At 40.0% G+C, this 277,115-nt stretch overlaps 1 protein-coding gene, 1 long non-coding RNA gene, 2 other non-coding genes and 3 pseudogenes across 9 annotated transcripts; 3 read left to right on the top strand and 4 right to left on the bottom strand.

Moving 5' to 3' along the window:
• Positions 1-5,128: 5,128 nt before the first annotated feature.
• LOC115833396 lies at positions 5,129-5,233 on the top strand. The gene has a single exon (XR_004028833.1). It is a non-coding gene; the product is annotated as a U6 spliceosomal RNA (small nuclear RNA).
• Positions 5,234-17,317: 12,084 nt separating this feature from the next.
• LOC100605081 lies at positions 17,318-18,566 on the bottom strand (annotated as a pseudogene).
• A 5,760-nt stretch (positions 18,567-24,326) lies between these two features.
• On the bottom strand, positions 24,327-24,640 carry LOC100604198 (annotated as a pseudogene).
• Positions 24,641-34,334: 9,694 nt separating this feature from the next.
• PLS3 (plastin 3) lies at positions 34,335-124,651 on the bottom strand. Of its 5 annotated transcripts, XM_030807654.1 has the most exons (18): positions 124,456-124,546; positions 77,568-77,651; positions 74,376-74,456; positions 62,288-62,451; positions 55,375-55,504; positions 54,753-54,885; positions 50,953-51,034; positions 49,990-50,155; positions 48,074-48,216; positions 44,918-44,944; positions 44,550-44,645; positions 41,577-41,772; positions 40,000-40,078; positions 38,829-38,943; positions 38,483-38,616; positions 37,345-37,468; positions 37,001-37,125; positions 34,335-35,581 (listed from the first exon to the last, which is right to left on the bottom strand). In XM_030807654.1, the coding sequence occupies exons 3-18, from the start codon at positions 74,446-74,448 to the stop codon at positions 35,449-35,451; spliced, it is 1,920 nt and encodes a 639-aa protein (XP_030663514.1). In that variant the 5' UTR covers positions 74,449-74,456; positions 77,568-77,651; positions 124,456-124,546; the 3' UTR covers positions 34,335-35,448. The 5 variants fall into 5 exon arrangements, with proteins under 5 accessions (XP_030663514.1, XP_012354412.1, XP_030663513.1 ...); XM_012498958.2 differs by lacking the exon at positions 77,568-77,651 and having other exon boundaries at positions 124,456-124,651; XM_030807653.1 differs by lacking the exons at positions 77,568-77,651; positions 124,456-124,546 and adding an exon at positions 91,370-91,495.
• On the top strand, positions 122,983-167,155 carry LOC105738146. Of its 2 annotated transcripts, XR_004028807.1 has the most exons (5): positions 122,983-123,086; positions 123,182-123,306; positions 157,488-157,629; positions 164,771-164,940; positions 165,639-167,155. It is a non-coding gene; the product is annotated as an uncharacterized LOC105738146 (long non-coding RNA). The 2 variants fall into 2 exon arrangements; XR_001113890.2 differs by lacking the exons at positions 157,488-157,629; positions 164,771-164,940.
• LOC115833439 lies at positions 139,627-139,707 on the bottom strand. The gene has a single exon (XR_004028870.1). It is a non-coding gene; the product is annotated as a small nucleolar RNA SNORA64/SNORA10 family (small nucleolar RNA).
• Positions 167,156-235,572: 68,417 nt separating the features above from the next.
• LOC100592303 lies at positions 235,573-250,844 on the top strand (annotated as a pseudogene).
• Positions 250,845-277,115: the final 26,271 nt, after the last annotated feature.

Raw genomic sequence — 277,115 nt, 5'->3', positions numbered from 1 at the left:
CTTGACAATCTCTATTCAGTAAGTTATCTAAGAAAGAATATATGGTAGCTTATGTTTTATATGTGGTATAGGTCAATTTCTCTTTATTGGCAATTACATAAAAATAATAGCCTGCATAGTAGAGTTATCGGCTGGCAGCCACCTTTGCCTAAGGGAGGCGACATAATTTCTAATTGCTTTTGTTTAATCTTAATAATTCTTGCGTGGACTCAGCAAAAGTTGAAGAAAGTGAACAAAAACAGCAGTGGAAAGTTCGTAAAAGGTAAAGCATCCTATATATTAGATATTATTGTTTTACTTAATAATCTACTCTTACCACATATTTTACTCTTTCTCTTTTGTAAGAGTTTTTAATATTGTTTCAGTTATACAGTACTTTATATTTCTGGACCCAAAACATAACCACAGGTTATTTTTTGTAGCATTATAGTGAAGCACTGTAAACAAGTGAAATATCTATCAGTTGAGAAGTAGTTCAAGAAACATGTTGGACCAGGCACGGTGGATCACGCCTGTAATCCCAGCACTTTGGGAGGCTGAGGGGGGTGGATTGCTTGAGCCCAGGAATTACAGATCAGCCTGAACAACATGGCAAAACCCTGTCTCTACATAAAATAATATAAATGTGTGTGTATATATATTTTTATGATATAATCATACATACTGTAAAATACAATGAAGTTATTTATAAGTAACTCTATAAAAATAAATTTATACCCAATAGAATGACGTGTATAATTTGATACTTTTTTTTTTTTGAGACGGAGTTTTGATCTTGTTGCCCAGGCTGGAGTGCAATGGCACAATCTCGGCTCACCACAACCTCCACCTCCTGGGTTCAAGCGATTCCCCTGCCTCAGCCTCCTGAGTAGCTGGGATTACAGTCATGCACCACGACACCTGGCTAATTTTGTATTTTTTTAGTAGAGATGGGGTTTCTCCATGTTGGTCAGGCTGGTCTTGAACTCCCAACCTCAGGTGATCTGTCCCCCTCGGCCTCCCAAAGTGCTGGGATTACAGGCGTGAGCCACCGTGCCCGGATCTAATCTGATACATTTTTATGTATGTATACATCTGTGATACTGTCACCATGTCAAGATACTGAAAATATCCAACACCTCAGAAACTACTCCTTCCCCTTTGTAATCCTCCCCTCATACCATTCCCTGCCCTGCCATCCCCTGGCAGTCATTGATTTGCTGTATATCACTATAAAAAATTTAATAGGTTTTTGGAGTTTCAAATAAATGGAATGATACAGAGTGTGATCTTTTTTTGTCTGGCCTGTTTCACTTGGAATAGTTATTCTGTTATTCATCCATGAGTGCATCAATGATTCATTTCTTTTGTTGCTGAGTGGTGTTCCATTATATAGATATGCCACAGTTTGTCTGTTTTCCTGTTGATGGACATTTGAGGTATTTCCAGTTTTTGATCATTACAAATAAAGCTGTTAGGTACCTTTGTGTGTGGGAACACATGTTGTGTGAACATATGCTTTTATTTCTGTTGAGGTATAATTCACCTATTGTCAGATTCACTTTGAAGGTGTACAGAGTTGTATGAATTTTGACAAATACATATAGTCATTTATCTACCATCACAATCAAGATATGGAATCTTTCTATTGTAGCAGGACGAGTCACAGACAAAACTCCTCAGACATCGGATTAAAGAAGGAAGAGGTTTTATATTCAGCCGGGAGCATTGGCAGACTTGTGTCTTAAGAGCGGAGCTCCCCGAAAAAGAAATTCCTAGCCCTTTTAAGGGCTTACAACTCTAAGTGGTCTGCGTGAAAGAGTCATAATAGATCAAGTAAGCGTGAGGAACGTGACCGGGGGCTACATACATCAGCTAACAGAACAAAAAGTTTTACAGTGCTTTCTCATACAATGTCTGGAATTTACAGATAACACCAGTAGTTTTGGTCAGGGGTTAATATTATTATTATTTTAACCACCAGGGCTAGGTGGTGGCGCCAAGGTCGTTTAGCTATTTATCTTACTTCTGTTTCTTTCCAATTTTTTGCTTTCTCCCTTTTCTCCTGTCTTATAAACTAGGGAAAAGGGGAGGTTGGGGAGAAACTGGGAAGGACAACAGGAGAAGTGGTGGTCTCATACCATACAATGACCCCAGAAAGTTGCGTTGGGTTTCTTTGTATTTCAACGCCTTCAACCTACTTCCAGCCCCTGGCAACCATTGATCTAATTTCTATGCATATAGTGTTGGTTTTTTATAGTATCATATACTTGGGATCCTAGAATAATGATCCATTTGTTTCTGACTTCTTTCACTCAGCACCATGCTTCTGAGACTCATCCACGTTGTTGTATGTATCAGTGGTTCATTTTTGTTGTTGATGAGTATTATATTGTATGGATATGTGACAGTTTGCTAATTCATTCATCAGTTCCTGGACATTTGGGTTGTTTACAGGACTTCGTGTGTGTATGGCATAAAACATGTAAAAAACCATGTTTATTTTTAAGATCTGAATTTCAACACAAAACAGTTAAAATGTCCATGATAAATGAAGAAAAATTTTTGGTCCACCCATGTTTTTCTTTTTCTTTCTTTCTTTCTTTTTTTTTTTTTTTGTGACAGGGTCTCACTGGAGTGCAGTGGCATGATCTTGACTCACTGCAGCCTCAACCCCCACCCAGGCTCAAGGGATCCTCCTACCTTAGCCTCCCTAATAGCTGGGACCACAGGTGCACACCACCCCACCTGGCTAATTTTTTTTCTTTTCTTTTCTCTTCTTCTTCTTTGTTTTATTTGTAGAGACAGGTTTTCACCACGTTACCAAGGCTGATTTTTTTTTCTAGGAATGAAAACATGATGGTTTGCCTTTAGTTGGGGATCTATTTCCTCATTACTGCCACTTCTACCACCAGCACCAGCCCCACCCCCACACGAGTACTTAATTACCATGAAAAAAGTCAATAAGTGAGGGTGTGAAAACTCAAGGGGCAAAATTGCTCTATATATTTCATATGTAATATTGCTTAGAGATTTCCTGAAAATACATTATTAAGTGTCTATTTATGATGGTGATCATTGCAGACAAATGAAGAATTCAGAGCCCAATCCTAACCTCAAGCCAAGAAGTAAAAAAAGGAAGAAAAAAATCAAGACGCTCAGAACAGAACTACAGCAATATTGAACCCAGGTAATGAAACTAGATATGTATTGTGTGTCATGTCACATTGAGATCTATGGTAGGAAATTTTCTTGTTAGACGGAAGTAAAATATGACTAGTAGCAGACTTTTTGGCAAATTCTCATTTTATTTTAAATAACTCTATGGGAAAAAAAAACAACTCTATGGATTTTATTTTCTAAGACAATCAACCATTTTCATGTGTGGAAAAGACCCAGGCATTACTTAACTGTCCTGAATGTTTTGTGACAACATATTAAACAAGCAAATTGTTTGTTTGTTTGTTTGTTCTTAGACAGAGCTTCACTCTGTTGCCCAGGCTAGAGGGTAGTGGCATGATCAAGGCTCACTGCAGACTCAACCTCCTAGGCTCAAGTATATTCTCCTCAGCCTCCAGTACATTCTCCTGCAAGAACATACCACCCCACACCTGGCTAATTTTAAAATGTTTTATAGAGGCAGGGTCTCACTATGTTGTCCAGGCTGGTCTCAAACTCCTGGCCTTAAGTGATCCTCCTGCCTCAGCCTCCCAAAGTGCTGGGATTATAGGCATGAGCCACCACATCTAGCCACAGTACTTGTTTAGAGAAAAAATTGTTATGATGATGTGAATAATTGGGTCCACAATATTTCCTTTTAGAAAGAAAATTGGCCAGGCGCGGTGGCTCACGCCTGTAATCCTAGCACTTTGGGAGGCCAAGGCAGGCAGATCACCTGAAGTCGGGAGTTCAAGACCAGACTGACCAACATGGAGAAACCCCGTCTCTACTAAAAATACAAAAAATGAGCCGGGGATGGTGGCACATGCCTGTAATCCCAGCTACTTGGGAGGCTGGGGCAGGAGAATTGCTTGAACCCGGGAAGCAGATGTTGCGGTGAGCTGAGATCACGCCATTGTACTCCAGCCTGGGCAACAAGAGCGAAACTCCATCTCAAAAAAAAAAAAAAGAAAAAGAAAAAAAAAAGAAAATTGGAGCTGGGTGCGGTGGCTCATGCCTGTAATCCCAGCACTTTGGGAGGCCGAGATGGGGCGGATTACCTGAGGTCGGGAGTTTGAGAGCAACCTGGCCAACATGGTGAAACCCCGTCTCTACAAAAATACAAAAAAAAATTAGCCAGGCATGATGGCAGGTGCCTGTAATCCCAGCTACTCGGGAGGCTCAGGTAGGAGAATCGCTTGAACCTGGGAGGCGGAAGTTGCAGTGAGCTGAGATTGAGCTGTTGCACTCCAGCCTGGGCAGCAGAGCGAGACTCCATCTTAGGAAAAAAAAAAAGAAAGAAGAAAGAGAGAGAGAGAAAGGAAGGAAGGAAGGAAGGAAGGGAAGGAAGGAAGGAAGGAAGGAAAAGAGAAAGAAAGAGAAAGAAAGAAAGAGAGAGAGAGGGAGAGAAAGGAAGAAAGGAAGGGAAGGGAAGGAAGGAAGGAAGGAAGGAAGGAAGGAAGGAAAATTGGGCCATATGTGAGACCTCATCCCAAAAAGAAAAGAAAATCCTTACATTTTAATAATCTCAAAGCCCTCTGTATACCTGTGTAAATCTCAAATACTATATTTTATTTTTTTAAATTTATTTATTTTTTGAGATGGAGTCTCACTTTGTCTCCCAGGCTGGAGTGCAGTGGCGCGATCTTTGCTGCTCCCTGGCCAGAACTGAGTAAAATTAAGATTTTACACTTGGCCAAGTTGACAGGCCAGAAGTAATAGTACTTCACTCTTGTCCTTTGCATCATCATGACGGCTATTGAGTAAAAAATAGCCAGTTGACAGAGGCGTTATAAATACAAACTTAGAATCAAACAGACCCAAGGAGGAACCCAGCTCCACCTCTTGATTTGGGCACGATTTTAGGCTGGTTTCTTACTCATTCCGTGCATAGGTTTCCTTTTTAAAATGGGCATAACACTTAGGTCACAGAGGAGAGGTCAGAACTGGCAAATCTGACTCACAAATTAAGCACTCAAACATGCTTTATGTGCTCAGTTCAGCAGCACATATACTAAAATTGGAAAGATACAGAGAAGATACATGGCAGCTGTGCAAGGATAATACGCAAATTTGTGAAGCGTTCTGTATTTTTCATGTTCATGGATTGGAAGAATTAATATTGTTAAAATTTTCATATTACCCAAAGCAATCTACAGGTTAAATGCAATCCCCATTAAAATACTAATGACATTCATCACAGAAATAGAAAAAAAATTCTAAAATTTATATGGAACTACAGAAGACCCAGAATAGCCAAAGTTATCCTAAGCAAGAAGAACAAAATTGGAGGGATCACATTAGCTGACTTCAAATTATACAACAGAGCTACAATAATCAAAACAGCATAGTACCAGCACAAAAACAGACACATAGACCAATGGAACAGAACAGAGAACCCAGAAACAAATTCACACACCTATAGTGAACTTATTTTTGACAAAGGTGCCAAGAACATACACTGGGGAAAACACAGTCTCTTCAATAAATGGTGCTGGGAAAACTGGGTGTCCATATGCAGAAGAATGAAATTAGACCCCTATCTCTCTATTGTTTTTTTTTTTTTTTTTGAGACGGAGTCTTGCTCTGTCACCCAGGCTGGAGTGCAGTGGCGCAATCTCGGCTCACTGCAAGCTCCGCCTCCCGGGTTCACGCCATTCTTCTGCCTCAGCGTCTCCGAGCAGCTGGTACTACAGGCGCCCACCACCACGCCTGGCTAATTTTTTTGTATTTTTAGTAGAGACGGGGTTTCACCGTGGTCTCGATCTCCTGACCTCGTGATCCACCCGCCTCGGCCTCCGAAAGTCCTGGGATTACAAGCATGAGCCACCGTGCCCGGCCAAGACCCCTATCTCTCACCATATACAAAGATCAAATCAAAATGAATTAAAGACTTATATCTAACAGTGGCGCACGCCTGTGATCCCAGCACTTTGGGAGGCCGAGGTGGGTGGATCACCTGAGGTCAGGAGTTCGACACCAGCCTGGCCAGCATGGTGACTCCTCATCTCTACTAAAAATACAAAAAATAGCTGGCGTGTGGTGCACGCCTGTAATCCTAGCTACTCGGGAGGCTGAGGCAGGAGAATCGCTTGAACCTGGGAGTGGAGTGCGCAGTGAGCCAAGATCGTGCCATTGCACTCCAGCCTGGGCAATAAGAGCAAAACTCTGTGTCAAAAAAAAAAAAAAAAAAAAAAAAAAGGAAGAAGAAGAAAAATCGAGACCTAACAACAAAACAGAAAAGTCATTCACAACCCTATTGGGAGGTAAAAAAAGAATTTAAATAAGTACATGTTCAAATGATAATGTTGCCTGTTGTATCATTCATATGCCTTAATTGCTCCCTCCCCAGGTGAGAGGCAGGTTCCCAAGACCAGACACTGCCTGCGCGCTATGACTTCTCACTCTTCGTCATGGAACTGCTAGAGGGCCAGCACCTTAAGGGCTGCTGCTTGGTGGTGCTGATGCTGCCTAGGTGGGCGGCAGTGTGTCAGGGCCAAAGGAGTGACAGCAGCTGGCAGGTTTCCCCTACCTGACTAGTGCCCTGATTTGCATGTTGTTTTGAGAAAACAAACACACTCCTCTTGCAAAATAATATTCACCTAAGGAGACATGTACAGGGTAAAGAGGAAAATGAAGATAGCCAGTGATGAGAGATGAGGAGTATTAAATGGCGCTGTGTATCCTCCCAGCACCTTGTTCCCTAAGGACAGAGAGAGATACAAATATAGTTTTAAAACAATAGTCTAGTGAGCTCTATAGGTCCGTGGGTAACTTGTTGGCCATTTAGTTAGTAAACAATAACAATGAAAAGATTTTTGTGGACCTACCTTTTTGATTTCTATTGACAGATGTAATCCTTTCTTTTTTCAGGAAAAATGTCTTCACAAATACAAAAGTGTTGCAAGGAAAAATTGAAGTCACTCCTGCCCACATCCACTGCCCAGTGTAACCGCCCTTAAAGATTGCTGTGTATTTGTGTACTAATTTTTCTGTGTTTATAAAATCATTCATATATTTATTAATAACATGTTGAGAAGAAATCTCTGCATTAACCTCAGGGCACACAGCTGTCTTCGATCGCCCCCAACTCCTCAGAATGTCCTGCCTCCATTTCACTCTCCCACAGCTGACTTTCTCCCATGCTCAGGCCCCCCCCAAGACCACCTGCTGAAAAACTACTTCCAACCTTAAGCTCAGGCCCTGACTCACAGCCCTTTATTCTAACAGAGCCCCTAGGTGTTTGGGCAGAGGTAGGTGGGTATTACCAGGGAAGCGGGAGGATGACAATGAGGCCCCTTAAGTTCTTTGTCCTGGCCAGGCAGCTGCCCTCCTGCATTACCTCCACAGGATAGGTCCCAATTCCCAGCTGCTTTCAATTGGTGGGGTGTGGATTGGCAGGATGGGTTAATGCTCTGCCACAACTTTCTCACTTTGTAATGGGAGCTGTATGGTAAATTCACCTGATAGTAATAACTTAAGCATATCCTGAGAATGAGCCTGTATGGCAGACACACCTGAATCCTGAATGTGTTTGAAGTTCTGAGCTAAGAAATCTGGGGGTGGCCAACACAGAGATTCATTTATTTATGAAGAACCTGTGAACCCCCAGCTGTCCCGTCCCGTGGAATGTGGGCTATACAGGGGTTCAAGGCCCTGTGTTTTGGGTTAAATGAAGGCTGCCAGGTGGAGGTTGTCAAGTGAAAATACTATATAAGGCCGGGCGCGGGGGCTCACACCTGTAATCCCAGCACTTTGGGAGGCCGAGGCGGGCGGATCATGGAGTCAAGAGATCGAGACTATCCTGGCAACATGGTGAAACCCTGTCTCTACTAAAAATACAAAAAAGGTAGCTGGGCATGTTAGCACGCGCGTGTAGTCCCAGCTACTTGGGAGGCTGAGGCAGGTGAATCGCTTGAACCCAGGAGGTGGAGGTTGCAGTGAGCCGAGACCACGCCACTGCACTCCAGCCTGGCGACAGATCGAGACTCCGTCTCAAAAAAAAAAAAAAAAAAAAAAAAACCTCTATACATTGTGTGACTTTATTTTGCAAGTGGTTGTGGTTCTCTTGTCCAGCCCACTGCCTGTTGGGCCCTGTCCCCCAGTTGTAAGCCCCCAGTAAAACCTCATGTCTCATTCACTGGCTCTGGGTCTCCAGCCTATTGAACCTTGTATTCATCCCCATTGGAGTGTACAGGGGTTCGGCACAACATAAGCATACGACAAAGACCTGGGCTATGAATTTTAACTACCCCTGTCTGGATTCCTCCTTGTTTTTTCTCCTTCACTTTAGGGAGGAATGGCCATTTCCCCACGTAAAGAACCAAGTCATCACCTTTTTTTTGTCCTATTTGCTGGGTGGGCAGATTCAGTAACTACTTGTGCCAGGAAACCAAAGTCCATAGAGGCCGCGTGGCTTTGCCAAGGGGAACAACCAGGGTGGTGCAGGATAGTTTCACACAGGTGAGGCTCTCATGCTGCAAATCCTTTGCTCTCTCCATGTTACATAAATGGATTTTTAAATTTCACCTTAGGGTGTTGTCTTAATCCGTTTTCTGCTGCTAAAACAGGAGTGACCAACCCGGAGATTCGTTGTCTATGAGGAACATCTGAGCCACCATCCTGTCCCGTGGAACACGAGCCATATAAGGGTTTGAGGCCCTGAGTTTTGGTCTAGATGAAGGCTACCAGGTGGAGGACGTTAAGGGGAGAGTGTTACGTGAAAATGCTATAGAAACTTCTGAAACAAAGAGAAAGATGTGCGACCCCAATTCATTCTGCTAAAAGGAAAAAATTAAGCTGAAATCTGAGTGCTGCAAGCAGCTGCCTTTTCTTTTGTTCCTAAGCAGATAGCTACAGATAAAAGGTTAAATATCTCCACAGGTAGCTAATCAGTGTTCACCTTTTCTTATGTGAAGTGCCGATTTACTGAGCCTGAGACGAATACGTGATTGACTATTTCCTTACCAGCTCCTTTTCTCTCACAACATGTGGATTCAGTAATGTGACCATGCCCGCCCCCTTTCCCCTCCATCCTGCTTCCCCCCACCCATCTCCCACCAATTTTTTTAAGATAGAGTCTCACCCTGTCTCACCCAGGCTGGAGTGCAGTCCCGGGTTAAAGCAATTCTCCTGCCTTAGCCTCCTGAGTAGCTGGGACTACAGGTGTGTGCCACCGCGCCTGGCTAAGTTTTATATTTTTAGTAGAGATGGGGTTTCACCATGTTGGCCAAGCTGGTCCTGAACTCCTGACCTCAAATGATCCACCCGCCTCAGCCTCCCATAGTGCTGGGAGTACAGGTGTGACCACCATGCCAGGCCTGCTTTTCCCCCTCTAAATAATGAAGCCATTAAAATTCTCTTTGGAGAAAGGCACAGACCACAGATTGTTTCTGTGGTTCCATTTATCTTTCTCCCAGGAGGTTGTCTTTAGCCTTGGCAAAATAAACTTCTGAATTGATTGAGAGCTGTCTCAGATACTTTCATTTTACAAACTGCATGGTCATTGCAAGCAGTTGCAATTCACCTGTCCAGCTCACTGCCATTGGACTCTCTTCCTTTTATGTAAGCCCCTGATAAAATCCCAAGTCTCATTTGCTGGCTCTGGGTCACTTCTTTGGCCTCTTGAACCTGGTGGCTTCCCTACTGAGGTTTATAGGGGTTTGGCACAACATCCATTCTTGAAAGCAGAGCCGAATTACCTCTTAAAGGTCTCACCTCTTTTTTTTTTTTTTTTTTTTTTTTTTTGAGATGGAGTCTCACTCTCACCCAGGCTGGAGTGCAGTGGCGCAATCTCGGCTCACTGAAACCTCTGCCTCCCGGGCTCAAGCGATTCTCCTGCCTCAGCCACCCAAGTAGCTGGGATTACAGGCATACACTACCATGCCTGGCTAATTTTTGTATTTTTAGTAGAGACAGGGTTTCACCATGTTGGCCAGGCTGGTCTTGAACTCTTGACCTCAAATGATCCACCTGCCTTGGCCTCCTAAAGTACTGGGATTACAGGCATGAGCCACCATGCCCAGCAGGTCTCACCTCTTAATACCATCACAATGGCAATTAAATTTCGACATGGGCCAAGTGCAGTGGTTCACACCTGTAATCCCAGCACTTTGGGAGGCCAAGGCAGGTGGATCACTAAAGGCCAGGAGTTTGAGTCCAGCCTGGGCAACATGGCAAAAACCCATCTGTACTAAAAATACAAAACTTAACTGGGCGTGGTGGTGCATGCCTGTTATCTCAGCTACTAGGGAGGCTGAGGCAGGAGAGTCATTTGAACCCCAGAGGTGAAGGTTGCAGTGAGCCAAGATCAGGCCACTGCACTTGGCCTGGGTGACAGAGCAAGACTCTGTCTCAAAAAAAAAAAAAAAAAAAATCAAAAAAAAAATAATCAACATGAAAAAAAAAAAAAAAAAAAGGTTTGAACGAACACTGGAAGGCCTATTGGAGGAGTAGAAAAAAAAAAAAAAAAAAAAAAAAAAAAAAAAAAAAAAAAAAAAAGGAACACTGAAACCATAGGACGTAGAAGCCAACTCCCTGCAAACCTCAGTAATTAATGCTTCTAGATTCCCTGCCCTAGCTCAACCTCCAACTCCCCTTCTCTGTGCCTGTCCAGTTTCTTTTTTTTCTTTTCTCTTTTCTTCTTCTTTTTTTTTTTTTTTTTTTGAGATGGACTCTTGCTCTGTCACCCAGGCTGGAGTGCAGTGGCGTGATCTCGGCTCACTGCAACCTCTGCCTCCCAGGTTCAAGCAATTGTCATGCCTCAGCCTCCCGAGTAGCTGGGATTACAGGCGCCACCACCACACCTGGCTAATTTTTGTATTTTTAGTAGAGACAGGGTTTCATCATGTTGGCCAGGCTGGTGTCAAACTCCTGACCTCAAGTGATCCACCTGCCTCAGCCTCCCAAAGTGATAGAATTAGAGGTGTGAGCCACCACGCCCAGCCACCTGTCCAGTTTCAAGGTCAATAAAGGCAAGCTCAGTATACTCCAATTCTTTTCTCAGCTAGAGGCCAGGACCATCCTGACCTGGTTTATAATTTGCTCCTGTTCTCTCCAATTTAGCTCCTGTTCAGGGCCCTGAGGATTAGTTTCCCTCATGGCCCCAGCTCCTGGCCTGCTGACACATTTTGATCTTCCTAGCCCTAAGCTCAGTCATCAAGCTCACCTCTCTGGGCCCTGCATCCCCTGGAACTCCACAATTATCTCTGGCCCTCTGGAACACAAACCCTAACCGCTCCAAATTCAGCTGCACCTTTGCAGGGTGTAGTGGAAACCCAGGCTGGCAAAGACTGTTCCTAAAATCCACATTCTCACCTGTTGTGCTCCCAGAATCCTGCTGCCTAAATATATCCCCTCCTGGTTTCAGAACAGAGACTCACAAACATATATCGATAGGGTCAAAGTGACCTCAGCTTCAAGGTCAAATCAGTCCTTCCCAAATGAAGACTTTGTTTTCCCACAAAAGACAGACTGTTTCCCAAAAGTTTAAAGGATTCCTTGCATCTTGAAATAGCTGAGGCTTTGTTAGTATTTCATGGAAGCCCAAGGAGTGTGGTGTACCTGCTGGGCTCCTTGAACATTGGGTTCAATTTTAAATAAGCTAGTAGAACTATGCAATTTGGCCACTAGATGGCAGGACCTCTTCACCATGAGTATAACATGACGCTGACTCAGAAAACCAAGTAGTAACACCAGCCAGCCAAATAAAGCAAAAACAACAGCCAGCCAGACAAAGCAAAAGGAATGTACCAAGTTTGGTGAAAGGTCTTCATCATGTATGAATCTTTTCAAATTTATTCTTATTTTGATAATGATGTTAGCAAATACAATTATGATTATCTAACTTGTTTCCATAGTGATGTCTGTCCTTATTATACCTTCTCTCCACACTTAAGTCTTCTAAGGAAAACCACTCTAATCAGGAAAGAAATCTGAGACTTTTTATGGAAATACAGGGAAAATACAGAGGCTCCACTTTTACAGGAAAATGTGTTTCAAAGGAAGTCTCTAGGAATCCTCAGCAAGCTTCCTGAACACAGGTCATTTCAAACAGAAGTAATCCAAACTTCATTTAGGGCAATTACTCACAGTTAAACCTTTACAATAATTAATTTCATGCTAAGTACTTTGAACTCCTTCCAGGAGTGAAGTGGGTATACTGCAAAATTATTTTCCTCTTTTGAGAAGACAAAGTCAGAAGAGACAAAGTAGAGAAGAGGAGACTAGTTCTGGGCATGTAAGTAGGGGTGAAAATTCCAGTGTATTTTCTCATTGCTCTCCACGCGAACAATCTGGAGATGAAGTCAGTTGTTTTCAGAGTCAAAGAATACCAGGAACATCTCTGCAGTGAAACAAGCGGGATTTGTTGTTCACTGAAGGAACCATGGAGCACCTCCAGAAAAGGGTGTTAGAAAGGATTTATTTTAGGATTTGAGTTTGTATTAGGTGGTTTTAGAGAGGATATAAGGAATTAGTGCTATGCTCTGAATTGGATGCTATGAGGAAGTGAGGGTAATTCTATTATTGGGAATCCTAATAAGTTTATCCAAGATGAGGCAAGAATACAGAGTGAGGCTAACGCTGTAATTTGTTTAAAAAAACAAATGCAGCTGGGCATGGTGGCTCACTCCTGTAATCCCAGCACTTTGGGAAGCCAAGGCTGGAGGATTGCTTGAGGCCAGGAGTTCGAGACCAGCCTGAGCAACATAGCAAGATCCTGTCTCTACAAAAACTAAAAATAAAGCTGGGCGTGGTGGCTCACACCTGTAATCCCAACACTTTGGGAGGCTGAGGTAGGCAGATCATCTGAGGTCAGGAGTTCGACACCAGCCTGGCCAACACAGTGAAACCCCGTCTCTATTAAAAATACAAAAACTAGCTGAGTGTGGTGGTACACACCTGTAATCCCAGCTACTCGGGAGGCTGAGGAGGGAGATTCGCTTGAACCTGGGAGGTGGAGGTTGCAGTGAGCTGAGATCAAACCATTGCACTCCAGCCTGGGCAACAGAGCAAGACTCCATCTCAAAAAAATAAATAAATAAAAATAAAATAGGTGTGCTGGCACACCCCTTCAGTCCCAGCTACTCCAGAGACTGAGGCAGAAGGATTGCTTGAGCCTGGGAAATTGAGAATTGAGGCTGCAGTGAGCTATTATCATGCCATTGTACTCCAGCGTGGGGAGCAGAGTGAGACTGTCTCTGAAAAAAAAAAAAAAAAAAAAAAGCAGTAGTCACTCATATTAGCCAGTCTAGGGGAATATTGGTCATTCCTGTAGCTGAGACAATGTTCATGTTTAATTTAGTTTTTGTTAAAACATTACAGTTTGGTCTTGTTTTTGCCTTGATTGATCATTGTCACAGAGTGGCCTTGTCTGATGTTGCTGTTCTGTGAGATTTCTTGTGTTCAACAGCAGATCACCATGGCCCAGGTGTGAATGCAGGGACAGCAACATTAAGGCTGATGCCTTGCTCTGTTTTCCTTTTGGCCAAGGGCAGATGCAGTCAGCCTGCAGAAACTTCATCCTTGATATCCAGATTTTCACCATAGCCAAGACTTTGCTTTAGAAACTATTTGCAGAGAATGTAATCTAAATTTGGAGTATTGATAGTTTCTCCTGCTCCTTTTGTTGCAGGGTAAATTGTTGAATCCTCTGATTTGTTAATGATCACAGAATATCATTTAAACCGATAGGGGATTAGGGGTGATGGCTCAGGCCTGTAGTCCTAGCACTTTGAGAGGCCAAGGCAGGAGGATTGCTTGAGTACAGGAGTTTGAGACCACCCTGGGCAGGACGGTGAGACCCCTCCTATCTCTACAAAATAAAAAAAATTACCCAGCCATGGTGGTATGCACCAGTAGTCCCAGCTTTTCAGGAAGCTGAGGTGGAAGGATCGCTTGATCCTGGGTGGCTGAGGCTGCAATGAGCTATGATCGCACTATTGTATTCTGTCCTGGGCAACAGAGTGAGACCCAGTCTCAAAAATAAAAATAGGGCCAGGCACAGTGGCTCATACCTGTAATCCCAGTACTTTGGGAGGCCCAGGCAGGTGGATCACTTGAGGTCAGGAGTTCGAGACCAGTCTGGTTAACATGGTGAAACCCTCTCTCTACTAAAAATACAAAAATTAGTCAGGTGTGGTGGCGCATGCCTGTAATCCCAGCTACTCTGGAGGCTGAGGCATGAGAATCGCTTGAACCTGAGAGATGGAGGTTGCAGTGAGCCGAGATCAGGCCGCTGCACTCCAGCCTGGCGACAGAGCAACACTCCGTCTCAAAAAAAAGCCAAACTAAAACAAACAAAAAAACTGATGGAGTTCAAGACACGACACCTTTCCCCAAAATAAGAGTGTAGACTACCAGATTATGCCACCCCATATTATGCCTGTTGGGCATAATAATTATTTTGAGAAACAAGAGACAAAGGAGAAACTCTGAAGGCAAGAGTAGAAGTTACCCCCCGCCCCCGACACCTTTTTTTAGCCCAAAACCTTAGAAGCCAGAAGTTACTCTTGTGTAGGAGAAATTTACATGCATATGAAAAATCTCCATTTGTAAGGGTTTCTCCCACTGTGCACCAGAATAAGAATGGTGACTCTAAATTACTGGAGACTCTTATCAATGGAGAAGGCATGGACTTAAATTTGCATTTTTGTTTTTTGCTTACTCATGAGTCTATTTGTTTTGTAGTACATAGATGCAGCCAGGAGTGTTTAGTATAGCATAAATTCCCCTTTGGCTGCTTAGGAGGTAATCAACGACTATGTGATTTCCCATAACAATCTGGGCTAATGAGTTTAAACTAGTTTGTCTTTCAGAGTGAAGTGTTTGTTATAACTTTTGTTAGGGTATGAAGCAAGTTTTGGACCATGTTTGCCAGTGGTATTATCTTTAATGAGGGAATTGCAACTTACATAGTATCCATGAAAAGGGAGTCAGTTATGTCTTTTGGGAGTTTGTTTGTTTAATTGTAAATAAGCTTTTGTGTTCTGTGTTTTGGAGGTTTCTGGGTAGAATTTTTCCAGGGAAACATGATCCACTAGGGGGATGATACTTTTAAAGATCTGAAAGTGTCTCACAATTATTCTAAATACACAAGATAAATTAGGATGTAGCAGACCACTGTAAGCCCAATATCCGTATAAAGTGTAGTACCCTAATTAGGAGCTAGACTGTTGTATAAATATTATGTATGACAATAGGAGTAAGCCAGTTTCATGTCCTTTGAGGTAGACAGATTTTTGAGTTGGGTTAAACAGCTCAGCAAAGCAGAATGACATGTTTCTGGAGAATAAACTGACTATGGTGGTCAGGAGGGCCTAACTAATATTGTCTACTTCTGATTGACTAGGTCTCGCTGATAGTATTATAATAACCTTAGCAGAGGCATTCTAATAATCTGAGGTCAGAGTACATTTTATACAAGGCTGCAGGATTAATGATATGAGGGAAGGTTAAATGACAGAAGGGGCCTATAAAATGGAATCTGCCTTTTTTTTTTTTTTTTTTTTTGAGACGGAGTTTTGCTCTTGTTGCCCAGGCTGGAGTGCAATGGCACAATCTCGGCTGATGGCAACGTCCACTTCCCGGGTTCAAGCGATTCTCCTGCCTCAGCCTCCCGAGCAGTTGGGATTATAAGCATGTGGCACCACGCCTGGCTAATTTTGTGTATTTTTAGTAGAGACAGCGTTTCATCGTGTTAGCAAGGCTGGTCTCAATCTCCTGACCTCATGATCCACCCTCCTCGGCCTACCAAAGTGTTGGGATTACAGCCATGAGCCACCGTGCCCAGCAGTGCCTTCTTAAGTGTTTAAAGGAATTGCTAGTAGATTATTGTCAGCAGGATCTGGTGGAAGATGTTAGATCCGGCAATCAGTTCAATTCAAAGCAATATCTAGGGCCTGTGAAAAACATGAGGTGATAGAAGACAACCATAGGGATTCAAAATAATAGGATGAAGATAAGTGTGGGTTATATTAGTGTTCTAGAGGGTGTCCTAGTGTAATAATAGGTAATCTTAGTAGAACAACAAAGGACAGAAAAGAATGTTGAAGAATCAGAAAATTAATCTTGTTCCGCTGTCTTAGGTGGAACTTCTGAAGTCAGCAGCTAGTTTTGTCTGGCGCCAAAAGCTGTCCACTTCTGTAGTCAGTGTCAGGATTCCTAAGAATCCTCAGTTTAAGGTCTTCAGATAAAATGGATGTCCATTAGTGTAGGAAGAGGTGATGTGTATCTTTTAAGTTAAATATTTTGTATACTCTTAAAAACCTAAGTATTGATGGCCGGGTGTGGTGGCTCACGCCTGTAATCCCAGCTACTGGGGAGGCTGAGGCAGGAGAATCACTTGAACCCAGGAGGCAGAGCTTGCAGTGAGCTGAGACTGTGTCACTGCACTCCAGCCTGGGCGATGGAGCAAGACTCCGTCTCAAAAAAAGAAAAAAAATTTATACCTAGGACCATTACCTTTATCTTGATAGACTTTTACACATATTTGCTACTTTTGATGTTATAAAAGTAATCAACTTTCTTTTAAAATCTTCCCCATATTACAGAAATATGTGAGCTTGAAATGAAAGGTCCCTGTTATCTCCCCACCAGCTATAATCACTAACAAAAGGTTTTTGTATATTCTTCAATCTACATATTTATTTTTTTCTTTCTTTTCTTTTCTTTTTTTTTTGATACAGGGTTTTGCTCTGTCACCCAGGCATCAAGATAATACTTTGCTGCAGCCTCGACCTCTCAGGTTCCATCAATCCTTTCACCCCAGCCTCCCATGTAGCTGAGACTACTAATATGGGTGCCACCATGCCTGGCTAATTTTTTATATTTTATTGTGACAGGGTCTTACTGTGTTGCCCAGGCTGGTCCCAAACTCCTAGGCTCAAGCAATCCTCCTGCCTTGGCCTCCCAAAGTTCTGGGATTACAGGCATGAGCCCCAAAGCCTAGCTTGTTTATCTTTTTTTTTTTTTAACTAATGTATCTTTTGTCATTTTATAGCTCCCCACTGCAGCTGCCCCTCCACCCTTCCCTTCGATGACCACGTTGGCAGGCTTCAGGGGGACCAGGGAACAAAGCTGGGGAGAAGAAGTCACAATTACAAATTATCACAACAATTAGCACCTGTACTTAGGGGATCTGCAAATTGAGGAGGCCCCAGCTCAAATAGACCCCAGGGGTCTATTTGGCAGTGACCTTGCTCTGGAGATGATGATATTCCTTCAGCCTGAGGGAATTGGTGTTGATGAAACTGGTGGCATCGATTGGCTCATAATCACCCTACATGTTCATGCTCACCAGCTCCTCGTTGTAGAGATACAGTGGGACTCCTGGCCTGGGATGTACACCTGGCCCTTGAAGACGGACACCTGCACTTTCCCTTCCACTCACTCCTGGGACTTGGCAATGCAGTGGTGGACAAATTTACACTCAAGGCTGTGCCAGAAACCGGTATACACCGGCTCAGCAAATTTCAAGCCCAGGCGTTATTTGATTTTGCATACTTCCCAGTCCATGGTGAAGGCCCCGCGATGTCTAAATGAGCGTGGTAAATGATGGTGCCTGCTGGGGTCTCGTAGATAACTGGGGACTTCATTCCATTCATTCTAGTGAAGTGGTTCTCCTTGATGTCAATACGGCCCAAGCTGTGCTTGCCCGCGTCTTCCCTCATGTACAGGAAGAGCTCCAAGGAGGTCTGGTGGGTGGTGCCATCCTTGACGTTGGTCACTTTCACGGGGACTCCTTATTTGAATTCGATCTCGAGAATGTCAGGGGTTCTGGGGGCTTTGGCCAGGTCCTGGGTCTTCCTGGACAGACCTGGAGGCGCTTGGTTGTTGGGGTTCTCCAAGATTCCAGCCTCATAGCTGATCTGCATGAGGTTCTCGTCCATGCTTCACGGGTTCTTGGGAGTGACTGGGATGGGAATCCCGTGTTGCTTTGCATATTCCATCAGGTCATTGCGGACCTCGAACCGGTTGTAGAACTTGGGCATCCTCTAGGGAGCAATGACCTTTATCTGGGAGGCCAGCGAGTAGCAGATTAGCTCAAACCGGACCTGATCATTTCCCTTTCCTGTGGCGCTGTGGGACACTTACTTGGCCCCCTGCTTCTGGGCGATTTCCACTTGTTTTTGGGAGATGCAGGGCCTGGTGAGAGAGGTGCCCAGGAGGTAGCGGTCCTCATACAGCGTGCTGGACTGGATGGCCAGCCAGATGAACTCCTTCACAAACTCCTTGCTGACTTCCTCAATGAACATCATTTTGCCCCCAAGCTTCAGTGCCTTCTTCCTGGCTTCCTCAAAGTCTTCCTTCTGGCCACTGTTGGCCACGTAGGCAATGATGTCCTAGCCTTGTTCCTTAAGTAACACAAGGATGCAGGAGGTGTCCAGGCCGCCACTGTAGGCCAGAACCACAGAATCTTTGCTGGACATAGCATCTGGAATTGGAGGCACGAGTTCCCAGCATCTGGAATCTGTCTTTTTTTTTTTTTTTTTTGAGACGGAGTCTCGCTCTGTCGCCCAGGCTGGAGTGCAGTGGCGCAATCTTGGCTCACTGCAAGCTCCGCCTCCTGGGTTCACGCCATTCTCTTGCCTCAGCCTCTCCGAGTAGCTGGGACTACAGGCGCCCGCCACCACGCCCGGCTAATTTTTTGTATTTTTAGAAGAGACGGGGTTTCACCGTGGTCTCGATCTCCTGACCTCGTGATCCACCCGCCTCGGCCTCCCAAAGTGCTGGGATTACAAGTGTGAGCCACCGCGCCCGGCCTGGAATCTGTCTTAACAGTGCAGTGAACCACTTGGGCCTGGGCAGCAGTGGCAGGAGATGGAGCAGGGCTGTTTATCTTTTAAAAATGAGATTTTAGAATATATGGGGGCACATATAAATGTCACTAATATTGATAAAAATATAACTTTTAAGAGGCTTCATACTATTCTAGTTTATGGGAGAATCAACTGTAATTTATTTTAATTGTTATTAAATATCACATATACAAGACTATTTCAACCAAAATGTACATGTTATTTATTTATTTATTTATTGAGATAGGATCTCACTCTGTCACCCAGGCTGGAGTGCAGTGGCACGATCACACCTCACTGCAGCCTCAACCTCCCTGGGCTCAGGTGATCCTCCTGCCTCAGCCTCCTAAGTAGCTGGAGCTACCGGTGTGCACCACCACACCCGGCTAATTTTTGTATTTTTTGTAGAGATGGGTTCTCACCACATTGTACAGGCTGATCTCAAACTCCTGAGCTCAAGTGATCCACCTGCCTCAGCCTCCCAAAGTGCTGGGATTGGCCAGGTGTGTGGTAGTTTACGCCTGTAATCCCAGCACTTTGGGAGGCTGAGGCAGGTGGATCACCTGAGGTCAGGAGTTCAAGAGCAACCTGGCCAACATGGCAAAACCCGTCTCTACCAAAAACACACACAAAAAAAATTAACTGGGCATGGTGGCGGGCACCTGTAATCCCAGCTACTCGGGAGGCTGAGGCAGGAGAATCGCTGGAACCTGGGAGGTGGAGGTTGCAGTGAGCCAAGATTGTGGCGTTGCACTCCAGCCTGGGCGACAGAATGAGACTCTGTCTTTAAAAAAAAAAAAAAAGGGCCGGGCTCAGTGGCTCACGCTTGTAATCCCAGCACTTTGGGAGGCCGAGGCGGGCAGATCACGAGGTCAGGAGATCGAGACCACGGTGAAACCCCGTCTCTACTAAAAGTACAAAAAATTAGCCAGGCGTGGTGGCGGGCGCCTGTAGTCCCAGCTACTCGGAGAGGCTGAGGCAGGAGAATGGCGTGAACCCGGGAGGCGGAGCTTGCAGTGAGCCGAGATTGCGCCACTGCACTCCAGCCTGGGCGACAGAGCGAGACTCCGTCTCAAAAAAAAAAAAAAAAAAGTGCTGGGATTACAGGCACGAGCCACTGTGCCCAGCCGAAAGTGTATATTTTAATGAGTAATAATAAAAAAGTATAAACTGGGTGTGATGGTACATGCCTGTACTCTCAGCTACTTGGGAAGCTGAGATGGGAGGATCGCTTGAGCCCAGGAGTTTGAGGCCAAAATAAGCAACATGGTGATACCTACTCTCTAAAAAAGATTTTTTTTAAAAAACCCAACGAAACAACAAACACCCATGACCCCTGCTTAGGAAATAGAACACTACCCATACATTTATTTGAAGGCCCGTCCCCAACCAGATAATTATTATTCTTAATTTTTTTATTCCCTAGTTTTTCATTATAGTTTGACTATGGCTATATCTGTACTGATATGCGATTTTTAGTTTTGCATGGTTTTGAGCTTTATACAAAGGGAATCATATAGTATGTGGATTCTTCTGTGACTTTTTTTTTTTTTTTGAGATGGTGTCTCACTCTGTCGTTCAGGCTGGAAAGCAGTGGCGTGATCTGGGCTCACTGCAACCTCTGCCTCCCAGGCTCGTGCGATTCTCGTGCCTCAGCCTCCTGAGTAGCTGGGATTACAGGCATGTGCCACCATGCCTAGCTAATTTTTTTTGTATTTTTAGTAGAAACCGGGTTTCACCATGTTGGCCAGGCTGGTCTCAAACTCCTGACCTCAAATGATTCACCAGCCTCGGCCTCCCAAAATGCTGGGATTACAGGTGTGAGCCACCGCAACCAGCCTTCTGTGACTTTTTAACATTATTGAGATTGATCTGTAGTAATGCATGTGACTGCAGTTTAGTTATTTTTCATTGCTGTATGGTATTTGAGTATTTCAGTAAATCACAATTTATCCATCCTCTTGCTGATAGAAACTTGGATTGTAGCCAGTTATTTTGCTATTATGAATGCTAGCATAGCATAGCATGTTTCTTGGTATACATGTATAAGATTTCTCTAGGGCATATGCCTAGAAGTGAAACTGAGGGTCATAGGGTAGTTTCGTTTTCTTTTCTTTTTTTACTTTTTCTTTTTTTTTTTTTTTAAATGGAGTCTCGCTCTCTCGTCGAGGCTGGAGTACAGTGGTGTGATCTCATCTCACTGCAACCTCTGTCTCCAGGGTTCAAGCGATTCTCCCCCCTCACCCTCTCGAGTAGCTGGGATTAGAGGTGCCTGCCACCACACCCAGCTAATTTTTTTTTGTATTTTTAGTAGAAACGGGGTTTCACCATGCTGGCCAGGATGGTCTCGATCTCCTGACCTCGTGATCCACCCACCTCGGCCTCCCAAAGTGCTGGGATTACAGACATGAGCCACTGTGCCCGGCCAGTATGCTCATTTTCAACTTTACTTGATAATGTCAATTTATTTCCATAGTAGTTGTACAAATTTGCACTGCCATCAGAGAATATAAGTGTTCCTATTGCACCACATCTTAGCCAATACTTTATATTATCAGAGTTTTCATTTTCTTTTCTTTTCTTTCTTTCTTTCTTTTTTTTTTTTGAGATGGAATTTCGCTCTTGTTGCCCAGGCTGGAGTGCATTGGCATGATCTCGGCTCACCACAACCTCTGCCTCCCGGGTTGAAGTGATTCTCCTACCTCAGCCTCCCGAGTAGCTGGGATTACAAGCATGTGCCACCACACCCGGCTAATTTTGTATTTTTAGTAGAGGCAGGGTTTCTCCATGTTGGTCAGGCTGGTCTCGAACTCCCTACCTCAGGTGATCTGCCCACCTCAGCCTCCCAAAGTGCTGGGATTACAGGCGTGAGCCACTGTGCCCAGCCTCAGAGTTTTCGTTTTCTTCTAATACATTATTGAGCTTTGATTTATATTTCTCTGATTCCTAAGTTAAACATTTTCTCATGAGCACAAAATGGACAAAGACAAGCAGATAAAACTTTCTTTTCTTTTCTTTTCTTTTTTTTGAGACGGAGTCTTGCACTGTCACCCAGGCTGGAGTGCAGTGGCGCTATCTTGGCTCACCACAAGTTCCACCTCCTGGGTTCACTCTGCCACCACGCCCGGCTAATTTTTTGTATTTTTAGGGGAGACAGGGTTTCACCGTGTTAGCCAGGATGGTCTCGATCTCCTGACCTCGTGATGTGCCCGCCTCGACCTCCCAAAGTGCTGGGATTACAGGCGTAAGCCACTGCACCCAGCCGAAACTTTCTATTAAAGTAAAATTATAAGTGGCTTCTCATAGAAAGATTTCTTTTTTTTTTTTGCCATCTATGTTTTTTTTCTTTCTTTTTTTTTTTTTTTTTTTTTTTGAGACAGAGTCTTACTCTGTCGCCCAGGCTGGAGTGCAGTGGTGCGATCTTGGCTCACTGCAACCTCCACCTTCTGGGTACAAGCTATTCTCCTGCCTCAGCCTCCCAAGTAGCTGGGATTACAGGCACATGCCACCATGCCCGGCTAATTTTTTTTGTACGTTTAGTAGAGACAGGGTTTCACCATGTAGGCCAGGCTGGTCTCGAACTCCTGACCTCAAGTGATCTGCCTGCCTCAGCCTCCCATAGTGTTAGGATTACAGGCGTAAGCCACCATGCCCAGCCTTCTCTTTCTTTTATAACAACCTTATTCAAATTTTTTACCCATTTTTTTCTGTCTTTTCTTTTTATTTTTTGAGATGGATTCTTACTCCATTGCTCAGCCTGGAGTGCAATGGTGCAATCACAGCTCACTGCAGCCTCAACCTCCCTGGTTCAAGCAATCCTCCCAACTCAGCCTCCCAAGTAGCTGGGATACAGGTGCATGCCACTACGCCCAGCTAAATATATACATATATATGAAATGGGGTCTTGCCATGTTGTCCAGGTTGAGTTTTTCCCATTTTTCCTATCAGTTGGTCTTTTTTTTTTTTTTTTGAGACCGAGTCTCACTCTGTTGTCCAGGCTAGAGTGCAGTGGTGTGATCTTGGCTCACTGCAACTTCTGCCTCCCGGGTTCAAGCAATTCTCGTGCCCCTCCCGAGTAGCTGGGACTACAGGCGTGAGCCATCATGCCTGGCTAAATTTTTTTATATTTTTAGTAGAGACAGATGTTTCACCATGTTTGCCAGGCTGGTCTCAAACTCCTGACCGCAGGTGATCTGCCTGCCTCAGACTCCCAAAGTGCTGGGATTACAGGCGTGAGCCACCACGCCTGGCTCGTTTTATATTTTGAATACTAATCCTTTGGAGTTTATTTGAAAATATATCCTTTCAGTTTTTGCCTTGTCCTGTCACTATTTCCATAATGTCTTTTGAAGAAGGGAAGATGTAGCCGGGTGCGGTGGCTCACGCCTGTAATCCCAGCACTTTGGGAGACCGAGGCGGGCGGATCACGAGGTCAGGAGATCGAGACCATCCTGGCCAACACGGTGAAACCCCGTCTCTACTAAAAATACAAAAAAATTAGCTGGGGGTGGTGGCGGGTGCCTGTAATCTCAGCTACTCGGGAGGCTGAGGCAGGAGAATGGCATGAACCTGGGAGGCGGAGCTTGCAGTGAGCCGAGATGGTGCCACTGCACTCCAGCATGGGCAACAGAGTGAGACTCCGTCTCAAAAAAAAAAAAAAAAGAAATGTAGAAGAGAAGATGTAAATACAGACAAAAATATAAATTTTAGTATTTACAGCTTGTGAATTTTGTGTATTAAGAAATCTTTCTCTGCATATTTATTTTTTTTACCAGAAAATAAACATCAATTTTATTAATATAATAGCAACAGAAGGGCTTCCAATTTCTCAGAAGGAAAATAACATGAAACCAGCACCGCCTGGTAAGTGTTACAAGATTAAATGTCCACATTTCTTGATCTGATAGCTTCCCACCACACACCAAAGGTTTTTCAAAGATAACTTCCACAAGAGCTGCTACAAGAACACGTTTTTCACTGGGCATAGCTTCACAGTCAACTCCTGAAGCAGAAGACTGAAATATTATCTCTTTTTAGAATATATTGTTTTAGAGTGAACATATCAATATGGAGAACAGAGCTTTGCTTCTCAAGTTCAAAAAAACCCATGAAAGAATCTATCAATTTTTCTCTGATAACAGTGTACCAGAGTGCTCTGTGGAGAATTCTTTTCCATCCCCACCACACATCTGGGTGAAGAGAGAGGAAGGAGTGGCAAGGTGCTGGTACACTAGCAGGCACTTCTGTTGATGCTCTGGGCTCCACTCCCTTTCTGCTGGTAGTAGTAGCCATCTTTTTTGCCGGCTGCAGCAACTTGATGTGGAGGAGGAAGAGGCCAACCGACAATCACCTCTTGCCACCCTTCTTGAAGTCATCACCTCTTGAAGTCAATCACCTCTTCTTGAAGTCATATTTTTTGTGTTCATAGAAGAGGTCTTAGAGATCCCCAAATTGGCAATCTTTGGGCAGACATCTCTATTCTTCTCCTGAATGGTGAGCTCCTTACAATAATAGGCATCAGAGACCCTAGGACCTCCACAGATCACACAGTGCCCCTGGTAAGATCTATATTTACATTCATCACCTATGCACACCAGGGTGCAAGGATGCACCTATAGGAGTCACAAATCACACACTTGCCATCACATTTTTCATATAGCAGCCTGCTTGCGGCAAACGATCAAATCCAGATGATGTTTAGCCATAGCTCCCACGTCTCGCATATATTGAAGTAAATTTATTTATTTTTTATTTTTTATTTTTTATTTATTTATTTTTTTTTTGAGATGGAGTCTTGCTCTGTCGCCCAGGCTGGAGTGCAGTGGAGCAGTCTTGGCTCACTGCAAGCTCCGCCTCCCGGGTTCACGCCATTCTCCTGCCTCAGCCTCTCCGAGTAGCTGGGACTACAGGCGCCCGCCACCACGCCTGGCTAATTTTTTTGTATTTTTAGTAGAGACGGGGTTTCACCGTGGTCTCGATCTCCTGACCTCGTGATCCGCCCGCCTCGGCCTCCCAAAGTGCTGGGATAACAAGCGTGAGCCACCGCGCCTGGCCTATTGAAGTAAATTTATAATTTTGCCTTTTAGATATTAACTTTTTTCTTTTTCTTTTCTTTTTTTTTTTGAGATGGAGTCTTGCTCTGTCACCCACGCTGGAGTGCCATGGCGCAATCTCGGCCCACTGCAACCTCCGCCTCCCAGATTCAAGCAATTCTCCTGCCTCAGCCTCCCAAGTAGCTGGGATTACAGGCATGCACCACCACACCCGGCTAATTTTTGTATTTTTAGTAGAGACGGGGTTTCGCCATGTTGGCCAGGCTGGTCTCGAACTCCTGACCTTGTGATCCGCCCACCTTGGCTTCCCAAAGTGCAGGGATTACAGGCGTGAGCCACTGCACCTGGCCGTTTTTTTTTTTTTTTTTTGAGACAGGGTCTCATTCTGTCACCCAGGTTAGAGTGTAGTGGCATGATCTCTCGGCTCACTGCAACCTCTACCTCCTGGGCTCAGGTGATCCTCCCGCCTCAGCCTCCAGAGTAGGTAGAACTCTAGGCTGGTGCCACCATGCCCAGCTAATTTTTGTATTTTTAGTAGAGACGGGGTCTCGCCATGTTGCTCAGGCTGTTCTCGAACTCCTGGGCTCAAGCAATCCTCCCACTTCAACCTCCCAAATTGTTGGGACTGCAGGCTTGAGCCACCACTCCCAGGCTTTCCCATCACCATGTGTCAAGAAATCAAGCATTTCCTAAGCACCAGCTGATAACAGCTGCTAGGTAGGCTTATCACACTTCTACAGATTCGGCTAATAAAGAGACAATGAGCCCTAAAAGATTCAGACAATGTGTTACTTATACAGACTGCAAGAGCAATCAGCATGGTCTTAGCTCTGTGCAACCCCAGTTCCTCAGAAAAATATTGAACCAGAGGGCCAAGCAACAGACAACAGGAGTAGTAGGTCACTACGTTGCTGAAGAGCCGACTCTACAGTGCAACTAAGTGGTCTTATAGACTTCCACTGTACCTTAAAAGAGATTAAGGTGGAAAATCTCATGCTTCATTGGAACCAGAAAATTAAATGAAAAACTGCTCATAGCAGCCTCCCACAAGATAGGGAGTCTCTCACAAGATAAGGAGAGAGAACAGAAATATCTTTGTGACAGCTCTTTAGAAGACTCTATCTTTCCATGTTCTAGGCAAGTTTTGGGTCAGAATGTGGTTGCATGTTGCATATAAGGTCTATGAGGAGATGTGCAAGATCTCTAGGATTCCATAGCAGAGCTATTCCTCTAAACCATTAATTGCTGGATTTTGAACTTTAGCAAATACTTATTCTGACCACTCTCGTCATGATGTACTTCACATCACTTTTTATAATAAAAAGTGTTTCTGCAGTAGGTTTGCCAATATTGTTTAGAATTTTTACAAGTATAAGTCTGATTACCCTGTAATTCTTTTCTCATACTTTCCTTTTCTGGCTTTGTTAACAAGGTTACATGGTAGCCTGATGAAACGAGGTGGGGACTTTCACCTGTCTTTCCAGACTTTGAAACTTTGATTTTGTTAAAGATGAGATTTATTTATTTATTTATTAAGAGATGGAATTTTGCTCATTGCCCAGGCTGGACTGCAATGGTGCAATCTTGGTTCACTGCAACCTCTGCCTCCCGGGTTCAAGTGACTCTCCTGCCTCAGCCTCTTGAGTAGCTGGGATTACAGACATGCGCCACCACGCCCAGCTAATTTTGTATTTTTAGTAGAGACGGGGTTTCACTATGTTGGTTAGGCTGGTCTCGAACTCCTGACCTCAGGTGATCCACCTGCCTTGGCCTCCCAAAGTGCTGGGATTAGAGGTGTTGAACGACCACGCCCGGCCTGAGAATTATTATTCTTTTTTGAATGGTAAAATTCAATAGTAGAATCATATGGTCGCCATGTTTTTCTTTGTTGGAAGATTTTTAATGCAAATTAAAATTTTGAGTTATGGAATTGTTCACATTTCTTATTACTTATTGGGTCTTTTACAGTATGTTGCATTTCTAGTTATTTGTTCACTTCATTCAAATTTGCAATTTTATCATGATTTTTTTTTTTGAGACAGAGTGTCATTCTGTCATCCAGGCTGGAATGCAGTGGCGTGATCTTGGCTCACTACAACGTCCGCTTCCCAGGTTCAAGCAATTCTCCTGCCTCAGCCTCCCGAGTAGCTGGGATTACAGATGTGTGCCACCATGCCTGGCTAATTTTTGTATTTTTTGTAGAGACGGGGTTTTGCCATGTTGATCAGGCTGGACTCAAACTCCCGACCTGAAGCCATCATCTGCCTGCCTCCACCTCCCAAAGTGCTCGGATTACAGGTGTGAGCCACCGTGCCCAGCCTATCATGAGTTTTTCATAATATCTTTTTATTACCAGTTCAAACAGCGACTGTATCTGCATATCTACTTTAAAAAAATTTTAACTTCAATTAATTTTATTTTTGAAGCAAAATCTTCCTCTGTTGCCCAGGCTGGGGTGCAGTACAGTGATCTTGGCTTATGGTAGCCTCTGCCTTCTATTCTCAAATGATCCTCCCACCTCCCCCTCCTGAATAGCTGAACTACAGGCCTATGCCACCACAGTGGGCTAATTTTTCCAAATCTTTTGTAGAGATGAGGTATATTGCCCAGGCTGGTCTCAAACTCCTGGGCTCAAGCAATCCTCCCACCTTGGCATCCCCAAAGTAGTGGAATTACAGGTGTGAGCCACCATGCCCGGCCTTTTTTATTTTTAATGTTTTTCACTCTTTTCCTCTTCTTTCTTGATCAATCTTGCTAAGGTTTATACATTTCATTAAGGTTTTCAATGAGCCAAATTTTGGTTTATTCATCTGCTTTATCATGTGTTTCCTATTTTATTATTTTCTGCTTTATTATTTCCCTCCTTTGCAGTTATGATTTTCTAACCTAAAAAAGTGGATGCTTCGCTCATTAGTATTCAGCCTTTCTTCTCTCATATGAACTTAATGGTCACTGAGCACCCACAATTTCTGATACATGCTATATGATTGTTCACGTAGGGAAAAATACCTAATTATAGTGGATCCAGGAGAGATTGAGAGTAGAGGAAATGGAAATAGAAAGTAAAGACTAATTTCAGGCTGGGTGAGGTGGCTCACACCTGTAATCCCAGCACTTTAGGAGGCCGAGGCGGGCGAATCACTAGAGGTCAGGAGTTCGAGACCAGCCTGGCCAACATGGTGAAACCCCGTCTCTACTAAAACAAATACAAAAATTAGCCTGGTGTGCTGGTATGCACCTGTAATCCCAGCTACTCAGGAGGCTGAGGCAGGAGAATCTCTTGAACCTGGAAGGCGGAGGTTGCAGTGAGCTATCATGCCACTGCACTCCAGCCTGGGTGACAGAGCAAGACTCTGTCTCAAAAAAAAAGAAAAGAAAAGAAAGTAAAGACTAATTTTTGAAGTTTTTATGGAAGGGAGAGTAGAGAAAAGTGGCAGTAGCTGGAGAACAATGTGTGATCAAGGGAGAATGATCAGCCAAATCCATTAAATATTAATGAGCTGCAAACCATTCAAGTCACACATCTATTCTTACAGAATTAGCAGACATTCTGCTTAGAATAAATGAGAGACCTTTGTGCATATTTAAGTTGTTAGCCATTTGGTTCCTCACACCATATCGTGACTGCGTTTCATCCTCCAACTCCAGCTCAAGGTATAGGCAACAACAGTGTAAATTCAGAGTTAGCGTGAGCGTGTGTGTTTTGTATATCTCTTGCTAAAAAAAGTAGCTCAAATTTACTGGCATCTTATTTAGACAGTCAAAATATATGTGTGTATGTGTGTGTGTGTGTGCATGTGTAAACAATGTGTGCAATGTGTGCTTGTATATTTGTGGGTACACAATTTGAGAATAGCATTGAGTAGTAAGAGACAGGGCTAGACAGGAAATCAGATCACAAAGTCACTTACTAAGAAGGTTAAATTGTATCAAGTATGTGACATTTCTTAGTGTGAGAGATAAGATTATAGTCTAGACTCTTGATAAGCTCACCAAGGTCTAGTAGCAAGTAAGGCTCAGCTCATGGGACCTTGCAAAAAGAGTCCCGGAAAGGGAAATAAAGGCTTTCTCAGATGAAATAAACCTCAGAGAATTTTTTACCAGAAGACCTATTATTAAACAATGGCTAACAGGCTAAAGGGAGTTTCCAAAGAGAAAGGAAACTATAACCTAAGGATGCTGAGACCCCAGGAAGAAAGAAAGAAAAATAGAATGATTATGACAGAGGTAAATATATTAAACTAAGCTTCTCTTCATGCTTTTTAAAGGTACTATTTGAGAGTTGAAGCCAAATTTATATCATCTAACACGGTGCTCAGTGTATGTAGAGAAACTGCTTAAAACATTTATATTTATTTAACAGGTAGAGAGAGTCAAGTGATCTAAATGAAAGTGAGGTACTTCACTTGAGGTGCTAAAATGTTGCTTAGTAATAGACTGTGATATGGTACATATGTATATACTAACACCTAGAGCAAGTCCATAAAAAATAAGACATATTTGGCTGGACAAGGTAGCTCGCGCCTGTAATCCCAGCACTTTGCAAAGCTAAGGCAGGAGGATTGCTTGAGCCCAGGAGTTAAAAGACCAGCGTGGGCAACATGTCAAAACCTCATTTCTACCAAAACAAACAACAACAGCAACAAAAGTAATTAGCTGGATGTGGTGGCATGCGCCTGTAGTCCTAGCTACTCGGGAGGCTGAGGGGGGAGGATCACTTGAGCTCAGGAGGAGGTTGAGGCTGCAGTGGTGCCGTGATTGTGCCACTGCTCTCCAGCCTGGGTGACAGAGCAAGACTGTCTCAAAAAATAAAAATAAAAAGAGAACTATATATTCAGGAAGACTATTGACATATCAAAATGGATTTTTTTTTTTTTTTTGAGACGGAGTCTTGCTCTGTAGCCCAGGCTGGAGTGCAGTGGCACGATCTCGGCTCACTGCAAGCTCCGCCTCCCGGGTTCACATCATTCTCCTGCCTCAGCCTCCCGAGTAGCTGGGACTACAGGCGCCTGCCACGGCGCCCTGCTAATTTTTTGTATTTTTAGTAGAGATGGGGTTTCACCGTGTTAGCCAAGATGGTCTCGATCTCCTGACCTCGTGATCCGCCGGCCTCAGCCTCCCAAAGTGCTGGGATTACAGGCATGAGCCACTGCGCCCAGCCTCAAAATGTAATTTTAAAAAACTTTCAAGTGACTCACCAAAAGGTAAGAGGCAGGGAGCAGAAGGACAAAAAGTGGAACAAGCAAACATAAACTAAATAATAAAATGGCACACTTATGCCTTAACATATCAATAATTACTTTCAAAGTAAATAATGTCTAACCATTAATAATTAAGGCCGGGTGCAGTGTCTCACAGCTGGGTGTGGTGGCTCACACCTGTAATCTCAGCACTTTGGGAGGCCGAGGCGGGTGGATCACCTGAGGTTAGGAGTTCGAGACCAGCCTGCCCAACATGGTGAAACCCCGTCTCTACTAAAAATACAAAAATTACCTGAGCGTGGTGGCGGGCACCTGTAATCCCAGCTACTTGGGAGGCTGAGGCAGAAGAATCACTTGAAGCTGGGAGGCAGAGGTTGCAGTCAGCCAAGATTACACCACTTCACTCCAGCCTGGGGACAGAGCGAGACTCCATCTCAAAAAAAAAAAAAAAAAAAAAAAGGAATGTGCAGTGGCTCACGCCTGTAAAATCCCAGCACTTTGGGAGGCTGAGGCGGGTGGATCACCTGAGGTCAGGAGTTCGAGACCAGCCTGGCCAACATGGTAAAACGCCATCTCTACTAAAAATTCAAAATTATCCGGGCACAGTGGCACATGCCTGTAATCTCAGCTACTCAGGAGGCTGAGGTGGGAGAATCGCTTGAACCCGGGAGGCGGAGGTTGCAGTGAGCTGAGCTCGTGCCACTGCACTCCAGTCTGGGCGACAAGAGTGAAACTCCGTCTCAAAACAAACAAACAAACAAAAAATTAAAACACAGATAAAAACACATGACCCAAATAAATGCAATCTACATGAAACTCACTTCAAGCATAATGAAGCAGCTTGAAAATAAAAGAATAGAAAATGACAGTTATGTAAACATTAAAAAGCAGGAATGGCTAGGCTATATCAATATCACATAAAGTAGAATACAGAGCAAAGAAAATTACTAGGGACTAGGAGTGACATTATGTAATCAGAAAAAGATCAATTAGCCAAAAAGAAATGGTGACCCTAAATGTGTAAGCACCAAACAACACAGTCTCAAAATACATAAAAACTGAGCAGGGTGTGGCTGGACACGGTGGCTCATGCCTATAATCCCAGCACTTTGGGAGTCCAAGGCTGGTGGATCACCTGTGGTCAGGAGTTCGAGACCAGCCTGGCCAACATGGTGAAATTCTGTATCTACTAAAAATAGAAAAAAAAAAAAAAAAACAGGGAGTGGTGGTGGGCACCTGTAATCACAGCTACTGAGAAGGCTGAGGCAGGAGAACTGCTTGAACCTGGAGATGGCAGTTGCCGTGAGCCAACGCCATTGCACTCCAGCCTGGGCAACACGGTGAGACTCTGTCTCAACAACAACAACAACAAAAAAACTGATCTTGCTGAAAGGAGAAATAGATAATTCTGTATGGGTAGTTTATTGAGGTTAGTGGCTTTTTATGGTTGTCTTGGACAGATGCTACAACAACAACAAAAAAAGAGCAAAACACATTCAAAGCAAGCAGAAAGATGGAAATCATAAAGATAAAACCATACATCGATAAAATAGAAAACAAAAAACAACAAAGAAACAAAAAGCTGGTTCTTAAAAAAAGTAACGAAATTGATAAACTTCTAGCGAGACTGACAAAGATTAAAAAGAGAGAAGACATAAATCACCACTATGAGGAATCAAACTGAAGATATCATTACATATCCTGCAGCTATTAAAAAGATAATTCAGGAAATACTACAAAAACTTTATGTTCCCAAATTCAGCAACATGGAAGAAGTGAACAAATTCCTCAAAATTCAAAAGCCATGCAAAACGCAATCAAGATTAAATAGATAATCTGAATAGCCCCATAACCATTAAAGAAATATCTCCAGGCTTGGACACTTTTACTGGAGACTTGCACCAAACATTTAAATAAAAATTAACGTCATTCTGAGCTTAGATGCAAAAATCCTTAATAAAATATCAGCAAATAAAATTCAACAATGAATAAGAATTATACACTGACCAAGTGGGATTTATTCAGGCATGCAAGGTTTGTTTAACCTTTGGAAACTAATCAGTGTAATCCACCGTATCAATAGGGTAAAGAAGAAAATCTTATGATGATATAAATTGATGCAGAAAAAGCATTTGATAAAATCTACCCACCCATTCATGACAAAATTTTTTAAAAAATCAATCTCTCAGCATATTAGGATAGAGGGGAATATAATCTTTATTTTCTTTAAGAGATGGAGTCTTGCAGCCCAGCTTAGGGTGCAGTGGTTCGATCACAGCTCACTGCAGCCTTGATCAACTGAGCTAAGTGATCCTCCTGCCTCAGCTTCCCAAGTAGCTGGGACCACAGGCATGCACCACCATGCTCAGCTAATTTTCTTTTTTTCTTCGAGATGGAGTTTAGCTCTTCTGCCCAGGCTGGAGTGCAGTGGTGTGATCTCGGCTCACATCAACTTCTGCCTGCCGTGTTCAAGTGATTCTCTTGCCTAAGCCTCCCGAGTAGCTGGAATTATAGGTGTCCACCACCATGCCTGGCTAATTTTTGTATTTTTAGTAGATATGGGGTTTCACCATGTTGCCCAGGCTGGTCTCAAACTCCTGACCTCAGGTGATCCACCCACCTTGGTCTCCCAAAGTGTTGGGATTACAAGCTTGAGCCACTGCACCCAGCCTCATGTTTAGCTAACTTTATTATAGAGACGGAGTCTCCTTGTATTGTCCAGGCTGGTCTCAAACTCCTGGCCTCAAGCAATCCTCCCACTTCAGTCTCCCAAAGTGCTGAGGTTACAGGTGTGTGGGGAAGAGATGGGGGATTCACCATGTTGGTAGAGATGGGGATTCACCATGTTGCCCAGGCTGATCTTGAGCTCCTGAGCTCAGGCAATCCACCTTCCTCAGCCTTCCAAATTGCTGGGATTACAGTTATGAGTCACCACACCTGGCAGAATTCTTAATGTATTGCTAATTTTGGTCCACATTCTTATTTGCTGCAATTAGTTTTTGGAGGAAAAAAAATCGTGTGTCAGGCCCATTGCTTTATATGAATACTTAACTATCCCATGGTACACTCCTACAGGCTGTGGGCCCTGTATAGTGAACCACCCAAGAAATCAGCTCCTTTTTTGCAGAAAGGGCCACATGGAATATATCTTTCCTATCCTGTTAAAGAGGCACTTCGAGGCGTTAGGGCTTATAGAGAAGAACCTTTGTACTTCGACGAAGATGAACGTGAATGAGTATGGCAGATTCAAGGCATAAGACAGGTCTTAAGATGTAATTGTCCTTACTTCATCAGTTACCCTAGTATGTTTGCAGATTTGTCTTTTTTTACTCATAAATTCTATTTTTATATTAAAAGAATCTATAATCTGAGACTGAACTCACTTTTTTAGTTATCTATATTTTGATCTTTTTAATTATACATATATATTTGCAAAAGTAGAGTTGTCAAATGTATCCTTTTTTTATTTTATGTCTTTGGAATTCAGGTGACATTTAAAAAGGTCTTTCCATCTCTCGGATTATAAATGCAAAGCATTATATAGTATCACTATGTAACCAAATCCTCAGTAGACTACATCTTATATTACTCATTCACACAAAGGCTTAAAAGGGCACTGATTGTCAACAAGGGATGATTTTGCCACCCAGGAGACATTTGGTTATGTCTGGAGACAATTTTGGTCAACACCACTGGGGATGTGCTGACATCTAGTGGGTAGAGGCCGGTAATACTGCTAAACCTCCTACAATGCACGGTAGCCCCTTCCCCCCACCCCAACAGAGAGTTATCCAGCCAAAAATGTCATATATGGATGAGGTTGAGAAGATCTACCATGAACCATTTCTCCTCTGTGACTGTTCAGATCCCCACTGTTTCAGGATGTGTATATCATAGAACATTGAAAAGATTGAGGGAGGTGGAAAAGAAAGAAAAAAGCAGGAACTGGATAAAGAAATTTTGGTAAACGGGAGAAAACCCTTTTACTTCATTTGTACTGTCCTTAATTCAGTACCTCTAATTCAGCTCCCAAAACTCAAATTTAACAAACACCATTTTATAGAATACATCAGAAAAACAAAAAGAAAAAAAATCCTGACGAACATTGGCATACTTCCTAAGAGACAAAAGCATGAAGAAGAGACTAATTATTATGTAAATGCCTTTATTTGAACTACTACATTGCTACCAGATTACATCACTTTTCAGAGTTAGAGTAACATAATACCTTGGAAACTATAGCAAACAGCTTGACAAAGCAAGAGTACATTAATTCCTACATATATACTTTTATTTTTAGTGACCACATTTCTTTGTTTTAGGTGTAAAATTAAAAAATATATTGTACACTTAGCATACTTGGCCTACCAAATCCCGTCTAAGTTCTGAGCACACTCTCTCCTCAAAAGTATCATATTCAACAGCATTTTAAATTTAGAGAGAGAGTTTGATGATACAGGTTTCAAAACAAATAAGCACGTATTGAACCAAGTGATTTAAGACAAAATATTTCAATTGTTTACAGCTTGGGTATGAGAGGGAAGATGTAAATTTAAGGTACATTTTTCTTCTAGCTACGATGTATGTTTTACTTACTTGAAGACCCCTTAAAAAAAGTAGCAAAATCAGCAGTCTTGTTTAATGTAATCAAAATATTCTTAAATGTACAAAAAAGGATCATGTAGAAAGAATACTGTAAAAAGATACTGATCTTAAGAATAAAAGAATAAGAAAAGCTTCTATTACATTCTGCACAGCCAGTTACTTCGGCAAATTTTCAGTACTACAAAGATAAGCAAAGGATACTCATATCCAAATACCCTCTGACCATAGTTCTCAAATAAGAACTAGCATACTGGATGGAAAGCAAAATTACTGTCTAATAATATTCATATCCCATCATCTAAGCGAGTCCCAAGAGAGGGACATTCTAAGAAGGCAAAAGATAACAGAGCGAGAAATAACATACAGCAATGGGAAATGTCAAGGGCAGCATTCTAGGAGGAGAGAGTAAAATGTTTTGGCTATGAGCACATTTCAGGCGTGCCTGACAAATCCAACTCTGACTATGGGAAAGAGGAGTTGTTTTTCTTAAACCCTTTCCCCTGAGGGCTGTCATGATGAGCTAGTCCTGTTAATCAAAATGAAAAGTCCTTTGAATGGCCAAGAGTTCCTTAAGCCATAAGCACTTCACCTGGAAATAGCTGACCTGCGAATCATGCACCTGGGAGCAAGGCTGTTTTATTCAGATTGGTTATTTTACACTCTCTTCATTCCCCTGCCCATCAAACATGCAAACACAGTCATGACCATCTTGGGCTTTACTTCCACAAGGTCTTCAGGGAGAGCGTACACTCTGGCTCCGATTCTTCTAGCCATTGACACTGCATACCTATTTTAGGGGGAAACAAAATCAGGATGAAATTCTTGTCAGTTAAGGACACCACATAAGACATCTATTTCCTCATATATAATTATTATGCTGGGATGCAAAAATTCCATATTGATAGTTCCAATTAGAACAGTTTTGCTTTTTGTTTTCTTTTGATTTGGGTTTTGATTTCACTTTGAAGTTACAGTAGGTTTTTAAGCTCTATTATTTGGGGCCAATAATATTTATTCACTCTTTTTCTCCAATGTGAGGTGAGAATTAAGCTTGAAGTACCAACTTTATATATATAATTACCTAGGCTGTCTATACAATCCTTGTTAATATTCTCATTGCTCATATAATAACACACACTCAAGTGATCTTAGAGATATGAGGTGGAAAATCATGCTAGATGTAAAACCCAAGTTGTTAGGCAGATGCAATGAATACTTCCAAATATTCATGAGAGGGGAGACAGTCTACATGGTACATGGACAGAGTGGCTGGACCAAAACCTAGAAAAGGTAGACAAAGGAAGGGACAGAAGAACGGAGATGTCCAGGTAGGGAAATTTTCAGGAACACATCTCAACTAATCCATGAAGCATTTCTAGGGTGTGTTGGAACCAGAATCTTTAAAGATAATTAAATCATCGAGTTTCTAGAAAAAGAGATTTCAAGAGTTCTTGATATACTGTGGATAGTAGACCTTTGTCATATCTGCTAGAAATATTTTTCAAGGAAAAAAGAAATAATGTGCCTGACTCCAAAGTTTCGCAAGAATGCTTCTTAGCTGTTCTGTAATGCAGGACTGTGGATGGATTTTCAATGTCTAACTAGTAAAGTTTTCATGGGTCACCCATGAAGCCAGATCACACTCTAGGTCTTTGGTGAAGAAGAAAATAGGCTGGTGGAAAAGACCTTCTGAATATTGTTGAAATGCAAGAAACTTTCAAGGCATAGTCTTCTGTGGAGGGCTAGCAAGCATTCTGTTGATATGGGAACTGACGAAAATAAATTCAACAAATGTAGTAAGAATGATCTATGTATAGTAAAAGAGACATAAGTGGATAATGTGTTTTTTAAAAAAAGAATGAGACAGACAGATGAACACCCTAAGCTCTTATTTTCCTTGTTGTAAAGTTTTACCTGATTTGCATTAAAATACATGCTACGTTATTTCTGTAATCCACTGAAGCAACAACTGACTAAGCACCTAGTAGGCCAAGCACAAGGCTAGGCTCTTATAATTTTAAAAAATTTAATCTTTATAAAATCTAAGGTAAGCATTATTGCCTCCAGTTTACTGATGAGGAATCTGAGGCTCCAAGAGGTTTCTCCCAAGGTGACACCACTCTTAAATGGCAGAACCTGAATTAGAATTCAGATCTGTCCAGCTGCAAAGCTGCATTCTTTTCATACTATTAGCAGTCTCCCTTACTTGGCATTATTGTGTTTGTCATCTTCTGTTAGATTGCCACTCTTCACAAGGTCATAGTTTATACAGCCTGGCTGGATGGCATCAATTAAATCCACAACTGCCAAACTGGAGCTGATCGTCTTGTCCTAGTGTGAAAGGAGAACAAATCTGAGAATTTTGATACATACAAATTAACATGTGCTTACTTATATCAAGTGCCAAAAACAAAGCCCAGTGAATTCGTAAAGAATTGTGCCATTAGCCCAACACTAATTCTCATTCACAAAGAAGCCAAAGGTTACCTTCCCAAATGATAGATGTTATCTAGCAAACATAATATTTAATAGTCAAATATGGATTCTGACCTTAAAACTCTGAATGGAAGTTGATTTTCCAGCTTCACTCAACGTTCTGTTCACCCAGTTCACAATGATGTCGTCATTGGCTTTCTGACCATCTCCAAGATCTTCCAGGACATTGAGGGTATATCTAAGAGAAGCAGCAGAAGAAAACGTCACAATCTACTTCATGAGGAAAAATGCAAACATCAGAAAGATGCTTTATCTTCCACTTTTTATATTTCTTAAATTTTTCTTTTTTTTTTTTGTGACGGAGTCTCGCTCTGTCGCCCAGGCTGGAGTGCAGTGGCGCAATCTCGGCTCACTGCAAGCTCCGCCTCCCGGGTTCACGCCATTCTCCTGCCTCAGCTTCCTGAGTAGCTGGGACTACAGGCGCCCGCCACCACGCCCGGCTAATTTTTTATATTTTTAGTAGAGATGGGGTTTCACCGTGTAGCCAGGATGGTCTCGATCTCCTGACCTCGTGATCCACCCTTCTCCGCCTCCCAAAGTGCTGGGATTACAGGCGTGAGCCACCGCTCCCGGCCCCTATATTCCTTAAATTTCAAGGACTAAAGATTTCATGGAAAGAGATTCACACTATGTGAAAAAAATATTTCAAGCAGTAGTGGCTTGCTACTGCTCTACCCTTTGTAGTGGTGAGAGAGGAGCAGATTGACAGTGCTTTAATGAGCAGGTCCAACAGCCTACTGCAGGCACATTTTGTACTATTCCAATAGTGGTAATGGCATTAAATAAGCTGTGCTTTGGCTGCTGCCCAGTCATAATGAATGCTTTTCAGCATTATGGTGATCTTCAGCAGCATTACAGAGAGAGATCTTTATTTTCAAATGAGCATGAGGATGTTCATAATTTTGTTCTGACAATTTTTTAATTCACTGACACTGAACGAGGCCGAAATCTATGTGTCAGGCTTCCTATTTTTTAAAAAAGGGACTAGCCATAGTTCTGCTGCCTAACTTGCAAGGAAGCATCTCCCACTTAACATCCAACATATATTCATTAATTAAACTCATTTCAGAGTGTAAATACAACATATTTCAAAAGTGTAGTTACTGACATGTCCACTTATTAAACACAGTAAGGACTAAATCACAGACCTGTATGATAGTAAAGACTAAACAGCTACAGTTGTGTACTGTACCTTCTCATCAGCTGCCAGACTAAAGCTAAAGTCAGGGTTTGGTTCCCATCATTCAGGTCTTGCCCTCCAATGCCAACCAGGGAGAATTTAGCAGGATGCTTCCCTAATTCAACAGCATAGTTGCAGTTTTCTAGCTGCAAAGGCACAAGAGTAAATGGTTAAAGACTTCCATTTGTTTAATCTGCATACGTGTGTGTCTTGTATAATGCTAGGTATCAGCACACGAAAACAAATAAGACACAGTTTTTGTCCTCAAGAAGCTCAGCGTCAAGAGTTTTAGAAACAAAAGAAATGAATCGAGAATAAAAATACTCTAACAAAGATATACAGCAACTTAATTACCTACCTTTTTCATGTTGGCTCCAAGTTTCGGGTATGGAGGTTTATTAACCTTACTCCAGTCAACAGGAACTTTAATTCGTTCATATAACTGTAAGATTACCAGGGCATCTTGCAGGTCACTAATGATTTAAAAATAATGTAATCAGTGTTTTCAGGAAGCTGGGACTTACTTGACTTTCCTTAAAAACAGTAACACTACATTGTCAAACAAGATATATAAAACCATAAATAATACCCAAGACTCATATTTTCTATCAATCTGTGCTGAAAACAGAGCTAAGACCATCCCATTCATTTATTAAGTATTTATTGAGAGCTTACTGTAAGCAAGGCACTGTTCTAGAGGCTGGGCCCACAGGACAAAAAACCCTGTCCTTGCATTAGAGTCAGAGAGAGACAATAAACAATTATATGGATAAACAAACAATACCGGGGTGTTGTTTGTTTTGTTGACAATAAACAAACAATATGGGGATGTTGTTTGTTTTGTTGACAATAAACAAACAATACGGGGGTGTTGTTTGTTTTGTTGACAATAAACAAACAATTTTGGGGTGTACGTAAGTGCTATGAAGAAAAAAAGGAACTAGGGTTAGGGGTTAGAAAGTAGCAGGTGGTAGTCAGGAAATCTTTGAATCAGTGACTGGAATACAGTAAGGGTACGAGCCATTATATGCGAGCAAAGAACGTTCCGGGCTGAGAGAACAGTGAGCCAAAGTCGCTGAGTTGTTGTGGATGGTCTACTTAAAGGATTCCCTGGTCTCTGTTTCTTTCTTTTTTACCTTTCTTTTTTTTTCCCTCTTAGAGATAGGATCTCACTTTGTTGCCCAGGCTGGAGTACAGTGGCACAACCATAGCTCACTGAAGCCTCAAACTCCTGGGCTCAAGCAAACCCCCGCCTCAGCCTCCCAAACGGCTGTTTCAAAATATAAAGTATTTGCTCCCTAGGGTACTATAAAGACATTTATATATTCTATCACTTACAGTTAATGATCATGTAAAGAAATAATTAAAGCTTTTGTGTATTTGGAAAATGATGATGGAAATCACCACTCGACATTTTCCAATATAAATAATAGCTACAAATTAATATCTAGAAAATCTTTAGAGCTGTCATTATTTAACATCCATTCATGACATTCATAACTGTTTACAATAGCAGTAGGAAGGCTTACGCATAGAGATGGTTTACGTGGGGATTGACACCAAGAGAGTTCATCCAGTTACGGAAGGTTCTTTCTTCACGAGTTTCTCCTGTTAAGAATATTCACAAAATTTACCGATTCATTAAACACTTTATGTATGTGCATATAGTGCCAATCCACATATTAGATTATTTTATCTCTCTATTCAGATCTAGAAGTTTTCGATAATACGAGTTTCCAAGCATTCTTCTAAGTACATACATTCTCTCTAGATACAGGCTTATTTTTAAAATTTGAATTTATTTTAAAATTAAAGAATACAACCTTATTCTAACCAGTTAAGCAATTTAGAGGTTTATAAACTTTTTATAGTCTCCTTCTCAAATCTTTCTCCAATATTTCCTCGAATCTGCATCCCTCAAAGTAACTGATGTTATCAGTTAAGTTACTGGTTTTATAGAAATATCAGTGGACACTCAATGAATTACTATTTGCATTATTTATTTATTTATTTATTTTTGAGATGGAGGTTTGCTCTTGTTGCCTAAGCTGGAGTGCAATGGCGTGATCTCAGCTCACTACAACCTCTGCCTCCCAGGTTCAAGGGATTCTCCTGCTTCAGCCTCCCGAGTATCTGGGATTATAGGCGCGCACCACAATGCCTGGCTAATTTTTTATATTTTTAGTAGAAACGGGGTTTCACCATGTTAGCCAGGCTGGTCTCGAACTCCTGACCTTAGATGGTCTGGCCGCCTTGGCCTCCCAAAGTGCTGGGATTACAGGCTTGAGCCACCGCGCCCGGCCACATTTCTTAATTTTTATAGACTATATTTCATGCATATATAATCTGGAAATGGTAAACTCTGCCTTTCCAAAACTTAAAAAAATAATTAGTATATATTATCATTTGTTTTTTGAGGAGGTAAAGGTGAAAGGAGTTGGGGTTAGTTCCAGTTACATTGACTGTGGATGAATGAAACATAAATATATACTAAATTTACAGGTCAAACTGAATGCATATGTGCACTTTTTCCTGATGAGAGGATTAAAAAGTGGTCTAACCCTAAATATTAAAACTAAATACTGATTTATTAAGTGGCTTTACATTAAGTGACTCGACTACTTTTTATTTTTTTCTTTTTTTTTTGAGATGGAGTCTTACTCTGTTGTCCAGGCTGGAGTGCAATAGCACAATCTTGGCTCACTGTAACCTCCATCTCCCAGGTTCAAGTGATTCTCCTGCCTCAGCCTCCCGAGTAGCTGGGATTACAGGCACGTGCCACCACGCCCAGCTAATTTTTTAATTTTTAGTAGAGATGGGGTTTCACCATGTTGGTCAGGCTGGTCTCAAAACTACTGACCTCAGGTGATCCGCCCATGTCGGCCTCCGAAAGTGCTGGGATTACAGGTGTGAGCCACCGTGCCCGGCCTCGACTACTTTACTTTAAAAGTTCACTTGTATCGTACTTTTCTGCCAGTTTTTACTCAGCATCTGCCATCTACTTCTTGTAGATATAAAAAAACTTGCTAAGTCTAGATTGTAAAATCATTGTGGCCGATGTATTTCTATAGTCCCACACATTCGAGTTTGAGAAGTTTTTAGTTACCTTCTAACAGAGTCCAGTCAATATCCTGGTTCTCTGGCTTAGTTAGTGCTGGGTATTTATTAAACAGGTTAGCCACGAAAGCTAAGTTGAGTTTGGGGTTTCCACTGACAACATCAGCAGGGGTAACAAACTGTCTGCAACCTAATTTATCTGCTTGTTGAAGCATACTCTCAGCTCTCTTCAAATCATCTGTTTCCTGTTGAAACAAAATCGGAAGACTTTGTCAAAGGCCACACTAAAAATATAGAAAATTTCCCCACAGTCATAGTCTGGGTATACAGTTCTACTTTCTTTTAGCCAACATATGGTACTTATTATAAAATTGTTTTGAATGCAAAAAAAAAAAAAAAAGTTGGCCCTCTTGGAGATGCAGTACCTGTAATATACACTAGATGGCGCCAGATCATATAGCAAACTACTGAGTACATTTAAATTGCATTAAGAAAGAAGTTATGTAAAAGGTTGGGGGAAACTCCCAGATTTTGTTTGAAAATCTGTAAAGAAAAATATACATTCACCATCTTCATTTTCTCCGGTTCCACTTTTCCTTTTTTCCTTCTCAATAGGAAAACAGCTTCAATTCTCCTTTTAAGCCACCTCAAGTTAAATATTCAGATATTTTCAGTAGAATTATGTTAAAATTTTTTTTCAAATGTACTTATCTACAATGAATCTCTACTAATTATCAAATGTGAAAGGGTATTAACTGTAGTCCTACTTAAGTCTCCTTTAGAAAACGGTGTTCATTTTCTGTAAGTTGTGGGTTTATTCTCTTCAACCTGGCTTATTTTATTTTATTTTGCTGATTCACTACTTTCTGCTTTGGAGTTTCTCCTTTTCTCTATTGGCTCTCAGCTGAACTTCACTGAGGCTTCTGGGTACTGTGCATTAAGTCAATGAGCTTCATGACAGAGTGGACTCCTTGGAACCCTGGAACCTCTGGGGCTGTGTTATGCAGCAGAAGGAACTAGAAAGGAGGGCACTGCTGGAGAGCGAACTAGAGAGACAGGAAGTTGTGCTGAGCTGTGGAAGTCGGCTCCCCTGGCTGAGGGAGAAGACAGATACCTTCATTCATTTCATGCTCAAATCCCAAGGGAAATGCTTGTGAACTGTTGCTTGAATTGAAGAGAAGCAGAGAATCCATTTCCACTGATTTCTTTTGAGCATAGGGAGAATGGTGGAAGGCAAGACCAAGGATTAATCTCAGGGAACTGAAGGATTAAAAAAGGACGAAAGGAAGGGATTTTTTCCATTACAAAGACCAAGAGAAAAAAGTTAAATTGAAATAAAAAACAGGTAAAACTGTTCAGAGTTAAAATTAGGCCTTGGTTGGACGTGGTGGCTCACGCCTGTAATCCCAGCACTTTGGGAGGCCGAGGCAGAAGGATTGCTTGAGCCCAGGAGTTCGAAACCAGCCTGGCCAACATGGCGAAGCCTCGTCTCTTAAAAAAAAAGAAAAGGCCCTAAAGAAGGTGTAAAGCTGAAAAAGATGAAAGACGCTGAAAACCGCGAGAATAGCATGAGCAAATGCACCTGGGTGGTGGTGGAAGGAAGGTTGGGGTGGGGAATACAGACTTTTGGGGAAATAACACTGGCTAGATTTTAGAGCAAGATTTGTAGGGTGAGTGCCAAGCAGAACATTTCAGACTGAATTCTAGAGTCAACAGAAGAATCCTTGTCGGATTCTGAAGAGGGAAGAGACAAAAAAGTGTTTTAAGATCAATTGGAAAGGGTTGACTAGAGAACTGGTGTATCACAATCAGTTAATATACTGATGCCATTTACCCTGGTATCAGATCACATGGCTAGCCATCCCAGACAGCTCCCTTCTTGGACAAGATGGCCCCTCATCCCTACCAAGAGTGACCTGAGCTGAAGAGTTTTGCATTTAACATACAGACAGAAATATAAGCACACAAGTCAGTTACAAATTCAGTTCTGGTAAGGGCAGCATAAAAATGGTTTAGCCACGCAGGGCACGGTGGCTCACACCTGTAATCCCAGCACTTTGGGAGGCCGAGGCAAGTGGATCACCTGAGGTCAGGAGTTCGAGACCAGCCTGGCCAACATGGTGAAACCCCGTCTCTACTAAAAATATAAAAACTAGCCGGGCGTGGTGGCGGGCGCATGTAATCGCAGCTACTCGGGAGGCTGAGGCAGGAGAATTGCTTGAACCCAGGAGATGGAGGTTGCAGTGAGCCGACACGGTGCCACTGCACTCCAGCCTCGGCAACAGAGTGAGACTCTGTCTCAAAAAAGAAAAAAATGGTTTAGCCAATGTAATCCACTCCATCCTATGGCATAATAGGCTAGATATGTGGATTTTGTTAATTAGTAGCATGCATTCCATATCTAATGGGTACAAAAACCACAGATTCCTAGAAACTTGGGACTAAATAGTTCAGTCTAACTCTTTACTTTATGGATAAACAAAGTGAAATCCAATTTTGAGAAGGAAGTTATCCAAGGTCACTAAATAAATTAGTGACATAACCAGGGAACATGGTCTCTGAGAGTAATTCCCTAAATTAGATTTCATAGATTGGGAGTTTGTAAAACATAATCACATTACTCTCAACACAGGCATATGAATATATAGTCACTTAATCTATTACTGTGGTTATAATCCAAATACTTGGAAAAGGTCTTCATATAGTCACTAAATCTATTACTGTGGTTGTAATCCAAATACTTGGAAAAGGTTAGCTTCTAGTTACTTATTTCCCCATACTTGTTTTGAATATTTTATGCCATCCATATAAATCAATACCACAACAATGATGGAATTCACTAACAATCAAAATAAATCAAAGCTAGTTTTCTGGCCTCTGAATTACATGTACAGTAATACATTTTAAAATAATGCTTAAAATTGCCAACTCTACTTCATACGATTATAAAAATTATTGTACTTTTAAGAAATTGACAATAATTTTGCAAGATTGTAGAATTCAAAAGAGCACTTATACTTACATTGAAACCTGACATGTTAATATCTATCCGTGGTTCACCTTCCTTTTGTCCTTTTGGTGCGATTTGATTGAGAAGATGGAAATAGGCTTTGGAATCCTACAAAGAATTGAAAATGTCAGTGAGATCACAGTTACAAGGAATGAATGTATCCTATTGTCCCATGTTTGGAAGGCTATTTGCATTGGATTTTTTGAGAATATATGGCACAAATCTCTGCCTTCTAATTTAACGGGTGTCTTCCCCAGAAAAGTTCATCTATCTGGCCTTATATCTGTCTTGCATATGGAGGAACTGGATTTTGACATGACTTCACAATTATTAAAGTCATCAATACAATAATGCTAATAAACATATAACCAGTTCTGTACCTTCACTGAATTACTGAAGTCAATAAGCTTGACAGACAAAACAAGCATTTAAAAAAGTAGGAGAGCAGAAATCCAGGAAGCATAGAAGAAAGAGAAAATAAACAGGTTATATCATTACAAAGAACAATGCATATACCACAACCTATGAAGAAGAGATTAGCTGTGTTAAAGATGTATTTAATTGTAAATTTAAATGACAAAAGCATTAAATGATAAACATTTTAGTTGCTAAAATAACACTGAACCCTCTATGATCTGAATGTACTTAACAAAACAAATGTCTCTTTTCGTTTTAAACCCCTGGACTAAATCACTTGAATGTTGTTTTCTTAGAATCCCAATACATAAAACAATGGGGTTGGCTCACAGTCAACATGAATTCAGGTTGTGTGGACAACTCCACAAAACACAGCCTGAAAACCATTGTACTCGTACAAACGCTTATTAAGAGCCTTCACACACGTGTCAAGTAAATTCCTGCATCTTTGGAATGCTAGAGGACCGGAATTTGAGTCAAGATTCCTTAATCCTGCCATATGTGAAGACCACCTTCCAGCTATGATATTAATAGTTTCCTGTTACTGGGCTTTGAAGGTCCAGACAGGCTATGAAGGAGTGTTTCTTATGGTCTATGTGCATACTAACCCCTGAGGAAGTTGCTCAATATGTGAATTACTGAATCCAATTCCTGAGCTACCAAATATAAATGTCTGGGAGCTGCCCAGAAAGGTGCCTTTTAAACCAGCTACCCAAGTGAGTTTAAAACCTTGTGCCATAAATGATTCTAAGAATGGGGAAAATCAGGTAATTGAAAGCTATTTCAGAGCAATTCATAAAATGCCAACTCCGATCCTATCATTCGGGGGCATAGCATTTACCTCTTAAGGAATAGTGTACTACAGTTGTGAAAGTGCTTTCACTTCCAATTACTTGCTGAAGCTATATAAACAATTTATAATCTAAACCTATGCTCTTGAGAAGAACAAGTAAAGAGCAGACCCAGCAAAATCTGTATTTACTACCCTGAAAAGGGCTTTACAGGTGAAAATTTGACCATGAATACAGATAAACTGGAAGTTAGTTTTCGCATTACCAAACAATTCTTTCCTTTTTAAAAATATTGATGGCTGGGCGCGGTGGCTCACGCCTGTAATCCCAGCACTTTGGAAGGCCGAGGCGGGCAGATCACGAGGTCAGGAGATCGAGACCATCCTGGTTAACACAGTGAAACCCCGTCTCTACTAAAAATACAAAAAAAATTAGCCAGGCATGGTGGCAGGTGCCTGTAGTCCCAGCTACTCAGGAGGCTGAGGCAGGAGAATGGTGTGAACCCAGGAGGCGGAGCCTGCAGTGAGCCGAGATGGCGCCACTGCACTCCAGCCTGGGCGACAGAGCGAGACTCTGTCTCAAAAAAAAAAAAAAATAAACAAAAAATAATTTAAAAAAATAAAATAAAATAAATTCAAAGCAGGCTTCACTTAAAAAAATAAGATTTTCTCTTTACATTTAAAATATATCCCAGTACATAAAATCCATTTATGGTTGCCTTGCTGATTTTCAGGAACGCATCTAGTGCATGAAACAAAATATACCTGGTTGTCCAGGTACCATGGCTCACGCCTGTAATCCCAGCATTTTAGGAGGCTGAGGTGGGAGGATCGCTTGAGCCCAGGAGTTTGAGTCCAGCCTGGGCAACACAGTGAGACCCCACCTCTACAAATAATAAAAAAATCAGGCTGGGCACAGTGGCTCACACCTGTAATCCCAGCACTTTGGGAAGCCAAGGTGGGCAGATCACGAGGTCAGGAGTTTGAGACCAGCCTGACCAACATGGCGAAACTCTGTCTCTACTAAAAATACAAAAAGTAGCCGGGCGTGGTGGCGGATGCCTGTAATTCCAGCTACTCAGGAGGCTGAGGCAGAAGAATCACTTGAACCTGGGAGGTGGAGGTTGCAGTGAGCCGAGATAGTGCCACTGCACTCCAGCCTGAGTGACAGAGCGAGAAAGAAAAAAAATAAATCAATCGGGCTTGGTGGTGTGCACCTGTAGTCCCAGCTGCTTGGGAGGCCGAAGTGGGAAGATCGCTTGAGCCTGGGAGGTAAAGGCTGCAGTGAGCCATGTTAGCACCACTGCACTCCAGCCTGGGTGACAAAGTGAGACCCTGTCACAACAACAACAACAACAACAACAAACCTGGCCAAACATATTGTATAATTAAAAGAGAGGGCAGGGTCAGTTGGTCTTATAATTTTGGGGCTACTCTTAATTTTCATGGATGAAATCAGTAGTACAGGCAACTCACTGCTTCCTCTCATCACTGAACAAAATCATATGATCGCATAGTATTGTTTTCACAGCCTTGCTGGTCAGTGACATCTGATGAAGATCCTTAAGTTTATTCCCTGTGTACCAACATCTGGATGTCAGACAGAATTGAGGCAGTTAAGGAGAACTCCACGCAATGTTTGCTATGGTAATGTTGGCCCTCTGAATGAGAAGCCAAAGGCAACATGTAATAAATGTCTTCCTCCATTGTTAGTTTTCCCCCACTGCTCATGATAAACAGTGAGTGAAAAAAAAAATCAATTCAATGCAAGAAATATGAGGGTCTTGTATGTGCCACATACTATGTGATAGGTTGGCTTTAGTAGGAGGGCCCTGGAGCAGGGGCTGAGGTAGGATACACAGACATAAATAAGAGCTCATCACTATCCTCGAGGAACTCACAACTAAAGGTAGGATAAAATGACAGGAGAGAAGAAGCCAAATGAAAAAGGTGAAGAGGAAATCGTGAGACCCTTCCTCTCTCTTCTAGGTGTGTTTACTAACAGGTACACTGAGGCCTGGGAAAGGCAGTTAAGAATAGAATAATCATGTCCTATTCTTTAATACTCCATGTTTAACAATCGGCAGAATATAACAAATTAGCATTATAATATGATAAATTAGCATAATATTTTTACCTTTTTCCACAAAATAAAACATAGGTGCTAACGCTTCTTATCTGGCTCTATTACTCTTCTAAAATCTACCTTCAGGGCCAAAAGGCAACAAGGCTTGGTGATACAGCATTAGGATTTTCTCTCTGTTAAGCTGGGACGAAATCTTCCAGCTATTATATCCCCCCAAAATGTTGTGATTCTTTGAACAGTTACCTTGATGTCAGCACTAAAGTTGTTAATTTTTTGCCAGCCCGAGTTTTCCAAATGAAAGTTTGCCCATCTAAGCAGAAGCTCTTCTGGAGACAATTTCATAAGTTCCTCCAAAGTCTCACCATCTCGGAGTAAAGCAGCCAAGGCTAGAAGAAAAAAAAAAATCCCACAGTCATCATATGACATAATAATGGTCATACCAAGTTCATTCAGTCTGTTGACACTGTTAAGTAACAGAGGTGCAAAAACTACTATGACATAGCTCCTAGTTTCAAGATACTCATAATCTACTAAAAAAGATAAATATATAATAGATATAATAACATAATACTACAATTTATTCTTTTCTCTGTTATTCTTCACATTCCAAATACCAAATGAGGTTATGGCCTTTAAGCTTAATGCAAGCTTCACATTATGTCATATGTTTGCATAAATTGTTCTTATTTAACACTTCTAAAGTCAAGGATTTGGGGCCAGGCGCGGTGGCTCACGCCTGTAATCCCAGCACTTTGGGAGGCCGAGGTGGGCGGATCACGAGGTCAGGAGATCAAGATCATCCTGGCTAACACGCTGAAACCCCGTCTCTACTAAAAATACAAAAAATTAGCCGGGCGTGGTGGCAGGCGCCTGTAGTCCCAGCTACTTGGGAGGCTGAGGCAGGAGAATGGCGTGAACCCGGGAGGCGGAGCTTGCAGTGAGCCGCTATCATGCCACTGCACTCCAGCCTGGGCGACAGAGTGAGACTCCGTCTCAAAAAAAAAAAAAAACAAAAAAAAACAACAACAAAAAAAGTCAAGCATTTGGGGGAAAGATGTTTAAAATTTGGGAATCTTTTACTTAACCTTTTGATTAAAGTAGTCTAGAAACACGGTGGTATTTGTATTTAAGTACAATTAATCAATTAACTCTTGAAGGCTCAAGCCTATTTTAACAGGAATATAATTCATCCTTATATTTTCTTTTTCTTTTCTTTCTTTTGAGAGAGTCTCACACTATTGACCAGGCTGGAGTGCAGTGGCGTGACCTCGGCTCACTGCAACCTCTGCCTCCCAGGTTCAAGCGATTCTCCTGCCTCAGCCTCCCGACTAGCTGGGACTACAGGTGCATGCCACCACGCCCAGCTAACTTTTCTATTTTTTTGCAGAGACGGGGTTCCGCCACGTTAGCCAGGGTGGTCTCCAACTCCTGGCCTCAAGTGATCCACCTGTCTCAGCCTCCCAAAGTGCTGGGATTACAGGTATGGTCCAACACACCCAGTTGCAATCTTACATTTTCTCTCTTTTTTTCTTTCTTTCTTTTTTTTTTTTTTTTTGAGACAAGAGTCTCGCTCTTTTGCCCAGGCTGGAGTGCAATGGCACAATCTCAGCTCACTGCAACCTCCGCCTTCCAGGTTCAAGCAATTCTCCTGCCTCAGCCTCCGGAGTAGCTGGGACTACAGGCATGTGCCACCATGCCCGGCTAATTTTTTGTATTTTTAGTAGAAACAGGGTTTCACCATGTTAGCCAGGCTGTGATTGTGCCACTGCACTCCAGCTTGGGTGACAGAGTGAGACCCTGTCTCCAAAAAAGATGGTGCAAAATGGTGGAGCTGAGGGTGGTAATGGGGTAGAAGTTGTGTAGGCAGAACAGAAAAAAATAGACAATCAAGTTTGAGGACTTCAGGAATGCTCCTTAATCTCTCTGTGCTTTTGTGTCATTATTGCAAAGTGAATTGTAAAGTGCCAGACAAATGTGAATTACTAGTAAAGAAGAGAGTCATGTAATTAGACTATTTTCCTGAATAACTCTATAGCATTACCTTATGTTCATTCCAGTTACCACCATTTAATCACCTCCATTAAGTGAGAGCATGAAAGTCTGCATGACTAGAAAAAAATAACCAATAAACAACTTCCAGAATGACTGTGTTCCATTACCTTCGTTCCTGCTTAATTCAATGTCAGCAAACAAACCGATCTTAATGATCTGCCAAAGCAGTCCCAAAACCAGATGAGGTTTCCCAGCCCTCAAATCTTCTGCACCAATGTTCACAACATGACACCCAATGGCAGAAGCAGAGTTCAGTGCCAAGTTCAAGTTTTCCTGCAAGACAGCCAAATTACACACTTGCTTCTTGACCTTTCCATTTTGTAGCAGTCTACTTTCTCCCTTCACTGAAAATAACATTCAATGATGAAATTAATACCCTGTATTAATTTCATCCATATATGTGTCACAAAAAACAAATTCCAGATTTTTGTGTTAGAAAGCCTAGCTAAGACAAATTTCAGCCTTATTGCTATTGCCTTTTGCAGAATCTTATGAGAAGTTAACTTTGTATTTTTCTTTGGTACCTTTTGAAGTATGCTGGCACTAAAGGAAAAGGCTGAGTACCACAGTAAATATATCCATGTGAGTAAAGTGTTATAATTCCAAAAATGCCTAAATGGGTGAGAGACCAACAGTACTGCATATGCCCAAAAGAGTTTTAGAAGTTATCAATGTCCACATCCCAAGAGGTGCTCTTCCCTGAGGGAATTTTGCTAATAATCTAATATTCACTTGATAGAAAAAAAAATGGTCCATTTCTTAAGCATGCCAGTTAATTAAGAGCTTATATACTTCTGCTTATCTCTGTAGTGCTTGAACACATTATCAAATGAAAAGAACATGGGACTTTGAAATTAGAATGGGATTTGAACCTCAGTTCCAACATTAATCTCAGGCAAGCTCAGAAACCTTTCTGAGTTCCAGTTCTGTCTGTATAATCTGGATAACAATCCCACAAAACAGTTTTTACAAGGATTGATTGGGAGCCTACAGAGTGCAGAGGCCGAAGTCTGTAGAACAGGTCCTCAAACAGTAATTTCATGTTAAAGGGAGGGGAGAACAATGCATACCTGAATGATGAAGGGTGTAAGTTTCTTCTTGTTGATTGCTCTTTCATCAATGGTATCAGGAACTGAAAGATTAATCATTTTACTGAAACAAAAATAAAAAAAAGGTTGATGTAAAAAAAAAGAGCTGATTTACTTTTATAAAGTGGCTGTAAATATTTGCAAATATTTTAAAGTTTACTATAACATCTCTTTCGTGTACTCTAAAAAATGTAGCTAGATGACTTTTATCATGTTGATCATAATAAACTACACATACGGAAAATAAAAACTAAAAATAAAAAAGGCCAAGGCCTGATGTGGTGGCTGATGTCTATAATCCCAGCACTTTGGGAGACTGAGGCAGGAGGACTGCTTAAGGCCAGGAGTTCCAGACCAGCCTGGGCAATATAGTGAGACCCTATCTCTACAAAAACGATAAAAAAATTAGCCAGGCATGGTGGCATGTGCCTGTAGTACTAGTTACCCAGGAGGCTGAGGAAAGATGATAGCTTGAGCCCAGGAGTTCAAAGTTACAGTGAGCTATGATCACACCATTCCACTCCAGCCTGGGCAACAGAGCAAGACCCCATCTCAAAAGAAAAAATAAATAAATAAATAAATAAATAAATAAATAAAATAAAACCCTGGCCAGGCATGGTGGCTCACGCCTGTAATCCCAGCACTTTGGGAGGCCAAGGCAGGTGGATCATCTGAGGTCAGGAGTTGGAAACCAGCCTGGCCAACCTGAGAAAACCCTGTCTCTACTAAAAATACAAAAATTAGCACAGCGTGGTGGCGGACACCTGTAGTCCCAGCTAGTCGGGAGGCTGAGGCAGAAGAATTGCTTGAACCTGGGAGGCAGAGGTTGAAGTGAGCGGAGATCATGCCACTGCACTTCATCCTGGGCAATACAGCAAGATGCTGTTAAAAAAAAACAACAACCCAAAAAGACCAAAATATGTGTATAGTAGTTGGGTATCTCTGAGCAGAGGATTGTAACATGCTTTCTCTTTTAATTTTTTTTTATTTTTTCCTCATTCTTTTATGAAAGAAAATAACTTGGATATTGACAACAAAACTTGGGCCAGGTACGGTGTGGCTCACGCCTGTAACCCTAGCAATTTGGGAGGCCAAGGCAGGCAGATTGCTTGAGCTCAAGAGTTCAAGTCTAGCCTAAGCAAGATGGTGAAACCCCATCTCTGCAAAAAATTTAAAAAAAAAAATTAGCTAGGCATAGTGGCGTATGCTTGTAGTCCTAGCTACTTTGGAGACTGAAGTTGGAGGACTGATTGAGCCCAAGAGGTCATGGCGGTAGTGAGCCATGATTGAATCACTGCACAGCAAGACCCTGTCTGAAAGAAAAAAAAAAAGTGGGGGGTGGAACTCTATTGAATATATTTTAAAGACAGATAAAATCCTGCATTGGAAATGAGTCTTTTCCACAAAACAGTAAAATTAGTTGAGCATGAGATTCTTTCATTCACCAAATGTTTACCGAGTGCCTCAACAATGAGCCAGACACTATATTTGGTGCTGGCAGTATAGTGGTGAGAGAAAGATTAGGTAGGCTATAGTCTATGACTCATTAGGAAAAATCTCATTTGGTAAAATCTAGATTTAGACTTTAACATTTTATTTTTTATTTTGTTATTTTTTAGAGACAGGGTCTAACTCTCGCCTGGGCTGCAGTACAGAGGCCCAAATCATAGCTCGAATCACTGCAGCCTCGAACTCCTGGGCTCAAGGGATCCTCCAACCTCAGCCTCCAAGTACCTGGGATAACAGGTGCGAGCCACTATGCCTGGCTCTGACATATTAGATGTTCATAATACTGCCCTAATAAATTTTATTCTATAGAAAGAAAGCCATGCTTCTTTCCATGCAAAATTTAAATCTTAGTTCAATATAATTATCTCTTATTATTTTTATAATTTATATATTTTTTGAGTTCTGCAGGGTGAGTCCCCAAAGAGGGAAACCTGCAGTCTTCTCTCTATATTAAAATGCAAGGGAGGCCAGGCACGGTAGCTCATGCCTGTAATCCCAGCGCTTTGGTAGGCTGAGGCGGGAGGATCACTTGAGGTCAGGAGTTCGAGATCAGCCTAGCCAACATAGTGAAACCCTGTCTCTACTAAAAATACAAAAATTAGCTGGGTGCGGTGGTGAGCACCTGTAGTCCCAGCTACTCGGGAGGCTGAGGCACAAGAATTGCTTGAACCTGGGAGGCGGAGGATGCAGTGAGCCGAGGTCATGCCACTGCACTCCAGCCTGGGCGACAGAGCAAGGCTCCATCTCAAAAACAAAAACAAAACACACACATGGGAAATTATTTCTTCACTGCCTATAAACAGACCACAAAGGAAATGTATATATATATATTCTTATTTCTTAGACAGACAGGGTCACCCAGGCTGGAGTTCAGTGGTGCAAATCCTGGCTCACTGCCGCCTTGTACTCCTGGACTCAAGTGATCCTCCTGCCTCAGCCTCTCAAGTAGCTGGGACTAAAGGGGTGCAACCCCATGTTGGGTTAATTTTTAAATTTTTTTGTAGAGACAGGGGTCTTGTTTTGTTGCCCAGACTGGAACTAACTCCTGGCCTTCAGCGATCTTGCTGCCTCAGCCTCCCAAAGGGCTGGGCATGAGCCACCATGCCCAGCCTATCTTACATTTTTAAAATCAGCTTTTCAAACAACCAAAATGACCCTACTGCAAAAAGAAGAATTGTGTATACTATAATATACACTGTCAGCTGGGCGCAGTGGCTCACGTCTGTAATCCCAGCACTTTGGGAGGCCGAGGCGGGCAGATCACCTGAGGTCTGGAGTTCGAGACCAGCCTGATCAACATGGAGAAACCCCATCTCTACTAAAAATAAAGAAATAATAATAAAAAAAATTAGCCAGGTGTGGTGGTGCATGCCTGTAGTCCCAGTTACTCAGGAGGCTGAGGCAGGAGAATGGCTTGAACCCAGAGGTGGAGGTTGCGGTGAGCCGAAATTGCACCATTGCACTCCAGCCTGGGCAACAAGAGCGAAACTCCGTCTCACACACACAATATATATATATATAAAATATACAATATAATACTATATATTTTATATATATATATATATATAGTCATCTGAAATATGTCAATTGCACTACCCTAAGCACTCTGTATGTAGTAATTTACTTAATGCTCACAAAAGCCCTGTGAGATAAGTATAATAATGTGGAGATCATAATAGATGGAAACTGAAATGCAAAGGGGTTGAGTATTATGATCACAGTTGTACCGCTTCAGAGTGGCAGGACTGAATAGCAAGAACTCAGGCAGACTGATTATGGAGCATGCTATTAACCACTGTGTGACACTGCCTCTATAAATTGGAACATCGACTGGCAGTGTTGATAATCTTGTATTATGTCTGCCAAGATGCTGTTGGCTGTGGGGCAGCAGCAGTGACAAAAGCATTTTTTAGAAATAGGTCATTGGAGAGTGAGAACTGAAGAGTAGCCTCTTTTTTTCTTTTGGAAGCTGTGGTACTTTAGAATAAACAGATACTGACATACTTAAGTTCAACAAAGTTGTAATGTTCTGCTGGCCTGGTGTTGAGAAGAAAATGGAGGCTGAGAGCTTCCCTATAAAGAGGTTGTCGATTTATGGCTGAATTTTAGATTCATGGACAGACCTAGAGATTAAATGAAAAAGGCAGAACCTGGATAATTTTCCATTCTAATTATTTCTTGAGGTGAATCTGTCAAGCATGCAGAAACAAATATATCAATTATATGGAAAGCTATTTTTGGATATCTGGATATAAAACAAGCTAACATCTTACCAAAGCACAATTCCATCACCAACAGCTTTGAACAGGTCATCGGTGTTAGGGTTCATTGGTATAACATGTCTACAATCAGGATCATTTTCCAAAGCTTTGTTTATCCAGTTAACGAAAGCATATTTTTCTTCCTCTAAAATTATGTTAAATAACAAGACATTAGTTCATACTCTAAGTTATTAAATATTTGACTCTAAAGTCTAAAATAGTTGTGCAGGAGTGCTGAAAGTTAATGTGTCAGAAACATGTGGTTATTCTGTGTGGAAACCCAGACACTTGGATGCAATTACAAAATTAAGAAAAAGAATAGAACACGTTAACCGGTCCTCAGAAAAGTTACAAAATTCCTTAAAAATTATACTTACATTACTGTATAATGCACTGTAATAAAGCCTGTCATTACATGGATTGTATCCTGTCTCTTGCAAGCTAACAAAGCCATACAATAAACACTTATAATGCCTTTATGACAAGTATTAGTCTCAAGCCTAAATACATGTCACAAAGGACTTCTACTGTATTCTTAATTAAAAGGTAATGTTTTTCTAGAGCCCTTCCTTGCCATTACAGCAACCATCCCACTTAGCACATTGTGTTAACCTATTGCATATGAAATGATTACCTGAGTAAGAATGCTGTGTTCCTTCGCTGGACAACTCTGAAGTTCCGCCCAGAGCACAAATACCTTCTTTCCTGTTGATTGCTTTGCGGAAGGTCTTGGCAATATCACTACTTTTTACCTCTTGAAAAATCTATTAATTAAAGTAATTTTGTTGATTCACAATTAATTTCAAACTATGCACAATAAGCATATTTATATTCTTTTATATCTTGATCACTTACATTTTTTCCATAGCTGATGTTAAAAGATATAAAAAATTGGGCTTGAGTTTTTGAAATGCTAAACAAATACTACAATACTCCTTCTGAAAATGAAGCACCAGAATGTCAATTGCACACACTTGTCAGAAACATTAAGCGCTACATGCATTGAATTCACTTTAAGCCAAAAACTAATGTGGTTCAAAGGCACAGGTAAATCTGTTAATTTTCTACAAACAAGGAAGGCTTTATTCTTTTCCTGGAGAGAAAACATTGAAGAATCCCCCTACTTTAATAAAAATTCTTAATGCAAAGAAAGATAAAATTCCATGATTTAACCAAAAAACTATTTTACAGTATAATGGGGTAGCTCATTAAGAATTCATTAAATCAAAAGTTACAGAATAATGCAGTTAAAAAATGTGTTAAGCTGGTAGTAATAGATGACTATCAAGAATAAACACCAAAAAGAGGCTTTCCAGTGATTGTCTTATTGGGGCATTTATGAAGTCCAGGTTCTCTTCACAGTAAGGAACATTCTAATTATACAAAAGCAAGTTATAACAAAGTAAGTTTCACATCCTAGTACTGTGTAACCATCTGATTGGACATTCTATCTGTCTATATTTTTCTGAGATATTGGAATGTACCTAATTCCAAATGTGTTCCTGATCCACCAATGTGCATGGCTAAATTAGTCAAAGCCAGTAAAACAGGAGCAAGATGTGGAAACCATATACAACTTTTCTTTAAATGGTGTTTAGAACTCCATTTAAGTGGATTCATTGAAAGAAAACTTAAGACTTAATGGAAAAGTTGCTGAACAAATGCAATTCAAAGACCTTTAACATTCGTGACAGATATGTATTCACATACACATCTCAGGAAGATGCAGCCTATGTCTGCGGTTCATAGAACAGGGTTACAATATACATAACAGTTCAGGTTGTATGTGTCAGAGCAGGCACGAGCAGAAGCAGAAATCCAGCCCAAGCTATACTAACCAAGCCTTGTGTCTTGCACAGGACTGTGTCAGGCCGAAAGAAGGAGTGCCTTGTTGTGTTTCGTCTTTCCAGGAGGGTACCTTTTTGTAATTAATCCATCTAGAGAAAGTGACTTTCAGTAACTGGTAGAAAAGTTGCTGTATGTGTTGTCAGTGGCCTTATTACTTAGCCATCTTTTCCTGTTACCTTTCTTAAATCCTAACTTTCTTTGGACTTACAAATAAAATTTTGTTTGAGAGAACAGTTAGTAAGCACTTAAATTTTACAAAATCAAGCTTACTCAGCATTTCCATAGCTGCGATTCTGTGCTAGCTTTACCAGTAATTTTGGAGGTGGAATTTTAGAATAAATGTCTGTGTGTGTCTATGTTTGTATATGTATGCAGACACACACATACACACTACTCTAAATACTACACACAACCAATGAAATCACCCTTCCTGCTCTATGGCCATTATACTGGCTTTCACTAAGTATCAACAGTATGGAGCTTATGCACACACTTCAGGCAGTTTTCAAATTATTAAAGTATTTTTATTTACAATCTGATTTTTTAGTCTAACTGTGCCTTAACTGTGATGCATTTTGATCCTATAGCTCTCCTTTTGATAACAATGCACCTGCTCTGTGAAAAGACAATAGTCACTAGTCTACTTCTTTCTGAACTTTACTTCATTGTCTAATAAGTTAAAATCTGAAAGTTGTGCATTTCTTCATGCCTAACATACCACAAGTCCCTGCAATGACAAAAATGTTACAGCTTCAGAATGAGATATGTAAAGTTATTTTTCTTATTACAAGTGCTTCTGCTTCAAGGATCATTTACTCCTAAAACTTAGGTTGTTTCAATGATCATGATTTCAGCTAAAAAATAAATCCAAGTTTGTTTATGTCACAGAAAAAAGGATTAATTCATATTTAAAAAAGAGAACGTCTGGGAATTCGAACTAATAACTAGAACTAGAAAAGTAGGCTGGGCACGGTGGCTCACATCTGTAATCCCAGCACTTTGGGAGGCCAAAGTGGGCGGATCACTTGAGGTCAGGAGTTCAAGACCAGCCTGGCCAACTTGATGAAACCCCATCTCTACTAAAAATACAAAAATTAGGTAGGTGTGGTGGTGCATGCCTGTAACCCCAGCTACTCGGGAGGCTGAGGCATGAGAATCACTTGAACGCAGGAGGTGGAGGTTGTAGTGAGCCAAGATGGTGCCACTGCACTTCAGCCTGGGCAACAGAGCAAGATCCTGTCTCAAAAAAAAAAAAAGGAAAATAAATTAAAAATATATATACATATATATATAGAATGTCTCTGCTATATATCCTAATGCAATTACTTACATAGCTTTAGTAAAACTCCTTCTTATGCTTGGCAATGAAATGCAAAGTTGTAATTAAGTTTGTTAATTTTCAAAGGTCTTGCAAAAGTTACATGACCTTCATTTTCTAAATTGTTTCAAATAAATTATTCCAGCTAAGCTTAAACTTTTAGTTTCGTAGTATTTTCCTCTATTGCTTGGATTTTAAAAAAGTAAAAATGGGCCAGGTATGGTGGCTCACGCCTGTAATCCCAGCACTTTGGGAGGCCGAGGTGGGCGGATGGCTTGAAGTCGGGAGTTCGAGACCAGCCTGACCAACATGGAGAAACTCTGTCTCTACTAAAAACACAAAATTAGCCGGTCGTGGTGGCGCATGCCTGTAATCCCAGCTACTCTGGAGGCTGAGGCAGGAGAATCCCTTGAACCCAGGAGGCAGAGGTTGCAGTGAACCGAGATCGCACCACTGCACTCTAGCTTAGGCAACAAGAGTGAAACTCTGTCTCAAAAAAAAAAGTAAAAATGATAAGAAAGAACTGAAGATTTGTATGTCTATGATATTGATTCACTACACAAGAATTTGCATTTTACTTTCTACTTTAGTAAAGATATCACTTAAGTGGATGATAAAACTATTTGAGTACAAGCTTTGGCTTAACAAGAAATCTCTGAAATCAGAGATAGCACAAGGCTGACTACTGTGCTGGAGTCTTCTCAATGAATCTTTTCAAAGCTGCCCGTTGTGATACTAATGAGCTCACTGTTTTGTGCTGTTTTCTCTCCACCAGGAAAGACTTGCTTTATCATCTGTGAGCTAACTCCTGCTGTACTTTTTTCAGGAAGCCATAACCACTCTTGATCTGTACATCTTTTTCAGTCTCCTTTATGGACTATATATGTTTTTTATTCCTTTTATTAAGTTTCACCTCCTTTCTCTCAAAGACGCTCAGCAACCGGCTAACTTCTTTTGACCCCAGAGTTAGCTCAACACAGGACGAGTGGCCAAACCACAACAATCCAGAGGCATATGACTTAAGAAAGAAAGATTTCAGAAAGAATTGCAAAAAAAAGAATTGACTGGCTTCCAGTGTTTGGGGCTTATTTCCAAAATGTTTCCAAAGAGGCAGGATTGAATTTTTCCATTATTTTGGAATGTCTTGTAGGCCTAAATTTAGTAATATTTGAAAAACATAACTTCTTTTTTTTTTTTTTAAAGAAAGAACTACCCCAACAACTAACACCTATATAGTATTTACTATATGTCCAAGGCTGTTCTGGGCAGCTTACTTCTCTGCTGAAAGTGCCATACTAGTTTAACAATCAAAGAAAAAAAGTCCTATTATCTTGTAAGCATAAAAATCCAGTATTTTTAGTTTTGAAGTGTTTAGAATTTTAAAAAGCAGGGTATTAAATTTAATTTTCACCTTTAAAGTTTACAAACATATAATTTGGGGACTGTTTTTTGCCATACACACACGCGCGCGTGCACACACACACAAACATTTCTCTGAAATTAACATAAACTGTTTTTGTTTGTAGTTTGGTTTGCAATTAACACCCCTTAAGCAACAATTCAAAGAAAAAGCAGAAACCTAACAAGCAAGAACATGTTTATTTCTACTTCCTTATGCTAATATCTAACAGGAATAACATGATTTCTATTTCTTGGATAACTAAGCTCTACCCACATTTTGTTTGACAATTGGTAAGATGTTTCATTGATGACAAGGCAGATGGGTGTGGACAGACATTTGGTTAATACAGTCATAGTAGTAGCATCTGAAACTTCAGGCAGGTTACTTTACTGTCCTTGATATTTCAAATTTCTTGAATAGCAGGGAGGTACTGGAAAAAGCCACTAGTCCTCTGTGTAATGTTAGGCAAAAAGGAAAAGTCATTTCCTTTTTCAGAAATCCAAGTTTGTTTGTTTCTTTTCATTTGAAAAGTGTAGGAGTGTAAACACAATGATTCCTTCCAATTCTAAAATGTATATTCTAACCTAAAATGTCCTCACGAATGTTGTTTTCTTAAAGCCCTGGTGTTGCCAAAATTATTGTGCATGTTCTTTACTTTTAAAGAATATACTAAGGTAATCACACCTCCTCCCTTAAAAGCCACAAATAGCTGTGTAGAAACTACATTTCAAAATCTACAAAATTAACAATTTCCCCCAAGATCATTTTCAAAGACACTTTCACAATTTTGTCCTTAATATAATGACACACTGCAAATCCTATTGATTTTGGTCTGTTCTTTCTAATAGATTAAAAAATTCTGAGCAATACATTTTATCAAAAACAGCCAATCATAGTTAACTGCTGCTCTGCGCTACTTTAAATTCACAATTAACCATGCAGTTAAAAGGGGAGCAAGTGATACATCAGAAAACATGCAAGTGCTCAAATTGCAAATAAACTGCAACTTACTATTGAACATAGAATTCAAAACAAAAGGCTTTGGCCATAACTGGAGACAAAAAAATGGTGGGAGGAAATCAGTATTTCAAAAGAAAATGGCAGGAACTATATCATTATAATTATGACACAAGTCTGCTTTTTTTTTTTTTTTTTTTCGAGATGGAGTCTCGCTCTGTCACCAGGCTGGAGTGCAGTGGCGCAATCTTGGCTCACTGCAACCTCTGACTTCCTGGTTCAAGCAATTCTCTTGCCCCAGCCTCCCGAGTAGCTGGGATTACAGGCACGCACCACCACGCCCAGGTAATTTTTGTATTTTTAGTAGAGAACGGGTTTCACCATGTTGGCCAGTATGGTCCTTGATCTTCTGAGCTCGTGATCCGCCCGCCTTGGCCTCCCAAAGTTCTGGGATTACAGGCGTGAGCCACCATGCCCGGCCGACAAGTGTGCATTTTAAAAACAATCACAAAACGCTGTCAGCTGAGTAGGCATCATTACTTAGTCAATTTGCTTCTTGAACTACTGCAGTGTTCTAAAGGTGTTAATTCTAATTGGAAAGAACATTTCAAAATTTAACTTGCTGTGGTGAACCACAGTTACTGATGGAAGTACATGCTATCATTTCAGTTGTCTTGGGGAAAAATACACCATGACAAAGGAGGATAGGAGTGCTAGGACATTTGTGATAAATATTAGGCACTGATAACTAGTTTGTGATATACTGAAAGGAATCCCTAGTAAGATCTAGTCAAACTCAGCCTTAAATTAATAATAAATACACCAATAAAATCTTAAGGGTATCCTTAATTGAGGGAAGAAGTAACAACTATTCTTTTATTTTTAAAATTAATTTATTAATTTAGAGACAGGGTCTTGCTCTGTCACCCAGACTGGAGGGCAGTGGTGCTATCACAGCTCACTGCAGCCTCAAACTACTGGGCTCGAGCAATCCTCCTGCCTCAGCCTCCTGAGTAGCTAGGACTATAGGCTCGAGCTACCATGCTGGGCTAATTAAAAATTTTCTTTTGTACAGATGGGGGTCTCCCTAAGTTGCCCAAGCTGACAAGTTCTCCCTAACTTGCCCAAGTTGGTCTTGAATGCCTGGCCTCAAGAGACCCTCCTGCCTCAGCCTACCAAAGTGCTGGAGTTACAGGTGTGAGCCACCACACCCAGCCAGCTATTTTTAACATGTATCTCAAATACATTGTCAATAAATACAGACTGAAAGCGGCATAAGTCTAAAAAATCTAGACCTCACTTGCTAGCAGCCAATAGTGGTAGGCATTGAAGAACCACGTGCCATGTATACATTTTCCAGGCACTGAGTAGAGAACACCAAACTGAGTTCTGGGAGTGGGGTGGGGGGTGAAAGAATTAAAAACTCAGCCGCTAACCTTGAAGAATATTTGATGAAACTAGAGAAGAAAACAAAAATGTTAAATGCCTCTTCCAATGGACTAAAAAGATATGCTTCAAACTTTTAATTATCAAAATTATCATCCTAGAGAGAATGGTTCAGTTAAATACCCCTACCACAAGAGTGGAAAACAACTTTTTAATGAGAAAGTTCAGCTCAGGAAGCTTCCGAGACTGTGAGTCAGGGTGTATTATTAAAATTTTGGAGCACACTGTTCACCACGGGAGAGAGAACACTTCAAAGATGTCACTTAGCACCTTGATAACTGCCCTTTAATGATGACATGAAAGGAGACTGTTCACCTTATACAACTTATCACCGTAACATCTTATCATGTTATATCTTTGTTTCTGCAGTGCTCTTTTTCTCAATTCATTTGTTAAGATATTCTAGCAGCTAAAAGAAGTAAATTTAGTGGGCAGGATGACAGAAATGCTATTAATTATAACAGTACTAATATGATATATTTAAGAACTTAACATAATAGTACTTAATATTATAACATCCCACTAGACGAAGGAACATCTATTACTTCTAATAATTGTGAATTTTCACATACTTACATAAACAAATTCGTCAAAACTTATTTTCCCATCTTTATTCCTGTCACCATCCAGCATGAGTTTCTGAATAATTTCTCTCACTTTATATCCTGGTAATGGCATATTAGCTTCCTTGAAGAGCTCATGAAGTTCATAGTCACAAATGAATCCGTTGCTGTTGAGATCTTTGTGAAAAAGGAGAGCAAGCAAAAAAGGAAAAAAAATTGAAAGACATAAGTTAATTTATTAAGAGTATTTCCCTTCATTTGAGGCTCAGTTCATAAGCTCACTTAAATAAAATATTTTCTTATTGTGGGGAACATAAGATTGTTTGAAAGGGAAATGGACATTTAAATGGAAAAAGCAAGGTTTTACATCACGTATCCTGTAATTTAAGCAATGTGTAAGTAGATTTATTTACTTAAAAAGAGCGTCCCTAAGTTCAAGAAAGCATAGTTGGCTAATACAATTATTATTAACTTGAAGCTAATAGGATTTTAAAAAAAGAATAGATTGTAAACCTACAAAACACTTCCATGGTATAGAGCAATTTCTACTGTAACTATAGGAATTTTGTGTTTCTTATTCTTCCATTGCTCCAAAAAGAACTTTTATGAACTTAATGCTGATTCTGTTTCAAAGTACACCTGAAATTAAGCAATCATGTTCAGTGCCAATTATTTTAAGAGTTAATGTAAACAAACATTAATTCAAGACAAATATAGAGTTTATAAAACTAAATGCACTACTGAGGAAAGCAGATGTTTAATATGACTCTATAAATAACCTTTTAATTTTTGTACTACTGAGGTTTCTCAGAGTATGTCTTGAAGTGCTGATTAAATGAGTGATGTTTATTCTGAAGCTTTTAAAAAGAGAAAAAAAACCTGATCAATGACCAAAAGTTAATTTATTGAGAAAAAGGCTAATGTCCTGAGGGTTGTAACCACTTGAGTATATATTTTTCTGTGAATAAAGTTTGATGTTCACAAGTAATTTCAAATATCTTCTGTTCAATAATGACTTTTATTCTTTAGGTCCCACTGATTTTCATATGTAAACTTAATTATAATAGAAGGAAACAACCCGAACAGAGAAATGACTCAAGATGACCTTAGCGCATTTAAGAAAATGTATTGTGGCCAGGCGCGGTGGCTCACGCTTGTAATCCCAGCACTTTGGGAGGCTGAGGCAGGTGGATCACCTGAGGCCAGGAGTTCGAGACCAGCCTGGCCAACATGGTGAAACCCCGTCTCTACTAAAAATACAAAAAATTAGCTGGGCGTGGTGGCGGGCACCTGTAATCTCAGCTACTTGGGAGGCTGAGGCAGAAGAATCACTTGAACTTGGGAGGCAGAGGTTGCAGTGAGCCAAGATGGCGCCAGTGCACTCCAGCCTGGGCAACAGAGTGAGACTCCGTCTCAAAAAAATACATAAAATAAAAAATAAAAAAATAAAGCAGGCTGGGCACGGTGACTCACACCTGTAATCCTAGCACTTTGGGAGGCCGAGGAAGGTGGATCACTTGAGGTCAGGAGTTCAAGACCAGCCTGGCCCATATGGCAAAACCCCGTCTTTACTAAAAATACAAAAATTAGCTGGATATGGTGGTGGGCGCCTATAGTCCCACCTACTCGGGAGGCTGAGGCAGGAGAATCGCTTGAACCTGGGCCAAGATTGCACCAATGCACTGCAGCCTGGGTGACAGAGCAAGACTCCGTCTCAAAAAAAAAAAAAAAAGAAAAAAGCATAAGGGGTTAGTCTGGGGCTATCTTGCCCCCAGGGGACATTTTTGATTGCCATAACTGGAGAAGGGAGTTGGGCTGGGAGAGGAAGCACCTGGCATACAGTGCGTAGAGGCTGGGGATGCTTCTAAATATCTTACAGTGGATATGACCCCTTCCTTGTACGTACAACACAAGAGTTATGCAGCTTAAAATGTCAATTGTGCTGAAGTTGAGTAACCCTGGGTTATAGAGATATTGGGGGACAGGGATGGTGGTGGTGCTACTACTTAGACAGAATGGGTAAGGAAGGCCACTTTGATGAGGTTATATTTGAATGAAGATTTCCATGAGGTAAGGGAAGCAAATCATGTGGCTATCTGGGGCAAGAGATTTCGGGTAGAGAAAATAGCAAACGCAAAGTCAGTGATGCTGCAGTGTGTCTGGTGTGTTTCGGGAAAAGTAAAGATCCAAAAGTAAAGATCCAATATGACTTGGGTAGAGTGAACAAGGGGGAAAATGAGAGATAAGGTCAGGGAGCTAGCTGATCATATAAGCTCTGCTAGGCCAATGTATTCCATGGAATACACTGACATTTCTTTATAAGTGTGATCTACGTGTAATTCACATTGTCCAATTTTTGGTCAATTACTAAAATTGCAATTTGCAAGAATGCTCTGGGGAATTAAAAATTAAATTAAAATATTAAGTATACTGTATGGAACCATCTTGCAAATATTTTGAATGCTGACGAAACTGTTTAGTTTTAATGCAGTCTATTTTAAGTATTAAATTTTCTGAAACATTGATTACTACATTTTAAATCTATGAATTAAAAACATCTGTACCTTTATTTTTACTTTTATATTTCTTTGAGACAGGGTCTCTCTTGCCCAAGCTGGAGTGGCACGAGCATGGCTCACTGCAGCATCAACCTCCTGGGCTCAAGCAATCCTCCTGCCTCAGCTCCCTGGCATGGCTGGGGCCAAAGGTGGGCACCATCATGCCTGGCTAATTAAAATATCTGTACTTTTAAAACATCAATAACAAACTATTCAATACTTAGTGTGAAAATCACTTAGATTTCCTTTGAGGTAAAGCACTTAATTTCCCTAGGACGTATAGTCACTTTCTTTGCTTTGGATTTATAAAAGGTCATACATCAAACTCTTTATTTCTACATGTAAAGTATTTCTATGTAGAAATCAATCCATCAATAATGTCTGCAGTTGCTAAAAAGAACAAAGTAATCCCCATGGCACTGTGGCAAAATTTTAGTGGCTCTTGTTTTATGAATGTCTTGGGTTTAAATACACCTGCTCCCATGCATATACCAACTTGTTTTTCCTACGTCCTTTCTAAAATTACAGTGGAGCTCAGTACTACAGAGTAAGTGTGGCATAGTGAAAGAAACACAGCATACATGCTTGAAGAGACACACAGTGGGAATAATGTGACACAATGTCTTATTTCAGCTTGGCTATTAATTTGCACAAGTTACCTCTTCAGGCCCTAGTTTTCTCATCTGTAAAAGGAGTGCTTTGGACCACATAATCTCTAAAGTTCCTTTTTGGTTCTATCACACTGATTCTAAATCAGAATACACAAGACTTCACAACCCTCCCCTCACACAAACACTTTTAAAACCTGGAGATAGAATAGTAATGCATACTAAATACAGATAGAGAATGATAACATTCTGATCACTACTACACCTTATTACCTAAGTATAATATTCTTTCATTTTTATGATATCTTTGGAGGAAGAGATAGCTTATTCTTTTAACTATCAAAATGTTGTCCACTTTAGTGGGTTCCTTTTTTCTTTTAAGCTATTTTATTTCTTTATTTTGAGACTAAGTCTCACTCTGCCACCCAGGCTGGAGTGCAGTGGCATGATCTTGGCTCACTACAACCTCTGCCTCCTGGGTTCAAGCAATTCTCCTGCCTCAGCCTCCTGAGTAGCTGGGATTACAGGCGTGCACCACCATGCCTGGCCAACTTCTGTATTTTTAGTAGAGGTGGGGTTTCGTCATGCTGGCCAGGCTGGTCTTGAACTCCTGGCCTCAAGTGATCCTCCCACCTTGGCCTCCCAAAGTGGTAGGATTATAGGCATGAGTCACCCAGCCCAGCCAATTTTTTAATGTAAAAAAGTATCGTTAGAGACGGGGTCTCATTTTGTTGCCCAGGCTGGAGTACAGTGGCACAATCATAGATCACTGCAGCCTTGAAATCCTGGGCTTAAGCAATCCTCCCACCTTAGCCTCCTGAGTAGCTGAGACTACAGGCTCTCACCACTATGACCAGCTAACTTTTTGTTTCTTGTATTTTTTGTAGAGACAGGGTCTCACTATATTGACCAGGCTAATCTCAAACTCCTGGCCTCAAATGATCCTCCCACCTTGGCCTCCCAAAGTGTTGGGATTACAGATATGAGCCACTGTGCTTTGACTCTAGTTTAGACTGGAGTATATAACAGGTATGTAACAGGATTTGTTCTTCTTGTATTCTCAGTGTTATAATGGAAGTGGAAGGTAGAGATTTTTAAATTAGATGTGGGAGAGCTACAGTGGATTCAAAGCTATATGAAACTGACTAAGGCCCAGAAAGTTTATCTGGCTGCCTATTTGTAGGTCAGACTACAGGTCTGGTGGCTGGGACTGGTGGCTCATGCCTGTAATCCCAGCGCTTTGGGAGGCCGAGGCAGGAGGATCAGTTGAGCCCAGGATTTCGAGGCTGCAGTGAGCTATGACAGCATCATGGCACTCTAGCCTGGGCACCAGAGTGAGACACTGTCTCAAAAGCAAAAACAAAAAACTCCAGAAGTCTGGGTCACAGGGAGAATTACTATTTGCCTGTATCCTCCCTGAAATAACCTCTCTTGAACATTAATTAGAAGACAGTTCACTGATGTGATTAAAAGATGCCAGGAAGTAGCCACCCTAAAACATAATTAACATAAAATAACCACATTTGGAAATTTCATCTTGAAGTAAGGGTAGTAGTAACAGATGCTTTTAGAAAGGGACAGGAAAATTTTAAAGGAAATTGGAGGAATAAGAATTTGTCATTACATGACAAACTTCCTTATTAGGCTGCAAATCTCCCGATAAAGATTCTTTTAAATCTTTGTATCTCCCACCCCAATACGTAGCACAATCTTTTGTATATAATGAGCAATGGAAAAAAATTATTTTTGTAGAATCACTGATTCTCAGGAATTGACCAAAGAAAGAATGCTCTAATCCTAGATGAGCATTTTAAAAACAAAACTAAACAACAATGACAGAAATACAGAAATAGCACTCAAAGACTGAATGGCAATTCATCGAGAAACCAAAACTTGACAGAAATATCCCTTAAATAACATTCAATCTCATTCCCTTTGTTCTAATCCTGTCCCTACCCAGCAGCCTTCAGCTCTGTAATTTGGTTTTCTAAGTGAACACACCCATCAAGGAGGGCCCAAGTGGACAACCAGTGATAGCTCTCTGGTCAGGATCTCTTTGGTTCCAAATGTAGAAACCTGCTTTGGCTTTATTGAGAAAGGAGATGCGCACTTGTTTAAGTATGAGTCACCCTCCAGAGCAAACTGAGTACCTACCCTGTGGGTAGACACCCACTGGGCTACATACCAAAGATACAGAAATGAATCAAACGGAACCCCTGGGTCTTACTTGAAACTGTGGCTACAAAATCCTTGTAAAAATTTTGAGTCACTTCAAATACATATCCTTAGGCTTTCCTGGATAACAAGAATGTGCGTCCTCTTCTAAAAGTTTTACCTATTCTGCCATTTTCCCATATTTTAGCCCTCATTGTTAGTCCAACTTACACTACCTCCCATGATCAAAGGCATTTTATCAAGTACGAGTCAGTTTTATCAAGCCTTTCTTAGAGCTCTTAAATCATATATTTTGAAGAAAATAATTTCAATTTAAACAAGAAGGCAGAGGGAGCCTAAAAAGGCAGCTAGCAATTAATTTTACAAAACCTCCCAGCTGGTAAAGTACTTGAGAGACAAAATAGCATGCAATTATTTTTAAAGAGTTTTATGCTAATTTTACTTCGAACCCTCAGTCAAAAAACCAAAAACACATCCTTAAACAATATCAAAGATCTAATGTGGTTTGGAAGGCCAGTAAAAAGGTAGCATAACGGGATTTTAGAAAGCTTCCGTCTCATCAGGTGCTCACAACTTTTAGTCTACTTCTAAGACTAACTTGTAATTTTAAAAAATAAACATAAATGCTGATGACTATTCAATCTGATTTTCTACATCGGAGAAAAGTAGTTTCGTTTTACAAAGTGGCTAAATGATAGTCTTTGAGTCATGTTTTCCTTATGTGTAAAATAAAATAGCTGAGGTACCTGAATGATTTCCAAATAACCCAAAATGAATTTTGGATAATTTTTTGTTATTCAAAAGCAAAATGAGAATAAGAATAATGTGGTAAGGTTTTTCAAAAAGACAATTTAATTTTTTGAAATCATAAGACTATGTCCTTATTTGTGGTTACAATGTCCACTTTAAAAACAGAGCATTGGAATTAGAATGTTGCTGTTCAGTATGTTTGATGGTGAACTTCTATTCTGAGTTTTGACATAAACATGAGAATTTGATAATAAACTGACCCAAAATAACATACCTAGATTGGAAGTCGTTTTAACAACTGGAAACTAAAATCACAACCACCAGGCATGATGGCAGTCCTTTATTTTCTCATTCATGCTGCCAATATTCTGCAACTCCTTTTTGGCTCACTTGCCATTTTCTCGTTAACTATACATTGGTATGGAGTGGGAAAAGCTCTGTGTTTTGAAGACTCTTCTGTTCCAGCATCATAGTTTCCAACCAGCTGATAAAGCAGACATAAATTACCATACTGCCTATATTGTGCAGAGCAGTTTCAATGCCAGCACTTCTCAACCTTTTGGTTTAGAAAATATGGTCAGTATGGCTGGACATTAAGGAGAAGCTGGATAAAGGAAACTCTGCCTTATCACTGAACATAATTCTGGCAGAAAGTAAAGGGCTAAATTTGAGTAAATTGACAAAGTGTTATTTTTTTAAAAGAAGAAAATTCTGATACTTAAAAAAAAATCACTACGCAGCTCCCAATGCTGCACCAGACAGGCCCATTTTTCATATTGGCCACTGAATTCATCAGAAAAGAACCAACTGTTACAAGGACTATTTCCTTTTTCTCTCTCTCTCTCTTTCTGATGACACATGTAGGTTCACATCTGCATTTTGTTTTAAAGGGAATCTCATTATTCTCTTTTACCAAGTATTATTTTGAATGCTATTTAACTCCCCCACCGCCCTCCCCTAAGTAAACCTTAAAGTAAATAAACATTACACAGCCATGTTCCTGCAGAAGTTTGAATCACACCAAGAATGCATATCCTTAAAAGGAAATGTTTTCCCTCCCCTTGCATCCTGTTATTTAAGCTATTTTAAGTACTTGTCTGGAGAAAGCTAAGCCAGAATCCAAGTGGTTTTGATTTTAGCTGCTGTTTTACACTGCCCATGTCCAGGTGGTACGTGCTGCAATCTATCACTTCAAAAGCGTCTTTTGGGGTGCTACTTTGTCTTATAAATTTGACAGTAAGAAAGACTAGGATTTTCTTTGACGCTCGGGTTGTGTGTGTGTGCGTGTGTGTGTGTGTGTGTGTGTTGCTTTAAACATCCTTGAATCTGTCTAAATCTGGTGTCTTTCTTTATGAAGAGGTCACATATTGTGTGCCCTCATCTGCAATACACATGCGACCTCTCTATTAGCCCACTCAGGACAGTGCTCATTAGGACTTAAAGAAGAAAGCCTATCAAGTGCAGATGCATATCCTTTTGGAAAAGCTGGATTTAAAAGTTCAATTTGGTTTGACCAACATATTCTACAAATTTTCTGCACTAAAGAAATGACAAAAGGAATCTATTTATCTAACAATAATGGGTTTACACACATACACACAGAATCCTGAATGCCCATGAAAGCTCACAAAATACTGATTTAAAAGACTCGGTCAAAAGACTTGGGCAGAAGAATTTAAACTATATTCCATCCTAGGATCTAAGCAGTAAAATCAAGCTTTCATTAGGCATTAAAACCTTAGAAAAGGCAGCTGCTAAACATCTCCAGATGCTTAGCTAAACATGGGGTTTACCTCTCACAGCTTATACCTTTTGAGGTAGCTCACTGCAGCAAATATAAGAGGCAGTTTAATGAGTTCCAGCTAAGGGTAGACTGGAGGTTGCTGCTTTAGAGTTCACTGTACTAGTGGATTTCCAAAGATGGAGGTCAAGTACAGCAGAAGACTGGACAAGTTTAGAGGGTGAGACCAGGCAATCAAAAATGTTTATCAGTCCTTTTCTGACTCAAAATTTCCAGCAGTTTGGCCATCATTTTTCCCCTGCTGCAACTCTCGTTTTAAAAATACATGTGAGTAGGCCGGGCGCGGTGGCTCACGTCTGTAATCTCAGCACTTTGGGAGGCCGAGACGGGCGGATCACGAGGTCAGGAGATCGAGACCATCCTGGCTAACACGGTGAAACTCCGTCTCCACTAAAAATACAAAAAAAAAAAAATTAGCCGGGCGTGGCGGCAGGCGCCTGTAGTCTGCCACCTGGCTGAGGCAGGAGAATGGCGTGAACCCGGGAGGCGGAGCTTGCCCTGAGCCGAGATCGCGCCACTGCACTGCATCCTGGGCTACAGAGCGAGACTCCGTCTCAAAAAAAATAAATAAACAAAAAATAATTAAAAAAATAAAAAAATTCAAAGCAGGCTTCACTTAAAAAAATAAGATTTTCTCTTTACATTTAAAATATATCCCAGTACATAAAATCCATTTACGGTTGGCTTGCTGATTCTCAGGAACGCATCTAGTGCATGAAGCAAAATATACCTGGCTGGCCAGGTACCATGGCTCACGCCTATAATCCCAGCATTTTAGGAGGTCGAGGTGGGAGGATCGCTTGAGCCCAGGAGTCTCAAAATGAAAATAAAAATTGCTTCTACCCATGCACCCACACATGTGTACTCCTAACTAGCTTCCACACCTTTGAAACATGGTTTTCCGACTATCCTGAGACCTCCATTTCTAATAATCCATATATAATTAACCAGATGGCACAATGAAAGAGCACTGATTAGTTTCATTTTTTTAGATGGGCTATAGTTTTGTTTTTGTTTTAAGGCATAATTAAACAAATATGCAGTGGTGTACTTTTATTGAATACTAAAAGTAAATTAAACTAAAGCACTGTTTTTTTTTTTTTTTTGGCATCATCCTGATGTGGTTTTTATATACTAGCGAATATCAGGTAATTTGAAACAACTCAACTTCCTAGGATGAGAGAAGTCTGGTATAGCTACAATCACCACAACCAATTTTTTTTTGCTTAGTTTGATGGGAAACCTCAAAGGAATACACCCATACTATTCCTAGTCATTTAAGAAACCCATTATTCTTTTATTTAAAAAGTGCTGAATTCATGTTTAAAAAACCTCAGCAGCGAGTGCTCAGGAGGGAAAAAAGGCAAGGCAAGGTAAGTGTTTGCAGTACTAAAGCAACTCAGCAAAGATTTACATTACATGAATTTTTCTTTATGACAAGTAATCATCCAAATGACCACTAGCTTCCATAGCAAGATTAAAGGCTTAGAATGTAAAAGACAGTTTTTAGATGGTAAAATATTAATACCTAAGTGTCTTGAAAGGTTTTATTTATTCTTCTTTAGAAATAGTTACGTATTACAGCATTTAAATTAAATTTGAAACATCATGAAGTACAAAAAATGATAACTAACATTTCTGCTACTGGGAAGCACTGGAAACAATTGTTGAGAAAATTAAAATAATTACATGAGCTTGGAGCTTAAAACTAAGCAGGTGCAGAAAGTGAGTGAAAAGAGAACTTTAAATTCTAATACTCAATTTATTGCTAGTAAAGAGAGTTTCAAAGCACTATTAATTGATTGAACAAAACCTATGATTAGCAGTAATTACAGAGATTTTCTCCACACGCTATGATTTTGCTGAATTTCTAAGGAGATAATCAAGGCTATTATTGTTAATAGATGGGGAAAATCATCTAATGATTTCCATATTTTGTCGCAATTGAACTGAGACAAAGTAGTCTTTCCTATTCTCTGCCAACCCACCCCCAACAAAAAGGAAAAACTGTCCTTCACAGGATAATAAGTTATAGAGCTTGTTTTTAAAATAAAGTGTCCCTGAATTAGAAAAAAAATTTCTATAACACCTTTGACAGTTGCCTGAGGGCTCTGTAACTAACAACAACTTAAAACTACAAAGATTTTTTTAAAGAAAATCGAAAGACTCGGCTGGGTCCTTAAATGAGTTTCTAAAAGATGGAGTACACACAAGCTTTTATTATGCTGAAAAATATATATAAATTTTATATGCTACAATTTAATGGCAAAAACCTTTAATAATAAATTCCACTGTAATGAAAATCTTCACAACAAAGGCCCTCCGAATGTATGGTTGATAATGACAAAAATCCCAGTACATCAAAAGGCTACGTATATAGTTCCTTGGGTTTCAATCAATGAAATATTTACTGAGAACCTAACATGTGTGCAACACTATGCTAGATACTGAGTGGAGACTACAAAAGAATAATATTCACAACAGGCAGAAATTCTGGATTCCAGAATTCTTTACAGCATATATAGTAATAAGAGCCTGAGTATGTTAGGAACATATGCCTGGCAGGGGCTTTGGCAAACTGTACGCCTATGTTAAACTCTACTTAAACAATAGCTCCACAATGACCTTTTCTTGCAGTCAAACTTCTCATTGATCCCTTACTTAATACAATTTAACTGCTTCCTCTATGAAGATAATTGGTCAATCCTCTTTATGTCATTAAGCTTTTAAGGGACAATGAAGTTCTTTTACTTGTAAAATGTATTCCAAGTCTCATCAGGTAAACAATATCTGAATTAACTTTAATTTTTAAGGAATATTGCACATAATTATTTCCAAGATGCTGCACATGAGGACAAGACCTGTATTCAGCATTTACTTGAGGAGATGAGTACTTAATAAGGCATGGTGCCTACTCTGAAATTCTATTCATAAATAACAAATTAAGCTGCTGCTAATGCTGAAAGATGAATATAAATTTTAAAAAAGGTTCAAAAATGCACTCCTAAAACAATTATAAGACTATTTTGACAGAATGAGAGTCATTTAAAAAAAAAACTCTTGCAGCCAAGAATTCACTTGCTGTTATATATTAAACTATGTAGCATTTTTCTTACAGTAAGTGGTATCCATGGCAAGTTAATTAACTGCTATTTTTATACACACACACACACGCGCGCGCGCACGCGCGATCATGTTAGATTCAGGACTATTCAGTTTTTTCTAGTTAAAATTTTGATGGGATTATGAATGGTCACTCTGGCTGGGGTCATTATTCTTCCCAAGGTACACTGCTACTACTGAATCCCTTCATAGAAAATGTTGATCATAAATATATGGGAACAGAAATGTATATTTCCTCATTTTTCACTAATGGGATTTTCAACACAGGTCTAATGGCAAATTCTGATTTACATAACAAATCATCATATGAGCTAATGCTGTACCCTTCAGTCAAGGAGATACCAAATAATAATAATCGACCTCTCTAAGCACATGTTGATTTATGTATTTACATAAGTAGTCTGCTCTCACCCTGTTATCTCATTATTGTCTACAGACTTGACCCGAGCACTAAAATTTGGAATGTAAATACTCCATATTTACATTCCATAGCTGCTCAATTGTAAGGCATGTTATATGATGATAAAGGATAAATCAAATAGCATGCTATGCCTTCTCATCTTATATTGAAGCTATAATTTAACGTGGTGAAGTAGAACGATCTGCATTATCCAAAGGCACAGAAAACCCATAAAAAAGTCAATAACGCCAAACTAATTAAGGAAGGGTAAAACATCATCTAATGTTTTTGAGGGTCACATATCCCTTTGAGAATATGGTGAAAGTTTCAAACCTCTTCAGAAAGATATGAGATACAAAATATAATAATAACTAAAATTTGGCATGAAAATTTCAGGAACCATACATAACAGTCACCAGTTAAGGACTGGAACTGTGGTCTAAAAAATTTGACCATATTAAATACTACATAAAATTGGAAATAGTATCAGCTACCACTCTTGATCCAAAAAAAAAAAAAAAAGAAATAAAACAATTTTAAGTATAGCTTCCAAAACTTTATCCCATCTATTTTAACTATCTTGCCCTAATGTTTTCGATTAACCATTCATGTGATATTTATAGAGAAATAACTTTGAGACCAAATAAATATTGCTTCCCTATAGTTTTACTACAAAAAATACTCACCAACTTTTGCAAAGGCCTCTTTGAGTTCATCAAGCTCATCTTTGGAAATCTGAGTGGTAGCCATCTCATCCATTTAAAGATCTAAAGAAAAACCAAAAAGGTTTCAGACTTTAAAAAATCGTGATAAATATAAGAAGTCTTGCTAAGTTCTCATCTTAGGGATAATTTAAACAGAATTTCAAACTATCAAAACAATCTGAATAAGTTACCATATCTCTACATACAGCTTTAATAAAGAAAACAAACAAACGAGAAGTCATCACTTACCAAAATTTATTGAGAAAAAATATTTCTGAATTTTCCTTTTAAGGACAAAATCTTAAATTACATTCAAAAAGTTTAAGGAAGGGCCAAAGTACCCAGCAGTGACAGGAAAAAGCTACATAATAGAAATTCTTGGTTATATGAGCCAAAGCTAAAGGTCAATATTATGTGACCAATGATTCACGGAAAATATCATTTTCCCATTAAGCCACTTTATAGAATCATTCATTGTGAAAACATTGATTTTCAAATAGCATACTGACATCTATCAACCACTCTCATTAAAGGAAGAGGAGGAAAAAAACAAATTATAGCTGGTTTTGATATAAAAATGCACATGTGTGCTAATATACACATTCTTATGCATGTAAATTATTGTACTATCTGAGTATACACCCTTTTCAATTTGGCCTTATTGATCTATTTAACTAATAGAACAAAGGTTGGCAAACTACATATGGCCTGTGGGCCAAAACTGGATCACCAGTTGTTTTTGTATGACCTCAAGCTGGATATGGTTATTAAAGGAAAATTTTTGCAGTCCATTTCGATGATGGGGCACATTAACTTTGAACCTAATTAAGTGAAAAGTTATCCCAGAAAGAAAGAATTCTATTCTTCTCATCAGAATTGTATTACCAAAAAATTGTACTCAATTATTATATTTTGAATTTTGTCAATAAAAACCTATAGAAATAATATATTATATCCTTGATATTAATATCATAATATTCTTGATTTTACCTCTTGGCACACAATATTTATGATCTGAACCTATATGGAAAAACCTTGCTGATCCTGGCAATAAAGAGAGGAGGTCTGTATCACAGTAGATAATTTCCAAATGCAAACCTATTGTAACAATAATTTTGGACGAAGAAAAATGAAAATGGGCCGGGCGCGGTGGCTCACGCTTGTAATCCCAGCACTTTGGGAGGCCGAGGCGGGCGGATCACGAGGTCATGAGATCGAGACCACGGTGAAACCCCGTCTCTACTAAAAATACAAAAAATTAGCCGGGCGTGGTGGCGGGCGCCTGTAGTCCCAGCTACTCGGAGAGGCTGAGGCAGGAGAATGGCGTGAACCCGGGAGGCGGAGCTTGCAGTGAGCCGAGATTGCGCCACTGCTCCAGCCTGGGCGACAGAGCAAGACTCCGTCTCAAAAAAAAAAAAAAAAAGAAAAATGAAAATGATTACATGTTGTTTTCTCCTTTTTTGCTTTGGGTTTTTTCTCTCTTCTGATTTATTTTTTTGGTAGACTTTATTTTTCTTTATTTCTTTTTCTTTTTTGTAAAGACAGGGTCTTGCCACCTTGCCCAAGCTGGTGTCTCTAACTCCTGGGCTCAAGGGATCCTCCTGTCTGGGTCTCCCAAAATGCTGGGATTACAGGTGTGAGCCACCGTACCCGGCCAATAGACGTTATTATTAGAGTAGTTTTAGGTTCACAGCAAAATCAAGCAGAAGTTACAGAGAGTTCCCATATACAGCTATGTGTTGCTTAAAGACAGAGATGTGTTCTGAGAAATGCATTGTTAAGTGATTTTGCCATTGTGCAAGCATCACAGAGTGCACGTACACAAACCTAGATGGTATAGCTTACTACACACCTAGACTATACAGTATGGCCTATTCCTCTTAGGCTACAAATGGCACAGCAGGTTACTGTAGTAAACACTGTAGGCAATTGTAACACAATGGTATCTGTATATCTAAACATAGAAAAGGTACAGTAAGAATATAGTATTATAATCTTATGCGACTACTATCATACATTCGATCAGTCATTGACCAAAACATCCTGTACCTGAGTGGTACATTTGTTACAATTGATGAACTTACATCATTACCACCCTAAGACTCTGGTGAACATTAGGGTTCACTCTTAGTGTTGTACAATCTGTGGGTTTGGACAAATGTATAATGACATGTATCCACCATTAAAGTATTACAGAGAGTAGCTCCACTGCCCTAAAGATGTTGCCTTTCCAAAAAAGTATACTACGGGTTAAATTTCACAAACTATACAACATACATTTTGAGAGCTTACATTTATCCCTTTTAGACATTTTATTAAAAGGCAACAAATTACTCACCAACTTATGTTTTGGCCAAGAAGTGTAACACTCAGTATAGAGAGGTAGGGGCTGGAAGTGTTAGGGAGGGATTCATAAGAGAGCTGGGCCACATCTATCTTTTTCACAGAATTGTTGCTATTTCTAGAATTTATCACAGCCCCTGGCACATCGTAAGGCACTCAATAGAACAGAACTTTCATAAAATTAATCCCTTCCACAACTATGCACCAAGTATTATTAATACATTATACAAATTCATTTGCATATTAATTTCCTGAACCCTCACAATAGTCCTATGAGCTAAATATTCTAATCTCCTTTTTTTTCCTATTAGAAGACCTGGGCTCTCAGGACTGGAATTCACACTCAGGTTTCTCAAATCCTGGAGAAGTTTTAAAATGACCATATGATGCTATTAGCTAAGTTTTTACCATAATGTAACAGACACATATAGTGACCGGTGTTTTAAAAATTAAATAAAACCATCAGCCGGGCGCAGTGGCTCACGCCTGTAATCCCAGCACTTTGGGAGGTGGAGGCGGGTGGATTGCTTGAGGTCAGGAGTTCGAGACCAGTCTGACCAACGTGGTGAAACCCCATCTCTACTAAAAATACAAAAAGTAGCCAGGTGTGATGGCGGGTGCCTGTAATCCCAGCTACTCGCGAGGTTGAGTGAGGCAGGAGAATCGCTTGAACCTGGGAGGTGGAGGTTGCAGTGAGCCGAGATCGTACCACTGCATTCTGTGAGTGAGTGAGTGAGACTCTGTCTCAAAAAAAAAAAAAAAAGTTAAATAACACTAGACTCTTAAAAAAAGATCTAAAACAAAGCTGGCCTATTCATAAACTTTTCTTACTTATGATATCAAGATGCCACTAAAGATGGATAACTTCTCAGTAGACAGGTTGGATGAAAATACCTTTCAGAGTAATCTCAGGATCTATGAGGGAAAGAAAGTTCTTCAGTTAGTAATGAAGTTAGGCTTTGTGTTTTTTTGTTGTTGCTGTTGTTGTTTGTTTGTTTGTTTGTTGAGACAAGGTCTTACTCTGTCGCCCAGACTGGAGTGCAGTGGTGAGATCACGGCTTACTGCGACCTTGACTTCCCAGGCTCCTCCCTCCCAGGTGATTCTCTCTCCTCAGCTTCCCAAGTAGCTGAGACTATAGGCACGGGCCACCATGCCTGGCTAATTTTTGTTTTTTTTGTAGAGATGGGGTTTCGCCATTTTGCCCAGGCTGATCTTGAATTCCTGGGTTCAAGCAATCCACTCACCTCAGCCTCCCAAAGTGCTGGTATTACAGATATGAGCCACCACGCCCAGGCCTGAAGTTAGGCATTTTAAAGATTAAGAATAAAAAGAACTGCAATCCCAGCACTGCAGGAGGATTGCTTGAGGCCAAGAGTTTGAGACAAGCCTGGGAAACATAGTGAGACCTCGCCTCCACAAAATTTTTTTTTAAAAATTCCTAAGTTAAATGCAAACGAATAGTAGTAATTCTAAAAATATTCTGTTTCACTAATATGTTCAACACTCCCCATTACAAAAATATGACATGGGATTTATTCCAATTTTCTTCACACCTTTTAAGCAATCATGTTTTTAATAAAACATTATTACACATCTCCATGAATTATACCAAGAAGAATAATGGCACAGAAAATTTAAAAGTAAGACCATCTCAGAAATCTAAAACATGTGGCCTCTCTCTTTTATCTCTAAAGGTCCTTTCCAGTTTGGGCAGATAGTGAGTCAGTAATAATTTAAAGTATGTGGGTAAAGAACAACTAAAACAAACCTATACAACTGAGCTTACTCTCACACTACCATATCACTTCTATGCAAAAGAAAATTAGGTCTCGGTGCAGTGGCTCATGGCTGCAATCCCAGCACTTGGGAGGCCAAGGCGGGCAGATCACTTGAGCCCAGGAGTTCCAGACCAGCCTGGCCAACATGGTGAAACCCCATCTCTACCAAAAATGCAAAACTTATCCAGGAGTGGTGGTGCGTGCCTGTAATCCCAGCTACTCTGGAGGTTGAGGTGGGAGAATCACTTGAGCCTGAGAGGTTGAGTCTGCAGTGAGCCATCAGTGCAAAACTGCAAAAAAAATTAAAAAATAAAAAAATTAAGAAATAAAAAAAGAAATTAGATAAGATGGATCTGGACATAAACCACTCCTGCACCCCACCCGCCTTATCCCTGCTGACCAGTTGGGTTCTGATTAAATCCTGTAGAAATTTTCTCCCCAACCTGCCCTCCCTGTTACTTCTCAAACAAGTTTACCAATATTTTAGGCATCTGCTATACACCTAGTTCTTGCCCTCAAGGAATTTACAATCTGCTGAAGCAAACATGAATAATTACAATATGACACAAAGTGAATTAGTGACTGCAATAAAAGGTACAAATATCCATTTTTTTAGAAGAAAAAAGTCTCTACAGACTTTAAGGATTATTAATTTCTTCTCAGAGTGGCCAGAAACGCAGCTCTTTTTTTCTTCCTATAAAATTAGCAAGTGCTGGCTCATGCCTGTAATCCCAGCAATTTGGGAGGTGGAGGCGGGCAGATCGCTTGAGCTCAGGGGTTCGAGACCAGCCTGGGCAACATGGTGAAACTTCGTCTCTACCAAAAATACAAAAAATTAACTGGGCATCGTGGGTGGTGGCGCATGCCTGTAGTCCCAGATACTTGGGACACTGAGGTAGGAGGACCGATTGAGCCCGGGAGGTAGAGGATGCAGTGAGCCATGAGCACGTCACTGCACTCCAGGATGGGTGACAGAGCAAGACCCTGTCTCAATAAAACAAAGTAAAAAATAAAAATGAATTAAGAAATGCTTAGATCTCATAGAAATAATTTTAGGGCACCAGTTTAGTCCAAAAATTAATCCAGTGCATTAAATATATATACATTTTAAAATTTTCAAGTTTCTTATTTCTAATTGCCTTTAAAAAAGCCTAAAGTGACTTTGCATATGTAACTCAGATTTTCCATCTATTAGAGACATTAAAGAGACACACTTCAATGAAAACAAAAAGAAGGAATTGGAACATGCACATATCCTTAAAACCGTATTTCCAGACAAGGTTGTTTCAGGATAACAGAATAGTTTAATGCAGGACTGTCCAATTTAAATAAACCCATATTCATTTATTGACAGTTATTTGAAAGGAAATAAAGAAATGCTACTCTGAAGTACCTGGGCCAAGACTAAAAAATATAAAGCCAAATTTAAAAAGCTCACAATATATGCTCTAGTTGATACAATTGTAAAATTTGCCATTTGAAGCTTAAAATAAAGTTGTTTAATGTAGATTTCTTTATGCCACCATGAATTAAAAAATGGTCTGTCCTTAAGACTATTCATAGGTACTTGATGGTGTCTTTAAGGAAGTCAAGCAGTAAAGTACTATCTTGAGAGAAAACATCACATTAAGTAACTTGGAAATGAGTGAAGGTATTAAAAAATTAAAATCTTACCAATTAAAATAACAGAAGCTCTATTCCTCTTCATGGGGCATTCATTGTACTATAGGACTTTTTTCTCTTAAAGCTACTAAAACATCCCGGATGGGTTCACAAAGCAAAACACAAGATTTGACATCAATACTGCCCTGTAGACACTTCATTTAATCTCAAGTACCAGTACACCAAGCTGTTGTACCACGCCCAAGGTGGTAGTATGTTTTAACAGAAAGATGTTGGACGTGAAATTAGAAGGCATCAATTATTGCTCTGGTTCTGCTATTCCCTAGTAATGTGTCCATGAGCAAGTTTAATTAATCTGTCTCAGCCTAAGTTTCCTCATTTGAAAACAGTGATAATAATACCTACTTCCCCCAGGTCCTAATGAAGATTACAGATGGTATGTATGACAGCATATTGTGAACTATGAAGTATTACATAGCAACTTCAAATCCTTCATGAAAGAAAATAGGGAATAAATGAAGGCCTGGGTTAATTGTGAAGAGCTGTATAAATAAATATAAGGTATTAGTTCTACTAATAGCCTTTTACATGGGATAAATGAAAAGTTATCTCTTCTCCCTATAATTACTGACTACAGAGTATAATAGGTCTCCCTCATATATAAAAATTACAAGCCTTTAGTCAAAGTAATTTAAGAAGGATGGGCCTAAAGGAAAACCTGTCAGTCACTTTTTATCCATGACTCAATTTGGCTCCTCCATAAGGCCAGTTTCTAAACACAATTTAAAGAGCAGACAGGAGATATACAAACAAATAAACAACAATTTTTCTTTAAATATTTTAGGATCACTTTTCAAAATAGCTAACAGTTTGTCAATATTGTCACATTCCTCCTAATTTGCAAATTTTTTCATGAGTACTGGAAAAAGGTGAGAAAGTATTACTTGCTGAATAAAAGTTTAACCCCAATTTCACAATATGTGATTGACAGGCAAAGGAAAAAAACCCTGATTTTCAAATATGTCCTCTTTCCCAGTCTATCTTCCCACAAAAGTGGACTTTATGTGTTTATTTTTTTTTTGAGACAGGGTTTCACTCTGTCACCCAGGCAGTGGTGCAATCTCAGCTCAGTGCAGCCTCAATCTTCTGGGCTCAAGCAATCCTCCTGCCTCAGCCTCCTGAGTAGCTGAGACTACAGATGTGTGCCACCACGCGAAAGTGGACTTTATTTACATGATGAGAAAGAGGGAGAGAGAAAGAGAACTGACATTCAAAGAAAAGAGATATATTTTTCCTCCATTTAAACTCAGCAATTTTAATACTTATCAGAAATAAAACCTCCTGGAGTCTCTACGTTTTTCTGAATTTGCTCATCTGCAAAGCACTTTGATCTGTCCCAAATTCTGTTTCCTCCTTAGCTCCTATGCCTGCCATTTCTGTAAAGGAAAAGGGAAAGCTGTAGAAGAAAGCCAGCCCTCCTTCACTAAACATATAAGACACAGGAAAACAGATTTTCAAATAAGGGAATAAAACAAAAGCAAACAAAACCTTGCTTGTTTGTTTTTTCATAAAAGGATATAGTGTACAACTGGGTATGAATTCAGGGCGTCACCCATAGAAGAATCTTATGCCTATGAAGTCATCCCTAATTACAGAGTTCGACTAACAATACTGCAATTATGAAACCACTCCACCGGCTCATTTAACTATACATAAACCCTAAACACAGATCTTTGCTGAGAAAGATATACCTACAACTACCTGAAACTATTACTCAAATTCTGAAAGGTATTTGAAGGGGGACAGGGGTGCCTATTTTATCTCCTAAAGCACTCGCTCACTTTAGGAATGCAGCTGACTGAATAATCTACTTATTCATCTGTGTCATTCAGTACCATGAGGTCCAGGAGAAAGAGAATGCACATGGGAAACTCATCTGGGAGTAACCAACTTTGATCATAAACTTGATTTTTTTTCTTGAAATTGAAAGGCAGCCAAAAGATAAAAACAGGACATTCACCAGAGACTTCATCCCAGCCACTAGTATGGTAAATAGAATTGGAAAAGAGAAGCTCATTACTTAAATCAGAGATTGGGCAACACATACTTGAGCTCCTAAAATGAACAAGAAAGCAACAAAGAGGGGACAAAACATGGAAGAAATACATTATTTCACTATAAATGAAAATAAACAAGTTAGCCACCATTACGTGTGAACAATTCAAGAATGATCAGAAAAGGGGTGTTGTCACCTTCCTCCACCCAAAACAGGCAGTGCTTTTGAACACCCACACTTTGCATACCTACCTTTACCAATAGAAACTGTCATCCTGCCACCTCCCTAGTTAGGTAAGTGAACAGCTCAGCACTAGTCTCTAGCTTAGATGGGTGTGCAACACTGTGGGCTAAAACTCACCTATTCATACTATGATTACTAAAGCTCCAGTCTCATGTTTCCTAATGACTTTAGAAGATTCCCAACTTGAATGTCTACCACACTCACCCACTTATTTATTTATATTCATCAAGCGTTAACTTAAGGATTAGTATGTACCAGGCACTGTGTTGGGTGCTCCAGATAAGAGACAATTAGGATCCAAATCTCCTTCTTTCTGGAAGAGCTTACTGTCTAGTGGGGGAAACAGATGGAAAAACAAAGATACAACATTACTGCTATCATGCCATCATAGTTATATATACTAAATGGTAGGCGTCAGAAAAGTTTTTTCTGAGGTGACATTTGAACTCTGTCTTTGAGCGCAAGTAGGATTTTCTGATAGACATCCCCGGTAAGGGCATTCTCAGAGAGACATCACTGGGGCAAGGGTATTGTGCCTAGGGTTAGTGACAGACACACTCACAGCAGCAGATCAGGGTCCAATTTAGAAGTGGCCAAGGGAGAAGGAAAGTCAGTGAGGAAGATTCAAGTTAGGAAAGTCTAAGTGTCTCCAATCTAACTTACTGCCACATTGCTTTCCCTGTTTTTTTCTAACTCTTTCTCCTGCCAAATCAGGTCTCGTTTTCAACTTTCCCACTTTCCTCTGTCTCCAGACTGCAGTCTGACCATAAAAAACAAAGGGAGGATCAGTCAACCACCAGTCCCTCTGGATTCTTGCCTTGCAATCTCTGAGATTCTTCCATCGTATCTGTTTATCACCTCATGTCTGGCCTACTCCACAAGTTTTATTTTAAATTTTTTATATGTATGTTTTTATTATACTTTAAGTTCTAGGGTACATGTGCACAACGTGCAGGGTTGTTACATATGTATACATGTGCCATGTTGGTGTGCTGCACCCATTAACTCGTCATTTACATTAGGTATATCTCCTAATGCTATCCCTCCCCCCTCCCCCCACCCCACAAAAGTTTTTTTTAATCAGGTCTGCCTGCTGTTCCGTCTTCCTCCAGTGCAATCTTTACACTGCTAATCTCCTGAAGAGTAGATCTTATAAACATTCCAGACAAAAGAAAGTCCCACCTTTTTAGTACAGCATTCAAGGCCCTACAGTTTTCTGACTTGACTTCTAGCTTTATGTCTGCCCATCTTTCCAATGCTACTTCCCGTTATATGTACTACACCCTTGAACCCAACACTCTCAAGAGACCTTATTCCCCAAACAGGCCATGTATTTTCCCGCTTCTTCCACTCCCTGGAGAGACCACTGGGTCTCTCCAGTGGAATGCTCTTCACCCATCTATCTAGACACTTCAAAAGCATATTTCAGGAAGTATCTTCAGATTGTCCGCACCCAAGATAAAATCTATCTTCCCAGTACTCTCACAGAACTGTGTTTCTTCTATTACAGCTGGTTCTGGATTCTCCTCTATCAGTACCTTTTGTTTTATCCTGGTCTCTTCTGCTTTTCCTGTCTCCCATTAAGAACTTCCTCTCTCTCTATCTGCGTCTCATGCTTAGAATACCCTCCTCTATTTTTCCTCTCTCTCTATCCAAATTCTACTCACCCTTCAAGCAAGGTTCAGAAGCCTCATCCTCTCCCAAAGCATGTTTCCCAATGACTCCACCTCTCACTGATCTTTCTCTTCAACTCCCACAGAATTTAGAATCTTGCCACAGAATTTAGAATCTTGCCACAAAATTTTGAAATTTAATTATAGACTTCTCCCTATAGTTACATAAGTGGATATGAGGACAGTCTAGCTGGGACTTCCATTGTCCTACTTGGTTCAGTTTATCTACCTTCTTTACATAGATTCTTAAACTTGGTCAAAGAGAACAATCTTCCTCAATAAAAGAAAATCCTTCTTTCACGAATAGCACACAAAAACTTGTGTAATTCTTTGCTCTGCAAGTCTCATTTCAAGATTGTTTGTTTCTGGAGAACAGTCTAAACTTCACCTTTTACTCTCATTGCTGGATGTTGGTTACATAGGCATGGCTTACAAAATATACCAACTGAGGCTGAGGGTGGTGGCTCATCCCTATAATCCCAGTGCTTTGGGAGGCAGAAGTGGGAGAATTGCTTGAGGCCAGGAGTTCGGGACCAACCTGTACAACATAGCGAGACTCCTTCTCTAAAAAAAAAAAAAAAAAAAAAATTAAATCAGCCAGCATGGTGGCCTGAGCCTGTAGTCCTAGCTACTAGGAAGGATGGGGCAGAAGGATCACTGAAGCCCAGGAGTTTGAGGCTGCAGGGAGCTATGGTTGCCTGCCTCTAAAAAAATAAACATAAAAAATGAATAAAATACTCCAACCAATTGCAATGTTTAGAGGGAGTGAAAATTCCCAGTATTCCCAATATCCAGTGATCACAGCAATGAGAATTTGAAAGCTAAGAAGTCTGTAGAGTTCCATAACTTCATTCCCTAAATTGTATTAGGGAATAAACAAGTGCCTGGGATAGTCGTTGACTTTGCCCAGGACACAAAGCTGTGAAGCACAATTAAAAAGATGTACTTCTCGGCCAGGCGCAGTGGCTCAAGCCTGTAATCTCAGCACTTTGCGAGGCCGAGGCGGGCAGATCACGAGGTCAGAGATCAAGACCATCCTGGCCAACATGGTGAAGCCCCGTCTCTACTAAAAATACAAAAATTAACAGGGCCTGGCTGCACGTACGTGTAGTCCCAGCTACTCAGGGGACTGAGGCAGGAGAATTGCTTAAACCCAGGAGGCGGAGGCTGCAGTTAGCTGAGATTGGATCACTGCACTCCAACCTGGGTGACACAGCAAGACTCCACCTCAAAATAATATTAATAATAATAATAATAATAATGTGTTTCTCCAAGCATAGCTGAAAAAAAAAAAAGCAACAGCATGCGTTGAAGGAAAGGTAATTAACTGTTTTTTCCCTCTTTCCTTTTTTTTTTTTTTGAGATAGAGTCTTGCTGAGATGTCCAGGCTGCAGTGCAATGGCATGATCACTGCAGCCTCCAATTCCTGGCCTCAACTCAAGTGATCCTCCTGCTTCAGCACCTCCCACCCCCAGTAGCTAGGACTACAAGCATGCACCACCATACTCGGCTAATTTTTAAATTTTATTTATTTCTTTTCTTTTTTTTTTTGTAGAGACAGGATCTCACTATGTTGCCAAGCTGGTCTAAAATTCCAGGGCTCAAGTGATCCTCCCGCCTCAGCCTCCCAAAGTGCTGGGATTACAGGCTTGAGCTGCAGTGCCCAGCCAATTAACTACTCTTCCCAGAAAAACAAAAACAAAGAGACTACACGTTGCTTTGCAGAGAGAAGGTCCATGCCTAGTATAGCCTTTGGAAAATAACTTAAAAAGCTCCTAACAAATATGACCATGATATCGAGAAATAAGAACAGTTGCCAGAAAATGCAGATAGTAACCCCCTCCAGCTAATACTAACTTGTTTTCATTACTTAAAAGGATAAAGGATTCACTTAAGCCTTGAACTAAAATAACCAAAACTTTAATTGTATAAAACACACAGAATATAGACAATGAGTTCAGTAAAGACTATACAGAGTTCTAAAAGTTATTTATTTAAAACATTGGTGTTAAATTGGCACTGATCATAAAACGCAATATTCTGAAAAAAAAAGCACACAAATGCTTACTTTCTCCTATGACACATTCATTCCTATATATGACAGGCTTCTGCTTCTCTGTATTAATACTGCTTAATTTCAGCCTCTTGAATGCTAAGTATTGTGAACAACCGTTCCCATTGTATCAGTGCTAATAACTTAGTCTTAATATAAAACAAACACTCAAGTATCTATGTGATTTACTTTTCATTTTAATATTTTTTTCTTTCAAGATTTTTCTCAAGAACAAGTGGCTTGGAATTTTGCTTGACTCATTTTAGAAAACTTTCACGGAATCTTGGTAAAGGAGTAATTGTAAAGGCTTAAGAGGCTATACGCATAATTTTTATTTAATGATTTATTGCTCTGAAAGTCAAAATAAGGGAGTCAAAATCTAAATGCCCTCACGTGTGTCATAGGTTCCTAGTCCTAAAAGTCTAGGAAAGGTTGAAGCAGAAGGAAAAGTGGTGAAGTGTTTTACTGTGCATTAATTCTAGCACATCAGCATTATCAAAAATTGCTGCTTCTCCTTCTTCTTTTTTTTTTTTTTTTGAGATAGAATCTCACTGTGTTGCCCAGGCTGGAGGGCAGTGTCATGATAACTGAAGCCTCCAACTCCTGGGCTCAAGAAATCTTCCCACCTTAGCCCCCTGAGTAACTGGGATTACAGGCACGCACTACCACCCCAGCTAATTTTTTTATTTTTTGGAGAGATGGGGTTTTGCCATGCTGTCCAGGTTGGTCTTGAACTCCTGGGCTCAAGTGATTTGTCTGCTTTGGCCTCCAAAAGTGCTGAGGTTACAGGTATGGGCCACCACGCCCAGCCAAAAATTGCTTCTTACAGTCAATGTGGCGAGCAAACATCTATGAAAGAAATAATCACCACGTATAGCAGACTTTACTTCGGAAAGTTATTTTTCAGATTTAGCTCTTCTGTTCATTCTACTTAATATTTCAGCTGCAAATTGTACAACTAAACAGAGGACATCATTAGGTACCCCAAATAAAATTGACCGTATTTTCTCATGAGGCATTATTATATACACTGATTAGATTGTATAGTATCAGGAACTAGAGAATAAAGTAACTGGCTGATGGAGCATAAATCTGGATACATTTAGCAACTGTGCTTCTACAATTCACATAGAATACAATGAAAATAAAATAAGATATCATAGAACAAAATCATATCATGCCAGATAACATAATATAAAATTTCAGGGATACTTGTAAAGTAACCTGAAAAACCTTACTACTATTTCCATGACAAAATATATTTCAAATTCCAAATCAATTGAGAAATGAACTTTAGAAGGCTCTATCTGTGACTGAAGGCTAACTCTACCTTTTATCCAACTCCAAGTAGCTGCCTACCTAATAACTATAATTCGGCCTTGGATATATCTAAAACCTTTAAGGAAACTTAAACATCAGTCTACTCTTTAATGTGAAGAAAAGATTGCTCTGTTCTGCACGTACACTGCCCCAATAACCCCTGTGGATGCATAAGAAACATATAATGGTTTATTAAGAAGGTCAGGGAAGAGAGATGAGAGCAGAAGAGTTATTTGCAAAGTTGAGCATGGGGTTAGACTAAGCCATTTTAGCCCTCTTCTACCACTGTAATACCCACAACGAATTAAACCATCTCCAATTTTCTGTTTGTATTATATTATATTACATTATATTATTATTATTAGTTTTGAGACAGAGTCTTGCTCTGTCGCCCAGGCTGGAGTGCAATGGCATGATCTTGGCTCACCGCAACCTCCATCTCCCGGGTTCAAGTGATTTTCCTGCCTCAGCCTCCTGGGTAGCTGGGATTACAGGCGCCCACCACCATGCCTGGCTAGTTTTTGTATTTTTACTAGAGACGGGGTTTCACCATGTTGATCAGGCTGGTCTCTAACTCCTGACCTCAGGTGATCCACCCGCCTCGGCCTCCCAAAGTGCTGGGATTACAGGCGTGAGCCACCGCACCCAGCCTTATTTTATATTATTATTATTTTCTTGAGACAGAGTCTTGCTCTGTCACCCAGGCTGGAGTGCAGTGGCTCTATCTCAGCTCACTGCAACCTCCGACTCCTGGGTTCAAGCGATTCTCCAGCCTCAGCTTTTGCAGTTGCTAGCATTACAAGCATGCGCCACCATATCTGGCTAATTTTTCTTCTTTTAGGAGAGACAGGGTTTCACCATGTGGGCCAGGCTTGTCTCGAACTACTGACCTCAAGTGATCTGCCCTCCTAGGCCTCCCAAAATGCTGGGATTACAGGCGTGATCCACTCTGCCCAGCCTTGTATTATTTTAAAGAAGATGTGTCATAGGGTCATAGTTGCTAACCAGTTCCTCCCCTTCCCCATGTTCCTATAGCCCTTTTCAGCTTTCAGGGTGATGACATCTATTTCTTTCTCTATCTCCTCCACGAGCCTGTGAGCTCCTTGAAAGCACGGTTGGTATCTTATTTGACTTTGTATCTTGGCTCACCACAAGCACCTACTGAAAGTTTGTTCAATAAATAAACTTCGATGGAGGTGAGTAGGGAAAGTGCACAGACCTACACATCATGCAGGCTATATAGTCCTCTCACGTGGTTTTAAAAACACATACTCTATTGGAGAAAGCTGTGAACAAAATAGTCAAGTTCAATAACATCTTCACATTCTTCACATACAATTGGCCTGTTATCATGCTTTAACTACCCTTGTTTAATACTTCAAGATACTAAAAAACTCTTCAAGATGTTTGTGACCTGTCCTTTGAATTTAGCTGAAAATCAAACAGAAATAAACCTTTTCAGAAGCAGTTTTTACTTTCAACCATTTTGGCATTCAAGCAGCATATTTCACCTCTACAGTCATACACATCATGCATACATCATGTTTTGACAGGCCTGCAATTTATAGATAAAAGTTGACATTTAGAAGTAAATATAAGGAGTTCAAGACCAGCCTGGCCAATATGGTGAAACCCTGTCTCTACTAAAAACACAAAAATTAGCCGGGCGTGGTGCTGGGTGCCTGTAATCCCAGCTACTCGGGAGGCTGAGGCAGGAGAGCTGCTTGAACCCGGGAGGTGGAGGTTGCAGTGAGCCAAGATCGTGCCACTGCACTCCAGCCTGGGCAACAGAGTGAGACTCTGCCTCAAAAAAAAAAAAAAAAAAAAAAAAAAGAAAGAAAGTAAATATAAATTGCCCCAAACTAAAGGTCTACTAACATTTTTCATTGTCACTATTTTCAATATATACAAGAGAAAATAGCACAAAAAAACACCCATAAACCCATCACAGGTTCTGCATTTATCCAGATTTCCCCACATTTGCTTGGTTCATCTATTCTCTCTTCCTGTCCTTTCTTCTCCCTCCCTCCTTCCCTGTCTCTCTTCCATGAATTATTTTAAAGCAAATCTCAGAAATCCTGTGATTTCACCCCTACATAGCTATTAAGAAATGAGTTCATTTTTCTGGAAATACCTCTATTCTGTGCTATAATTGATCATTAGCTAGATTCTAACTGATCTTTTGTTTTGTTTTGTTTTCAGTACCAATATCTATGAGTCACTTAAACCCCAAAGGGTGCCCAATCCTGTGTCATTTCCTGGAGGAATATCAAATACCTCCATTTTAGGTAAAAGTTTCCTTTCCTCTTTTTATACTTAATAAACAAAGATAAGATCTGAAAGCAATGGCTACTTAAAAATAAATTAATACATAGCTTTTTCCAATAATAGAAATATTCGATTCAATTTGGTCAGATTAAAGACATCATTTAAATGTTTTTCAGGCAAGAATTCTGCAGCTATTTAATGCAAGTCTCAATTATGGTCTAAAAGCCCCTTTTCCTGGGATGAAGAATACTATTTCAAACCCAAAGACACAATAAAAAGACACCTCTCCTTCCCCTAGCTTCAGAAAGCTAAGGTACATTAACTAACTTCTTAGATTGAAATAGCCCACTTTCCTTTTAAAAGGTCTAATGTCTTCCATGCCTAAGTCAACTTTTAAATCTATCCCCAAAATCTGAGTAATTTATGGGAAAATAAATCTACTGCTAATGAAATTAATTAATTCTCATACCTAAGAAGTATTTCCAGTTTCCTTTCTTATGAAAATTAACATATGTTTGAGTGAAGCCAAGGGCAACTTTCAGGGATATGTGTGTGTGGGGTGTGTCTGTGTCTGTGTGTGTGTGCGTGAGAGAGAGAGAGAGAGAGAGAGGGAGGGAGAGAGAGAGAGATGCTAGGCAAGATCAGACTAGTTACCATGCTTCATTTCAATTCAAAATAAAAATGCCATAAAATATTGTGACCTACAACTCAAATCACTATATACACTAAGCAGAAAGCTATCGGCAAGTCACTGAAAATGCCTCTTGCAGTGTTATATACCTTGCTTATATGTTAGCAAATACAGCACTTGTTAATTGAAAAAACTGGTGTTTTGTTTCATGCTTCACTTTTTACTTCATATGCGCATACTAAGTACAACCAGTCCGAGAGGTGACTCAACTCAGAGTGAGGATTGACTGTATAACTAGCTATATTTCCCTTTGCCAGAAATATGGGGAAATTAAACTTATATGACAACCATGTGATGGAAAATCCTGATGTATCTGAGCACTAGAAATCACTATTGCTGCCAAGTACCAATAACACCATCAAAATTTAATCACAAGGGATGTTTATTATTTTGTAAATTATAAACACTAAGACAACTGCTTGATTTAACTCATATAGAAAGAGTAGAATATCAATCTAATCATGACATGTTCTGTCATGACAGCCACCTCAATCTCCATTTTACAGAATTTTGAAAAACCATGTAACTGGGATCAAAGGCATTTGAAATCCCACCCCCAGCACAAATATAGACAATAATTTCTATTATTTAGTGTTTTAGATACTTAACTTGATAAATACGGCTGTATAATTAGGATTTCAAAACCTATTTTTAAAAAGTATAAACTCCCTAAACATTCTCTAAATAAAGAAAAATACAGAATACACACAGAACAGGTTAGAATCTAAACTTCAAAATTTTCTCTTCACAAAAATTTTATTCTACTTGAATAAATAATATTTTTAAAGGGACTCCAAATGTTTACCCAAATAAATAACAGGAATTTCAAGCTTTTTAAAGTAAATTTCTGCTTAATCATTTAGTATTTAAATTTAGATTTAGTAATCTGAAAGTTAGAGCCTGTCAAAATAATATTAAAATAGTTACCCGCTGAGAGCAAACTTGTTTCTTTCCTTTCTCGCAGCACTGATAGACAGAACCTTCTCCCACGCCCAGAAGAGCAATCTGGAAACCCAACATTCTTCTTACAATTGCAACTTTAGAGAGCAAGTCACAACACTTCCTGCTAGAAAAAGAGAACACCCTGACAAAAGAATGATACAATACTTACGAATCCCCTTCCTGTCAGCCTGGCAGGATTTTGCCGAGAATTTAATAAATTCTAATTTAAACGCAGCATTTAGAGAGAAAAGTTTTCTTTTTTCTTCTTCCTTTTTTTTCCCCCCCAAAATCATACAAGGACTCAGGGGAATTTAAAGTTAGTTCAGGTCAAATAGCTATAACCCATATACCTATTTAGAGTTTGAACAGTAGCCAAGTAACCTGCTTATTTTAGAACACATGGAACAGCTTCTCCCCAGTGCCCAAGTCACTCGTCTATAGTCAAGAACATCACTTGCGAAGGCAAATTAACTCTCAGGCCACTCACTTACAGTTTCTATTATTCATTCTGATCCATACACAACATTTACACCCCATATGCTAAGGTGTTGTAGCATTTATTTCAAATATATACATTTTGATTTATGTCAAAAATGTAAGCTCCTACAAAATGTGTAGGAACTATATTTTCTGCTGGCATAGCACACAGGAACTAAGCCAACACTTGCTGAACCGAATAATTTTCTAACTGAGAGCCATAGTAAAGAGGTCTGGAGCCAGATTGGGTTCGAATTCTGGCTCCACTCTTTATTAACTGTGCAAATTGCTTAAAACTCTTCTGCCTCTATTTTCTCATCCCGGGATGAAGATAAGAGCAACTCCATCATATCACAGTTCACTATTTTATACATGGTTGTAAGGCTTAAATGATTTAATATGTGTCATAAATTTAGATCATAGCCTGGCGCATGGTAAGTACTAGATACGTGATAACTGATCTCATTATTGAAATTTGCCTTTAACTGGTCTAGCAATCTAATCAGTGAATTGCTAAATTAAGCAAGTAGTTGTGAGTGCCTTTTATGAGAAAGAACAATCAGTTGGAGCACTGGGCTAGGCTGAAGAGGCCGTTTCTGTACTGACATAGGGCAAGTTAATAATTTGAAAGGAAATGCAGCACAATGAAAGCATCAGGGTCTTAGGAGTCTGACAGACCTGTAAGTCTGTGTGACCCTGAATAAATTACTTAGCTTCTCTGAGCCCCGGGTTCATATCTATAACAATGGAGCTATTCCACATATTTCACAAGGTCCACACGATGACCCAATGGGAAGATATAAATATGTAAGAGTGTCTGGGTCCAGCAAGGTACTCAGTAAGTAGCAGATATTATTATCATCTGTCTGGGATAAAGCATGCATAATGCCATCTGCTGCTGTAATCTACCTCATGAGAATGAAAGAAAGTGAGACAATAGATAATCTAGTCCTTCATAAATAATATACAACAAAGTATTTTATGATAGCATACTGAACTCTCAGCATAAGGAGGTGACTCACAGTGTAGACACCTGTGAAAAGGAGTCCTCACCGGATCGTCCCCATTATGAGGCAGACAGTGTTCTCCTGTCCTCATCACTAACCACCATCAGCAGACACTGGGTTACATTTTGTCTCCTTCATGGAAGTGCTTTAATTTATTTCACCAATCACAAAACCTTGGTGAAATATCAAAAGGCAACACAATGCAGAAGAGAAGGAATATAATGGCAGGAGTCAGAGGACATGTTTTTCCTTCTGTCCTTGTTGCTGACTCACTATGTGAATGAAGCTTCTTCAACTTTTCTGAGTACCAAATTCTCCATTTCTAAAACCAGCATAGAACCATCTGCCTGTGGCCTGTCAGGGAATAGTAGGTAACTACCAAGCATTCTGAGCTAATTTGAAGAGTATGTGTTATCATGCATTTTTCAGACAGAGAAAACCAGGGCACAGGCAACTGCCTCAGGTAAGAAGACAGTATCAGTTTAGACCAGAAATGTTGGCTTTTCCCCAGCCTTACCTTTTCTTCAGCCACACCTGTTGCCTCAAACCACTGAGATGGGTCTGTCCCAAATGCTACGTAACCACCCTTTTCAGATATGTAGTAGTATCATTGAGGAAATTAATGTTTTAAATATGTAATTCTTCATTTTAGAAGACAGCTTTCTCTCGTTTCAAGTTTTACAGGTCGTTGTAACAGTACTACTTAAAAACTGTTTTTCTGAGTTTTCCTTTCCTGGTCGTCTGGAATATATATGCTCTCCAGCTTTCCAAACTCCAAGGCTAATCTTCGATCAGCGTGATCTGTCAACACCGAGTTACTAATTCTAAAGTCACTTCACCTTAATATAATAGCATATATTTCTACTGCAAAGCATTGTAGTTAAAGTTCTAGGAATAGATATGCCCTTCAAAAGGGCACATCTTCTACTTAGTAAATGCTAGGTAGGACATAAAGACAGTTTTGGGTTTTTTGTTTTTTGTTTTTGAGACAGAGTCTCGCTCTGTCACCCAGGCTGGAGTGTAGTGGCGGGATCGCGGCTCACTGCAAGCTCCACCTCCCGGGTTCATGCCATTCTCCTGCCTCAGCCTCCCGAGTAGTACCTGGGACTACAGGTGCCCGCCACCACACCCGGCTAATTTTTTTTGTATTTTTAGTAGAGGCGGGGTTTCACCGTGTCAACCAGGATGGTCTCGATCTCCTGACCTCATGACCTGCCCGCCTCAGCCTCCCAAAGTGCTGAGATTACAAGGCGTGAGCCACCACGCCTGGCCAGTTTTTTGTTTCTTTTCTTTCTTTCTTTATTTTTTTGAGACGGAGTCTCGCTCTGTCACCCAGGTTGGAGTGCAGTGGTTCGATCTCAGCTCACTGCAGCCTCTGCCTCCCGGGTTCCAGCTATTCTCCTGTCTCAGCCTCCCGAATAGCTGGGATTACAGGCACCTGCCACCATGTCAGGCTAATTTTTGTATTTTTAGTAGAGACGGGTTTTTGCCATGTTGGCCAGGCTGGTCTAGAACTCCTGACCTCAGGTGATCCACCCACGTTGGCTTCCCAAAGTGCTGGGATTACAGGTGTGAGCAGTCGTGCCTGGGCTAAAAGACAGTTCTACCACATCAGTAATTTAACCAGTTTTAGCATGTGGCCCATTTTGTAAACTTCTATCTCATTCACCAACCGAGTTGTGTGTGGGTATGTGCGTGAAGGGGGCGGTGGCAAGCGTGTCTGTGTATGTGCATGTGTGTGAACAGGAGCTCGGTTTTTACTATGGGTGATGAACACTGGTTTGGGAATGCAAGACGGTGGCAAGGGTTCTGTAATAAATTCTACATTTTAATCAGCAGGCCACAGAATGAAAACAGCTTTTAAATTGCATCCCAAATTCATCAAAATGAATGCTAAGGAAAGCCGATGGAGACAAAATTCTCACTGTCACTCTCTCTAGATGTTACAAACAGAAACCATAAAGTTAAGAGTTCAGGCCAGGCATTAAGAGTTCAGGCCGGGCTGGGTGCAGTGGCTCAGGCCTGTAATCCCAGCACTTTGGGAGGCTGAGGTGGGTGGATCACCTGAGGTCAGGAGTTCGAGACCAGCCTGGCCAACGTGGTGAAACCCCGTCTCTACCAAAAATACAAAAAAGCCAGATTGGTGTCGTGTGCTTGTAGTCCTAGCTACTTGGGAGGCTGAGGCAGGAGAACAGCTTGAACCCCAGAGGTGGAGGTTGCAGTGAGCAGAAATTGCACCACTGCACTCGAGCCTGGGCCACAGAATCAGACTCCATCTCAAAATACAAACATAAAGTTAAGAGTTCACACACATGCACTTGTGGACACACTCCCACCCCAGGGTGGAAAAAAGAGGCACACCCCAAAAAGTTATGGGAGTTTCACATAAGTATCAGTGGAATATGTAGTTGTAACACAAGAGCTAGGCATAGTATTTTTAAAGTCTCTTACAACTTTCATCCAGACGTCATGCTCTCCACCACACCCAGTACTAGGTATACTTTCCGTGTGTGACACGTACATTGGAGGCCTCTCCCACTGTGCTTAATGACACACCTCAGCAACACTCATCTATTTTCCTTTCATGAAACGGTTTTTTTTTCCATCTTCATGACTTATAAAAACAAAGCAAACAAACAAACATAGTGAGTGAAGCATAGAAGCAAAGGGATCTAACATATAAAACAGGCAACAAGTTTACATTCAAGAAACTACTACTGTAATTTTGGGACTATATTGGAAAGTTTAGGAAATTCATACCAGGCACAGTATTAGGTATATAAATTTGTTGCATGGATGTGTCAATTTTAATAATCAAGTCATGTATGTAATCTTTTTTTTCATATTTGGGGAAAAATAAGTCAGAATATATCTTTTTTTTTTTTTGACAGAATATATCTTAATTTCAATATTCTCGCCAGGCATGGTGGCTGGTGCTTATAATCCCAGCAACTTGGGAGGCAGAGGTGGGTGGATCACTTTAGCCCGGGAGTTCGAGAGCAGCGTGGACAACATGGCAAAACTCTGTCTTTACAAAAAAAATACAAAAAAATTAGCTGGGCATGGTGGCTGTCGCCTGTAGTCCCAGCTACTTGGGAGGCTGAGGTAGGAGGATAGCTTGAGCCCAGGAGGTGAGCTGTGATCTTGCCACTGCACTCCAGCCTGGGCGACAGAGCAAGACTGTCGCAAAAGAAAATATAAAATTCAATATTCCAGGCCGGGCACGGTGGCTCACACCTGTAATCCCAGCACTTTGGGAGGCCAAGGCAGGCGGATCACGAGGTCACGAGATCGAGACCATCCTGGCTAACACAGTGAAACCCCGTCTCCACTAAAAATACAAAAAATTAGCCGGGTGTGGTGGCGGGAGGCTGAGGCAGGAGAATGGCATGAACCCAGGAGGCGGAGGTTGCAGTGAGCCGAGACTGCGCCACTGCACTCCAGCCTGGGCAACACAGCGAGACTCCGTCTCAAAAAAAAAAAATCAATATTCCAAGGGCTGTCGCCCTGATAGTATTTACTAGCTCTTTATTTGTGTAACTAAGTAGTCAAAATTTTAAAATAAATAAAGGTCAAAATACATCGAACTACACATGGGGCAAGGAATTAATTTAAAAGACATACATGTTCAGTTCATAGCTAATAAAAACATACAAAGGAATAACTCACATGCTCTACAATTTTCTATCCTGAGGGTCTCTCTCTCACTCAAAAAAAGAAAAGAAAAGAGAGGGGAATAGGAGAAAAGTGGAGGGGTGGGGCAAAGGGATAAGGAGGGCAACAACAACAACAAAAAACCCAACTCAGCAGTTCCTAAACTTTTTGGCCTCAGGATTCGAGGATCCCAAAGAGCTTGGTGACACATGGGTTAGATCTATCAGTGTATTTGTCACATCAAAAATTGCAACTACGAAATTTTTAAGATATTTATTTGTTTAAAAATAAGAATAAACCCATTACATGTTAACATAAGCTTTTTAATGAAAAATAACTATATTTTCAAAAAAAGTGTAGTGAGAAGAGTGGCATTGTTTACATTGTTGCAAATCGCTTTAATGTTTAACCTAGTACAAGAAAGCTGGGTTTTCATATCTGCTTCTGCATTCAATCTTTTGCAATACCAGTTTTGGTTCCAGTGTATGAAGAACATCTGGCCTCCTACAGATAAACTGTTGTAAAAAGAAATAAATATTTTAAGAGGCTTTCCAGATACTTACAGATATTCTTCAATACTACACCAAAACTCGAGAAGTGGTAGTTTCTCAAAGGTTGGTTGCAATGTAGAGTCTGATACAATATCAATGATTTTTTCAAAATCTATTGGTCTATCTTGCACTTAGAATGGGCCTTTTACCCATGCTTGATTTTGTAACATCATATATTAGTCATTTGGAAAAATATTGTTTCATTAAGTTATGTGGGTCTTCCAAATGCTGACACATTTCATTGTACAAAATCTAACAAATCATTTTCATTAATTATACTGTCGATTTCATTAGAAAAGCCTAAGTATTGATCGGATAAAATGGTGACCAACGCAAGTTCTCAAAATTTTGAATTTTGCTTGAAAGCTCTAATTTTACCATTGGAAACAAATACTCTCAGTTGTTTCCCTTGCAGTGAGAGGCACACTTGGTTCATTTTTTAAAAATAAGTATCTGTTAGATACTCGGGTCTGAATAATCAGTTAATTCAATCTTTCAAAGTAAAAATGGTTGTCTTTTTTTTTTTTTTTTTTTTTGAGATGGAGTCTCGCTCTGTCGCCCAGGCTGGAGTGCAGGGGCGCGATCTCGGCTCACTGCAAGCTCTGCCTCGCCGGTTCATGCCATTCTCCTGCCTCAGCCTCCCGAGTAGCTGGGACTACAGGCACCCGCCACCACGCCCGGCTAACTTTTTGTATTTTTAGTGGAGACAGGGTTTCACCGTGTTAGCCAGGATGGTCTCGATCTCCTGACCTCGTGATCTGCCTGCCTCGGCCTCCCAAAGTGCTGGGATTACAGGTGTGAGCCACTGCGCCCGCCCTGGTTTTCTATTTTTAAAAAGCCAGCTAGTTTAGCTCACAACTCAAACAGCTGTGCAAGTACTTTCCCTCAAGACAATCGTCATATATCCATATGCAGCAGAAATACTTTATGGGTATGTCTCATCTCATCACACACAATATTAAAAAAGATGCATACCTAAGAATTGAGATTTAATAAAATTATTTTTTCCTGCTTCATCAAGTACATTTGTAAACGAAATGCATGTTGTAAGTTTTTTTCTAAAGGTGATGGTATGGTGCTGAGGAATACAATGGCTATTACTACAGTGTGCGGCCACTATCTTGATTCAGCAGCTTTACCCACTACTGCTTTTGCGTCATCAGTGCAAATGTTAACACAGTGAAAAAGCAAATAACAATTTAGTTTTATCATGAAAGTAATTTTAACCCCCATGAGCCCATGCACCACACTTTTTGAAAACCGGTGCTTTATTCAGTAATATTTATGAAGGAGCCATCTAATTTTAGAGACAGCAAACCTATAAAGTATGCAGGTTTTAACAACAATTTTCAAACTGAAAATTAACAAAATTACATATCTAGGTTTTAACCTGAGTTCTGTACTTTTGAACTGTGAAAAGAAAAAACATCTCTTTAATATCAATTCAGGTGAGACAAAAATCTACAGCTTATCTACTTCAAAGCACATTTTGCTGAATCAGGTTCATGTCTAAAAGGCAAGACTTTATCATGACAGTCATGACATAACAGGTGCAGTGTTGTTTAGAAATTTTTTTTTTTTTCGAGACGGAGTCTCACTTTGTCCCCCCAGGCTGGAGTGCGTGGCACAATCTTGGCTCACTGCAACCTCCCCCTCCCAGGTTCAAGCGATTCTCCTGCCTCAGCCTCCCAAGTAGCTGGGACTGCAGGCGCCTGCCACCACACACGGCTGATTTTTTTTTTTTTTTTTGTATTTTTAGTAGAGACGGGGTTTCACTATGTTGGCCAGGCTAGTCTCGAACTCCTGGCCTTATGACCCTCCCGCCTCAGCCTCCCAAAGTGCTGGCATTACAGGCGTGAGCCACAGCACCCGGCCTGTTTAGAAACTTTTAATAAAATTTTTTAAAAGATTAAGAAAGGAAATATATGTTACAAAATGAGTTAACATCCTACTCATACACAGTAAATTAGATTTTTCTTGGCCGGGCGCAGTGGCTCACGCCTGTAATCCCAGCACCTTGGGAGGCCGAGGCAGGTGGATCACCTGAGGTCCGGAGTTCGAGACTATACTGACCAACATGGAGAAACCCCATCTCTACTAAAAATACAAAATTAGCCAAGTGTGGTGGCACATGCCTATAATCCCAGCTACTCGGAGGATGAAGCAGGAGAATGGCTTGAACCTGGGAGGTGGAGGTTGCTGTGAGCCGAGATCGCGCCATTGCACTCTAGCCTGGGCAACAACAGCAAAACTCCGTCAAAAAAAAAAAAAAAATTAGATTTTTCTTCTGATAAGCGGTTAAGAATTTCTTTCTCTTGTATAAAGTAGCACAGAAAGGGTTTAAAAGTAAAACTCCATATGAAATGCAAACACTACTATCTTAAAATATTAAAAACTAAGTGTACTATAGTATTTATGGGTAAAACAATATGCGGATTATTTTAAAGCAAATCTCAAAAAAGAAGGGAGAGCAAAGATGAAATAAGAACATGAAATACTGGTAATTGTTAAAGCTGGGGGTTTTTAATGCTATTTTACATTATGTGTTTGAATAATTCCATAAAAATAAGGTTTTAGACCGGGTGCAGTGGCTCACACCTGTAATCCCAGCGCTTTGGAGGCTGAGGAGGGCAAATCACGAGGTCACCAGTTCGAGACTAGCCTGGCCAGCATGGTGAAACCCCCGTCTCTACTAAAATTACAGAAAATGAGCTGGGCTTGGTGGCGGGTGCCTGTAATCCCAGCTACTTGGGAGGTTGAGGCAGGAGAAAATCTTGAACCCAGGAGGCGGAGCTTGCAGTGAGCCAAGATTGTACCACTGCACTCCAGCCCGGGCCACAGTGCAAGACTCCATCTCAAAAAACAAACAAAACAAACAAACAAACTTTTTAAAATTTCTGCCTACTTATATAAAGGACTTGGGATTTTGGAGAGCAAAATTAAATTTCCTGGCTCATATTTATTCAATAGATAAAAACTGATTAAGCATCTATTCTGTAAAAGGCGCTATACTAGTTGGCATCAGGAAATAAGAGGATTTCTGCAACATGCTTTTCATATCCTCAAGGGGCTCGGAGTGGCTGTGTCTATATATATAATCAATTCCCTAAAATGGGTATAATGCTTCCACTATGACCTTTCTAAGGGGTATTTATTTATGTCATTACAAAGTACAACTTGAGCCAATTGAATTGGAAGTCACTATAACGCAATTTTAAGAAAAAAAGAAAGGGAAATGGTGTATGAAAGAAAATACAAAAAGGAAACAAAAAATAAGAAATGAGACTTTCCCTGGTTTCCCTCTATAAAAGGAAACGAACAAGAGATGTGAGCAAATATGGGCATGACCACATCATTGTTCCACCACAACCCATCATCTTATTTCACTTCAGGACAGGAACCATCATGTCATCTCCTTTGAGTCAGCTCCTGTACTACTCACATAGGCAAAAATAACTGAGCCATACATTCATTTTCCACAGGGAGCATTAAATACATTTAAGTATTCTATAATTTTTCAAGTGACAGAAGATAGTTTTACAAATGCCACAACTTTACATTAATTTCCAGGGCTACTAGGTCCTTTCACCACCTCCCCCAATACAAATTAAGCCCATCCTCAGGAAGAAATCCACAAGTTAAACTAGTAACATTCCTCAAGAGGCCTAAGTGTAACACTGATAAATGAAAACTGAAAATGATCATCACAGAATAAAATATTTACTTTACTTATCAGCTTCTAGCTTCTTGACCTAGATTTCAAACAAAATGTCATTTTTTCCCTATTCAAGCTGTAGATAATATGTGCAAAAGTTCTCAAAACTCATTCAGTGAAGATCTTTAAAAGCTGAGTGATAGCATTAAATAATTTTAAATTGCTCTACTGTTTTAATATTTAATAAGCTCTATGAGGGCAGTGATTTTTTTGTCTGTTTTGTCCAGCAATCTATTTTCAGCTTATACAACAGTGCCTGGCATACAGTAGGCACTCAACAAATATTTATTAAATGGATGTATGTGGAAGACATAGCATCCTAAAGGAATTAACTCAGTGTCATATATTATAGTGGTTTATTTCATAGTCAAGAATAAACTTTTAGCATTTGTCTTTTTAATGCAAAGCAAATAAATAAGGATAAAAGGCATCTACTCTTGTTCCATTGGCTAACTCCGTAAGATACGATCATTCCTGAAAGCTAATCTGGCCAAACACATGGTGGTTACATCTTTTAACAGCACCAAATCCATGCTCAGATTTGGCAATTGAAACGAATTCCTAAATTCTGCACCTTTAGAAAATAAATTCATTTGAGAGAAAAGAAGTGGAGTGGAAAGTATAAAGAACTCTCCATGCATCAAGTTTTTCCTCAGACTTGCCACACACACCCTCCCCCAAAAAGAAAGAAAAACATCTCACTGTCAAGAGTCAAAACATCACTGCTTTAGCTTTCCAAACTTAAAAACAACTACTTTTTGACCTCACAAGGAATAACAAAACCTTCAAAAGAAAGAGCCGCTTCAGCATTTCCTGCCAGCCTGCCCTAGTCTAAGATTAACCTCGTCAGTTTTTAGGAAGACATATAAAATCCCCTTTAAATGACTAATTCAGATGAAGTAGTAACATGAAGCCATAGCTTTTAAGACGCTGGCTTCTATTTGTTACCAGATGGTGCCATCACTTCAAAGTGTTAAATACATCCATGAAGAATTTCAGATATATTTGCGTGTGAAATATTTTGTGATTTCCACTATCATTGTGGAGTCACATTCACGGAGAAAAATTGTTGACTCGCTGTTTAATAAAACATCCTTAAGATTCCATTGTTCACTTTGAGAGCCACTCTATGTCAGTATAATTCTTCCATGTAATTCCTGCAAGCACATATATACACTTTCAAAACACAATACAAATTAATTCCATTTCATTGGGAGTTTGCCATGAATGGCCTGCTTTATACTTCTTTTGAATTTGGGGTGGGAGGGAACCTTTCACAAAAAGTCCAGCTGAAAAATCCAAATTTTTGCATGTGTATACTTTTGGTATTTCTTTTTCAGACAAGTAGACTGTCCTGAGCTTTACATAATATAGTTTAGAGTTCCTTTGCCAGGTGTAATTCATCTATTCCACTATGCTTTCTGTTTCTAACCACCACTCTTCCCTGATTAATTTCTTTGGCTATGTTGTCATCAAAGTTTTATTAGCTTCTTTTCTTTTTTCCCTTTCTTTTTTTTTTTAAAGAGAGTCTCCCTCTGTCACCCAGGCTGAATGCCGTGGTGCAATCACAGCTTACTGCAGCCTCAACCTCCCCCAGGCTCAGGTGATCCTATCACCTCAGCCTCCCGAGTACCTGGGACCACAGGTGCATACCACCATGCCCGTCTAATCTTTTTGTGTTTTTAGTAGAGACGGGCTTTCGCCACATTGGCCAGGCTGATCTCAAACTCCTGTCCTCAAGTGATCCGCCCGCATCGGCCTCCTAAAGTGTTGGGATTCAGGCGTGAGCCACCGCGCTTGGCCTATTAGCTTAATTTTTAAAAAAATGTTTAAATCTCCAGAGAGAGTTTAATTCAGCAACAATGGTTGCTATTTTCTACACATAATGGTCATTGTTAAGTCTGGCCCAACACAGAATCCTGAACACAATGTAGATTTATCCTTAAGATTGGCTGCAAAAATACCACGGTCTCATAAAGTATTAATAGTTATATGCCCTTACCATTCAAATGTACGGGAGCGTCCCTACAAAATGTGTTTATTTTATTTTATTTCTACTGAGATGCCTCAATTGTATGACTTTGAGGAGGAAATTGAATCCATAAACATAACACTATGTTGGATCAGATTACTACAGACTGGATTGTAACTGACCAATCTTGCTTGTTTGGTGTTTTATTTGGCAATCTGTTACCTGGTACAGCTAAAGTCTCATCATAATGAATTCTGCCACGAGTCAAAAAGCTTTTGTGGTCTTCACTTCCTAAAAATCACACTGTTAGCAAAAAGTCACCTATGCATGAGTAACCAACCTCGTCCCTCTCCCAGCTTATTACCTCAAAAATTGGCTAAAGCAATTAGCAGATTTCTTTTGATGAGGCAGACTGTCCTGGCTCACTAGCTGAGAATTCACTGCTCGAGAGAATGAGCTTTTAAAAGTCTTTCATTAGACAAAATAAATTTAAAAATACAGATAAATTATATATGAAGAAAGAAATCTGGATATATGTTTACAATGAGTACCATTATATTGCATCTTCTTTAAATCACACTTTCTAAATTATAGTTTTGCATTACCTAAGCAGGGTTAGGAGTAAGTGGGAAGTAACACATCACTAATATGAGTGATGGTAAACTTCACTGTAATGACAATGCTATAAGCCAGATGCTATAACTTAGGGAAGTTTTCATTATAGAAGTAATTCTGTGACTGTACTTAGGGTAGTACATTTGGACCCTGATTTTCAAATTCCTGCTAAGTCTAACCACTTAATCCCACATTCATAATGTTATAAGACCAACAGTTATACACTTTATTAAAGAATAAAGAGCCAATTTAAATATAAACAGGATGGAAAATATAACCGAAACGTTTTGTTTTGCGCCTGCCACCCTGAATCAGTAAGCAGACAGAAGAGTGGAAAAGCTTTATCTTGAGAAAGCAAGCAAGAAAGAAAGCATGATCTCATTCAATTTTCCCTCACCCAAAACCAACAAGGTGACATTTTCTCTTTAGTTCTTCTTCAGTCCTAATCAGTTTGATAGCCTCCCTCTTTTTTTAAATACCTGCAAGTAAATTTCTGAGTGTTCTTTTAAATTAAGAAGTTTATCAGATGCTTTTTGTAATTTTTAAGATTTTATTTTGCAGAATCAACGATCAAAGCATGAGAATACACAAATGTTTTCATTTAAAAACTTTTGACTTACTATTCGTGAATAATAAACATATCCCAAACTCCATTACCCTACATTTCAACTATTTAGTAGCATATTCCATTTTGCTATATGGGGAGATGAATTTGTTTGGGATAACAGAAAAGGTAAACCATAGTTTCCTTAAGGCAAAACAATAGGTTTAGGAATCTTATTAACAGCCTTATAAATCTAATGGCTGGTCTTAAAAATTCCAGAAGTAAACCTTCAAAAATTTTTAAATTCAAAAACATATTAGCGATTTAGAACTTGACAAACTTCAATTTTGGCCGTTAAAAAAGGTCATTCATGTTATGGCTGAAAGGAAACTGCTGGCCGGGCATGGTGGTTCACACCATGAAGGTGTGAACTCCCAAAGGACTTTGGGAGGCTGAGGTGGGAGGGTTGCTTGAGACCAGGAGTTTGAGACCAGCTTGGGCAACATAATGGGACCCCATGTCCACACAAAAAATTTAAAAAATAAAAAAAGAAACTGCTAATTAATATTCATTCAATAATTTCAGAATCATAAAAATACACATTTCTTCAGAAAATAAGAACTAGCATTAGACTTTGGAAGGAACTAAATTGCTTTCCTTAACAGAATTACCATTTTTAACTTTATTAACATGACATATGCAATTTCAAAAGTCTAATTCATTAAATCAATTCGTCTCAAAATCCTAGACCGGTTTTTGTAGTTATAGACAAGCTTCTTCTAAAAATTAACATGGAAAGGAACAAGCCTTAGAAAATCTAAAACTGCTGAAAAATAAGGTGAGTAGAATCTACCTGGCATTAAGTCAGACTATGTAGCTACAGTAATCAAGACAGTGTGATACTGACAGAGCAACAGATACTCAAAACAATGGAACAGAACAGAGAACCCAGAAATAGATTTACACAAATGTATTCAACTGATTCTTCACAAGGGTGCAAAAAAGCATGTCAGTAGAGGAGGACAAACATAGGCCAAAACAAAAAATAAGGAACTTCAACCCAAACTTCACACCTTACACAAAAGTTAGCACCAAACAGATCACAGACCTAAATGTAAAACATAAAACTATAAAACTTTAGGGGGGAAAAAAAGAGAAATTCTTCAGGAACCTGATTTGATGAAGAGTTCTCAGATATGACACCAAAAATCAATCCATAAAAGGAAATATTGATAAAGTGGGCCTCACCAAATAAATCCTTTTGTTCTATGAAAGATTCTGTTCAGAAGATGAAAAGATAAGCTACAGGCGAGAAGAAAATATTTGTATGCCACATATCTGATAAAGAATCAGACTCTAGAATACATAAAGACCTCTTAAAATTCCACAACAGTAAAAATACAAATAATCCAATTAGAAAACAGACAAAAGGGCCGGGCATGGTGGCTCATGTCTGTAATCCCAGCACAGTGGGAGGCCAAGGGCAGAGTACTGCTTGAGGCCAGACGTTTCAGATCACCCTGGGCAACATAACAAGACCCCAACTCTACAAAAAATAAAATGGTGGTGTGCACCTGTAGTTCCAGCTACTTGGGAGGCTTAGGCAGGAGAATCACTTGAGCCCAGGATGTTGACGCTGCAGTGAGCCGTGATTGCGCCACTGCACTCCAGCCTGGGCAACAGAGTAAGACCTTCTCTCAAAAATGAAAGAAAATAGGTAAAAGACATGAACAGACATTTCACTGAAGAGGGCAAACATGGGAAATAAGTGCATAAAAAATGTTAAACATCATTAGTTATTATGAAACTGAAAATGAAACTAGAATGAGCTATCACTACACACCTATCAGAATGGCTAAAATGAAAAACAGTGACATCACCAAAGGCTGGCAAGGATGTGGAAAAACTGGATCACTCATACATTGCTGGTGGAAGCACACAATGGTACAGTCACTCTGGGCAAACACTTTGGCAATTTCTTATAAAATTAAACATGCAACTCTCATACAACTCAGCAATTGCACTCTTCTGGCATTAATCCCAGAGAAACAAAAACCGAAGTTCACACTAACACCTGTATACAAATACTTGTGATAACTAAAAAACTGGAAATGGCCCAGATATCCTTTAATGGGTGAATGGTTAAATAAACTTTGGTACATACACACCATGGAATACTATTCAACAATGAAAAAGAACGAGGTATTGACATACACAACAAGTTAGGTTGAATCTCTAGAGAATTATGCTCAGAGAAAAAAAGGTAATCCCCAAAGGCTACATACTATAAATCATTCCATTTATATAATATTTTTAAATGACAAAATTATAGACATGGAGAACAGATTAGTGGTTTCCTGGGGTCAAAAATGGAGGTCGGGAGGAAGGAGGTGTGTGTTGTTATCAAAGGGCAATAAAAGGGATTCTACTGTAATGAAACTCATTTGCCTCTTGTCTGTATCAGTGTCAACATTGCGGTCTTGCTATTGTACTATGGTTTTTTAAGAGTTTACCATTGGAAGAAGCTGGATGAAGGTACACAGGATCTCTTTGTGCCATTTCTTACAAGTAGGTGTGAATCTACAATTATCTCAAGATAAAAAGTTTATTTAAAAAATCTAATTCAGAATTAAACACAGAATATAGTATAATTAACAGGGAAAATGAAGAACATTTACTTGTATTAATTCTATATCCTGCTTTAAACATTATTCCCATTTTATCTTTTTTTTTTTTTTTTTTTTTTTTTTTTTTGTGTGCAGTGGCATGATCTCCGCTCACTGCAAGCTCCATCTGCCGGGTTCACGCCATTCTCCTGCCTCAGCCTCCTGAGTAGCTGGGACTATAGGCGCCCGCCACCACGCCAGGCTAATTTTTTGTATTTTTAGTAGAGACGGGGTTTCACTGTGCTAGCCAGGATGGTCTCGATCTCCTGACCTCGTGATCTGCCCGCCTCAGCCTCCCAAAGTGCTGGGATTACAGGCGTGAGCCACCGCGCCTAGCCTTATCTTTTCAAAACTTTTTTGACATAACTTCTGACACAACATTCTTAGCATATATAGTCAGTTCATGACTCCACTAGAGTGTTTGATCTGGGTGAAAGTTATTTTTTTCTGTTCAATATCAAAATAAAAAGGAGCTGCCATAAAGGAAAATATCAGGGCTGAAACACATCAATGTATGATGATTTAGGTATCTGTTATTAGAAATATTTTTTACTTGTTCAAGTGACACTTCTCCCCAAATATTCACATGGATACTCCTTGATTTCCTTCATATCTTGCCTGAAATATCTCCCTCTCGGTAATGCCTTCTGTGACCACATATTTTGAAATGGCAATACCCTTCTTCCCAATTCCTATACCATTAATCTTACTTTTTCTCCATAACACATTAGCATCTAATATATAAAATCATTGTTTATTTTCTATCTCTCCCCTAGTAGGATGTAAGCTTCATAAGGATGGTGATTTCTGTCTGTTTCATTGACAGCTGTTATCCCCAGTGCTTAGAATAGTATCTGACATATATAAGGTGCTCGGTAAGTACTTGAGTAAGTCAATGAATAGATGAATGAAATGGACATTTTTTTTCTAGGCAAGGAGTAATACATAGAGGAAAGACTGACCCTGAGAATGATAAAATCCAGTTTAGAAGAAATCAGGAGTGGGTCAGACATGGTGGTTTACTCCTGTAATCCCAGCACTTTTAGAGGCTGAAGCAGGAGGATCACTTTAGGTCAGGAGTTCAAGACCAGCCTGGCCAACATGGCGAAACCCCATCTCTACAAAAAATACAGAAATTATCCAGACGTGGTGGCGCACGCCTGTAATGCCAGCTACTCGGGGGGCTGAGGCACGAGAACTGCTTGAACCTGGGAGGCAGAGGCTGCAGTGAGCCGAGATCACGAGACTATCTCCAGCCTGGGCAACAGAGCAAGATTCCGTCTCAATTAAAAAAAAAATCAGGAGTGATAAACCCTATAATGTATATTCAATATACTGGAATTAGAGTTTTCAAAAACTTTTGGATATATTACATACAATATAGGAAACTCTTTATGATCAGTGTTTAGGATTGAAGTTTTGTCAGCATGTGACTACTCTGGGTTGAATATGACCTAGAAAAATAGCTTACCACTGTAAAGCTATTGCTAATGCATTTCCATTAGCTAGGGAAGAGCTTGTCAGACTCAAAGCAAGTTGCTTTAGTTATGGGTGATACGGATTTCAGAGAGTTCATGGTAACTTTATTGAGATAGCATTTGTCATTTTATTAATCTCTGAAAGAAATTAAACATTGTAAAAATACAAACTGATTCAGGGAAGAGGCACTGCTACTAAACAAAGTTGACCCTGGACATGGAGTTTAAATATATAGTGAGAAGAATGATGGATCAGTTCCGTTACTACAGTCTGGGTCTCCAGTGATGGCGACCTGATCCTCCACCATTGTCCTGGACCACTCTATGCTGAGGCAAGCCAAAATCAGACTTCAGTTGCCTCCTTTGTAAAAATCAGTAGGTGGATTAGACTCAGCTCTTCAAACGATGGCACATTGTTTTATTTATGTTAGTGTGCCAGGCACATTGTTAATAATTAGCAAAGGCCAATTAAATACGCAGGAAGTTCTAAATGGGACTCCAGAAAGTTGCACCTTTTTTTTGACTGAACTCCAGCCCACCTTTCTCAGGGAAGCCTATCCTTTCCTAAAGGATCTGCAAGGTTCTGCCTGCCCATAAGAGTAAGGAGACTGGATCCAAAAATTTCTCTGTGGGTTGAATCCAGAAAATAATGACAGAGTAAAGTTCTATGAGTCATTAGCTGTTTTGATCTGGTGAATTTAGGGTCAAGGGTGCTTAAAATAATAATCTGAAATTGCAGGAAATTATTTTATTTATTTTTTTTGAGACAGGATCTCTCTCACCCACGCTGAAGTACAGTGGCGTGATCACGGGATCAAGCAACCCTCCCACCTCAGCCTCCCGAGTAGCTGGGACTATAGGCACACGCCACCACGCCTGGTTAATTTTGTTTTATTTTTAGTAGAGATGAGGTCTTGCTATGTTGCCCAGGCTGGTGTCAAACTCCTGAGCTCAAGCGATTCTCCTGCCTCGGCCTCCTAAAGTGCTGGGATTACAGGCATGAGCCATCATTTCCGGCCTGGTGATTCTTTTAATCATCTTTTTATATTCCTTCATTCTCATATTCACCCCAAAAGGTCAAAAGATAAAGACTCCCTCAAACTTACTGTCAAAATACCTAAACATAAAACACTAATGTCTTCTAAAAAATATTAAGTGTTGCGGGGCGCGGTGGCTCAAGCCTGTAATCCCAGCACTTTGGGAGGCCGAGGCGGGCGGATCACAAGGTCAGGAGATCGAGACCATCCTGGCTAACATGGTGAAACCCCGTCTCTACTAAAAATACAAAAAATTAGCCGGGCGTGATGGCAGGCGCCTGTTGTCCCAGCTGCTCGGGAGGCTGAGGCAGGAGAATGGCGTGAACCCGAGAGGCGGAGCTTGCAGTGAGCTGAGATCGTGCCACTGCACTCCAGCCTGGGCGACAGAGCAAGACTCCGTCTCAAAAAAAAAAAAAAAAATTAAGTGTTAGAGGCTAATTTACTTATCATTATGGCCCTTTATGAGTTTTGAATTTTGTTCTATGTGGATATATTTCATACTTGAATAGTACATTTAAAAGTAAATATATTAGCTGTGCTCAATAATGCTTTTGGTTGATTGAAACCATTGCGTTTCAAAGCATTTATCATATACTGTTGTACTCCTTAATACTGCTTGCCTTTGCTCCTTAGTGTTCAAAAAATGTGATCAAACAAAACTGTGCTAAATGTCTATTATACAATAAGTTTTAGAAAAGATGATTATACAACATTTACAGGCTTTCTATTATTCCAGTATAAAAATACTACTAAGGAAAACGTTATTGAGAACAAGTCAATGATAAGTCAATAAGCATCAGGAAACAGGAAAAAAACAGCTAAACTTAGATGGAAAAATCAGTAGTGCTTAATCAAAGCAAGAATTTATATTAAGAGCAGAGTAATAATAAATGAAATGTTATCTTGTCAGCACCACCTCTAACTCATTAGCTGACTCATGGGTAGACACTTAATGTTTGCATGTCCCATTATTTATGATAGCCATAATGTAGAAACAACCCCAAATATCCATCGATGGACAAATGGATAAACAAAATACGGTATACAATGAAATATTATCCAGCCATAAAAAGGAATAGAGTACTGATACTTGCTACAAGGTGTGTGAACCTTGAAAATGTTAGGCTAAATGAAATAAACTAGTCACAAAATACCACCTATTATATGACTCCATTTATATGTAATGTCCAGAACAGGGAACTCAATGGAGACAGGAAATAGTTTAGTGGTTGCTTAGGGTTGCAGGGGTAGAGTGCTGTGGAAGGTGATAGCTAAAGTGTATGGGGTTTCTTTCTGAGGTGATGAAAATGTTTGAAAATTGACTGGTGAAGGCTGCATGTATCTGTGAATATACTAAAATCTATAAAAATAGATGGTATGGGGCCGGGCACGGTGGCTCACGCCTATAATTCCAGCACTTGGGGAGGCCGAGGCGGGCGGATTACCTGAGGTCAGGAGTTTGAGACCAGCCTGACCAACATAGAGAAACCCTGTCTCTACTAAAAATACAAAATTAGCCGGGTGTGGTGGTGGCACATGCCTGTAATCCCAGCTACTAGGGAGGCTGAGGCAGGAGAATCGCTTCAATCTGGGAGGCGGAGGTTGCGGTGAGCCAAGATCGTGCCATTGTACTCCAGCATGGGCAACAAGAGCGAAACTCCGTCTCAAAAAAAAAAAAAAAAAATGGTATGATATTATGTCTCAATAAAGCTGGCATAAAAGTCAAAATATTAATATGTCCCAATTTCCTCTTTGACTCTACAGTTTAGCAGTTCTCACAGTGAAAACACTATCGATAACATTCACTCATAATCATTCACTGAAAATAACTAAAACCTAAAGAAAAAAAAACTAAGGAAGCCATTTGTTTAGTCTTCTCATAGGCTCACATCATTATGTACTTTATGCAATGTAATTCATAAATCACTGATTTCGTGATTAGATTTTCCCAATTCAATCGTTATCAGCAAGGAGCATTTATGGCCATCCATGTTTCACTCTTTCAAATATAAATATCAAGACCCGTTGTGTGCCAGGTGAACTGTGAAAGGAACTAGGAAAATGGGGCTTTTTCTCAGGGCGTATTTCCTTTCTCCCTAAAAGTACAGCTCTTGGCCGGGCGCGGTGGCTCACACCTGTAATCCTAGCACTTTGGGAGGCCGAGGCGGGTGGATCATGAGGTCAGGAGATCGAGACCATCCTGACTAACACGGTGAAACCCCGTTTCTACTAAAAGTACAAAAATTGAGCCGGGCGTGGTGGCGGGCGCCTGTAGTCCCAGCTACTCGGGAGGCTGAGGCAGGAGAATGGCCTGAACCCGGGAGGCAGAGCTTGCAGTGAGCCGAGATTGCGCCACTGTACTCCAGCCTGGGCTACAGAGCAAGACTCCATCTCAAAAAAAAAAAAAAAAAGTACAGCTTTTTCCCATGGTACATGGCAGAAATTTATTGCTGCTCTTGAAGAAAACCATATACAGCGGTCATAGTACATGGCTTTGATCCTCTCCCACCAAATGAAACAACTGTTAGATTTGAAATCCTACGTATTCCTGCTCAATTTAAATTCTGTGACAATGGGCCAGGCAAGGTGGCTCATGCCTGTAATCACAGCACTTTGCGAGGTCGAGGTGGGTGGATGGCTTGAGGCCAGGAGTTCGAGACCAGCCTGGTCAACACAGCGAAAACCCATCTCTACTAAAAAATACAAAAATTAGCCAGGCATGGTGGTGTGCACCGTAATCTCAGGTATTTAAGAGGCTGAGGTAGGAGAATTGCTTGAACCTGGGATGCGGAGGTTGCAGTGAGCCGAAATCATGCCACTGCACTCCAGTCTGGGCAACAGAGCGAGACTCCATCTCAAAAAATAAAAAAATAAAGTCTGTGGCCAGAAGTTCAAGGCAGGAAATTAAGGTGTTGGCTATACCTGTAGTTGCTTGCTATTATCCACGAGTCAAATAAAACTTAACGGAATACTGTACTACAGAAAGTATAAGAGCTGCATGTGCAAGTAATGGTGAATAGATGTTTTTGGGGACTTCTGCATACATGAATATTTCCACAGCTGCAGAATCAACTACTGCAGAAGTACATGCTGTGCGCAACATCTACAATTTAGTAAAGCTGGAAAGAATTTTATTTTTGTAAAAACTAAATGGGGTGTGGCTCATTTTCTTGCCAAAGGGCTATTTTATTCCAAGACACTGGTGTCTGCTGACCTTCATTTGTAGGCTGAGCAATGTTCTATTTAAGTAACATTAACTCATAGTGGGCTCTTTTTTGGTATGCAATAATTATTGCAAAGAAATAACAATGTTTAAATGAGATTTGTTCTTAGTTTAGATTTGATTATATTGGGTTATAAGTGAATTTCTTTGTTCACACAAGGTTTATATTTAGAAATTATTTTATGCCGAGAAAAAAGGCTGTATTTAAATTCATTTTCTTTTTTTTCTTTCTTTCTTTCTTTTTTTTTTTTTTTGAGACAGAGTCTCACTCTTGTCGCCCAGGCTGGAGTGCAATGGCGCAATCTCGGCTCACTGCAACCTCTGCCTCCCAGGTCCAAGCAATTCTCTCACTTCAGCCTCCCAAGTAGCTGGGATTACTTGCGCTTGCCACCACACCCGGCTAATTTTTGTATTTTTAGTAGAGACGAGGTTTCACCATGTTGGCCAGGCTGGTCTCGAACTCCTGACCACAGGTATCCACCTGCCTCGGCCGGCCTCCCTAATTGCTGGGATTACTGGCATGAACCACCGGGCACGATCTAAATTCATTTTCTACATTTATGAATATTTTTAGGTTTCAGATTTTTAGATTATTTTTGTGTCTTTCTGTTCTACTAGACTGCGGGAGTATCTTATCCATCTTTGTAGCCCTAGCACCTAACAGTCTGCATTAAACTTATGGTAGTTGAATGAATAATGAAACCATTCCACAAATAGACTAATTAAGCAATTGTGCATGTTAGTATATTTGGTTAACTATTACTTCATCTGTAGTTTGTACCATCTTAATATATATTTAAGAACTTTGGGCACGTTTAAAAGTTTCCTTGAGTTTTACATCTATTTACCAATGGTCTATAAGCCTTCTTTTACACAACACTTAGAGTTTCTAGATACTTATTAACCTTCCCTTCATTTTTACACAAATCTCTGGTTAGAGAATTTTTCCCCTTCTGCTAGCACCTACTAGATATATTCTAGTTTGCTTTTTAAAAATTTATTTTCTTTTTTTCTTTTTTAAAAAATAGAGACAGGGTCTTGATATCTTATCCAGGTTCGTTCTGAACTCCTGGGCTCAAGCAATCTTCCTGCCTCAGTCTCCCAAAGTGCTGAGATTACAGATGTGAGCCACCATGCCCAGCCACTAGTTTGCTTTTTATCTGAGTGTCAACTAAAGCTGGAACACCTTGTTTAAGGATAAAATACTGAAGGCATGGGTTGGCTTATATTTTTAAACATGTAAATCTATCAATATTACTTTTCTGTTAGTTACACTTAATGATAATTTGGCTCTATTTGCTTTTTAATTACCACAGGACAAAATATAAAATTGTAATTATTCATACCAACTTGTAAAAATGATTCAAGCGTAGCTTTACAATGGAGACCCACAAACTGCTCAAAATATTTTCTGAATGTGTCAATAGCCTTCATCATTTCCTGGTTTTTGCTTTTGAAAATTTCCACTAGATAAAATAATGGGCATCATAAATATGTTTTAGATTCACCCATTTTTAAAGGCTACATGTCATCATGAAAACATATTGGTTTACTTTATAACCTTCTGCCATCCTCAGCATTTTAAGTTTTCAATAATATATTTTCTCTTTGCCCCTACTTTTTTTTCCTCCTCCACAAGTCAGGTATCAACACTACCTATTACTTTTCATTTTGATTTAAGCTCTATTTGTTAGTGGCCTTGAGTTTATAACGGTGTCTGTAATTTACTGAGCCATGTTTCCAATTTTCCTTTGAAGGTGAGTTCTTGTTCCTTTCCTTTTCCTTTTCCTCTTTCCTTTTCTCTTTCTCCCTTTCTTTCTTTTTCTTTTTTTTTTTCCAGAGTTTTGCTCTGTCACCCAGGCTGGAGTGAAGTGGCACGATCTTGGCTCACTGCAGCCTCCGCCTCCCAGGCTCAAGGGATTCTTGTGCCTCAGCCTCCCAAGCAGCTGGGAACATAGGCATGGGCCAACACGCCTGGCTAATTTTTGTATATTTAGTAGAGACAGGGTTTTGCTATGTTGGCCAGGCTGGTTTTGAACTCCTGAGCTGAAGTGATTTGCCCGCCTTAGCCTCCCAAAGTGTTGGGATTACAAGCCGTAAACCACTGTGACCGGCCTTGGCTAGTTCTTCACATATCCTCACAAAAGAATAAATTAAATGGCAGGGTTCAGTGGCTCACGCCTGTAATCCCAACACTTTGGGAGGCCGAGGCAGGTGATCGCAAGGTCAGGAGATCAAGACCATCCTGGCTAACACGGTGAAACCCTGTCTCTACTAAAAATACAAAAAATTAGCAGGGCATGGTGGTGGGCACCTGTAGTCCTGCTACTCGGGAGGCTGAGGCAGGATAATCGCATGAACCCGGAGGCGGAGGAGGTTGCAGTCAGCTGAAATTGTGCCACTGCACTCCAGCCTGGACGACAGAGTGAGACTCCATTTCAAAAAAAAAAAAAAGAATAAATTAAATGATAAACAGGTTTCTGAGCTAAGCGAAGAAGCTTCTTCAACCTGAAACGTGGCTAGAATCCTTTACATTCACAATGAAAAACAATAAAAGGAGTGTTTTTCCAATACCATTAAATAAAACACAAAAAACCCCCCTAATTTCTAAAATTTTGCCAGCCTGGGCAACATGGGGAAATCCCATCTCTACTAAAAAACAAACTACAAAAAAAAGTTAGCCAGGCATGGTAGTACACGCCTGTAATCCCAGCTACTCGGGAGGCTGAGGCACGAGGATCGCTTGAGCCCCAGGAAGTCAAGGTTGCAGTGAGCTGAGATCGCACAGTTGCACTCCAGCCTGGGCGACAAAGCAATACGCAGTCCAAAAAAAAAAAAAAAAAAAAAAAAAAGGAAGGTAGGTACTCAAATTAGAGAAAAAGAAGTAGATATAGATGCCTGACAAAAATCATCTAAGGCAACATTAATCAACCTGTAAATGAAAATACTTATTGTGCACCTACTATATGCTAGTTGCTTTATAAGTGTTCTCATATAATAATTATGAGAACAAAGTGAAAAGTGAGTGGATTATCTTCATTTTATACATGGGGCAATTGAGGTTCAGAAGCGTTAAGAAACCTCCTCAATGCCAGAGATATAAAATGGGAGAGCTGGCCCGGGCGCGGTGGCTCACGCCTGTAATCCCAGCACTTTGGGAGGCCGAGGCAGGCAGATCACAAGGTCAGGAGTTCAAGACCAGCCTGGCCAAGATAGTGAAACCCCCATCTCTACTAAAAATACAAAAATTAGCCAGGCGCAGTGGCAGGAGCCTATAATCCCAGCTACTCACAAGGCTGAGGCAGGAGAATCGCTTGAACCTGGGGGATGGAGGTTGCAGTGAGCCGAGATTGTGCCACTGCACTCCAGCCTGGGCAACAAAGTGAGGCTCTGTCTCTCAATAAATAAATAAATAAATAAATAATAAAATGCGAGAGCTATTGGAACCCATACTTTATGCTAAAGTCCATTCTGACTATGCAACATAGCATGTAAATGATGCCCCTGAAAAGAAAAGAAAGGTAGTGAGAATGTGTTGTTGGGTCAAAGGAACCTTCCAAGTCACTTCTGGGTCATAATGGAATTCCCAGACCAATAAAGTCTTTGGTGAGTGAGGCTAGTGAACTGGAGGAAAGAGAAAAACCCGATGGAAGGGTCTGTGAAATGGTATGGGTTAAGTTTCAGGAGGGATATGTAATGTACAATGAGCCATTTAAACACACAAAATATTTGTAAATTCAAGTGCTTGTAATTTAAGGAATCACCATATACTGAAACCAGGCACAAATTAAGTGTCAGCATCAGAATTTTTACTATTATTGGACTTATGTTTAGTTATATTATTTAAGCAACCTGAATGAAATGTAAAACTCTGTGTTTAACTGTAGTTTATTGAGTGATATCAAAGTACTTTAAGAAACTAACAGCCTGAGATAAAAGGGCATATCAGCAAATAGTCATTTAGACAACACCAGGATTAAATGTTTCTTTAGGATACTGAATGTTCATGGGCACAAATAAGCTTTGTATACTTGAACTGAGTTTTATAATAATATTAAACATAAAGGCTTCTTAAAAACAAACGTGTCTCCCTTCCCCCATTAACAGTTCCGTTTCAAAAAACAGAACTTCCTATGATTGTACCCCGCACAGAATCCTACCTCATCCTGCTTTGCACCTGCTAACTAGATCAGAGAAAACCAAAATACTTCCAAGACATATACTTTACCTAAACAAGTCCAGTTTAGAGTCACATATGATAAAATACACTATATAAAGAATGGCCTTTTCTTTTCTTTCTTCTTCTTTTTTTTTTTTTTTTTGAAAAGGAGTCTTACTCTGTTGCCCGGGCTGGAGTGCAGTGGTGCAATCTTGGCTCACTGCAACCTCCACCTCCTGGGTTCAAGCGATTCTCCTGCCTTAGCCGCCCAAGTAGCTGGGATTACAGGCATGCGCCACCATGCTCAGCTAATTTTTTTGTATTTTTAGTAGAGACGGAGTTTTGCCATATTGGCCAGGCTGGTCTTGAACTCCTGGCCTCGCCTGCCTTGGCCTTCCAAAGTGTTGGGATTACAGGCCTGAGCCACCACACCCAGCCTTCTTTTTTTTGTTTTGTTTTTTTTTTGAGACGGAGTCTTGTTCTGTTGCTCAGGCTGGAGTGCAGTGGCGCAATCTCGGCTCACTGCAAGCTCCGCCTCCCGGGTTCACGCTATTCTCCTGCCTCAGCTTCTCCGAGTAGCTGGGACTACAGGCGCCCGCCACCACGCCCGGCTAATTTTTTGTATTTTTAGTAGAGACGGGGTTTCACCGTGGTCTCGATCTCCTGACCTCGTGATCCACCCGCCTCGGCCTCCCAAAGTGCTGGGATTACAAGCGTGAGCCACGGCGCCCGGCCCAGACTTCTTTTTTTAAATGCCACTGAAATCAAGGCTATCTTTTTGTTTAAGCCAATGTTTAAATTTCAGGGACTATCAAAGGAATTCATCCTTAAAACATTCTTGGCGACTTCTCTTCTAAGAAATAATGATAGAGTGCAAAATGATGTTCGATCAAGAATGCTTACAGAAGCATTATCTATAAGATATGGAAACAAATGTTCAACAACTTGGAATTAGTGAAATAAATTATGAAACAGCCATTATATAAAATATACTGCAGTGACTTTAAACATTTTTAAAAATATTTGATCACTTGGAAACATGTTTATAATGTAATAAATGAAAAGAATGGGATATAGTGTTATTCCAATTTTTAAAAATTTCTCTTCCTACATATAAAATAAACATAAAAATATGAGCATTTTAAATTATAGTTACCTTGAATTTTTCTAATCCAAAGCAAAGTGATTGAAAACATCTTTAAAGTACACACTACATAAGACACTTTCCCAGTAGATTAATTCATACATATTGAATATTATAGCAATAGGATGTGCTCTAGGGACAATTTAGTATCATTTTCACTTCTGAGCAAACTCTTTGCACCCTATAATGGTAATTCTTCCTGATCTGAAACACAAGCCCCAAAATGTTAAAATGAACAATAAGAAATGGCAAAAATGGGAACATTCAAGCAAGTTAAGAAATATAGGAAAAAAGCTTGAAAATTACATTCATCTATGAATGAAAGCGTTATTTTCAGTGTCAACAGCAGAATGTCAATCTGAGTGCAACACTATGTAATTAGAGCTTATAATGTGGAACACAATAATATGAATATTCAAAACTATTATATGGCCGTAACAAATTTTATTTTACAGAAAGTAAAAACTTTATATTATATTTATATATCACATAAAACTTTATATAATATACATATGCACACATAAGTGTATATATACTCGTGTGTGTATGAGTATCACAGCTTAAGGGAATCAGACTTGTATTTTCAATGAACTGGACAGAGTATGAATGGGCGACAGAGTGAGAACCTGACTCAAAAAAAAAAAAAGAAGAAAAGAAAAGAAAATCCAAGTTAATAGCTTTGCAGGTGTTTATTTTTCAACTTAACTTCCCACATTTTCTGGTTTATTTGTTTTTTTTGTTTTTTTGTTTTTCTTTTGAGATGGGGTCTTACTCGGTAGCCCAGGCTTGGAGTGCAATGGCGCAATCTCGGCTCACTGTAACCTCCGCCTCCCAGGCTCAAGCAATCCTCCCACCTCAGCCTCTTGGGTAGCTGGAACTACAAGCCCGTGCCACCATGCTTGGCTAAGTTTTTGTATTTCAGTAGAGACGGGGTTTCACCATGTTAGCTAGGCTGGTCTCCTGGCCTGAAGTGAGCCACCCACCTCGGCCTCCCAAAGTGTTGGGATGACAGATGTGAGCCACCGTGCCAGGCCATTTTTTGTGTTATTCATGGCATGCTACTTAAATGTATAGATTATCTCTTCCACTATGCAGTTTCCCATACCTGCATGTTGTCCTCCTTTAGACTGCAATTATGAGGAGGAAAAACTTGATTTTTTATGAGGTTTTTTACACGAAACCTCCCATTATGGGCAATCACAAAACTAAAAATGAGGTATGGCAAGCCAATGGACTCTGTAACAATTACCATTGAAGACCAAAATTCTACTCAGTAGTTAGTTAAAAAGGGGAAAAACACCACCCAATTAATGGCTTTAACGGGCTACTTTGCACAATATTTGAGGTAAGAAATAGAAGAAAGTATCACATGGGCTGGGCGCAGTGGCTCATGCCTGTAATCCCAGCACTCTGGGAGGCCAAGGCGGGCAGATCACAAGGTCAGAAGTTCTAGACCAGCCTGACCAACATGGTGAAACCCCGTTTCTACTAAAAATACAAAAATTAGCCGGGCGTGGTGGTACGCGCCTGTAATCCCAGCTACTCAGGAGGCTGAGGCCTGAGAATCACTTGAACTCGGACTGAGATCACGCCATTGCATTCTAGCCTGAGCGACAGAGCGAGACTCCATCTCAAAACAAAACAAAACAAAACAAAAGAAGAAGAAAGTATCACATGTAGGTTTTTATTCTATTGTTATCAACCTATTCTCTTATTTTTCATTATAATATGTCTGGCTTTATTTTTCCTTTGCTTGTAAAAATTGGATGGGTGGAGAACTTTTACAGACAAAGAAAAATGTGGCAAGATTTGCGTGATGAGAACCCTGCCATTTCTGTAAACTCTTGTTAAAGCTTTAGTGTTTCTATGATATAGTGCGGCAGTACTTTGAATTTATATAGCACCTGTCTGCTTAAAAGCCAAGGCTTCACGTTTCTTACTTATCCTTTCACCATGCCTGTGAAATATGTAGATTGGAATCACATGGCTTAAAAATAAAGTGAAACCCAGATATGACCACAGAAAATTTCAATGATTTACTTAAGATCATCTATCTGTCCAGACTGCAAAGGACTAAAAGACCCTAAATTCTATGCTCAATGCTTTTCCAATAAACAACACTACCTCCTTATTATCAATACCTATTATCACTACCTCCTTATTATCAATTTCTAAACTTTTAAGAAAATGTAAGGTTTCTCATATTATAAAATCAGTAGGCTTAATGCACCAAAAATCCCTGTCAAGGAATTATATAAATGGCACCTCTTTATTTTAAAGAACTAACATTAGTCATGGAATAACCCACTGGTGATCACTTTCCTGAATAGTCATCAATTTGCCAACAAAGTATTTAGCTTGGATCAATGCAATTGCATCAAAGTTTGAAAAGTCAACTGATAAGTAAAATAAGCCAGATTATGAATATTTGAAAAAATAAAACCCAGCAGACCAAAAAGCTTGAACAATCCTCTCTTTTTATAAACAAAAGCATGAATGGTGTCTGGCACATGTATGTACTCAATTAGTTATTAATATAATAATTTTAAATGACTTTCTGAAGGTCAAATTATGAGTCAATGGCAGAGCACTAGAATCTAATTCCTCTAAGGGCAAGTTCAATGATTTACTTAAGATAATCTATCTGTTCAGACTGCAAAGGACTAAAAGACCCATGCTAAAGTAATTAGTATTTTCATTTTCATATACTAACAATGCTTCTTCATCCCTAAAACAGTTTATACTCACTAATATTTATCTTCCAAGTGTCAAGACTAAGGCAAAATTTGGTATTATTAAATTTATCGTGAATCTTTTGAAATTGTCTCACCTCCGTAACTAAAATAAATTGGCCCAAGTATGATCAGATCTTCTCCTAAGACTGACATTTCACGATTAGACTGTTTCCATAACTTTAACCAAAGCACTCTCATTACTAAAATCAGCTAGTCATGACCACTGGTATATAAAAAAGCTTCCAACATTGTAATGTATCCAAAAAGCTTTGAAAGCTCCAACACACTGAATATACATTATATGGTATATCACTGTCTAAAATAACACAGACTCAAAACATGACCCAGCTGACTTCTTCTAAATGAGTTGTATTATTTTCACAGATCAAAAATTTTGCCTTCTGGATCACTCTTCACCAAAAGAAAAATTGTCATATGACCAAAGACAACATGATTCTAAAAACAGATACCCCATGTTGTCATGTATTAAGAGATATTCATTTTCAAATTTTATTTTATACCAGCTACTTTCGGAATCTGTACCAAACAGCAAAAAAGAAACAGTTCGGCTTATACATTCCACATAGATTATGCTAGATCAAACACAATAGCAAACTCATGAATTTATCATATGTGCTAAGAACACTGTCAGTACATTTCATGAAAATCCAAGTAGAAATAATGCCTAAAACAGAATATGGGATAATGGCAAATGGACTTTCTTCTTGTACCCTCTCAGTGTCACCAAAAAGAATCACTTTGGTGCTCAAGCACCATGGCCAAGCTGCCCTTTTATTTTCAGTAACAGGATTCGGTTCTCCTGGGAGAAAAATCTCATTGGGTTTCTGATAGTGCCCTGGATACTGACATTCTGCCAGTATAAATAGTCACAGTCAAAGTCTAATGTGCGTGTAACCACTTGTAGAAGAGGCTTAATCTCACCCAAATTATTACTCACTAGTTATAATTAATCCTTCTACCCAAAATGCCATAAGCCTAGTCATTTTTATCAATTGAATCTAAATGGTTACATCAGACTAGAGACTTTGGACTTCATTGTTGATCGTCTGTATTAAGTCAAGGCAAAGCGTAATTTATTTATTAATAGTTCCCCACCTCAGGTAAAGCAAGGGGTTGCTATCTGCTAGATCTAGCAGTAAAAATCAAGAATTTGACTCCCATACCCCTAATTTTAATAAAAATTTGGGCTCATTAGATCATACCACCAAAAAAAGAAGTCAGCAATATTGGGGGTGGTGTTCAATGAGTAGGCATCCCAAGACAATGAAAAGCTGTGGACTAGAGCCTAGCGATGATTCTGTTTGGACATGATTTCACAATACTTAAAAAAGAACTCATCCCCCTACCACTTTAACCTAGTTGAGTGGTAATAACTCCCTTTTTTTGAGGTTAAACATTTATTATTTTAATCTAAAATTATATCATCACCTCACTTCCACTAGAGGGGTCTATCTACCAGTGTAGTTAACTCTAGTAACTCAGGTGCACCTTAAATCCATTTCCAGCTAATCTGTGCCACAAGGCTAGCCTTGGGGTCAGAACTATGTGCTTTAAGGTTGTTCTAGTTTTCAGGCTCAGAAAAGGATGAACAGCAAGAAAATGGAGTGCTCCAGTCATTCAGAGGCTGCTGCAGGAGACAAAGGGATTTTGAAAAAAGAATACAAAGTCAGAATCTCTTAAATATCTTCTGCCCTAGTGGTTTTCAAGACTGAATATGCATCAACCAGGTCCGTTTTTTCTTTCTTTCTTTCTTTCTTTCTTTCTTTCTTTCTTTTTTTTCAGATAAGCAAAGCTTTTAAACTCCTGACCTCAGAAGCTCCTCTGCCTCTCTTCCATACTCTGTAATATATAATCTGAATAGCCAAATTGCCACGTTTTCCCAGAAGCAACCTTAACTTGGGCCACTTGGGCGGGTATAGGTCAATATGGGAAAGTTGTTTCAGTGTCCTCTCATTATTCTACCAAACCACTGACAGGCAAAAACCCAACCAACTCGATGTATCAAATTTACTATCCACTGTTTTTGTGCATGATTTCTAATCCAGTTAATTCAAAACCACAAATAACTGATGGTTAATTTTAGTCAAGAGGTTATCTACTACCTTTAAGTAGTTGCCTAAAATAGGGAACAGTTCAATTAGAATATAGGCCAGACCAAGGAAGATGAACAGAGCCTTACTTTTTAACACTATCTTGTGGGATTTAGCTTCAAATCTAGTATTCAGGGACAAAATGGGGCATGAGTAAAAGGATGACTTCCCTAGAAAACAATTAGTAAGATGTTTTTTAAATTTAGAAAAACCATGAGATTGAAGAACAGAGGAGATAATGTCCCAACTCACATATATTTCAATCCCTTATTTTAAAAACAGCTCCTGTTTTTGTTTTGGATAAAAGCTGAGCACCAAATTCCCTTTCTGGTCCCCTCACCCAAAATCCTAGTAGACTTCCTTGATTAGAAGCTAGTTCACACTCCTCCCCACATTTTTTTTTCAAACGTAGAGGTGGTTTTTGGAATATGGGCCTCAACCATTACATTCCAGCTTTAAAGTAAAAAGACGTCATGTGACCATCAGAGACTTGGGGCACGTGATTCCAATTGGTATGTGTGGGGCTCCAGCCACTTAGCTGGAATTCACCATGAACTGCATCTGGAGGATCAAGTTTAGGCTCCCCAGTCCATTGTGACATCCAGCAAAGTGGAGTAAGTGCTTGCCCCTCAATGGTTTTTACTTTTCCCTACATTTTCTACCTACTGTTAGCCAGGCTCCCTTCCCTCCTCCCAATCCCTCTTAACAGGCCGGGCGCCCCCAGCATCCCGTCTGTCTGACGCTAAATGGCGAGGCTCTCCAACCCACTTAGCTCCAAGCTCAACCTTATGCAAAAGTTCAACCTTCTGCACCACTAGATATCGTGCAGCTCAGGTGAGAGGCAAGGAGCATCGCATAAGGCTAGAGTCAGATGCAATTAACCCCCACTCCACCTCCCGGGCTGGGATCATCTTACGTCCCGGAGCCCGGCGGTCGGAACCGCCAGCACACTGGAGCAGCGACGGCGGCAGCAACTTTGGGACTGGCGAGAAGCCAGGGCGGGGGTGGTCGGCGTCCCCGGGCCTCTCATTAGAGCGCTTAAGTACTGCGGGTGGAGAAAAGTAAACACAGGCAAGTGCAGCTGTGCGGGGAAAGGGCGAGGTGGGGGTGGAATATTACCTCCCTCCCGTCGCCCCTTCGCCTCTCCCTCTCCAAGAGTCGGGAGAGGTCCGCAACTGCCGCCGCCCTGACCGTGCGCCCGGGGCCGCAGAGTCAAAGGAGCTGAAAAAAGGACAGGGGGTGTGGGGCCAGGGGAGAATGGAAAGGTACTGCCCTACTAGCCCACAGATGTTCTCCTACTGAAAGGAAAAAAAAAAGTGCTTACTCATAGGGAGACTAGGTGCGATCGCGACGCCCTAGCTAAGGACAAGGGAGGGAAGCAGTCAGAAGGCAGGCAACCCAAACCTCGTGCCTTCCCTCGGCCACGGCCCCCCCTCTCCAGAGCCCCAGGGTCGGCTTAAGCCAGCCAGGTCACCCGAGGCGGGCGTGTGGGGGCTGGAGGAGTAGCAGGCTGCTGGCTCCGGGATTTCCTGAGTCCGGGCGGGAGGGAAGGGGGGATGGCAGTAGCTGGAGAAGGACGACAGAAGGAAGTTGTGCGCTCCCTTTCCACTTCGGGGCCGTAGCCGCAGAGGGGAATCAGGGAAAGGGCTGGCGTCTAGGACTCCAGCCCAAGACTGGCAACAAGTTAAGAGCAACTAGTAAGAAAACACCACTCAATACAGTGAAGAGCAGAAAACGTGTTTGCGGCGGATGCTGGTAGGGAAGCTCCCCGTCACTCACACCCATTTCGGTTGCGACCAATCGCCCGGGCGCCCGAGGGCTCCAACTGAAATTTCTCCGACCTCCCTCTCCCCCAACCCCCGACCCACGGTGCGCGGCACGTTCCTGCTGAGCTTAACCGAGATGCTCTCCCCGGGACCCACTCCTGCCCACGCCCAGGAAACCCGCTCCCCTAGTGCCCGCCGGCGCCTACAAAGCACTTACGTAAAGTCGCAGAGTCCTGGGTCTGGCCCGACTGCCGCCGACCAACGCACTCAGACAACTTCTGCACCTCGGAATCTTTGCGGCTGTGGCTCTAAAGCCAGCGCTCCCTCCCCTCCTGCCAGCCCCCTCCGCCCCTCGGCCGCCGCCATTGGCTCGGGTGGTGCTAGCAGTCGGCCTGGGAACCAGGAAGGGGATTGGGCCACGAGCCTGTCACATCAACTGGGTGGAGATCCAGGAAAATAGGCACGGGGATGGGCACCCAGGAGGGATAGGGACTGCAACTCTGCAGCAGGGAGAAGAGAATGGTCCACAGCGCCTGAGTCTCCCCTTCCTACTTGGGCTAAGAAGAAGTTAGAATTCCAACGTGCCTGGCTCGGAGTACACATTCACAAAATCTTGTGGGATTAGTAAAAAGATGAAAAAGTTGGGAACAAGAATTTGAATGCCACCTATATAAATCTATGGGGGAGGGGTACAGTTTCTCCCAGAATCGTGAGAAGAATAACGGCATGTTGGGGAACATTCCTAATTACATCTGCAACAATCAGTCCAGGTGCCAAAGGGCGCAGAGGGAAACATCAGCAATCATTCCTTTCCTTAAGAAGTCAAGGGAGAAGAATATGGGCAGGGCAGGGCCCTCAAGCTTTTGGCCTCATGCCAAGTAAATTGTTAGCCCACATCACCTGTCTGGTATGTTTGTCCATGCGGAGAGGGGTGAGAGGAGGTGGCTGGAAGTACCTTGGTTCCACTCTTTTGACCGGAAATGGGTATCAATTCTCATCAGTCTCCTTTCACCAGAGAAAACTTGGAGACATGTTACTGCTCCCCAGACTGCCATTTCTTCTCCTTCTCTGCCCAGGAGACGGCTTCCACGTCATAGCTGACCTCTTTCATTAATACACGTGGAGGTTATCTGCATTCCAAACCTATGGCTCATCGTAGATCCAAAATCAACTCAGAGAGTCAGAGTTTGAGGGATTTTGCAGGGTCAAGTCAAGAGACTGACTTGTGGGATAGCTGTAGAAGAAAAAGTCTAAGTCCTTTCCTGTTCCAGTCGTAACCATTTTGTTCAGGAAATGTGTGCTTGGAAAGTTCTGTCAACATTTAAAATTAGTTCAATTAAGTCGCATTTTACATATACTAGGAAAAAATGCTGAGAGGCTTTAAAATTGAATGTTCTTGAAAAGGAACCCCTATTTCATCTGCCATTATGAATTTCCTTAGAGAAATTAATCTGTAGTGAGTGCCAAGGCTTCTTAAAAGGGAAGAACTTGGGGAGTTCATATATTGCCTAAAGGCTAGACTAGCAGAGGACTTGGCATTAGGACAAAGCCTTGTTAAATATTAATTAATGATTAACCAACTGGAAGAACTTATGAAAGGCACAGGAAGGTGAAAAAGAAATGAGAGAGCAATCATGCTTTCACAAACATTGAATTTCTGTTATGGGAGATTTTCTACTGGTTCAGGTTTGGGTCAGCACAAAAATACTGATTTAAACATGTTGGCGTTGGATTGAACATGGAGTCATTGCGTTGCCACACACATTTACAGTAAGCTCCCAAATGAGATTTCTAGCATTCAGTAATTGGCCCAAGGTTTGGTGTGACTTCTGGAATTCTTTACAAAAAATTTTTAGATACAGGAAATAGGCTCCTTCAGTTTTCTACCGTTTATGGTGTCTGTCAGTCACCACTGAAGAGCTTCCACCTGCTCTTAAACTTAAAATTACAGACTGAGCAATAGCATGAAGGGACTCTGTAAGCTAAATTTTCCAGTGCGGATATATTTGTCTCAATTACGTTGTATTCAATTTTAGTTTATTTTTCAAATTCTAGAATTTAAAGTAAAAATATTAAGAATCCTATGTATATGCTATTTACAGTTCCTGTTTTTTATTCAAAAAAACTTACATTGGTCCGAGTGGGGTAGCTCACGCCTGTAATCCAGCACTTTGGGAGGCTGTGCGGTGGGAGGATTGCATGAGGCCAGGAGTTCAAGACCAGCCTGGACAACATAGCAAGACCTCATCTCTACAAAAAAAATTAATAAAAATTTTTAAAAGCTTAATAGAATCTATACTTTGATAAAAGTCTTCATTCACCACTATCACTGAGGATGTCAGAATTCAGTCAAGAAATGTCATTTTAATTGAAATGCAATAGTCCATAGTTTCAAAGCTGCAGAGTACCTAGCTGATGACATTAGTTCTCATTGCCTCAGTAACTTTCCAACAGATAAAACACGCCCTAAACACAGAAGCACCTATTTGGATGCTAGCTGAGATTCCTGTTTAACAAGCTCCACTATATAATCCAGGTAGAACTCCATTTTAATGAATACTATTAAGATACCCAGCCAGTTTGATGTAACTAAGCTAGCTTTGTGTTGCCCAGAATCTAAAGGATCTTTTCAAATTTAGCATTTTGCTGGAAGAAAGGATCCTCAGGCTCAAAGCTCTTAAACAGCATTTCTTTATAATCTTTCACACCAACAACTTACCTCACAGAGGATCATTCACGAAGTAACCCAAAGTTGATTGTTTTCTTATCTATATCAAAAAGCCTGCACAGATGTTTGTCAGGGTTCCCTCCACCTGCTTATAGGCTTTAATTCATTTTGACAGTGACTTGCATAGTGCCTGACACATAGGAGTTCAGTAAATGTTTGTTGAACTAATGGTTATTTTATGAGTCTGTTCTTGTTAAACAACAGCAACAAAAAGCTATTAATATATATAGGACTCTCACAAACCTTGTGAATCAATAACCTAAGAGTTTTTACCTTTCCTTCCACTTCCAATTTTCAACCCTAATGCCTTTGTAATAAATCACTTAAAGTCAATATCGCAAAATTTTGAAAACCATTTATTCTTCCTGTCCTCCGTTGATATCATAGGAAGGCTCCAATATCTCTCTTAGGTTTTTTGTCTGTCCAAACTACCTTTCCTTCCTCCTTTTGATATGCACATTCCCCTTTTTCTTGCTCTTTTTCCTATTGTTCTGCCCAACACTCTCCCCAGTCTAGCTCACAACGTATTATGTGTACATAGTCTAAAATTTTCCCTGAAATTTTCCTAGAGTAAGTTGTCAGTTTCCTCTTTTATCCATTTTTAATTTTTTATTCTTAACATGTAATTGCTGGCTTGAACTTTTTTTTTTTTTTCTTGAGACAGAGTTTCACTCTTGTCACCCTGGCTGGAGTGCAATGGTGCTGTCTCAGCTCATTGCAACCTCTGCCTCCTGGGTTCAAGCGATTCTCCTGCCTCAGCCTCCCAAGTAGCTGGTATTATAGGCACCTGCCACCACACCCGGCCAATTTTTGTTTTTTCAGTAGAGATGGGGTTTCACCATGTTGGCCAGGCTCCTCTCGAGCTCCTGACCTGAGGTGATCCACCTGCCTCGGCCTCCCAAAGTGCTGGGATTACAGAGATGAGCCACCATGCCTGACCACTGGCTTGAACTTTTTATCTATTTTTTATTTTATTTTATTTTATGTTTTTCTTCTTTTTCCTCATCCCGTCCGGGATAATTTTTATCAATTTTTTTAAAACCTCCTTTCTGTAGTCTATTAAAATATGATTTTGCTGCATAAACTTTATATAAGCCAGGAATAACTTAAAGAATCTTGATCAATTCAATACTAAATCATTTTTCTTACACACCTAATTGTTTTCTCAGTCTCTAAATGTACAATTGTGTACTAATCTGTTTTAATTAATTGTATTTTATTTTATCAGATTATTTTCAAGGAATTATCCTTTTTTAAATCACCTTTTTAATTCATGGATAATTCTATTCCATGTTGTGATATTTTAGGTTCTTGGATTGATCCTAATCCCTCTTTTTATTCAGTGTGCTGTGAGATGACATTTTTATTAAAATTAAGTATGATTTTAAAGGTTTCTCTCATACTTAAAATACTTGGCATACAGGAAATCTTGGAAGACCTGGACAATTCTTAATTTTTTTTTGATCCATAGGATACAGATTTGAACAGTTACTACCACTGTTTATTAGTGAAGTGTTTTTATGTTTCCAATTCAAAATGTACACATGTATAAGACATGAATATTAATAGTGAATAGGCAATTGTCAAATATTTTTCAAACCTAAAGATATCTGAATGTCTGCCAATGCAGGCCAACTATCTTACGTGCACATTCACATAAAGAAATTACTCTGACATGTCCAAGGTTATTTCAGATTTTCACTTGTTAAAAAAATAATTCTCAGTATCTGAGAATAAGAAAATTAAAAAATAAAAAAGACAAAAAATTAATTGAAGTCTCTTTAATAGGATTAGGACATATTTAATCAGTATGGACTTTATAATATATAGATTTAATAAAGATCACTATCATCACTGGAAATGCTCAAAATTAAAGTGTCACCCTCCCCCCCCGACTTTCTGGGTGTTAAATATCTAATTAATCAGATAACTATTATAAGCAACATAGAAAAAGTATGGTCTCAAAACAATAGTCTAATATTAATTCAAGATCAAAGTCCACATAACTGAAATAATGAGAAAACAATTCAAGATAGAATATATAAGAAGCACCGTAGGTAGGCTGAAAAGAATGAGAATAACAGGGCTAAAGCAGTTATAGAAGGCATCCTTTGTGCAATGGAACTTGAGCTAGGCTTGACAAAGATGGGTAAGACTTGATATAGGCAAGTAGAAATGAAAACCATTTTCATTCCTAGGAAGTGATAAAAGAAAAACTTCAGACAAATTAAATTTAACAGTTTAATTGAGCAATGAACGATGGGGCAGCCACCCCAAACCAGACTAGGTGCAGAGAGACTCTGGTGCTGCCACATGTTCAGAGAGAATTTATGGACAGAAAAAGAAAAGTGACATACAGAAAATGGAAGTGGGGTACAGCAATAGCTGGATTGATTACAGCTTGGCATTTGCTTTATTTGAACTCAGTTTGAACAATTGGCTGCCTTTATTGGCCAAAACTCAGTAATTTTTACAAGTGAGGGTTACAGCGTGTTTACACATCTGTTTAGGTTACAGTACACTATGTATAGAAATACTTTTTTTTTTTTTTGGCAGGGTCTCGCTCTGTCTCCCAAGTTGGAGTGCAGTGGCACCATCATGGCTCACTGAAGCCTCAATTTCCCAGGCTCAGGTGATTCTCACACCTCAAGTCTCCCAAGCAGCTGGGACTACAGGCTCGTGCCACCACACCCGACTAATTTTTTTTTGTAGTAGAGACAGGGTTTTGCCATGTTGTCCAGGCCAGACTTGAACGCCTGGGCTCAAGTGATCCACCTGCCTGGGCCTCACAAACTACTGGGATTAGAGGCCTGAGCCACCACACCCAACCAGGCTAAACTTAATTTAACATAAGAAAGCAAAATGGGAGAGCTTTAGGTGAGTTTTTGAGTTTGGGCTTTCTTTCCAGGCTTTTACTTTCTTATCTGCAAAAGAAAAACTGAGAATTTGCCTACCACAAAGGTGCAGTGATAACATCAATGGGAAGGAAGATTGCTTGGGATCTCACTAACGTAATCTTTTTAAAAGAGAAAATATATTTATACTTACTTTAGTGATTAAAAAGACTTGTGGGCTGGGCTCACGCCTGTAATCCCAGCACTTTTGGAAGCCGAGGTGGGTAGATCACTTGAGCCCAGGAATTTGAGACCAGCCTGGGCAACATCGCAAAACCCAGTGTCTACAAAAAATACAAAAATTAGCCGGACGTGGTGGTACATGCCTGTAGTTCCAGCTACTTGGGAGGCTGAAGTTGGAGGGTCACTTGAGGCTGGGAGGTTGGTCTCGATCTCCTGACCTCGTGATCCGCCCGCCTCGGCCTCCCAAAGTGCTGGGATTACAAGCTTGAGCCACCGCGCCCGGCCTTAAGGAAGTATTATTAATAACATGCCTGTAACTTACAGAGAATTTAAGGTAGGTGAGTGCACTAGCTCAGATATACAACTTGATGTTATCATTTTGTGTGTCTGGGCTATAAAGCACTTTTTTTGGTGAAATATTCAACCTCAACCTTTATTAGAATGTAATCTGAAAGATTGGAGGCTTCCTATGAAAAAAGTCTTTTAAACATATACAAACAACCCTTCAGAATAAATTGTAGTGCACATTTCAAAATTTATAAGGATTATCCATAATTCTCCACAGCACTAGCCAGACTTCTAAAGAAAGTCATGTCCAGTCTATTGTGTTTAACTGATTTCTGAATATGTGAGGCCAAATTTTGGTGAATTTATGAGTGTCTACCTGCATTATGTGTGTGTGTGTGTGAGAGAGAGAGAGAAAGAGAGAGAATATTATCAGATATTTAAATGCTATAACTGTTTATTCTACCAAGAATGCTTATAGTTAAATATTTGGGTCTGTGTTTACTAAGTATGCAAAATAATGACTTTAAAAAGAGATTGACAGTGTGACACGATGGATGAACCTTGAAAACATTATGCTAAGTGAAAGAGGCCAGTAACAAAAGACCACATATTGTATGATTCCATTTATATAAAATGTACAAAAAGGGAAAATCCATAGAGACAGAAAGTAGATTAGTGGTTGCCTAGGACTGGGGGTATGGGCAATTGGAGGAAAATGAGGAGTGACTGCTAGTGGGGTTCCTTTTTGGGGTAATGAAAATATTCTAAAATAGATTGTAGTGATGGTTGCATAACTATATGAATAAATTTAAAACTATCGAATCGTACAATTTTAATTGGTGAGCTATGTGGTATGTGAATTAGATCTGTTACTTCAGGCAAGTTAAAATTAACAGAATTTAACTGAGCAAGAAAAACAAAAACGATTCGAGAATTAGCCAGCCCCCAGAATCAGAACAGATTCAGAGATTCTGGGGCTGCCCCATGGTCAGAGGAGATTTATGGACAGAATCAGGAAAATGACACCCAGAAAACAGAAGCGAGTACAGAAACAGCTGGGCCTTTGCCTTATTTGAGCAGGGTTTGAACAGCTGGCTGCCTGTGAGTGGTTATTTAAGTATGGTGTCTGTGATTGGCTGAGACGCAGCTATTGTTATAGAAGCCTACTCCTAAATTAGGTTTTCAGTTTGTTTACCTACTAAGTTAGGTTGCAGTTTATACTTAAGAATTCGAGTATACAAGTACAAAGACTTTCTCAGGCCAAATTTTAGTTTGATTTAACATATCTCTATATAGCTGCTATTCAAAAAGAGAAGGAGATGACAGAATTAGGCTGTTAAGCACAAGGAAAACCATACTAATGAGGATATGATATGAAAGGATCTGCAATTGCAAGGAAGAAACTAAACTCATGCAATCAAAAGAGCCTTGGGAGATAAATTCATCCACTTCTTGGTTAGCATGTTCCCATTTTTGTCACTGTCACTGAAAGAATAACATAGTGCTTTAACTTACTACAAAAGAGATGTAAATTAAACATTACAAAAAAAAATTTAAACAAATCAAATAAGCCAGAAACAGAACCTAGGCAGTAAAAGGTGATCTAGTGCTTTTTTGATACTTTTAAAAAGGTTTGAATTACCATATGACTAAATGGGTCGAGGTATTTAAATCATGCCACAGTTTTCATAAATACTTGCAGTTATAGAGATAATTGGACATTTGGTTTAAGTAACCAAGAAATTCCTTAGGAAGTGTCACAGAAGGTTTCAGGATAAGAAGTTTCATTCTGAATCAACACACATCTCTTTGGTAATTCAGAACCAATAATGTTTTCACTGGTTTGTTTCTTTATCAATGCCATAGATTCACCTGAACAAGGGTGAAAAGAGAATGTAAAGTTGTTCATTCAGGGAGGCATTCCCTTTCATACACTGAGCAACACTATCATAGCTTAAATCCCATTTGATGGTTGGAATAGAGTAGACCTAAAACTATGTTTAATTAAGGCTTTATAAAAAGTTTTAAATATTTGGGAGTCCTCTGGAAAGGATGCCACGTGAAATGCGATCATATGCCTAAGATTATCCTAAGTCAGAAGTTAGCAAACTTTGCCTGTAAAGGGCCATATAGTAAATATTTTTGCATACAAGCCATACAGTGTCTGTTGCAACTACTCAACTCTGCTGTTGTATTATGGAAGCAATCATAAAAATTTTTTTTTTTTTTTTTTTTTTTGAGATGGAGTCTTGTTCTGTCCCCCAGGCTGGAGTGCAGTGGCGCAATCTCGGCTCACTGCAAGCTCCGCCTCCCGGGTTCACGCCATTCTCCTGCCTCAGCCTCTCCGAGTAGCTGGGACTACAGGCGCCCGCCACCACTCCCGGCTAATTTTTTGTATTTTTAGTAGAGACGGGGTTTCACCGTGGTCTCAATCTCCTGACCTCGTGATCCGCCCGCCTCGGCCTCCCAAAGTGCTGGGATTACAAGCGTGAGCCACTGCGCCCGGCCTGCAATCATAAAAATTAAATAAAGAGGCTGGGCGGGTGGCTCACGCATGTAATCCCAGCACTGTGGGAGGCCGAGGCAGATGGATCACCTGAGGTCAGGATTTCCAGACCAGCCTGGCCAACATGACGATACCCCTCCTCTACTAAAAACACAAAAATTAGCAGGGCATGGTGGTGCATACCCGTAATCCCAGCTACTCAGGAGGCTGAGACAGGAGAATCGCTTGAACCCTGTAGGCAGAGGTTGCAGTGAGCTGAAATCGTGCCGTTGCACTCCATCCTGGGCAACAGAGCAAGACTGCATCTCAAAAATAAAAAATAAACAAACAAACACCTGGGTGTGGTGGTTCATGCCTGCATTCCCAGCACTTTGGGAGGCTGAGGGAGGCGGATCACTTGAGGCCGGGAGTTCGAGGCCAGCCTGGCTAACATGGTGAAACCCCATCTCTACTACACATACAAAAAATTAGCTGGGCCTGGTGGCTTGCACCTGTAGTCCCAGCTATTCTGGAGGCTATGGCACAAGAATCATTTAAACCCAGGAGGCGGAGGTTGCACTGAGCCGAGATTGCAGCACTGAACTCCAGCCTGGGTGACAGGACAAGACTCTGTCTCAAAAACAAATACATATAAAATAAAAATAAAAATAAAAATAAAAAATTAGCCAGCCACGGTGGCACTTTCCTGTAGTCCCAGCTACTCAGAAGGCTGAGGCACGAGAATCGCTTGAACCCGGGAGGCGGAGGTTGCAGCAAGCTGAGATCACGCCACTGCACACCAGCCTGGGCAACAGAGCCAGACTCCATCTCAAAATAAATAAATTAAAAAATAAATAAAGCCGGGCACGGTGGCTCATGCCTGTAATCCCAGCACTTTGGGAGGCCGAGGTGGGCAGATCATGAGGTCAGGAGATGGAGATCATCCTGGCCAACATGGTGAAACCCTGTCCCTACTAAAAATACAAAAAAATTAGCTGGGCATGGTGGCACGTGCCTGTAATCCCAGCTACTCAGGAGGCTAAGGCAGGAGAATAGCTTGAACTCTGGAGGTGGAGGTTGCAGTGAGCCGAGATCATGCTACTGCACTCCAGCCTGGTGACAGAGCAAGAGTCTGTCTCAAAAATAAATAAATAAATAAATAAATAAATAAACAAACAAACAAACAAACGGGCATGATGGTGTGCCAATAAAACTTACAAGGACAACAACAGTTTGGGTCATCAGGCTGTAGTCTGTTGACCCCTGTCTGGATTACTGTTCTTGCTCCAATACGATCTTGTCATCTGGATGGAGCTGTGTTCTCAAAGAGGTATTTAGGAGTTGGCTTATGACTGATGATATGAAACAGACTGAAATTAGCACTCTTTCATTATTACAATCTTAGGTCTTCACAATCTTTCATACCAAGCAACTGATGGGATGGCTGTCTACTCTCTCTTCTTCTTCGCCTTTCAAATTTGAATGTAATCACAACGGCCAAATTTGCGAGTGGGAGGGAGTGAGGAGGAATAAAATGGCAACTACTATAACTATTGCTTATTGAGCTTCTTCTAGGCCTTGTACTAGAAACTTTATATACACGATCTCGTTTAATGCTAATAACTATCTCATTAACGAAAGCATTATTTTTCCCATTTTCAGATGAGAAAACTAAGATTTAAGGAATAAGTAACTTTTGCCCAAGATCATTTTGCTAGTAATGCAGGAGCTGAGATGTGTGAGCGTGTGGGATGATTCCATCTCTTGTTTGATGCTACAGTTTGTGATTAGAACCAAAGGATTTTACAGGAAGCATTCACTGTACTTTTATCTTAAAAATAAGGCAAAGGAACACTATTAATGATTGCACCTTTCTTCTCACTTCCTTGAAAAAATGATTAGCTCACTGGTGATAAATCTCTTAGATAAGCACATATGTTTTATTATATGCTATGGTCTGAATGTTTATGTCCCTCCAAAATTCATATGCTGAAACCTAATTACCTAGATGACAGTATTAGAAGATATTGTATTAGAATATATGGTATAAGAAAATAGCAGAAGATGGTATTAAAAGGCAGGCTTAATACATCCAATTTTCGCTCTTTTTTTTTTTGAGATGGAGTTTTGCTCTGTTGTCCAGGCTGGAGTGCAATGGCGTGATCTCAGCTCACTGCAACCTCCGCCTCCCGGGTTCAAGCGATTCTCCTGCCTCAGCCTCCTGAGTAGCTGGGATTATAGGCACGCACCACCACGTCTGGCTAATTTTTGTATTTTTGGTAGAGATGGGGTTTCACCATGTCGTGCAGGTTGGTCTTGAAATCCTGACTTCAGGTGATCCACCCACCTCGGCCTCTCAAAGTGTTGGAATTACAGGCATGAGCCACCGCGCCTGGACTAATGAATTTTGTATTTTTAGCAGAGACAGGGTTTCACCATGTCTCCCAGGCTGGTCTCGAACTCCTGGCCTCAAGTGATCTGCCTGCCTTAGCCTCCCAAAGTGCTGGGATTACAGATGTGAGCCACTGTGATCGGCCAATTTATCCAGTTTTTTTGTTTTTAGAAAATACATGATTATAGCCCAACTTATTCTACCTGATAAACTCTGAATTATGGGTCACATAAACCATTTTAGAGGGGTAGTTTTAAACCAATTAAATTTATTCTAAATTTAATGTGTTATAAAAAGAAAAACACCCAAAGCATATAGCTGCCATTTCATTCAATTTTACTTAATTTAGGGTCTTTTGAAGCATCAAATTTTAAAAGTAAAATAATTTGATAATTAAAACCATGAGATATTTGTATTGGAAGGAATATTATAGACCACTTTCCTTGCAGTACAGATGAGTAAAATGAGCCCTGCAACAGCAAAATGACTTGCCCTAATCTCTTATTTTTTCAAGTTCTTTTATAAAGTTACTTTAACAGGTGGCCTTTTGAGGATTATAATTTTCTTTTTATATATTTCCTTTTTAAATGTGGCTTTGCAAATATGCTACATAATGATGCACTTCAGAGACATTTCCATAACGGATGTCATGTAGTAGGGTGGAGTCCCTTTCAGCTGTCAGTGTTCTACAGAAGTGACGTCAACAGTAGGGTACTGGCTCAGTAGGGCATAAGTGTGTTTCAAAGTCTTGCACCTACGCAGAAGTATAGGGCCAGTACTGGACTGACTAAGGTCAGGAACCTTGTCCACCAAAGGAAATGAAAAATCCAAGCCTTAAGGATCTAATCCAAGATAAGGGGTTGATGAGGAAGCAAGGTAAGGCAAAGAAAATCTGAATAGCACCTCAGTGGAGAGATGATTTGTTAGTTTTGAGAGAGTACCCCAGACAGATCACAGAATGCAAAGATTCTTTATTTGAGCTGCTCCTTGAACCTGCTCTCTAATTAATAACTCTATTGTAAGAGACATGAAAGTCACTATATTATTCCTTGGGAGGCTGGAGTAAATTATTCACATCATCAGGAACAATTCAATGTCTGCAAAGAGGTCCCTTGTCAGGTCATTCTGCCACACAATGGAAAGGCTTCATTTGCTTTGCTTCCTTAAGTCTTCTTTCTCCCTTACCTGATCTTTGAGTATATACGATCTTTTTTTTCTGTTAAAGGAACAGATCCTTTCTTTTCTGTTCATCAAAGCTGATAAATAAATTGCAGCTTTTTAATAATCTTTCCAATTTCTTTTTTACCTTCATCAAAGCATGTACTGCTCATTAAAATGGTATAATCGCTCTGGATTAGTGTGAATTTCAGCTTTTACAGAAGAGAAATCCCACAAAGGAGAGAAGCATAGGTAACAGATTGCAAAGGGTTGGCAATACTTCCCTTAAATCTGAATGTAAATACCAGCATCTCTTAGCTCCCAGCAACGTATACTTATGTATTGGAGCTCCTCAGATGCACAGAATGGATGTGCAAGATGAAAACCAGTTGTCAAGGATTCTTTCTTCTTTCGAATTTGTCTTGCAATATTTAAAACAGTAATATGTATCTTTTTTTTTTTTTTACCAGAAATGATTCAGAACATTAAGGTCTTTCCTGTGCCTTGTTTTCCATTTTGAATTAAATATATTATTTTTTAAAAATGAATCAATACCTTCATTAACATTTATATCAACCCATTTTTTTTTTTTTTTTTTTTTTTTTTTTTGTGGAGGAAGGAAAAGGCTCTGAAGATCTGGAACAGCTCAGCCTCCAAAGTGCAGGTCAGAAAATTGGGCTAATTGAATGCTTATCAGTAGTACTGTGATTTTTTCCAGATGCCTTATAGCATTTGATAAATAATTAGAAATACGAGTTTCATTTCTAAAAGGGAAACTGATACATAATTTATAATGTGTATGAAAGCGTAAAGTATTATATAAATTAAAGAAATACACAGATTTTTAATTATTTAAAAATTATATAAAATGAAAGTGCTGTGCTCATAGCTAATTTTTATATTTTCACTTATTCCTATTATAAACCATCAAATTAATTGTAATGCTTTGGTACTCCATGGAAAGTATTTGCTTAAACAGTAACATCTACAAACTTAAAACCAATATCTTAAATCTCAGGGCAAGGTACAATTCTTTTCCAGGATCCCTAAAATAGGTAATTTCAATTACTGCCCTGAAGGCGTTATAGAAATACCAGGAGGCCAGTAGGTGGCTTACGCCTGTAATCCCAACACTTTGGGAGGTGAAGTGGGAAGACTGCTTGAAGCCTGGCGTTTAAAACCAGCCTGGGCAGGAAAACGAGACCCCTGTCTCTACAAAAAATTTAAAAAATTAGCAGGGCATGGTGGTGCACACCTGTAGTCCCAGTTGCTCAGGAGGCTGAGGCAGGAGGATCCCTCAAGCCTAGAAGTTGGAGGCTACAGTGAGCTGTCATAGAGCCACTGCACTCCAGCCTGGGTGACACAGCAAGACTCTTTCTTTCTTTCTCTCTCTCTTTCTTTCTTTCTTTCTTTCTCTCTTTCTTTCTTTCTCTTTCTTTGTTTCTTTGTTTCTTTGTTTCTTTCTCTTTCTTTGTTTCTTTGTTTCTTTCTTTCTCTTTCTTCTTCTTCTTCTTTCTTTCTTTCTTTTTTCTTTCTTTCTTCTCTCTCGTCCTTCATCCCTCCTTCCCTCCCTCCCTCCCTCCCTTCCTTCCTTCCGTTCGTCCTTCCTTCCTTCCTTTTTTTTTTTGAGACAGAGTCTCGCTCTGCGGCTCAGGCTGGAGTGCAGTGGTGTGATCTCGACTCACTGCCACCTCTGCCTCCTGGCTTCAAGTGATTCTCATGCCTCAGCCTCCCCAGTAGCCAGGATTACAGGCTTACGCCACCATACCTGGCTAATTTTTTGTATTTTTAGTAGAGACAGGGTTTCATCACGTTGGTCAGGCTGGTCTTGAACTCCTGGCCTTCAGTGATCCACCCACCTCAGCTTTCCAAAGTCTTAGGATTACAGGCGTGAGCTACCGTGCCTGGCCTGAGACTCCTGCTTAAAAAAAAGAAAAGAAATATCATGAAATCACTGTTGGTTTGTACTGCTTAACAATTCAATCTTAATTGCAAAACACTTCCTTTTATTTTGTAACACTACTCAACACATATATAGATCATTTAACAAGATTTAATTTTATAGGTAATGAGTTTTCAAGGTATATGCAGATTTTGGCAATGTTTTCTGGAATAAGAAAACATGGAACTCTCCAAACACATTATAGTTATGATTCAACATGAAAGCTGTCATTTTTATTTGGTACTCTTCTGCATATTTGCTTCAGACAGCTGTTCTCTTATCATTGGTTGGGTCGTGGTATATTGTCTGGAAAGCAAGGTGATAAATATTCATGACTTATGATGTTTTAAAGTAATTGCAAGTGAAAAATGATTGCATTGATAATCAATTTTAATTCGTTTTTGTTTTGTTTTGTTTTTCCCCCCTCCACATTATGGGGTCATAAGTTTTTAAAACCTTAAGTTATTATTTTACCTATTCCAGGATCCTCTCAGAAAGGCAGGAAAAAAGGAATTATTTCTTTTTCTAAAATCAAATGCAAATGATCAGATATTGAAACATTAATATGCAAATTAGTGAAACATTCCACAGATTTTCTGCAGCTGCTCCTCACCGCCTCCCTCAACTCCCACATTCCCTTATATATTCTAGCCACACCAGATATTTCATTATTTCCCAAATTTGCCTATATACCTATATAATCCAGCTTGGGAGAGTGGAATTGAAAACATGTGTGTTTAGGAGAGAGTCAGAATTTGGTGTAAATCTGTGTTTGTCTCTTACTATCTGTGTAGCTTTGGAAAAGTCAGTTCATCTCTGTGTGCCTTGGTATCCTCATGGGAAAATTCAGACAATTGGCACCTCAACATAGTGCTAGGTATATAGCACATGCTCAATAAATTGTTATTGAACGAAGGATAAAATATAACATATAAACCACCTAATACAGTGCCTGGCACATAGTATTGGTAAACAGTAACTAATCATTTACCCTCTGTTCCTCTCTGAGGCCTGCTCTCACATTCCTTTTTAATCTAGCAGATACCTAACTATCCTTCAAGTCCCACATCAAATGGCATATCCTTGGAAATGATTTCTCTTTTTTTTTTTTTTTTTTTTTTTGAGACGATGTCTCGCTCTGTCGCCCAGGCTGGAGTGCAGTGGCACAATCTCGGCTCACTGCAAGCTCCGCCTCCCGGGTTCACGCCATTCTCCTGCCTCAGCCTCTCCGAGTAGCTGGGACTACAGGCGCCCTTCTAGGCAAAGCTAATGCTTCTAGGTCTGCATTCTCATAACATCTTTTTCCCCCCCATCCAAGACCTGTTGTACCCCTCAAGGAAAGAGAGGCCACCATAAGGCCAATCTGAGTTCCCAAAGAGTAAGGGAGGAGACCACCACTCATATTGTCTTATGCCCAATTTCTGCCTCCAAAAAAAGAAAAAGTAAAAACTAAAAGGTAGAAATGAAATCCACAAGCAGACAGCCCAGTGCCATACCCTGGGCTTGGTAGTTAAAGATCGACCCCTGACCTAATCGGTTGTGTTATGTATAGATTACAGACATTTTATAGAAAAGCACTGTGAAAATCCCTATCCTGTTTTGTTCCGATCTAATTATCGGTGCATGCAGCCCCCAGTCACGTACCCCTTGCTTGCTCAATCAATCATGACCCTCTCACGCGCACCCCCTTAGAGTTGTGAGCCCTTAAAAGGGACAGGAATTGCTCACTCGGGGAGCTCTGCTCTTGAGATAGGAGTCTTGCCGATGCCCCCGGCCGAATAAACCCCTTCCTTTTTTAACTCGGTGTCTGAGGAGTTTTGTCTGCGGCTCGTCCTGCTACATTTCTTGGTTCCCTGACCGGGAAGCGAGGTGATTGGCAGATGGCCGAGGCAGCTCCTTAGGCGGTTTAAGCCTGCCCTGTGGAACATCCCTGCGGGGGACTCGGACCAGCCCGAGCGACGCAGATCCTGAGAGTGCTCCCAGGTAGGCATTTGCCCCCGTGGGATGCTTCATCAGAGCAGTGTGTGGCAGGCCCCCATGGAGGATCAATGCAGTGGCTGAACACCGGGAAGGAACGGGCACTTGGAGTCTGGACATCTAAAACCTGGTAAGACTAGTCTTTGAAACTTGCCCACTCTGTTTGAGTGGAAGCGTGGCCTGATCACCCACGGTGTGCCTCTATTGGCGCTTTGGTTTGGTTTTGACTTGGTTTGAGTTGCTTGACAGGATTGGTCTTGGGAACTTGCCCACTCCATTTGAGTGGAAGCGTGGCCTGATCGCCCACGGTGTGCCTGTACCGGCACTTTGGTTTTTGTTTTTGACTTGACTTGGATTGTGTGATACTTTGGTTCTGGTTTTGACCTGGCTTGGATTTCTGGATACTCTGATTTTGGTTTTGATTTTGGTTTGGTGCAAACTGCAAAAGTGTGTGTGTGCTCTTTTTACCCGTTCTTTGTTTTGTGGTGCGCATGCAGTGTGAGTGTGGTGTTTTGTCTCGAAGAAGCATAGGTCAGGCACAAATAAGCCCACCCTACTAGGAACTATGTTGAAAAATTTCAAAAAAGAATTTAAAGGAGACTATGGAGTACTATAACACTAGGAAAACTTAAAACTTTGTGTAAGATAGACTGGCCAGCATTAGAGGTAGGTTGGCCATTAGAAGGAAGCCTGGACAGGTCCCTTGTTTCAAAAGTATGGCACAAGGTAACCTGTAAGCCAGGGAACCGAGACCAGTTCCCATACATAGACACTTGGTTACAGATGGTTTTAGACCCCCCACCCCCAACACACAGTGGTTGAGAGAACAGCAGCATAAGTGGCTGGCAGAGGCAAGGAAACACCAGCAGAGAGAGAGAGAAAGGAAAGAGACAGAGAGGAACTAAGAGGCAGAGAGAGAGGAAGAGACAGAGAGGGAGTCAAGGAGAGAGACAGAAAGAGAGAGGCAGAGAGAGAGAAGAAGAGACAGAGGCAAAAGGAAAGTCAAAGAGAGAGAGACAAAGTCAAAGAGAGAAAGAGAGAGAGAGATATACAAGTAGCTAAAAAAAAAGTGTACCCTATTCCTTTAAAAGCCAACGTAAATTTAAAACCTATAATTGGTAATTGAAGGTATTCTCCATAACCCTATAACACTCCAATACCACTTTGTTGTCAGTGTAAACAAGGGCGTATCCCGAAAGCACTGAGGCCTTCCTATCAAAAATCCTTAACCCAGTAACCCGCTGATGGCCCAAATGCATTCAATCTGTAGCGGCAACTGCTTTGCTGACAACAACAACAAAAAAAGGTAAAAAAATAACTTTTAGAGGAAACCTCATTGTGAGCACACCTCACCAGTTCAGAAGTATCCTAAAGAAAAAAAAGGGGGGGGAAAGGAGGGGCAGAATTTATATAAAAAGAGTATTATATGGTAAATTCTTGCCCTGAAATAAATTAACTGGTGGTTTAAAGAAAGAAATATTTGTAATAAGTCACAAAGCTAAGGCATGTCAAAGAATTGTCTGCAAAAGTCATGAAAGAGAAAAATGTTATAAAAAAGAATTTATGGAAAAAATGTTGTATAATTTAAAAGTAATTAGGCATCCTGAATGTAAAACTATTGAAAAAAAAGTTTATGGGCAAGGTGTATAAGAAAAGTAAAATATACCTTTGGTAAAAGGATTATAAGGAGGCATAAGAATGTACATTTTTGCCTACATTAAAAAGTTAGAAAAAATTATTGCTTTGAAAGTTTAAGCAAGTTTTAAAACGTTAATCGTAAAGAAAATTCTGTGTGTAAACATATTAGCTAAAGTTAAAGAAGTGTCATCCAGTTTTTCTGTGAACTGGACATTAAAGTAAAAGCATAACAGGTTTTTCTTAAAGCACAACTTGCTCTTTAGCAAAAATTATAAAAGGTTAGAAAGAGTCTATAAAATCTTACCTTATGGTCAAACATTAAAAATTAGATAAATACGTCTACAAGGTTTTATTAAAATTAAGTTTAACATTAATAACACAGTAATATAAAGATAAAATTTAGCTTATCTGGTATAAAAATCATACAAGAAGCATTGTTAAATGTAAAATGGTATTTGGCTTTCTTTAGCTTAAAAACTAAGAAAAATAGGTGCCAAAAGAAATTTCTCAGTAAAAAAGCACTAAGGACTATAAACTCCACTGCTAAGTTTCCCACATTTAAAACAAAAGGTCAATTTCTTTTTTTTTTGAGACGGAGTCTCGCTCTGTCTCCCAGGCTGGAGTGCAGTGGCGCGATCTCGGCTCACTGCAAGCCCTGCCTCCTGGCTTCACGCCATTCTCCTGCCTCAACCTCCCGAGTAGCTGTGACTGCAGGCGCCTGCCACCATGCCCAGCTAAATTTTTTTAAATATTTTTAGTAGAGACAGGGTTTCACCATGTTAGCCAGGATGGTCTTGATCTCACCCAAAAGGTCAATTTCTTAAAAATTATATACTTGGTTTATCTTCCACTTTCCTTTCTCTCAAAAACTAAAAGTCTTTTAGCACATGTACCATCCCTAGAATTTCCGGTAAACCAGCACCAGCCTGAAGATCACATTCTCATCAAAGGGTGGAAAGAAGAAAAACTCGAGCCAGCCTGGGAAGGACCCCACCTTGTGCTGCTAACCACCAAGACTGCTGTTCATTCAGAAAAAAAAAAAAAAAAAAAAAGATAGACTCATCACACCTGAGTCAAGAAAGCGCCACCCCCTCCAGAATCGTGGGCCATAGTCCCAGGGGAAAACCCTACCAAACTAAAGCTAAGAAAAATTTAACTCTTTTAATCTATCCTATTACTCTTTCTCCTTTCCTCGTTCTTTTGCTGACCATCTAGTTGTTAACATAACCAAGTCAATTTCGCCTCAAACTATTGCATTTAATGCTTGCCTTGTTATACCCTGTGGAGACTTGCCAAGTCAAAGACAGCTTTCTACTTCAGAAAAGTACTTCTGTCCCTCCTGACTCTCCTCAGACTGGGCATTAGTAAACTAGGACCATTTAATCCGGGGAGATTTCGATAAAGACTCCAGTGCCAACTAGGAGTCTTGCCCCCTGATGTACAGCTTTCATGCCATAGTTGGTCCAACATTCTGTGGACCACTAAAGAGCAAGGATAGACTGCCCCAACTGGTTTTTGTAATTTCCTAAAACCATACATTCATTTTACTAGAGGATCATAGAAGTTAAAGACTTAAAACAAACTTTAGCAATTAAGACAGGATACCAAGATGCAAATGCCTGGTTAAAATGGATCAAATATTCCATCTGCATGTTAAACAAAAGCAATTGTTATGCTTGTGCACATGGCAGGCCAGATGCCCAGATTGGTCCCCTTTCCACTAAGGTGATCCTCCAGGCGACCAGGTGTAGGCTGCATGGTAGCTCTTTTCCAGGATTCTACAGCCTGGAGTAATAAGTCGTGCCAAGCTCTCTCTGCTATATCCCAAAGTCCGGCACCCTGTGGGTTAGCCCCTGAGGGCCATCCAGCCTCTGTCTCCCAACACTAAGTTCACTTCGTGTCTCTCATGACAGGGAGGAAACTTAGCGTTCCTTGGAGACCTGAAGGGATGCAGTGAGCTTAAGAATTTTCAAGAGCGTATCAATCAGTCAGCCCTTGCTTCATCCCTGAGCAGATGTGTGGTGGTATTGTGATTGTGTGTGGACCTTTACTGGGCACTCTGCCGAATCACTGGAGTGGCACTTGTACTTTAGTCCAATTGGCTATCCCTTTCACCCTGGCATTTCATCAACCAGAAGGAAAAATATAAGACATTGTAAAGTGAGAGAAGCCCCTTATAGGTCTTTCAACTCTCATGTCTATTTAGATGTAACTGGAGTCCCATGAGGAATACCAGATCAATTTAAAGCTTGAAATCAAAGCTGCAGGATTTGAGTCAATATTTTGGTAGGTGACAGTTAACAAAAATGTAAATTGGATAAAATACATCTATTACAACCAACAGCAACGAGCTTTCATGTGTTAAAAGAAAAACTCCTGTTGGCCCCAGCCCTGAGGCTACCTGACCTGACAAAACTCTTTACACTCTGTGTCAGAAAGAGAAAAAATGGCAGTTGGAGTTTTAACCCAGACTGTGGGGCCCTGGCCAAGGCCAGTGGCCTATCTCTCAAAACAACTAGACAGGGTTTCCAAAGGCTGGCCCCCAGGTCTAATGGCCCTGGCAGCAATGGCCGTGTTAGCCCAAGAAGCAGATAAACTAACCCTTAGGCAAAACCTGAATATAAAGGCCCCCCATGCTGTGGTAACTTTAATGAATACCAAAGGACATCATTGGTTAACAAATGCTAGATTAACCAAGTGCCAAAGCTTGCTATGTGAAAATCCCCACATAACCATTGAAGTTTGCAACACCCTAAACCCCACCATCTTGCTCCCGGTATCAGAGAGCCCAGTTGAACATCACTGTGTAGAGGTGTTAGGCTTAGTTTATTCTAGCAGGCCCAACCTCCGAGACCATCCTTAAACATCAGTAGACTGTGAGCAGTACGTGGACGGGAGCAGCTTCGCCAACCCCTGCAAAGTGACTCTGAAGAAGACAACAAGCCCTGCTCCAGTCACACCCGGAAGCTGACTGGTCCACGCATGGCCGAAGCATGAGAAAACTCATCGTGGGACTCATTTTCCTTTTTTTTTTTTTTTTGAGACGGAGTCTCGCTCTGTCGCCCAGGCTGGAGTGCAGTGGCGCAATCTCGGCTCACTGCAAGCCCCGCCTCCCGGGTTCCCGCCATTCTCCTGCCTCAGCCTCTCCGAGTAGCTGGGACTACAGGCGCCCGCCACCGCGCCCGGCTAATTTTTTGTATTTTTAATAGAGACGGGGTTTCACCGTGGTCTCAATCTCCTGACCTCGTGATCTGCCTGCCTCGGCCTCCCAAAGTGCTGGGATTACAAGGGTGAGCCACCGCGCCCGGCCATCATTTTCCTTAAAATTTGGACTTGTACCATAAGGACTTCAACTGACCTTCCTCAGTCTGAGGACTATTCCCAGTGTATACATCGTCACTGAGGTAGGACAAAAGGTTGCTACGGTCCTATTATTTTATGGTTATTATAAGTGTACTGGAACTCTAAAAAGAACTTGTTTGTGTAATGTTATTCTATACAAGGTATGTAGCTCAGGAAATGACCAACTGGATGTGTGTTATGACCCATCTGAGCCTCCCATGACCACAGTTTTTAAAATAAGATTACAGACTGAGGACTAGTGAGGGCTCATAAACAATACAAGTAAAGTGTTAGCCAAAACAGAAGAAAAAGAGGTGCCCAAACAAGTCACCTTAAAATTTGATACCTGTGCTCTCATTAATAGTAATAAATTAGGAATAAGGTGTGGTTCTCTTAATTAGAAAAGAGGCTATATGGCAGAAAATAAGTACATCTGTCATAAATTAGGACTGTGTGGAAATAAATGTAAATACTGGTCTTGTGTCATTTAGGCCACTTGGATAAAAAAAAAAAATGAAAAGGATTCAGTCCACCTTAGAAAGGAAAAAAATGGCCCTTCCTGCACTAAGGGACAATGTAACCCCTTAGAGCTAGTGATAACCAATCCCCTTGATCCTTACTAGAAAAAAGAGGAGCGTGTGACCTTAGGAATAGACGGGACTGGACTGGATCCTCGAGTAAATATCTTAGTTTGAGGAGAAGTTTACAAACGCTCTCCTGAGCCAGTATTTCAAACTTTCTATGAAGAACTAATGTGCCAGTACCAGAAATTCCAGGAAAAACAAGAAATTTGTTTTTGCAATTAGCCGAGCAGGTAGCCCAGTCTCTCAATGTCACTTCATGTTATAGATGTGGAGGAACTGTAATAGGAGATCAATGGCCATGGGAAGCCCTAGAATTAGTACCTATGGATCCAGTTCCTGATGAATTCCCGGCTCAAAAGAATCACCTTGATAATTTCTAGGTCCTAAAAGCCTCAATTATTAGACAATATTGCATAGCTAGAGAAGGAAAAGAATTCACTCACCCCATAAGACGACTTAGTTGTCTGGGACAGAAACTGTATAATGGTACCACAAAAACAGTCACTTGGTGGAGTTCAAATCACACAGAGAGAAATCCATTTAGTAAATTCCCTAAGTTGCAAACCGTGTGGACCCACCTGGAGTCCCACTGGGACTGGACAGCCCCCACTAGATTATACTGGTTATGTAGGCATAGAGCTTATGCCAAATTACCTGACCAGTAGGCAGGTAGTTGTGCTATTGACACTATTAAACCATCTTTCTTCCTACTGACCATAAAAACAGATGAACTCCTGGGCTTCCCTGTCTATGCTTCCAGCGAAAAGAGAAGCATAGCTATACGAAATTAAAAAAAATGATAAATGGCCCCCTGAGAAAATCATACAATATTATAGGCCTGCTACTTAGGCACAAGACGGCTCATAGGGATACCGGACCCCCATTTACATGATCAACCAAATCATACAGTTACAAGCTGTCTTAAAAATAATCACTAATAAAACCGGCAGAGCCTTGACTATTCTGGCCTGGCAAGAAACTCAGATGAGAAATGCTATCTATCAAAATAGATTAGCTCTCGACTACTTGCTAGCAGCTGAAGGAGAGGTCTGTAGGAAATTTAACCTTACTAATTGCTGCCTACACATAGATAATCAAGGGCAAGTAGTTGAAGACACAGTTAAAGATATGACAAAACTGGCACATGTGCCCATGCAAGTGTGGCATGGATTTGATCCTGGGGCCATGTTTTCAAAATGGTTCCCAGCGCTAGGAGAATTTAAAACTCTTATAATAAGAGTTATAATAGTAATAGGAACCTGCTTACTGCTCCCTTGTTTGCTACCTGTACTTCTTCAAATGATAAAAAGCTTCATCGCTACCTTCGTTCACCAAAATGCTTCAGCACAAGGGTACTATATGAATCACTATCAATCTGTCTTGCAAGAAGACATAGGTAGTAAAAATGAAAGTGAGAACTCCCACTATTGAGTGAGAGTCTCAAAGTGGGGGAATAAGGGAGGAGACCACCCCTCATATTGTCTTATGCCCAATTTCTGCCTCCAAAAAAAGAAAAAGTAAAAACTAAAAGGCAGAAATGAAATCCACAAGCAGACAGCCCAGCGCCACACCCTGGGCCTGGTAGTTAAAGATCGACCCCTGACCTAATCGGTCATGTTATGTATAGATTACAGACATTGCATAGAAAAGCACTGTGAAAATCCCTGTCCTGTTTTGTTCCGATCTAATTACTAGTGCATGCAGCCCCCAGTCACGTACCCCCTGCTTGCTCAATTGATCACGACCCTCTCACGTGCACCCCTTTAGAATTGTAAGCCCTTAAAAGGGACAGGAATTGCTCACTCAGGGAGCTCTGCTCTTGAGACAGGAGTCTTGCAGATGCCCCCAGCCAAATAAACCCCTTCCTTTTTTAACTCGGTGTCTGAGGAGTTTTGTCTGCAGCTTGTCCTGCTACAAGAGATCTCTCTCTCCCCATTAAGAAAGTTGCACAGGTGAGGCCAAACATAACTATAGAGAGCTAAGAGTCTCATGACTTTTTTTTTTAAGAGACAGTGTAGGCCAGGCTGGAGTGCAGTGGCACGATCACAGCTCACTGCAGTCTTGACCTCCTGGGCTCAAGCCATCCTCTCTCCTTGGCCTCACAAAGTGGTGGCTTGAGACACTGCTCAGCTCAGTCTCATAACATCTTATACCTAGCTTTCATAGCATTTTGTTGCCATTGCCATTGTTGATATGTCTATTTCCCCAACTAGACTATAATAACCTCCTTAAGGGCAGTGACCCTATCATACTGGTCTTTGTATCTGTAGTTTCTATGTCCCAGGTATACAATAGAGCAAATAAATGTTTGATGAAAGATGAAGAGACTGAGTTGTCTGCCAGAGTTTTTACCAGTAGGTAGGACTTGACTATACTTTGTAATTCACATATCTATCTTCCCCACTAGACCATGAAATCTTTATCCAGTTTTCTTTTGTTTTTAGGCAAGGTATCGCTCTGTCACCCAGGCTGGAGTGCACTGGCTCAATCACAGCTCACTGCAGCCTTGACCTCCTGGGCTCAAGCGATCCTCCCACCTTAGCCTCCTGAGTAGCTGGAACTACAGGCGTGCACCACGCACCGTCTAATTTTTTTTTTTTTTTTTGTAGAGACAAGGTCTCACCATATTGACCAGGCTGGTCTCCAACTCCTGGGCTCAAGTGATCCTTACACCACTGCCTCCCAAAGTGCCGGGATTATGGGTATGAGCCACTGTGCCCTGTTAGACCATGAAATCTTTAAGGAAAGGCCCTCTTTCCATGTATCTCCAGGACCGACACAGTGCCTGGCTCAAAAAATGTCTACGGAATTGATAATAGACAAAAATCTGTCTTTAGGGCTCTTTCACCCATTCTCTTCTGTTATTTGAGTAACCCTCCTCCCCACACTTCACAAGATCCTTACAATATCTGCCTTTCCACGTGTGCTGTTAGTCTCTCCTTTCTTTTGCTAACTTTCAAAGGATGGGTTTAAATAAAATAGACTCACTTTGCTAAAGTGTTCTTAGCTAACTCCTTGCTAGTTCTTTCATTCATTGCCTTAATCCAGCTACAATGTACATTGTATACAGTGGCTACCCAGTTGTCAGCTGGCATATCTAGCCCTTGGCAGAGATTTGATCAGTTAGATATAGTGCATCAACCTATGAAACCTCTCAATTTTGAACCTATCCTTTTAATATGGAGAATGAAATTCACCAAATCTAATTTCCCCCTTTCAGTTTGGGAATGCTCAAGTCTTAACCTCCTATGGACCTGGGAGAAAACCTTGGCTCTGCCTTCCTCCCAGATTCCCTGAAGCAACCCCCAGTTTGTTTTTGTTTGCCTAGCAATCAAGAAGGGGCCATTTGCCATACTGATTTTAATATGAAGACATTTGGGTTCTAGTTGAGTATTCAGCTAGAACATAGTGTACTAGAATTATCTATGTCCCTTGATCTCTCTGTCAAGCATTACCAATACAAAATTAATATGGAGGCCTGACTAAGATTCTTTAGTATTTTCTCATACAAAGTTGGTCTCTGGTAGGGTGGGTGAAGTAATCCAGCATGTGTCATATTCCTTTTCAGTCTTTTCATTATCAAAATTAACCCCTATCCAATCATCTAACCTTTAAGGAAGAAATTACATTACTCATATGATTGCAATTTTAAATTCATGCAGGAAAGCCTTTCCTATATATTTTTTAAAAACACTCAAATATTAATGGTGTTAGTTATGTTGATCAGTTGGTATACCAGTTTGTACAAGGAGAAATGTTTTGGGCTAAGAGTTCTAAATTAGAATATAGTTAGACTAAGGATTGTTAGTAAAATTTTCCTTTTACTTTACCCTGATACTTGGTTTAACTCCCTTCAGACATCTGTTCCTAGAGACTGTTGTCTTTTCTCCATATCCCCCTCTTCCAATTAGAGAGACAGATAAGCAGTTGTCTTGAGAATATAAGGTCGCTGGCATTCCATCAATGGATTCCAGTGCCTGTTGCAGAAATAAGTGGTGAGTGTTCTCTGTCACTTGCAAACTATAAATTAATTAAGTTGACAACTTTTCCTTCTTTATGTTATGTTTTCAGAGGGACTTTTGAAATACCTTTTATTGCATTTTCTGATTATTAGAGTAACATATGGTCATTGCAGAGAATTGATAGCACAGATAATCACTAAAAGAAGAATAAAAACCTTAACACCCGTAGATAACAGCTGTTAGCATTTTGATTTATTTATTTACAGCTTTTTTATATGCATATAAAAATGTTTTAAAAGAAAATTGGTATCATATTACATATAAATGCCATATCTTGCTTTTCAAAGCATCCCTGTATCTGAAACATTTTAAGCACCATTAAGTGCTTGAAAAAAACATTTTAAATTGCTATATAACATTGTCATGTGGATATACCTTGGATTGTTTCTTTAATCATTCTTTCATCATCTTTAGATTGATTCCAATTTTTCCATCTTAAAAATAATTCTGGGCCGGGCACAGTGGCTCATGCCTGTAATCCCAGCAGTTTGGGAGGCCGAGGTGGGTGGATCACCTGAGGTCAGGAGTTCAAGACCAGCCTGGCCAACATGATGAAACATGGTGAAACCCCGTCTCTACTAAAAATACAAAAAATTAGTTGGGCATGGTGGTAGGCGCCTGCAATCCCAGCTACTCAGGAGGCTGAGGCAGCAGAATTGCTAGAACCTGGGAGGCAGAGGTTGCAGTGAGCCGAGATCGCGCCATTGCACTCCAGCCTGGGCGACAGAGTGAGACTCAAGTCTCAAATTAATAATAATAATAATAATAATAATAATAATAATTCTGTTCTTAGTCCTTTTTCTAAATTTCCGATTAAACTAGAGTCTTAGGAATTTACTGAGAATAAGTGTGTGATTTTTTTTCTTTCAAAAAACATTTATAGTAAGAATTTTTAAATTGTTTTAAAGAAAGTTTGAGGCTTGGCTTACTGGCTCATACCTGTTATCTTAGCACTGGGGGGGCTGAGGCAGGGAGGATCCACTTGAGCCCAGGAGTTTGAGACCAGGCTGGGCAAAAAAGTGAGTCCTCCAACTCTACAAAAAAATAAAAAATAAAACTAAATAAATAAAAATAAATTAGCTGGACATGGTGGCCCGTTGTAGTCCCAGCCACTCAGGAGGCTGAGGTGGGAGAATCCCTTGAGCCTTGGAGGTTGAGGCTGCAGTGAGCTGTGATTGTGCCACTACACTCCAGCCTGGGCAACAGAGTGAGACCCTGTTTCAAAACAAATCAAAACAAAACAACAACAAAAAAAACTTTACACCAATTTGTCCATCTATTATACTAGCAGTGTTTGTGAGTGCCTATCCATTTCACTGAAATTTCTCTCAATCCCTTAAACGTTCTTAATTTGACTGACAAAAATGGTATATATCACTGGTGTTTTAAAATGCTGTATGTTAAAAAATGTATATACCATTAAGTTCTTAAACTTTCCCATATGTATTTATCTCTGTTCTTGTTCTTTATCCATGTTCCCTTTTGACTTTCATGAGCTTTTATATATTTCAAATTTATCAACCCTTCTTAATGTTTGTTGCAAATATTTTCCCAGTTTGTGGCTTGTGTTTTAGGTTTTCTTGTTTAGTAATGGTTTTTGAGCTTCAACTTTTTCCATTTTTGTGTAGTCTAAATCTATTGATTTTCCACATGTGATTTGTTCCATTGCTTATGTGCTTAAGAATTCCACTGTTTTTCAGTAGAGTTTTTGGTTAGTTTTACTTAGCCAGACTTATAATTTTGAAAGCAATGGATTTGTTCCACACAACTGTAAATATAGCTGTAATTGTACTTTGTTCATTTTAAATATTTTATAGGCAGATTTGGATGTGCTAGTTATAAAAGTAGGAGCAGCTGTAATTCCTTTTAAACAGGACCGTGTGTGGAAAGAGCAACTCTTAAGAAGTCTTTTGAAAAAATACTTGAAATGTTGACATTTTATTGCAGTGAATGGCATTCCACATTATTCATTTTGCATTGTGTAAGAGCCCTATAACTCAAGGCAACACAACACTCAAATTGAATAATACTCCAGCATTTTCACTTTCAGAATTATTTGACTGGAGCTTTGTTTCAAACTAGCTAAAATAGCATTTCTCAAAGGGTGGTCTTTGGACTGCCTGCATCAGAATCACATGGATACTTGTTAAAATGGAAATTCTTGAGTCCCTCCTCCAGACATACTAAATCAGATCCCTTGGGGTTGAGGTCCCTGAATCCAAAGATAGATCTGGGCCAGGTGGGTTGGCTCACACCTGTAATCCCACCACTTTGGGAGGCCAAGGCAGGAAGATTGCTTGAGCCTGCGAAGTCGAGGCTTTGAGCTCTGATCTCACCACTGCACTCCAGCCTGGGCGACAGAGTGAGACCCTGTCTCAGAAAAGAAACCACAAAAAACAAAACAAAACACAGTGTATCAGTTAATAGGAAAAGGAATAGTCAGAATACAACAGGGCTTAAGTCTAAGAGTACTGGTCTATTAATCGGAAAAAGGAGCTCTGCTAACCTCGTGTCTGAGAACGACTTGTAATCCTTCAAGTTCCTTATCCTTCAAATGAGGATAAGGAACTCATTTGTAATTGTGGTGGCTCTCACCTGTAATTGTGATGTCTCTCACTGGTAGTGGCAGCACTTTGGGAGGCTGAGGTGGGTGGGTCACTTGAGCCTGGGAGTTGGAGACCAGTCTGGGCAACATAGGGAGAACCCATCTCTACCAAAAATTTTAAAAATTAGCCAGGCATGGTGGTGCGCCTGGGACCTGTGGTCCCAGCTACTCAGAAGGCTGAGGTGGGAGGATCACTTGAGCTCTGGACGTGAAGTGATGGTCACTGCACTCCAACCTGGGCAACAGAATGAGACGCTGTTTTGAAAAAAGAAAAGAAAAAAGAAAATACATGTACCAGAAGTTTCTTTTTGTAAGGTCTGATTCTGTGCCAAGGAATCATATAGTGTTTTTCTTAATTTGGGAAAAGAATCCTCTGTAATAAGCCATTTCTGTGGACCTCAATGCTCTGTATTGCAAATTAAGACTTTCTAGAGTTCAGATTTTATTTTTAGACTGTGATCATTAACTTTTTTCTTTTACATATCTGATTAGGCTTAATGAGTTAACTAGGTACATGACGTGTAAGGTCCCAACAACAATTTTAAAAAAGATATACGTGCACCCAAGTATACGTGATTGTAAGGTCCAGGTAAAAGAACAAATTTAACAGTGCTTCATCAGTTTTATTATTGTTAATAATAGAATTGGAGGAAGTGCTAGTAGTGGTCAGCATCTGGAAGGTGTGGCACCAGGAACCAGTGAGTCAGTGTTGACAAGTGTAGAGTTTAAGGTCAAGTAATACAGCCCCTGAAATTATCTGAAGTAGCGGGATGGAGAAGGGAGGGAGAAAGCAGGAAATCAATTGAAGAGCTATTAAAGTCAGAAGGAGCACAAGTTATTGACAGGATCTACATCAAAAGTGGAACAAAAGGTCTCAGTCTGAGTGATGTGATGTGATGTGAACTGAGTGATGTGAATAGCCACCAAGTTGCTTTGCCTTTCCCCTCCTCCATTTAGAGTCTGGATTGGGTTGGCGCATGAAGTGAAGGCACACCTGTAAGAGGTGACTTCATAAAACTAGTTCCTAGAATTAGAGAATTGAGAGATATGGGGGTTGAGAGGTGGTGGAGGGAGTCCAGGCATGTATTTTTCTGTTGTCACACCTTCAGGAAAGGGGAAATATGCTTTCTGACCAATGTAATTTCCCTTCTGACCTCCATCCTCTTTAGGATTTCAGTTGCCTTTATTTATTACAAAATTACTATATTCCAGTGTCATCAAATCCCAGAGGGTAACAAAGAAACTATATAGCAGTAAATATAGAGATGCATAGTTATTTGAACGCTTCTGAGGCAAGCTCCATTCATTAAATGTAGTGGAAAGGATGTGGGATTCAAGTCTGTCAGGAACCCCTTAAATTATTCCTGAGTTGGAATTCTTTCTCAATTTCCCACTATCTGTGTGATCTTGAATATGATGTATATGAGCCACATTTTTTTGAAATCTGCAAAATGGAGATAAACATTTTTATTTAAATAGTTATTTGAAGATTAAATAAGATATAATAGAAAAAGAACCTGGTACAATGACTGGTACATAGTAAGGACCAGTATCCTTTTTAAATTGATTGATCAAATTTCAATAAGTCTTATCCGATTTTCCAGTATAGTGCCTAAACTCATTACTTTAGCCTTATTCTGTGGGGTCTTCAATTCTTCCTCACTAGTTTTAGCATTTTTTGCTTGATCTCACCATCTATCTCTTCATTCTCTTTGTCTTTCATGTTTTCTCCTTACCTCCCACCTGTATTTTTAAAGAAGAGCATTGCCTTTGATCTGGAATCTACTCTGGATTCAAAATTATGTCCTTAGCCTCTTGAATACTGAATATATTCTCCTGGTCTTCTACTCAGCGGAATCTCTAAACCAGCCTCCAAATTTTTCACTTGGCCCCTTCCTCATTTTTCTTACTATGCACTGTTCTTCCCATGGTTGTATCCAAGGTTTTTTTCACATCATTTTTCCCCATTCCAGAGTAACATTTCTAGCCCTCCAGTGTTTGTCATCCTCTCTCTGGCCACATTCAAGTCATTCTCCAGATATGCAAAAATACACTGACCTAAAATCCAACTAATGATGGATAAGAGACCTGCTGTAAGACTCTGGAATACATTGCACTTAGAGTTAACACTCACTTCTTACCATGTTATTTAATTTTATTTAATATAATTAAACCTCTCTATCTACCCACAGGGGCCCAAGAAGTTTAGATTTTGTCTGTGGGGAAAATGCTAAAACCTTTCTCCTCCTCTCTGAGTCCAAGTAGTCCTGGATAACAGAAGTCTAAAGTCTTTTATTTCAAGTTAATGAAAGGAAAGAAGTTCTTTTTGGAGATATTTGCTTGGAAGCCCCACACATCTGGGTATGCCTCTGATCATTGTACAAAAATATATATATATATATATATATATAAACAAAAAACAGTTCACACATTCATTCATTCAACAAATCTATCTATCTATCTATATATATCTGCCTATTTATCTATCTATCCATTTTTGAGACACGGTCATGCTCTGTCATTCAGGCTAGAGTGCAGTGGCACCAATCATGGCTCACTGCAGCCTCGAACTCCTGAGCTCAAACCATCCTCTCACCTCAGCCACCCAAGTAGCTGGGACTACAGGTGCAGGCTACCATGCCCAGCTAATTTTTTTTTTTTTTTTTTTTTGGAGACGGAGTCCAACTGTGTTGCCCAAGCTGGTCTCAAATTCCCGACTTGGCCTCCCCAAATGCTGGTATTACAGGCATCAGCCACTGTGCCTGGCCAAATTCAACAAATATTTATCGAAAACCTATGATACTTCCCCTACAAAAAAAGACAAAACAAAACAAAATCAAAACAAAACAAAAGCAAAACCTATGATGTGATGTGACTGGGCATGGTGTCTCACCCCTGTAATCCTAGCACTTTGGAAGGTCGAGGCGGCAGGATGGCTTGAGCCCAGGAGTTCGAAACCAGACTGAGCAACAGAGGGAGACTCTCTGTATTAACAACAAACAAACAAACAAACAAAAAACTAAACTAAAAGAAACTATGGTGTATAATATAAAATTCTGGATGAGCAGATTAAGATGAGCAAACTACATGGTTGAATAGGGGAGATGAACCATGCACACAACTATAATACACAGCAAAAAGGAATAAATGACACGTGGTGGTACAAATGAGATAGAGTATATCTTTACAGAAGAGAGAGATTTCTCCAGGTTGAAACCTTATGTAATTAATTTCCTTCAGTGACTGACCAAATAATATGTCGATTTCATGAAGCAAGCCTCAGCTACCCGATGTTAAAATACTTCAACTCTACAGCAGCAGCTAGACAACATCCAAAAAAAATTTAAACTCAGTATAAGGAAGAAATGAAATTCAACTGTTTCAACAATGAGCATAGTGTAATTGGGTGAGGGCCGCCTGTTGGTACCAAAAGGTCCTGACAATTGCAGTGATCCATTTGTAAAGCCTTCTTTCTTTTCCTCAGGTTGTGGAAATAAAACAGTCCTCAAGAGTAAAGTGGAGAATTTCCAATTTCGTCCTTTAATAAATGGGTTGTTGGCATTGAATAGAATGAAAATAATGATACGTCTTTTTCCACCAAAGCATAATGACCCTTGTGGCCTTTCTCTCCATTCTGTACCCTGTACTTTAGATGGTAAGCAGCAATTTGAGTGGCAACATTGAAAAAGATGTTAACCCTCTGTTGCTCAGCAAGTACTAAGCAGATACAGAGCCTACATTGTGCTCACTGCGCCAGGACTAATAGCAAAGTGGTGTTCCTGAATTTTTCCCCTTCCCCCAAGCTCACTGAAACATAAACTCTGGCATTAATAAATAAATACAACGTTCTGATTGAGAAGGTAGTGCATCCACAGATAACTGGAAGACTTACAATCCTAGAACTTTGTCTTACATTGATGTTGACATCGTATAGGAATTTAGAATCTAATTTCTGTAAATAAATTTTGCGGAACGTTTACGAAAATCATGGAACAGTTAGGTTTCAAAAATTTTTTTTACAGTCAGGGAAGAAAGAGTTTCCCCCGCCCCCACCCCTATACACAGCAGTGTAAAAACACTTTGTTTTTTAAAGGATGTTAAATTATAAAACCCAGCTCTGAATTTTAAATGCCACAGATGTGAGGGTATAACACCTTATTAGGTTGCCAGATTTAGCAAATAAAATTACAGTATGCCCAGTTAAATCTGAATTTGAGATAAACAACAAATAATTTTTTTTTAGTATAAGTATGCCTCATGCCATATCTAGCAACCTTAACCTTAGAAAACAATACTTGATTATGTAATATTCCAGCTGACTGGTTAATTTTTAGGAGGCAGGTTTGCTTTTTATTCCCTGCGTTTTCATCTTTTCCCATTCCTGCATGTCTCCTCAGCATATGAGATTTCTTTGAATGAATGGAAAGGTCTTCTGTGAAGAAGACCATTCAGTTCTTAAATGAATTATTTTAAAGCCCTGCACCCCTCTGCAAAAAAAAAAGTGAACAAAAAGCCCCTTTTTAGTCCTCTTTTTGTGCTGTTACAATTGCTCTTCACTTGTTGATCTGGGTTTAATCATTCAGATAAGTGCTTCAACTTTAAGTGCCTCAATTTTCTGCTGTTCTGAATATGAAGGCTCAGTATAAATGGGTGGGGGAGGGAGGGAGTCTATTGCACTGAGTCACATCAATTTGAAAAATACATATGTAGACCTCACATGGACTTTTCCTATAATTAAAGACTCTCACTTCCCAAAATATATAAATCAGATGCCTTACCTGTTCTGATCATTTCAATGAACATTCAATTCACGCGTCCATCAGAGGGTTCACAAATGCACGAAAAGTTCATAATTCAGGCATCATGACTCATGCCTGTAATCCCAGCACTTTGGGAGGCTGAGGTGGGAGGATTGCTTGAGACCAGGAATTCAAGACTGGCCTGGGCAACAGAGTGAGACCTCATTTCAACCACAAAAAAAGTACATCTTCTTCACATTTTTTTTTTCCAGACATGGTCTTGCTCTGTTGCCCAGGCTGGAGTGCAGTGGCATGATCATAGCTCACTGCAGCCTCAAATTCCTGGGCTCAAGTGATCCTCCCACCTCAGCCTCCAGCATAGCTGAGACTACAGACACATGCCACCACACCCAGGTATGCAACCAAAACTTGTAGGAAATATTACTGATTTTTAGTATTTGCTTTATTGTGTCATAAGAAAACCTCTTTACAAAACTTGAGACATCTTCCTATTAAGGTTATAATTCCATTATGGCAGATATATGTGATGTTGAAATCACTTTTAAAATCATTATTATATTTTAAAAATTATTACTTTTGAAACATTTCTTATACTTTCTTCAACCTTTTTATTAAAAATATGATTTTTACACCCTCTTCTTTTGAAGTCATTTGCAGAAGGACATGCAACAATAAGTCCCCGAGCTGTCTCTAGAAATGCATAAGAACTCTATTTAGGCCGGGTGCAGTGGCTCACACCTATAATCTCAGGACTTTGTGAGGCTAAAGCAGGAGGATTGCTTGAGGCCAGGAGTTCAAGACCAGCCTAGGCAATATATTAAGACTTTGTTTCTACAAAAATGAAATAAAATAAAAGGCATGATGATGTATGCCTGTGGTCTCAGCTACTTGGGAGGCAAGGTGGGAGGCTAAGGTGGGAGGATCACTTGAGCCCAGGTCGAGGTTGCAGTGAGCAGTGATTGCACCATTGCCCTTCACCTTGGGCAACAGAGGAAGACCCTGTCTCATAAAAAGAACTCTATTTAGGCACTTTCATGTATAACATCTGCCCTCTCAGGAATCTTTTTAATGGAAAAACATTGATGTCTTTCTGTTTATGATGATTATTTAATCTTTTGTTTAACCTTCAAAAACCTACAAAAGTTTTAAAAGATGTCATGTCTAGTATCTCAGGATACTAGAAATTGAAAGAAACTTTCTCAATTTGGCTAAAGTTGTCCATGAAATCTTTGTAGCCTATATCACATTAATGGTTTAAAAAAGTGAATGCTTTTCTATAGAAAAGAGGACATGAAATGTTACCAGCTCATAGAAATAATAAATACTCAAGGTGATGGATACCTCACATACCCTGACTTGATCATTACACATTTTGTGCATGTAAGAAGCACTCACAATTTCCCCATAAATATATCAAATATTATGTATCAGTAAAGGGGAAAAAAGTGAAAGGGTTGCTCTTAAGATCAGGAACAAGATGAGGAGGTTTGCTTTCACCAATTCTATTCGACATTATACTAGAAGTTCTACTCAGTGTAATAAGGCAAGAAATAAAAGGCATCCAGATGGGAAGGAAAGCAGTTAAGGCTCTCCTTATTCACACATAACATAATCTTCTACAGAGAAGAATCTACAAAAAAACTACCAGATATGTCTGTCGTCCAGTCTGGAGTGCAGTGGTGCTATCGTGGCTTACTGCAACCCCTGCCTCCTGGGTTCAAGCGATTCTCTTGACTCAGCTGGGACTAGAGGTGTACCCCACCACACCCAGCTAATTTTTGTATTTTTAGTAGAGACGGAGCTTCACCATGTTGTCCAGGCTGGTCTTGAACTCCTGGCTTCAAGTGATCCGCCCACCTTGGCCTCCGAAAGTGCTGGGATTCCAGGCATGAGCCACCATGCCCAGCCACTTCTGTTATCATTTTAAAAGCAAGAAAGTTCCATTAAACAGAAATCTTTATATACTTTTTTTTGTTGTTTGTTTTGTTTTGCAGCCTTGCTGAGAATGAGCTCCCGTATGGTTGGTATGCATGGAGATGTACTGCCTGATTAGCTTATCTTACACTTTTGGGCGCAACCAATTAAAACTTGTGGCGGTCTCTTATTTTTTCTTTCTTTCTTTCTTTTTTTTTTTTTTGGAAAAGACAGGGTGTTGCCATGTTGCCCAGGCTGAACTCGAACTCCTGGGCTCAAGTGATTCTCCTACATTGGCCTCCCAAAGTGCTGGGATTACAGGCATGAACCATCATGCCCGGCCTCAGTCAGTCTCTTAAAGTCAGAAGTACACTAGACCATAACACTGGAGACCTAGTTGTGCTCCAGCTGTGCCAACGTTTAGTTTCGCGATATGCGGCAAGCCACTTCACCTCTCTGGGCTTGGGTTTCCTCATTTAGTAAAGTAGGTGGTTAACAGAGGATCACTCCTGTTCCACTTCTAAGACTTATTATTTAAGACATATAGAGAGTTTAACATCAACTTTATTATCACTTGAAACACCACTTCAGTGCTGCAACTTTAGCATTGAAGAACAGAGCAAAATGCTTCATAAATGCAGATAAGAGTAGATATTTTGGTCTGACTCAGATAATTGCCTTAGTTATAAATTGGCATTGTAGATCTATCTACAATGTATGTTAATAATATCAAAAAATAATAAAATAAAATCCCCAGAATTTTCTGCTTTCTCAAATAAATTCATTAAGTGTAAAGAAAGAACTAGTTTTTAAGATCTTCTGGTTTAGACATTCAAAGTATTGAAAGGGTAGATTCCAGACTGATAACCATAAGGGTCTTTAAAGTGGCATTTTTAGACAGGGCATGGTGGCTCATGCCTGTAATCCCAGCATGTTGGGAGGCCAAGGCGGGTGGATCTCCTAAATTCGGGAGTTTGAGAGCAGCCTGGGCAACATGAAGAAACCTCATTTCTGCCAAAAATACAAAAAAAAAAAAAAAAAAAAAAAAAAAAAGCCAGGCATGGTTGCATGCCTGTGGTCCCAGCTACTCAAGAGGCTGAGGTGGAAGGATCGCTTGAGCCGGGGAGGCAGAGGTTACAGTGAGTTGAGATTGTGCCACTGCACTCTAGCCTGGGTGACAGAGTGAGATTCCATCTCAATAAATAAATAAAGTAGCATTTTTAAAAAGTATCTGCAGTTTTATTCTTATGCTAAACATCTAGGCCCTGTTTTGAAGGCACATACACCACACATTTATACTCAATCAAGCAGATAGCCAAGTTGTCAGTGTGCGTGTCTTACCAATGTTATATTTATTTCTCTGTAATTGTTTCTCTAGTGCGTTGAGGTGTTATAGTATAAAATCATTAATCTTGAACTTTGAGTACCTTTATATTTTTTGAAAATAACAAAAAGTGATGTAGTATGCCCTGTTCCATATAGAATATGAACCTTAGAATAGGTGCTGTGCTACACAATTATCATTCCTTTTCCCCATTCTCTCTGTCAGTGTGATCTATTCACCTACTCATATCCACAAATAAAATTTGTTTTGTTTTGTTTTCTTTTCTTTTTTCTGAGACAGTCTCCCTCTCTCACCCAGACTGGGGTGCAGTGGCATGATCTCGGCTCACTACAACCTCCACCTCCCGGGTTCAAGTGATTCTTGTACCTCAGCCTCCTGAGTAACTGGGACCACAGGCACCCACCACCATGCCTGGATAATTTTTGTATTTTCAGTAGAGATGGGGTTTTACTGTGTTGGCTGGGCTGGTCTTGAACTCCTGAGCTCAGGCGATCCGCCTGCCTCAGCTCCCAAAGTGCTGGGATTACAGATGTGAGCCACAGTGCCCAGCCTAAAATTTGTTGATATTTAGTTTGTTACAGAAGGAGGATTGAAATAAAAATAAAATACATTTATTATGTAATGACTGGTAACTGATTTTATATTCATGTACAGATAGAATAACTCTACATTCTGAGAATTCAAAACCTTTTGGTCAGTTAAAATATTAAGAAACATGAACTATCTTGCTTCAATTGCTTGTTTTTAGTGAGTTTAAATATTTCACTAAACTTCATAGCTTTGAATGCATCAAAGTCTCTTCAGAGTTTTTCAGTGGGTAACAAACGTGTGTGTGTGTGTGTGTGTGTGTGTGTTTCAAATTTGCCACTGCAGAAACTGTAAAAAAGAATATATAGATTTATATATATTTATATATATATATATATTTATATATATTTATATATATTTATATATATATTTATATATCTTTATATATATATTTATATATATTTTTATATATATTTTTATATATATTTATATATTTTTTTTATATATTTTTATATATATTTATATATATATTTTTATATATATTTATATATGTATATATTTATATTTTTATATATATATATATATATTCCCTGTTGCTCAAGCGATCGTCCCACCTCAGCCTCTTGAGTAGCTGGGACCACAGGCACGCGACCATGGCAGGCCTTTTTTTTTTTTTTTTTTTTGTATTTTTGGTAGAAATGGGGCTTCTCCATGTTGCTCATTTTGTATTTTTGGTAGAAACGGGGTTTCTCCATGTTGCCCAGGCTGGTCTCAAACTCCTGAGCTTAGGAGATCCACCCGCCTTGGCCTCCCAACATGCTGGGATTACAGGAATGAGCCACCACGCCCTGCCTAAAAATGCCACTTTAAAGACCCTTATGGTTATCAATCTGGAATCTACCCTTTCAATTTTTTGAATGTCTAAATCAGAAGATCTTAAAAACTAGTTCTTTCTTTACACTTAATGAATTTATTTGAGAAAGCAGAAAATTCTGGGGATTTTATTTTATTATTTTTTGATATTATTAACATACATAATGTTATACAAAGAATATACATATATTTTTTACAGTTTCTACAGTGGCAAATTTGAAGTATGGTAAATGTTGCTTCTGCATTCCAATTTGATAATGAGCCTTAACCTTGTCCATTTCATTCCATTAAAAGAGGAAAAAAAGTAGTTACTGGCAAAGCAAATGGCTCATAAAGTAATAAGAGTGATGGAAAAAGAACAGTTCCCAGCATGGAATGAAAATATCTTTCACCAAGGATGAAGTAGAATTATAGAAGTACTCCATCTGTAGCTGCTTTTTACATTTAATAGTCTTAAATAAAATTCCCCTTGAATATCTCTGACCATTGAGGTCTGAGACCCTGAAACATGATGAAATTTACAATCTGGGCAGTCATAAAGAAAGTCCTACATTTTCTTCAGGCTTTGAGGGGAATGGGCATTCTATTATGCCTATTCCATTGGTCACCTTGAGTCTTATAAATTTCTTTATAAATTTGCCATACAAACTTTTATTTATTTTTATTTTGTTTAATTAAAATGTTTTTCTTTTTTCATAGCGATGGAGTTGCCACCATGTTGCCTAGGCTGGTCTTGAACTCCTAGGCTCAATCAATCCTCCCATCTCAGCATCCCAAAGTGCTGGGATTATAGACATGAGTCACTGCGTCTGGCTGCAAACTTTTGGATATTTTTCTTAAAATAAAAACTTTTCTAACATATACTAGTTTTGCGATGTCAAGATGGTCCAGGGGATCTTAACAAATAATAAAGAAGCCTTTCATGATATAAGGATCAAGACTTAGGTTCTAATATCAGTTTTACTGCACAATTATTGTGTAGTATTGGAAAAGTCCAATCATCTTTCTAATAATTTATTTTGAGGCTTAAGTGCAAATATGCTTAAAAGGTTCTTTTTAATCATAAAGCATTATGCAAATGTGATGTATTTTCTCCAAACAGCCACCTAAATGAAAGTGGTGGGTTTTCAATTATCTGAGGCATAAGCCATGAATCGATGTACTTTGACTACACATAAGTAATGGAGATTAGCCTTGTGGTTGCTTATTAGATTGAAATGCTTTTGCATACATATTCGTATAGAATACTTACAAGTCAAAACAGTCAACTTTGTTATTTATATAGTGTTGACAATGATGATAATAGGTAACACTAATTAAACACTCCGTATACATCATGCCTGGTGCTAAGCAGTTTCCGTATGTTACCTAACTCAACAGTTGAAACGACCCTGTATTATAGAGAGGAAACAGATAAAGTCAGGATTATAGATTGAAGCAATCCAACTCTTCTCTTAGCCATTATATTTTTATGCCTTCCAATACTCTTAAAAATCTGCTGTCTGTCAACTTTTTATTTCTGGCAGAGCATTCTTCAGAATAAATGCAAGACAAATACTCCAGAGAGGCTTCTGGAAGCTACAGACTCCAGATAGTCTCATGATACATTGAGTACTCTGGTTAAATGGAGAGTAAACATTAGGATTATGAAAACAGAAGCACAGAACTTAATGGAGAAAACCTGCTTGATTTCCATAACAGAAAATCATGCTATACTAGAGTTTGGGTTAAGTAGAAAGTAGATACAAAAGTGGGAGCCTCAGACAAAAGAACTTTAAACTTAAAAAAAAACCCACCTTTGAAAGTTTTTAAACCAAGAAGTTTTGATTACAGTCCACATAGCATTGTAGGACATGTAATGTAAGAGCTTAGAGATGAGTGGGAGGAGCTGATGGGGAATTTTGTAGGCAATATGACCACTCTGTAATTGTAATTGACAACTTGTCAATTACCCAAGGTCTTCCATACCCCTTGTGCCATCTGGTAATCACAGTATTCTGGTGAGGAAAATAGAACACATTCTATTACACCATTTTAGAGATATTTTAACTGTTAATGGCAGAATCTTCTTAAAATTAGCCTTGAAATTGGCCTAAACTATCATTTTCACAAATTATCTTTGAAGAGAAAGTACATGAGTACATTGGTCCCAACCCACATTTATAACCCCAGCATCCATCATGACTTTATTCACATTACATTCTAGCTAGACAGAATTACTCCCCAGGCAGTTATACATCTTTACCCACTGCCTTTTTTTTTTTTTTTTTTTTTTTTTGAGACAGGGTCTCTTTCTGTTGCCCAGGCTGGAGTGCAATGGCACAACCATAGCTCACCATAACGTCAAATTTCTTTGTCTCAAGCGATCCTCCTGCCTCAGCCTACTAAATATATCGGACTACAGGCAAGTGCCACCATGCCCAGCTAGTTTTAGAGGGGGTTTTATTATGTTGTCCAGGCTTGTCTTGAACTGCTGGGCTCAAGAAATCCCCCTGCATCAGCCTCCCAAAGTGCTGGGATTACAGGTGTGAGCCATTGCGCCTGGCCTCTACTCCTTTTTTTTTTCTACCATACAAGCCCATCCCAACAACTTATCTCTATTCATATTGGCTTTTCAAATCACATCTATATTTCCACCCCTAAAATCTCCTTACTTCTTGATTTCTTCAAGCATATGTTAAAATGACAAGTTCTGAGTTGTCATCCCTGGAAAGGGCGCCAAGAGTCCTTTATAGACTATTCCCTGAAGACAGCTGCCCAAGTATTGTTTCGGTCAAAATAATCAGAAAATGTTGAACATCATTAAGAAAAATTGGAGGAAAAACCAGTAAGCAGTCATTCTATTTTTTTTTTTTTTTTTTGTAAATCCTTGAGGTGTCTGCATCCGAGCTGTTTTTTGTAGTTCTGGTCTATGTACAAGACAGGAATAATAGAGTTGGAGAAGATCCTGAGACAAGCAACTGAAACGGTGAAGGGGACAGAAAGCAAGGCGGGATATAAGCTATATATAAAATGACAACTCTTCATATTAAAACTGGCTAAAGGTAAGCCTCATCAGAGAGCTGTGTGGCTGCAAGATTTTGTTACTGGTATCTTGCCAGAGCATATGTCCTAAACAGTTTTATCTCCAGTGGCCTCAGCCTTGGGCTGTAGTTTGGCTATTCTATTTTCTCTAACTTAATTTCTTGAATTTCTGACAATTTCTTTAGTCCCACACATCCCCATTTACCAGGAGCTTCTCATTACAGAATGGTGAATGTCAGGATGCCCTTACCTACAGGTAAGGGGCAGGTGAACAGTCTTATTTAGTTTCATTCTCCTTCCAGGCCAATTGTCATACTCTTTAGGCTAAGTTGTGTACATCAGAATCACCTGGGGAACTATAGATCTATGAATCATTTATCACTTAATTTCTTTATCGTGGAAAATCAGGATGTCATGTATGTATTTCTTTAATACAGAACATAACTAAACAAACAACAAAAATGAATCATTAAGTAGAAAACTGCTTTTGGTCTAATGTTTTACACACACACACACACACGCACACACACACACACATATATATATTTGGAGATTAGGTCTCACTCTGTCGCCCAGGCTGCAGTGCAGTGGCACAATCATGACTCACTGCAGCTTCAACTTCCCGGGTTCAGGTGATCTTCCCACCGCAGCCTCTGGGGTAGCTGGGATGACAGGTGTGCACCACCAAGCCCGAGTAATTTTTTATATTCTTTTGCAGAGACAGGGTTTCGTCATGTTGCCCAGGCTGATGTAGAACTCCTGGGCTCACGCAATCCACCTGCTTTGGCCTCCCAAAGTGCTGGGATTACAGATGTGAGCCACCATGCCCTGCTGGTTTAATGTTATATTCAAGTTTCTCTAACTGAAGGGCATGTACTGTTGAGCATGCTCAGAAGCCAAGGTTCAAGCCATTCTTCAACTATAGATGCTTCAACTCATCTCTCTTTCTTCGAAATATTCTCTCCCTTATCAATTTCACCAATTATACCAAGTAACCCCCTGCTTATTCCCCTAGAACAGACAGAGCTGCTACTAGTCTGTGCCTTATGTGATTTAGAAAAAGACTCTTGGAATGCAGCCCCAGACCATGATGTACAGAGCATGAGTTGGGTATCGCCTCATTTTTTTCTCTAATTCAGGTGCCCTTGTGCAGTGAATAACGTGGCAGCTGTGAGACTAGTGATGCTAAACAGGTTTAATTTTTGGTGCAAATTCTAATGAATTAATAATAGCTGTTTTAAAAACACACACAGTGCTAAGAAAGACTCTGAGGCTGTTTTCCGGCTCAGTAGATAAAGTGTACTGTAAGCTGGGATGATTTGCCTTGGTTGGGAGAATGGCACTAGGTGTGACAAGAATTTGCTATCTGAGGACTAGAGGCATCTCACCCGTCCTGAAGAGGTAGGAAGCCTGGGGTAGGCAGAGGTTGAAGTAGAACGTGGGCCCAGACAAGTTTTATAATTTATAGAACACAACTTTCAAATGCCCTTGTAATACAAGGCAACAATCCTACTTTTCCAGGTCTCTAACAAAAAGCATCTAGCTGAGCTAGAGTGTTTTCATGAGGCATCTGCTACACAAAACGATGTCTTGCTTAATAAATAACACCCGTTTCTACTTGGTGTCATTTTACTGTTTAATCAAAACATTTTCACCACTCTTAACCACAATCTAAAGAAGGATGCTTCAATCTCTTCCTGATTTAGCCTTAAACTTGGTCAGGTGTACCATACGACTAGGATTGCCAGAGTCAGCCACCCTCCCAACAAAGGATGCTCAGTTAAATATTGCACGGAACACACACTAAAAATTGCTTGTTGTTTATCTGAAATTCAAATTTAATGGGGCATAATGTATTTTACTTGGCAATCCTACCTATGATGGACATATGTATTTCCCCCCAGCTTTATTAAGGTATAATTGACAAATAAAAGTGTAAATATTTATGATATAAATGGAAATATATACAGATGCTCCTCGACTTTTGACGGGGTTACATCCTGATAAACCTGTCATAAGTTAAAAATATTGTGAGTTGAAAATTCATGTAATACACCTAACTTACTGAATATCCTAGCTTGGCCTAGCCAAACTTAAATGTGCCCAGAACACTTACATCAGCATACTTGTGCTGATGTAACACAAACCCTATTTTATCATAAACTGTTTAATATCTCATGTAATTTATTGAATACTGTATTCAAAATGAAAGATAAAATGGTTGTATGGGTACTCGAAGTAGTTTCTATTGTCTGTGTATCTCTTTTGCACCATCATACCGTTGAAAAATCTTGTGTCAAACAATCATAAGTCAGGGACCATCTGTATTGTTGAAATAGCATTTTAAGCTGGATTCCTTTTTAGAAAAAATGATCTAAAAGGGATATGCTATAAAAATCTACAAATGAAGTGTAAGAGGTGATGTACACACGAGCAATTTCACTTTATTCAAGAATACTAAAAATTGGGTGTGATTCCCTTGACGTTTAAGGAAGTGGTTTTGAATTTAAAAATAGCAATGCTTTATGCAGTAATAAATATATCCAATTTATTACCACTAGGAAGAGATCCAGCCAGAAAAATTTTGAAAGACACATTTAGAAAGTTTTAGATATATTCATGTACAATCATGCAAATCAAATAAAAATGATACAGCACCTACTGTATTTTAGGCACTCATGATCCAGAGATGAAGACATGGTCCCGCTGCTCAGGGAGTCTACTAGCAACACACATATAATTCAAAATAATAATATAATCTTGGGAGAAAAATAGAAGTAAATAATAAAGTACAGTCATAGTAGGAAAAAAGGCATGGTTGATTATCTCTACTGGGGGAAAACGGGAGCAAGGGAAAACTCTAATAGATCACTCTTGAACTAGAATTTTGTTGTTTCTTTTAATTGGTATGTAAGTATGTATGTATGTATGTATGTATGTGTGTATGTACAGGGTCTCACTCTGTTGCCTAGGCTGGAGTTCAGTGACACAATCATGGCTCACTGCGGCCTCAAACTCCTGGGCTCAAGTGATCCTCCTGCCTCAGCCTCCTAAGTAGCTGGGATGACAGGCACCACTATGCCCAGCTAATTTTTTTTATTTTTTTAGTAGATATGGGGGTCTCACTTTGTTGCTCAGTCTTGTCAACTCCTGGCTTTAAGTAATCCTCCAACAGGCCGGGCGTGGTGGCTCACACCTGTAATCCCAGCACTTTGGGAAGCCTTGGCTGGTGAGTCACCTGAAGTCAGGAGTTCGAGACTAGCCTGGCCACCATGGTGAAATCCGTCTCTACTAAAAATACAAAAATTAGCCGGTGTGGTGGTGCATGCCTGTAATCCCAGCTACTCGGGAGGCTGAGGCTCGAGAATTGCTTGAACCCAGGAGGCAGAGGTTGCAGTGAGCCAAGATTCCATCACTGGACTCCAGCCTGGGTGATAGAGTGAGACTCCGTCTCAAAAAAAAAAAAACAAAAAAAGTTATTCTCCCACCTAGGCCTCCCAAATTGCTGAGGTTACAAGCTTGAGCCGCTGTACTGGCCTGTTGCTTCTTTTTAAATCCATTTTATTTGTGGTATAGTTTACAAACAATAAGATTTACCCATTTACCCATTTAAAGTGCAATTTGATGAGTTTTACCTTTTTTAGGGTTACTGAGGTATGATTTGCATAAAGTAAACTTTAGTCTTTTAAAATGTACAGGTCAAAGAATTTTAACAAACTTATTGAGTTGTATAACCATCACCACAATAAAGATACGGAGTATTTCTACTATCAAAAAAATTCCTTCATGCCCTTTTGTGTTAGTTTTCTATTACTGGAATAATAAGTTACCACAAACTTAGTGGTTGAAAGCAGCACCCATTTTACTGTAGCACACTCACGTATGTCAGAATTTAGGACAGTATGGTGGGGCTGTCTGCTAAGGATCTCACAAAACTGAAATCAAAGTGTTGCATAGGCTGAGTTCCTTTCTGGAGGCTCTGAGTAAAATCTGCTTAGAAGCTCGTTCAGGCTGTTGGCCGGATTCTGTTCCCTGCAGCTCTAGGACTGAGGTCCCCATTTTCTGGACACTTGGCCTTCTCCACCTTCAAGTCAGCAGTGAGTTGAATCCTTCTTGTACTTCAGACCTCTCTGACTTCTGCTTTTAAAAGGTCATGTGATTCCACTGGGCCCACCTGGATAATCCAAGATAATATTGCTATTTTAAGGTCAACTGATTAGTAACTTTAATTACATGTCCAAAGTCTGTTTTGCCATGTAACATAATGTATTCATGGGCATAACAACAGTAGTAAAGGTTATAGGGTCAAAAATTCTGCATTTCACACATTTTGTATCAATGCCACTATTCCAGCCTTTGGTAACATCCGATCTGATTTCTGTCCCTGTAGTTTAGTTTTTTCCAGAATGTCATATAAATAGAATCATATAGTCTTTAGCTTTTTTTTTTTGAGATAAGGTCTCACTCTGTCACCCAGGCTGGAGTGCAGTGGCATGATCACAGCTTGGATCACCAGTCTCGACCTCCTGGGCTTGGGCGATACTCCCACTTCTGCCTCCTGAGTAGCTGGAACTATAGGCATGCACCACCACACCCAGCTAATTTATATATATATATATATATATATATATATATATATATATATATATATATTTTTTTTTTTTTTTTGAGATGGAGTCTCGCTCTGTCGCCCAGGCTGGAGTGCAGTGGCGCAATCTCGGCTCACTGCAAGCTCCGCCTCCCGGGTTCACGCCATTCTCCTGCCTCAGCCTCTCCGAGTAGCTGGGACTACAGGCGCCCGCCACCACGCCCGGCTAATTTTTTGTATTTTTAGTAGCGTCGGGGTTTCACCATGGTCTCGATCTCCTGACCTCGTGATCCGCCCACCTCGGCCTCCCAAAGTGCTGGGATTACAAGCGTGAGCCACCGCGCCCGGCCTAATTTTTATTTTTTGTAGAATGGGTTTTGCTATGCTGTCCAGGCTGGCCTTGAACTCCTGGGCTCAGCGATGGCCTACCTCTGCCTCCCAAAGTGCTGGGATTACAGGCGTGAGCCACTGCGCCTGGCCATTATGTAGCTTTTTGAGTCTGACTTTTTTTTTTTTTCACTCAGCCTAAGGCTCTTGAGATATATGTACAAAATCACATGGATAAATAGTTCCTTTTTATCGCTAGGTAGTATTTCCTTGTATGAATGTACCACAGTTTGTTCAACCATCCACCCGCTGATGAGAAGGTCCAGGCACAACTGCAGTCTGAGAATATAAGCAGTAGTCACAAATGCCTGATAAACTGATTTAAGGGGCTAGAGAGAGAACAGAAGCTAGGAAAAACCTCTGAGAGATGTAAAATAACAAGTAGGTTCACACAATTAGGGAATGACATTCTAGGAGATGGTCTCATGTACACCATTTTACTAATGAGAAAAATGAGGTTCCAAGAGCTTAACTAACTGGCCAAAATCCACAGGTGATCAATGTCTGAGGTGGAATGTAAATCTAAGTCCATCTGACAGTAAATATATCAGTGATTCCTAATTTTTTTTTTTCATTTGAGACGAAGTCATTCTGTTGCACAGGCTGGAGTGCAGGGGCGCCATCCTGGCTCACTGCAAACTTCACCTCCCAGGTTCAAGCGATTCTCCTGCTTCAGCCTCCCGAGTAGCTGGGATTACAGGCGCCCGCCACCAAGCCCGGCTAGTTTTCGTATTTTTTTTTTTTGGTAGAGATGGGGTTTCGCCATGTTGGCCAGGTTGGTCTCAAACTCCTGACCTTAGGTCATCCGCTCCCCTTGGCCTCCCAAAGTGCTGGGATTACAAGTGTGAGCCATCATGCCTGGCCCTAATTATATTTGATATGATAAAAGCTATGGGTCTTCCCCCCAGAAAAATAAACACGCAAATGCATACCAATCCTAGCTGAAGAATCATTTACATTTACATTTAACCCTAATCATTTACCTTTAACCCTAATACCCTAGCGCCAAATATAACTATTCCTTGTGATAAAAGCACAGAATATTATCCCAGGTAGAGACAATTGAAGTGGGAAAACCTGATTTCAAATTTTAACTGTGTCATTTACTGTCTGTGTGATGTTGATCTCATTACTTTAGCCAACTAAGCACCAGTTTCTTTACCAGCAAAACAAGTATAATAATGGCAGCTTTGCAAGTGGCTACTCAGCAAATGCCTGGCAAACTGAACTGTCCAGTGAACTTCAATTTCTTGTCCCTTTTCTTGTCTTCTGACCATCCTAGCAAAACAGAGAACCCTATCATGAAATTAAGTCATGTTTACTCTAAAAATCAGGCACAATTGTCTGGGCCAATCAGGATGTTTGATAAGGCATAAACACCAAGAAGCCTCCTGGGAAATAAATTGTTTAAACTTAAGAGTGTCATATAACTTGACTCAAAGGCAGTTGAGCCTGTGTAAGGAGCTTGGCTACATTATTAAACCACCAGAGTGCGTGTCACAGATATCATCTGGCCCAGCCCCCCTTGAACCCAAGCCTGAATCTTATAGCAAAGAATCACTAATAAAACAAGTGAAGATGAAAAGAACTTCATTCTAGCTGGGCGCGATGGCTCATGCCTGTAATCCTAGCACTTTGCGGGGCCGAGGTGAGCGGATCACGAGGTCAGGAGTTTGAGACCAGCCTGGCCAACATGGTGAAACCCCTTTTCTACTAAAAATACAAAAATTAGCCGGGAGTGGTGGCACGCACCCATAATCCCAGCTACTTAGGAGGCTGAGGCAGGAGAATGGCTTGAACATGGGAGGCGGAGGTTGCAGTGAGCGAAGATCACCCCACTGCACTCCAGCCTGGGCAACAGAGCGAGGCTCCATCTTAAAAAAAAAAAAAAAAAAAAAGAACTTCATTCTAACATTTCAGCAACGTCAGTGCCAGCACCTTTGGCAGCACCTTAGGAGATTGATTGTATCATTGCTATTGTCACTGGTGGAGCGTATCCAGGTTCTTGGGATCTTGAACAAAGAATTGGACAAAATGCACAAACAAAGCAAGGAAGGAAGGAATCATGGGATTTATTGAAAATGAAAGTACACTCCACAGTGTGGGAGTGGACCCCAGCATAGGGGCTCAAGGGCACTGTTACAGAGTTTTTTTCAGTTTAAATACCCTCTACTTGTTGTACATCCTATGTAAATGAAGAGGATGAAGTAAAGTTATCATTTACTATGGAGAGGACATTTCCTGTCATAGCTGAAGTGTGAATCAACCTTATGTTCCCTGCCTCCAGACCCTGCTTTCCTGCCTCACTATCTCCAGTATTGAAAGATAACACCAACAGAAAACCAAATACCACATGTTCTCACTTATAAGTGGGAGCTAAATGATGAGAACACATGAACACATAGAGGGGAACAACACACGTAGAGGGTGAGAGGAGAGAGAGGATCAGGAAAAATAACTAATGGGTACTAGGCTTAATACCTGGGTGATGAAATAATCTGTACAACAAACCCCCATGACACAAGTTTACCTATGCAACAAAACTGCACAGGTACCCCTGAACTTAAAATAAAAGTCAAAAAGAAAGAAAAAGAAAAACAGCACCTTCCTTATTGGGCACTGACAACCTATGCATGGACACTACAGGCCACCAGTTGTACCTCTGGCAGGCACCTGTAGAGGTCTTGGTTTTGATGGCTGTTGACCATGACAATAGGCACCCCTAGGGAAGTTCTAGAATAAAAAGAAGAGAAATGGGAGACATGAGTGCCAGACCCCAGAGAACTTGTGAAATACCTTCTTGGTTTTCGAGAAGTTTTTTTTTTGTTTTTGTTTTTTTTTCTTGGAGAGGGGGAACCTAGGAGATTGGGGGAATGTGTGGGTAGGGAATGGAGAGTGAAACTCCTACAGAGTGCAAGGGGATGGACCCAGAAAAACACTGACTCGTGATTTTCTCTTTTCTGCAAGGTTAGCATGGTCATGGAATCCCAGGTGTAAGGCAGTGATATTTAATCTCCCTGAAGATCCTGTACTTTGTAGCCCACTGACATTTGGATGTGGATTTTTCCTTCAGCAGTATCTTTCCTTGCATGGTCTTCCTCCCCGGAGAATCCTCTTCATGTTTTTTGCCTATGCAAAGGTCCATTTTTCATCCAATTTTCTTTTAAGTTGTAATGTCTTGGACTTAGGCACAGACTGGGCTATATTTGGGAAGTCATTCTCAAACTTGCTCAAGTGTCAGAGTACTTGGACATCATGGTGCTCTTTGGGGGACTTTAAGAAATGGTATTTTAAAATTTGATTCCATCACTTAATTATGAGAAGAATGAAATAAGCAGCATCATAGCAACTGTTATGTAGGGGCACTTATAAACCAAGCACTCTGTTAATCAGTTTACATTGGTTACCTTATTCAGCTCTCATGATAACCCTGTGAAATATGTACTATATGGAGATAGAGGCTCAGAGAAATTCAGAAACCCCTAGGGTCACACAACCAGGAAGTAGCAGATACTGTATTTGCTCCCTGGACTTTAAAGTTTAAGATTTTGCTGGGTTTGGTAATCCCAGCTCTAATCCCAGCATTTTGGGGTGCTGAGGCAGGAGGATCGCTTGAGCTCAGGAGTTTGAGGCTGCAGTGAACCATGATTCATGATTGCATCACTGCACTCAGTCTTGGTGACAAAGCGAGACCCTGTTTTTTTTTTTTTTTTAAGCTCATGATTTTAACTACTACGTCTACTGCCTACCCTTATGAACAATTTTAATAATATAAATATGACTATATTACAAGTTGTCAGTATTAAGTAAAACCTCTAGAATATGAATTTGAGCACACACAAAATAAGCTGATAAATGCGTATGTTCTGCTGAGTATTCTATTAATATTTCTTTGCCACCATAACAACACAGACTCTGTGTCCCCTCAGGCTTGTTTACAATAATTAGCTGTACTTCCTTCTCTCCCTGAGGTTCATTAAAAGCATCAGTTGATAGCAAATGGTGTACTGTTTGCTACTAGCAGCTAATACAAGCAGGGAAAGAGAATTATTTTCTTAAGGGTGCACTTTTGATTACTTCAGGAAACTGTTCTTTGAAGTGTAAATTTATTTCAATCATTCGTTTTTCATTCCCTTCACAAAACTTAAGATATTCACAGTTTTAAAGAGCAGAGTGTTGGAGATGTTAACTATAAGAATGTCTGAGACTTGTTTTTTTAAAACACTTTCTTGGGCAAAAATGCCAGGAATAATCAAGGAACAAAATATTCCTCATTTTTATCATTTTCTCATCACCATTCCTCAGAGGATCAAGACTGTCTCCTTTTAGATACCAGTAATCCTTTTCAGAATTGACCTTTACTCCCCACCATGGAGGATGCATGGACAGCCACACTGTGAAAAATCTCAGGTTCCAAGCCATACCCAGGATAACAAATGATACTGCCTAGGTAAGTCCAGAGCCAAGTCTTACAGGGCTATTCACAAAGCTGATCTTCTAAGTTTCAACTCCTTCACCCTCAAGCAAGCCAGGACAACGGGCCCCTGGTAACTATGAAAAAATACTGGGATCTGGGCATAAGCCTAGGATTTCAGACTACTAGTAACAGAAATTGCCCTGGCTACAAGTTGGACTGCTCTTGTCCAAATCCCCTGAATAAAATTTTAGCCTGGGCATTGACCTAGCTCAGGTTCCATGAGCTGCTCTTGAGTCCAGTTTCTACACCCTACTTTTTCTCCAGTCTGTTCTTGTCACTTTGTTACAGGTTAGGCATGAGTGGGGCAGGAGACAGCTCTCCCTGACCCACTAGAAAGTTCAGGTGATGATTTGGCAATTATTGCATCGCCTCTCTAAAGGTGATAAATTGGCAGCCGGTGCCAGGGAGAGGCCGCATCCTGATGGTCCACACCTGTCAGCATTAAAGTGTTAATTAAAGGCAGGCCCCAGGGAGAAGCAACTTCCTGGGCATGCACATTAAGAGACAAAAATGGCAAAGTACTGTGTCCGGAGTTGGTTCCTTTTGGTGGGTTCTTGGTCTTGCTGACTTCAAGAATGAAGCCATGGACCTTTGTGGTGAGTGTTACAGCTCTTAAGGGTGGTGCAGACCCAAAGAGTGAGCAGCAGCAAGATTTATTGTGAAGAGTGAAAGAACAAACATTCCACAGCATGGAAGGGGACCCAAGTGGATTGCCACTGCTGGCTGGTGTGGCCAGCTTTTATAACTTTATTTGTCCCTGCCCATGTCCTGCTGATAGGTCCATTTTACAGAGTGCTGATTGGTCCGTTTTACAGAGTGCTGATTGGTGTGTTTACAATCCTTGAGCTAGACACAGAGTGCTGATTGGTGCATTTACAATCCTTTAGCTAGACACAGAGTGCTGATTGGTGCCTTTTTACAGAGTGCTGATTGGTGCATTTACGATCCTTGAGCTAGACACAGAGCGCTGACTGGTGCATTTTTACAGAGTGCTGATTTGTGCATTTACAATCCTTTAGCTAGACACAGAGTGCTGATTATTGAAGCCTCCCTCTTTTGGCTTTGGAAAATTTCAATTTATAGCTGTTGTGAATTCATCATATTCAATTAAAGGCGTATTTGTACTCAGGCAAAGGAAGAAGAGAAGCCCTGTTGAAAGTCTGAGTTAGGAAAGGGGAAGCAGGGAGAGCTAAAGGAAAGTGAAGGCACAAGTGGCCACAGAGGTTAAAAGTAGAGACACAAAAAGTTAGTGGGAAGGAAGGTTTTGTGTCTGGCCTAGGAAGAGGCCCTGTTTCTGGCCTGAAAAGGGAACAAATTAGTGACACAATAGCTACAGTTTGCTTCACCCTTGGCACTTCTTGGGAACAGGAACCCCTGAAGATGGAGGTAGGTTAAAACAGCCCTTAGTGAATTCTCTACCCTAAACAGTGGCCTTCACATATTTTTACTTGCATAACCTCTAAAGGAATTTTGGAAAAACTCTATGCTCCATAGATATCTTTTTTTCTTCTTTTTAAAAAATAGAGATGGGGTCTTGCTATGTTGCCCAGGCTGGTCTGGAACTCTTGGCCGCAAGCTATCCTCCCACCTTGGCCCCCCAAAATGCTGGAATTATAGGAATAAGCTACCATACCATACCTGGACTCCATAACATATCTTAAAGTTGACATCTAACAACTATGGAGGGATTTATGAAAGCTTAAATATTTCAAGTGATGTAATTTCTGGCATATTGCAAATATTGATGTTTGAAAATAAAACTGTTGCATCCTTTTAAAAAATATAAGTGGGACCAATTACCATGGCAGTTTGATATCCACCATTGTCCATTTAAAAGATACATGAAGATACTGCTTTTCTTTTCTTTTTCTTTTCTTTTCTTTTTTTTTTTTTTTTGAGACAGAGTCTCACTCTGTCATCCAGGCTGGAGTGCAGTGGTGCCATCATGGCTTATGGCAGCGTCAACCTCCCAGGCTCAAGTGATCCTCCCACCTCAGTCTCCTGAGTAGCTGGGACCATAGGCACACACCACTGTGCCTGGCTAAATTTTATTTTTATTTTTTGTAGAGATGGGATCTCACTATATTGCCCAACCTGGTCTCAAACTCCTGTACTCAAGCAATCCTCCTTCCTTGGCTTCCCAAAGTGGTTGAGATTATAGGCATGAGCCACTGCACCTGAGAAAGATACTCCTTTTGCACAGCCAGATTTTTTTTTTTTTTTTTTTGAGACAGAGTTTCACTCTGCCACCCAGGCTGGAGTGCAGTGGCATGATCTCGGCTCACTGCAACCTTCGCTTTCCAGGTTCAAGCAATTCTCCTGCCTCAGCCTCCTGAGTAGCTGGGATTACAGGCGTGCACCACCCCACCCAGCTAATTTTTGCATTTTTAGTAGAGATGGGGTTTTCCATGTTGGCCAGGCTGGTCTTGAACTCCTGACCTCAGATGATCTGCCCGCCTCGGCCTCCCAAAGTGCTGGGATTACAGGCGTGAGCCACTGCGCGCGGCACAGCCAGAAATTTTATATCATACTTTTATCTCTTGAACTTATATTTTGATCCTATTCACACCACAGAATTGTACCCTAATGTAATATATTTTTGTTTAGAATATCTTTCGTTATCACATCCCAATTCCTACCATAAAACATGTAAAGTTACATTGTAAAAAAATTTTATTCCTGTGACTGTAAGGCTCAGAGTCTTTGGGACTTTTTTGTTTTTTATAATCATTAGCACACGACTGGTTAGAGTAACATAAATATATTATAAAACCTTATAGTTAATAAACATAAAATAGAATATTATTGAGAATGTATCTCTTAATGTGATGGAAGGGGATTTTTTAAAGTAGTTCATATATCTGTGGATCAGTGTTACTTATTGTTAGAATGAGAGCAAGTTCAATATTTTTAGTATACTTAAGATGTTGAGAAATCTTGTTCATGTAAATGAGATAAGAATGAAAGGTTAGTTAAAATAATATCATTCAATTAAGCACTTTCCTAAATATATGCCAAAGATTACATTATCTCTATCATAATTTTTATGATAGATCGTAATATAATCTATCTGTGTAATGATCTAGCAAATGACAACTTGGTTAGATTCTCCTCTGATTTTGTTGAAAGCAAGGCATTGGAAACGACTTGCCTTTATAAAAGTATTTGTTATCCCATCGTTAAAGTAATGCACTTAGTACTTGTGCTCACACATTTCTCAATATCAACAACAATATTTCCAATGATCCCTTTTGGTGCTCAAGAAGTTTTCATGTTTTGGGGCCAGGCACCAAGGTAAGCCTTGAGATGAGTTAGAGATGTGCCTTTATTTTGTAAAGTGGGAGAAAGGAAGTGGGAAAGTAGAACCATCAGGTATGTTCTCACACAAAGCAAATTTAGGAAAGAGTACACATGGAAGTTAAAAATCTGAAAAATTGTTAAAAACAAAAAGACACACAAACAATACCTACCTATGTATCTCTTTAAGTCTGAGGGTGCCTTGGGAGTATGTGCACCCAGGTTGAAGAACATTAACCCAAAGAACAGAATAACGTAAAAAGCAGGAAACTGGAGTATGGAGGAAGGCATTATCCCTCCTGACCCCCACCAAGATACATTAACATGGTTTTAAGAGTCATTGTTGAGACAGCGTGAGATGGGACCTCAGAACTCATGTATTCAACCTAGAGCTCAGTATGCATACATTGCATATGTCTTTGGGATAAGATACTCATTTACTTATGTTAATACTAAAGTGAAAAAGACTGATGAAGGAGTATGGGAGATTGCTAAAATGCAATTGGCCCTATGGACAAAGGAATTGGTTTCTCAGTTTCCCCTTAATTGCAGAGGTTGAATAAAGCTCTTTGCAGTGCTTTAGCTAGTACATGGCACACAGCGTAGATTGAGGGAGCAATGGATCAAGAAAACTTGTAAGAGGCAGCTAATTTAATTTCTCCTTAAGTAGTCTAATAATCCACTTTTAGCCTAGCTTAGTGATTTGGACTTAAGCAAATAAGGTTCTATCCCAGCAGGTTATCAACTAAGCTCCACAGAAACTCACGGGGCAGGATGCTCCAGAGTTCTGCCAGTGAAACATTTTGCCAAAAGTGGTCCATCACTTCTGTCTATTTTAAATATTGAGGTTTGGAGAATGATTTAGTTGGGAAAAGTGCTCTGTTGCTAAACATACACACACATACATACACTCACAACACACACCACTCGTGCCATTCACTGGACACACAATTACTTTCACTCATCTGTGCTCTCACATATGTTGTTTCTTCTGCCTAGGATAACCAAAACTCATCTCCCCAACTCTTTCAGACAGAAAAAAAAATGTTTGCGTTCTCTTCTAGACAGTACTTTTTATTTACCATTATTATAGCACTCCCCATGTTGTATCATAACTGTATTATTACATGTACTGGCAATTCAACCTTCTAAATGTCTCTAATATGCCAGCCCCTCTCCATTCCCTCTACCGATGCCTTAGTTTACCCTTATCTCTCGTCTGGATCATTTTGACAGCAGTCTTGACCCTTTCCTATCTATTTTCCATACTGCCACCACGGTGAGCCATCTAAGTAAGGCTCTATTCTGATTGTATCATGCCCCTACTTAAAACATTTTTGTGGATCCCCATTGCCCTAAATGATAAAGTGCGTGCTTCTTAGCCTAGTTGACTTGCCCCTGCACTCCTCCACAGGCTTCTTTTACTGTGCCCCTCACTCTATCCTTGAATCGTACATTCCAGCCATTAGGGAGTACTGATCGTTCACTCAGTAAGCCATGTTACTTCAAGGTTTTGTGCCTTTGTAAACATTGCACTTCTTACTTGAGGTATCTATTTTCTAGTGTTCAGTGAAGTTAATTCCTGCATATCTTTTAGATTTCCACTTAGATATCACTTCCTCTGGGAAGGTTTCTGACCCTAAAGTGCCTTTTTTTGATCCACAGTTCTCTTTCATGCTTTTTTTTTCTTTTTGAGACAGGGTCTTGCTCTGTCACCCAGGCTGGGGTACAGAGGCACAATCTCGGCTCACTGCAACCCCTGCCTCCTGGGTTCAAGCAATTCTCATGCCTCAGCCTCCGGAGTAGAAGGGACTACAGCCGTGCACAACCATACCGGGCTAATTTTTGTATTTTTAGTGGAGACAGGGTTTCGCCATGTTTGCCAGGCTGGTCTTAAATTCCTGGCCTCAAGTGATCTGCCAGCCTCAGCTTCCCAAAGTGCTGGGATTACAGGCCTGAGCCACTGTGCCTGGTCTCTTTCATCCTTATTTACCATATTTTATGGTAATTGCTTTTGAGTCTGTCTCTATTATGACTCTTAAGTCTTTTTGTTTTTTTTTTTGAGACAGGGTCTCACTCTGTCACCCAGCTGGAGTGCCGTGGCATGATCGCTCTTACTGCAACCTCTACCTCCCAGGCTCAAGTGATCCTCTCACCTCAACCTCCCAAGTAGCTGGGACCACAGGTATGTGTCACCATGCCGGGCCAATATTTTAACTTTTTGTAGAGATGGAATCCCAGTATATTACTCATGCTGGTCTCGAACTCCTGGGCTAAGCAATCCTCCTGCCTTGGCCTCCCAAAGTGCTGGCATCACAGGCATGAGCCACTGTGCTCAGCAGACTTCTAAGTCTTAAGGACAAGGACTGTTATCTTAATAATTTTGGTATCTCTATTTCCGTGTATAAAGCCTTGCATGAAGTAATTGTTCAATAAATAGTTTTTTTTTTTTTTTGGGCGGAGAATGTATGTTTCGCCTAGGGTAGGCTTAAGACATCTGCTTTACTTTGGTGTCCTGGTTCATTCCCAACTAAAGCTTCAGGGTTTTACAGAATGACATGGAGAGCCAGGTTGTTTTGGCTATGCCCAGAAAGTGTTGGCTTCAGTATAATCTACCAAATTTAGGAGTTATTTGTAACAAAACTAGATTAACTAGAATTTCAGAGTCTAACAGCTACTGCAATATATACTGTAGCACAGTCAACAGCAGTAACACGAATATATTAGGAAAATGAGATTGCTGAAAGACTAAAGGAAAAAGGAATCTGGGTGCTATAGAGACCAAACAGTAGTCACAGCTGTTGACTCTAGGGGACAACAGAACAAGAGGAGGATAAGAAGAGCAATAAAGGGCCATTGAAAGTACACCTGTTATAGTAGGAGACAGGCTTTGGACAGTATCCGGTTACATGCCTAGGACAATTTGCCTCTTATTTATTTTAAACTCTGAGTAATCTAGGGATAAAATCCGTCTGAGATGGGGCATTGTTTTAACATTTCGTATTGGCAATATCCTTTTTACTGGGAAAAGACATATAGTCAAACATAAAGCAAAGGCAATTTATCTTTTCAAATACATGTACAAAATGTAAATAATATAGGAAAAAGAAAATTACTGAGCAATAACCATCCAATTCAAATGTAACCTTACTGTTAACCTTTTCTGATGCCCTGTCTTCCCACTAAATATAATTTTGTTTGAGAAATCTTATCATCCAGATGTTATTATTAAAATAATTATTTCATCTTTAACCTCAACAGATGGCTTAGATACACAGGAATCTAGTTCTATATTTTAAGTATTATATTTTAACAATTCCTGAAACTAAGTGAGTAGCTTAATAAAACAGATAATGTGTGCAGATAGCTAAAAATATTTGGATAAAAATGGAAACATAAAGTCAAAAATCTGGATTTATGTCTACACGATGACAGAATAAAACTTTCATTTTTAGTATAATATGCAGACACTGCAAAACATCTCTTTCAAGTTATACATTTCCCCATATAGAAGAGAGTACTGCTGCACGAACAAGAACAACAGACAAACTTTGTTTATATTAATTGATTCTAAGGTAGGCATGCCGAACAGGAAGAAGAACCTCCTATAGGACTTGTATGTGTTTCCTGTTTGATGTGTTTCCTGTTTGATGAACCAAAGAATTTCCTAAATGGTACCATCCATAGTTTATGTAGTATCAGTTCTAGTGGTATTTATTTATTTATTTGAATATTAAGCCGTTGGTGGAGGGACAGGGTCTTGAAGGATATTCCAAGTAGAGCAGCATGTGCAGAGGAACCAAGATGGTAAGGAACTGGGCATGTTGGAGGATGTAAAGGAAGGCCAGAATAGTACAAGAAGAGTGAGTAAGGACAGGAGTTTGGGCTTTACACTAGGCACAACAGGAAATCACTGAATGGTTTTCATGTTCAAGAGTGACACAATCTGGTTTATGTGGCTAAATGGTCCCGATGTTTACAGTGTGCAAATTGGAATGGAAGGCTGGGCAAGGTGCAAGCTAGAGGCAGTGGTGATATCTGTTGACTTGCCCTAGAATCCTGGCAATAGAGAAGGAGAGATGTGGACAGATATGTCAGTGGTAGAATCAATAGGGTTTAGTGAGTAATTAATCAGAAGAGAGAGTGTAATGTAGAAGATGACTTTTGATGTTCTGACTTGAGTAACTGGGTGTATAGCAGTGCTTTTCACTGAAATGCAAAGCACTAAAGGAGAAACAGGAATTTGGGGGAGGTAATGTAAATCTTGGATACACTGTTTGCCCTGTTGAATTTTTGGTGCCTATGAAATACCTATGGTAGGCAAGTTTTGGGCTCAGTATAAAAATCTAGGATGGTTTCACTGGCACATAGCTGAAACCTTGGAAATGAATGAAATAATCTAGGGAGAAAAAACCCATACCCTGAGGAACTCCAGCATTTAAAGTTTGATCAGTGATGGAGGAAGCAACAACGGAGCCAGAAAACTGCAAATGGTTATATCAAAGAAATCAAGGGAGCATTGTTTCAAGGAGGCAGATGTAATCTTGTAAGGTGAAGACTGAAAGACAGTCACATACAGAAGACTCTCTTCAGTCATGTTCCTGTCATGGCATCTCCTTCTACCTGAATTAAATGGTATAATTCACTGGCAAGATGACTCTTCTACATAGGCAAGATTGGAGTATATGGAGAAAAATGATTCTCCTCTTGAATCTAGTAAAGTTTATGGAATAATGCCCTGGGTATTTTTCCACAGGCATTTGACAAACTATTTTGTTTTCTTAGGAGAACCAGGCTTCCTATTTATTAGCACCAACAATTGCCAAACACACTGGAACTCAACAAAAAGAATTCGATTTTTTCTAAGAGAGAAAGAAAATGTCCACAGGGACTTAAGATATTATGTCTATGCTTGTTGAGCAGGCATAGAAGACAGATCAAAGGGTAAAACACACTGAAAAATGGTTCTTGAGCTAAAACTCCCTAAAGTTTGTGGATTTCTGGGAATCTGAAGCCTTTTGAATGAAGAGTATAATCTGTATACAAAGTTTGAGTTCAATTAGGATCAGATATCAAAGATGATCTTGCTTACTTCAAATGATTTAACTGGATACTGGCTGAAAAGAGCTTAAGCTAGAAAGGAACTAGAAATGTTGTGACTAATATTCAGACAGATGAAAATAACAGGAAGAACTCTGTGGCAATCCAGATGGAAAAAAAACGAAAAAGAGGTCAAATAGATGCAAATGGCTGATTTCTTTCACTGAGTTTCATCCTAGTGATGAGTTCAAATAGTAAAGATCTCATTTCAGACAAACAAATATTCATTAATGAAGAAATATTACACACTGTGGAATTTCTAAGCCCACGCTATTAATAAGACCTTTTTAAGACAGGGAGGGAAAGGAGAGAGGGAGAGATGGGGGAAGGGAGGGAAAGGAGAGAGATAGAGAGAGAGAGATAGATAGCTATAGAGCAAGAGATTGAGAGAGAGAGAAATCGATTCTGAGAAACTGACTTTGTGTCTGCCTGACAGTCATTGGACGAAATCACAAAGAAAGCACTGGCAAGAGATCAGACCTCCTGGAATCCATTAAATACAAAAAAGGAGAAAAATAACTAAATGCTGGTTGCAGATCAGCATGCTATATCCAAAGATTTGAGTAGAACTGTTTAAGGGTGAGCAGATCCAGTAATAAAATTTCATAATCGGCCCTCATAAAAATAACACGAACAGAAGTTTGCTGGGTTAGAGAGCAACTGCTGCGACTACATATATTGCATTCCATAAGTCAGTCTTAACTAGAAACAAAGATGTTGGGCATTTAGTCCTCATCTTTGTTCTTGCCTCTTGGCATATGCAAGTTTCCACAATGCCTCCATTAGTTACTAGTCACAATTACACAGTTTTTTGAAAGTGTGCTTAGAAAGAAAGACTAATCTTCTGATCAACTTAACTGCAGAGTTAGAATAGAAATTAGGGCTCGTCTAGGCTGGGGAGTCGTCACTGCATCAGTTATGTCCCTGCTCCTATACCTCCTTTGGTGGATCAATTCAATGAACAAGAGCTATGTGGTAGAATGACCTGACATAAAAGTGTAGCCTGCTATACTGAGAAGTATTAAGGAGAAATTAGAGAGCAGATAGGCAAGATGCCAAGCACAGGGCAGTCAGCTAACACAGGATAGAACAGGTTGGATGAGGCTTAAACAGACTAGAACAATGGTTTCTGATCCTTAAAAAAATGAAGATCACACATTACTAGTAAGACAGTAACTTTTTGAAAAATTACAAAAACAATGTTAATTTTATAAAAATTTTGTAAAACACATATAAACAAAAAAAAGACAATAAAAAACACACACACCACCACCACCATATATAGCCAAAATTAATAACTCCTTGCTGTACATCCCACAAGATTTTCTCTATGCCTATACAGTTGTATATATGCACATACTATATTTTAATCAGTTTAAGCTTATATCTTTTCATGTGCTTGTTGGCCATTTGTATATTTTATTTGGAGAAATGTCCATTCGGGGACTCTGGGGACTCAGGGGGAAGGGTCAGAGTAGGGGGAAGGGATACAAGACTACACATTTGGTGCAGTGCACACTGCTCAGGTGATGGGTGCACCAAAATCTCAGAAACCACCACTAAAGAACTTATCCATGTAACCAAACATACCTGTTCTCCAAAAACTATTGAAATAACTTTTTTAAAAAGGAATTACACTGAAAAAAAAAAGAAGAAAAAACTCCATTCAAGTTTTTTGCCTATTTTTAATTGGGTTGTTTTTCTTTTTGTTGTTGAACTGTAGAAGGTCTTTATGTATTCTAGGTACAAGATCTTAATCAGATATACGATTTCCAAATATTTCCCCCCATTCTATGGATTGTCTTTTTACTCTCTTGATAGTGTCCTTTGATGTATAAAAGTTTTTAATTTTATGAAATCAAGTTTGTTTATTTTTTCTTTTTTTGCTTGAACTTCTAGTGTCATATCTAAGAAACCATTGCCAAATCCAAAGTCATGTAGTTTTACCTCTGTTTTCTTTTTTTTCTCTGTTTTCTTTTTTTTCTCTGTTTTCTTTTAAAAGCTATATGTTCTAGTTCTTTTTTTTAAAATCCACTTAGAGCTAATTATTGTATCTGGTTTGAGTTGAAGATCCAACATCAGTCTTTTGTGTGTGTATTCCCAGTCTTCTCATTTTTTACATATTTGATATTGTAAAGAGATCCTTTAAAAATAATGTGTTCAGTTATATTCACTACAGTATTTTTCATAGTAGCAAAAAAACAGAAACACCATACATGTTCAACAATAGAAGATTCGTAAAATAAATTGTGACATACCTTTATAATGTAATATTATATAGAAATAAAACTAGTATTATTCATAAAAATATTATTAAGCAAACACTTATAAAACCATCAGATCTCATGAGAACTCATTCACTATCCTGAGAACAGCAAGGGGGATATCTGCCCCCATTATCCAATCACCTCCCACCATGCCCCTCCCCTGACACATGAGGATTACAATTCAACATGAGATTTGGATGGGGACACAGAGCTAAACCATATCAATGGAGAGACAAAATGTGATATATTTATAAAATGAAATTTTATTCAGCCATGAAAAGGAATGAAATACTGATACATGCTATAGCATGGATGAACCTTGAAAACATTATGCTAAATAAAAGAAGCCAGATACCAAGAACACATGTTGAATAACCAAATTTATATGAAATTTCCAGAATAGGCAAATCCAGAGAGAGAAAAAGCGGATGTGTAATTACTAGTGACTGGAGGAGGGGTTATGGGGGAGTGACTGATTAATAGGTATGGAGTTTCCTTTGGGAGTGATGAAAACATTCTGGACCTACATAGTGTTGATGATTGCACTACACTCTGAATTTACTTGATGCCATTGAATTGTACTTTAAAAATAGTTTAAATAGTAAATGTTATGTTTATCACAATAAAAATTATAAACATATAAAATTGTGCTTATAAGCTTACATAATAATACTACTATCAATATCTATTATTGGAGAAGTTGGATAATGACAAAAAGCTAGTATGAGTTTACTAATACTTTATGAATTAATATCCTATTAAACATAATATATAGACATGCTTGAAAAAATATAATACTAGATCTATATGCAAGATAAATGTATACGATCTAACATCAGGCTTGTTTCATATAAGGATCCAAAGACTCTTTGCAATAATTCTACTGGTTACTGGAGATTTAGGATCCATAGGCTATGACTCATTGAGCAAGAGAGTTAGTTCACAGACATCAGAAAGGCAGTTCCCTATGGCTGCTGTAACAAATTGTAACAAACTTGATGGTTTAAAACAACAGGAACTTATTTTCTTACAGTTCCAGATGCCAGAGGTCCAAAATCAAGGTGTTGACAGGGGTTCTTTCTCCAAAGGTACTAGGGGAAGATCCTTTCTCTGTCTCTTCCAGCTTATGGTGGCTCCAGAAGTTCTTTGGCTTGTGACCACATCACTCCAATCTGTTTCCTCCTTTTCTGTCTCAAAGTTCTTTTCACTTCTATATTATAAAGGTACGTATGATTGCATTTAGGGTCCACCAGGTAATTCAGGATAAGTTCTTCCTCCTAAGACATTTAATTTAGTCACTTTTTTTGATCATATAATTTTCACTTTTTTGCCATATAAGGTAATATTCACAGGTTCGGAGGATTAGGACGAGGACATATCTTTTGGGGGGACCATCATTCAGCCCAGTACAGTCTTCCCTCTGGCCTTCCCAAATCCACATTCATCCCAGAGTGTAATGACAGAACTCTGGCGGGGAGTATCTATAGTCAGGAGTGAGAGGAGAAAGAAAGAGCCATAGAAAAGGGGAGAAGAGGAGCAGTCAGAGAGTTAGAAGGTGTTTCAAGGCAGAATGGTGCTATTTAACTGTCTGTCAAAATGATCAAACTTTGGATGACTTATTGTTGCTTTATGTGAACACAGCTAAAGCCAGACAGTTTGAGAGTGCTTTCAGCTTTCGATCAAATAAAATGCCATTTAGTGCGTTGTTATTGTATCAGTCATTTAATAAATAATCCTGTGATCACTTAAAATTGCTACCATATGTCCCAAAGTTTCCAATTAAGATTTAGGATATATGTAACTTACCAAAATTGCATACTGTTTGATATTTAGTTATTAATATATGCCTTTTACTTATTTTTTCATAAAAACTTATATATACAGGACCTCAAGAAGGGGAAACTTGAGGAAATGGAATAATCACATTCCAGATTTCAACAGAGCATGAAGCTATACAGAACTTTCATATGGTTTCATTGTTAAAAATGCAAGACAGAGTGATTATCACCAGCATGTTATCTAATTATTGCATAATGAAGTACTGAGAAACAGCTTGAACTTATAACAAAGGCAGCTAGCACTGCATATTTTATATAATCTTTGAAATATAATTTACATACAATAAAATTTACTCTTCTAAAGTGTATAAATCAATGGTTTTTAGTATATTTATAGAGTTGTGCAACCATCACCATTATCTAATTGATACAGTTTTGCTGTGTCCCCACCCAAAAATCTCATATTGAATTTTAATCCCCATAATCCTCATAATCCTCACGTGTCAAAGGAGAGACCAGGTGGAGGTAACTGAATCATGGGGGCAGTTTCTCCCATGTCGTTCTCATGATAGTGAGTTCTCATGAGATCTGATGGTTTTATGTGTTTGGTAGTTCCTCCTGCGTTCATTCTCCTTCCGGCTGTCTTGTGAAGAAGGTGTCTTGCTTCCTCTTTACCTTCCACCATGATTGCAAGGTTCCTGAGGCCTCTCCAGCCATGTTGAACTGTAAGTAAATTAAAACTCTTTCCTTTATAAATTACCCAGTCCTGGGTGTTTCCTTTAGCAATGTGAGAACAGACTCATGCACTAATTTTAGAAAATTTTCAACATCCTGAAAACAAGCCCATTTTCTATCTATTAGCAGTCACTCCTCATTCTCCCCGTTCCCTCATCCCTTTGCAACCACTAACATACAATATGTGTTTTTTCTTTTTTTTGGCAGGGGGCGCGGTTGGGGGGTGATGGAGCCTCGCTCTGTTGCCCAGGCTGGAGTGCAATGGCGTGATCTTGGCTCACTGCAACCTTTGCCTCCCAGGTTCAAGCCATTCTCCTACCTCAGCCTCCCAAGTAGCTGGGACCACCATGCCTGGCTAATTTTTGTACTTTTGTATTTTTAGTGGAGATGGGGTTTCACCATGTTGGTCAGGCTGGACTTGAACTCCTGACCTCAAGTGATCCACCTGCCTCGGCCTCCCAATGTGTTGGATTACAGGCATAAGCCACCACGCCCAGCCAATATGTGTTGTTGTTGTTGTTGTTGTTTTTCTGACTGGCTTCTTTCACTTAGCATATTTTCATGGTCAATCCATGTTGTGGCATGGATCAGTACCACATTCCTTTTCATGGCTGAATAATATTCCATTGTATGGCCATACCACATTTTGTTTATCCACTCCTCAGTAGTTAATGGACATTTGCATTGTCTTCATCTTTTGGCTATTATGAAAAATACTGCTTTGAGCATTTATGTACCAGTTTTTGAGGGGTTATACTTTCAGTTCTCCTGTATAGATCCATAACAGTAGAATTGCTGGGTCATATTGTATCTATGTATAACATGAGGAACTGTAAAACTATTTTTCAAAGCTGTGGCAACATTTTACATTTCTTCCAGCAATATTTGAATGATCCAGTTTCTTCACATCCTCACCAACACCTGTTATTATCCTGTCTTTTTCATTACAGCCATCCTAGTAGGTGTTGAAACAGAAATGTTGAACATAGTACAGAGTTCCCATGTACATCCTCAAATACACGATACCCCTATTATTAAAACTTGCATTAATGTGGTGTATTTGTTATAATTAATGAGCTAATATTAATACATTATTATTAATTCAAGTCCATAGTTTACATGAAGGTTCACTCTTGGTGGTGTACATTTTATGGGTTTGAACAAATGTATAATAACATGTATCCACCATAACAATAGTTTCGCTGCCCTAAAAATCCTCTAATGATTCAACTCTTCATCTTTCCCTTCCCCATAACCCCTAAAAAGCACTATCTTCATAGTTTTCCTTTTCCAGAATGTCAAATAATTGTAATCATAAAATATGCAGTCTTTTCAGACTGGCTTATTTCACTTAATATTATTCATTTAATGTTTCTTTATGTTTTTTTTTTAAATAAACTTTTATTTTAGGTTTAGAGGTTCATGTGAAGGTAAACTCGTGTCACTGGGGTTTGTTGTACAGGTTATTTCATCACCCAGTTATTAAGCTCAGTAACCAATCTTTTCTGCTCCTCTCCCTCCTCCCACCCTCCTCTCTCAAGTAGACCCAGTATCTGTTGTTTCCTTCTTTGTGTTTATGAGTTCTCATCATTTAGCTGCCACTTGTAAGTGAGAACATGCGGGATTCAGTTTTTTGTACTTATGTTAGTTTGCTAATGATAATGGCCTCCAGCTCCATCCATGTTCCCACAAAAGACATGACCTCATTCTTTTATATGGCTACATAGTATTCAATGGTGTATATGTATCACATTTTCTTTATCCAATCTGTCATTGATGGGCCTTCATGTCTTTTCATGGCTTGATAACTCATTTCTTTCCACAAATTCATTTTTATATTCCCTTCAACAAATATTTACTGAGCTATATTAGTATCACTGTGGTTTTGATTTGTATTTCACTAATGATGTTGAGCATCTTGTAACATGCTTATTGGCCATTTACATATCTTCTTTAAAGAAACTTCAGTCAGATTATTTGTTCCTTTTTTATTGGGTCACTAATCTTTTTAATTGTTGAGTTGTAAGAGTCATTCATATATGCAAATACACATTTCTTATCAGATATGTGGTTTGCAAGTATTTTCTCCCACTCTATGGGTTGTCTTTGCACTTCCTTGATGGTGTTAACATTGCATTTTTGTGGTGCCTTTCCCTGGAGCACTGAACTACTTTGATATATGAGATTCAAGAGTAAGGTTGAGATTGCTCTTCTTTTAAAATAAACATACCAGCATTTATATATCTAAAATATGTTTTCCACACTCAATTCATTGTCTTAGTAGGTTACATATTTATTCTAAATATAGCTAAGCATGGTGGCTCATGCCTGTAATCTCAGCACTTTGGGAAGCTAAGGTGGGAGGATCACTTGAGCCCAGGACTTAGAGACTAGCCTGGGCAACATAGTGAGACCCCCATCTCTACAAAAAAGTAAAATAAAATAATTAGCCAGGTGTGGTGCCATGCACCTGTGGTCCCAGCTACTCGGGAGGCTTAGGTGAGAGGATCACTTGAGCCCGGGAGGTTATGGCTGTAGTGAGCTGTGATTGGGCCACTGCTCTCCAGCCCGGGTGACAGAGTGAGACTCTGTCTCAAAAAACGAAGAAGGAGGAGGAGGAGGAGGAGGAGGAGGTTGAGACTGCTTTTCTTTTAAAATAAATATGCCAGTCTTTACATTTCTGAAAAAGATGTTTTCCACACCCAATTTATTGTCTTGTTAGGCTACATATTTGTTCTAAATATAATATTACCATTGTTTATATAGTCAGTTTACTAGAAACACAAGAGGTCAGACATATTGTTCTAAAATGGTGTTTCTCAAACTTTAGGGTGCTTCAGAATCACTTGGAGCACTTGTTGATATATAGACTTGTGGGTCCCACCCTGAATTTCTGATTTAGTAGGTTTAAAATGGAGCCTGATAATTTGCATTTCTAACACATCTCCGGGTGAGGACAATGCTGCTGGCGCTGGGTCATGTTTTGAGAATCACTCTCATAGAGCAGCATTTCCCAAAGTGTCTATGGGTATATATTTTTAATTTTAATTAGTTTTCTTTCTCTAATCCGATGACAGATTTGTCTATGGGATATTAATAGTTATTACATGGTGGAAGGATTTTATTGTCATATAACTTTGTGAAAATTTGGGTCAAGCAGATAGCAGATTTCTTTCCCTTTCCCCTCTCCTTTTTTTTAAAAGATGAGGTCTCACTCTGTCACCTAGGCTAGAGTGCAGTGGCTGGAGTGATCACAGCTCATTGAAGCCTCAAACTCTTGGGCTGAAGAGATCCTCCCACCTCAGCGTCCTTCATAGCTCAAACTACAGGCACGTGCCACCACGTCCAACTAATAGATTTCTTTACTGTAAGTTTTCTCTGAGATTTTAATCTGTGCATGAGCATTTATTACAAGCTCCAAAGTTGAACACTGTATGTTTTTTCCACATTTTTTGACCATGGGCTGCTTTTTCAAAGCCATTTTATTGACATATAATTGGTATATGTATATATTTATTTTTTAACTTCAGATGTTTAAAGTGTGCTGCTTCATACATTTTGATATATATAGATATCCATGAGACCATGTCCACAACCAAGGTAATTATCATATCCATAATCCCCCCAAATTTACTCCTATCCCTTCTTAATCCTGCCCTCTGGTCATCACCATCCCCTGCTTTCATTACCAGGCAACCACCCATCTGATTTCTGCCACTAGTTTGTAATTTCTAGTGTTTTACATAAATAAAATTATACAGTATGTCATCTTTTTTGGCCTGGCTTCTTTCACTTAGCATACTTATTTTTAGATCTTTTTCTATGTTGTTACATGTATCAGTAGTTCATCCCTTTTTATGGCTGAATATATAGAAGTCCATTGTATGAATATACCACAGTATGTTTATCCATTCTTTCATTGATGGACATTTCCATGTTTTGGCTATTGTAAATAAAACTGCTTTGTACATTAATGTACAAGTCTTTCCAGAGACATAGGCTTTCAGTTCTCTTGGATAAATAACTATTACTAGAATGGCTGAATCATATGGGAAGTGTATGTTTAGCCTTTTAGTGTGTTTAACTTTTTAGAAAACTGCCAAAGTGTTGTGCAAATCAGTTGTTCCATTTTCCATTCTCACCAGCAGTATGAGACAGTTCCAGTCCTTCAGATTCTCACCACACCGAGTACGGTCATTGTTTTCATTTTAGCCATTCTAATAGATTATATTGTCATGTGCTTCTGTAATGATTAATGATGTTGAATATATTTTCATGGGCTTATTTGCCATCTGTATATCTTCTCTGGTGTAATGACTGTTCAAATATTTTGCCCACATCTTATTGGGCTTTTCTTGTTTTATTGTTGCATTTTGAGAGATTTTTTAAAAATACATTTTAAAGTCCTCTATTACATATATGACACTTTTTCAAAGGGACATCTGCTTAGTGTACCTTTAAATGCACACAATCATCTCTTTAAACTGTATTACTTTAAAAAGGTGGCTTCTAATTCAGTAGTTGTCTTAATCTGTTTGTGCTGTTATAACAAAATATCTGAGATTAGGTCATTTAAAATAATAGATATTTGTTTCTCACAGTTCTGGAAAGGCCAAGATCAAGTTGCTGGCAGATTCAGTGTCTGGTGAAGCCCTGGTCTCTACTTACAAGATAGCATCTTGAGGCTGGGCTCAGTGGCTCATGCCTGTAATCACAGCACTGTGGGAGGCCAAGGCAGGAGGATCACTTGAGCTCAGGAGTTTTGAGACAAGCCTGGGCAACAAAGTAAGACCTTATCTCTACAAAATAAAAAATAAAAAAATTAGCTGGGTGTGGCGGTGTGTTCCTGTAGTCCCAGCTACTCAGAAGGCTGAGGCAGAAAGATTGCTTGAACCCGGGAGGTCGATCCTGCAATGAGCCTTGAAAAAAAAAAAAGAAAGAAAGTAAAAAGGAAAGGAAAGAAAAGAAAAGATGGCACCTTGAACACTGTATGCTGTGTTTTCACATGGCAGGAAGGACAGAAGGGTAAAAGGATCTAGTTAGTTCCCTCCAGCCCTTTTATAAAGCATGAATCCCATTCATAGGAGTAGAGCTCTCATGGCCTAATCACCTCCTAAAGGCCCCATCCCTTTTTTTTTTTTTTTTGAGACAGGGTCTCGCTCTGTGGCGCAGGCTGGAGTGTAGTGGTGCAATCACAGCTCGTTGCAGCCTCAAACTCCTGGACTCAAGCGATCCAACTACCTCAACCTCCCAAGTAGCTGGGACTACAGACGCACACCACTATGCCCAGCTAATTTATTTTATTTTATTTTTTGTAGAGACGGGGTCTCACCATATTGCCCAGGTTGGTCTCAGACCCTGGGCTTAAGATATCCTCCCACCTCGGCCTCCCAAACTGCTGGGATGACGGGCATGAGCCACTGTGCCTGGCAAGCCCAACCTCTTAATAATTTTGCATTGGAGATTAAATTTCAACATAAATTTTGGAAAGGACACAAACATTTAAGCCACAGTGGTAGGTTTGTGGTTGAGTCTCATAGTCTTCTTTCCTAGTAAGCCCTCAGGTTATGCTAATCCATGGACCACACTTTAAGTAGCAAGCCTTTAGCATACAGTGAAACTGATCTGGGAGAGAAAGGTTGTGCTTAGATTGATCATCCATCTTCCTTATTTATGAGTGTTGGCTTCAGAATTACTTGTCCATTAAAAAAAATGAAATCTGCTGTCAAATAACAGTTTTTTTCTTTTTTCTGCTGAAAAGTGTGGTGGACACTGTTGGATACCTATTCAGTACCTACCACCCCTTCTTCCTTGTCAACAGAACCCCAATTTTTCTCCATTATTTGTCCTTTAGTGAGAATGACCATATCCCCTGCTGAGGTAGTAAATACTGATTACTCTAAGCCAATGATGCAAATCTCTTTCCCTTTGTTAGTGTTTGCAGTATGGACATGTAACTCAATTTTCATTAATTATATGAGAGAGGATGTTTTGGTGGGGAGCTTTTTGAAATAGTTTACTCAATCTTTAATAGATATTCACAGGATAATATGGTCTCTTCTTCCACTGGTGGTAGTTATGTTAGATGTTGTGGCTGGAACTGCAGCAATCATCTTCTGAACATAAGAAAGAAGAATAAGGCAGAGGACAAAATTGCCACTTTACGCATGGCAGAACAGAAAGATGGAATGAACCTTGTCCTATAATTCTTTGAGACACTGAAAAACTGAAACAAAAGAAAACAAACAGTAAAGCCACCTAACCTTGAGTCTTCTTCTTATATGTGTTAAACATTTTCTTTATGGTTTATACCATGGGATTTTCTATTACATACAGCTGAAAGCATATTTATACACTATTCCAAAACACATATCACTGCTCATTCAGTTACTGGTTCTTTAAGGTCAGCCAGCTTAGCTTGGTGCTATATGAGTTGCAGAGTATAATTTTATGTACCTCTCTTCATTTATGTGCCATCTACTGTGTTTACATCTCTGGTCTCTGATTCCTAGAAATGTACTCATCTTCGAATAGTTGGTTTTGGCCATTCCTTGCCTTTTGCAATTTAGCTTCACATTCAACTTTCAGCTTCCAATGACTTTCTGAATTCAATAGCTCCCACAGTCATCTAATAGAAGTCCTTTCTGTTACTGATGTCAGTCCAGTAATGCTAAGCACCTTCTCTGATAACAGGTACCTCTTCCTTTATTTTCTGTTTCAAAAAATATGATACCCCCTTCCACACAGATGCCCAAGCAAGAAAAATAGAAGTTATCCTAGCTTCTTCTAGTCTTCTCATCCTAATATCCAGTAAGTCATTGTGTTAGTCCATTTCGTGTTGCTATAAAGAAATACCTGAGACTGGGTAATTTATAAGGAAAAGAGATTTATTTGGCTCACAGTTCTGCAGGCTGTATAGGAAGCATGACATCAGCATCTACTTCTGGTGAAGGCCTCGGGAAGCTTTCATTCATGGGAAAAGTGGAAGGAGAGCTGGCATGTCACATAGAAAGAGAGGGAGCAAGAGAGTGATGGGAGGTGTGCCAAGTTTTTAAACAACCAGCTTGTCCACTAACTAATAGAACAAGAACTCACTCGTTACTGCAGAAAGGGCACCAAGCCATTCATGTGGGATCTGCCCCAGTGAGCCAAACCCCTCCCACTAGACCCCACCTCCAACACTGGGGGTCATATTTGGAGAATACTAATATCAAACTATGTCAGTCATCAAAGACTTACTTATTTTAACCTTGAAATGTTTCTTAAATTCTCCTTCTCCCCTTCTTTACTGCCATTATCCTAGCTCAATCAACCATCATCTCTTCTAAGTTATAACAGTGACTTGCCCGCCTGTTTTTCCAGTCTCCAGTCTTATTATTTCAGTGGAGCCCACATTTTGCAGTGAGAGGAAATTTTCTGAAATGCTGACTCCCATGCTCAAAACCTTCCCACCACCCCCTTATCTACAGAAGAAGGTCTTTAAGTAGGAACACAGGGCCCCATAACTAGCTCCCACTTGCTTCTCCAGTGTCATGCCTGATCACCCCCCGATTCAAATTTCATTATCCAGCAATAATGAATGTGTTGTAGTTCTTTGGAACACCCATGTCATTATTTACCTACATTCATTTGCTCATAGTCTTCTCTGCATAAAATGCCCCATATCCTTCCATACTACTTTCCTACTTATTCTTCAGGCCTACATTTTGGCATCACTTCTTGAAAGATTTATTTGATCCCACTCAATCTAGAGTGTATTTGGTTCCCCTTCTTGACTTTTTTTTAAATGACAACCTGTATTTTATCATTGCCCTTAAAACATTATATTTTTATGGTCTATTTATTGGGCCATATTTCCTCATCCCAATTCCTACCGGAGTTTGAGCTCCTTGAGTGTGGGGGTGGCATCTTATTTTTTGCTGTATCCCCAGCACTTAGCTTAAATGAGTCTCATCAGCTGAGAACAGGGCCTTTGGCCCCAGTCTCTCTACCTTCCATTGCAGTGAATACTGAATCTTTTGCCTGGAATCCAAGATTCTTGAGGATTGCTGCCACTCACTCAGAGACAGTAGATAAGATGTCAGTCACTCATGTTTGGCATGGGGCCAAAATTGAGTCACACAGAACAAGCTGGCTTCACTCACCACTCAGTTGGAAGAAAGGAAAGATTATTGCTTAGCCCATATTCACAGATCTACTAATCAGATTTCACCTCCTCCACCACTGAACCAGCATTTGGAGGTATTTATATGGAATCCTATCTAATTATTCTTCTTCCCCCAAATGTAGCTTTAATGGACTCCCAAGGCTCTCAGTTCATAGGTAAATCCAAGATGGGTGTTTTTCCCCCTCCACTCACTGTGAAATGGAATCTGAAGAGAACCTCTTTATCCACTGTGATTAATTTATTTTCTTTCTTTCTTTCTTCCTTTCTTTCTTCCTTCTTTCCTTCCTTCCTTCTTTCTTTTTCTTTCTTTCCTTCTTCTTTTTCTTTTTCTTTTTTTCTCTCTCTCTTTCTCTTTTCCTTCCTTCCTCTTTCTTTCTTTCCTTCTTTCTTCCTTCCTTTGACAGTTCCTCCCTCCATCACCCAGGCTGGAGTGCAGTGGCACAATCACAATTCACTGCAGCTTCAACTTCCCAGGCTCAAGCAATCTTCCCACCTCATCTTCTCAAGTACCTAAGACTACAGATGCTTGCTATCATGCCTGGCTATTTTTTTTTTTTTTTTTGACAGAGTCTCACTCTGTCACCCAGGCTGGAGTGCAGTGGTGTGACCTTGGTTCATTGCAACCTCTGCCTCCCGGATTCAAGCGATTCTCCTGCCTCAGCCTCTCAGGTAGCTGGGACTACAAGTGCCCGCCTGGCTAATTTTTTTTTTTTTCCCCCGACGGAGTTTCGCTCGTTGCCCAGGCTGGAGTGCAATGGCATGATCTCGGCTCACTGCAATCTCGCCTCCTGGGTTCAAGCAATTCTCCTGCCTCAGCCAGCCGAGTAGCTGGGATTACAGGCATGCACCACTACACCCAGCTAATTTTGTATTTTTAGTAGAGACAGGGTTTCTCCATGTTGGTCAGGCTGGTCTCGAACGCCCAACCTCAGGTGATCCACCCGCCTCGGCCTCCCAAAGTGTTGGGATTACAGGCGTGAGCCACTGTGCCCAGCCTAATTTTTGTATTTTTAGTAGAGGCGGGGTTTCACCATGTTGGCCAGGCTGGTCTCAAACTCCTGGCCTCAAATGATCCGCCTGTCTTGTCCTCCCAAAGTGCTGGGATTACAGATGTGAGCCACTGCTCCTGGCCCTGGCTGATTTTTTATTTTTAGTAGAGAAGAGATCTCACTATGTTGCCCAAGCTAGTCTCGAACTGCTGGGCTCAAACGATCCTCCCACCTCGGCTTCCCAAAGTGTTGGGATTACAGGTATGAACCATTGTGCCTGGCTCACTGCAACTTTTTCAACAGCTCCACCAGCCAATAACTCATAACTGCTAAGTTGCATGGTAGGAGAATCCCCTTCTACATCCCTATGCATCTAAGTGTAGGAAATCCTTACAGCAGTGTGTGCAATGATATTATCCCAAACAGCTGCCAACTTAATCTGTGCATTCCTGGTCCCACCTATCTGTCTAACTGAACTACACTCACTTCAGTGCAGGTGGGCTACTAACAACATGTACCATGGATATAGGGGTCTGATGACTGAGACCATCCTCATGAAGGGGTTCATGCTGTTTACCTCTATGCCTATTATTTCCCTTGTTCTTCGATTTCTCATCCTTGCATTCTCATTCTCCTTGGAATCTCATCCTGTGTCCTACATCTTACTTCCAAGTTTTTGGTTTGTTTGATTGTTGTTTTAAAATCAAAATTCCTGTTTCATTCTAGGATTTTACTCAAATAATTATGCCACAATTCACAACATGAAGGTTTGTCTGCTGGAAGTTTTTAAGCTAGAAATAATTTATCCAACAAAGTGTCTTGAGCACCTACTTTATGTTTTTGGGCTCTGTTCTATATCCTACAGATACAATAATAAACAGATCAGGCAAAGTCTCTGCCTTGTGAACTTACATTCTAGGTGGGGGCAGGGACAGATATTAAACATTAATAAGTGAAATGTAAATGGTGATAAAGAAAAAGCGATTCAGAAAAGGTTTGATTAAATTAGTGGTGGTTGTGTGATTGTAGCTTAACTTTAGATAGGATAGTCAGAGAAAGTCTTGATGAAGGCTTGGAAGAAGTGAGAGCTAATTATGTGGATGTCTGTGGGAAGAATGTTACAAGCAGAGAGAACAGCAAGTGGAGAGACTCAGGTAGAAAACTGACTATAGGGTTTCAGAAATAAGAGGCCAATGTGCTGGACTGAGGCAAGGAAGAGGGTGAGTAGCTAGAGATAAATTCAGAAAGGGACGGAGAATCTGATCTGGTAGGGCCTTATGGGTCACAGTAACAACTTTGGATTTGGAATAGAGTTTTTGAGTAAATGAATTGTGTGGTTTGACTTAAGTTTTAACAGGATCACTCTGGCTGCTGTGGTGAGAGCAGACTATATAGGTAGGTGAGTGTATTAGTCTGTTCTCGCACTGCTATAAATAAGAACTTGAGACTCAGTAATTTATAAAGAAAAGAGGTTTAATTGGCTCACAGTTCCACATGGCTGTACGGGAAGCATAGCAGCTTCTGCTTCTGAGCATGTCTCAGGAAACTTACAATCATGGTGAGAGGCAAAGGGGAAGCAGGCACTTTTTATGTGGCTGGAGCAGGAGGAAGAGAGAAAGGTTGGGAGTGCTACACACTTTTGAACAACCAGATCTCATTGAGAATTCACTCACTATACAGTACCAAGGGGGGGGATGGTGCTAAAACATTCATAACAAACTCCACCCCATGATCCAATTACCTCCCACCAGGCCCCACCTCCAGCATTGAAGATTACAATTCAGCATTTAATTTGGATAGGGACACACATCCAAACTATATTGGTGAGCAAAAATGGAAGCAGGGAGACCATCTAGGAGAGTATTGTAGTAATCCAGGCAAAAAGTGCTAATAATTTCAATCATTAACTTGGCAGAGGAGGTGGTGAGAAGTGGTTGCATTCTGAATATGTTTTGAAAGTATTATTGACAGGACTCTTAGATGTGGCTAATGAGGAATAGAGAATAATAAGGACAACTCTCTGATTTTTAGCTTGGACAACTTGAAGGATGGAGTTGCTCTTTAGTGAGATAAAAAATGTGAGAATAGGCTTGAGAGTTATCAGGAAATTGATTTTGGGTCTGTGAAGCCTATTAGACAACCAAATAGAGGTGCTGGAGTTCATGGGAGAAGGCTGATCATATATGTTTGGAAGTCATCAGCATACAGACAATATTTAAAGAATGGACGAGATTACCAAAGAGTACTGCAAGGTTCAATAGATACAGAAGAGAAAAAGACCAAGGATTGAGCCCTGGGACACTCTAGAAATTGGGCTAAAAAGAGGATTCAGCAAAGGAGACTGATAATGAGAGGCCAGTGAGACAGAAGAAGGTGGGGTCCTGGAAGCCAAGCAGGAGTGAGTGGTAAATGATAATTCCTACTAATAAGACAAATAAGGTTTGAACTGAGAATTGAATGTTGGGTTTAGCAATGTGGAGGCCATTGATGAGCTTGAAAAGAGTAGTTTGATTGGAATGATGGTGGTGAAAACCTGATTGCAGTGAGCTCAACAGAAAATGGGTGTATGGGCAGGTTTTTCTGAGTTTTGCTATAAAGTAGAGACTAAAAATATGTGTTTTGGGGGAGAAGTGGGATAAATAATTTTTCAGATGAGAGAAATAATCGTATTTTTAAAAATGCTGATGGCAATGATTTAGTAGAAAGTAGGAAGTGGATGATGCAGGAGAGAGAGGGGTGAATTGCTGGGATGATGTTCTTGAATAGGTGAGTAGGGATAGAATCTAGTGGACAAAGGGAAGGGTTGGCATAAGACAGGAGCATGGGCATATAGACACAATTCCACACACAGCCACAGAAGCTGGTAGTTTGGTAGATGTGGTGGTGAAACGTTGTGAGAGTTCTTTTCCAGTTTGTGTTTGCTCTTAGGTGAGTGTGATAATGGGAGGAGAAGATGTTGGAAGTTTGAGGACAGGAGAAGTGTGAAATAGTAATTTATGACATTGGGAGAATGAATGGACTAGGAAAATGTAATATGATTCTTGAGCTGCATTAAGAATCTATTTGAAGTTGGTGGTTGTGTGGGATTTTTTTCTCCATCTATGTTCAGCAGCAAGAGTATAGGTATGGAATAGGCAGAAAGTTAGATATAACTAGTGTTGGAGCTTTTTCAAGTGAGTAAGATGAAGCAAGGGGTAAGCTAGTTGAGGGGGTGATTACACTGTTTGACCACTGTAATGAATAATTTGGAAATCATGAGGTGGTTGAGGGAGAGTGAAGGTTGAAAGCTATGCCTGAATTGGGATACACACAAACTTCCTCAAGCATAATACACTTGCGTCCTGAGACCCATGTTAGTATCAATAGTCACATAATTACAGACAAATGGATGAACTCCCACAGTGACTGCTTTGACTGTGACAACACTGATGTGAAAATATAAATTCTGGCATGTGCGTTAAAAAGAAATCCAGTCACATCACTAATGTGCGAGCCTCACTTCATTTGTAAATTACCTTTCCTATGAAAGGTAAAGCCATGAAACAATCTATCTCAAACGCTACACATGCTTCAGTGGCTGTAACTCAGAAAAATCAAGGTTTGAGTAAAAGCAGATGAAAGACTAGAGATACTAGAAAGGGGATGAAGAGAAAGTGGAGTAGAAAGGAAGCAGCAGCCCTTGAGAATAAAAATAACATTGGTAAATCAAACTAGTAAATAAATAATATCTTAAAAAGAACTGATAGGATAAACAAGAGTAATAAAAGCGTTGTACAAGCAGAAGCATAAAATGTATGGTAAAATAATACAATAATATTACTTATATAATAATTTGTATAATAACATCTTCAGTGATGTTTCTGAAATAATAAAGTTGAATTTACTTATTATTGAGGCATTTGAAAAGAAATTTATATTTTTTCAGTGCTTAGTATGCACAGAACATTTTCATTTGTTTATTTATATTGCACTCTCAACAGCTCTAAAAAGTAGATGCCATTATATGAATGGAGAAATGGAGGTTTAGAGAAGTTAAATCACTTATCTATGCCCTACAAGTTTTCTCCCCGAGTCCAAAGCCAGTGCCCCTTCCATTACTCAAACCTTCTCACAGTTTAATGAGATACTGTATGTAAAAGTATCTTTTTATTTTTTTTTGAGACAGGGTCTCACTCTGTTGCGTAAGCTGAAGTGCAGTTGTGCGATCACAGCTCACTGCAGCTTCAACCTCCCAGGTTCAAGTGATCTTCCCACTTCAGCCTCTCGAGTAGCTGGGACTGTGGGCATGTGCCACCATGCCTGACTAATTTTTGTATATTTTTTAGAGATGGGATCTCACTATGTTGCCCAGGCTGGTCTCTAACTCCTGGGCCCAAGTGATCCTCCTGCCTTGGCCTCCCAAAGTGTTGGGATTACAGGCGTGAACCACAACTCCTGGCCTAAAAGTATCCTTTTAAAATGTTAGTTACTAAAATCCATGCTTAATTTATTATTTTTATAATAGTTTATACTTAGAAAATGGAACAGAATGTTTGCAATTGTCTATGAAGATAAGAATGCTAACTTAAAAGCCACACAACAATTTGACAGGTTGAAGGGTAATGCAAATGAAAGTTAAAATGTTCCTCTGAATTAATGCATTTAACGGAGGCTCATAACCCACATATTTTTGGTTCTATTTTTGTACAATGTACTGTATTCACATTCATTTCATTTGATTGGATCCTTCAATTTTATTTCGTTTTTTATGTGGCCTTCTCCACAGATAATAACATATCATCGGCTGCTGCTTTGGGCTGGATTTCTACTTCGCAGCATGGAGAACCCCACTCTATTTTCCTAAATCCACACCCTGCTTGTTGCTGAGTTATTCCAACTTGATTTTTCCGGATTATAAAAGTTTATAGAAATTGCCAAAAAAATACTAGCCAGGCATTTGACTGTATTTGTTACTACATTGTGCCATGTGAATAATACTTTAAAATGCAGAATGAATGACAGCTAAAACATTACTAGAAAAGTAGTCATGTTAAGGCACTTTAGAAATCAGTCCATTTCACAGATTTTCAAAAACCTATACAAAAGCAACATTGTTTTAAATATAGCAAGTCTACCTTCCATAGATTTTGGCTAAAATGCTGCTTTCTTTCTTATATAAGAAGAATTGGATTTTAAAGATGTAAGAGACAAAACAAGTATAAAGTCTTTCATTCTTTTCTTTTTCATGGCAACTTATTTCGAGCTATGCAGATTAAGTGGAATTAGTATCTCCCTGGTCAGACTGCTACAAATCAATTTATCTTGATACAAGTCTTAACCATAGGAGTCATATCATAAATGTATTTCTCTGAGACAAACAAGGACGGAAGAAAAAATGAAGAGAAGGAATCCAGATATATCACTTCAGCCCTATGTGGTACGTTCTTCTGTTCCAATCCCAGACAAAGGTCTGCGGACATCCCTGGTATTTGTTGACTGAATTTCACAACAGAATGTGGGGCATGACATACAGCCTAATGATTTTCCCTATCACAAACTACGCAGGAAAAATACTAGGCCATGTAAACATTCAAGCCGAGCAGTGAACTATTCACTAATAAGTTAGAAAAGTTCAAACAAGCTTCTTCACATCAATTTACTGAATAAATTGAAACCTCAATGTTTCTAAACAACTTTACTAATAATAAAACCCAACCCTTATATTATTTACAACTTTTCAGTAACAAATATGTACATATTCACTTAGAATTGCAAAAACATGAAACGAGATCACTTTATTTTATTCATCATTCTTTGGATGAATGGTAAATTATCTGTTGTCCTTTTACCACATTAAGGTACTTTGTGTTCAAAATAACCAAGAAAGTAATGTAGAAAAAGGGGCCTTACAGAGAATGCCTTCAGGATGGGGGTAGGATTCCTTCTTTGACTACTTCAAAAACGAGGAATATAAAGACCCACATAGGGGAGAAAAAATTTTAAATTGAAGTCTTTATGTCTTAATCTGCTCAGGATGCCATAACAAAATACCACAGACTGGGTGGCTTAAACAACAGAAATTTATTTTTCACAGTTCTGGAGACTGGAAGTCTAGGATCAAGGTGCAGGGCAAGGTAGGTTTCATTCTGAGGCCTCTTTTCTTGGCTTGTAGGTGGCCCACCATGTTGCTGTGTGCTCATGACCTCTTCTCTGTGTTCACATAGGGAGAGTAAGTGAGCTCTCTGGTGAGAGCTTATAAGGGCACTAATCTCATCATGAGGACACCCTCCCCCAGACCCTATCTAACCCTAATTATTTCCTAAAGGCTCCATTTCCAAATACCATCACATTGGGAAAACTTCAACATACAAACTTTGGGGGGATATAAATATTGAATCCAAATATATCACTTTAGCTGTATGTGGCATGTCCTTATGTTCCGATTCCAGACAAAGTTCTGCAGGTGTCATTCCCTGGCATTAGTTGACTGAATTTCACAACAGAGTGTACAGCATGACATACAACCTAATGATTTTCCCTGTTACAGACTATGCAGGGAAAAATATTAGGCCATGTAAACATTCAAGCCAAACAATGGACTATTCACTAATAACACATCACAAACATATGTGACATAGCTTTTAATATCAGTGCCTGTGTACCTATTTATTTCCTCCTGGATGCTAGGTTTATAGATCAGACTCATTGTCATAGGGAAGACTGTGGTGCCTTGGTTATGGCTTCATTGTTTGCTCAGCTAAACTTCCTATTAAATTGATTATCAGAAATAATGTAAGTAGAACATTTGCCCATCAGTTGTGGACATCTGGTATTGTATCTGATCTGTCAGTGTCCATGCTGCACAAGTCATTAAATATTTTGAATATCACCACTGATTAGTTATATGTATTCTTTATTATAGAAAATACATTATTCATCAAAACATGTAATAAATCAAGGCATATGGAAATAGAAATATCTCCATCTTGACTAACATTGTGAAACCCCGTCTCTACTAAAATACAAAAAATTAGCCGGGCTTGGTGGTGCACACCTGTAATCCCAGGTACTTGGGAGGCTGAGGCAGGAGAATTGCTTGAACCTGGGAGGCGGAGGTTCCAGTGAGCCGAGATCACACCATTGCACTCCAGCCTGGGAGACAGAGCGAGACTCTGTCTAAAAAAAAAAAAAGGAAATAGAAATATTTAAAAATAATTAGCAACTATTCTCATTAATTTTTAAATATTATTATTTTCTGATTTTAATGTAACTCAAGCTTAAAAATAACTAAGTGATCTTGAATATTAAAAGTTAGATTCAGAGCCTCCTGTGATTTGAGTAAGACTTCTATTTTTTTTTAGATGGAGTTTTGCTCTTGTTGCACAGGCTAGAGTGCAATGGCATGATCTCTGGTCACTGAAACCTCCACCTCCCGGGTTCAAGTGATTCTCCTGCCTCAGCCTCCCGAGTAGCTGGGATTACAGGCATGCGCCACCACACCTGGCTAATTTTGTATTTTTAGTAGAGATGGGGTTTCTCCATGTTGGTCAGGCTGGTCTCGAACTCCCGACCTCAGGTGATCCGCCTGCCTTGGCCTCCCAAAGTGCTGGGATTTACAGGCATGAGCCACCGTGCCTGGCCAAATTTTTTTTCATTTAGTTGAAATTCACATAAAATTAACCATTTTAAAAGGAACAATTCAGTGGTTTGCAATATTGTACACCCACTGCCACTAACTAGTTCCAAATGGTTTTCATCACCTGGAAAGGAAACCCCATACCTATTAAGTAGTTGCTTGCCAATTCCATTGCCCCAGCTCCTGGCAACCACTGATAGAGTTTTTGTACAAATTTGCCTATTCTGGACATTTCATATAAATAGAATCATACAATATGTGGTCTTTTGCAACTAACTTTTTTCACATAGCATTAATATTTTCCAGGTTCATCCATGTTGTAGCATGTAGCAGTACTTCATTCTTTTTATACGGTTGGATCATATTCAATTGCATGTATATACAGTAGTTTGTTCATTCATTTGTCTGTTGATGGGTATTTGGGCTGTTTCTATTTTTTGGCTATTGAGTTAGACTTCTAACAATCCAATCAAGGCTCAAAACTCCTGAAACTCCTCCTCTGCCCCCAGTTTACATTATGAACTTAACTGTCCTAGAAAAAGAATCTTAACTGCTTCATGTATCTTGCAGTACTTGGCTGTGTTGCCCCTGAACTGCTCAGTCTCTTCCTATTTGAAAGCTTATGGAAGAATCTGTCTCATGCATTCAGCTTCCACAACAGAAAAATCAATCAGGCCACACAGCTTGAACTGCTCCTTCGCTTCCTCCTCCACCCCGTTGACCAGTTCTTTCCTAAACGGAGTGCCTTTCAATCTTTGCTGCTGCTTCCCTGCTTTTATTCCACCTGGTATTTGCCAGCCATGCACCTGGTCCTCTGAGCGATTTGACACATGCAGGAATATTTTTGTTCATTATCTAGACTATCCTCTAAAAATAGCTTGGTATTATAAAACTTTGCTACACCTAAACACAACTTTAAAAAACACGTTTAAATAAAATTTAATATGAATCATATCCCAGCTTTCCCCTCCTCTCATTCCCATCCCTGTTGTAGTTGGCCATTCTTATGTCCAGCTTTTGGCTTGGTGGCAAAGGAATATCTTTTAGTTATATGAACCAGTTCCTCATCCATACAGATGTTATCCCTCTGACAAAACAGAATGCCTCAACCCAGTTTAGCTCTTCATTTCTTCTGAACAAACGCCATTAGGATTGACTACATGGTAAGAAATACAAGTCAGGAGGACCAAATTGCCCCCAGTGTGCTCCTAAAATCATACTGTGCTAGCACCTGGCTTCTCTGGGTTTACAGAAGGCCTATAGTAGTAGCCATTATAAGAGCTATATCCTTTGCATTTCTACTCAAGGAAACTTATTCTTGGATGTTATTCAGCTCTCAATTGCTGTAAAGATTCTAAAGTCAGCCGAGCATGGTGATGCGTCTGCAGTCCCAGCTATTCGGAGTCTGAGATGGGAGGATTGCTTGAGCCCAGAGTTTGAGGCTGCAGTGAGCTATGATCATGCCATTGTACTCCAGCCTGGGCTGCAAGACCTCATCTCTTAAAAAAAAATTATAAAGCTAAGTAAGAGGAGGCTGTGGGTAACTCCTCTCATACAGTGCTGGTTTTACCCAATAGACAGAGCACGTGATCACAAACCTGGGGCATAAACTCTTTTGGGGGGCGGAAGAATTTGGAGTTTATTATTTTATGCAAAGCATTGAGACAGCCATTATGGGAAAAACCTAAATATAGCTTAGATTTCTATTTACTTAGTACATACTATAACATTATTTTATTTTTAAAATTATCATACAGTAAAATGAACTTTTTCATGCACTGTCCTATGAATTATAGCATATCTTTTAAATTCTAAATCACATATAAAGTGGAGGCACTGCAATCTTTTCATGGCTTAGTGCCTTTATAGGGCTTAATCCAGCCCTGTAACTCAGGCATTTACAGGTCAAAAATGAATATATAATTTTGAGGAGACTCATGATATAGCTCTATCATCCCTCATCTCACATTTAAAATTAAATAAAGAGTTACAAATAGAGCATTTCACTGCCAACATCCTTTTTCCTTCCTGTGTCACATGGTAACTTATGGCAATCAGCCCATTCTATGATCAACCGAAAAAGAAACAATTTCCATAATTTTCAAGGATAACTGGCTCTGAAATGTGAAATATTTCTTACTTGCCTTTAACCTTGGAAAACTTTTTAAAGGTTTTTGAAAATGTTGGAGTTGAAAAAGCATAGTTTTGGTGATATAATATCTTAACATAGGGTATATCTTATTTGAAAATTTCTATCTTAAGTACAAATTAATTAATTAATTAACCGAATCAAGGTCACACTCTGTTGCCCAGGCTGGAATGCAGTGGTACCCTCACAGTTCACTGCAGCCTCGACCTCCCAGGCTCAAGTGATTCTCCCATCTCAGCCTCCAGAGTAGCTAGGACTACAGGTGCATGCCACTGCACCCAGCTAATTTTATTTTTTGAAGAGACAAGGTCTTACTATGTTGTCCAGGCTTGTCTTGAACTCCTGGGCCCAAGCGATCTTCCCACCTCAGCCTCCCAGAGTGCTGGGATTATAGATGTGAGACACTGCACCCAGCCTACTCTATTTTTCAGTTTCTGTTTTGGTGCTGCAATTTGCATGTTGAACCACAGGGCAACTGATTTTACTTTTCAACATAATTTTAACCTGGCACTTGAAATTAATGTTTTCCACCTTTCCATGTTCCACATAGCTTATAGGAAGTCTGTATTGAACAAAGAATATTTATATCAAGGTGGGATCTGAATCTGTGCCTTCTAGTTTGGAAAATTGAATTCCATTCAATTTTATAAATATTTATTGATTATTGGCCAGGTGTTGTGGTTCATGCCTGTAATCCCAGAACTTTGGGAGGTCAAGGTGGGTGGACTGCTTGAACCCAGGAGTTCAGGACCAGCCTGGACAGTATAGGAAAACTCTGTCTCTATGAAAAAATTAAAAAATTAGCCAGGCATAGTGGTGTGTACCTGTAGTCTCAGGTACTCGGGAGGCTGAGGTGGGAAGATCACTTGAGCCTGGGAGGTTGAGGCTGCAAGAACTGTGATCGTGCCACTGTACTCCAGCCTGGGTGACAGAGTGAAACACTGTCTCAATTTTTTAAAAATGCAAAATGGAAAAACTAGAAAAAATAAATTACTGTGTCTAAGACATTGTTAGGCAGTCAGGGGGAGATAAAGAGGAATAAGATGATATGTTCCTAACCATGTGCATATTGTATCATGTATTCCAATTATTATATTTGTTGGTTCATGTTTTTTCACCCCTTCAGGCAGGGAACATGCCTTATTTGACTTTGTGTATAAGTTTTAAAACTTTTTTTTTTAAACCTGTTTTTGTTGTTGTTACTTTGCTTTTTTTTTTTTTTTGAGACAGGGTCTCACTCTGTTGCCCAGGCTGGAGTGCAGTGGTGCAACCATGGCTCACTGCAGCCTAGACCTCCAGGGCTCAAGCCATCCTCCCACCTCAGCCTCTTGAGTTGCTGGGACTACAGGTACATGCCCCCATGTCCAGCTAATTACAAATTTTCTTTTTTTTAATGACAGGGTCTTACCATCTTGCTTGGACTTGTCTCAAACTCCTGGCCTCAAGGGATCCTCCTGCCTTGGTCTCCCAAAGTTCGTTAGAGTCGTGAGCCACTGTGCCTGGCCAAAACTATTTGTTGAACTATGTTTTTGGCTAGCCCAAGTTGCAGTAAAACTAAGTGACCTTGATTTTTAATAATCAAGATAGACCCTTGTGGAACATGAACATGAGTCCATGACTCTCAGCAGCTTCATCTGGCATCAAGCATCCCTAATACCATATTTCTACTATATGTTTTAACAATGAGGTCTCCTGATTAGATCTTTAGATTAGCTTACTTATTTTTTCTTTTCCCCTTTGTCGTAAGATTATACTTAAATGAATGAATGAATAGGCTTGTAGTTAATTAAAAGAGATGTGTTAGATACACGGGAAAAAAAAACTATAGCACAAATTAGGGAACAGCAGCAGCAAAAGTATTAAGGTAGAAAAATACAGGATATCATCAGTAAAAGGGTGTAGCCCAGTTTGAGCAGAGTGGAATATGGGATGCCGGGGGATTAACATAACATAATGCAGGAAACATTTGTTCACTTGGGTACACAGTGGAGCTTAATAATGGTGTCACTGTCAATACTTGGCTGAGCTGTTGAGTTTCATTGGTACAGATAAAATCTTTGCTCCGTTGCCCCAGATAGCTTCCAGAACCTGCTAACTTTCTCTACAAGGTGCTCCAGAGCAAGTGCAAAAATGAGTTCCGTCTGTCACACCTACTCTATAAACAATATGAAGGTGTCTTAACTCATTGAGTGGCAAAAGCCTCTTCAGGTGCAAGGGTGTACAATTATATAGTACTACGTGAGGCTAATATGCTGATGCTCAAGTCTGTTTAAATAAACCAACAATCTCTGTGGGTCTAATTTTCCAAAGTGATGATTAGGGTTTTTTTTTTTGTTTTTTGATAGGGTCTCACTCTGTCACCCAAGCTGGAATGCAGCGGCATGATCACAGCTCACTGCAGCCTTGACCTCCCAGGCTCAAGCAGTCCTCCCATCTCAGCCTCTTGAGTAGCTCGGACCACAGGCATACACCACCATTTAGCCAGGCATGGTGGCGTGTGCCTGTGGTCCCAGCTACAGTGTCTCTCTGTATTGTCCAGCCTTGTCTTGAACTCCTGGGATCAAGTAATCTTCTGTCTCAACATCCCAAAGTAATTTCCCAAAAAAGTGAGTATGTCTTTATTTCTAAGGTTGTTCTGAACAAAAGATATTTCATCTCTCTCCAGCCTTGCCAAAATAAGAGGGTTTGGATATTCTTAGACCACCAATAGGCATTATACCAACCCTATGTCTTGCTACTAAAGAGGGACCATGTTTAAATGGCATCATGTAGGATGAAGTTGAAATGTGAGTTAAAATGTGGAATGGCCAAGGTCACTCAGGCAAGTAACTTTTCCAGAAATCATTTTAAAAATTGATTTTTATATGTTTAACTGTTTGAGATATTTTATGTCTAGTACAGTCTGGGAGCAAAATTTCTACAAAAGCTGATTTCACTCCAGCATCTATTTCAAATCATTTGTTTATTCAACAATTATTAGTTGAGTACTCACTACATGTCAGACCCTATTCTAAACCTCAGGGACAAGAAGTGAACAAAACCAAGTCTGCCTTCATGGAGCTTGCAATCTTGTGAGGGATACATAATAAATTAATCAATACATATATACCGTATCATCGCATGCTGATAATTACTCATTGGAAAATTAAAGCAGGATAAAGAGATAGAGAGTGAATGGGAGGGGTTATTTTATACAAGGTAGTCAGGTACAGCCACTCTTAGGTGGTGATGTTTGAGTAGATACATTAATGTAGTGAGGGAATAAACCATATACAGTTTCCGGGGAAGATCTTTCCAGGACAAGGCGGCAGCTTATCTGAAGGTTCTGAGGTATGAATGAGTTTAGCATATTCTAGAAATGGCAAGGAGAAGAGTGTGGCTAGAACAGGGTATACAAAGCAGTGGAACATGAGGTCAGAGAGGTGGAGGTGGATTGAATAAAAAACATGCAGGGCCATACTGGCTCATGATTAGGATTTTAGACTTAATTAAAAAAGTGATTAGACAAGAGAGTAATGTGGTCTGGTTTACAATTTAAAAGTGCTCTGCTTGCCCTTGCCACTGTGTATAGGTTAAAATTGCCCAATTCCTGATGACTATTTGACAGAGCCCCCTAAAAAGACCTCTTTCTTTTTACTTTGGGCCAAAAGAAATTTACCATAATTGCAGACCCTAGGGGAACTCAGTAGTACTTCAGTTCTCTGCCTTTAGTGTTTCAGTTTTCATTTCCCCCTTTCTGGTGGACATGGTCCCAGGCCCCTCATCAGTGTCTGGCTGAAAGTAATCTACTCAGCTTTACAGACACATGCACATTCTGTGACTATTCAGCCATTTCTCCCTGTCCCTAAGCCTGTGGGTGGAATAGATACGTCATTACATTTCTGTTAACCTGGTAGTAAGTATTTCATTATTTGGGTTCTCCGAAATAATTACTGGCCCGATAGTGGGGCTCCTGTTGTCATGAGACTTGCTTTAGTGCCTTGCTCTGACACTCCTGTTTCAAAGCATATTTGCAAATAGCTCCAGGAACTCCAGTAAAAGTCTCCTTTCCTTTTCCTCCAAAAGGATCAGTATATACCTGTAAACAACTTAGAACTTACAGTCCTCAAGTCACCACATTATTCTAGGAATAGCTTCCATTCTGTTTTTTTTTTCTCTCTCCCAGGCAAAAACTGAGAAGTAAAGTTCTTTAGCAACCAAATGGCAGAACCAGATTTAGAATCCAGTAAAAACTATCTGTGAAATGTAGGAAACTATGTCATTATATGTTGTTTTGTTGCTAAAGATATACTAATTTGCCATTTAAAATTTCACCTTCCACCAGGCACGGTGGCTCACGCCTGTGATCCCAGCACTTTGGGAAACTGAGGCAGGCAGATCATCTGAGGTCGGGAGATCGAGACCAGCCTGACCAACATAAAGAAACCCCGTCTCTACTAAAAATACAAAAATTAGCCGGGCGTGGTGGTGCATTCCTGTAATACCAGCTACTTGGGAGGCTGAGGCAGGAGACTCACTTGAACCTGGGAGGTGGAGGTTGCAGTGAGCCGAGATCGCGCCATTGCTGGGCAACAAGAGCAAAACTCGGTCTCAAAAAAAAAAAAAAAAATCATCTTCCTCAGTATCCAGACTATAAACTTTACTGGCCTTTATTTAGATTCAATTTTCAAAAAGAAGCTCCCCCCCCACCCCGTCAGTTTTATTTGAAAATATATTTTAAAACCTGCAACTTATTGGGAAAAATATGGAGATTGCTTTATTTTTGTTGTATGCATAATAAAATTAAATAACCAAGACTAACATTAGTTTGAACTTTACCTTGGAACATGTCCACCAAGAACAAAGGAAGCCAGACTAATCTTCTTTTTGACTTTCTCCACTCCAGCTTCTTATATCAAAGACCCTTGGACACGAGTAAGTTATAGCTTTTGAATTACTTATGGTAGCTTGGATCCACCCTGAAGGCTTTACATACTTAGAACAGAGATTTTGCCCTGATTCCAGTCTTCTATCTGTTTTTCAAGTTATTTCGGCCATTATTTTACTTCATTCAGGTTCCTTATCTTTCAAACCACATTATTTGGGAGGATGAGTTATGGGCTGAATCAGACTGATTGTCAATTTTGATTTGGGAGGAAGGTTTCTGAAATGCAACAGTGCTGTGGCTCATTGCTCAGTATTCCAAGAGATATCATTGCTATGATTCTCAAAGTTTTCAAATCTTTAGAAAGAATGTTGGACAGCTAATATGTTTCAGGCATATTACTTCAGAGCAAATCTCCTAAGAGATTGGTAGACCTCCTCCAAAGCTGACTTTGGCTATACTTGGGTTTGTTTAACTAAGATAATGAAATAAAGGCAGTTAACTGCAGATAAGCTTCCACATGCTTTTTCTTTAATGCAAAGTTTACAGTGACTCCAAATCAAAATTTGGCAATTTTTCTAATGCAGGGTGCCACACTGCTGACTTCTATTATTCTGGAAAAGGAATAAGCATGGGCAAGGTGCACAAAGAGGACTCTCACTCTGCTGAAGGAGGCAATCTACAGATAGTGTTAACGTGCTTATGTTTAAAAATGAAAATAAGGCTGGGCGTGGTGGCTCACGCTTGTAATCCCAGCACTTTGGGAGGCCGAGGCGGGCGGATCACGAGGTCAAGAGATTGAGACCACGGTGAAACCCCGTCTCTACTAAAAATACAAAAAAAAAAAATTAGCCAGGTGTGGTGGCGGGCGCCTGTAGTCCCAGCTACTCGGAGAGGCTGAGGCAGGAGAATGGCGTGAACCCGGGAGGCGGAGCTTGCAGTGAGCCGAGATTGCGCCACTGCACTCCAGCCTGGGCGACAGAGCGAGACTCCGTCTCAAAAAAAAAAAAAAAAAGAAAATATTGGCCAGGCGCGGTGGCTCACGCCTGTAATCCCAGCACTTTGGGAGGCCGAGGTGGGTGGCTCACGAGGTCAGGAGATCGAGACCATCCTGGCTAACACAGTGAAACCCCATCTCTACTAAAAATACAAAAGATTAGCTGGGCGAGGTGGCAGGCACCTGTAGTCCCAGCTACTGGGGAGGCTGAGGCAGGAGAATGGCGTGAACCCCCCGGGGGCGGAGCCTGCAGTGAGCCGAGATCACGCCACTGCACTCCAGCCTGGGCGACAGCGAGACTGTCTCAAAAAAAAAAAAAAAAAAAAAAATATTTCTTAGATAGGTTAAATATATTTGATTTTAGGTAGCAAGTGGATTTTTAGGGGTTAGAGCAGGCGTTGGCACATTATTTTTTTGTAAAAGTCCAAACATTAAATATTTTAGTCTTTGTAGATTACACAGTCTGTCACAGCTTCTCAACTCTGCTGTTGTGGTGCAAAAGCATGCATAACACTACACAGCTGAATGGGCATGACTGTATTCAAATAAAACTTTATTTACAAAAGCACAGCAGGCTGAGTTCGGCTCATGCACCATAGTTTACTGACTTCTTGATTATAATACTTACAGTAGAGGTTTCTTAATCTAATAATTTCAACACAGCCAAAGGACATAATGAAATTATTACTATTATTTTTGAGACAGGGTCTCACTCTGTCACCCAGGCTGGAGTGCAATGGTGCCATCTGGACTTACTGTAACCTTGAGCTCCTGGACTCAAGCTGGAACTACCAGCTACTCTGGAGGCTGAGGTGCCTCTGGAGTGTGAGGTATACCACCACACCCAGCTAATTTTTCTTTAGTAGAGAAGGGGTCTCATTATGTTATCCAGGCTGGTCTGGAACTCCTGGCCTCAAGTGATCCTCCTGTCTCGGCCTCCGAAAATGCTGGGCTTATAGGTGTGCCCAGCCCATCATGAAATTATTAGACAACTGAGAGAATGACTTGAGACAGGGTAGCTACTTTGTAACCTTGCCATCAACCCTAGTGTCTTCATTCTACTGAAAGTCATCTCATCTGCTGCCTTTGGACTTGAGCTAATATTTTACTCTGGCTAAAAGAGGAGACACTGCTGATATTCATTTTTCATTGATCTTATTCTCATAATTCCCTTAGAAATAGCAAGATCTGGCATTAGAATTCTAGAAGATTAGAATTTCTAGAAGTCTTGCTTATAGCAAATTTCATAAGGCAGCTAGTGACTTTAAAAAGGATCTTTATAGGAGCCATTTGAAGTACAATAAGTAGGAGTCATTTCAATGTATCAGACTCCAGTTTCTAATTTTGCATATGGCCAAGTAACACTTTATGTCATTTTGCTGCTCAATTCCTTTTAGAACTTGTCTAAATAGTTTTGGGCATTTATTAAGGCATGCACTTTTTTTTTTTTAACCATATATCAGAATAACCATATATAACTATTGTGCTTTTCCTTAAGGCTTACAGAGAGAATATCCTTCAATAAGGACTTTCACATATGTTTTCTCATTTAATATAATTTAATTATTTTTACAGATGAATCACAGAGAAGATAAAGTTACTTGCCCAAGGTCACCCAACTAGTTGAGTGCAGTCAGGCTTCAAAAACAGGTCTGTCTGACTGCAGAGACTTTGCTTTTTCCACTACATCACAATGCCTACAGGAAGCTACTTGCAGTTCTTGGCAGGCATTCTCCTTTTTTTTTTTTTTTTTTTTACCTTAGTTGTTTTCAAGTAAATCATAGAAGAAACTGAATAGCATAGTATTTGATTCTTTTCCTATATTTCGGAAAGACGTGTTTTCAAAAGGGGATATGGTGAATGCTTTTCTTTAAAAAAACCATAGTTCTATAACTAGAATATTTCCAAATAAGGGTGACTTCCAAAAATGATTTGCTTTCTTGGCAGTCTCCGCACATTCTTTGTGAATGCAACTACATTTCCCATCTTCCTTGTTCAGCAAAGAGTCATATGCTAATAAAATTTTTTGAAAGGTGTGGCTTGAAAGAATATTTTCTTTTCAAATTTGAAATAATCAGACTTCCTGGCATCATAATTTTAAACTGTGGTAGAGCTGGCTGATAAGTTAAACATCTGGAAATTGACTTTTATTGGGGTGTAGTTCTGTGTAACCCTGAATGTGGATATGAATTGGGGTAGAAGCTAATGCCAAAATCTTAAGATAAAGCTATTCAAGTGTGTGCTTTTTATAAGTGTGAGATAAATTTCGTATCAGAATGGCTTTTTTTTTCTTGGCCAGAGCAGAAAATATCATAGTGAATCATTGCATGATAAAAAGTGGGGTTAGAAGAGCTCATCGAGCTCATCCTTAACATTGTTGCAGCATGTATGATTCTGAGGCTTCATTGTTATGCAAAAATATAACTATTTCTCTAACATCTATATTTCAGAGTTTGAGCCCCAGTGGTGGGCTCCTTAACATAGCAATGTCATGCATTTGAGTTCTTGTATGGTACCAAGGTGCTGGGGGATATGGGGTGAATCACAGTAATGAAGAGACAGGCATATAGTTGTTAATCAGAGGTGTAAATAGATAACTGCTGAGATGTCCGGTCTCCTGGCCCTTGGGTCCCTTCAAGTCAGAGGTCCTTGACTGCTTTCCTAGTGCTCTTGGGGCTGAGGAATCTTTGCCAATTCTTCATACAGACTTGCCTGTCAAGAAGCACCTAACAGCCGTTGCTTTCTAGGATCTTGATGCTTCCCTACTAGAACAGCCGATAAATGAAAGTTACTTGATTCTCTGCACTCCTCTCGCCCAGCTTGGAATAATCCATTTCTAGTTTGAGGAAAAGCCTTCTTCCTCCTTTCTATATTTTAAACGTCCTCAGTGCTTCTGGAATTTCTTCCTTTGTGGGATTAGACCTCTTGAATCCCCGAACTTGCAAGACACTTATGGTTTTTGCTGTGTCACCTTATCTCTTTTCCCCAAGACAGTGAGAACAGAGCCAGCTACCTACTTAGATGGAAGGAATGAAAAGGGCAGAATATATGAAGAAAAAAATAGTTAAAACCTTAAAATATTAGCTTGTCACCTTATTCATCAGAACCAGCTAATTGCTCATCTGTGGAGTTTTCTCAGTGCTTGATGAACTTTGATTTAGAGTACAGAAATAATAGTGCTATGGTGACTATCACAAAAATCAGTATAAGCCTATAAAACCCAGTCCTTAAAAACTCTAGAATGAGAAGTGGGGCCACGGTGCTGAAGAAAGGGCTGCTCCTGTGAGAGTTTCGACTTTTCTATCTTTTTAAAAGAATACTAATTTTGCCAGGCGTGGTGGCTCATGCCTGTAATCCCAGAAATTTGGGATGCCGAAGCAGGTGGATCACCTGAGGTCAGGAGTTCGAGACCAGCCTGGCCAACATGGCGAAACCCTGTCTCTACTAAAAATACAAAAAATTAGCTGCGTGTCGTGGCGGGTGCTTGAACCCGGGAGGCAGAGGTTGCAGTGAGCCGCGATCGCGCACTCCAGCCTGGGCAACGAGAGCAAAAAAACTCCATCTAAAAAAAAAAAAACTAATTTTATCATTATTTTGTAGAGACAAGGTCTCGCTGTGTTGCCCAGGCTGAACTTAACCTCCTGTTTCCTTCCTTCCTCCTTCCTTCCTTCCTTTTCTTTCTTTCTTTCCTTTCTTTCTTGATGGAGTCTTGCTCTGTTGCCCAGGCTTGAGTGCGGTGGCGTGATCTCGGCTCACTGCAACCTCCACCTCCTGGGTTCAAGTGATTCTCCTGCCTCAACCTCCTGAGTAGCTGGGATTTCAGGCATCCGCCACCATAGTGGCTAATTTTTGTATTTTTCATAGAGATGGGGTTTTGCCATGTTGGTCAGGCTAGTCTCAAACTCCTGACCTCAGGGCATCTACCAGCCTTGGCCTCCCAAAGTGCTAGGATTATAGGCGTGAGCTACCGCACCTGGCCAACCTCCTATTTTCTAATTATCATTAATACTGACTACAGAGCAGTTGTTTGGACCACAACAGAATACATATTATGCAGCAATTAAAAGTTATCCTTTTAAGAAATATTTAATGTCATCAGGAAGTGCTCACAATGTAATGTCAAATGAACAAAGTAGGATTTTAAAAGTTTGCATCTAGAGAATATCAGAGATCATGTTTATTTTCATATACTAGAACTCTGACTATAGTAGGTTTTTCAAATAGGATTTTATTTTCCTCATATTACCAAAAATATGAAGGTAGAACATCCTGAGCTTCTGCAATGTTTTCCCGTCGTCATCCATGTCCCAGGCTCCTTCTATCTTTCCATTCTACCACTCTTAGCCGGTGATTTTGTCCTCATGCTTGTCATCTCATGGTTACAAGGTGGGTGTTCCACATCCAGCCTCACATGCATGCTCCCAGGAAAAGAAAAAGGAAATAATAAGGAAAGCAAGATGTTGCCTGAAATCTCCAATAAACTTTCCCTTCCATCTCATTCATCCATAATCTTTAACTAACTGGAAACATTGGTTTTTGCTGGAACTATTGCTGTACTGCAGAGAATTGAATTCCTTTAGTAAAGAAGAAGGGTAAAATGCACATTAGATTGGTTTATCTCAATGTAGTAACAAAAAGAAGCATAACACAAGCAGCCATACCTCTATTCTCTTGCCTAGATAGAAGACTAAGTGACTATATGCCAAAACATTACCAGTGTTTATATTTTAGTGGTATTGTTTTTAGTCTTCTTATTTATAATTGTGTGTATTCCTCGAATTTTCTAGAGTGAACATATACTATTTTTATAATCTGAGAAACAGCAATTTTAAACAAAAATGTACACACATAAGTTTAAAAATGAAATACTTCTTTATGTACTAATGTAGCAAGCATTCTACTTATATGATGCTAAAAAAAGCAAATTTCAAAAAACTCTGATCCCATTTATTCTGTTAAAATATAGAGAGATTTGGACAAGGCATAGACATCCTTATAAGAATTGAAAGGAATTTGTAAGACTATGCATCAATCTGTTAAGTTTTCTTGGAGGAGCAGTGTTGAGGGAAGCATACCTGATTATTTTTTTAATGATACATTTGTTATTATTTAAATTCTTTTTATGACAAGAATATATTGCTATTTTTGTTTTCATTTTTGTTTTTTGTTTTGTTTTGCTTTGTTTTTTTGAGACAAAGTCTTACTCTGTTGCCCAGGCTGAAGTGTAGTGGCGCAATCACAGCTCACTGCAGTCACAACCTCTTGGGCTCAAGCGGTCCTCCCACCTCAGGCTCCCAAGTAGCTGAGACTATGGGTGCGCACCACCATGTCCAGCTAATTTTTCATTTTTTTTGTAGAGATGGGGGACTCTTTATGTTGCCCTAGCTGGTCTCAAACTCCTGGGCTCAAGCGATCCTCTTGCCTCAGCCTCCCAAAGTGCTAGGATTACAGTTGTGAACCACTGCTATCAGCCTACGGCTTTTAAAGATTTAAATCTAAATATACCAAAGTAAACAAAAATTTAAGTTAGCCCAATAAAGGGTCACAGTCTTTAAGGCTCCAGACTTCTGGTTTTGAGACAGTGATTTTTTGCTCATTTTGGGTAGAGTAGAGCATTTGCAAGATATAGTGAAGTATGAGATGTTGCCTTCCTCAATTTCAGAAATGTGCTGTTGAATAATTGCTTTCATATGGGACATAAATATCAGTGAGAAAAGGGATCACAGACCCTAGCAGAGTAGGAAAGGTCAGTAGCAGATCAAAAGATGGATTGCATTGAAAAAGACAACTCCAGCTTGAACACCAAAGACAAGTCTGTAGGAAGCAATAATCAAGTCCTTTTACTTGGTGGTCTTGGAGGTCACATGAGTATTTTTCTTGATTGCCAAAAAAACTCCTATTGCAGTTCTGCAAGCTGTTTACAGCCTTTCACAGGCTTGCCTTCTTTCCTGAGAGATATTAACAGTGATAGATGACATTTTGGAGCACAATACACATATCCCTGTTCTCTTTCTGCAACCAGAAGGCCCATGATTACCCCCTTAGAAACAACAGCAGTCTGAATGCGCATGGCATGGACTAGACTTATCACCAGTGGGAATGGGACCATTGTCCCAAAATGAACTTTTTTCTACTCCTGTGATTTAAGTATGCCTGAACTGCTGAAGAATACAAGACAGCATTTTATGTATGAAAGCTACTGCTGGGATGGCTCTGGAAAAAAAGCATATTTCCACTATAGACACTGAACTTTTAGAATCTCTGTTGGCCGGGCACGGTGGCTCACGCCTGTAATCCCAGCTCTTTGGGAGGCCGAGGCGGGTGGGTCACGAGGTCAGGAGTTTGAGACCAGCCTGGCCAACATAGTGAAACCTTGTCTCTACTAAAAATACAAAAAATTAGCAGAGTGTGGTGGTGCACACCTATAATCTCTGCTACTCGGGAGGCTGAGGCAGGAGAATCGCTTGAACCCGGGAGGCAGAAGAATTGCTTGACCCCTGGAGGCAGAGGTTGCAGTGAGCTGAGATCACACCATTGCACTCCAGCCCAGGCGACAGTGCGAGACACCATCTCAAAAAAAAAAAAAAAAAAAAAAAGAATTTGTCAAATAAGCTTTTCTTTTTTTTTTTTTTTTGCCTTTTGGTAAGGCAACAACGTAAAAACAAGCAGCCTCTACTCCCAAGACTGCACATTCTCTTTTTGGCAGCTGCATTTGCTCCTCTGGTTTTTATCGTTTGTTTAATTAAAAGTATGAAGATTTGTCCTTCTCAAATTCTTTCCCACATTCTACTTCCCAATGTCTATGCCTCAAGGATTTCTCCATCTGCTTCTAACCTCCCAGAGAAATCTAAAAGAGGCTCTCCACTTTCCCTCTTATGCTAGCCAACAATATGTGAGTGGAAGTCTATTACCCATTTCAGTTTCTGTTTTCTTCTCTGGCCACCTGGGAATCAGGCATGAAAATTAAGAAATATATTTGCAAAGTGCTGAGGGAGTCATTAAAGATATGGGCAAGGAAGTACATATTACATATGTACCTATCCTCTTGGAAATCATCTGAGGGGCCTGGGGTTCTAGTTAACACTGAAATTGTTTGCCTTTAGATTCAATCATAGGAATGAAAAATGAGCAACTTAGAGCAAAACCACCAGCAACGGTGGATGCTTCTCTTTCCCTCTTGCAAGGCTGCCAGAAGACCTGCTGTTTTTCTTTGACCACTTCGGAAAGGTCCGTGGGGTTGTTGACTTGGAGCAGAGCCTCCTCCTCTACTGCTACCACCAGCACACGACCACACACTCTGTCTTGGAGGCCACCATCTGGCCCTGCCGCGCCCACTTTCTCGTCCTCACGCACTGGGTGATCTTCACCGTCTGGAACTGGGGGCAAGCAGGGGTGCAGGCTGGATTGCAGCGTAAGGTTGGTCTGTTTTGTGACATTGATGAGAACGAGCTCACGGGCCTCTACTGCTAGGGGACCCTCAGGAAAGGCCCAGGGTTCCGATCTACCCACTGCCCTTCGTCATCTGTGTGAAGCTGGGCTTCACATATGCAGGGGGCCAGAAGGTCGACCAGAGGGGTGAGTTTGAGGATAACCTGAGGCCTCCTGAACCTGCAGGAGGACTGGGACTTCCTTCCCTTCCTCCGAGAAAGCTGCAGCAGCCACTTTCAGGCAAGAGTCCTGACAACTTCCAGCTGTTGCCTGCTGCTGCATCTCTGGGCTTTTGAGACCTTCCAGGCATGATTTGTCCCTTTACAACATTCGCCTTTTGTGTTAAGTGCTCAGTTCAGCCCCTTGGACCTGGAGGCCATGACAGTAGCTATCTTGTATGTGCAGTCCTGCAGAGAGGAGCCTGTCCCACCAGCGTGGCAGTAGCCATCAGGGTCTCACTGTGGACCAAAACTGTCCCTGGATACAGGCTGCCTGGTCCTTTTGGACCCCAGGCCTTGGCTATAGGCTCGGGACCTCCTTGCAGGTGACCTTGGCCAGTCAAGGGGACTCCGTGCTAGTCTTTTTCATCTAAAATGGGAGGCAAGAAGGAGGTTTTTTTGTTTGTTTGTTTTGTTTTGTTTTGAGATGGAGTTTTGCTCTTGTTGCCCAGGCTGGAGTGCAATGGCACAATCTCGGCTCACCGCAACCTCCACCTCCCGGGTTCAAGCGATTCTCCTGCCTCAGCTTCCCAAGTAGCTGAGATTACAGGCATGCGCCACCACACCTGGCTAATTTTGTGTTTTTAGTAGAGACGGCATTTCACTGTATTGGCCAGGCTGGTCTCAAACTCCTGACCTCGTGATCCGCCAGCCTCGGCCTCCCAAAGTGCTGGGATTACAGGTGTGAGCCACCACACCTGGCTGAGAGAGGCATGTTTTAAGGCTTGAATGAAATAAAAGTTAATCTGCAAAGTTAAAAAACTAAAAATCCATAATGTATTTTGATAAAAATTTACTTCCTAGCCTTTTTTTTTTTTTTTTTTTCTTGAGACTAGGTCTCACGGTATCACCCAGGCTGGAGTGATGGGATCATGGCTCACTGCAGACCTCAAACTCCTGGGCTCAAGGAATCCTTCTACCTTAGCCTCCTGAGTAGCAGGGTCAACAGGTGTGTACCACCACCTCCGGCTAAGTTGGTTTATTCTTTTTTAGATACAAACTCTCCCTTTGTTGCCCAGTCTGGTCTTGAACTCCTGGCTTCAAGCAATCCTTCTGCCTCAGTCTCCCCAATTGCTAGGATTACAGGCTTGAGCCGTCTCACCTGGCCCTAACCTTTTTAAAATATGTGTTTTTGGGAAACTTTTCACCCATTGAAAAATCAGCAATCTTCATTTTTTGTTTTCTGAAAGAACACCTTTATGAATATTTTTATGGGTTGTCAAACAAATATACTTAGTAGACTAATTTATGGCAGAATTTGAGAAACAGGGCGGCCCAAGCTATGAAATTGCACCCTGTGTTATTTGGGAGGCTTGCGTGCTTGAGTTGCCAAACTAAGCCGCACAACTGTTCTAAGCTCTTGACTGCATTGGCTTTTGAGTGACCATTTTCCTTCTTGCTCCACGTTGATTTTAGACATCTTTGAAAAATTATCATTCTCAGACGTTTGGACAAAGAAGAAAATTGTTGTCTTGGTTCCAATATCAATTCCTTTCATAACGCTAAATATGCCATTACTACTAGAGTTTTAGTTCTCCGTTTCTCCCCGAGGACATTGGTATTAAGAAGAGATTTGGCTCAAGCTACCTGATCATACTTATCTTGTATACAGTTGCTAATACAATATGATTAGCAAGACTTGGGTATAATGTTACAGTGGTGTGGTAACAGAATTCTGATTTATTCTATAGGCCCTTTGGCCATTTTGTTATTTTCCCCATTCAAGTCTATTTTTTGTATTTCTAAGAAAAAGAATGTTACAGTTAGGTTATAACTATGTGGCACCGCCACAATTATCATTTTCTATTCAATTTAAAATTTTGACTGTCATAAAATGCAAGCTTTACTGAATTAGAATCATTCTGAATTGTTTTGTTCCTTAGGACAACACAATAGCCAGACCTACAAGTTCCGAGTCTGGTTACTAATGTAATTCAACCAGTCAGGCAGTGATCCAGTCCATTGTTCAGCCACTGAACCCCAACAAAAAGCTAATTTCATGAGTTATATCAATCTTGTCTGAAGATTTATAACTTGAGTAGCGTTATTTCAACAGACTCATTTTCCATAGGGCATCTGGAAAATGAAGATACTATAGAAAACAAAGAAATAAAAGTAGGGAAAAGAAGGATGATCATTAGATGTGTTCACCATGTTTCCTTCCAGTTCTGTTTTTATCATATGACTACACAATTTGTTCAAGTCCAGATAAATTATTGCTTCCCACAGGTCATCATTCTTTCCACTCATGTCAAAACTATTCATCATCATCTCCAAAGTGTGTTTTGACTTATGCTGTGCTTTGTAAAGGATACACCCAAGGTTGGAGGTGAAATATGTGTCAGAGACTAGGACTACAAAAATTAGACGTTTGGCTTTGTTCATGGATACTCCCCAAGTTTGATCATGTACTTTCATGCTTCTGACCATATGCAGTTCTGTCCCTTTTGTATAAAACACCCAATGATTCCCTTGCACAGCTGGTTAATTTTTCAAAGTCCTTTGAGAAGCAAACCAGTGTCACTTCTTCCAGAATGTCTTTCTTGACTTTAATGCACTGGTAATAAATTATTCAATAACAACTCTCATTTTTTAGTAATTTCCATGGGCCAGAAAATGTACTGTTTTGAAGTCATTATCCTTCCTGACTATTCCTAAATCAGTATTTAATTATCACAACTACATTAGGAAGCAGATACTACCCCAACTTCCCAAAGAGGAAACTGCTGTTTAAAGAGATTAAGTAACTTTCTTAAGGCCGCACAGCCAGTACATGGTAGAGGCAAGATTTGAACCTGACTTCTGTAGTCTATGTTCTAAGCCACTAGAGCATATGGTTTGGCTCTGTATCCCCACCCAAATCTCATCTCAAATTGTAATCCCCACTTGTCAAGAAAGGGAGGTGATTGGATTGTGGGGGTGGTTTCTCTCATGTTGTTCTCATGATAGTGAGTGAATTCTCAAGAAATCTGGTTGTTTGATAAGTGTGAGGCTCTTCTTCCCTCGTGTACTGGCTCTCTCTCTCTCTCTCTATCTCACCTGCCGACAAGTAAAACATGCCTGCTTCCCCTTCCACCTTGATTGTAAGTTTCCTGAGGCCTCCCTAGCCATGCAGAGCTGTGAGTCAATTAAACCTCTTTTCTTTATAAATTACCCAGTCTCAGGGAAGTTCTTTATATAGCTGTGAAAACAGACTAATACAAGTATTGTTTCCCAAAGAGCAGCACGTGAACCACTGCAGCTATGAGACAATTTTCAATGGACATCTTTACATGAATAATTTTCTATTATTTCTTCTTTTTTTGCAAAACATTCGGAAAATAAGAAAACAAATAAATTCTCAGCATTTTGCCGAATTTTCTTTGTATTTTTATTTTGAAGAAAATAAACATTACATATAGAGTTAGAGATCTCTTTGTGGCTCTCCCAGATCTCATTCCTTTCCAGTCCTCCTCAGAGGTAATCATTATCCTAAATTTAGTGTTTATCATTCCACTACAAGTTTTTAAACGACTGCTAAGTACATATTTATCAATATACAATATGTAGTATTGTTTTACTTGTCTTCAAACTTTATGTAAATATCATACCACATGTGTTATTCTGCAGCTTTTTTCATTCACTCAACATTTAGTTACTGATATTTATTTATTTGATACACTTGGCCTCTGTTCATGCATTTCAAATGCTGAACATCATTTCATTGCATCAAAATGTCACCAGTTTATTTATACATTCTCCTTTCGACTGACATATATATTACTTCCAATGTTTGATATTATAAATAATGCTGCACTTAGCATTCTGTTGCATGTCTTCTTGTGCACATGTGCTAGATTTCTTCCAGGTACAAAGAAGCAGAATTGTAGATATAGATTATATGTATCTTCAACCTTACAAAATATTACCAAATTGCTCTCTGAATGTGTCAATTTTCATTCCCACCAGCAGTTTATGAGAATTCCCTTTTCTCAAATTCTTTAACCAACTTAAGTTTTCCAATTTTGTGAGTGGGAAATGTTATTTTGTAGTTTTAAATTTGCATTTCCTGATATTAGTGATGTTAATGGAGTTTAGTAAATGGTCAATAAACCCCTTTCATGGGGGTTTATTAGAATAACCCCATGAAAGGGGTTTATTGGCCATTTGGATTTCTTCTTTTGTGAATTGCTCATTATCCCTATTAAAATTATTTATTTTTAAAATTTATATAGAGTAAAATTCACTATTTTTTGGTACATGCTATGAGTATTTGACCAATGCATACAGTTGTGTAATTACCACCACAGAAAAGATATATGAAATAATATCCCTTTGTAGTCAACCCCTTTCTTTATGCACAATCCCTGGAAACTGCTGATTTCTTCTCCATCCCAATAGTTTTGTCTTATCCAAAACGTCATATAAATGGATTACACAACATGTAGATTTTGGGTATCTGGTTTCTTTCACTTAGCATAATGTGTTTAAGATTCCTCCATGTTGTTATGTATTTCAGTAGATTGTTATTCTTTGTTGCTGAGTGGAATTCCATTGTATGGATGTACTACCATGTATTTGTTAATTTACCAGTTGAAGGGATGTTTTAGATTATGAATAAAGTTGCTATGAGATTTTGCATATAAGTTTTTGTGAGGCATATGTTTTCGTTTCTCATGGGATTGCTGGGTCTGAGACTAGGTAATTTATAAAGAAAAGAATTTTATTTAGCTTGTTGTTCTGCATGCCAGGAAATTCGAGGACACGGCCTTGGCTTCTGGCCAAGGCCACATGTTGCATCATAACATAGCAGAGAAGGTCAAGGGAAGTGGACACATGCAAAGAGACAAAACCAACGGGCATCCTGGCTTTATAACAACCCACTCTCCTTGGAACTAATCCATTCCTGGATAATTAATCTAGTCTCGTGAGAGCAATAACTCATCCATTACCTCTAGAAGGGCACCAAGCCATTCATAATGGCTCTGCCCCCATGAACCAAATGCCTCCCACTAAGCCCCATCTACCAACACTGCCACATTCAGGATAAAATTTCAGTATGACTTTTGGTGAGGACAAACAAACCATATCCGATTCATAGAAGCTTGTGTAAATAATGATACATAGTTTTCCTTTAATCTGTTAATATAGTAATTTATATAATTAGATTTCCCAATTTTGACCCATTCTTTCATTCTTGTGGAAAATGCTACCATGTTGAATTATATCAGGTTTTTATACACTGTTCATATTCTTGTGTTCTTTTTTTTTTTTTTTTTTTGTGAGACAGGAACTCACTCTGTCTCCCAGGCTGGAGTGCAGTGGCTCAAACAAGGCTCACTGCAGCCCTGACTTCCAGGGCTCAGGTGATTCTCCCACCTCAGCCTCCTGAGTAGCTCGGACTACAGGTGTGTGTCACCATGCCTGGATAATTTTCATGTTTTTTTGTGGGGATAGGGTTTCACTGTGTTGTTCAGGCTTGTCTTGAACTCCTAGGCTCAAGTGATCCGTCCACCTCAGTCTCCCACATTGCTAGGATTACAGGTGTGAGCCACCACACCTGGAGGATATTCTTGTGTTCCGTTTAGGATACTTTGCACTCATGTGCATATGAGAATTTGGTCTTATACTGTATATATTTCTTGTACTGAAATCGTCTGGATTCAGTATCAAAGTCATATATAGGCCTCAGGGCATGAGCTGGGTACCCCCTCTCTTTCTAGTTTCTAAATTAGTTTCTATGAATAGTATCTGTCTCTGCCTGATGGTTTTAGTAAAACTCGCATGTAAATCTTCAAGGCCCTGGTATCTGTTTTGAGTATGGTAAGGGAGAAGACTTGTTCACATACTCAGTTTAATGATTACCAGTTTATTTAGGTTTTCTGTTTCTTCTTAATCAGCTTGGTTTAGTAATTAATTAATTAATTTTAATCTTCACAACCTACTCCCATTTTTCTCTTCAACCTACAAATAATTACTTAAATGACATTTTATTTAACATTGAATATGTGTTTGATATGTACTTTTGTTTGCGTTACTGCCAAATATATGGAGATTTTTATATACATGGGTTTTAATTTAGGAAAATGGTATTCTGTTACACATTGTATCTCATTCTGTGCCCTACTTTTCTACTCAGCAGTATGTTTTAAAGATCTATTTAAGGTGTGGTAAGTGAATCTAATGCATTGCTTCTAACTGCTGCATTAGAACTTCATGAAACATCTGTGTGTACCATATTTTACCTGTCCACTTTTCTAATGAGGAACTTTCTGGTTACCTTCAACTTCCTGATGCCATAAACAATTCTGACGTGAATGTTTTCTCTGTGTCTTCTTATTGGCCTTTGTGAGAATCTTTGGTTTCTATCCTTAGTGAAACTGTTGGCCATATTGGTAATTTGACTGTGTACAGATCAGTTGCTGTCTATAATGGCTGCAACAGTCTACACTCCTGCCAACGGAACAGAACCTTTGTTCTATTACCACATGCCTACATTTGTCATTTTATAGCTTTTAGAATTTTGCCAGTCTAATAAGTGTAAAATGATATGCACGCTGTTTTAATTTTCATATATCTGATTTTCAGTGATTTTGAACACCGTATCATATTTCTGCTACCTTTTTGAGTTTATTCTGTAAGTCGCTTGTTCATATTCTCTATCCATTTTTCTATTGGGTGTGCTAGCTTTATCTTTCTGCTTTGCAAAATACGCTTGTATATTCTAGATATTAACTCCTTGTTTGTTTTTTGTTTTTTGAAATTTCAAAATTCTTATCAGCTTCCATAATTCTATCATATAATAATTCTGTCAGAGATGTCCTTAGTTTAACAGAACTTTGATATTTTGAAGTTACCAATATAATCAATGTTTTCTTTTGCATTTGTGCAGTTAGATAAGGTCCTGATTACATTTTTCTCCATACGGTGAGCTGGTTTATCAATCTTTTTCTTCCATTGATTTGTTTTGCTATTATGTTCCATTTGTTCTATTTATTATTATTATTTAGAGACAAGGTCCCTCTATTTTGCCCAAACTGGACTTGAACTCCTGGGTCAAGCAGTCCTCCCACCTCAGCCTCTCAAGTATCTGGGACTACAGACACATGCCACTATGCAGGGCTAGTCTGTTATTCTTGAGGTAACTCCATAATTGCCTTTATAGGGTTAACTTAGCTATTCATAGACCTTTATTCATCGATATAAATTTTAGGCTGGCCACGGTGGCTCACATCTGTAACCCCAGCACTTTGGGAGGCTGAGACAGGTGGATCACCTGGGGTCAGGAATCCGAGACCAGCCTGACCAACATGGTGAAACCCCATCCCTACTAAATACAAAAAGTTAGCCGGGCGTGGTGGCACATGCCTGTAATCCCAGCTACTTGGGAGGCTAAGGCAGCAGAATAGCTTGAACCTGGGAGGTGGAGGTTGCAGTGAGCCGAGGTCGTGCCACTGCACTCCAGCCTGAGCAACAAGAGTGAAACTCCATCTCAAAAAAAGTATATATACATATTATATATAATAAATATATATAATATGTACATATATGTAATATATATATAATATGTACATATATATATTTTAAATAAAATTTATCAAGTTCCTCAAACAATTCAACTGGAATTTAGATTGGTATTGCATTAAACATGTTAAATTGGTGAGAATGTTTACAATAAGTTTTCCTATCCAAGAGTATGGACCATTTCTCCATTTATTTAAATAATATTTTATTCTTTTATTGGAATTTTTTCTCCATAAAGGCATTTGTTACTTTTGTCTTTATATTATTTGTAATTTCTTTTTGCTATTGTGACAGTTTCACATTTGCATGTCTCTTCTAGCACGTTATTACTGGTGTGAAGAAATGGAAGTTATTTTTGGAGATTGATATTTTATCTGGCAACCACTTTGAACTCTCATATTAATTATAATTCCGCAGTTTGTCTGCTGAATTTGTTGCTGATGATTTTTAGGTAGATTGTCATATTTTTATTGCAAGTAATTGCAGGGGTGTTTGTTTTTTGTTTTTTGTTTTGGCTTGCTTTTTTTTTTGAGATAGTTTCTCACTCTGTCGTCTAGGCTGGAGTACAGTGGCGCAGTCACAGCTCACTGTATTTTCAAACTCCTGGGCTCCAGGGATCCTTCCACCTCAGCCTTCTGAGTAGCTGGGACTACAGGCATGTGCCACCACACACAGCTAATTAAAATTTTTTGTGTGTGTAGAGTCAGGGTCTTGCTATGTTGCCCAGAGTTGCTAGTGTGGAACTCCTGGCCTCAAGCGATCCTCCACCTCAGCCTCTCAAAGTGCTGGTTTTACAGGTGTGAGCCACTGCACCAGGCCCTTTCATTTTTTATTAATTATTTTTTTCTTTATATCATTGGCCACGGCTGGCAGCAATAGGCTAAAAGTTAGCAGTGATAGATGGGAACTATGGTCTTGTTTCTGATCTCAAAGAGAATAAATCTAAAGTTTCTTCATTGTTATAATACTTATTATAGTTTTTTAAAAATGTAAGCTTTAACAAGTTAAAGAATTATCTTTCTGTTTCTCGTTTGCTAAAAAGTTTCCTCCTTCCTTCCTTCCTTCCTTTTTAGGGAATACAGAAAAATTAATATCTGTCCTTTATTGTCCACTTATGCTGCAGGAACTATGTTGTACATTTTACAGCATTATTCCTTTTTATTCTCAGAGCCACCCCAAACAAGTGAATACTACTATTAATCCTATTTTACTCATGAGGGAACAGAGCCTCAAAGGGGTTAAATTTTAAACATTATCCAAAGAATGATGGGAAGCTGGTACTCAAACCTTGGTCAGGCTGACTTCGAAGGCAGAATCTTAATGAAATGCAAGCATCGAAGTGTTATTAAGTACCTTTTGTATAAAGCCTTAAATATTTGCAGTTACCTCTTTAGGTCTTCACTGGCTTCTTTCTACTGACTGAGTATCCTTAAATTTGCTGCAGCATCCTGTCAGGGGTCGCCATGGACTTCTGGTTCATTTAACCAGCTTTGTTTCACCTGCACACTGAGCTCCCCTTTCAGCCTCTGGTCTTCTCATCATTGAAAAAACTCTAACTACCTGCACATTGACTGGAGAGATGGCATTAAATCACATTCCCTTTTAAATTTTCTCACACTGGGCAGGATCAAACAATGTTTCATGGTTAAAACCAAAGGAAATTAAGAAGTCAGGATTTTTTATTTCTTTGCTTAATATCTCTTTATATTCTAATATATTTAAAACTTTTTATTTTGGAATAATTTTATATTGATAGTTGGAAAAAATGTACCGGGAGGTCCCGTGTACTCTTTACCCATTTTCCCTCATGGTAATATCCCGTATAATGATACTATCAAACTAGGAAACTGATTTTGGTGCAATCTACAGAGATTATTTGAATTTAACCAGTTTTCTGTGTTCTCATGGACACACACACGTATGCATGTGTGTGTAGGCCTATGCAGTTTTATCACATGTGTGGATTCAGACTACCAGTTTAGATACAAAACTGTTTCTAGGGTCCCCCTCATGGGACTCTTTCATAGCCACATCCACTCCTCTACTCCATCTCTAAACCCTAGCAACCACTAATCTGTTCTCCATTTCTAATTTTGTTGTCTCAGTGTTATTTAAATGGAATCATACCGTATGTGATCTTCTGGATTTACTTTTTTCATTTAGAATAATTCCCTGAAGATTCATCCAGGCTGCTCTACAAGTTAATTATTCATTTCTTTTTATTGTTGAGTGTCTCCCACGGTATGCATGTACCAGATTTTAATCATTCACCTGATAAAGGCCATCTGGATTGTTTCTAGTTTTGAGCTATTATGAACAAAACTGCTATAAAAATTAGTGCACAAGTTTTTGTGCGAAGATAAGCTTTCATTTCTTTGGGAAATTAACTGAGGTGAATTGGGTTTCTTTCTTTCTCTTTCTCTTTCTTGTATTTGGGTCTTGCACTGTCACCCAGGCTGGAGTGCAGTGGTGCGACCACAGCTCATTGCAGCCTCCAACTCCTGGGCTCAAGCAGTCCTGCTGCCTCAGCCTCTTGAGTCATTGGGATTACAGGTGAGCCACCATGCTTGGCACTGGGTTTCTTTTTGATTATACATAATATTGAAAATCAGCAAAATTTTTGATAGTCTTGAAAGAAACATATAATTTCCTCCTTTATTAATGTGAATAAATTATATTGATACATTTTTTGTTTTTAAACTGGACTAGAAAGGTAGGTTGCATCCATACTGAGTCATTAAATAGGGAATTTGTGCTTACTTTACAATCAATGTGGAGAGATAAAAGATTTATGAGGAAAGTAATATTTTATATAGATTGATCTGGCCACAGGTTTTAGGATGAACTGAAGTAGGAACAGAGAGGAGATAGATGATGGGGCCAGGTGAGCAAAGACACAATCACTTTATAGTGGAAGAATGAGGATCAGGAGGACTAGGAGATTTCTATCCTGATGAAGGTGGCATATATAACAAGTTTAGTGATAGAAATGAGATCAGAATAAGAATCTATTATATATGCCACCTTCATCAGGTCATTTAACTTTTTTTGTTTGTTTGTTTTTGAGACAGTCTCACTCTATTGCCCAGGCTGGAGTGCAGTGGTGCCATCTCAGGGCACAGCAACCTCCACCTCCCAGGTTCAAGCGATTCTCCTGTCTCAGCCTCCTGAGTAGCTGGGATTACAGGCGCCCACCACCATGCCCAACTAATTTTTGTATTTTTAGTAGAGATGGGGTTTCACCATGTTGCCCAGGCTGGTCTCGAACTCCTAACCTCAAGTGATCTGCCTGCCTCAGCCTCCCAAAGTGCAGGGATTACTGGCCTCAGCCACTGTGCCTGGCCCATTTAACTTTTCTTGACTTCGGTTACCTTATTTGTAAAATGAGTGATTTGGCCTGAGTCCGCAAAATCCATAATTGCTTTCAAATCTGCAATTCTATAACTCCAAACCAGGAGGGAGCAGTCAGGAGTTTTTCCACTGGGAAAGGAAAACAGAAGATGGATCCGAAAAGCATCTTGAAGGTAAGAATCTACTTGGCTCAGTCAGTGATTGAAGGTAGAGCCCAAGATGAACTTTCAAAAAGACTTCTAAACTTCAATGCTGGGTGACAGAGAAAGGACAACACTATCAGTTCAACAAAAATGAACTCAGCTAGGTAAGGTCATTTTGGTTGAAGGACTTTTTAAAGTTTAATTTTCGATGTGTTTTGTCTGCACACAACGTAGTTGTGTTATACAACTCCTGGAGGCAGTATTTATATGGTGTTCTATGTAAATGGCTCCCCTTCCTCCAGGAGGTATATAGTACACCGCCTGCACAGCTGTAAACAACAGTCTTCACTGTGGACATCCAAGTGGAAATGTCCAAAAGATAGTTGGATATGGGTCTGGTATTTGGAAAGGAGTATACGTGGGAAATGTTGGCTTGGAGTTAAGGAGTTAGTGGTGGACAATATATAGAGACTGTACATTGAGAAAAAGTACATGCTGTGACTAGAACCAAGCCTTTAGCTGTAATCAAATGTATGATTTAGTTGGATTATTTCAATAAACCTATAAGTGTTGACTTTATAATAGTTTATTTTGTCTCATTCTGTGCATAATGTTGTATAAAAATCATGTATTGCCTAATTACAGATTCTTCATGCCTGTAAAAATGAGATGATTCTAAAATTAGCAAGAAGTTATATATCTATGGGCCAAGCATTTGGTTGAAAAGTGATAAAATAAATTTATTGCTCAACAGATGCATCCAAAAGTTTTACTTTATAAAAAGAGATTAGGTTATAAAAATGGGCAAAGATTCAGAGTTTCTTTTCTTCAGATAAGATGAAGAACTCCTCCTAAATTGTATTTATTCTTGAGTATTCACTCTGCACATTGCTGTCATGAATCTTTCTGGTTGATGGTTAGTCTGTGTTTGCAAGTTTTATCTCTAGGGAGGATGCCAGCCTGAGGCTGAGTTATAAGATATAAAAATGAAACCTACTAAAGAGAGGACCACCTGTGTTACTTTTGAGTCAATCCAACTGATGTTCTTGCTAGGAGATACATGGTGTCACTAAACGACTAAAAAAAATTGAACAAAGCAGATATATCTGAATCTATATTTTCTAATGTGTATCAACCTTCAAAGTCAAAGTGTAATCCTTTTGGGAGATTTGTTTACCATTGCTGGAGACTGAATGTTGGTGATCCCAAAATTCATATGTTGGGATCCTAACCCCCAATGGGATGATATTAGGAAGTGTAGTCTTTGGTAGGTGATTGGGTCATGAGGGCAGAGCTTTCATGAATGGGATTAATGCCCTTATAAAAGAGACTCCAGAGAGCTCATTTGCCTCTCTCACCAAGTGAAGACACAATAAGGCACCTTCTCTGAACTAGGAAGCAGGACTTCATCAGACACTGAATCTGCTGGTCCCTTGATCTTGATCTTGGACTTATCATCTAGAACTGTAAGAAATAAATTTCCATTGTTTTAAGCCATCCAGTCTATGGTATTCACCTATAAAAGCCCAAACAGAGCAAGATACCCATCTACTCACTAATTCATGAAATCTTTAGCTGCTGAGCTGATATATGAACTGTGCAAGAAAATAAATATGTTACATTATAAACACAACTGATTTCTGCCCAAACTTTATTATCCAGTTTAATCACATTTAAATCAATAGAATGACTTTTTGCTGGTTTCCACAAAGCATTCCTCCCTCAAAGAATTAAAATTTACCACCATCACACAAAGACATAAGAATAATACAGTGGACTTTGGGGATTTGTGGGAAACGGTGGGAGGGGTGTGAGGGATAAAGGACTACACATTGGGTACAGTGTACACTGCTCTGGTGATGGGTGCACCAAAATCTCAGAAATCGCCACCAAAGAACTTATTCATGTAACCAAAACCACTTGTTCCCCAAAAACCTATTGAAATAAAAACAATCATGTTTAATGGTAATGTAGCTATCCTAGGAAAAGACCAATCCGTTTTTATCACTCTTTATCATTGGCCCATCACAGATGACAGCTTTCTATCTTATGGAATCATTTGCACAAAGTATATATAAGGATGTATATTTGCAGCATTTCTTATAACAGTAAAAAAAAAAAAGATAGCCATCTAGTTAATGCCACTGAATCGTACACCTTAATGGTTAAATGACAAATTTTGTTATACATGTTTTGCATTTTTAAAAAAAAAATCGTGAAGAAACTAGTGAATTGTATACTTTAAATGAATTCATTGTACGGTATGTGAATTATGTCTCAATAAAGATATTTTTAATCCCCCCCAAAAATAAAATTTATCGCCATTGAGAAGATTCAAAACAATTATTCTTAGACCACAAAGGCATTCTTGAAGTTCTAAAAATTTTTGAAGAAATATGAGTACAATAGAGTCAGACAAGATGACTCCTTTAAAGATTGTTATGTTTATGCATAAATTTAGTCACATTATTTTGTCATAATGATTGTATGGATTGGGAGGAAGAACGTGTAATTTGTATCAGGCAGACCTGACTTCAATTATTAATTTTACCTCTTAAACAAATGTATGACCATCTGTATGTATGTGTCATCACTAAGACTGTTTCATTATCTAGTAAATTAGAGATGGTAATAATACTTACATCATAGATGCTTTGTGAGAATCAAATCAATGAAAAGTAATCAGCATAGTGTTAAATATGCATCTTTTGGATACCAGATTATTGTGAGGCGATTCTGTCAGTGAGTCAGTCTGTTCCTGGAGACTTCTCACTGATGCCAAGGACAGCTTCTTTTATGAAAGATAGAAGTCCTGGAAAAGTGAAAATTATCATATGGTAGCTCATGCTTCATGAATGGTTCTTGGGAATGATGAAGACTAAGGGCCATCCACACAACTAGGTAAGAATCAATCTCTACTTATTCAGCCAGTGAAGAAACTTGATCTTATTCTTTATTTAATTCCAAAATGTATTAAAGAAATATTTATATTGCTAATGAAGACAGGTGCTGTCTAAACCTTGTTAACTGAATTCTCATTTAAGGAGGCCCTTGATTAGGATTCTGGTTAACCTTCTAAGTCAGTAGGTTCCTCCCGCCTTCTTTACAATGATAAATAGCCTATTAAGTGTTCCTTCTGGTGGCAATGGCTTTCCTCATTTATAGTGTCTTACACATTCAAAGAGCTGACACCTCATCTTGTATATTAATTTGATACTAATTATGTAGTCAGTCTAAGCTTTCCTTTCCATGGCTTCTTCCCCAAGCTGTCTTCTTCCTGAGGGCCAGTTAAGGACTCAATTGCTGAGCAGACCGCTAGACCTCACTTCAAAAGGTTTGTTCATCTCCTTGGAATCACCCCTTTGAGCTCAGTCCTCTCACCTTTCATATTCAGATTGGACTGCATTAGTCTTCTGCATTGCTTTGTAAGGAAAAGAGAGAAAGTTGGGAGTGGGTGGAGAAAGAAAGAAACAGGGTGGGGAGGAAAGGAGGAGGAGGTGAAAGAAGGAGATTACATAAAGATGGAAAAATAAGAGTTGTATATAGGAAGCAACCTTCACTGCCAGAAGTTAAAGTGAATGGTTTATAACCTCTTAGAGGTCAAGGAACTTCTTTAAGATTCTGTGAAAGCTATAGCTCGTCTACCCAGAAAGAAATATGCTCATACGCACATACATAGGAAATTTCACATCCCATTTCAGAGAGTATACATATCTCATAAAGTGCATCCATAAGCTCCAGGTCAGTAGTCTACAACAATGACCTCCCATCACGAAATTCAATCACACCATTTGCAATTTATGTGACACCGATTTGAGAATCATTTTGTGAAAATATCTGACTTATCTTACAGTTGGTTGATTTCCTAGTGTTCTGCATGAGACCTTCCTCTGTCCCCACATTCTTTGGGCTTACCCATTTCCCAGGCTTCCACTGCCCTCTCTATGAGTAGTTAACCATTTTTTTCCCCTCTTTAGGAAACTCATGAAAGTTACAAAACGTCTATCCACAAACACACACATATACGTTTATAGTCTCAGTTTGGCGCTCAACCTTCTAAGCACTCATGTGCCACCCAAAGTTCATCCATGGATGCAAGATTTGGAACTACTGGATTAGAGGTAACTAAATGTTTATTTATTAAGTGGATTCAAGCATGTGGCATTTTTACTTGGTTACTAAATCTGTTCCAGTGGTTAGTGGAAAAAAGGTGTTTGTTTGTTTTTAAGAACTATGTAATCCAGCCTCAGATCTTCCTGGCTTTGAACTTCACTATGGAAATCTTGATTAAATCCCCAATGTTATAAATGTTTGTGGCTCACATGGAGCTCTGAAGAGCCCAGTATAGTCCCCTAGACTCTTCAGGGCACTGTGAGTCAGCAGTTAGGTACAGGCCTTGGTCCATTGTGCTCAATTAAGAACTAAGTCAACGTGTCTTATTACTAAGCTAAATCATAATGGAAAACCAGTCTCTTTCCATTAAAAATAGTCTTTTCTGGGTTAACTGACTTCCTTTGGATACTTCTCAGTGTTTTAGAATTTCAACTCGCCACACCTGCCTCCTTCCTCTCTAAGACAGAGAAGAGGCAATGAGTTGACATGGACATCTTTGTGTGGGTCCTTATTGGCCTCTACAGTAATTTCCTCAGCAATGCCCCCCTCAATCATTGGGAACTATTCTGGCATTCAATGATGAAGTCCAGGACTTGTGAAATACAAGGTCTATGCTCTCAGCTCATCTAGGCCCAGAGTTAGTCACCATTCTGCTGACTTAGACTCACCTTTTCCCTTGTCTGCCTTTCAGGCCCTCTGAATCTCAACCACATCCTCCATCCAGCCCCAGAGCTAGATTGTCCACCTGCAGCCCTTGCAGTAGCGTCAACTTGCTCCTCATGGCAATGGCCCCATGGGAGACCTGCCGGCTGTAAACATCCAGCTATTTTCTATATCCTCCACTGGGAGCATGTGAAAATATCTGGATACATTTACGCCAGGTAAAAGCTGAGGGAGACTTGGCCCTCTCTCTGCCTAGATCTGCCTTGCATTCATTTTTCTTCTGTTATGATTATCCCTTGTTAGTGAGGGGGCACTCAGAAAGGTGCTTGTTTTAGTCTATTTTCTGTTACTCAACATGATTTATAAAGAAAAGACATCTATTTCTCACAGTTCTGGGGACTGAGAAGTCCAAGAGCATGGCACCAACATGTGATGAGGGTCATCCCATGGCAGAAGGACAGAAGGCTGAAGCAAACATATGAGACAGAGAGAAGAAATCAGGCAAAACTCACTTTCATTACAAATTCAGTCTTGTGATAACTAACCCACTTCTGCAATAAGGGCATGAATCCATTCATGATGGATCTGTCATCACCTAATCATCTCTTAAAGGCACTACATCAAGTAAAAGTCAACATGAATTTGGGAGCAGACAAACATTTAAACCACAATAGTGGTGTCCCAGAGTTCCAAAGACCAAATTTGGAATAATTCCACTTTTTTTTTTATTTTTCCCCTAAACCTGTTGGAAAATGTCCCCAGATTCCACACTTATGATAATGGTGTGTGGTGGGGCGGGGCGCTGAGGGCCACATTTATCTATGGACTCTTCCACTTCCTTTGTGGCCTCTTACCCTTTCTTTTTCTATCTCTCACTTCTCAGAATGCTACAGTTTTGTTTCTGGATAGTGTACCCTTCACTTACATGATCTCTTGATCTCCCAAACTAGTAAAGCTCTAGAATGCCAACTGGCCAGGCTCCAGGCTTGCCTTCAATCGCTCTCTCTCTTTCTCTCTTTCTCTGTCTCTCTGTCTCTCTCCTACAGCTTCACTGCAGTGAAACCTACATACTATAAAATTCACCCGTTTTAAATGTACAATTCAATGGCTTTTTAGTAAATTTAGAGTTGTATAACTATCACTGTACTTTCGATTTTTAAACATTTTCATTATCCCAATAAGATCATTCATGCCCATGTACAGTTAATCCACTTTCCTATCTCCAGACCCAGGCAACCACTCATCTACTTTCTGTCTCTATGTATTTGCCTATTGTGGACATTTCATATCAATGGAGTCATACAATATATGTTGCTTTGTATCTGGCTGATTTTACTTAGCATACTGTTTTTGAGGTTCATCTACATTATAGCAATGTATCAGTATTTCATTCATTTTTAACACTGAATAATATTTCATCATATGACTATACCACATTTTGTTTATCCATTCATTTGCTGATGAATGTTTCGTTGCTTCCATCTTTTGGCTATTGTGAGTAGTGTTGCTTTGAACATTCATGTAAAAGTTTTTGTTTGGATACCTGTTTTTAATCCTTTTGGGTGTATACGTAGGAATGGAATTGCAGGGTCATATGGTAATTCTATGTTTAACTGTTTGAGGAACTGCCAAACTGTTTTTCATAGTGGCTACATCATTTTACATTTCTACCAACAGAGTATGAGGATTCCAATTTCTTCTCATTCTTATTAACACGGTTTCTTTTTGATTATAGCCATCCTGGTGGGTGTGACAGGCTTGGCTCTTGCTGTACAAAAGGAATTTAGAAGTCTCTGACTCCAAGACTGCTGTTTTCCTGAGAAGTCCTCAGGGAATTAAACACCTAATTTGATAATAAAATCCCAGTTAGGACTACTTGTTTTCTATATGGTGTTAACCATTCATTGAAGCACTGAAACCCACTAATTTACTGGCAGTGGTAATGGAGGGTGTCCTAAGGCAAAATTATTTAAGAAGAATGAAAATGGTTGAATGTTCACGCCTGTAATCCCAGCACTTTGGGAGGCCGAGGCGGCCGGATCACGAGGTCAGGAGATCGAGACCATCCTGGCTAACATGGTGAAAACCCGTCTCTACTAAAAACACAAAAAATTAGCCTGATGTGGTGGCGGGCGCCTGTAGTCCCAGCTACTCTGGAGGCTGAGGCCGGAGAATGGAGTGAACCTGGGAGGTGGAGCTTGCAGTGAGCCGAGATTGTGCCACTGCACTCCAGCCTGGGCGACAGAGCGAGACTCCGTCTCAAAAAAAAAAAAAAAAAAAAATTATTCGTGATATATTTGCTCTTGGATATGGATTGGAGAGAGGAAAGCTCAAAATTGAATATTACTCATAAAGCAATATGGGAACACGAATGGGAAAAGATATCAAAGGTTATTTGGCCAAATAGTGATTGTGGGAGTTGATGCCAACTGCATTAAGGAAAAAAGATGACCATCTGAAGGCAGCAAAAATATGCCCAATTAGAATTGGCCTAGAAGAACACTAAAATGAAGGTCATTTAACAAAGACCTCTGGAAAAAAAAGTGACAAAAAAGTTAAGTCAGCAGGATTGCTAGGAAGTAAGCACTAGAGCAAAGTGTGCTGTGTAATCAAAAGAGAAGAGACAGACTTTTCTGATCCTGGTCAGATAGTAGCTAAGATCAATTTCTCAAAAGATAGAACATTTGTCCTAGATATAGGAAGGGTAAGTAAAGTCTTATTAGAACAGAGGGAAATTTAATTAAGACCACAGAAAAGATCAGGGAAAATGAAGCCTTGCTGCTAATATAGTGATTTGAACTACTATGGAGGCCAAAACTCCCAAGTTCTCAAGAGACACACCTTCAAAAGATGATCCCAAGGCTTAGGTCTAAGCCACCACATTTTTGAGGAAGCAACCCATCTAGGGAGACCAGCAGCACAGTATATAGTAAGCTTCTGGCTCAGGCACAGTTTTAAATCCTGGCTCTACCATTTACTAGCTATATTACCTTAGGCATTGCATTCATTCTTCCTGAGCCTCAGCAACCTCATTTGCGAAACGTATATAATAATATTTACCCCACAGGGTTGTTGAGTGATTAAATTATGTAGCATCTATAAAGCTTGCAGCACATGGCAGGCACTCAGTATATGATACCTCTTATTATTATTACTATTATTGGGTGTAACAACAATGCTTTTAAAAGGGAGAAGAGAGATGTTAGTAACTGGATACCACTGGCATTACTGAATTTGGATTTTATATAGTTAACAGCAAATTTATACTCAATACAGACAAGGCTAGCAGTGGGCCTCATCTAGAAGATAACTAGCAGGACTTGGGCTTGAGATATCACAGAAAACGTTCATGGAAGGCAGGAGAAAGAATATTCATTATGGGTGAATTTTAAAAAGCTCTTTGAATTCAGCAAATCATGACTTTCTCTTCGAGCCATGATTGTGTTACCAGAAAAATGGGGCCTCAATTCAGACCTCAAGGGAGGGTTCTTGGATCTCAAGCAGGAAGGAATTCAAGGCAAGTCACAGAGTACAGTGAGAAGCGATAGCTTATTGAAAGTGACTCCATTACAGAGTAGGATGTCCTCAGAAAGCAAGCAGAACACGCCATCTTTAAGTTTTTCTTATATAGGGTCCTTGTCTATGCAAAGGCTAAATTAAGCTGTGCGAGTGAGCAGACAGGATGACAAAATTTATTATTCTGTTGATTTAAAGAAAACTGTCTTTGACATTTTACTGTGTATGTACATCAAACCATCTTGAAAACATATTGTTGTGGGCATTGGGACTCCTGAACTTTCTGCTGTTGTAGGAGTTTGTCCTTGCAGGCCATACCAAGCTTTTTTATTTAGCTGTGAACATCTTAGGACCACGGGTGGTGACTAGCAAGGAATGTGCCTTGTTAGTCTCAAGATGGAGTCTTTTGGTCATTTTATTTATTTATTTATTTATTTTGGGACGAAGTCTCACTGTGTCACCCAGGCTGGAGTAGAGTAGCGTGATCTAGGCTCACTGCAACCTCCACCTCCTGGGTTCAAGTGATTCTCCTGCCTCAGCCTCCCAAGTAGCTGGGATTACAGGCACCCGCCAACACGCCTGGCTAATTTTTGTATTTTTATTAGTGATGGGGTTTTACCATGTTGGCCAGGCTGGTCTTGAACTCCTGACCTCAAGTGATCTGCCCACCTCGGCCTCCCAAAGTGCTGCGATTTACAGGCATGAGCCACCGTGCCCAGCTGGAGTTGGTTTTAAAATGATGTCACTCTGGCTTTCCTAGGCTCCTGTTTCCCTAACAGTGCATATATAAAAGTTATATAAAAGGTGTGGGGCAAGGCGCCATATAGGACACTCCTTGCTGTCTCTAACACATCCTAATCCTGTTTCTACCTCAGGACTTGTTCACCTCTTATTCTCTCCACCTGGAACTCTCTTCCCTAAGATAACACATGAATTGCTCCCTCACTTCCTTCAGGCCTTTCCTCAAATGTCACCATCTCAGTGATGTTTTCCCTGACCACCCTATTTAAGGGAACCCCTAGTACACCGTACTTCCCTTTCTTGCTTATTTCCTCCATATAACTTTTCTTCGTCTAACATACTAATGTCAGCTCCACGAGCGCAGGATTTTTCCCTTTATGTCCACTGCTGTATCCTCACTGCTCAAAACAGTGCCTGGCACAGTGTGGTGCTCAAAAAATATTTCTTGAAAGAATCAATGATTTTATTCCATTTCAATGCTGTCACATGCCCAGGATCAATGGTTTTAAAATCAGAACAAAGGGGATGGGGAAAATAAATGAATGTGAAAAGAGGGGTGAGGCAAAGCCTACCACAGAGCTCCTTCCTTGATATGTTGCTTGCAGACCCCCCGATGAGGTTTATAGATCAGTGGAAATGTAAAAAAGGAACAGTTGATTTCCAGTCACAAGAGGCTGATCGAGGAAGTCCGGTCCACCTTTTGAGGTGATGTCTCCTTTGGTTTACTCTCAAAGTAAAAGTAGCAGATCGGCAGCGGAAAGGATACAAATGCACGAGGGATGCATTTGTAAAGACAATAGGGATGACTAAACCACTGATCCTGAATGAAAGCAGTATCAAAGTTGGGAGGTAAATAATTTGTAAAGACACTAGGGATGGCCAGGTGTGGTGGCTTTTGCCTGTAATCCCAACACTTTGGGAGGCTGAGGTGGGTGGATCACCTGAGGTCAGGAGTTCGAGACCAGCCTGGCCAACATGGTGAAACCCCGTCTCTACTAAAAATACAAAAATTAGCCGGGGTAGTGGCAGGAGCCTGTAATCCCAGCTACTCGGGGGGCTGAGGCAGGAGAATCGCTTGAACCTAGGAGTCAGAGGTTGCAGTGAGCCGACATCGCGCCATTGCACTCCAGCCTGGGGGACAAGAGCAAGACTTCATCTCAAAAAAAAAAAAAAAAAAAAAGAAAGACACTAGGGATGACTTAACTGCTGACGACCTCCCGTGTATCTCTCAGAGTCATGCCCTAAGTTCTGTAGACTTGGCATCCCACACAGAGGGAAACCTCTACCAGTTTTGAGAGTTAAGAACTTTGGGTTCCTGTATTTTACGCCCACCTCCCTGGCCCCTTATTCAGCATCCAGAGACAACTCGTTTTACTACAGAAGGCAAAAATTTCCCTATTCAGGATGTCATGTCACCAAGGCTCACGTTTTGTGCTGGGGCCTTGAAATTCTTCCTGTGTCAGCCCAAGAGTAATCTCTGTTTTTCTGTGCCTGAACTACAGGACCTAGTTTCCATTTTGGTCCTCACTGAGGCCTATTCTGGTCAGGTCTGGCCATGGCCAACCACACCAGTCACAGGTGTTGTGTAATATCACATTGGCAGAGCATCAGAAGAAAGGCAGCATGGTCTCACAATATATGAAGAATAGGCTTAAGAAGCAGGAGCCAAAATTGATGTAACAAAAGATAAGACTATCAACATGGTGACCCAATTGAGAAGTGTCACTACGTGAGATGAAAAGGTGAAAGAAGAGCCAGCAGAGTTATTGGCTCTTGTTTGCAGGAGAAGATGATACTAAACAAAATTGATTCGTAGAAATATAGACACCATAAAATGAAAGGACCATCTGGATGTTTGGGGAGCATATCAATACGAAATTATAGGACTGATCTCGAACATCCTAGTACCAGTTCCCAGTTCATTGTGTGTCTTCATTTACAGCATTAGGCCTTCCAGTGGGGACCTTTGACATGGCCCTCAGGAATTAGTCAGAATGCAGGATGCCACAAGAGAAGGGAAGGCTGGATATGACCAATACAGAATTATTGTATACTTTTGAGTTTCAGTGCTTTAAGAAAGTGGGAGATAGTTAATGGGGTTAGCTTCCAGCCCACCCACCAGTCCCCGTAGCAACAAAAGCTCATTAAGTGTCACACAACAGCCTTCTCAGCCAATGTTATGAAAGAGAAAAAACAAAAAACAGCAAGCCAATGCACATAAAGAGAGTTTACAAGGGTCTTATTAAAATAGAGTGAAGGTATGAGCGTAAAGAACCAAAAAAAAAAAAAAAATCACAATTTAAGTGATGAAAAATGGTGGGCACCTGAATAGGTGACTCACATCTTAGAGATGTGGTAGATTAAGTAGTGAAAGGATAATGGAAGAGTACTGGAGGGTACTGACTTAGCAAGGAATTTATACACACTGCCTATGAGCTTATTATTGAGTTTGTTTCTGGGGAATTTACAAATATAAGTCCGTATAATAAAGGAAAAGATGGCCTTTTCTATAGTCATAGTTTTAAGCAGTGAACCAGGAACCAGTGACATGGTTTTAAACCACTGATCCCGATGAAAGCAGTGTCAAAATTGGGAGGTAAATCTGGTTAGGTTAAGATTATTTTTGGTTTTCTCTATTTTCTGATGAGTTTGTGGTGCTGAGAGGGACATGGCGGGCAATGGGAGCAGGAGGGCTGGCTTTCTTAGACACCCTGTCCCTGGGATTAATTTCATATGCAAAAAAAATTTCCAAATCAAATAGTTACATGGAATGTACTGAAATGCAGAGAAAATTGTTAATCAGCAATAAAAAATAATGAAAGTAATTTTTAGAAACAACATTGTTTTCAACAACAGTATGGTGTGAGGAAAGAACATTGCCTGGGAATCCAAGCCAGTTCTAGTCTGAGGTCTGTCACTGCCACGCACAGCAGAGGACCAACATACAAGGCTCCTCCTGAGCCCAAAAGGCCATGACAAGATCAAAATAAAGGGAAACCTGTATTCCCACATAATCCAGAGATGGGAGCCATCCAAATGACAAAGACTTTGCATGATTCCAGCACCAGTATCCTACTTGTTGCCTAGAGATATTATGAGTGAAGTATACCTATTCTCACTTTATTAGGATCTTACACTATTGATTATCCCGTCTTTCCGAATCTTCCATTTTCCCTGGTTTTCTGGCTCATTTCCATTGCCATTTAAAGAGACTCTAGTTTCTCTCATCTTAATAAATGCTGACAGGATCCCAAATGCCTCTTCCATATCACTGCAATGTTCAGCATGAAAGAAAGATGGTGTAGATATAAGATAAATCTAAGATAAATGAGGTTAAGTAAAAACCTTGTAGTACTAAATCTGAATGTGCAAATAAAGTTCCTGTTATCCAAACTGAAGGACTGAAGAAAGGAAAGACTTCCTGTTCCTTCATTATAGTTCCAAGCTCCAAGCAGTGACCAAAGAACCACTGGTATGGTTATATATATGTATATACCTGTGTCTGTCTGTCTATCTATCTATCTATCTATCTATCTATCTATCTATCTATCATCTATCATCTATCTATCCTTGTGTTATATATATATATAGACACAGGGATATGTGTCCATATATATATATATATATAGTCATGCTCTGTCACCCAGGCTGGAGTCCAGTGTTGCAATCGTGGCCTACTGAAGCCTTTACTTCCTAGACTCAAGCAATCCTCCTACCTCAGCCTCCTGAGTAGCTGGGACTACAGGCATGCGCCACCATGCTTGGCTAATTTTTCTTTTTCTTTCTTTCTTTCTTTCTTTCTTTCTTTCTTTCTTTCTTTCTTTTTCTTTCTTTCTTTCTTTCTTTCTTTCTTTCTTCTTTCTTTCTTTCTTTCTTTCTTTCTTCTTTCTTTCTTTTTTTTTTTGTAGAGATGGAGTTTCACAATGTAGCCCGGGCTAATCTTGAACTCCTGGGCTCAAGAGATCCACCTACCTCAGACTCCAGAGCTGAGACTATAGGTATGAGCCTATAGTACCTGGCCCTATAGTACCTGGCCGGTATGGTTTTAAGCTGGTGAAAGTAGCATCTATGTTGGAAGGTGGAGCTGGTTACATTTGCACTATTCTTAGTTTCCTCTGTATTTTCCTATGTTTCTTTTGTGGTTCAAGGTACATTTTCTTTGCCTGTGATTAAGGATTGTGTGGTTCATGGGAACATAAAGTAATGAGACCTGTTTTCCCATAAGACAGATACATTCACTGAGGAGTTTATATGCTTTGCTCTGAGATAATATTTGTACAACAAAAAACCTGAAGTGGTTCTCAAAGTGTCAATATCTTAGTCTGTGCCAAATAAGATAGCTGAATAAACATAACTGAAGTAACCAAATACCGCCAATTTGATAGCAGCATATAGGCATGTCCTGATTGTGGAGAATAACAGGTATATTCTGTTATTTACTGTTATTAAATGTTAATAACTGCAAACCTACTCTTTTACTTGGAAATCAAAAGTATGTGTCTATGTCTAGATATTTGAGTTTAGAATTATATCACAGTTAGGTCTTTAATAATGATCACTCTAAATCCTTATGTCATGCTATCTCCATCCTTAAGTATAACTAAATCACAGGCATATTTTTCATAACTAACCACATTTGAAAATCTTGATGCAGAGTAGATAACATATATTCCTCTTGACAAAATATCAGGTGCAATATAGATCAGAAATATACATTCCCAGATTTTATCCCAGAAAATACGTGAACTCAAGATGGGGAGCTACCACTTCAGTTTTTTTTTTTTTCTAATTGTCTTTGCAAGATTGTATGATGTATTGATGAAAACTTGAAATATAGTGTTATCTACATTATAATGTATAGCTTCCTCTTTAAGAAGTAGCTTATACATTGGCAACTGGGGATAGCTATCTATCATAAGCTAGAGTTCAGTATGTGTGAAAGAGAATTAGAAAAAGATACTAAACTTATGTGACTGAATCACTTCCACAAAAATTTGGAACAGCCTTGATTAAACAAGAATGAACCAAAACTATAAAAAATGAACTCAGAGACTCGAAAGTTGAGATCTGTAAAGATCAAAACTAAATAATTATTATTGTGTCTTGATGCAGTCACTAAGAATTTTATTGTGTATAATTTTTACTTCAGTGTTGAACAGCCATTGTGATAGGAAAAATTTCAGTTCTCAACACTTTTGCTTCATCAAGGATGGAATAAAACAAAGAGTTTGTGCTATCTTGGTTTTTGGTTATAATAAAAGCTATTCAAACAGTTTTTATATGTTTATTATTTTCCATCTATTTTTCTGCATGCTCCTTTGTTCATATGATACTGCCTCAGTCAGGCTTGGTGAAATCGGTGAGACTGGCCAGGTCAACAAGGCCTAGAACTGGACCAAACACAGGAGGATGATTCAGGAAGTAGAGAGGAACATCAGGAAGATGAGGTAGTAAATTACAGGGACTCAGCCACAGGCATTAAGGTTAACATACAACACTCCCATCTCTAGGACTCTGATTTTGGACGAGTCATGGTGAGACTCTAGTTCTGTAGAAGCTGAATGTCAAGCAGAAAGTCGTACATAAAAGAAAGAATATCTGGGAACTGGAGTGCAATTCAAGTGGATTTATTAATAGCAAACAGATCAGAGAGCTATTACCAGAACAAAGTGCAGAAATAGCGCAGGGCCATCAAACAGGTTGACTTTTATAGAGAATGGATGGTAGGTAGAGTTTCTTATGTTCTCACTGTCTGTGACCTGATTTTTACCAGAACTTGGAGTAAGGCTAATCCTACCAATAGGATTACGTGGCCCTGATTATAGTGTTGGAGGCCTGCTAGGCAGAATTAGGCAGATCATTGTTCGCTAAATAAATTATCGTTTGTTTAAGTTTAGTACAGGAGTTGCAAACTATGACCTACTGCTTATTTTTGTATGGCCCATGAGCTAAGAATGATTTGTACAACGTTTAAGTTGCTAAAAAAATAAAAATGAATAATATTTCTTGACATGTGAAAATTTTATGAAATTCAAATTTCAAGGTCCATAAGTAAAGACTTATTGGAACACAGCCATGCTTATCTGTTTTCATATTGAATATGGCTACTTTCATGCTACAATGGCAGAGGTGAGTACTTGTGACCAACACCCTATGGTCTGGAGAGCCTTAAATATTTACTGTCCAGACCTGTACAAAAAAAGTTTGCTGAACTTGGTTTAGTGTATACGGTCTGTGGATATAAAGAAATTTAATAGCACAATATTTAGGGCCTGATCATGTTTAATTCTTTAAGAAGTTGCATACAACTCAGGGTAGAAATAAAAACCACAGCAATTGATGAGTATGATGTTTTGTGACTATTTAAGAATTGACAAAGAGAAGAGTTAAGTGAAACAAAGTATATGAGGTAGCCTTTCCTAGCCCTGCTCTGACAGAGACTAGGACTATTCTGCCTCCTACATTGAGTGAGCCAAATCCTGCCTACAACCAGCAGGACACTAGGCATTCCTCCTGACAGCCGGCATGATAAAATAGACATGATCCCCCAGGCACCTTTATGTCTGTTGTGTGTTCACTGAACTGCATCCTCTTCTCTGACCACCCATCCCCCTCTAGTGTTGGATTACCCTCTGTGATTGACTTTTTGCCTTAGTTTTCTGATTAGGGTTGTAATTCCCACTTTGAGGCTAGAACTAATCCTGAGTTCCAGCCTAATTGCCTAGGGCCCTGATTCTCTAAGAAATCCTTCCTATTCCCATTGCCCCTGGGAGCTGGATCCTGTTTTGCATAGCTTCCTCTTTTAGCTGGCATCTTGCTGTAATCCAAATAGACCATCTGGGATCAGTTCTTGCCAGCAAATGTTTGGTTCTACTGCTTTCCGTGACCCAACTCCAGGACTTGATCATCCTTTGAATAAAGCCCGTTTGTCTCATCCTTTGAACTTTGATTTGACATGCCAAGCACAATCTTTTTTTAAAAAAAAAGTTGTGACAGGGTCTTGATCTGTCACCCAGGCTGCAGTGCAGTGGTGTGATTTCAGCTCACTGCAGCCTCAACTTCCTGGGCTCAGGCAATCCTCCCACCTCAGCCTCCCAAGTTTCTGGGAGTACAGTCATGTGGCACAATGGCCAGCCAATTTTTAAATTTTTTATAGAGGTGGGATCTCGCTATATTGTACTGGCTTGTCTTGAACTCCTGGCCTTAAACAATCCTCCTGCCTTAGCCTCCCAAAGTGCTGGGATTACAGGTATAAGCCACTGCACCTGGCCCCAAACACAATCTTGAAGGTACATTCCTATAACCAAGTTAGTCCATGAAATTTCAATCCAGCCTTTTCCAAGATTCTGTCCTACTCCTTTCCTCTTCTTCCTTCTGCTGAGGTCCCAGCATGCATCATGGTCTAGTATACATTTATTATAGTAGCCAACAGATCATAGACAATTAGAGCTGGAAGGAATCTTACAAGCTATAGATGAGAAGACCAATTTAGAGGTCCACAAACGGGAATATACGTATCAGTTCACTTTAACAAACAAGGAATAAGTAGACCCACATCCTCCAAGAAGTGCCTTGGAAATAAAAGTTAAATGTAGTTAACTGCCCTCAGTGAGTCAATTTTGAATTTATTTATTTTTGACTCATCATTAAAAAAAGACAAAGAAACAAAAGTGGGAGAAATCAAAATGACTGTAATAAGTCTGTCCAAAAAAGGAAAAGGAGAAAGAGAAGGAGGAAACCCATAATTTGAGGCCATATGCAAATAGAATTGGTTTTGCCAAGATGTCTCATTGTCTACCACTCCAACTCCCCTTTCCATTTCTGACAGTTGTCTCTTGGATTCTGTGTGACTACTTTAATGCCTAAATCTTTACAAGGAGAATCTCCAAATAAAATCTCAAATTATAACTTGCTTGGTTTCATTTGATTTAATGATCTGAACAGCACGAGTACTGGCCAACCAGAAAGGAAACCAGCTTATCATCAGCCCTGCCTCTATCTACAGAAGCAAAATGAAAGGAGCACTGAGGCACTTATGGCAATTTCGCAAGGGAATCAGGTAAATATCCCTTGCTATCATGGGAAAACAGTGGTGGAGTTAGGGTGGGAGTGGGGATTTGTATAGGGTCTTCCCTGGCTAATTACTCAGAATTATTTCCCTGTAGAGGCAGTGTCCGTCTCTTGTATGTGGCTGCTGAAGCGGATCACTGCATAGCAGGTCCAATCAGTTAAGCAATTTTAATAATCAATGCATTTTCCCTCTGCGTTCATTCTGCTGTGAACTAGATCGTGAAGATCGCTATATCAATTTAATCAATCGTGCCTCAAGATTCAATGTAGCTACTGCATGTAGATTTTTAAAATGTTTGTTGCAACAACTCATGCCTCTCCCTGTCACTTATTAATATATTAAGAATTTAATAGCTCTTGACTGGCTAGTGTGGAATACATTTATAGTATCCAGCACATAGTAAGCCTAATAAATATTTGTTGATAGCATTTAATGACTAACTGTACAAGTCATAATAGAATAATATAGACATTCATTTGGAAGTAGAGTATGCCTTAGATTAGGCCAGTGGTTCTTAACAGGAATGATTTTGCTACCTGCTCCCAGGGGACATTTAGCAATGTCTGGAGACATTTTTGGTTCTCACAACTAAGAATGGCAGGGTTTCTGGCATTGATTGGGTAGAGGCCAGGGATGCTGCTATATATCCTAGAATGTACTGGACATCTGCTTTAAAAGAATTACCCTGTTCAAAATGTCAAGAGTCCGAGATTGAGAAATCCCAGATTAGGCAGATAATAGATATTGAGCAGTTTGGCTTTTTTAAAAGTAGATGAGGAGGAGTGATTAGGCAGAGCTCAAAGGAATTTAGGACAGTAAAACTACTTATGACAGTACAATGGTAGGTACATGTCATTGTACATTTGCCAAAATCCATAGAATGCACAGTACCAAGAGTGAATGCAAGTGTACATTATGGGACTCTGGGTGGTCATGATGCCTCGATGTAGGTTCATTGATTGTAATGAATGTACCACTCTGGTGCCAGATGTTGATAGTGGGGGAGGCTGCGCATGTTGTGGTGGGCAGGAGGTATATGAGAACTTTGTACTTTCTGCTCACTTTCGCTGTGGACCTCAAGATGCTCTACAAATAAGCCCCTGTTAAAAAAAAAAAGGAGATGAAGGTTCCCTTACATCAACTGTTTAAGAGTCGGTCTGTAAGAAGGAACAACCTCTCCTCTTCATCTCTGTCATCTGCTAGGCAGCTGTGAAGCAGAAACCAAGCCCTTGCCCAAGCAGTGTTTGTAGACCTGGAACCCATGGTCATTGATGAAGTTCACTTTGGCACATACCATGAGCTCTTCCAACCTGAGCATATCATCACGGGCAAGGAAGATGCTGCCAATAATTATGCCCGAGGGCACTACACCATTGGCAAGGAGATCATTGACTTCATGTTGGGCCAAATTCATAAACTGGCCAACTTGTGCACAGGTCTTCGGGGCTTCTTGGTTTTCACAGCTTTGGCAGGGGAACTGGTCCTGGGTTCACCTCCCTGTTCATGGAATGTCTCTCTGTTGACTATGGTAAGAAATCCAAGCTGGAGTTCTCCATTTACCCAGCCCCTCAGGTTTCCACACCTGTACTAGAGCCCTACAACTCCACTCTCACCACCCACATCACCCTGGAGCACTCTGATTATGCTTTCATGATAGACAATGAGGCCATTTATGGCATCTGTTATAGAAACCTTGATATTAAGGCCCAACCTACACTAACCTAAATAGGTTCATAGGTCAAATTGTGTCCTCCGTCACTGCTTCCCTGAGATTTGATGGAACCCTAAATATTGACCTGACAGAACTCCAGACCAACCTGGTGTCCTATCCCTGCATCCACTTCTCTCTGGGCAACTATGCCCTCTGATATGGTTTGGCTCTGTGCCCCCACCCAAATCTCATTTTGTAGCTACCATAATTCCCATGTGTTGTGGGAGAGACCTGGTAGAAGATGATTAAATCATGGGGGTGGGTATTTCCAGTGCTGTTCTCGTGATAGTGAATAACTCTCACAAGATCTGATGGCTTTTAGAAACTGGAGTTTCTCTGCACAAGCTCTCTCTTTGCCTGCTGCCATCCATGTAAGATGTGACTTGCTCCTCCTTGCCTTCCACCATGATTGTGAAGCCTCCCCAGCCATGTGGAGCTGTAAGTCCAATAAACCTCTTGCTTTTGTAAATTGCCCAGCCTTGGGTATGTCTTTATCAGCAGTATGAAAACAAACTAATACACCTTCATCATCTCTACTGAGAAAGCCTACCATAGACAGCTTTCTGTAGCAAAGATTACCAATGCTTTCTTTGAGCAAGCCAACCAGGTGGTGAAACATGACCCTTACTATGGTAAATACATGGCTTGCTGCTTGTTGTACCATAATGATGTGGTTCCCAAAGATGTCAGTGCTGCCATTGCCACCATCAAGACCAACTGTACCATCCAATCTGTGGATTGGTGCCCCACTGGCTTCAAGGTGGCATTAATTACTAGCCTCCCACTGTGGTGCCTGGCAGAGACCTGACTGAGATACAGAGAGCTGTGTGCATGTTGGTCAACAACACAGCCATTGCTGAGGCCTGGGCTCACCTGGACCACAAGTTTGACCTGATGTATTCCAAGCATGTCTTTGTTCACTGGTAAGTGGGTAAGGAAGTGGAGGAAGGAGAGTTTTCTGAGGTCCATGAGGACATAGCTGCCCTTGAGAAGGATTATGAGGATGTTGGTGTGGAGTCTGTTGAAAAAGAGGATGAAGAAGAAGAAGAATACTAAAGTTAAAACAGCAGAGGCAGGAGAATCGCTTAAACCTGGGAGGCAGAGGTTGCAGTGATTCGAGATTGCGCCCTTGTACTCCAGCCTGGGCAACAAGAGTGAAACTCCATCTCAAAAAAACAAAAAACAAAAAACAAAAAAGAAACCAGCACAGATGCTGCTTTCACAGGGAAGCTTATTCTGTTTCAAACATTGAAAAATTGTGGTCTGATGAGTTAATTTGTATGCAGCAGTGTATGTGTATGCTCTCATATACAATTACTGACTTAGGCTTAAAACATGTATGCTGTATTACAGACTCAAGCTGTTCATTTCTGTGACGGGTTTTAACTAAAGTATTGCCTGTCTTTAAAAAAAAAGGATATGAAGTAGTTGGAAATAGAATTTTGGTTTTCAAAAATTAGTTTGTCTTCATTCTAAAATATTTTGGAGAAAACTGAAGACATATTGAAATATTTACCTTATGCTTCAAAATGACATATGTCATGTGACACATTTTCTTTGATTAACTTTTCTTTCCATGTAGTTTTTTTTTTTAAAGTCGTTTTCATTAACCACCTTAATTACAACCAATTTCAAAGTGCACTTGTGGTACTCTCAACATGTATGATTGCCCCACTTCTAAGCAGGTTTAAGGAGACCCTGCTCGCAATTTTCCTCCTTTACTAGTAGCAAGGGAGAGCTGAAAAGGAGCTTTCAATAGGCTGTGTTTTATAATGTATGCAGAGCGATGACAAATTCACTTAAATCCAGTATCAGGTTCTAAAAATATCTGTGATGCAGGGAGGGAAAGAAATAGTGCTGGTAAAAGATACTTTAGTCTGCTGCCTGCTAGACATACTGGGAACAATACTGTGTACTATCTGCCATAGCCAAAATTCCATTCACAAAGTGAAGACTAGCATGATCTACAAAAGTCGTTTCCAATAGACCAATAATAGCCTCAAGGATATGAAAAACCTCAAACAATCCTATTTTCAGCATACACTTTTTGAATTAGTGAATGATGTTTAATAATAAACATTTTTAACATTCGCTAGTGTTTTCCCTATTTTTTCTTTTTTCAGCCTTCTGTAATTAAACATAAGGTACTGTAACAACAAAGTGCCAAGATTATAAACCCATGAAAATGCACAAAATTTGCCATACTCTTTAAGAGTAATAGTACTTATCTCAAGCTTTATGTCTAACCTACTAAAATGATGAGGAAATAGTTTATCCAAGAGTCAACATTATTTACCACGTAGCATTTAGAACTGTAAGCTATTATCATAGCCCATATATCATTGTGACTTTTATGAAAAGAGAAGATTTTTAGCTTTTCATTTTGCCAAGTTCAAATCCCTAACCTAATATTTCATTTCCAGGTATTTTTTTCAGTACCTAGAACTATAGTCTATTATCACAGATATACTTTATGAATAAGTAAAGCTTTACTTCCTCCGCTGAACTCCTCAAGGCCAGGAACCATGATTATTCATCCAATATCACGATGTTTGCCTAGTGTACTTCCTGGCACCACAGGAGGTGACCAATAAATATTTATTGAATTTTATTGACTACATGAACATTAGCTACTTTTAATTGTTGATGTGTGAAAAATGAGATTTCAGGTAGTTACACTAAATAAACCTTATTCTTTGTTTCACTTAAATTTCATGTTTGGTTTAGATTTTCAGGAAACCAGAAAATAAACAATTTTCTCATATATGAGTAAAAGTTACTAAACTATGCTCTGCAGATGCTTTTCTATTTGAAAAAAAATTGATGAAGGGATGAGATAACCTAAGATTTTTAGCATATTAATTTTTAGATAGCTAGCAGCACAGTAACTTCATCAATGTGAAGCCTACGCAGGACCTGTAAACTCATGCTATATTACCCAATACTTCTCTAACTTAGTACCATATTATTATCAAGATTATCCCATTCACCTATCAAATGTCAATCCAGTTTCTTCAGTTATTTCTGATAGTAAGACCACCAAGGTCAGCTGGAATTACCATTCTCGTGTCTCAGCCTCCAAGTAGCTGGGATTACAGGTTCCTACCACCACACCTGGCCAATTTTTTGTATTTTTAGTAGAGATGGGGTTTCACCATTTTGGCCAGGCTAGTCTTGAACTTCTGGCTTCTAGTGATCCGCTCACCTCGGCCTCCCAAAGAGCTGGGATTACAGGCATGAGCCACCACACCCAGCCAAGAGCTTTAATTTCTAAAGTGATGCAGGGAAAATACATTTTCCTTTGCTGAGCTAGAATGTGGTATATGGTTACAATTCCATGCCTTTTAGGGAATTAATACCACAGCCTGATGTACAATTTAAAACCTCAATGACAGCTGAGCAAAAGCCACTCAAGACAAGAATCGTAAGTTCTAACTTCACTCACATTTCCAACTTACTGTATAATACAGAATCTTATTTTTCTTTCCTTAGCTGTGGAAGGGGGAAAACCTTGAACTAGTTTTCCACAAATGCTTTCAGAAGTGAGACTGATAGCAATTCTCTAATTTTAATTCACAGGGAACAGAGTATTAGTGGATCCTGTGTTTTCACCCTTTCTCTCAGAGGTATAAAAGAAACTTGATCTGAAAATTGAAAGTAGATGCACAAAGATCAATCAACCAAAACTTAAATACCTGACCTACAACAACAACAAAGAAGTGAGTATTATTCACTTGAGAATAATTGTAACTTCTCCCTGAATGGAGACATTTGCAGTTATATCTCATGGAGACAGTGCAAGGTTTGTTTCTTTTAATTCTGTGATCCTTAAATTTTAGTTGTGCATAATAATCAGTCAAGAATTTATTATAATGCAGAGATTCCAGGTCCCTACCTCTGAAGATTCTGAATGCAGAACCAGTGTTTAAAATTGGGAGCTAGCTCTGTCCTCAAAAGGAGACTTTTAAGTGTTTTTTTTCAAAAATTGAGATACGATTCACATACCATAAAAATTCACCCATTTAAAATGTACAATTCAAATTTTTTAGCATATTCACAGTGTTATGCAACCATCATCACAATCTAATTTGGAATATTTTCATCATCTCAAAAAGAATACCGATACCCATTATCTATCATTTTTCATCCCCATGACACACCCCCCATTCAGGCCCTGGCAAACGTTAATCTGCTTTCTGTCTCTTTAGATTTGCCTATTGTGGACATTTCTTATAAATGAGATCACACAATATGCAGCTTTTTGTGTCTGGCTTCTTTCACTTACCATAGTGCTTTCAGGTATCATCCATGTTGTATAGATGTATCAGTACTTAATTCCTTTTCAGTAACGAATAATACTCCATTGTATGGATATAGCACATTTTATTTATCCTTTCATCCGCTGATGGGCATTTGGGTTGTTTCCACTTTTTTGACTATTATGAGAAAGCTCTTATGCACATTTTTGTTCAAGTTTCTGTGTGGACATTGTTCCTAAGTGTGTGTGTGTGTGTGTAACTAGAGGGCTTATTAAATTGAGGGAGCATTTCTAGTCAAATGCTCTTCTAAGTAGCTGTTGGTGAGCTGTAAGAAAATGATGACTAGAGTGACCCACTAAAGTACTGGCTAGTGACCTGTGAGGGTTAAAGACTTTCAGGGGAGCTTTGATCATAGAATAGCTAGCATTCTGTGGCAGTTGGAAAAGACAAAACAGAGACCAAAGAGAAAGAATGCAACATTTTACCCTCATTAATATAAAAATATAGAAATGAGTGACTGTAAGAAGCAAAACAGACCTCCATCTAAGGTCTGATCTCATCTGCCTTCTGACATGGTCAATAGCATAGTTTATTATAGTGAGTTTAAAGCAATGGTTGCAAAATCAAAATGCTGTTAACCAGTTCATTGTGTTAAAAAAATATCAAAACACTTAAGAGGAAACTGATTCCTTAGAACAAGAAATGAACCTAAATATAAAGAAATAAGCAGAGAAATGCTGTTATGTTTTTTTTCTCCCCGCATATCCTGAAAATCCAGTGTGCATTATAAAGTCTAAGCCACACTGTGCCGTTTGTTCACCTCTGCCTTTCAGCTCTTCTGTGTGTCATATGTGAAGCTTATGCACACCTCTCTGGGTCAAACCATGACTGGTTATTCAATTTTGTAAACAACCCTTTAAGTGTTCGAATGGATTAAATCTATGATGAAAGTCCAAATATCATCCACAAAGATTTCACTACCAAAATGATCTAATCACCATAACACAGACCTTATTATTTTTCCTATAATTAAAACAGGTTAGTGAATTTGATTTATCAGGATCTTGTTCAACCATGTTTCACAAATAGCCGCAAAATCCATCGTCTTTAATTAACTCTTTCTCCTAACTGCCTTAACCTATTGCAAGACAACAAGCTGGATTAACCGCAAAGAAACTGATTTAATTGCCAAAAAATTTTTTTTTAAATCTCTCATTTTAAATAATATTGGCTAATCCTTAGATTATCTCCCAGACCTGATATATAGTTCTTTAATAGACAAAAGTAGGCTATGGGGGATCTTTTCTCAATTTATGAGAAATTAGTAATAAGGAAGAAAATAGTTCTATTGATTTATCAATCTAATGATCAGCAGCACTGATTACCAAAGGAGACTAAGACATGATCTTTGCCCCCAAAGAGTCAATTCTCTTGCTGAGAAAAGCAAGACATACACAGGAAAGAATTTGAGAATACCATAATATATTACATTATCTCTGCCAAAGGAATTCAGACGTAGGAGAGATAAACGCAGGCTCAAATAGTTAAAGATGACATCATGGATAAAGTAAGACTTAATCTGGGTCTGAAGTTTGGGGAGGATTTGATCGGAATAAGGGAAGAGTATTTCTGGCATGGGCAACTGCGTGAACAAAGGCTGAGTTGAAAGATTTAAAATAATGTGAAGTGGAGGACACATGCTTAGGAACAAATGAGAAGCAAGGCTGTACACGTTGGACAGGGCAGATTATGGTGAGTCTTGTAAGTTAGGCAGATACCCAGAAGCTGCTCCTGCCAAAGCTGAGAATGTCTTACCAGAGTTGGGTATGCCCAGCTGAATTTTATTCAGAGAGAGCTGCCTCCTGACTCTTCACTTGGCGGAGACCAATAGTGGGACATCAATAAATGCTTGACAACGTGGCCAAGTCATTTCGAGGACTCATTGCCAAGTGCCTACTATGTGCATTACAGGAACTGGTTTGGATGCATCATGAATTATAAGAATGGACAAGTGAAAATTCCAGACATCATGAAATTTATCGTGTAGACATGCACATTACTATGATACCAGGAAGAAAGTAATGAATGTATTAAGTACGAAGTACAGAACAGGCACAGAATGAGCATTGACTCTACCTGAGTAACAGAAGAAGTGACATTTTAGCTCAATATTAAAAATATTAGGCTTTTCATACTGATAGGGGAGTGGATTTGCTCAAGTTAGAGGAACCCACAGGGGCAATGGAATGAAGTAGAATGTGTTTTGGAAAAGGCAAGCAGTTCAGCAAGTCAGGAAAGTAGGATGTATGGAAGAGCAGTATGGGGTTGTGATAAAGCTGAAAAGCTGATTAGGGCCAGAAGGAAGGAAAAAGGTCAGAAAGGGGAGTTTGGACTTAGCAGATGATTTGTAGCCACTGTAAGTTCTTGAGGGGATAGTGAGCTGGTTTTCTGTCATATTTATTGAGTGTGCTGTGTGAAAAGCCCTTGGCCATGAAACCCTTGGTGTATGGGTGATGAGTCTGGTGGCAGTACACAAAATAGATCTGAAAGTGGATGATACTGAGATTAGGAAAGTCAACTAGGAAGAAATCCATTACAGTAATTTAAGAGTAAAAAGAAGAGGGTAGAAAAAATAAAGGGGGAAAGTAGAGAAAAAAAAACACTAGATGGGATCATTTCCAGGGAAAAGGTAACACTTGCTGGGTAATTGCACCCAGAGTATAAAGTAGTTAGTGGAGCTAGAGATGCCTGATGTATGGATCCCCAGTGATTAAGAGACTCTTGGTTACAATTTTGGCAAATACAGAAGTTGTGTTGTACGAATAAACTGAATGGGTATGGTTGAGTGCCATGGTTTTTAATTATAGTTCATTTGAGGTATCAGGTGACTGGTACTCCATTGCATTGCTCAGACTGAAACATGAATCTGGGAGACATTTGGAGTCATGAGATTAAATGAACTTCTGGAGAATGGGAGAAGGAAGGAAGCAATAATTTTTGAATATTTATTATATTCTAGACACTGCGTGTGGAGATAAAATACAGTGAAGAACAGAGTCTTCGAGGAAAGTCCAAAGTTAAGGGACAGGAAAGGAATTGGCAAACAAGGACTAGAAATTCTCAAAGAAGTAGAAAGACAAGTTGCATACTGTGCTGTCTCTTAAAACAAAGGAGAATAATTTTAGAAGACAGGGAAGGATCAAACAATTTGAGTATCCAGAAAGATTAAAAATCAGAATAAGGCTGAGTGCAGTGGCTTGCACCTGTAACTCCAGCACTTTGGGAGGCTGAGGATGGCAGATCACTTGAGGTCAGGAGTTCAAGACTAGCCTGGCCATCATGATGAAACCCCATCTCTACTAAAAATACAAAAATTAGCCGGGCATGGTGGCATGTGCCTGTAATCCGACCTACTCGGGAGGCTGAGGCACAAGAATGGCTTGAACCCGGCAGGTGGAGGTTGCGCCACTGCACTCCAGCCTGGGCGACAGAGCAAGATCCTGTCTCAAAAAAATAAAAAAAGTAAAAATAACTAGAATAAAAGCCTTGCATTTGACGAAGAATCTTGGAGACATTTAATTCGGTTCTGTTCCACAATTATTTCTGAGCACATACTACGTGTTTAGCACTAGAGTGCTGGAAACACTGTCATGTAGATTATAGTCTAGTAGAGAATAAAAACTAGAAAACTGTCAACTACAAGACAATCTGATGAGCACCAACGTGTGGGAGACACAGGGTATTAACATAGCACATGAGGAGGGCCATCTATCCCAGACTTGAGAGGTCTGGAAGGCTTTTCAGAGAAAGTGATGTTTAAATGGGGACCCACAGGATGAGCTGGGATTAGCTAGATGAGAGGCAAAGGGAGTGATCCAAGCAGGAAACACCCTGTATGGGGATCTAGAGAGAAAAGAAAACAAGAACACTAAGCAACTGAAAAAAATAGTGGCCTGAGTGATTTTGTAGAGATACCATTGAAGAGGTAAGCAGGAGTCAACTAATAAAGAAACTTACAGGGCTGTGTCAAGGACTTTGAATTCAATCCAAACTGACATCGGGAAGCTGCTGAAAGGCTTAAACAGGAGAGTGCTTTAATCAGGTTTGTACTTTAGAAAGATCCCTCTAACTGTGCATGGGCAGGGGGAAGGCAAGGCCAGTTATGAGTTATGAGTCTGTTATAGTAGTTATGAGCCTGTTATAGTAGTTTAGGAGAGACATGATGGTGTCAGTAGAGAGACAGAGAGGAGTGGGTGGACTCGATAAATATGTGGGAGGGGGAATTGACAGTTATTGTTAATTAATTGGCAGTGGGAAGTTTTGGGAGAAAGAACATCCAAGAATGACATCAAGATGTTTGGCTTGGATAAGCGAGTGTATGCTGATGTAGGAAACATCAGTTGAGGAGTCGTTTTGAGAATCGAATTGATGAGTTCAGTTTAGCATATGTTGATTTTGAGGTACCTGCTGGATATCCCAGTGGAGGTATATAGCAGGCATTTGGCTATGTGTATTTCAAGTTCGGAGAGAGATTTAATCCAGAAAATAGAGATTTGGGAGGCAGCAGCAAATAGTTGGTAATTGAATCTATGAGAGAAAATGTGGATTTCTCTGGGTGGAAGTAGGGTCGTGTAGTGTTGAGTGAGAAGCAGAGCTGTCAGAGGACAGAACACTGAGCAATACCAATACTTTAAGGGCTGGACAACAAAGAGGATCCAACAAAAGAAACTGAGAAGGAGTTGTGTGTGTGGTTCAGTAAAGAAATAAGACTGCAATTTCAGACGTCTGTAGCAAAAAGCATTTCTAAGTAGGGGAAACTGATCTTATTTGATGATAGAGAGAAAAGGAGCTTATGGAAAGGAATATAGTGAAGACATGGATATGGAATGCATAAATGCTAGAGCAAGGTCTTTCAGGAAACAGAGCAGCATAGGAGTGAAGACTCATAGAGGAGAGACCCTTCTTTCTTTAATAAAAACAAGGATGAGAGGAGAAGGAGAGTTCAGAAAAGGGACCGGCTGTTGATAACAGGAAACTCATACTCGATTGCCATAGTAAAGTAGGAGTTGAGGTTTTCTGCAGGGCATGAATGTCAGGAGAGGGGAAATGAGTTAGATGGGAGGAAAGATTGTGCCTCAAATGCCTTAAACTTTTCTGCCTCGCATCTCCTGCACCTACTAGTAATGCAAATCTAAGATCTTTTAGGCATAGTAATGTTATTCAACCATTTTAAACATTCACAAACTACTTAAAAATAGCTAAATTATATTCACTGTTCATATATTCACGTTGAAAATGGTTGAATAACATCACTATACCTAAAAGATCTTAGATTTGCAGGACTAGTAGATGCAGGAGACGCGAGGCAGAAAAGTGATGCTTTCTGATACTGCTCTCAGCAGAATAAGACTGGTTTTCACAGCCTAAAAGAATAAGTCAGAGTTTTTTCTTAGTTACAGTTAAAATACTTATACATGTTTAAGGTTCCGAATCAGGAATAAGAGCTCTAATGTTGATATAGTATTAATAATTATAATTGCTACCACTTATTGGGTACCTGCTATTTTCAGGGTATCACGCTAATCACTTTATGTCCAGTGGTTCTCAACCAATGGCAATTCTCCCATGACCCCAGGGGACTTTTGGCATTGTCTGGAGACATTTTTGGTTGTCACTTCTTGGAGAGTAGTTGCGGGTAAAGGCCAGAAATGCTGCTACATATCCTACAACTCACAGGACAGGCCCCTGAAACAAAGCATTATGTGGTCACACATGTCAGTAGTGCTGAGGTTGAGAAACTCTGCTTTGTATCTATTTTTTCATATAATTCTCACAAGACCACAAGTGAAGTATAATTATCTTTAATATACAGATGATGAAACAGAATTGGGAAGGTTAAGTAATTTTTCCAAGTTCACATCACAAGGTCCCAAGAAGTGGAACCAGATTTTGAACCCATCTGTCTGATTCTACAGCCGTTTTTTGTTTTTTTTTTTCAGATGGAGTCTGGCTCTGTCACCTAATTTGGAGTGCAGTGGCATGATCTTGGCTCACTGCAACTACCGCCTCCTGAGTTCAAGTGATTCTTGTGCCTCAGCCTTCTGAGTAGCTGGGACTGTAGGCACGTGCCACCACGCCTGTCTAATTTTTGTATTTTTAGTAGAGACGGGTTTTCACCATGTTGCCCAGGCTGGTCTCAAACTCCTGGCCTCAAGTGATCCACCCACCTCAGTCTCCCAAAGTGCTAGGATTACAGACGTGAGCCAACCCGCCTGGCCCTAAAGCCAATTTTTTAACCACTATATACATTGCCAGTTTGTATTAAAGATACACAGACTACCACAAAATGTTTATATTTTTGCGACTAATTTTACATAAAATGTATGTGTTAATATACTAAAATCTGCATTCCTCCTATCTAAGGTTACCAAGGGCCCATTGCTCAACTCTAACCTTCTCCATCTGAGGATAATAAAATAGCATTGTCCTATTGAAAACAGACTTGAGGCCATGTGCAGTGGCTCAGACCTGTAATCCCAGCACTTTGGGATGCCAAGGCAGGTGGATCGCTCAAGTCCAGGAGTTTGAGACCGGTCTGGGCAACAGGGCGAAACCCTTTCTCTGAAAAAAAAAAAAAAAAAAAAAAAAAAAAAAAAAATTAACCGGGTGTAGTGGATCCCGCCCAGCTACTCTGGAGGCTGAGAGGTGGGAGGATCGCTTGAGCCTGGGAGGTTCAGGCTGCAGTGAGCTGAGGTGGTGCCACTGCACTCCAGCCTAGGCAACAGAGCAAGACCCCGTCTAAAAAAAAAAGGCTGGGCATAGTGACTTTGAGAGGCTGAGACAGGCGGACCGCTTGTGAAGCGTTTGAGACCAGCCTGTCCAAAATGGTGAAACCCTGTCTCTACTAAAAAAAAAAAAAAAAAAAAAAGAAAGAAAAAATAGAAAAATTAGCCCAGTGTTGTGGTACGAGCCAGTAATCCCAGCTACTCGGGAGGCTGAGGCAGGAGAATCACTTGAACCTGGGAGGTGGAGGTTGCAGTGAGCCGACATTGCACCACTGCGCTCCAGCCTGGGCGACTCTGTCTCAGAAAAAAAATAAGAAAGGAAAAGAAAACACACTTGAGTCAGGCACATCCGATGTGTACATTCCAACATGATGTGTTTTCCACTTGTGGGCATCTTCCAATTTAGAAAAAAAAAATGTTTCCATATGATGTTCAGTTGCAGATCCATTTTCAAATCCTATTCAACATCCATATAATAAGATGAATACTTTTTGGGCTTTTGGTCACAATTGGACTTCTGTGCTGATACCATTCATCATGTAAACTACCCAATTGCCTCTTGATAATCACTAGGCAGGAGCTCAAACTCTAACCAAGCTACACAAGTCCAGGTCAAGAAGTGAATGTGGAACGTTGGTGGTTCTGTTTTGTTTGTTTTTGCTATTTATGAGCCATTGTAACTGTGAACTTTTCCTTTGTAGAACTGTGCCAAGTGAATCAAACTGAATGATTTCACTTGTCCGTAGAAAGTGGTAGATTTCTGCAAAAAGCATTGCCTCCGTGTTGCACATTCTCCCAATTTGTAATCCTTAGAATGTGACTGCACAAGTAACTGTATGTTTTATGTCCTCTTCTCATATGTATCTAGGGTAGCCTACTCATCCCGGTTTTTCTGGCACTGTCTAGTTTAAAAACCAAAATTCTACATCCTAGGACCCCCCTCAGTCCCAGGCAGCAAGGATATTGTCTCCCAAAATATACCCAATTCTAATAATTAACTGCTAGAGAATAAAAGCGAATATTACCAATACTGCTAGTTAAGATTCAACAAGAAGAAGGGTTAGTATCAGGATTCAGGTTGGTAAATATTGAGCATCATTTTTGGCCCTCACCTGTTTTTTCAAAGATGATTGCTGTCAGAGGAAAATTCAATCAAATTCTGATATTACATAGGATGCCATTTGTCAGCAAGAACTTCACACTGTCACAAAGTAGATCTCAGGCCTGGCTATATATTATAATCACCTGGGGAGCTTCAAACAATCTGGGTGCTCAAGCTTCACGCAAGACCCCTCAGTGTTTTTAAAGTATCTCCAATGGTTATAATATACAGGCAAGGTGAGAACCAGTGCTATAGCACTGCTATGGTCTGAATATACGTATCCCCACCACAGTCATATGTTGAAGCCCAATCACCAATGTGATGGTGTTAGGAGATGGAGCCTTTGGGAGATTATTAGGTCATGAGAAGAGAGTTCTCATGAATGGGATTAGTGCACTTATAAAAGACAGCCCCAGAGAACTCCCTTTCGTCTTTCAGCATGTGAGGACACAGCGAGAAGGTGCCATCTACAAACCTGAGGGCAGGCCCTCTCCAGACACCACATCTATCAATTCTTTGATCTTGGACTCCCCAGATTCCAGAAATATGAGAAATACATTTCTTTTGTTTGTAAGCCATCCAGTTTGTGGCATTTTGTTATAGTAGCGTGAACTAAGGCAAGCATGATGCTTTCCTTTTCTTAATTGTGGATGTGGCTGGGCTTCTGAGGAGATGGAACTATTCACTGCCTAGATAATGTCTAGGTTGCTTGACTGAAGGATTTTAAGGGAGGCTCTGCTGCCCCTCCCCATCACATATTACATTCACCAAAATACACCATTGAAGATCAACAATATTCCTGTGGAGACATAATAGAAGCAGCAGGCAGGAGCGGAAAATAAACACTTACGTTTTTGAAAGATTTTCTGTCTTCAAGAGGTCCTGATTAAGCTGTTTGGAAAGGCCCGCCTTGCCGTATATTTGTATCCGTCCTGCAAAATGAAAAACTACATGAGGATGAACATTCTAATAACAAAGCCTTATCATGGGCAGGCCTGATACCTGAAGAAAAGGTGCTTTTATAGTAGATTGAGTGAAACCAAGGCCCTGAGGGAATGAAGTAAGCAGCTGGGTTTGGGAAATCCAAGAGGAAGACAACAGGGGAGCAACCAAAAGACTCACCTACCTCACAAGGGTTCCTCCAGGGGAGACTTGGAAATGAGGTCAGGCCTCATACAAGCACAATATAAAAGATCCAGCTGCTTTTCTGGAGGAGTTTGTATGGCCAATTATTCCTAGTGTAAACTAAAATTCTAAGCACCCAAACTGACTGAATTGGCCATCTCTTAGCCAATAGGATTCCAGAGTAACCTTGAAAACTGAGTTCTCATGCTGGATAAGCACAGTGGCTGTCATCTGTAATCCTAGCATTTTGGGAGCTGAAGGAGGAGGATTGTTCGAGCCCAGGAGGTTGAGGCTGTAGCAAGCCATTATTGCACCACTGTACTCCAGTCTGGGAGCAAGATACTGACTCAACAAAAAGAAAAGAAAAGAAAGAAAGAGAGAAAGAGAGAGAGAGGGAGGGAGGGAGGGAGAAAGAAAGAAAAGAAACAAGAGAAAGAAAGAAAAGAAAGAGAAAGAAAGGAAGAAGGAAAGAAAGAAAAAAAAAAACAGAAGAAAGAGAGATAAAGAAAGAGAAAGAAAGGGGAGAGAGAAAGAAAGTGAATTCTTAGCCATGACGGAATGGGGAGTCAGATATGCCTCATTATACTCCCTCCCTCCCTCCCTAAATGTGTCCGGAATTGGTGGGTTCTTGGTCTCACTGACTTCAAGAATGAAGCCGCGGACCCTCACGGTGAGTGTTATAGTTCTAAAGGCAGCGTGTCTGGAGTTTGTTCCTTTTGGTGTTCGGATGTGTTTGGAGTTTCTTCCTTCTGGTGGGTTCGTGGTCTCGCTGGCTCAGGACTGAAGCTGCAGACCTTCGCGGTGTTACAGTTCTTAAGGCGGCGCGTCTGGAGTTGTTCGTTCCTCCCGGTGGGCTCGTGGTCTCGCTGGCTTCAGGAGTGAAGCTGCAGACCTTCACAGTGAGTGTTACAGCTCATAAAAGCAGTGTGGACCCAAAGAGTGAGCAGTAGCAAGATTTATTGCAAAGAGCAAAAGAACAAAGCTATCACAGTGTGGAAGGAGACCTGAGCAGGTTGCCACTGCTGGCTCGGGCAGCCTGCTTTTATTCTCTTATCTGGCCCCACCCCGTCCTGCTGATTGGTAGAGCCCAGTGGTCCGTTCTGACAGGGCGCTGATTGGTGCGTTTACCATCCCTGAGCTAGACATAAAAGTTCTCGACGTCCCCATCAGATCACTTAGATACAGAGTATCCTGACACAAAGGTTCTCCAAGGCCCCACCAGAGCAGCCAGACACAGAGTGTCCATTGGTGCATCCACAAACCTCGAGCTAGACACAGGGTGCTGATTGGTGTGTTTGCAAACCTTGAGCTAGACATAAAGGTTCTCCAAGGCCCCACCAGAGCAGCTAGATACAGAGTGTTGATTGGTGCATTCACAGACCCTGAGCTAGACACAGGGTGCTGATTGGTGTATTTACAATCCCTGAGCTAGACATAAAGGTTCTCCACATCTCCACCAGACTCAGGAGCCCAGCTGGCTTCACGCAGTGGATCCTGCACCGGGGCTGCAGGTGGAACTGCCTGCCAGTCCCGCACCGTGTGCTTGCACTCCTCAGCCCTTGGGTGGTTGATGGGACTGGGCTCTGTGGAGTAGGGGGTGACACTCGTAGGGGAGGCTCGGGCTGCACAGGAGCCCATGGAGGGGGTGGGAGGCTCAGGCATGGCGGGCTGCAGGTCCTAAGCCCTGCCCTGCGGGAAAGTAGCTAAGGTCCAGTGAGAAATCGAGAGCAGTGCCAGTAGGTCGGCACTGCTGGGGGACCCAGTACACCCTCTGCAGCCACTGGCCTGGGTGCTAAGCCCCTCATTGCCCAGGGCCGGCAGGGCCGGCCGGCTGCTCCGAGTTGGGGGGGCCCGCCAAGCCCATGCCCACCCGGAACTCCAGCCGGCCCGCAAGCCCCGCGCACAGCCCCGGTTCCCGCTGGCGCCTCTCCCTCCACACCTCCCTGCAAGCTGAGGGAAACGGCTCCCGCCTTGGCCGGCCCAGAAAGGGGTTCCCACAGTGCAGCGGTGGGCTGAAGGGCTCCTCAAGTGCCACCAAAGTGGGAGCCCAGGCAGAGGAGGCACCGAGAGCAAGCGAGAGCTGTGAGGACTGCCAGCACGCTGTCACCTTTCATAACCACAAGTAGACTTTCTTTCCTAAGGGTTTAACAGTAACCAGCCTTTTCAAAAGACTGTACCACTGATGTGAACCAACCTCCTGATGCTGGCCCTCCTTTTTTTGCCTAAGAGAACACCGACCACAGAGTGGTCTGACCAGTCTATGAAGGATGCGCAGTAAGGGTTTTCATGTCTCCCACTTCACTTTTTGATGTCAGAAAGCCAAAAACTCTACCCTCAGATCATGCTAACACCACACAGGACCCATGAAGGGCCATGAAGCTCAGTTATACATGTGCAGTTCTCCTTTCATAAATATTCATGACTCTTCCTATAGCTTATTGAATATGTATATTCAGCCACCCTGCTCAGCATAAATTCCTGTTCTTTTTGCTCCTCCCTTAAAGTATCTGTTTCTGGCTTCTGGCAGGAGGCTCTGCTTCCCAGCCTGTCAGAATGGCCACCCTGCAGGCCACAACCCTTTATGAGAAATAAAGCTCTCATTTCCAAATTTGTGAACCTCATCATTCTTCAGTTGACACTAGGTAGCTTACTTGGGGGTGTCAAACTAGATTTGTATGTGCCTCACCTTCTACCTCTTCAATAGCATTAGAGTTAGAGGAACTGAAATAGGAAAAGGAGGGCTCCAAAAACTTCAACCCCTGAAGCAAAATAAACTCACATTGCCTTGTCTGGGCCATAAAGTATGACAAGAAACAGTTTCCCACTCTTTGCCTGGCAGATTCAATAAGGTCTGTGTAGTGACCAGAGCCAGGGATTCTGCTTTGCACCCCACAGATTACACCACTGAGATGATCACTCTGAATTATAAGGCCATCTCCAAACTACCTTCCCCAGGAATTGCCAAGGTGCCTAAAGTTCTGCCATGAAAACTTTCAAGTAATAAAACTGGTTGGGTATTAAAGAAGATTTTTATTAACTCAGATTGGTAACGCCTTAGGCTAGGAATCCCTAGCCAGAAAACAACACCCTGGCTTCATTTTCTAGGTCTTCATGCTGGTTGCTTCTGTCATGCCTCACTATTTTCTACTTTCTGGGTTCTCCCTTCTTTTCTTCTGACTCTTGACTCTCCTCTCCTTATTTTCCCCTCTCTCTCTCTCTCACACACACACACACAGACACACACACAACACATGCACACACAACTCTTAGAAACTCATGGCTTAAGCCTTATCAGCCAAGACCTTGTCAGTGATTAATTGACAGCTAACTGAGAGCAAGATCAATATTGAGGAGGAGAGAGCAGATACTATCAAAGAAAAACTATTTAGGAGATAGAACTGAATGACATTTACTATATATATCCTGGGCCACTGATTTTTCCAGTGGAAGGGACAGGTTAGGAATCAAGAGTTACATGTACAAATAGAGATCAGCCATGCAGCCATGTATATAACCTTTGGTTTCAAAAACAAAGACTTTTAATTGAATTTCTTGTCAAGGGGAGTGTGGTGTGGAGGGTCACCTGGAGTATATCGTGTAATAGAGCTGTTCCATACTCTTTACCCAAGGGGAAAAAATCAGATCTCAGAAATACCATTGAGTTGTGTGTGCCGTGAGGTTAAAGGAAAATTCCATTTTTATCATCTCTGAATGATAAAGCTCCACATTCCTAAAATAGTTTAGCAAAAGTCTAAACTGTTCTCAAATTCATAAGTAAACTTGGAAACATATAGAATCGTTTGAGCATTTTGATGGATTTGCAGCTATGCAAGATATAATTCAGGAAGAGTTAAAAAAAAAACAAAATTTGGACTTGAAAACCTTTCACCTTTATGAGAATCTTACTGATAACATTAGAACAGGTATGTCATAAAATGTGGTGTTTTTGTTTTTCTAGAACAGAAAAAACTATGGAATCTGAGGAAGATAACTTTAGAGTATTGGTAGTTTCAAGGAATGTAGAGTATAGCATAAACAGTTTTGGTACTGGAGCAAGACATGGGGAGAAGACCAACTTCATATCTCACCCGAAATAATTCATTTGGTTTCATTGGTTTTTATCAGGAATGTTGGTTAGCAAGCATGCTGAGAGTGAGGATTTAGAGAAAAAATGTGCTGTGTCTATAGAGAGCAAAATGCTGAGTGGGTTTGATTCAAAATTCACCACAGGCCAGGAAAAAGATTTTGCAAAACTCTGGCCCCTGTTGCTCACACATGGCCTTGGCTGTGTGTAAGCCTCACATTCAGTAGCTGCATTTGATTTTCAAAGAGCAGGGTCATTTTCTCAGCCTACACTTCTCATTAAGTTCCAAACACTTCCTTAGGATATGAAACCTCCCCCTTCTCTTTCACCACTCCTAGTAAGGCCAGCTTGTTCAGACAATACTGAAAGGGGCTGCTCTTTGGTGCTCAGACAGGATGTTCCATTGATATATCTTGCAGGGACATCCCATAAGCATTCGTTTGTTGGTGTCTCATACAAACGTGAACTGTTCCTACTCAGACTGAATTAAATGTTTTATATAAAAACTGTGTGATGTTTTCAGCATTTGCTCCAGAAGAATTTAGCAATTACTTAGTCTGTGCAAGGTTCTGGGCTAAGCCCTGGAAGGAGAAGAGGGGTGCAGGAAGAGATGAAGCTGGAGGAACTGCTGAAGACATAGAAAGATGAACAAGCTGTAGCACTTATCTTTAATAATAATAGTGAATATGTATTGAACAGTTACTCTGTGCCAAGCACTGCGCTAAAGTCTTTACATGAATTGGGTAATTTAAACTTTACAACGCTGCTATACTGCCTTTTGTAAATCAGGAAACTGAAATTCAGAGAGGTTAAGCCCAAAGTCACACAGCTAGTGCTGGGATCCAGGTTTGAGCCTGATCTTTTTGATCCCAAAGCCACCGTATGTAACTGCCATCCTCTCATGCCTTCAAGGATTCAGAATCTGGTAGGAAACAGAAACATCTCAATGACCTCTAATAAAAGGAACAATATGGTACGTGCCACAAAAGATATAGGCAAATTGCTATGGGAGTGCAGATGAAGGTGTATTTAATATCTGGGAAGGCCTCATGGAGGGAGTAAAAATTGAACTGGGCCTTAAATGACAAGTGGGGTTTTGGTAGATGGAGATGAGGGAAAGGGTATTTCAGGTAAAGGAGCTAAATCACAGAGTGACAAGTACAGTATAACTGGAGCATTGCATGTATCACGGAATAAGGAGTCACAATGAAAAGGCTGTAAAGATTGCTACCCCATTGCCGTGTACCTTGAACACTAAGCAAAGACATCAGGATTTTATCCCTTCTTTAATAGGCAATGGAAAGTCAATCACGGTTTTCGTGCAGGCAAGTGATATGATCAGATCGGTGATTTCGAAGGAGAATTTCAGTGGCAGCTTCAATCATGAAAAGGTCAGAGGTCAACTATCAGTTGTGTGACTAGGGATATTGTCTAGATGAGGGATGGGTAAGAGCCTGAATCAAGGTGTTTCCACGGGGAATGAAGAAGAAGGGATAACCTGAGACAATTTCACAGTAGGTAATTACAGGAACTGGTAACTGAGTATGAGAGACAGAAATGATCTGAAGTGAATATTAACATTTCTAGCCTGATTGATTAGGCGGATTATTGTGCCCCTTACTGAGAAATTAGGCATAGGACAAAGAGTAAACTTGGGATAGGGAGAGTTAGTCATGTCTGAACCTCAAGAAAAAGGCCAGAATGTAGATTTGAGAGTCATCCAGAGAGAAAATATAGTCTAAAGAGGATGAAACTAGCCAGGGAAAATAGTATTAAATAAGAGAACATTTTCTGCTTCAGGCAATAGGATAGGTGTGTAGGGAAATCCTTCCAAAAAAAGAGTGCCTGAAAAGCTGGATAGAATATTTAAAATGTTTTTGAAGTGGAGCTGAGCTGAAGATAAGTAAGGAAAACAATCAGAGGCCAGACAATAAAGCCTGGTTTTCTAAAAGTAATCCAGCCAGGGTTTGTCTTGGAAGTATCTGCTTATCCCTGGTGGCCTAGAGTCAGTATTAAAGGACTGTGTGGCAGGACCAAAACAGGCTGTAAAGCCCGGCACCCAAGCAAGGCAGTCAAGCCGATTGGAGAGTCTATCATAAAGCTAAAATCCTCTAACAGTGACTACCTCTGTGAGTGGCCTAGAAAATACCCCATCTGTACATAAAAGATACTTATCTGTCCAGGGATGAGACAGAAGACTGTAGGGAAAAATTATTTCCTCTGAGAATTCCCAACCACATACCCACACTCAAGCAGTTTTAGGAGCAGAATTCTATTCCTGTGTCTTCGAAACCGTCATTCAGAAAAGTTAGTTTATGGTGGTCCTTGGTTAATAGCACTCCTAGGCACACTGTAGTAGCAAATTAAAATTTCTGCTAGAAGAATGGTTAAGTGGCCTCAAAGAATTCCCACAGATAAAATTCCAAAGAACATGAGCTCACAATGAAAAAAAATCATGAAATCTACAAAGAAACAAGCCGTTTTGAATGAGAGTCTGCAGAAACAGAGCCACAAAGGCTCAGAAAGATAAGAATGATCCAATATTGAATATAAAATAAGGATGTTCAATATGCTAAAATAAATAAAAGGGAATTTAAAGATGATTACAAAATAAGAAACTGTGAAAACTGAGCAGGAAGATTTTTTAAAAAGAGGCCAAAATGGATGTGAGAAGTGGAAAATATAATTTAAGTACAAAATAAAATCTCCTTGGATGGGTGAAACAGAGAGCTGAAGACAATTTGTGAGTTGGGAAATAGGTCAAATGGTATTTCCCAGTAAGAAGCACAAAGCTATGAAATAAAATTCTGAAAGAAGCTAAAAGACATTGAGGATTGCATTAAGGAAAGTCTCAAATACATTTAAGTGAAGTTTCAGAAGGCAAGAGTAGAAAGAACGTAAAAGGAGTAATATATTTATGAACATAAAGTTTTAACAATTTTTTTGATATTTAATATAAATGAAAAGAAGGGGGGGAAAGGACAGTACCTTGAAGAATACCAATACTTGTAAAGGTAGTTGCGGGAACGAAGACTCAGCAAAGAAAACTGAAAATGATTTATTAGGGAGAAGATAGAAGAGCCAAGAGAATCCAGTGTCGTGAAAGCAAAGAGTGAGCATGTTTCAAGAAGGCCATTGTCAATAATTATAAATGTTGCAGACAACTCAAGAAGGAGGACAATCAGCAATCACTTACTGAGTAGTGTCTACTATGTGTCAGCATAGTGCTAGGTGGATACAAAGATGGATAATATGTGATTCCTGTACTCAAAGTTATGGGAGAAATGTAAATAACATTACAATCCAATCTAATTAAGGCTATAATAGACATGAACAGAGTGCTCTATGAGCAGAGAGAAAGAGGCTTTCTTCCTGTGTAAAGATCTTTCTTTCTAATGAGCTCTTCTCAGCTGTTTATCTCATGGGATTTTTTTTAGAATTCTGAATATGCATTTATCTTTCATCGAAACATCATCTTCAAACACACTGTCAGCTCTATCTCCCTCTTTATCTGCATCATTTTGGGGCATGTAATATTCAATAAGATTCTGGTGTCTAGTATGAGCTTGAATGGCAGATCTTTAAGTAATATTTATGTTCCTGTTCTCAGAGTCTGGGCCAAATAGTACAGACTTGCTTCCCCTTTGCATTTGCCCTGCCCTCAGCTTAGTTCAGGATCTCACCACATTCACCTAGGTTTTTGATAGCCTCCATATTTTAGCTCTGATCATAACATTCCCAGCTCAAACCTTCATTCATCTTAACATAGCCCCGTTCATAGCACTATGACTTCATAGTGGAGACATTAAATAAATATAAATATTGAAATGAAAGAATGTTCAATCTAAAAATAAGCAGAAGTAAATATCCCATTGTCATGTGAATACTTTGATTTTCCAAATCAATTAACGAAGATGTCATTTGAAGGCACATGTTATCAGTTTGTTTGCTTGCATTCTGCCCAACTTCATTCCAAAAAATACAGTAGTCAGTGGTTAAATGTGTGTGTGTGTAAAGTTATGTTCATATTGCAAGTTTATATTTAATTCAACAAAGATTTGCTGAATGTCTACTATGTGTGTGTCTACAATTTATTGGAGAAGTACAAAGATGTATTCAATACCAATAAGAGCCATTATATATATACACACATGTATGTATAATATATATATTCCACAAATATATATGTATAATATGTATTATATATACACATATATATACGTATAATATATATATTCCACAATAGAAGTCCAGATAAAGTGCAATACGATGAGTCATAAGAGTCAGAAGAAATAGCACATCAAGTGTGGGATGGGATAAAATAAGATCCCATTAACTGAGTGTCATTTAAACTGGATCTTCCATGATGGATAGGATTTGGAGATTTAGGGGAAAGGATGGTGGGGAGGGAGATGTTCCAGGCATGAGTATAGCTAAGGGAAAGGGAGCAGAACTTGTTAAAGTGGACCAGTTCTGAAATGCATTAATCTGTCAGCAAAAGAAATTTGATTACAGTGGCTGAAGCACATGAGGGTTTATTTGTGTAATGAGAAGTCTAAAGGTAGGCGGTTGCTGGTGTTGGTTTAGCAGCTCAAGAATGTCAGGGCTGTTTGTAATTCTCTTGACCTTTCCCTCATAGTCCCAAGATGCCTGGTGGTACTTTAAGCATCACATTCAAATACCAGGCAGTGGGTAGAAGGGAGAGTCAAAAGGCAAAAAGGGCTTCCCAGAAACCCCACCCTATGACTTCTGCTTGTATCTCATCGTCTCTATCTGCAAGAAAGACTAAGAAGCATAGATATTTTTTAGTTGGCCACATTATTACAGTAAGGAAGCAGGGGAGAAAAGATATTGGGTAGGCAGTCTCTGCAACAAAACGAAAGTCAAGTTTGGCTTGAGCATAAAGGGTGAAGATAGTATTTCTTAAATATGAGCCAACTGATTTGGAAAGAAGGAATATAGATTTCTTATACCTGGCATGACATTTGCTTTTCTATTGTTTTCCATTTACTTGACTTTAATGAAATCTATGATCAGGGTAGAGGTTGCTATGGGAGCACGTTCAGTTGCTCAAGGAAAACTTCCCAGAGAGGGGATGCCTGAATTAAGCCTGGCAGATGGATATGGTTGAGGCTAGTAGGCGAAGGGTAGCTTTGGCAATGGCTCAGAATAAGAAGGAAGGTGGAAGTTTCTGGAAATTGCAAACATTTCTGGCTGGCTTATGCAGAATGCAGTAAGGATATGGCAAAAAAAAAAAAAAAAGGAGATAGAAAGGTAGGGGCTAGATCATGAAGACTTATAAGATATATAAGGGATTTGAACTATATTACTAGCTTCTAAATTTTAAAAAACTAATGGAAATATTTTCTTAATTACTTGCTTACTCTGCTGTCTTTCCTGGCAAAATTTGTAAGGGTATCTTGCTCATCTTGTTCATTACTGTATTCCTAGAGAGTGGCATTGTGGCTGGCCCCTAAGGCTTCCCCAGTGAATCTACATTCTTCATGGAATGAAATGTGAAACCATTGCACTAAATGTCCTACGAAATCTTTGTTATTTCAACTCACTAACCTTTAAGCTGGGGTCCCTTAAACCACACCTGTAGGTGACCCTCTGTGTTAGTCCAGGCTCTCCAAGAAGCAGACAAAGTGATAGGGTTAAAAACACAAGACATTTATTAGAGGCAATCTATACGATAGAAAATGGGGAGGGAGCTAGGAAAATCTAGGAGAGCCACCAGCATTCATTGCAATGCAATGCAAGTCTCACCCTGAGTGAAGGAGAGAGAGAGAGAGAGAAAGAAGGAAGGAAGGAAGGAGTGGGGGAGGGAGGGTATTAGCCTACCATGTAGTTCTAAGGAAAGTTTAACAAGGCTGCCAGGGAGTCCTTGAGACAGTCACCAGTCAAAGGAATCCAGTGTCTCATGGACAGGCCTGTCTAGGTTCCCTGCTGTGCTCACACAATGACAGGAAGCAGCCGTAGGAAGCGTGGCCTCAGTGCCAATGCGATGATGATTTCAGAGCACAGCAGCAGCTTGGTCACTGTCCCTGCAGAGATCTGAGTGGCACATTATCAGGACTGCCACGCCTGCCAACCCCAGCATTGTCAGCAGGGCTCACTGTACTGTTTAGTGTGGCCCCCATATTCTAGTTACTGGGTTCTGTTGTTTCCAAGTCCTAATTTATACTCTCATTCTATAAAGCCAGCCGTATATTTCCTCTGGGAGTGAAGTGAAGTCTGCCTTGCCCCCTAAATCCTTCTATAATTTATGGATCTGACTCTGAACTAGATCCCCTGTGGACATCTCAGTCCCAATGAACAAACATCCCTCGTCCCAGCCCATCTACCTGCCTGTTGCCTGCCCTTGCCATAGGATACACACACACACACACACACACACTCTGAGAGAGAGAGAGAGAAAATGAGAGAGAGACAGAGAGAGGGAGAAAGACATGAGGTCTTGCTCTCTTGCCTAGGCTGGAGTGCAGTGACATGATCACAGCTCACTGCAGCTTCCAACTCCTTGGTTCAAGAGATCCTCCTGCCTCAGCCTCCTGAGTGGCTGGGATTACAAGTGCATGCCACCGTGCCGAAGATAAGATGTTTTTAAGGATAAAATTCTCCCATGTTAGCTCCTGGTTTTATGGATCCCCATTAGTCAGATAGAGATGTCCTGCTGCCTATCTGTGCTGCTTTAGTACCAGGTACCTCCCCACTATGGATTAACTGAGGAGGCTTCATAGCTCATCCGCCACCACACAACAAATAAGTATGAAGGCTGAAGTTTAAACCAGGACTGTGTGATTTTTAAATTGTACTTTCTAAACCACTATCTGACACTGCCTCTCCTTCATAGAACTAGCCACACTGGATGGTGACCCTCTGTTTACTGGTACATTCACCCCCTTCCTCAAGATAACAGCCTCCTGAGTTGGGCAGGGAGAGCAAGGCACTAGTAGGCAGTTAAGAAGTTTCGGGAATAAAAGAACGAAGGGAGGGATGAACGAACAAACAAATGAACTGTTAGCAGCCAAATTGCAGTCATCCCAGATTGGGCCCAGTTCTACAGTTTCTGAGAGCTTGGCAGGTCTAAGAGGCTCTGGTCCTGTGAATCCATATGTCTCCCAATGCAGCCACTTAATAATGAAACCAGAGCTGCTAGGACAGCACTTTCCATTTACCCCCGACCCTGAGCTGCTTGCAGATCCAATAAAGAATTTGAATAGCCAAAGTTCTAGAAATGTGAGAGATAAGATGCTTTCTGCTCAAAAAAGAAGAAAAAAGTCAAACAAAGGGAATCCTAAGATGTGTTTCCTGGTGAGGTGGGGGTTGCAGAAGGGGCCAGCATGGTCATACTGCCTGAAGGCAGCTTTCAGTGTCGCCAGACAGAAAAGGAAATGACAACAACTTTAGACAAGAATCGAAGGGCAAATAAAGATCTTATTGAAAAGCAGGTAAATTGGCTGGGCTCAGGAAGTCCTTAATGGCTCAGGGCTGGCAAAGGTCCTGTCGGGTAGTCCACTTCTACCTTACAATGGAGCTCAGTGGACTCCATGTTGTTCACTTGCTCTGAACCTTTGTGTGCAGCATGAGCTTGGTATTGAACCTAAACGTGAAGGGCCTCTTTGTTCTGTAACTTTCTCCCCTTCACAGACCACAGAGCCTCCACAGGCATTGATGGCCCATGATTACATTAGCAGTGTGTGTAATTCTGGGTGAGCCGCTTAATCTCTCCAAACCTCAGTCTACTCATATATAAAATGGGTCTGGACCAGATCACTGAGATAACGTGTGAGTGTCTAGCAGACTACTGGCATGTAGTGAACATTTGGTAAATGTTTGTTAAAAGAGTGAAAGTATGACTACAGAGTTCTCCATTCCTATGTCAGGTATAAGGACTATGTAAGGAAGGGATCTGTATTCCTGCTTCAGTGGCAACCGGACTCTCCCCGCTCAGTATTCTGAGGAAATCTGAGGAGAATTAATTGGTTATTAACATTCACTATGGGGCAATGTGTGGTGGGAGGTGGTAGAGAAAGGGCAAAAAACAGATACAAAAGAAATACGCTACTTTTGTTCCTAAGGATGCTTTTAAAGGCTCAGTGCTGCGCAGCAAGGCTTTTCCTTTTTTAAAAATTTAATTTAATTTAAGTTCTGGGATACATGTGCAGGAAGTGCAGATTTGTTACACAGGTAAAAGTGTGCCATGGTGGTTGGCTGCACCTATCAACCCATCGCCTAGGTATTAAGCTCCACGTGCATTGGCTATTTATCCCGATGGTCTCCCTTCCCCACCACTCCTGACAGGCCCCAGTGTGTGTTGCTCCCCTCCCTGTGTCCATGTGTTCTCCTTGTTCAGCTCCCACTTATAAGTGACAACATGCTGTGTTTGGTATTCTGTTCCTGCATTACTTTGCTGAGGATAACGGCTTCCAGCTCCATCCATGTCCCTGCAAAGGACATGATCGCATTCCTTTTTATGGCTGCATAGTATTCCATGGTGTATATGTACCACATTTTCTTTACCCAGTCTATCACTGATGGGCCTTTGGGTTGGTCCCATGTCTTTGCTATTATGAATAGTGCTGCAATGAACATATGCGTGCATATATCTTTATAACAGAATGATATATATTCCTTTGGGTATATACACAGTAATGGGATTGCTGGGTCAAATAGTAATTCTGGTTCTAGGTCTTTGAGGAATTTCCATACTGTCTTCTACAATGTCTGAAATAATTTACATTCCCATCAACAGTATAAAAGCATTCCTATTTCTCCACAGCTTTGCCAGCATCTGTTGTTTCTTGACTTTTTAATAATTGCTATTCTGACTGGCATGACAGGGTGTCTCACTGTGGTTTTGATTTGCATTTCTCTAATGATCAGTCATGTTGAGTTTTTTTTCATATGTTTGTTGGCTGCGTAAATGTCTTATTTTCAGAATTGTCTGTTCATGTCCTTTGCCCACTTTTCAATGGAATTGTTTGCTTTTTTCTTGTACGTTTAAGTTCCTTGTAGAATCTGGATATTAGCCCTTTGTCAGATGGATAGATTGCAAAATTTTTCTCTCATTCTGCAGGTTCTCTGTTTACTCTGATGGTAGCTTCTTTTGCTGTGCAGAAGCTCTTTAGTTTAATTAGATCCCATTTGTCAATTTTTGCTTTTGTTGCAATTGCTTTTAATGTTTTCATCATGAAATCTTTGCCTGTGAAGCAAGGCTTTTCTTATTCCTCAGGATTAACTGTCTGATTCTTCACTACTGTTTCCACCTGTGCTGCCACTGCAAACTCTTTCCCAGACAAGCTCTTCAGTTGCAAAACAACAGTAGACATCTTGTATATTGCAAAGCTATTTCTAGGACGCACATACTGGTTGCATATAAGACACACACACACACAGACACACACACTCTCAAGATTTCATGTCATTTCATTGTAAATGCTTCAATATATATCTTCAAAAGAAATGGACTCTTTAAAAAATAGCTATAATACCTATAAAATGCATTATTTCTTAATATCATTAATTGTCCAATCCATAGTCATATTTCCCCAATTATCTCATTTTTTTTTCACACTGAGTTCTTTGAATCATGATCCAAAAAAGGTTTGTATCATATAATGGCGTTTGGTTGATAAGTCATCTCTTAAGTTTCTTTTAATCTATAAGTTTCTCCCTCTTTTCTTGCCCTTTCTTCCTTCCTCCCTCCCTCCCCCTTTCCTTCTTTCCTTCCTTCCTTCCTTCCTTCCTTCCTTCCTTCCTTCTTTCTCTCTCTCTCTCTTTCTTTCTTCCTTTCTTTCTTTCGAGACAGTGTCTTCCTCTGTAACCCAGGCATCCAGGCTGGAGTGCAGTGGTGCAATCATGGCACACTGCAGCTTTGACCTCCTGGGCTCAAGCAATCCTCCCACTTTAGCCTCTTGAGTAGAGTAGCTTGGACTGCAGGTGCACACCACCACGCCTATTTTTTTT

Source organism: Nomascus leucogenys, chromosome X, assembly GCF_006542625.1.
Source record: "Nomascus leucogenys isolate Asia chromosome X, Asia_NLE_v1, whole genome shotgun sequence".
Classification (NCBI taxonomy): domain Eukaryota; kingdom Metazoa; phylum Chordata; class Mammalia; order Primates; family Hylobatidae; genus Nomascus; species Nomascus leucogenys.
This window is presented reverse-complemented; position numbering and strand designations above follow the sequence as displayed.

Coding starts and splice junctions, on each gene's coding strand:
- PLS3 (XM_012498958.2), bottom strand. CDS start 74,448: ATGGATGAGATGGCTACCACTCAGATTTCCAAAGATGAGCTTGATGAA. Junction 62,452..74,375: donor AGAGGCCTTTGCAAAAGTTG/GTGAGTATTTTT, acceptor TTTTTCACAAAG/ATCTCAACAGCAACGGATTC. Junction 40,079..41,576: donor TGACTGGACTCTGTTAGAAG/GTAACTAAAAAC, acceptor TATTCTTAACAG/GAGAAACTCGTGAAGAAAGA.